The sequence below is a fragment of the Stenella coeruleoalba genome (assembly GCF_951394435.1).
Source record: "Stenella coeruleoalba genome assembly, chromosome: 1".
Taxonomy (NCBI): Eukaryota; Metazoa; Chordata; class Mammalia; order Artiodactyla; family Delphinidae; genus Stenella; species Stenella coeruleoalba.
The window spans coordinates 34,296,002-34,579,704 of record NC_137169.1 but is presented as its reverse complement, the minus strand read 5'-3'; the positions used below and the strand labels follow the sequence as shown (position 1 = coordinate 34,579,704).

At 40.3% G+C, this 283,703-nt stretch overlaps 6 protein-coding genes and 1 pseudogene across 13 annotated transcripts; 2 read left to right on the top strand and 5 right to left on the bottom strand.

The window, feature by feature from the left end:
* Window positions 1-15,996: 15,996 nt before the first annotated feature.
* Window positions 15,997-34,256, bottom strand: YBX1 (Y-box binding protein 1). 3 transcript variants are annotated; one of them, XM_079901562.1, is made up of 8 exons: window positions 33,928-34,256; window positions 33,175-33,238; window positions 24,173-24,206; window positions 21,538-21,627; window positions 20,936-21,238; window positions 20,742-20,833; window positions 17,159-17,475; window positions 15,997-16,392 (listed from the first exon to the last, which is right to left on the bottom strand). In XM_079901562.1, exons 1-7 carry the CDS (start codon window positions 34,091-34,093, stop codon window positions 17,190-17,192), a joined length of 1,035 nt encoding a protein of 344 aa, XP_079757688.1. In that variant the 5' UTR covers window positions 34,094-34,256; the 3' UTR covers window positions 15,997-16,392; window positions 17,159-17,189. The 3 variants fall into 3 exon arrangements, with proteins under 3 accessions (XP_079757688.1, XP_079757686.1, XP_079757687.1); XM_079901560.1 differs by having other exon boundaries at window positions 17,159-17,424; window positions 20,746-20,833; window positions 33,928-34,250; XM_079901561.1 differs by lacking the exons at window positions 33,175-33,238; window positions 33,928-34,256 and adding an exon at window positions 28,653-29,009 and having other exon boundaries at window positions 17,159-17,424; window positions 20,746-20,833.
* Window positions 34,257-34,721: 465 nt separating this feature from the next.
* Window positions 34,722-55,141, bottom strand: PPIH (peptidylprolyl isomerase H). 4 transcript variants are annotated; one of them, XR_013824533.1, is made up of 11 exons: window positions 54,806-55,141; window positions 54,380-54,444; window positions 54,049-54,072; window positions 53,730-53,774; window positions 53,481-53,523; window positions 50,387-50,479; window positions 47,045-47,132; window positions 46,509-46,549; window positions 45,619-45,708; window positions 40,500-40,602; window positions 37,492-38,949 (listed from the first exon to the last, which is right to left on the bottom strand). XR_013824533.1 is itself a non-coding variant. In XM_079901591.1 (10 exons), exons 1-9 carry the CDS (start codon window positions 54,869-54,871, stop codon window positions 45,640-45,642), a joined length of 534 nt encoding a protein of 177 aa, XP_079757717.1. In that variant the 5' UTR covers window positions 54,872-55,141; the 3' UTR covers window positions 34,722-35,197; window positions 45,619-45,639. The 4 variants fall into 4 exon arrangements, 3 of the variants coding, with proteins under 3 accessions (XP_079757717.1, XP_079757715.1, XP_079757716.1); XM_079901591.1 differs by lacking the exons at window positions 37,492-38,949; window positions 40,500-40,602 and adding an exon at window positions 34,722-35,197; XM_079901589.1 differs by lacking the exon at window positions 40,500-40,602 and having other exon boundaries at window positions 37,492-38,972.
* A 3,030-nt stretch (window positions 55,142-58,171) lies between these two features.
* On the bottom strand, window positions 58,172-231,350 carry CCDC30 (coiled-coil domain containing 30). Its single transcript, XM_079917435.1, has 25 exons — window positions 230,950-231,350; window positions 226,916-226,974; window positions 215,394-215,571; window positions 213,063-213,183; window positions 208,668-208,858; window positions 201,394-201,483; window positions 199,915-200,068; window positions 195,196-195,267; window positions 181,555-181,670; window positions 179,059-179,133; window positions 147,800-147,925; window positions 145,871-146,008; window positions 140,923-141,089; window positions 118,612-118,855; window positions 114,914-115,093; window positions 109,812-110,021; window positions 106,193-106,347; window positions 90,107-90,269; window positions 81,114-81,226; window positions 71,415-71,556; window positions 67,547-67,683; window positions 66,415-66,529; window positions 59,408-59,472; window positions 59,081-59,156; window positions 58,172-58,624 (listed from the first exon to the last, which is right to left on the bottom strand). Exons 3-25 carry the CDS (start codon window positions 215,409-215,411, stop codon window positions 58,418-58,420), a joined length of 3,075 nt encoding a protein of 1,024 aa, XP_079773561.1. The 5' UTR covers window positions 215,412-215,571; window positions 226,916-226,974; window positions 230,950-231,350; the 3' UTR covers window positions 58,172-58,417.
* LOC307184160 (transmembrane protein 256-like) lies at window positions 146,202-146,928 on the bottom strand (annotated as a pseudogene). The gene has a single exon. The product of its transcript is annotated as a transmembrane protein 256-like (transcript).
* On the top strand, window positions 163,315-164,525 carry LOC307184165 (uncharacterized protein C2orf66-like). Its single transcript, XM_079917473.1, has one exon. The coding sequence runs from the start codon at window positions 163,771-163,773 to the stop codon at window positions 163,963-163,965; it is 195 nt and encodes a 64-aa protein (XP_079773599.1). The 5' UTR covers window positions 163,315-163,770; the 3' UTR covers window positions 163,966-164,525.
* A 2,401-nt stretch (window positions 231,351-233,751) lies between the features above and the next one.
* Window positions 233,752-237,521, bottom strand: PPCS (phosphopantothenoylcysteine synthetase). Of its 2 annotated transcripts, XM_079917444.1 has the most exons (3): window positions 236,963-237,521; window positions 236,687-236,790; window positions 233,752-234,853 (listed from the first exon to the last, which is right to left on the bottom strand). In XM_079917444.1, the coding sequence occupies exons 1-3, from the start codon at window positions 237,468-237,470 to the stop codon at window positions 234,530-234,532; spliced, it is 936 nt and encodes a 311-aa protein (XP_079773570.1). In that variant the 5' UTR covers window positions 237,471-237,521; the 3' UTR covers window positions 233,752-234,529. The 2 variants fall into 2 exon arrangements, with proteins under 2 accessions (XP_079773570.1, XP_079773571.1); XM_079917445.1 differs by lacking the exons at window positions 236,687-236,790; window positions 236,963-237,521 and adding an exon at window positions 236,470-236,600.
* A 112-nt stretch (window positions 237,522-237,633) lies between these two features.
* ZMYND12 (zinc finger MYND-type containing 12) lies at window positions 237,634-271,903 on the top strand (the record flags this gene model as incomplete). The annotated part of the gene is made up of 8 exons (XM_079930930.1): window positions 237,634-238,146; window positions 248,513-248,654; window positions 249,331-249,502; window positions 256,995-257,164; window positions 259,495-259,617; window positions 262,139-262,250; window positions 263,476-263,625; window positions 271,779-271,903. Exons 1-8 carry the CDS (start codon window positions 238,037-238,039, stop codon window positions 271,901-271,903), a joined length of 1,104 nt encoding a protein of 367 aa, XP_079787056.1. The 5' UTR covers window positions 237,634-238,036.
* Window positions 271,904-283,703: the final 11,800 nt, after the last annotated feature.

Sequence of the window (283,703 nt, the reverse complement as noted above, 5' to 3'; positions counted from 1 at the left end):
GTGAGGGCTCCTGTTCCAGGTGTCGCTGAGCAGGTGGGGTGTGGAGCCCAGAGGCTGGCCTCTCTGTCCCAGGCGGGGGATTCGGACGCCCTCACTATCTGGTCAGGAAGCAGTTGGCTGGGAAACCACGTGTCATCTCTTGCGGTTCAGGGACCACCAGAGGCTTGGGACTTGGTAGGAAAATGTCGGGATAGAGTGTGCTGGCTGCTTCAGAGATAGGCTGTGAGAGAGACAAGCTCTGGGCCAGTGGGCAGCATGAAGGCAGGGTGGAAACAAGCTTCCGTGTGATCCTTCGTGAAGAGAAAACTTTTGTGGCTATAGCCAGAGATTGGAGAGCTGGAGAGTCAGCTGACCACTCACAACCCAATCAGTACACTGATTAACAACGGAGTGGGGTCCTGGCAATGGGAGGATGCCTGGGAAAAGTTTAGAGTTTGCAGCTAGAGGAGTTTGGGAGGCCTGATCCCCTCCCCCATGCCCCCAGTCTCTCCTCTTTCAAATGTCTACATCACGGTCACCTCGGCTGCCAACCTGTGACAGGGCGAACTGTCCAGCTTTCCTGTTTCCTGTCCCAGCCTCAAGGCTAGAGGGCTGAGAGGAGACCCAGGAAGGTGGGTCAAAGGGCATGATCCTAAAGCTTGCGCTGTTGTTTATTAGCAGAGTTCCTCCAAGAATGAAATTGGCAAGCCATAAAAGACGGTTTGGGGAGGGATATACCTGTGCCCTCAGCCCCGAAGGAAAGCCCAAGTACCGTGGCAACAGGTGTTCAGCTAAGGGGAGTGAACTGGGAGCTGGAGCAGCTGACCAGTGCACTCATCTATTGCCTGAACCTGAGAATATGGATAGGAACTGAGTATCAGATGATGTCAAGAAATTATGGTTAATTTTGGGTTATATGTATTGTTTATTTTATGTGATAACGACACTGTGGTTATTATTTTTTTAAGCCTTGTCTGTCAGAGGTGCACACTGAAACAATATAATGGCTGGATTTGCTTTAAAATATTCTAGGAATAGAAAGGTCAGGGGCAGGTGAAATTATAAAATAAGATTGGTAAATGCCAGTGGTACTTAGGGGTTCACTCCGCTCCTCTGCACGCATGTGTGCGTGTGTGTGCGCAAATGAAAAAAAATCTAAAGGTTAAAAATACGTCTAAGTTTGGGCTTCCCTGGTGGCTCAGTGGTTGAGAGTCTGCCTGCCGATGCAGGGGACACAGGTTCGTGCCCCGGTCCGGGAGGATCCCACATGCCGCAGAGCGGCTAGGCCCATGAGCCATGGCCGTTGAGCCTGCGCGTCTGGAGCCTGTGCCCCGCAACGGGAGAGGCCACAACAGTGAGAGGCCCGCGTACCGCAAAACAAACAAACAAACAAAAATACGTCTAAGTTTTACTGGTTGTATAATTTAGTATCCTCCCTGCTGACCACTGGAATAAAGGTGATGAATAGAGACTCTTGCTACTCAGAGCACAGCTCTCCAACCACAGGATTCGCATCCCCTGGAAACTTGTTAGAAATACAGAATCTCAGGCCCCACCCCAGACTAGGTGAAACAGATTCAGCATTTTAAGGAGACCTCCAGGTGACTCCTACACATACTGAAGTTTGGGCTAGGGAGAGCTGTGTGTTGCTTCTCCTTTTCTAGATTTCAACTGAGAATTGCAACTGAGCTACCATTGAATACTGGATGTAATGAAAGTGGTTCAATTTAAGATTTTGCCTAGAGTTGGCCAAGCTTATGGGGAACCACAACGAAACCTGATCCAGGCGACACTGGCCATGGAGAATGGACAACACCCAAAGCAGTGCTTCCTGACCTTTTCCCCTCGTAGAGCACATGAAAACAATATTTAATTCAATTTATGAGACCATTGCAGGCAATTTTATTCTGGACAACAGTCTTGTTGAAAACAACTAAAAATGTGGAGGAAACTGATTCACTTTGCTGTACAGCAGAAATTAACACAACATTGTAAATCAACTATACTTCAATACAATTTTTTTAAAAAGAAGAAAAAAGTGTTGAGGAAAGGGTAAACAATTCTTCAAAGCATCAAAGGGCTGACACGATGCTGTGGAATAACGAAGTCAAAACCCGAAGCACTGCCTCTCCCTCTCTGTGCCGTGGCCCATGTGGTCACTGCAAAGCTGAAGAGTCCTTGGCTGGCAGGGTCAGAGACTGGTTACGTATAAGGGGATTGAACAAATAAGCAAATACACTGAAAATAATGGGAGCCAGGCTTCTCATTGTCAGAGAACGGATTTACAAAGATGGAAACGAGGAAGACTAGAATGAATCTTGTGGAGTTGGATTGGAATTGGAGGTATCTGGATGAACACACAGCTTTTTATATATGTAGATAAATGTAGAAATAGATAGTTGTGTGTGTATGTACATGTGTGCGATATACATACACAGAGCCTTCTGTAACCATGGATGCGGACCTGGAAAGATGGAGAGCCGACTGCACTACATTTTTTTATATAAGGGACTTGAGCATCCGGGGATTTTTGGTATGCTTGTGGTTGGTGGGGGAGGGGGCTGGGTGTCCTGGAACCAATCCCCCATGGGTGCTGAGGGTCGACTGTACATATATCTGTGAGCTCTATCCCCTAGACAGGCCAAGAACAATGAGCCCCAGGGGCAAACCCATATCTTGATTTCTGAATACCATTCTCTACTAAAAGGTAGCAGAACTCCAGGGAGAAATGGCGGATTCGAGGGCTGGGGTAAGGAGAGTACAAAATAAACTTGGATCATCTCGTTCCAGAAAGTAAGAACGTGCTCAAGGAATGACAGGTCTAAAGGATACAGAAGCCAGACTAAAGGGGTTCCCTCTGGCTTCATCTGAAACAATTTGAGTATCAAAGTAAATAATAACAGTAATGGATTTTAACTCCATGAATAAAAAAATAAGAATCCACTAGTCCATACTGATATAAATAAATAAATAAGTGGGTAAGAAGAAAAAGCTCTACAGTAAAATGCCAAGTAATATATTAACTAAGAAGTACAAAATATTTAACTTTGCAGTGATGAACATAGCAGGCATATCTTAAATGATAAGAGTTAACACCACCCGTAATCGGACAAGGCAAAACTGTGTGTCCCTTGATACAATGCACTGAGAAGAACACAGCATCATTTATGTGATATTCCTGCTAAAGGTGCATAAACTGAGTCTACTTAAGATGGACAAATACAAATTGAGGTTATTCTGCAAAATAACCACCAGTACCCTTGAAAACTGTCAAAGTTACGAAAGACAAGCAAAGACTGGGGAGACTGAAGAGATATTACAGCTACACGCAATGAATCATCTTGGACCTATAAAGGACATTCTTGGGACAACCAGTGAAATTTGAATGGTGTCTGTGGTTGAGATGATAGTACTATATCAAAGTTAGTTCACTGTGAACAGATAGTTTTGTAGGACATTGTCCTTGTATTTTAGGAAATCACACACAAGTACTAGAAGAATAATGAGGCATCAGGAAAAAAATATACATAAATACACATGAAGAAAGAGTCACAAGGCAAATCGTTGCAGTATAATATTAATTAGGCAATCTAAGTGAAGGGCATGCAGGAATGCTTTGACCTATTCTTGTAATTTTTCTCTAAAGTTTGAAATTATCTCAAGATTGAAATTTTTTTTTTTTTTTTTTTTTTTTTTTTTGCTGTACGCGGGCCTCTCACTGCTGTGGCCTCTCCTGTTGTGGAGTACAGGCTCCGGACACGCAGGCTCAGTGGCCATGGCTCACGGGCCCAGCCGCTCCGCGGGATGTGGGATCCTCCCGGACCGGGGCACGAACCCGTGTCCCCTGCATCGGCAGGCGGACCCCCAACCACTACGCCACCAGGGAAGCCCAAGATTGAAAGTTTTTTTTAAAAAGTCTAAGGGAAAGCTAGAATACTGGAAAGCCACTCTTCTAAGAGGGCACTTGAAAATGCCTCCAAAGATGGAGATGGAAATGAAAGCTTTGAACTCACCTACGATGAAAACAAAATCTTTATTTCACCTTCATTTTTGAGAGATGATTTTGCTGGGTATATAATTCTGGGTTGACTTCCCCCATCCTTTTCAGTCTTTATAGATGTCATGCTAGTGCTTTCTAGCTTACATAGTTTTTAAATGAAAACCCTGCTGTAGCTCTTATTTTTGCTCCTTTGTTTCTCTCTGGCTGCTTGTCATATTTTCTCCATCTCTGGTTTTCAGAAGTTTGACCATGAAGTGCCTGGGTGTGTTTTCTCCTCTGTGTTCATTTTGCTTGGGGTTTTCTGAGCTTCCTGGATCTGTGGTTTTTTTACCTTTCACTTACTTTGGAAAATTTGCAGCCATTATTTTCCCAAACATTTCTTCTGCTACATTTTTTCTGTCTTCATCTGCTACTTCAGTCACATGCTTAATATTGTGTCACAGCTCTTCGAGAGTCTGTTCTGTTTTTTCCATGTTTTCCTCTGTTTTGTTTGCATAATTTCTACCAACTTACCAAGTTCATGACTTTTTCCTCTGCTGTGTCATCATTTGATAAGCACATCTAATCAATTCCTCGTTTCTGATGATAGTGGGCTGCTGATACCTGGAGTGCTTAGTTTGAGACCTGGAATCCAGAGTTTTTCTTAGTGTTCCTGACCTTTAGCATTCAACACTTCCTGCATGCCTGCACAAGAGGGAATCTGTCTCCATGCTCCTGCCCCTTCCCCAGCAGCGGCTGGCCGTTGCTCGCTTTATGACGCAAGGCTCATGTTGGTGGCAGGGAGTTTTTCTCAGTTCTGCTTCAGCCTTAGTCATAGACAGGCCCTGTGCACATGCACATCTGAACTCTGCCTTGTAATGACAGTGGGGCTTGCGGGGGAGGGAGTTTCCTGCCCTCCCATCAGGCAGCAGACTTCTGTTTTGTATCTGTTCAGGATCCTAGTAATGAGTTTCCTACTTTTCTCTAGTGTAAGGCAGCTTTTCCTTCTACCCCATCTCAGAGGTAGGCAGCCTTGGTTTAGGACTTCTTTGCTTTTCATTCCTTTTTTATCTCCTAATATTCCAAATGGGATCATTATCTTCGGCTTGTTAGTGCAGGTCTGCTGCTTGTGAATGTTCTCCATTTTTGTCTCAAAATGTCTTTTTTTCACCTTCATATCCTACTGTGTATAGAATCCTAGGTTGACAATTATTTTCTTTCAGGTTGCTGAAGATACCGTTTTACTACTCTGAAACTATAATTTTACTATTTTCTGGCATCCATTGTTTCTGTTGAGGAATGAAATGGCTTAAATGTCTCTCTTCTGAAAGTAATTTTTTTCCCCTGGTTCCTTGTAATATATCCTCTTTTGCTTTTTTTAAAAAAAAATTGTGGTACAATTTTTGATGTGTTTAGATGTGGATTTCTTTTTATTTAACCTCTTTGGAATTCTTGACTCTTTTTTTTTTTTTTTTTTGCGGTATGCAGGCCTCTCACTGTTGTGGCCTCTCCCGCTGCAGAGCACAGGCTCTGGACGGGCAGGCCCAGCTGCCATGGGTCACGGGCCCAGCCGCTCCGCGGCATGTGGGATCTTCCCGGACCGGGGCACGAACCCACGTCCCCTGCATCGGCAGGCGGACTCTCAACCGCTGCGCCACCATGGAAGACCTTGACTCTTTCTTTTGGTGTTTCCCCCTCTCCCCACCCCCGTCATTTCTGACTGAGTCTCAGCCATTATCTCTTCAGTTTTCTCATTTTTTCTTTCTTCTGTGACTCCAGTTACAGACTGGTTGATTTTCTTACTATATTCTCTATCTCTTAGGTTTTAGCCTCTATTTCCCCTTTTTTTAATTTTCTGTACTTCATTACAGATGATTTCCTTCAACTATCACTCAGTTAACTAATTTTATTTTATTTATTATTTTTTTAAGTTTTATTTTTTGGCCACGCTATGTGGCTTGCACGACCTTAGTCCCCCGACCAGGGATGGAACCCAGGCCCTTGGCAGTGAAAGCGCTGCGTCCTAACTACTGGACCATCAGGGAATTCCCTGATTTTATCTTCAACTGTGTTTAATCGGCTTCTGAACCTGTTCATTGATTTCTTTGGTGTATTGTATTTTTATGTTCTCAGATTTCCACCTGGTTAATCTTTTAAAATCTGCTGTGTCAATTTAAACAGTCTCTGGTTCCCTTCTTTATGAAATTTATTTCCCCACCTTCCTGGAGGCTGAAAGTTCAAGATCTAGGTGTCAGAGTTGGTTTCACTCTGAAGCTTCTCTCTTTAGATTGTAGAAGGCTCTCTTCTTCTGGTGCCTTCATGGTCCTTCCTTGTGTGTGTCCATGTCTTAATCTCCTCTTCTTATAAGGACATCAGGTAGATTGGATTAAGCCTCACCTCCTTGATCTCATTTAACCTTACCTCTTTAAAGACTCTATGTCCCAATAAATCACATTTGGCAGCACTGGGGTTAGGATTTAAATACATGAATTTGGGTTGGAGAGGGTCACAATTCAGCCCATAACACCTTCTAAAATGTTCAAGCTTCTCCTTTTATCTAATGAATGTAGTAAACGTAGTCGCTTTACATTCTGTGCCTGGTATTTTCGGTATTTGGGCTTCCTGTGGGTCTTTTGCCATTGTCTGCTGTTTCTGCTGGTCCTTGTTTCCTTGTAGACCCAGTTATCTTTGAATATATGCTTGATTTGGCACTTGGAAAGTATCTGTAGAAATAATTCAAAGCCTAGGATTATATAATTTTCCACAGATAATATTTTATTTGCTTTAGCTTGGTGCCTGGGGTGGGGGGAGTGGAACCAGCAATTCAGGATCAACTTTATCCAAGTTTAGGGCTTGAGATTTCTGGGCTCCCACCTGACTCCAAGTCAGGTTGCAATCTACGCGAGGGTTGGTTTAATTTACTACCACGGTACAACCATTCAAAGTCCTCCTCTCAAATCGTGAGGTAGTGTACAAGGGTTCACACGATTGGTGGGCCCAGACTCCAGATTTTTCCCTCTGGCACAGTACAGCTGCCTCTTCCAGACCAGCAAACTTTTTTTTTTTTTTTTGCGGTACGCGGGCCTCTCACTGTTGTGGCCTCTCCCGTTGCAGAACACAGGCTCCAGACGCGCAGGCTCAGCGGCCACGGCTCACGGGCCTAGCTGCTCCGTGGCATGTGGGATCTTCCTGGACCGGGGCACGAACCCGTGTCCCCTGCATCGGCAGGCGGACTCTCAACCACTGCGCCACCAGGGAAGCCCGGACCAGCAAACATTTAAACTTCCAGATCAGCTGACAATCAGTGGGTAAGAGCTTTTATAGGTGAAGGGAGGGGGCTACGTGCAGAAACAACACAGTCAGCTCTGACAGTCATCTTGAAATTGGTCATCAAGACCAATGGTCTGATCAGCATCATCTTGATTAAGTACAGTTAGTCTTCAGTTCCAGGGTCGGTTTGTTCCCAGTTCCCTGAGCCCAGTTCTCAGAATTGTGGCAGCTTACGTTATTTGCCTAGTGTTCTTGACAGTCTTCAGCAGAAGAGTTGGTCCAACGTTACCAGAAGTGGAAAAGTCATCTTGTCAGAGTGCCCTCACATAATTTTAGAATACATTTAAAAATTATTAGTCAAGTAGAACATTTTTATTATTTCCTGTTCTGTGAAAGTGATTGTTCATGACAATCAAAATTAACAAAACAATATTAGATGTCAGGCTTCCCTGGTGGCGCAGTGGTTGAGAGTACGCCTGCCAATGCAGGGCACATGGGTTCGTGCCCCGGTCCGGGAGGATCCCACATGCTGCGGAGCAGCTGGGCCCATAAGCCATGGCCGCTGAGCCTGCGCGTCTGGAGCCTGTGCTCTGCAACGGGAGAGGCCACAGCAGTGAGAGGCCCGCGTACCGCAAGAAAAAAAAAATAATAATGTTAAAATACCATAGTTGGCTTAAAATTATTATATCACCTCCTTTTAAAAAATTTTTTAAGTTTTAATTTAAATACATACCCCAAAACTTGTATAATGAGCACATGAATCTTGCTTTATGATATTTTTACAAAACTGGGAAAGAAAGATGATGTACAAATGAAAAAGCCTTTAAATATTGGTTGTTTCCACTAAAGTTTTTCTTCCTTAGGCCATCTAAATTCCCTTTGTACAGAATCTGACAATCACTATAAGACCCTAAAACTATTGAATAGTTTTCTGTTTCAAGCCTACTCTTCTCTATATCTTTCCTCAGCATCTTTACCATCATGCTTCAATTTTTTATTGTGGTACAATACACATAACAAAATTTACTGTCTAAACCATTTTAAAGTGTACAATTCAGCGCCATTAAATATATTCATATTGTTGTGCAAACATTGTTACCACCCATCTCCAGAATTCTTTCCATCTTGCAAAACTGAAATTCTATACCTATTATGCAATCTCTTCATTACCACTATTCTATTTTCTGTCTGTGATTTTGTCTAATCTAAGTACCTCATATAAATGGAATCATATGGAATCTGTCCTTTTGTGATATGTTGGATATAGGATTCTTGGATAACAGTTTTTTCTTTTAGCATTTTTAATATATCAGCTACTGCCTTCTGCCTCCAAAGTTTCTGAGAAATCTTCTGATAATCTTATTGAGAATCCCTTGTATGTAATGAATTGCTTTTTTCTTGTTGATTTCAAGATTGTCTTTTTCTTTTGAGTTTGTTTTTAGTATGTCTTGGTGTGGGTCTTTTTTAGTTCATCTTGGAGTTTATTAAGCCTCTTGTATGGTTATATTCACCTATTCCATCAAATTTTGGACATTTTCAGCCACTTTTTCAAACATTCTCTTTGCCCCTTTTTCTCCTCCTTCTGGAACTCCCACAATGTGTGTGTCTGTCAGTCTGCTTGATGGTGCCCCACAAAGTCCCTTAGGCTCTGTCCACCTTTCTTCACATTTTTTTTTCTGTTCCTCAGACTCAATAATTTCCATTCTCCTATCTTCAAGTTCACTGATTCTTTCTGCTGCCTGCTCAAATCTGCCTTTGAGTCCCTTTAGTGAATACTTTCAGTTATTGTAATTTCCAGCTGTGGAACTTTTTGGTTTCTTTTTAGGTTTTCTATCTTGTTACTGGTATTTGTTTATACATTATTTACTTGACTTTCTCCACATCTTTCTTTAGTTCTATGAGCATCTTCAAACATTTGTTCTAAAATCCTTGTCTAGTAGATCTGCCACCAGGTCATTCTCAGGGATAGTTTCTGTTGGTTTATTTTCTTTCCTTTGGACCATATTTTCCTTTTTCTTTGTATGTCTTATGATTTGTTATCATTGTTAAAAACTTGACACTGAATCGAATAATGTGGTAATCCTGGAAATCAGGTTATCTCTCTTCTCCAGAGTTTGCTGTATTGTCTCTTTTGCTCTAGGCTGTCCCTGGGCCATCAGCTTGAGGTGTAAATTTAAGGTATTTTCAGGTCTCTTCTCAGCCTGTGCCTGTGCAGTGACTTTCTAATTTCCCCCATATATGTGATTGCTTTTGATTGTCCTAGTCTTTAATGTCTGGCTCTCAACGGGGGAAAAAGACTAAAATGAAGAGGCGGTAGACACCAGCCATTTATATCCCCTGAAGTCACTTCAGCTGGAGGGGAGGGGCTTGCAACAGCAGGGGTAAGTGCAACAACAATGGCTGCTGTGTTTGCATCTCCTTCATCAGAAGCAGCTGAGTGATTAGTCAGAACACATAGCCCCAGTATTTGGGGGACGGGGTCCTTATTGCTCACCCTGGCTGCTGCAAGATATGTGCAAGGTGCTCCAGGAACATGTGCACGACTGCCTGCCACAGGGCTGCGCTGGGTGGGGGATGGGTAGCCTCAGCTGAACTAAGAGCTGAAATTCCCCCAATTAATCTCAATTTACTGTAAGTCTTCCCTGGATGTTGCAAGCCTTCAATAGACTCCACAGCACCAAAGTAGTTACATCAGACCAATATTACCTGTGTACTGGTTGTCAAAGTTAGGGGGACGGATTCCTGGTGCTTCACATGCAGCCATCTTCCCAGAATCTTTATCTCCTTACTTTTCTGTGATGCTCATCATGTTAGTCTGGGTTCTCGAGTAAACTCCCAAATAGGATTAAAATGCAAGGATTTTATTAGGGAAACACCTTTCAAAAAATAGGGGAGGGAGCTAGGGGAGCCATCAAGCCTAAGTGAAGCAATAGTGGGTAGCAGAATCATAGACTACCATGCAGCCTAAGGGAAGTTTGGCAAGGCCGTCATGGGTGTCCTTGAGCCAAAGTTGGCTGTCAGAGGAGTTCCATGTCTTCCAGGAACAGGACCGCTTTAGAATCTCTGCTGAGCCTCCTCCTTGGCTTGGGAGCACTTGGAAAGCTTGGCCACAGGACAAACGTGGTAGATTTCAGAGCAAAGCATCTTGGATCAATTATATTATCTGTAGTTAGAGATCTACAAGCCATAATCTCATGGCCACCACAACTTCAGTTTACAATTTTCAGAGCTCTTATCTAAGTTGATCCTTAAAATATTCCTGTAATAAGTCAACATTTACTGAGCACTAACAAAACGTAAGGTATTCTCACGTAATCTTCGCAAGAAATTTAGGGAGCAGGTACTATTTCTCTCTAAGATTTTAAAAGCTCATCCTCCCCTGCATTTGGATTAGGCAGTTTGATGGTGGGATCCAGGAATCTGTTGACTTTCTTGTGGGTGGTGCATAGACCTTACTTAGAGAAACACTTCAGTGTTCAGTACTGAATGTGGTAGCTCCAAACTGAAACTCTGGGGGTGAAGTTTCATTGGCAGGACTGGAACTCAGGTTTTCTGGCTCCAAATCACTTTCCATCCTGGTGTCTCAAATCTATGAAAATTGAATTGTATGCAATGTTATGCAAAGGGTAAATGAGGCATTTGGTTGCACTATAATCATAAAGCTCTGCTTGGTTGGCTCCTTTTCCCTCAACCCCACATAAACATGTCTCATCCTAAAAGACCCTTCCCTCAGATTTATCTATCTCTGGAGTGACCAGAACTCCCATTCTGGTCAGTCTAGGGCAGTCCTTTCATCCCAGTGTAATTGACAACCAAATCCCTTTCACTCTCAAGAGCATCCTATTCAGCTGACACATAAACTATATAATCTAACATAACTAGTTTATCTGCTCTTCCAGCAGCAGCCCTTGCTTCCTTCATCCCACTTCCCAACTTCCACACACTGAGATTTTACTCTGTACTCTTTTGTTACAGATCCTGGGATAAAGCAGAACAAAAATCTCTGCCCTGAAGATTACTGTCTAGCAAAGACAGAAAATATGCAGTTTTGATTAGCAGATGATTATATACACTATGGAGAACAATCAAGCAGAAGGTGGTCAAGAGATCTGGGCATGGAGGGGCCTGCTATTTTAAACAGAGTGGTCAGGGAAGGCTTTCCTATTCCCTCCCCAAAATAACAGAGGGAGAAAGCCATTTATAATACTAGAGTTCTCTGGGGAAAGTCTTCCTGTCAAGAGGCAGGAGTGTAAAGAAAGGCCTTGAGGTGGGAATGTGCTTGCACATTCAAGGAAAAGGAGGCCTGTGAGGTTTGAAGGGAGTAAACCAGGGGGAGAGCAGTGAAAAGTGGGAGTGGGACAAATGGGGACACACTGTGAAGCCTCTTGCAGGATGCTGGCTTTTGTTCGTTAGAAAGAATGGAAACCTCTAAGGTTTTGAGCAGAGAAGTGACCCATAGTCTGACATGGCTTTTAAGAGGACAGACACCCTGGCTGCTATGTTGAGAATTGACTAGAGAGGGGTGGGACAGGAAAAGGAAGGGAGCTCACCTAGCAGGTACTACAATAACCCAAGTGAGAGATGACAGAGGTGTGGACCCATGTGGACAGAGGTGGTGAAGTGGTCAAATTCTGGTTATATCAAAGGCAGAATCAACAGGGTTTGCAGACCCATTGGATGTGGAGTGTTCAAAAAAGTGAGAAGTTGGGATAGACTCTGAGGGTTTTGGCTGGGACCTGTAAGGATGAACGGGCTGTTGCTGAGATGGGGAAGGCTGTGGGAGTAGCAGCCCTAGTCACCCCTCAACCTGCTGAGTCTGGGGCAACCCCATTTCCACAGGGCTGCTCTCACCCTTAGTCTCCGTATCACCAGTGGACACTTTTCAGCCTCCACCTTCTTGGACCTTTTGGTTTTGATGCCAGCTGAATCACTTTGTTCTCTAGGATTCTGTGACATCCCCCTTCCTGGATTCCCCACATCTTTGGGCCTCCACAGATGCTCTGATGTGATGTCTTCCATGACCACAGCTTTCAATAGCCACCTGACGAGCATCAAACGTTCAGCTTCAGCCTACACCTCACTCCTTAGCTCCAAATCTGCTTCCCACATACTCCCTATGGATGCCCCAGACACCTCAAACTCTGTATATCTGAAACCAAACAGACCCCTCCCCTTTGTGTATTCTCTATTCCAGCAAGTGGCACCATCTGTATCACCACTCTGCAGTCACGCCCCATTCTTCCCTCTTCCTCATTCCACATTCAACTAGTCACCTCAATCTGTCAACCCCATTTCCGAGAACATCTCAAATCTGATGTTCTTTCCTACTGCCTTAACTATGGTCTCATCTTATCTGGACTTCTATAGCAATGTCCAAATTGGCCACTATTTTGTCCCAGAGTAATCTAAAATGAAAATCATTCTATTTAAAAATCACCCACAGGAATTCCCTGGTGGTCCAGTGGCTAAGACTCCTTGCTTTTACTGCTGAGGGCCCGGGTTTGATCCCTGGTCAGGGAACTGAGATCCCTACAAGTTGCACCTTGCCAAAAAGGTATAAATAAAAATCATCCAGATCCCCTATCACCAGCTTCTCAGCCCAGACAGAAGGGCTGTATAGCTGGCTGCCCTGAACAAGTACTAAAACATCACTTGGATAGGTGTAAGTATTGTGCAAGTTGACTCACTTCTTTGTATCATTTATAGCCTTTAAAACGAGCAGCCAGACTGATGGGACGTAAGCAGTCCTTCCAATATCTGAGGCACCATTCAGAGCAGGGAGAGGCAGAATTCCTAACAAAAATGCTCCTTCCCGAGCCACAAGCCAGCTTACCAGCCTTGGTGTCAGACTAATCCTTCCGTTAGCAGCACCTCAGGCCTAAGCCTGTCATGGGCTACACTTGCCTGTTCATCTCTACCAGATTCCCATTCACTGCTACCACAGCTCCCATTAGCCCTCCCCCGCTCATCTGACCCAACATTGCTCCCTTCCCAAACCCTCCATTGTGACCTCTGGGTTCAGTCACCGGCTTTTTCTCTGAATGTTCTCTTACTCTATCTCTAACCAGACTCGTGCCTAGGATGCTACTTCCCTTGGAGCCCTTTCGGTGATGATTTTTTTCTTCTTCAACACCAAGTACTGTGTTGTCTGGTAGTGGGCTAAGTCTATTACACCACTGCCACTTCTAAACACAAATTTTCTTGCAGTCCATGCTTTCAAGCTAAGCCCACTATCCAGCAGCATTCCTTCACATTCCTGGGCCTTCTCCACACCCACTTCTACCAACACTTGTGGGAACTGCAACATTCACTGAACACCATGGTCTATTTTTGACCTCTTCATGTCCAGTACTGTCTTCCTTCTCCTGTCTTCTACTCACATCATCCTAACCTGAACTGCCACTACCAGTAACTGCCACATGTCTCCAGGCTGAGTATGCCAGGCTAAAGCCACCACCTCATATTCTTCCAGCTCCCTTAAATTAGTACTTTTACTCCACTGGGCCAATTTGGAATACTTGCCAACTCCTGGACAATTCCAATCACCAAAGGTGGCTTTGCACTCTTACTGACTGGCTACCCAGGATTCACCCACGGACTGGGGATGGGGGAAGTGGATGCTGGGGGACAATAGCATCAACTATAATCTTGCATTCACTTTCACTACCTTCGCTTTTTCCCTCCTGTTAGATTCAGCTGGCCAAGCTCTGGTTAAACCCAGCCCTCCACCTGCTGGCGATTCTATTTCCCTGGTATACTTTTTCCCCATTCTCCAAGACAACTACACCTTTTTCTCTCCTCTAACCTCCAACCTCTCTTCTTCCTTTTCTGAAGCCCACCAAATTTTTTTTTTTTTACTGAACCTAATCTTTTTTTTTTAGATTTTCTAAAATTTATTTTGGCTGCACCTGGTCTCAGCTGCAGCATGCGGGATCTAGTTCCCTGAACCAGGGATTGAACCCAGGTCCCCTGCTTTGGGAGCATGGAGTCTTACCCACTGGGCCACCAGGGAAGTCCCTTACTGAACCTAATTTGAATAGATGGATTGACATCATTCTCAATATTCATGAACACGTAAATGTCCATTTTTCTTTAATGTCTTTCAATGGTCTTGCTTCCTCCCAGAGATTTGGAAAATGTTAGTCCTAAATATATTTCCCTGATACTACTGTATTTATTATACAAAATAAATTTTAGCCATTTACTATTACTAACAAATTATCCATTCTTGACTGCTAGCTCTTTTGGTTTATAACCACTACCACCTATTCCTTAAGTCTTACCTCACTGCCTAGGTCATCTAGTACAAGGTTCAACAGAAACCATAAGCATCCTCACCTAATTTTGACCAGAATGAAAGAAGACAACATGCCCATAGCACTTTCCGTGCTCTCTGCTCCAGTCACATGGGTCTTCAAGAACATGAGGTATTCATAACCCTTACACAGCTGGAGAACCAAACTCATGGATAAGTGTCAAAAGCTAAGGAAGGTTGTCACAGAGCAAATCACTGCTGCTACTGCTGCAAGCACTGCTTCCACCACCCCTCTTCTAGTAAACAGTACTGACTTCCCCAGAGTCTCATGCTGGTGCATCTGAACGGTAGACCAGGTTCTAAACCTGCAGACCGGCTGCAAGACTGAATGTACTCTCTCAGCTGTCAGAGACTCACAGGCTGCCTAATCCTTACACACAGTGAAGTAAATTCACACAAGACAAATACACATGAAAAAATGTTGTTTGCAACACTGGCAGCAAGACTGCATCACAAAAAATTTTCTTCCTTGCCATCGTTTTCAAAATCACATTCCAACATTATTGGATTACGTAAGCATTGTTGGCATCATTTCCACAACATATATCCTAATGTATGCAACTATAAGAAAAAAACACTACATACCATCAGCAGTGTTCAACATCCGAAGAGGTGGCCCCAAATTCAGAAAAGGCATTTCAAAGTGTTCACTGATACTAGCCTAGCCCACTTGCCTATTTTTTCCCCACTTTATTCATCAGTCTCCTGAATTAAAACTATCAGTGCAATGCAAATCTCAGTTCTGTGAATCCTGAGCCCATTCTGGAGAGGCACACAGCACTGCATGACTCCCGGATATGCCACTCTAGCCGACTCTATAACCCCAAGGCGTCAAATGCTGGCCAGAATGATCCAGAATTAGTCTCTAGACAGCAGTCATTAACTATTCCACAATGGAAGCCAAAGGGCATTTTAATAAGACATTATAAAAGAACAGACAGAACAGGCTTAGGTTACAAGGGTGCTGAGAACAAAATGAATGCCACTGACCTCTATGTTCTTTAAGCAGACTTCACACAAGCATTGCATTATTTGTGCCCAAGCAAAGGAGCTGTGTTAACCAAGTACACCAGTCTCTGTGGCAGGCATCTGATAACTAAGGTGGGTATCCTTCAATCCACAGGCTGAAGTAACTCACAGTAGGGCACAAATAAATGGCTTCCAAGGATTAGAGTCCAGTTAGTCTCCACCAGACCATGCCCTCTCTCTTCTCCTTTACCACTGTCTCCCAGTAAAAGCAGCTCACAGAAAGGAAAATGGCCATATTACCATAGTAAATACTTTCTAATTTTCAGTACGGGCCCACAGGCATGCTACTCAATAAAGGATTACACATTTTGAAAAATTTCCTGAGTAAATACCAATGAATACCACCTATCTACAGATAGATTTAAGCTAATAAGGATCCTATAACCAGAAAGTACTTATAAACTAAAATGAAACAAGGCAGAAATATACACAAAGACAATTATTTAAGACCTTTATTAACAGGTGCTTGCAGTTTGTTGACTTTTTTGAAAAAATCAAGCTGTAAACTTTTATTACAAATTAAAAATGAGGTTCTTAAAAATCTCAACTTGACCAGATATGAAACAATTTAAAAACCTTTAAAGGTGTATTGAGAAAAACCAGGCTTTTTTATTTTTTTTAAAAAACACGTTTGTCATTACCAAAAAGAGACGTCTTTAGGTAAAAATAATAAAAACCCCATGCTGCATAGATAATGCAGATAGTTCTAGTTATCTGGTCAACAGGCAAAAAGCAAGCACTTAAGGTCTTCAGCTCCAATCTTTTGTTCATTTCTTATTGCTGGAATTTCGTACTCATTTCTTCTTGTTGGATGACTAAACTGTAAAAGAAAAAAAGTTTTAAAATTATCTTGCGCAGTTCACTGCAATTTTCTTTTAGTATACCAAACTGCTCCAGATTCAAATAAGCTAAGTAGGGAAGGCATTAACAAATCTCACACTGGTTTATCTTAACACAGCAATTCATAACAGGGGTGGACCCTGCTGTGTAACAAGAATGGTTACTCCTAGGTTCTGGATGACCTTTTGACACTCAGAAAATAGTACAGAGGGGAAAAAAAGTATCAGTGGCTGAAAATAATAATTCTAGTGCCACATGCCTCCTAGAATCAAGTAAAAAGGGAATCCCTTGATTTTGGAATTGATGATACAATGCCAAAGTTGTCACTTTTCCCAAAGAGACCAACCATATTGGTCACTATCACCTAGGGTATTAATCCTAGTAGCTATCCCACTTATTTTTGAAAAATGAAAAATAATGCAATGTAATTAACATTACCTGTTATGGTAAGGTTAGCAAGACTTTCCTCTGCTTACTGGCAAAATCATCCAAAAAGGTTGACAAAAGGCTCTCACATCAAGATACAATGTAAAGCTAGGCCTCCAAGTGTTAGTGAGCCAAAGTATGGCTCTGATACGCCCCGTTACCAAAATGGGACATTCAGGTCATGTTATGATTAGTTTGGGTAGAGGATATTGTATGTTTAAGTGGCTTACCTTACCTGATGAACTGGGTTCTTTCCTCTTTCATTAATGGACACCACTCATGACTGCTCAGAGGCCAGAAGGCTATCTACGCTTACTTACCCGGATGATGGTAGAGATGGTAAGCCGGCATTTACTCAGCCCCGCCCTGCTCAGCCTCGGGAGCGGACGAATTCTCAGCTGGTGGATCGGCTGCTTTTGTCTCTTTGCCATCTTGTGGTTTAGGGTTTTCTGGGCGTCTGCGTCGGTAATTGAAGTTGCGGCGGTACCGACGTTGAGGTGGCTGCTGACCTTGGGTCTCATCTCCTTGATTTTCCTTATCTTCTTCATTGCCGTCCTCTCTGGGCTGTCTTTGGCGAGGAGGGCCCCTGGAATGAACATTGTGCAAACTTGCAATGATAAAACCTTCTTTCTTTAACCTAGCCACCAGTATTAACACATCTGGCCTTTCTGTTTATCAAGTGGTCTGCAGGCAATTTAGCAAAATCAAAAGAGCAAATGTGGCTTTTATTTCACAAATTGAGTATGACTTGGGAAAAGGATTTGGAAGTATAAACTGGAAGATGAACGCTTAAAACTGGTTTTAATAGTCTCGTAAGCTTTTACCCATAGTATAATCTATTACAAAGTTAGCCATGAAAGGACTAAAGGTGGTACAACACTACCAACACCTTGATGTCCTTTAAAAACATGGGCTTTAAGGTAACCAGGTTTGGGAACAAGTGCTAACTATCCTTTACAGATGAACACTTGCTAAAAATGCAGGAAGTCAAAACCAAAGAAGAGATGCTCTCTTCATAGAAATGAAAGTACACAACAACCATTAGTCACTGGGAAAGGCAAATCAAACCCACTTCATACCCACTAGGATAGTCATAATCCAAAGGCTGAAAAATAACCATGTTGGGGAGGATGTGAAGAAACAAACCCTCAATACATTGCTGCTGGGAATATAAAATGGTGCAGCAGCTTTGCAAAACAGCTTGGCAACAAATGTCAGAGTTACTATATGACCCAGCGGTTCTACTCCTGGGTCTATAGCCAAAACAGTGTCCATTATGTGATTACTGTATTATTCACAACAAAAAAAGAAACCCAAATGCCCATCAACTGGTTAATGAAGAATAAAATGTGATATTCATACAATAGAACATGACTTGGTCATAAAAAGAAATCAAGTACCGATACATGCAACATGGATGACCTTAAAAATATGTGAATTGAAAGCCAGACACAGAAATACCCGAAATAGGCAAATCCAGAGACAGGGAAAGCACATTAGTGGTAGCCAAGGGCTGGGGCAGAGGGGAATGGAGAGTGACTATTAATGAATACAGAACTTTGGGGGTGGCGGACTGGTGGGAGCGTGGCGGTGATGAAAATGTCTGGAATTAGACGGTGGTAATGGCTGCGTGACTTTGTGAATATACTAAATACCAGTCACTTGCATGCTTTAAATGAACACCAAGATTAATAACATCCTTCTATACCATAAATATTATAGGTCAAAATAAGCTCTAATTTCCTATTTAGATCCGTACATTCTATTTTTCACCTCTAACCCCTCCAATCTCCCACCTACCTCTCCCAATCCCACCCCCCACCCCTTCTCCTGAAACCGTTTCCCCACATTTTGTGAACTCACGACCAGTCTTCGGCAAAACTGCCCTGTCTTTCCCCGTAGCCTTCAAGTGGCGGCTGTCCCACCCCTAACACTGCGGCTTCTAAAGTGAATTCTAAAACCCCAAGCTTTCAAATCTTATGTTATGCCATATTCCATTTACTACACTTTTCCTGTTGTAATTATCATGACAGTCCCAAATAATATGGGCTTTCAGATTCTTTACTTCCCATCCAATTCTTGTTTGCTACCTAGGTTTTCTCAACTTCAAGCATTCCACTCTCTAATCACCCCTTACTTATTTTCCCGGTTTATTCCAGGTGTCTTGTTCTCGCACTCTATTTCCACTAGGACCTATAATCCAATGATCCCATCACTCATTCTGTCACTTACTCTTCCTTAATCTGTTTCTCCCCTCTTTCTCCAAGTATAAAGTCCACCATTAATCACTACAACCGATCTCAAACTCAGTCATCTTTGGGTAGACAAATGCTGAACAAATCTAACTCTATGCCTAATCTGAGGCTGGGGCTCAAAATGGCTGGAAAAGTACAACCATGTTGGGTGGACCCACTTTAAATTTGTAAACACTATTATTTGATTTCCCCTATTTCTCTTCTAGAGATAATTTCACATCTTTGTCCCAAACTCCCCAAACCTCTCTCACCCCTCTCTCCTTTTGACTTCACTAACATACCGGGGCCCATATACTCTGGCTTCTTACACATGCAATGTCCATGGTTTCTAGCAAAAGACTAACCCACTATTTGTGGACCAAATCCTATCCTAACTGAAGACAGTTCTAGCAGTTACTTCCCTGACAACTGTCCTCTTTTACTATATTTTCCAGCCTACAAGTATGCTCTTATTTCTCAAACAAAAAAATCCTTTCTTGACGACACATTTCCCTTTATTGCCACCTCACCTGACTCCTTCTCAGCAAAACTCCTGCTATATTGGTCTCAGATTTCTTACAATTTGCTCTTGGATCTGCATCAATCAGAATTTCACCCCATGGATTATAAGTGGCATGTGTCATCTACTACTCATCTGAACAAAAAATTCCTGGCTAAATAGTTTGGAAAGCCCTGCGTTCCTTGATACTTTAAGGCAAATCAATCTATCTACCTTATCTATCTATCTCACCATAGCAATTATCTGACACTGTAATACTAGTCTATTCATTCAAATGAGACCATTTAGTCTAACTTAAACCAAAAGGCAAACAGTAAAACAGAAGCACTTGACAACAAAAATTCATATGCTATTTTAAAGAACACCAATGAAACTAGGTAGAAAATTTCAGCAGCTCTACAATGTAAGAAAAAGTAGACCAAGGATTCTGCTCTTGGAATTTAAATGGATAGACTGCCATGAAAGCCTATTTTAGACCATTTATCACTATCACAGATAAACATTATCACTATTTTAAAACATATTGTGATTATTTGTAGTATTTCAACAAGGTAACTATGTCTAGGTTGAAAATAGTATACTACCTGTTAGTCTTAGGGATCACATCTGGAGACTCAATGCTCTAAGACCCTTAAAAGAAATAACTGCTACACCAGTCGATCCTAACATCGTGGGACTGGGAACACTGCCTCAGTGTGCTACATATATGTATAAACGTGTCTGGCTCATGGAGCTCTTCCCTAATTACTCTATACTCTAATATTTAAATACCCTCTGTTAAAAAGATATGCTTACCTTTTACCTTTCTCCCTCCCAATGAACCAGGTTTTAAAGTTATAATACAATGCAGTTTAAACTACTATTTTCTTACCTGTTAAAGGACAGAACATGTGAAATTCCATACCCTCATTAGAGAAAAACAACAACAAAACCAACTGCATAAAGTAGACCACATCTATAAAGGTGTTTTTAACCAGTGCCAGCAAAGATGCAAAGAACACATTCTCAAAGATAACTGACTTCAGGTTCCTCTCTTAGGTATCTGATGAAAGAAAATGTGAAGTGTTAACAGATAAACGACTGAAAAAGCCTGCAGAAGAAGCATGATGCTGCTGAGTCCTAATACATGCTTGAGAACTTTTAAAATACAAACCATACCTGCGGAATCGTGGTCTATAACCCCGATACATATTCTGTCTCACTGGTCTACCTTGTTCTCCTGCACCCTGGTTGTCAGCACCCTGAAAAGGCAATGGAAATCAAGCCAATATGGACCAGTAAAAACCCAACCAGACAGAAGTCTGAATACCACGGCAGTTAAAAATAAATAAAATCACATTTACCTCCATCACTTCTCCCTGCACAGGAGGGTTGGAATACTGTGGTCGACGCCCATAGGGTCTCCGCATGTAGTAAGGTGGGAACCTTCGCCTGCGGTAGGGCCGGCGCTGTTGGGCCTGGCCTTCAGGAGCACTCTCCGATCCCTCATTCTTTTCCCCACTCTCACTATTCTGGTAATTCTGCTGGTAATTGCGTGGAGGACCCCTGCGACGTGGATAGCGTCTATAATGGTTACGGTCTGCTGCATATTTACTGCCTTGTACTGGAACTCCACCAGGGCCTGTAACATTTGCTGCCTCCGCACCCTACAAAAGCCATCATATATTGATAGTGACAATGGAATTAAGTACACTTAACAAAACTTACACAAAGCAAATAAAAAAGGGTCTCTGTGGCCAGGGGTGCATAGAAATGATTAAATATTAGTTCCTCACTGTTCTGAAGAGATAGCCCTCTAACTGCAGCCAGCACATTAGGATTGATGCACCTGTGTTCAAGTGGTCACCTGACCCATCCATCCACATTAGAGCCACCATCCTAATGGATGAGATCTCCAAAATATTTCCATACTGAAGTCAAACCTTTACACAAAAAGCATCCTCACCTTTTCTCCTTCAACAACATCAAACTCCACAGTCTCTCCATCTCCTACACTGCGAAGGTACTTCCTGGGGTTATTCTTCTTTATGGCAGTCTAGTAATATCACATTCCAAAAATAGATTAACAGGGGAGAATAATGTGCTTTTTCATTTAAAATGTACCAGAGTCAACAATATTTTAGCTTGGATATACACTTAAAATTAGCTTTAAATAAGACCAAACCATCAATAAATTTAGGAAAACAGGGACCAATGCTACCCCCAACCTCAACCAAAATACTCCAATCTTACAAGGCCCCAGCATTTTACCACTATTTTCCAAACTAAAACAAGTAATTTAACACTCAAGACAGACACTATATATATATTTAAAAATGCTTTTTGCAAAAGCATTATATGTAGCTTTGAACAAAATGAGGATATCCATCTATCCCCAAAGACTGCACTTAATAGTAGAAGCTAGCCCCACACAGGGCCAGTTTAGATGACAGGCGAGTTTAGTTTTGCATGCTTCAAAGTTGACCAAACCAACTTTGTCCCTGTGTTACCGTATCAAACTCAATTACAAATGTCAACCAAAATCCCTTCCAACCTGACTGTGGTAATACTTCGATGGAAATGCAATTCACATGAATTAACTATGCCACTTTTAATATTCCGACTGCCTGGGACAGTTGGTTATTACCTCCCCAGAATACATTAAATCTCACATTGTTACTTGTTCTCCAGACTTCTACGACAAAGTTAAAGGGGAAGAATAATATCTCACGTTTGTAGTACTTCCATAAAGTTCTTCTGCACATTACCCACTCAATCTCATTATGACAGATGGTGTGAGGCATTATTATTCCTCTTTCAAGGTAATAAACAGGCTTTAAAAAGTTAGGTGACTTGCCCAAGGTCACACAGCTAATAAGTGGCAGAGTATGGACTTTTCTAAATCCAGGTCTTGGGACTCCAAATCCCATGTTCATTCTACTACATCACAGCGGTATCCATTACAGGATCACTCATGCATTTCCATTCCAGAGGAGGCAGGACAACCAACAAATCTGAAGCCAATTAAGCTAAGTTGCCCAGAACTGCAGTCTCCTTGATACACCACCAAGACCTGAGCAGCCAAAGTCCTAAGAAACAACTAAATGTTGAAACCACCTCCAAAATAAAGAGGAAAGCATATTGGTGACACCTTGTGGGTTGGTACAAGCGGGTGATATGCATTCAGCCAAATAATTAATTTCATCTGTCATCTAAACTGTCACAAAGTTTTCATACCTTTCATATAACTCAATTATCTGCAGTCATAGGGGATAGCACAAGTATGGGTAATTAAAATCCCAAACTCTTATTTTGGTCAGCATTTTCAACGCCCTCCCCAATCTTCCCAAACCCTTTACTGTTGCTGACGGGCAGCAAGACTGGCAAGCTTGCTGTCTCTTGTACCTAATTCTGCAAATTCCTTTGAACATGCAAAAGGGAAGTAAGGAACAGATTAAGTGTTGGTATTCAATTTTATAAAATAAACATTTGTCTTAATATAACACCTTGCCTGAGCAGTCCTATATTTGTTTAGAATTTAAAAGTTTCCATGCTTATGTTTGACCCAGTGATTACTGGACAGGGCTTCTGATGTATCTAGAAATTGATCTGGCTCCCCCCTTGATTGCCACTGAGTGCTGTACAGGGCACTTCAGAGAGCTACAAAACACCAACCTAAGACAGCCCTTCCTATGAAGTATGCTGACAGCCAAGCTCATACCTCCCTGAATAAAGGCATGTGTAGACTGACTTTGTCTTTTGATGTCTACATTACAGTATAGTGGTTAAAAAGTTCTTAGAGTGATTTTCAATACAAGTTGACAATATTTCAACAGTCTTAGTAAAAAAAACAAAAACAAAAACAAAAACAAAAACTGCAGAGTACACAAAAGTACACATTTATAAACATTTTTCCTACCCACTGCATTCCTATGAGGATAATTAAGTCCAGTGGGGCCTATGATATACTTAAGGTTGAAATATTAGTGTTCATTTGGCAGTGGCTTACTTTAACAATAAACTCCTTAATGTTTAAGCATTTTCCAAAATATTTTCCTTAAATGGTACTTGTGGGGGAAGTTTAGCATGTAGCACCTATCCTGTTATAACAGAAGGACCTATGCTACGTTTGCCAGTTTTTCAACATTCATTTCAAATTAATATATTTTGCAACTTTGGCCGATTTCTCCCAGGATTACTGTTATTTGTCCTTACCATAGAGGTAATTCTAACAGCATCTTGTCAAAGTTTCTGTATACCTATAGCAATGGTATTAGTTCAAGTTTAGATTAATGGAGGTTTTCAGTTCATCTGAAATTAGGTTTCAAAATTTAGTGTAACAAGTAGAGCAGATTCAACATTTAAAAAAGCTATAGCCATTAACAAAATACCAATGTGAAACACCTATTTTAATTAAGTAAACTGCCAACATAATGTTTCAATGTACACATTTAAGCTGTACTACCCCTCTTCCTGTGGGAACTAAATTGTTTGGTGACTGGACTTAACCTTTTTGCAAGGAACAGTAGTTGACAAGATATCCACCCTTTTCTTCCCACAAGCCTTGAGCCAGAAGGGTAAATACCCACACGAGCACTCACCTGGTGTACAAATACATCTTCCTTGGTGTCATTCCTATAAGACAGAACCAAGTTGAACAAGTTATAAAATTGAACACTACATTTCATGTTGCCAAAGATTAAGAATACACTTGGTCCTTTCTGCACTCCCCTCCCCTTTTTAGAGACTTTCTCGGCTGCCAACCAGCCATTAGGAAATTAAGAAACAAAACAAAAACACAACCAGTAAGCCACGATGGTTTTGCTAATAACTCTCACCATCTACCTTAGAAGGATTAAAGACTAATAAAGTGTGACCTACTAAGCTATTAAGAGGATAGAAGTGACTAGCAACACACATTCTGTCACTCCTCATCCTACTGAACAGCGTTCCTGCACAACCCACTCCTACCTCTAAGAGCACGGTTACTAACTCAAGTAGGAGAGATCATGAACATATTCTCTTCCATTAATTACTAGCTTCCTACTTTCTCACTTCATCCTCAATCATTTCCTTTTTACCATTTCCAATTCCCAACTTTCCTTGAGGATCATAAAGATGACCACAGAATGTACAATACCAGGAATGAGCCCTAAATGTAAACTATGGACTTTGAATGATAATGATGCGTCTGTGTAGATTTATCGATTGTAACAAATGTATCCCTTTGGTACAGTATAGTGGGGGATGTCATGGGTGCAATGTGTAAGCCTGGGGTACATGGGAACTATGTATTTTCTGCTCAACTTAGCCATGAACCTAAGCTGCTCTTAAAAATAAAGTACTGATTAAAATAGAGGGACAAGATCACAATGAAGTACAAATACGAACACCACCAATACTGACATCATTCACACGGCAAGCATTGTTTATGCTGGAGAACTAAGGAGGTGAAGATGAATGAAACTTTTTACTAGCACACACGACCCCCTTTTTCACTTCATATGACACCATTTGACACCAATCTTTAGTCTGTTCCTAAACAAATATGGTTGAAATATTTGCTTCAGGACTTTACAAGTGGCTATTAAAGGAGGCAACATTTGCCCTAAGTCTTAAAGGAGTTTACTGGAAAATGAGAAAGATGTTCCAGGTGGAGAGGTCATGGACATGGTAAAACCAACAATGAGCAAATTAAGTGCAAATTGGGTTCAACCTAGAATATGGCTAGGGCTGTGGCTGTGTGGAAGGGTGAATATGGGCTAAATCATCATGTAGGTAGAGAAGCCAGTAAACGCTTTTATGTAGTGGACATATAAATTATTAGATAAATTAGAACACGATAAATTATTAGGTGTTAAAAAATGGTTGCTATTACGGAAAGTTTGAAGCCAAGAGGAGACCTGTTAGTTATAAAAGCTACACCAGAAGTCCAGACTAGGACTGACGGAGGCCTGGACTAAGGGGCTGTGTATGAGGAAGTAGACTTGAGATATCGTTCTTGAATTAATATGGGAAAAACTCTGTGGATGAATGGAGGCTAGAAGTCAGGGGCCAGTGGTGAATGATCTGAATTTTTAGCTTAGAGACTGGAGGTCAGGGTGATGATACTATGAACAAAAAGAAGCACTGGAGGAGCAACAACATTTCTAGACCTTTATTGATTTACCCTACCCTATTGTCAGTAGGTCAGAGTTGAGAAAGGACTCAATAGTAGTTCTAGTGTTTAATGACAAAAGGAACAAAGGTTACAATGAACTAGCCTGACTGGTTTACTGACTGTTGGCTCCTTGCTGATCCATGGAGCAATGTATGCACCAAAGAATCCATATAGCTTGGATTATCATAACATGAGGACATTCAATTTACGGAAACAGGATCGATCACACACACACACTCACACAGAGAGACAGAGAGAGAGAGAGAGAGCGAGCCAGCTACACGACGACTGAATTTCAAGCTCTAAGGCTGTTCCAAAGACAGGGGGTACTACTTCCATTAAAGGGAGTGAAGGGTGTAAGACTTGCCAGATGACTAGGTAAAGGATATTTGGTACTGGACTTTCATGTGTAAATTAACTGAGTTCTGAATATAGTATTTTACAGTTTCAATATGCATTATAATTTCCTAAAAGATGCAGCTTTCAAGAGAGGGATTTTTCATTACTGACAATAATGTTACCCATGTGTCTGGGTAGCCAATACAACATTTTTTCTAATGTAGTTGCAAATAGACATTTACAGATGGAAAATATTATACACCACAATAAAAAGAAGTAAAAGCAGTTATCTACGAATTTTACTTCAGGGTTGTAAAAGGAGTATTAAAAAAATTCACCAAAACTACTTTTCCAGTCAGGACAATCTTAAAGATAGTACAAGACAAGTAGTACACACAAGATAAATCATCTCTTGGAAAACAGATTAGGGAGAGGTTTTCTGGGTACAGAGCTATGTGGAAACCAATATATGTTCACTAGTGATGTCATGCCAGACAAGGTGATACTCATTTATTCTGTTGTCACTAAACCAGTCTATAAGAAAATATATCATGGTCAAAAGATATATAGATTTTAGGGGACTTCCCTGGTGGAGCAGTGGTTAAGAATCCGCCTGCCAATGCAGGGGACATGGGTTCGAGCCCTGGTCTGGGAAGATCCCACATGCTGCGGAGTAACTAAGCCCATGCACCACAACTATTGAGCCTGAGCTCTAGAGCCTGCGAGCCACAGCGACTGAAGCCCGCAAGCCTAAAGCCCATGCTCCGCAACAAGAGAAGCCACAGCAATGAGAAGCCCATGCACCGCAACAAAAAGTAGCCCCCGCTTGCCACAACTAGAGAAAGTCTGTGCGCAGCAATGAAGAACCAATGCAGCCAAAAAAAAAAGTATGTAGATTTTAGGGAAAGACTTGACAGATCAAAAAATGTAGTTTTAGCCAAGCCATTATACTACAGTATGGATGCAATAAATCAATCTAGTTGCAACTTGTTAAAGGACTACCAAGAAGTTCAAGGCACTACCAATAGGAAACCTGATTTTTACTCCTCATTCTACTATTAACAGCTGTGTAGCCTTGGAAAGCTGCCCCCTGCTAACTGGATCTTTTTCTTCACCCACAAAAGGGGAAAAGCTTAGACACCTAACAGCTTACACTGCAGAGGGTTTACGTTCCAGATACTGTGCCAAGCGCTTTAACTCTTTAGATCATACCAATCCCAAGGTAAATGCTTTTATATTAACCCCCCGTTCTACAAATTAGGAAAATGAAGTATGCGGTCATCTGCTTAGAGTGGTACAATTTGATTCCACAGGCCCTGGGCTTTATCATGTTGAAAACTCAAAAAGGATCAGTTTGGAAATCTTTACATGTTTCAGCTGTAGAAGCAGATAACAGCATATGGTTTCTCCAATTCTGGGAGAGAACAACAATGAATAACAAGCATCCCTACATCCTTACCTGTAGTACACAAAGTTATTCGTATAATTAGACCAGGGTTCTGCTGCATATTGCCCCCTCACTCCCCTCAACACTTAAAAAATGTAAAAACCATTCTTTGCTCACCAGCCAGATAAAACCAGTTCTGAGAGGGTTTCTTGACTCCTGATCTACAGTAATACTGGAAAAAAGGCATGTCATGGCTACTAGAGATCTTACTGAAGAGGGAAAAGCAGCAATTAAAGATGACCAGAATGGCTCATCAAGAAGCATGTTTTAACCCTTAGCTATTTATTAATGCAATGAGGAGAGAATGGAGGCATCACCAGCACTGCCTCTTACCTCCTGAGAACCAAGAGGCATACTTCTGCCTTTACCATACTTTACCGAGGGTGGAAGGTTAGACACAAGCCAAAGTATGAGCTCCAACCCCATGGAGCCAAGTCACTGAAAACAGAGGCTGCCATTCTTCTGTCTAGCACTCAGCATACTACAGGAACATGGTAGGTGCTCAATTTTAAAGTATCTACTGAGTGTCTACTATTCATTAACATTAGCCAGCTCTAATCTACCAGAAGCCACTGGGCTGATGATGAAAGGACAGCAAGCCCAAAGGCCTCATTCAATTCTTTAATACTGTTGGGTATTTACTTGTGCTAGTTAGCTATCTGGGCATTGTGCTAAGCACAAGAAATAAAAATAAGATGTGGCCTATCCTCAAGGATTTCTATCTAGAAGGCCACCACTATTCAATCTAAGGCAGCAGCTGAATTACCAAATGTGGTTTTCTACATGTTATAGTATGTTAAGTCATACTAATCAGAGAGGAAGGAGGAGAGAGGGGCAAGGTGGGATATAGAACACAATGGTTAAGAGCTCCTAACCAGAACCACTGGAGCCAAGGTTGGAATCCTGGCTATCCCCATTACTAACTACATAATCTTGGGCAAAGTACCTTATTTGTGAAGCCAAACATCTAAGTTTGTTTTCTAGTAGCCATAATAAAAAGTAAAGACAAGTAAAACTAATTTGATCATTTCAACATACATGGTCAACATAAAACATTGAAAGTATCTTACATTCAGTTTCTCAGATGCTTAATAGCCACATGTACCTACTACTGTATTGGACAGCATAGACTTACAGTATTCCAACAGTGTCATTCCATGTATCACACACCAGTCCTCCCATTCTCCTGCAGTCAAGTGTACTCTTTTTGCTGTATTCTTCTACTCCGCCTCTTCGTATTAATAGATCATTATTTACTACTGAAAAAATTTTTAATGAAAACATACTTTTCTCACCTATCTAGAAACATAACATTGTTCTTATTCAGCAAATAACCCAGCAGTGACTTCAAGGAAAAAGAAATCACACAGATAACAAGAGACTTCAGAAAAAAAGGGGATACCATTTTAAGTTGAGAATGCCGAAGAAAAAGAAATCCTGCAGGGATCTAAAGAAAATGGAAGTCTCTTCAAAGTTCCTAATGTAGGACAATGAAGGTATGTCTTTTTATGCCTCCACCCCCTTCCACCCCGCCCCATCCCTCCCTTAGCACACCACCAAATCTTCAAGCCTTCCCTAGTGCCACAACATTTACTCATTTAGGTTACAGACTACCTATGATTTCTTGGTTCTTACTGTGCGATCAAGTTATGATCAGTTTGACTTTAACAGCCCAAGAGACTTGGCAATCATCTTTCCACAGGTCTATAAAGTTAAAATTAACAGGGTTTGTAGGGTCACAGACTGTTGTATATTTTTCTCTTTTTTAACAACACTTATAAAAAGGCAAAACCTGTTCTTGGTTCACAGACCATATAAAACCAGAATGAGTTTAAAGATAAAGATCTAATACTCTCTTTTAATTCCTTAACTGCCTCCCAATATTAGGTATTAAGCAAATCCTTTACTTCCTAAAGACAATCTGCATGCTGAACTAGAACTATATTATAGCAATCCCTAACTATATGAAACAGGCAGTGAAAAGCAGAAAGCTTTTCAAATCTGGGGAACTAGTAGCATACAGCTCTAGTGACAAGCTAAGATCATTTAAGAAGAACCTTTCAATGGTAAAGAATAACTTCTGCCCCCATTACCTGTAGAAAATGTAGACCATGTAGAAACAACCAAACTGAAGACGACTAGGGTCTGTTTTCATAGACAGCAATAACAGGAGTTAGCGCACACAAACTCCACTGTCAGAAAAGAGAGTTCAAATCCTAGCTCTGCCACTTAGCAGCTACACTTCTGGGGCAAGTTTACTCAACCTCTGTTTCAGGATAGTACCTATTACCTGAAAGGTTGGATTAAATCCATTAGCTGATTTTAACCATTTACTATAGTTTCTAGCATAAATACTTGATAAACATTAGCTACTCTTATCACCACCATAATGAAGGATCAGTTATATACACATGGAATCCCCAATAGGTAGGGCCCCCGCAAAGGGAGACTAAACCTGACAGCCATGACTAAGTATTTTTTCTAAGGAGGGACAGCTAAGCCCTTCCCTGTCTTGGTTTATTAAACATCATCCTAGACCATGGGTAAAAAGTAATACACATAAATGCATATAGGAAGGGAAGTCAAACAACAGGAGAGAACTAAGCCTGATAGACTGTCGTAAAAAGAGAATGCATGCCTCATTTACAGGCCGTAATACTCATGACCAGCTGATTTTCATTTCCATGGAACTAAAGACCCCAAAGCTAAAATACAGCTCTTAAAAAAAGAAGATACTCTGATCAGGTAGGCCACCAGTTTGTGATCTCTTCTCTGTTTGATTCTTTTTGCTCCAAATACCTTGCCCAACCCTTACAATTCAGCTTTTTAAGTACTCTGGATAACAGAAAAGTATTCCTATTCTGGTCACTATAAAAAGATGCATGTCCTATTGAAAAATAAATTGTTACTGATCCATGCCAATCTTTCATAAGTTTGGAGAGCACAGATTAATCCTCAACACCTGGAAGCAAAAGAGAACATCAAGTTTCTAGATTTAAAAGCAGAGAATCAAACCCTGAAACCACTGACCCCGTGGCATCCTTCTAATGCCATCTTCAATAGTCTTGAGTGAAGTTTATCATAAAATGAAAAGTAATTTTGGGGGGTTAATAAACGCCTCCAGTCACATAATCCAATTATCTTTTGCAGACGCAGCACACAAAGGAATAACAATGAATTCCTAGACTATACAGCCTAACAAAATAAAACCAACATTTCTGCTGTGTTAAAATCTTTATACTCTTATTTAGCACCTTTCGTACAACGAAACCCTTTAAAAAATAATTCTAACAAGGCTATAACAATTATCGCAGGCAATAACACAGACTGAAATACATGTTTACAATAAAAATACATTTCTTTAAAGGAAAATTTTACATTAAAAATGTATCTTAATTATAAACACTTTAAGAACCTAAAATATAAAATTCATAGAATTCTGAGGTTAAAATTAGAGCTACACCAATCATCCCCAACACTACATCCTCTAATTTACACAGAAACAGTACACATGTGTGACACACACTCTTCCTCTCTCAGGAGAGCCAAGCGCCTCCAGCCCCGAACCACCTGCTAGCTTCCAGAACTATAGTTCTTTAAGACATACATTTTCCCTTAAGTAAGGTAAACCTCTCCTGAACTTACCTGCTGTTAGGTTTTACAGTGTCTTGTTCAAGTCTGAATCATTCATTGAAACGACCAGTCTTAGAAATGTAAAGCACATCTCAACCAGTTAGTGTTACAAAATACTTGCAGTTAAGACAGTCCAAACAAAGCATCATCAAACGCCAACTTACATTTAACTTGCCCTGTATGATAGCCAAATGAGTTGACTGCAAGTCAGAACAGAGAGATTCAAGGAATGGTATCTTACAGAATAAAAATTTAGAGTATATGAGGAACTACTTTTATCTTGGATTATCAATTGTTCACTTGAAAAATATCATAACCTAAGTCCACTTAACAAATGCAGCAAAACAAAAAACATATTTCTAAAGCAAACTACTTAAAAGCCTGCAAATTACAGTCCCTCTTAATGTGCACACCAGTGATATCCTATCACATTGGGTCAAAGGTCAAAAGCAGTGTCTCTCAAGGTAAGGCCCACAAGCCACAATCACCTGGAATTCTCCTTAAAAATGTACCCCAGACCCAATGAATCCAAGCTGGGAAGGAAGATTTCAGGAATGTGCATTTTTACCCTTCCAAGGTAAGCACACTTAAATTTGAAAACCACTGGTTTAAGGGTGAGGCCAATAAGGCAGCTCAGAGTAAGACTGAAATACTAATGGAAATGCTAACAAATTCAGAGATCACCTAAAAAGTGATCAAATACTGGCATCAAAGCATTCCCTTCCTTCCTTCCTCACTAGCAGCCCATTATCAAAAAACTGATGAAAAAAATGTGGCCTTGGCCTGTCCCAAAGGCAGTCTGGAAAATTCCTAAAGATTTTGGAAGAGACAAAATGTTTCCCCACAACTGCAAACGTGGAAAACAGACCATCAAATGCTTACAATCTCTTTTGCTCTGAACGCTTCCACAATACCTTATGGTTGAGTAACTAACGGTTTTTCACCAGCCAGTTGTGTCTAAGCTTAATCTTGACCATTTGGCTTCCTTCAGTAGTGCCCATTTCAGAAACATCTGGTGTTACTTCTTATTCTTAAGTTCTTTCAAACGTCTAGTGTAAGTAAGGATGTAAGACAGAAAATGCTGAGATGACTGTATCATACCTGTAAGGCCAATATTGCTGTTAGCGTGCACAGTGCTCTACACCCCTGTAACTGCACTACTTGCCTTGGCAGCCATCTTGGATATGAAGCCTGGCTGACAAGGAGACCATGAAGAGCACTGTGAGTAAAGTGCCCTTGTTACCATCACTATAGCTACAAACAACTCTAAGGATTAATCCTAAAGATGCAGTTTGTAGCTTTGCCTTCAAATACGAAAAATAATGTTACCGCGTACTAAGACCGCTCTAATAAGCTACAACCAAAGCTTTGGCAAGTACGATTTGGGGGCAAGGAAGTACGAGAAATAAAAATTGAGGAAAGGAAACGGGCCATTCATTTTCTTCCAAATGTTACAGTATGAGCAAATAAAAACAACTGTTGTCAAAACAGCCCTAACGTGAAATTTATCAGAGGCATTGTAAAACAGCATATAGTGGGACACTAAACAAAGGAATTATAACCTTAGTCAAAACGACATACTTGCATTATCAAAGCACGTTGCCTCTAGAGGTTAACAAGTTGCAAATAACCTACATAATTAGTGGCTCACATTTTCAAATACCAATTTCAGTAACGTATAAAAGCATGACGAAGATAAAAATGTGGTGGGCCTGAGCCTAACGGAATTATACCAGATCTTAGCTTTTTCAGTTTACCGTAACTGGTAAGAGATGGCTCACTCCGCTTGCCTTTTAAATCGCTTTGTACCTTTCAAGTTAGCTTTAGATTAACATTTAGCTGCAAAACAAAGACAATCTCTAGATCCACTAATCCTTTCAAGTCACCAAGGAAAACAAAATCCCACTAACAATACACCAGAGGTGGCAACCTACACAAGCTCCAACAGTCCTAAGTCCGCAAAGCCTACAGATGAGGCAGAGCATGCAAGAGACAGCACGAGGATTCAGCGGCGGTCATCTCACCTGTTGATGAAACCATATCCGTTTCTTACATTGAACCATTTTACTGTTCCCAAAACCTTCGTTGCTGGAGAAAAAAAAAAAAAACCCCACAATTACCAGACATCCTTTTTTTTTTTTTTTAAACCGCCACGCATCAGCATCCGGTGGCTCCCGCGTTCCCCGGCGGCGGTCAGCGGCCACCTGACAGCCTTTCTCTCCAGGGCCCGCCGGCCAGCCGCGCGGTCCACGTGGGTGAGCCCACAGCTACGGAGGCCCGGGGCGCGGGCCCGAGCTGGGTGTGCGCGGGGACCGCGGGCGGCGGGCGCTGCGGCGAGCACGTGAGAAAAGGGAAGCCGCCCAGCCCACTCCGGCCTGCGTAGGCGGCGCGCCGCGCCCTCCGAGTACACGCGGAAAGGAGCGGGTGGGGGACGCAACAACGGCGTGCGGACCCGAGCACACGCGGCCGGCGGGCGGGCAGGCGCCGAGGGGAGGGACCCCGCCGCACACGCGGTCGGCGGCGCGCGACCGCCCAGGGGGAGGGGCGCGCGGCCGCGCGGGGTCTGCAGGGGGCGCGGGAGGCGGCGCAGGCGCGCCTCGGGCACGCGGACCGGGCGGGCCGGCGTCCGCGAATGGGGGGGGCCTGGGGGAGGGGTGGCCGCGCGCCGCCGAGTCGGTCCCCGCCGGCCGCGCGCCCGCCGGCTCGTCCCGCTTCGGGTAACGGTTCCGCCGCCAAGCTTCCCTCCCGCCCCACACTCGTCCCCGTCCGGTCCTTACCGATGACCTTCTTGTCCCCGCCGGCAGGCGCCGCCGATGTGAGGCCGCCCGGGCCGCCGCTCCCTGCGCCGCTGCCCGTCGTGCCGGGCTTGGTGTCGGCAGCGCTGAGGGCGGGGGCGGCGGGGGGGGCGGCGGGCGGCTGCTGGGTCTCGGCCTCGCTGCTCATGGTTGCGGTGATGGTGACTGGGGCCGGCTGCGGCAGCTGCGGCTCCTCCCGGGATGTGATGGTAACTAGGCCGGCGGCGGCGGTGGGGCTGCACAGGGCTCTCTGGGGTCCGCTCTCCGCTCCCGCTACCGATCGAACTAGCGAGAATGGCGGGACGGGCGGGATAAGCCCGGCGATCGACCCGCCCCAAGGATCGTTCACTGGCCAGCAATGCTGTCAATCTCACCACCTGACCTCAACTCTTGACTTCTACTGGCTAATACTCTATCACTCCTCCACTGTCATTGGCCCTTAGGCAGCTAATTCGGCCGACCTGCAACCGTTCCTGCCTCCGCCGCCGCCATAGAGACCGGAACTAGAATTAGAGTTACCACGAGAACCATAGAGTACTCGAGAGGACGGGCAGAGAGAACGTGACTTTCACGAGGCGGCAACCCGGGCGGGCCCGAATTCCAGGACAGTGTCCTGGCCGAAGGAAAGGCACGGCCAGACGCTTGAGCCGGGATTACCCGACCTGACCCGGGGCCCAATGACACCTTAGCTCCATAAGGAGAGAAGGCCTCCCGCCCGCCCTGCTCCAAATATGGTCCTTGTGACCTCAGACCATGACTGCAGATAGAGCCGTCTTTTCTACAATGGCCGTGTACTCTCGGCAGAGCTGAGAGTTTCTGGAACGGACTTAAACGTATGCATTCAAAGAGCGTCGGCTTACGGCGGAGCAGTCACCTTGGGGGGACCACGCAAGGTATCAGGCAGCCCTTGCCCAGCATATGGAGGGCGGGGGTGTACTCCGTGGGGACCTGCCTCCCGATCTATCATACCAGGCACAGGAGGACTGTCTTGAGTATTCACATCTTTTCGTATTGGCCACAAATCAGGTTTAATTTCACCTCACGTTTATTGAGCACGCTAGGCATTTTTCGTGCATTTTATTCTTAAAACAGCCATGTGAAACGGATTACTACGCACGTTTCACAAACGATTTGTAATTGAGGCTGCCGCATGATGTAGATGAAGTCGTCCACCTTAGTTCGTTCTTTATTAAGCGTCTACTATCTGCTGGGTATGGACAAGTGCGCCAGTTGCTGCCTTCTTAAATTCAGTCTAGGGATAAAGGCAGAAATTTAAACATGCAACACACCCAACACTACAGCGCTGCAAATGCACAAAGCATTTTGGGAGTGGCGGTGGGGAGAAGGTTTAGTGCAGACTCCAAGCACATGGAGGTTTATGCAAAGGCGTAGGAGGCAAGAAGAGATGGGGTCTGGGGCAAATACAACTAAAGTAGTCCAGTAAGACCAGAATGAAGACATTTGGGTTATAGAGGTAGGCAGGGTTAAATTAGGAACATTTTATCTGAAACTTAACCTAAGGGCAATAGTGAGAAGAGTAATTTTAGAATTGAAAGTAGGGAATGGCACTTTTTTTTTTCTTTAATGGCTGGGGAATAGTGAATGGGCTGCAGAGGGGCAAAAATGAAAGTAGGGAGACCAGCTAGGAGGCTAGTGCAGTAGTCCTTACCCCATCGGTATCATCTAGGCCTGTAAATTCCACCCCTTAAAGGCCTCCCTGAATCAGTCGTAAAAAAATCTCTAAATGCCAATCCAGAGTTTCTTCCTTCCTACTGCTGCTGCTTTAGTGTAGGCCATCATCATCCATTGCTCAGAGCAGGTGTAGGCACCTTTTCTATAGGGGCCAGGTAGTGTTTTAAGCTGTGCAGGCCAGATTCTCAACTACTCAAATTTAGAGCCTGAAAGTAACCACAGACAATCAGTAACAAGTGCATCTGTGGTCCAAAAAAATGTAATTTATGGACACTGAAATTTGAATTTCATGCAATTTTTATGTCACAAAATATTCTTTAGATTTTTCAACTATTTAAACTTTTTTTCCCCCAACTATTTAAACATTTAAAAATCATTCTTATTCTTCGCTCATGAACCACTGAAAAATAGAGAGTGACACCTGGCCTGCCAACCCCTGGCTTACAGCACTGCTGTGGCCTCCTAGCCAGTGTCTCTACCTTTCTTACCCTAATATTCCCCATCACAATATCCAGTGTTCTTTTGAAAACATCCATCTGATCACGACACTGTCTTACTTAAAATCTTTTAGTGACTACACCACCCACAGGATTGTCCAGATTCCTTAATGTGGTTGGCAGGACCCTGCATGACCTCTAAACTTACTTCCCACTCTTATGTCACATTCCCTGTCCAATCTTCCAGGTGACCTTTTAGCCACTGCTTCCTTTGAGCTATCACATACTATTCCCTCTACTTATAACATTCTTCCTTTCTCCCTTCTCCTTTGCCTGCTTAACTCTTCATCCTCTAGGTCTTGCCTCAGATGTTACTAGGTTAGCAGACCCTCTCCTAACACACTGTACTGCACTCATTATATCTTCCCTGCCAGACTATGAGTTCCTGAGGCATCTAGCATAGTCCCTGACACACAATATCTTAATTAATGTGTCAAGTGAATAATGTGATGTAGAAAATGGATTGGAGAAGAAGGTACTGGCAGCAGAGAGGTCATCTGGGCAGCAGCACCAGTAATCCAGGTGAAAAAGGTCTGCGGCAGCAAGTGTGAAGGGAGAGAAGTAGGTGGATCCCGGAGCTGCTGTTCATCTGTTCCAGCTCCAGGTGACTTTTGACTGTTAAAAAGAAAGTATTTCCTCAAAGGCAATTCTGCCAACACTTAGGAAATTTAAAAGTGTGCCCCATAGGCTTGAGAGCTTTTCCCCAAAGTGGAGTTACAAAGGCACTTAGAATAATGGCAGCAGCACCTCTGAGAATAAGTAACCTTCCTTATGTAACTGCTTTGAAGGGTTGGCTTCTCAAGCAGAAATATAAATTCTGTATTATTTGTCTTTAAAATGTTACTTAGAAGTATCATTACTTACTCATCCAATTACTTCACTAAAGTCTCTCTTCATGCTCAGTGAACATGAAGATGAGTGATTTAAGAAACTCGTTTCCTTGTAGCCCCCTCTCTGCCACTGCAGAGATGGTACTGAAGCACTGGAGGAGAAACAGTTCATGTCAAAATCCATCTCCTGTTCCAAGGTGGGAGCTCCCCAAGCCATGCTAGTCCCCTTGCCACCCTGAGAGCCCAGTGTGGTGACCACAGCTCCAGTGTCTACCTTTAAGTGATGTGAAAGGCAAGTGGTTTCATTCCAAGAATCTCCTCTGCAAAACTTTCACCTTGTCCCCATCTCTAACAGACTCTGGGCCCCAAAACATAGTTGCCTTTTCCTAGAAAGCCCTCCCCACCCTTATCTCCTGGCTAATTCCAACCAATCTGTCAATACTTACCTCAAATGTTGCCTCTTCCTCTCACCCCCAATCTTTCCATTCTGCTCCCATAGCATCTTATACATACCACTATCATTCACACAACAAATATTTATTGAACACTTACTGGCTACTAGGTGCTGGAGGCGGCAGTGAAAAACAAAAACGACCAACTTTCTTGTCCTCATAAGGGCTCACATTCTAACACCACACTGAATCCAAACCATGCCTATCCCCTGTCACAAACATAGGCCACATCTTACTCATCTTTACAGCTTTACAGAAACTGGCAAAGAATGCAGGTGCCAAGTGTAACTGAATTCAACTGAATGGCCCATCATAAGAACATCAGCTCAGGATCCCAGCTGCTCATCCTCCTTCCTCTCTCTTTATAATTCTACCCCGTTTAGTTACTTGAAGATTTCTCCTCCACTAGATCACAACCCTTTCTTCCCCGTGTGCCCTGAATCCTGTTTACTTAGCTAGACAGTTGCAAATATCCAAACTATAGGGCCCTTGTATATCTCACCACCTTTCTTGTCCCCCAGTACACTGAAATGGCACTTTTAGCCTGGTTCTATTTATCACAGAATTCAGCTCTCTGCTACTCTGCTGCTGCAGTAGCCTGCTGCTAGTAGTTATGAGTCATCCCTGCCATGAGCCAGGAGAAAGTAGGAATGGGATAACAGAAACTGCCTCATGAAAGGAATACCAGGGGACTCCCTTTACCTCCTGAACATTACACTCAATGGGATCTTTTTATCTTTTATGTTTTTGTTATCCTTTTATTTCCTTTCAAAACAAAATTTTCCAACGCACGTTACTGTCTACAAGTTATCCTCATCTCCATTCTCTTGTTTGACCCTTTCGACAATGCTGTGAAGTAGTATTATTATCCCCATTTTACAGATGAGGAAACTGAGGCTCTGAATGGGAAAGTGAACATCTCAAGACCTCAGCTGTTTAAAAAATGACTTCGGATTCAAACCAAGATTTTTAACTATTAATAAATGATTTCCACTTCATCATGATCAAGACATGTTCTACCAAATGGTCTCCCATCCAAAAATATCCCAAGCTAGTGACCCTTCACCCACAGGCTCTAGAACTAACCAAAATGAACCTACTGGAAACATAAGGCCCTGGGGCTTTGCCTTCTTTGCCCGATCAGCTTGAACCTAAGAGGGGACTGCTACAACTGCTTGTAAATCTGAGGTATCAACTGTACATATCAAGGGCCTGGCTCTGGCCCATGCTGGCCTCTGGGGAGAGTCAGTACTCCTAGCTGGAGCTAAGGAGTGAGGAAACAGGGCTATCATTACAACCATTTAAAAAGAACACAACACACGGTTAAAAAAAAAAAAAAAAAAAAAAACCAAAAAAAAAAAAAAAAGAACAACTTTATTTACAGTTGAAAACTTAAACACAAAATCTTGGCTTCTGAGTCTGTGATACTTCCAAGGTCTTTTGATCAAATGGGGCAGCAGCAGGCAGGGAAGCAAACACAGGGGCCAATCCAGCTTATCTTACTCAAGAACGTCACCCCGAGCAAGGGAAGGCCTGCAATGGCAGATGTGGAGGGTCTGTGAGAGATGGAAGAGAGAAGCAGCTCAGAGGAACGGGGAGGGGACAGTCCATGAGAGAAAACACTCGCAGCTCTCCTCTACACCCCGAACCCTCCTTTCCCCAAAGAGCAGACCACTTTGATTCTTGCCACAGGCCAGACCTTTGGTGCCCCAGAGCAGAGCTGAGAGGTGTGTTACACAGAACCAAGAAAGAAACTAATATGTACGGCCAATACACTGTCTCCTTTATTATTTACCCTTCACAACTCTGTGTAGTATATATTATTTATAATTAAGTGGAGGGAAAAACTAGGGCTCCAAGGGGTTTAATGGCCTGACACTGATGGGGCTTCCTGGTCTACTTGGCTCCGAAGTCTGTGTGCTTTCTGCCAGACCTTGATGGCTCTCTGTGGAGCTCCAGAACAAAGAGCAATCCTTTTCCTTGATTGGTCCCAGGGTTATAAAGAAAGGAAACTCCACACCCTCTGTTTATGGCCTTGGAGTTAGCTGTCCTAAAAGAACAGGGTGAGTACACTCAGTTACTACTGCTCCCCTCCCCCCAAACATGACCACACCCCTCTTCCTCCAGAGCACAGTGGGTCCTGGCATCATACCGCAGGCTCAGACAGAAGTTTAACCCTGGGCCCTCAAGCAGAATGTACAAAAATGTATAAATGCACTTTATAAGTTGCATGGTGCTCCGGGACCTAAGCTCTATCACTGACCAGGCACTGTGTTAGTCAGCATGGTCCGTGCCTCAAGGAGTTCTCAGTCTAGAGAAAACCAGACCAACATATTCATGATACACTGTGTTAAATGCTGTAATAGAGAGATGAACCCAGGAGGGGACCAGGGAATGATTCACAAACTGATGTTAGCTACATGCTTCTGGGAAGGGCTGGGAGGAACTAGGATTAGTTAAAACTACATATATACAGTATGTATTTCTATTATAAAATACATGCCCAGTGTAGAAAATTCAATATACAGGACAATATAAACTGAAAAGAAAGTCTCTTTGCTATCTCTACTCTGCAGAGGTAACCATTACTACCAGTCAGCTATCTATCACTACAGTAATTTCTAAAAGAGTAATTCAAAATAAATAGCATCATGTTTACATAATGTACTACATCTTGACTTTGTCCCTTAATTTACCTTAGAAATCTGCCAACAGATACAGATCTACCTCTTTCTTTTTAAGGCTATATAGTATTCCATGGACGTGATGTATCCCTCTGTGTGTAAGGCCTGGTTACAGGGCAGGGAGCTTCGCCTTTGTACTGGAGGGACTGGAATGGAGCCATTCTCCCCTCCCCGCCCTTTTTAGCTGGCAGGGCTTCTGACTTTCAGGGCAGGGAGCGGTGTTACACACCCAGCAGGCATGCAAATATTTGCTGCCACATCTCTGGTGCTCCCTAGACGCATATTTTCATGTGGAACCTCTGCTCTGGCCCGGACTGCTGCAGTGGACACCTCACTGGCCTCTAGCCTATCCTCCACACTGCTGCTAGAATCATCTTCTGAATAAGTAAAGTCAATTACCGTGTTCTCCTGCTCAAAATCCTTCAGTGGCTCCTACTGGCCTGGTTCTTTTTGGAGGGTCAGGCTACCCTTTGGAATCTCAGGAGCATGATGGACTCTCACCCTAGGGGGGAAAGATGTACACACTGCCTGAAGCTCACCCCCATCCCCAGGTTAACATATGAATACCTCAGCCTGCACTGGATCTCACAGCTGGCCCTGGCCTCCTCTAGCCTCGCCTCTTACAGTTTGCTTTTCTTATCTTCCTGCTTTGGCTATATTGAATTATTTGCAGTTTCCCTTACACTTCCTGCTGTTTCCTGCTTGGTGCCTTTGCTCATGCCATTCCCTCTGCCTGGAATGCCCTCCCCAGTTTTAGCTACCCTGACAAACTCCATTCTTTCATGTACTCAGCTGAAACATCTCTTCTGCGGTCTTCCCAAACACTCCAGGCAGACAAAGGCATTCACTTTCCTTCCTTCGTCTTAAAACCTCCAGTTCAGTGCTTTACTGTACTGTAATTGTCAGTTTCCCCAAGAGACTGTGAGTTCCTTTAAGGCAGGAACTGGGCTTTCCAAGTTTGTTGCCTCATCTGCAGTGTGGGACCTACCTTAATTAATGAAAGACCAGCCCACGTGCCACCAATGTGCCTTTCAGAATCTTCCTCTACAGGAATGTATCACATCTACAGGAAATCCCAGATTGGGGGACAGTATTTCCTAAACCTCAGTCATTCCAACAGCAGTGTCACAGCTCTTACCATATCCACCATCCACAGCTACAATTAATTTTTAACCTACTGACTATGTGAACTCGAATAACACCTCATTGTAAGCTATAATACCTGTAAAACTAGGTGCTGTATAATTATATTTTTTCCTAAGAGACAAATGTTAAAAAACATTCAACCAGCACCACCTAAAGCAGGGTTACCCACATTTCTCTGATAAGAAGCATCTGAAGCAACATAGCATCCTGGATCCTACCTCAAATCCACTCAAACTCTTCAGGGGGGGATCTGGGAATTAGTAGGTTTAGCAAGTGCCCCTACGTGATTCTCATCTTCAGGGAAATTTAGGAAACAATGAACTAAAGAAAGATCTCTGCTGCTTGATAGTACCAGGCCTGGGGATCACAGGGAGATTAGCAGGGCTGTCAGAGCTCACAGCCACTCTCTTTTCCAAGAGACTCTCAGGTTTTCAAAACAGAGGTTCCACGCCCCACCCCCCACCCGCCCCCCCATGCAGTTGTAAGTAGCCAAGAACCCAGTTCAGACTGGGTAGGAGAATCCTGAGGCCCGAAGTTCGTTTATGTATACCTAATCAAATTCAAGGTAAAAAGCTTTCACAGGACCCACTGAGATAAAACCGAGGTTACTATACCTAGAGTTATACAGAAAACTTCATTTTCACTAAAACCAAAGTCAGGACCTAAGGTAAAGCACAAAAGAAGTTGTGGAAGGAAGTTCTTCACAGGGAGGCACAGTTGATCAAGTGACTTCACCTATCTTCTTCTGTCTCCTTCCTATCTTCTATTTCCAGTGACTAGGCACAGGCCTTAAATGCATGATTAGGTGATCTCTTGATTTGAATGCAGTAGATTCCTGCTGGACCAATGCCACCAAGAGATTATCTCCTCCTGGGTCTTTTCTGATTGGAACATGGTGGGTTCTCAATTAAAAGACAGACTGTTATTCCCCTGTAGCCTTGCCACTCCAAGTCAGCATCAGCATCACCTGAGAGCTGGTTAGAAATGCAAAATCTTACGTTGCATCCAGACCCACTGAATCAGAACCAGCACCTTAACAAGATCTCCTGGTGATTCATATGTACATTAAAGTTTGAGAAATACTGCCTAGTAGGACTTAAAAACATCATCTACACTGGCTGTCAAGCATTATTCTGCCCTCAAACAACCTGAGGGATCTGAAATACTCCTTTAGAAATCAGAGATGCTTGTAACTTCAGAGCTGGGAAGAAACATGATGAAATGATACCATACTCCCAAATCTTTTACTTAACTTTCCTTACTTTCTCCCAAATCCATTACTCAAAAGCCCAAAGTGGGGAACCCATCTGTGGAATGCCTTAAGGTCAGACTGCCACCTAGATTCCCTAACACCTTAAAACCTATGAGTTTTTTTGTTTGTTTGTTTGTTTTTTGCGGCATGTGGGATCTTCCTGGACTGGGGCATGAACCTGTGTCCCTTGCATCGGCAGGCGGACTCTCAACCACTGCACCACCAGGGAAGCCTGAGTTTTTAACTTGGTAAAGTTAAATGAGATACTTAAAGTAAGGTTCTTAGCTCAGAATTTGAGCACAAGAAATATTCAATAAGTGATATAACTGCTTTTACTGTATTGTCTCTAAATATAAGCTATGAAAGATTTAATTCTGAGCAGGTCAAGGTTAGAAGACTAAATTGGAGGTGCCACATGTGGCTCTTTAAATTTAACTAAAATTAAATAAAAGTAAAAATTCAGTCCCTCAGTCACACCAGTCACATTTTTCCAGTGCTCAACGGTCACATGTAGCTGGAAGCTACCATAATGGACAGCACAGATACAGAACATTTCCACCACCACAGAAAGGAATGCCTACTGGAAAGTTCTGGTCTAGAGGGCCTCTGGAGCATCAAATGTCCTCCATGGAATTTGTTCTGCTTGGGGTTGTAGGCTAAAAGGAAGGGCTTATGGGGGCAAATGTTTACGTGACCTTTGCTAATAGCGGGTGAGGAGAGGAGGGCTGATGATCGCCCACCCTCAGAAAACAAACTCCTAACATGTATTTCCAGTAACTTTCTGTAAGGGTCTCAGAAAAATAGAGAAAAGGCCCTAAACATAAAAGGATTTCTAAATTTTATTGTTTTTGTAATCTTCTGTCCTCTGGTGGTGATCAGTGGTCACTCTTTGGAAGGAAAAGGACTTGTGAGCTCAACTTTAGTTCAGCCAAGAAACGAGTAGGAGAGTGGCCAGCAGCAAGGGCAGGGGGAAAGCACGTTGAGCCTGGGGCCCCTAGTACTGGCAGGAAAGAAAGCTCAGAGTGTCAACTAGGCCTGAGAAGGGAGCACTTGGCTGAACAAGAGAGTCCACGTGAGCTTCCAGCACACACTTGTGCATTCCTGCCCTGGCATTTGCTCACACCAGTTCCCTGCCTAAAATGCCTGACATTCTCCCTCTCTATTAACTCATGTAATAAATTTTAACTGAATGCCTGTAAGTGCCAGATGCTGTGAACACAAAGTAAGTCACAGATGGAGGTATACACAGTCATTAAGATGGTCTGGTATTTGACTAGATCTCCATTTGAAAAAAAGGCAGAGTCCAGAAAAATAAATTCTAGATAATTTTGCAAGTATACAAATAAAACTATAGAAACATTAGAAAAAATACAGAAGGCATTATGATTGTAGTAAGAACCTTCTTAAACAAGATAAAACACAACACAAGGGAAAAGATTAAAAATTTTGATCTCATCAAAATTTAGAGCTTCCGTTTAAGAAAGGATATCACCAAAGTTAAACCCACTGCCAGTTTTTTCTTAAAATATATTCTAGACAAAATGGTCAAAACATGTAAAGAACTAAGACTCAGAATGTATAATTATTCAAATCATTAAGAGAAAGGTAAAATAAAATATTTGCTACAAACATCTTATAGCATATTATATCAGTTTTGTTTTGTTTAAATACAACAGAGTTTTACATGAATGGAGGAGGAAAACTCTTCCAGACATAAGATCAAATGGAAATAAAGTGATGAACAAACAGTATGATGCCATTTAGGAAAAACAAAACCTCCCAAAATTAGATGGGCAAAGAAAAGGCCCTATGGACATACATCAAACTGATGAACAAGTTACCTCTGAGGAGAGCAGTGGGATGGGGATGTGGCTGGGGGTGAGCTGTTAAGGGGAGGGCCTTAACTGTTTTCTGGGAAAATTTTCATACATTTCAGGAGATGATGTTGCTTTCATAACTAAAAATAAACAATCAAATGAAATATGTGAACCTGGAATGGATTTCTTGTTTCAGAGCTAAAAAAAGTTACTTTGTGGACAACTGAGGAAGTTTGAGCATGTATATTAGACAATACTATTGTGATTATGCAGGACGCTCTTATTTTTAGGAGTCACTTGCTGAAGTATTCTGGGGTAAAGTGTCAAGAAGTCCTCAACTTCCAGATGGAAAAGAAATGAAGAAAGGGAAAGGAAGGAAAGAAGGAAGAAGAGCAGGAGAGGAATGGAAATGGGAGGAGAGGGAAGAAGGGAAAGAAACAAATGTCAAAGTAAAATGATAAAACAAGAATGTTAAACATTGGTGAATCTAGGTGAAAGGTAGATAGGTGTTCAATGTACTACTCTTCCAACTTTTCTGCAGGTTTGAAAATTAAAGAAAAAAAGAAAAGAAAGGCAAAGCACTACCATCCTTTACCCAGCTGGAAGTGATCAATTTCTTTCTTGAACTCTTATTAATCCTTAACAACATCACTCATATTACTAGTGATCACCTCTGAGAATGTGTTTTATTCTCCATAAGCTCCTAAAGGGTGGAGGCATCTTTCAATTCTTTCCCCCATCCCCATGCTCAGAATGGTGCCCAGCACAGAGCAGGCAGTGAGTGACAAGACCGGGTAGGAAGTGAGTCTATGTAGGCTGAGAAATGTGTCACATTCACCTATGAGGCTGGCAAATACGAAGTCAGGGGCTGGAACCGCAGCGTCGGTTCTGACGAGAGGCATGATAGGGGTGTCTCCTGGCTGCCCAGGCTGGTCCCAGAAGGGAATGACCCAGGGATGGAGCCAGGTCTTCATAGAGGGACTACTAAATGGAACTAGAGTCTAAGAGTGCTGTCAGAAAGTGCCTGATGGTTTTCAGGTTGATACTTTGTAAACTATAAAGTGTTAGAAAAGTAAAGTGTCCTACCAACCCTTTCTCTTGTGATGCTTATGGTGACCTGAGGAGATACGTATTATCACCATTTGGCAGATGAGAAAACAGGCTCAAGAAAGGGAATTGACTTCTCCCAGGGCACGCAGAGAGGAAATGGGCTCAATCCCGTGTCTTCAGGTCTAAAGTTCTTTCCACTAGACCAGCTGCCTTCTCTGGGGTCCTGACTCCTGCTCAAGAAAGACACACTTACCTGATTCAGTCTTCCTCTGGACTACATCTCTCCACACTGTGAGATCACCACAGGCAGCTTGGGTTTATTGTTGGGGCCTGTGGGAACATTCTAGGAGAGAAAGCACAGTGGTGACTCCTCCACTCAGACACTCCCCCGCCACACACTTACTGATGCCTGCAGGCCCCTAGGCTAAGGACTCAGAGCTTACAGGCTGATCTGACAACAGTCTGTAGCCTAGCAGACAGGGGAAGAATGTAATACATATCAAAGAGAAAATGTACAACATTTAGAAAACATCAAACCCATGACATGTAACAATGTAGTAAGTCATAAGAGAGAGTTGTATACAGGGTGAGGAAGCAACTAAACTGCTGCTTGCACAGGCCAGGGAAGGATTCACAGAACAGGGGATATTTGAGCTGGGCCCAGAAGGATGGATGGGATCCCACCAGGAGGAAAAGAAGGGAGAACACCTCGGTAGAGGGAACAGCCTGAGCAAAGACTTGAGGGCAGGAAGGAGCAAGAGGCAGGGACGTGTATGCGTGTTTAGAGGAGGGCTCGTAGCCTGACGGGACTAGAATGCGGAAGTGGCAGTAGCAGAAGGGGTCGTGGAGAGGGAGGCAGGGACCCGATCATGAAGGACCTTGAGTAAAATGCTGAAGAGGATTTTCTCAACTAGATGGAGGAGACAGCAGAGGCCAAAGCTCAGTAGGCACCGCACCGGAGAGGCTGAGGGCCCAGAACCCTTGGGAGGTACATGATCTCTCCTCCCTCTCCTCCTCCCTGAAGCTGGAGGAGTGAAGCCTGGGCCTAACCAGAGCCCACTCACGGTTCTCCCGCGCCTCGACACTAGTGAGGTAGTACTAGGCCAGAATGGCTGAGAAAGAGGAGATCAAAACAGGACTCACCTCAATCTTTCTCATCACCAGAAGTCCATCAATGATTTTTCCTGTAGAAAGAGTATGAGCTGGACTTTATTACTCTCGTTTGCACAGTACTTTCCAGCCTCCAAGGCCCATTCTCAGCCATTATCTCATTTGATCCTCAGACTAACATCAGAAAATTAATATTCAGTGGAAGTGAAATGTTGCCCAAGGTCACAGGTGGTAAGTAGCAGAATTAGGGCTCAAAACTAGGTCTGAGCAATTGCAAAGCTCCACTATACCATGCTGCCTCTGTGTGGTATTTCTTAAGTGCTACCATCCCCCCTCAGACACACCTATTGCCCAGGTGGTTACTCACTACATCAGATGGCCCCTTCGTCCTCCCCTCTAGCTCTCTAACCACAAATCCTCCCCACCTCCCATGGCTTCCACCTTTCCTACTACTACCCAGGGCAGTTACACCTGATGAGCACTCTTGGTACAAGAGTCAGGGGACCAGTTCCATAGGAAGTTCCACTCTGGGTGAATTGGGCTTGGATTAGGACAGGAATAGGACTCACCAAACACCACGTGCTTCCCATCTAGCCAATCACACTTAGAGCAGGTGATGAAAAACTGGCAGCCATTGGTACTGGGACCACTGTTTGCCTGATGGAAACCAAATATATTTGCAGTGAGTTTTCCTGGCCATGTTAGCCAAAGGACAAAACTCCCCAAAAGAGCCTGTAGCCCTGAGTCCTCCATGCTTTCTTTCAGCAAACCTGACTGAGCATCTACTATGAGCTAGGACCCAAGGATACAGAGAGGAACAGAATACAGAGAGGAAGAGAATACACAATTTCTGCCCTCCTACAGTGTGAATTTTTATAATGGGAACAATTGATCATAGAACTAGATTTGCTGTATTTATTCCAAAACCAGTAATAACTGGATTACACTTACAAATTAGGTACCAGCTGAGAAAAAGCCTGTTGCCTGTGCCATAAGCTACTCTGTCTGAATGACTCTGTACTGTCCCTTAACAATGGTAATAAGAAATTTAAGGGGCAAGAAGCTGCTATGCTAGTGCTATGCTAGAAAAAAAGACTACATTTAATCAATGACATTTGCTTTTTACAGCTACACCCAAATCCTTTATTATTGAATTTTACCGGTAAAAGTTTTTTTTTTTTTTGGTAGAAGTTTTTTAAATCAAGAATCTCAAATTCTTCAGCCATATCCCTTCCCTTTTCCTCCTTTGAAATTGTCTTTATATCATTATATTTCACAATACATTATAAAAGAACAGTCTATAATTACAACGCAAAGCAATCAGCAAACCCACATCACGTTTCAGCAGCACTGCCTTACCACAATGTCTGTGTAACTATGTGAGTATTCCAATGCATATTTACATTATTTTGGAAAAAAATTAATGGAAAATGGAAAACTGAAAGAACTAGTGCTATTAAGAGCACAGGTCTCATCAAAGTAATAATACAGAGGCAACACTGGAAATCATTAGATAGGTCACTAGCCTTAACTGGATGCTTAATGGAATTAAATTGGTTGAGTCTGTGTTCAATACTGAAGGAATAAAAATGCATATGAAATACATTAAAGACATTGTCTAGGGGTAAGCTCTAGTTAGGGATGTCACATTATACTTTAGAAATACCCCATGCGAGAAAGGCTATTTGGGGTTTTTGTACATGTATGCAGGAACATCTCACATATGAAAGCAAGGGACAGCCTGAGCCAGTCAGAATAGACCTACACTCTGGAATTGCCCTGAGGAGTGGAATTGACCACTCCTCAGTGGTCCCAATTCTTCCTTCCTTCCTCCCTCCCTTCTTTCTGTTTCTTCTATCTATCTATGTATCTATCTTGCTGCTCAATGTATAAACATTTACTAGCAAGCAGACAGGAAAACAGTCAGACAACATGTGTTTTTAGCTCAGGGAACTCTCTGCCCTTAGCCACTCACTTATCCATTCTTCCAGGAAGGATAGCTTACTGGTTTAGGGAATAAGCTCTGGAGCCAGACGACTGAGCTTGAATCCCAGCTCCATCACTGACTGGGATCTAGTTTAGCCACATAACCTCTCTGTGCCTCGGTCTCCTCATTTGTACCTAGCTCAAAGGAATAACGAGAGAAGTAAAATGAATTAATGCAAATAAAGTGTTGTTGAGTATGTGCTCAACATTAGCCTTTATTCTGATTATCTTTCAGTCATTCATCAGTATCTGCTCAGCACCTTGCTGTATCAGGTATTAAGGCTTGGAGATCAATGAGACTCAGTCCCTGCCCTTGAGGAACGCATTATTTAGTGGAGGATGGAAGCAAAAACAATTATGCTACAAGATGTGTGACAGCACAACTTAACTAGTGTCAGCCTGAAGGGAGCAGAGACCAAGGCTTCCTTGCATTTTCTGACTCCTCCCCAGATGCTAACATAGTGGCATGCAGTCCTCACGGCGATGATCCAAGCCCACTTAAGCCACTTCTGCACTCTTAACCCATGCTTGCCCAGCCTCACTTTCCTAAAAGAGACTTGTACACTCTTTGCTATGCTAGGCGCACCCAATTATTATGGCAGCCTCCTAACTGGCTTCTCTGCCCTACCCTCTCCACTCCTGTCTTCCATTCACACTGCAGCCAGGGTCTTTGTTTGAAAACACCAAGTTGATCAGCCCTGCTCAAACAAGTGCATGGCTCTCCATATCCTATAAAATAAGGTCCACATACCTCATCCTTATTCTGGCATTTAAAGCCCTACACCCACCTGCCTCTCCGGTGGTCTCTACTAGTCATTCCCTTCCCCATTCACATCACTTTTCTCACTTTCTGTCCCTTGCCCATGCCACCCTGCTATTTCATGGTCACACATCTTTTGTCTAGGCAGTTTGCTTGACTTGAAATGCCATCTGGTAGAGAACTTCTTTGGATCCTTGCAGCAATTACTCTCATTCCTTGGGGCCCTCACAGTACTTTTACATACACTGAGGTACCCTCCCCTTATTACACTGATGGCATGAATTATACTATACTGGATCCATCATTCTGCATGTGCAATTCCCCCACTAGATGTTAAATGTCACAAGGCCAGGGATCAGGCCTGTATCCTCATGTCTTACCATGAGGTCTGAAACAGTGTATGTCAACAATCTTTATTTGATGAATGGCTGAGTAGATGGAAGAGTGGGCAAGCAGGACAGAGAATGTGTGCATGTAAATATTGTGTCTGGGGGAGTGAGACTTGGCACACTGACAGAAGGAAATGGATAATAACAGGAGGGAGGGAGAGGCTTGAAGAGTGAAAGACAAGCAAGGTGGGAGGGGGAAGGGGAAATGAGGAGTGAGGGGTGAATAAGGGCAAGTGAAGGGGGGAGCGAGTGGGGGTGTGTAGATGAGGGGCTGAAGGACGTGGGCAGGGGGACGGTGAAAGGGGAATGAGATGGGTGAGTGGGGTTATAAATGGAAAGGAAGGGTACTGGGATGGGGAAGGAGGAGTGGTGAGTGAGCTGAAAGGGGTGACCAGCCAGAAGGCAGTGTAAAGGAATGGGTGCTGTGCGAGTTCTGGTGAGTGGTGTGATAGGGGCGTGAACACTGGGTCTTGAAAGCACAGCTGGCTACATTCTAAGCAGCAAGGCTGAGTGCCCAACCACACGTTCTGGCTCAAACAAAGTAAGAAAACACACATCAGAGTTCAATTTTGGCTCCCCAGCCTGCTAGTGGATCCAGCCCAACAAAATCAAACCAGATTGAGGAAAGAGGTGGGCAGTACAGAGGTGAATCCTGGGTCAAGCAAGGGAAGGAAAGCATTTGCTTCCATCCCAAGAAACAGCACTGGGCCTCAAGAGTGACCCAGAAGTCAGCTGGCTATAAATCTAGCCCAAAACCTTGACTGGTCCCAACTTACCATGGAAAGCAAGCCTGGAGCTGAGTGTCTAAGCTTAAAATTTTCATCTGCAAATGGCCCCCGGTAGATACTGGCGACTCCAGTACCATCCCCCTGAGCAGAGAGAAGGGAAGTGTTAGCCACTTGTGAGCACTGGCCCCTAGAGCCCAGAGGAAGCAGTTGCTGCACCCCAAGCCTCACTGCTTTAATGTCCTTTTACTCCTGCAGGTCACTTTGGGAGCCACACCTCTTTGACCCTATCTTGCAATCAAAGCAAGCCCCATCCAAGGGACGTGCAGCCCACAACCTGGCCAGGGCATCTCACAGGCTGGAAAAAACAACAGGTCACAGCTGGACCTCTAGAAAGGTAAAGACAGGCTAAGACACAAGCAAAGCACAGGACAGCAGTACAGTGATCACATACATAACCGATGCATCGATGCCCTTCCCAAAGACTCTCATGCCTGCAGTCATCTAAGAGAATCTATTTAACTGTCTATGGCTCCACTCCCCCAACTATGCAGGTGGGTGGGCTCTTGGAAGTGTAATCTATACAACAGGATACCACCCTCCTGGTCAAAGTTGAAGTCAGGGGAGGTCCAGGGGAGGATGCCTAACTCATGCAGGGCCAACTAGAGTTCCTTCTCTGGGAAACATGAAGTAGAATAGCTGCTCTCTTGAGGTTGAACTTGTATCATGTAAACCTGGAAGCTGGAGATAACTATCTTCTTCAAGGTGGACTGGAGAAGAGAAAGAGAATGCAACACATGTGTAGAGAGTGCTAGAGAAACAGAGAGAAGGGACTCATTGGTTCTGTGGCTCTCTAGTTCCTAGATCTATTTCTTCCTCTGGGTTCCAGGAAACACCTTGTCATAAATCCCCAATCTATGCTTAAACTAGCTCTATTTGTGTAATCTCTTTGCTCTTCCAGTAACTCTGTGGAATAAGCATTATCATCTTCCCCATTTTTCAGGTGAGCAAACCTAAGTCAGGGTAATAAAGCAACTTGACCAAGGCCATATTTGCAGTACCTTAAATAGAATCTCTGGGGTTTAAAGGTAGTATCGAGAGAGTGCCAAAAGACCAATCTCTCCCAGTCAGTTAGTAAAGAAAAAGAGTATTAGGACTTCCCTCGTGGCACAGTGGTTAAGAATCGGTCTGCCAATGCAGGGGACACGGGTTCAAGCCCTGGTCCGGGAAGATCCCACATGCCACAGAGCAACTAAGCCTGTGCGCCACAATTGAGCCTGTGCTCTAGAGCCCGTGAGCCACAGCTACTGAGCCCACGCATCACAACTACTGAAGTCTGCGCACCTAGAGCCCGTGCTCCGCGACAAGAGAAGTCACTGCTATGAGAAGGCCACACACCGCAATGAAGAGTAGCCCCTGCTCACCACAACTAGAGGACAGTAACTATTAGAAAGACTGTTTTGGAAGAAGACAATGACAAGGGAAAATGCAGACAATTATCAAGCACAAAAAAGTTAAAACACACGTATGATCTTAAGTCTGTTAAAAATAATATTTGACACACATATATATGCAATGATAAGACAGGCAGCTAAAACTAAAATGCCAAGAGTATATTCCTTGGGAGGCGAGATTCCTTGAGAGATGATTTATTTTCATTTCTGTACTTTTCTTTTGCAATCAGAAAAAAACCAAAAACAAATATCATTAAAACAAACAAATATTCTTGGTCCAACTTTAGAAGGTCTCAAATCCTGCTTCTTCTGGCTCTTGCTCATTCCATTTTTTCTGCCCTAAGGGTAGCTCTGAGTAATTGCTTCTCTCTGAGGCTCAGCCTTCTGGCTGACCAACTGCTATCTAACCCTGGGGCTATCAGTTAGTGATCAAATGTGCCTGGCAAAGATTCTGGCAATGACCTGTAAGAAGTTGGTCCTGTCCCTGCTAAGACAATAGGGCAATATAGGAGCCTATGGGAAGAAAGGAAAGAAGGCAGAGAATAGCTTCTCAGCCCTCTTACCAGCCAATAAAAAAGTATATGGTCACCCCAAGCCCTACTATGATCAGTTGTGACCAGGTGTTGCAAACTTAAATGCCTACAGGGGCAGATGACATAAATAAGGGAAGCAAATGGTTTAATAATAAGGACACACCGTGCTAAAGGGAGCAGTTACTTGACTCCAACCAACTGCTGCTGCATGAGAAACACAGGCCTCATGTACCCCTACTTTCCATATGTTAAAGAGAAAATTTTTCAGTTAAAATCTCTCAGTTTTGCGACATCAAACAGATAAAATAAAACATATCTGTTTTTGAGTCAGCCCCAAATTTGCCACTTTGTAAACTTACCTAGATAGGAAAGAGAGATCTTAAAAAACTCCTGAGAGTCAAACTAAATTTACATATAAAGGAGAAAGAATGTCTCCCAAATCTATGAAAACAGCATCATGACTAACCAAATGGTATTAACAAGAAAGATCATGCACAGAAGTGGGTGGGTAAGGAGAACAGTGGGCTTAAGAAAGCGTAAATGTGGTTTACTCAGCACCTTCCAAGGTTGGAGAAAGCGGAGGAGGCTTGATATGGGGATATGTACAGTCTCGTCACAATAAAGTCATGCTTAGCAGTGAAGGATTAGTTCATTGGGCTCTCCCAGTGACTAGGGAAAACATCCTTCCAGAACTCTCTTGCTCTGATTCCTTTCCCACTAATGAACTTCTGATTAAAAACAAAACTCAGCTTTCCAGAAGTGGACAGGAAAATGGGGCATAAGCATTTAGCTCACTGGAAAGGGACTTAACAACCATTTAGAAAAAACAAATTACGTCCGATTTCTAGCTAAATTCTATGTGACCAATTAATTTGGGTCCATCATGGATCATCTACTGGTATGCTGGGAAAGTTCACTTTCTGGTCCTAAAAGGCTGAGATTTGGAAGTCAGTGACTCAAAGTGCTGATATCTGTCATCTAGTGATGCAGTGAGTACTAGCCATCGAAGGACATTCCCATCCCCACCCTCTCCCCCATCAAACTTGGCCATTGTTCTCAAGCCTTAAGACTGGGTCCCTGAAGTAAAAACAGCAGCAGTTGCAATAACAACAAAAAACCAAACCTATAAGTCCTTAATAGGCTAGGAACAATACTTACATTAACAAAATCTCCACCCTGAATCATGAAATCTTTTATGACCCTGAAACAGAGAACAAAGCATCCTGAGAGAAGATTCTGCAGTTTAGGATAACACTGATTTCAAAATATAATGTTTATCACTTTGGCTTTTAATAAGTCTTCAAATCAGTTGCTGAGTTCATAAAAACATCCCTTCTCAAGATCCAAGAATTACCCTCCGTTTCGTTTTCCTAAGAGCCCCCCAGTATGGCTTGCCAAAGGCCTTACCTGTGGAAGGTGCTCCCTTTGTATCCTATTGGAACCCCATCTTTTCTATAACCAAAAAGAAAGAGACTTGGAATGATGACAGGTAGTCATAGGCCTTTCCAGTTTACCACACACCTGAACCAAAGAGACTCTCCTAAAGATGGTCAGAGAAGAGAGCTAAAGAAGACAAATGAACAGAGGATAGACCCGTGGGGGATTACCTTCTATTACTGCCACCAGCAATCATTCAAGGCCTGCCGGTGGTTCCCCAATACCTTCACTGCAGCCCCAGGACACCCCTCAGGAGAAAGCAGAGAACTCAACCACGTCTGAGACTGACCTGAATTCTCCAGTGCAGAACTGCCTGAAAGGGAAAGGAGTGAATGATTCAGTCACCATGGCATCACAGCTGTGAGCGCTCCTAACCTCGGAGGGGAGGGCACAGGCATCGGCGCTAGCAAGCCCACCTACAGGCTAGTCAGATGTCCAGGCACTCAGGCATACAGATTAACAACATAAATTGACACGGGAACAGTCAAGACTATTCAGAGCGATACCCAAAGGAATCAGATCTCAAGGGCAGTGAGTGGACGGACAGAGGCAGGCAGACGATTCCACAGACTGTGGCCCAGCTTCTGGTTTAATCCAGCAAAGCTGGACCATCTCCTTACCTAAAATTCTCGGCCGTCTTAGGCACAACGTCTGCAAAGAGCTCGATCTTCATGCGGCCAACTTCCTGCAACCGGCAGGGCACGGTCAGAAAGCCCAGTCCAAGCCCGTGAAGGCCTCACCGAGCAGGGAACCCTCCCTCCCACATGCCGCTTGGTCTCTCCCACTTCCGCCTCCATAGCCTACGCTAGCTTTCCACCCAGTCCCTCCGCAAGCGGGGCGCCACGACGGGCAAGACTCCTCCTCTCTCTCCCTTCCTCCCCTCTCTCCCTTCCTCCCCAACCCCGCCCCGCAGGTCGGTAGGTTCTGGTCCAATTTCACTTTCTGGCTTTCCGAGTCCGTTACCCCTGGGGAAGGGATGAAATCTGCCTATCAGACCCCGTGCACTTTCCCTTCGGCGGTGGGCTGGGTGGCTGCCAGGACCTCACCTGGCCGCCAATGCTGACATCAAAAAACACCACGGGATTGACAGGGCTTGAATTTGCCACCGCCATGGCTCCGACCCGGAAGCAGAAGTCGGGAGCGCGGGGTTACGGCGAACCTAGTCCCTGCTCTGAGGGTTTCGTCTCCGGCGGAGGCGCAGGAAAAGCCGACCGAGGCCAGGCCCCGCCCCCGGAAGTTCTCCGCCTCCAGCGCCAAATTGGGCGCTGCGTGGGTGGCCAGCGCCTCCTTCCGTACAGACCACCCGGATGTCAGCCAGCTGTTAGTTCACCTGGCTCTCCCTGGGTGCTGAGCCGGGCGGAAAAACTGGGCATTTATTGCTCAAGGTCAACGGACATCCTACTCACTTGGCTACACAAAGTGCAGTACAAATTATTCTCGCTCAGGCTGGGGGGCTTGGACTGGGCAGTCTTCAGGGTCCATATCAGCCTTTGAAATTAAGACCTATGTGAACCGTCATACGTGCGGTTTTCTACCCGTGTCCACTAGTGTGGAGCCCCACGGAAGCAAGAACTGTGTTCATCCTCAGCGTTTAGAACAGCCTGGCATATCAAGCTTGTTCAGTAAATACTCAGCACTTCCTTGAAGTCAGGACGCTAGGATTTTAATTCCAGTTCTCACACAGGCTTCCGCTTTCGTCACCTCCAAATCATATACCGCAGAGCAGCTAGAGCTTTTAAAATAAATATGCTTATAAATCACTGCTGGTTCCCCATATTTAGCATAAAATCTAGTTTCTTACATAAAAGGCGTACCTTACATTATCTGGCCGCCACCTTCTTGGGACTCTGGCCTTCTGTTCCTCGAGGTCATGGAGTTCCCATACTCTCTTTAGGGCCTTGGTACTAGCTGTTAACTGTCTTTAATATTCTTCTAGATCTTAATGGGGATGGGGAGTGGTCTTGTAGCTCAGGTCTCAGCTCAGATATCACTCAGGAACATTGCACCCAATCTAAAGTAGCCCTCTGTCACACTTTCAGATACATTACTGGTTTATTCTCTTCATCCATTCACCATCCAAAATTTTATGGTTTTCCCACCTCACCTGCAGCCTCACACACATTTAAGTCCATGAAAATGAAACCAAGTCCCCCTAAACCTGGTTCCTCTGCCAAGCTTATGAATAACATATCCAAACCTTTATTCCCTTTCTTGTCCACCTGTTTCCATGAAGACTGAGGAGTACCAAAGAAAAGGCAGGACTGAAACTGAGTAGGACCCTGCAGGACACTCCCGTGTACAAAATCCTTTCCGTGTAGCCTGTTTCTTGTTTGTAGAAAAAGGCTTCAGCCTCCCAGACCTTCCCTGAGTTACAAAGAGCAGATTCAAGCAGATACTAATTAAGGAAGTGAGGGAATGCAGAAACAAAGGAAACACAGTCAAAAAGTTATAGCTCGATCACTTTGCTGCACACCTGAAACTAACACAACTTTGTTAATCAACTACACTCCAATAAAATTTTTAAAAAATTACAGTTCAGTGATAAAACAGAGTCCTAGTTCCTTCTCATGGGATATACATAACAATCTGACAGAAATTTTGAGTTCTGTAGGAACTAAGGCCCCCACCTAGGTGGAGGATGGTAACTACCTTCTGAGACTCCAGACTAGTGGGAACTAGAAGGTTGAGGATTGAGATTCCTGGAACACCACCCTGTTACCTCACCACCAACCAATCGGAAGAAAGTCATACACCCTGAAGCCATCACCCCAAAAGATGCCTTTAAAAACTCTTCCCTGAAAACCGTTGGGGAGTTCAGTTCTTTTGAGCAGGAGCCGCCCATTCTCCTTGCTTGGCCCCTGCAATAAGCCTTCCTCTGCTCCAGATTCCAATGTTTGTTTGTCCTCACTGTGCTTCGGGCACATGGACTTGGGTTCAATGACAAAAACCGAGACTCTCCTTGCCTGTCTTCACAGGTGTGCGCACTATTGAATAGCACACAGTAGGGATTCAATAAATAGATTCAATGAATCCAGTGAATTGAATGAATTGGGTAAGGCTTAGATTCAATATCACAGCTGTTATTTTCTATATCCTTTGACCATCCTTTCTAGTTCAGTGGTCTGAGGAAGCAAGGATTTCACATAAAAATTCAGTGTGTCTCAACTTAAGGGGTCTATTAAAAAATTTCTGGTTACTTTCTCTCTCCCCTTGGTCTCCCTCTCTACCTCCAATTGAAGGTGAAGAAGAAAGAGAAGGAGAATAAGGAGGGAAAGGGGCAGGAAGGGAAGGAGCAGCAGAAATCATCCTTCAGTATAGTTTTATACCAACTATTTAGAATAATTTTTAAAAAATTGATAATATCAAAGAAAATTGATAATATCCAATGTTGATGAGGTTGTGGAAAAACTAGTACACTCAAACTGCTAGTGAAAATAAATAATGATGTCTAGTATTTGTTAAGCTTTTACTAAGTGCTAAACACATGTTTCATTGCATTTGGTCCTCACAGCTCTATGCGATATGAACTACCATTGCTCCCATTTTATGGATTAAGAAATTGAGGCTTAAAGAGTTCAACTATAGAAACCATATGTTGACATAATCTTTTTTTTAAAGTAATTCGACAACTGACGTATCAAAACTATTAACAGTTATATCTTTAGCCCAATTATGCTGATCTTTTTTTTTTTTTTTTTGCGGTACACGGGCCTCTCACTGTTGTGGCCTCTCCCGTTGCGGAGCACAGGCTCCGGACGCGCAGGCCCAGCGGCCATGGCTCACGGGCCCAACCACTCGGCGGCATGTGGGATCTTCCTGGACCGGGGCACGAACCCGTGTCCCCTGCATCGGCAGGCGGACTCTCAACCACTGCGCTACCAGGGAAGCCCCTATGCTGATCTTGTAAATGTGTTTTATGGAGTACTCAAGAGAAGAAAAGACATCTACAAACAGTTTCATCACAGCATAATCTTAAATAGTAAAAAAGTAGAAACAAAGGTCAAACAACAAGAGAATTTATAGGACATCAACATGATAGAATACCATGTGGCTTTTAAAATTTTTATTTATTTATTTTTATTTATTTATTTTTGGCTGCACTGAGTCTTTGTTACTGCGCATGGGCTTTCACTAGCTGCGGCAAACAGGGGCTACTCTTCGTTGTGGTGCACGGGCTTCTCATTGCAGCATCCTCTCTTGTTGTGGAGCAGAGGCTCTAGGCACGCGGGCTTCAGTAGTTGCAGCACACAGGCTCAGTAGTTGTGGCTCATGGGCTCTAGAGTGCAGGCTCAGTAGTTGCGGCACACAGGCTTAGTTGCTCCGTGGCAATGTGGGATCTTCCCAGACCAGGGCTCGAAACCATGTCCCCTGCATTGGCAGGTGGATTCTTAACCACTGCACCACCAGGGAAGCCCTACCATGTGGCTTTTGAAAGAATAATTATGAAGACTGTTGAAACATGGGAAAATGTTTTATGAAATATTAAATTTAAAATCAGACTATGAAAATGAATGTACAATATGATAACCATTGAAAATATATACATTTGAATAAGGACCAGAAAAGAATAAATGAAAATAGTTGTGTTAAGAATGTGGGCTTTATAGGTTTTTGTTTTCTCAAATATTTGCTTTAACGTGATTACATTGTTTTTACTTTTAAATTAAAAAATAAATAAGAAAATACCCATGATGATAAGAATAGAAAGAATGCTGAATTAGCTGTATGTGTGCTCTACTGAACAAAAACCTAATTAGGGACTTCCCTGGTGGTCCAGTGGTTAAGACTTTGCCTTCCAGTGCAGGGGGTGTGGGTTCGATCCCTGGTTGGGGAGGTAAGAGCCCACATGCCTTGGGGCCAAAAAACTAAAACATAAAAAACAGAAGCAATATTTTAACAAATTCAATAAAGACTTTAAAAAAAATGGTCCACATCAAAAAAAGAATCTTAAAAAAAAACCCCTAATTAAACCACTGAACTTAAGTCATGACATTGATCAATACAAGGCATTTGAGGATACCAAACAAACTTGAGAAATCCATTATTAGAACAGGTTTAATGAATTTATCAGCAATTTTGAAGACTCCTGATTGACGTCCAGTGAGGATCTGTCATAACTCTTCTCCACGTCATGCTCCACCTTCACGCCCAAGCTTTAAGTTAGCAGCTTTGATCAGTCTAGTTTTAGACACCAGTGATTTTATAGTTCTGACTTGGCCTTATTCTTGGATGTGATGTATTTCTTTCAGAGAAGCCACGTTTATGTATCCAGCTTCAGAATTCTGTGAACACGAAAGAGACTCGAGGGACTTGGCGTTTACCATTGCTTCTTCTGACCTATGTTCTTCAGTTTCTTGAAGACTTCCAGCTGACTCTATCAAACCCGTTCCTGAAAAACTAAGAATGGCCATGTGTGAGGACTTTGTATAGACAGGATCTCTCAGCAGCACTTTGGGGTTACAGAGTTAAGGCATCAATAGAATTTCAACTTTTGCAGGATCTTAGTTCCCCCTTGGCAGTGAAAGCGTGGAGTCCTAACCACTGGATCACCAGGAAAGTCGCTGCTATGCTTTCTCAAGCCAGCAACTAGAACTAGCTAGGCAGCCATAACTCTCTGGCATGTGGATGATTGTCTTGATTTTACTCACCTGGAGTTTGGTAAGGGCACAATTTTATTCAATACTTCAAATTCAGGGATGTCACTAATTGTTTCCTAAAAGAAAAGAAAGGATGAATATTAAAAAATTATAACGATAAACCATTGGCGATATGATCCTAGAACTTATGCTTTATATATATTTTTGGTTAAAAATGTAATCCCCTCACCTTATACCTGTTAGACTAGCTATCATCAAAAAGACAAGAGATAACAAATGCTGGAGAAGATGTGGAAAAAAGGGAACTCTTGTGCACTGTTGGTGGGAATGTAAATTCGTGCAGCTACTATGGAGAACAGTATGGAGGTTCCTCAAAAAATTAAGAATAGAGCTACCATATGATCCAGCTATCCCACTTCTGGGTATATATCTGAAGGAAATGAAAACACTGTTCCAAAGAGATATCTGCACTCCATGTTTATAGCAGCATTATTTACAATAGCCAAGATATGGAAACAACTTAAGTGTCCACTGATAGACGAACAGATAAAGAATATGCATACAATAGAATACTACTCAGCAAAAAACAAATTTTTTAACAAAATAAGGAAATCCTGCCATTTGTGACAACACGGATGGAACTTGAGGTCATCAGGCTGAGTGAAATAAGTCAGACAAAGAGAAAGACAAATACTGTATGAACTCATATACACTTGGAGTTTAAAAAAACCAAACTTATTGAAATAGAGACCAGATTTGTGGTTGTCAGGGATGGGGGAATTAGGTGAATGTGGTCAGAGGTATGAACCTCCCTTGTAAGAGAAATAAGTTCTGGGAATGTAATGTACAACATGATGATATACTTAACAGTACTGTATTGTATATATTGAAAGTAGCTAAGAGAGTAGATTTTAAAAGTTCTTGTCATGAGGAAAAAAAATTGTAACTATATGAGATGATAGATGTTAACTAATCTTATTGTGATCATTTTGTAATACATATATATATATCAAATCATTATATTGTACACCTTAAACTTATACAATGTTATATGTCAATTATATCAACAAAATTGGGGGAAAAACTGTAATCCCTAATACCTATAGAATATTTGGTAACTATACATGTCATACTTTCAACAACAAAAAACCAAACAACCCAGTTAAAAAATGGGCAGAGGAGCTAAATAAACATTTCTTCCCAAAGAAGACATACAGATAGCCAATAGGCACATGAAAAGATGTTCAACAACACCAGTTACTAGGGAAATGCAAATCAAAACCACAATGAGATATTACCTCACACCCATTAGAATGGCTGTTATCATAAAGGCAAGAAATAACAAGTGTTGGCAAGGATGTGGAAAAAAGCAAACCCTCGTATACTGTTGGTCAGAATGTAAATTGGTGCAGTCACTATGGAGAACAGTATGGAAATTCCTAAAACAATTAGGAACTACCACATGATCCAGTCCCACTTCTGGGTATTTACCTGAAGAATACAAAAACAGTAATTTGAAAAGCTATATGCACCCCTATGTCATTATTTATAATAGCCAAGATATGGAAACAACCTAAGTGCCCATCAAAGGATGAATGGATTAAGTAGATTATACATATATAAAAATGATATCTTGCCATCTGTGACAACAGTGTGGACCTTGAAGGTATTATGCTAAGTGAAATAAGTCAGACAGAGAAAGACAAATACCATATGATTTAACTCACATGTGGAATAATAATAATAAAAAAGAACAAACCAAACCAAACAAAAATAAACACATAGATACAGAGAACAGAGTAGTGGTTACCAGAGGGGAAGGTGGGGGAGGGTGAACTGGGCAAAAGGGGGATGGATGGATGGATGGAATCTAAACTTTTGGTGGTGAGCATGCTATAGTATATACAGAAGTCAAGGTATAATGTTACACACATGAAACTGATATAATGTTATAAACCAATGTTACCTCAATAAATAAAATTATTTTAAAAATAATAACTAAATGCCATAGTTTTTATGTTAGTGCTTTTCACAAGCCTGCTTTTTATATCCACTTTTCTACATGAATTACCTCATATTAGCTGATATAATCATTCCATTCTATTTGATGAGTTCTTAATACTCTGGTAAACATTTTCTGTCCCTTTAAATCATAAAAAAAAGTAACTGTTTTGAGCTCCATTACTTTAAGAACGAAATATTCTTTCTCAGAAAAATGTAGACCAAAACAGACCAGAGGCCTACTCACAGAGCATATAAAGACCATGTCAGAAAATGTGGGTTTTATTCTGAAGACTGCGGGAAATCCTTGCAGTGTTGAGTCAGCGGCTCAGACTACATGTATTTTCTAAAGACCCCTCCGGCTATAGACTATAAGAACCATAGGACTTCAAAAGACAAAGCCTGGGAAGATGGGACAGGGGAGATGAGATGTGTCTTTCCAAGCAAGGGAAATACATGATTCAGAGGAGGAAACGGCAGAGCTTTTGGGGAAACAGTGAATAGGCTAGTTTCTTTTGATCAGGTTTGTCAGAAAGGTATTTGGAATATGGAACGTTCTTATGTGGCTTCAGTTCTGGTTTAGACATCAATAACTCCGGAAGCCTTCCCTAGCCACTCCACACAGGTTGAGACACCACTCCCCCTGCTTCCTCAGCATTCTGGGCCTACTGCTCTTGTAGAACTTAGCGCATGGCAGTTGCCAGTTCCATGATTGTCATTCTCACTGGGCACGAGTTCTGGGAAGACAGAGAGTATCTCTTGTTCACCATCATATTTAAACCATATGGGAAACAGCATGAGACCTGGCACACTGTATATGGTCCATTAATATGTGTTGAATGAATAAACTTCGTCTTATAGACAAAGGCAGTCTCTGAAACTCTTTGACGTGAAGTACTATGAAATCAAGCAGTGTTTCACGATGATGGGTCTAGTGGCATGGGCAGGGCAGATTAGAAGAGGAGGAGAGATTGAAAGGAGATGAGTTAAGAAGTTGTTGCAGTGACCCAGGTGCTAAGTATTTGGGATGCAATGGGTAACAAGATGGGCAGAGTTCCTGCTCTCTCGTAGTGTATAAGCCAACTGAGAAGAAGGATGGAATTACAATACAGGCAGCAACATGGTCTATTACAAAGGCTATGTCCCTGGTTACTCCAATGCCCCTGCAAGGGAAACAGTTGACTTGGAGTATTATGAGACAGTGGCTAAGAGCAGGGACCAGAGAGTGCTGTTTTCAGTCCTTGTTTTTCTATTTATTAGCTGTGTGACCTTGGGCAACGATGTCACTTCACCTCTCCAGGTCTCAGATTCTTCAACTGTGAAAATGGGAATGACAGGCTTTTCACATAAGATTATTTTGTGGATTACAGGAGATAATATACATAAAATGCTTAGAACAGTCCCAGGCACATAGTAAGCACCCAACGAATGTCAAGCTGTCACCACTGTAGCCCCAAGAAAGGAAGCGACCTAGGATATGTCTGATCTCAGGGATCTATATACTGATCTATTTGCATATGTGGTAATCACTGAGAATCAACAGATCTTGGAAACGTAAGCAGTAGCTATGTGGCCTTTGACATATCATTCAACTTCTCCGGGTTTTATCCCCCTCCTGTGTAAAATGAGAGGATTGGATTGGAGGATCCTTAAGATTCTAAGTTTATAAACAGTTTTGGAGTTTATTCCAATAGGTGTCAAGATGTTACAACTTGGTACCTTTGTCACACGTGGGATATTGAGCTTGATATACTGTAGTTCTGACCCATGTGACATTTCTTATCTTGATTTGATGACAATATTGTGGATCTCAAAACTATTGGTCCTAAGAAATACTCCTTTAAGGGCTGTAACTCAGCACCGACAATACTATAGTATTTATTCATGTATGTGTCTGTCCTTTTCTACTAGACTGAAGGTCTCTGAAAACAGGAACTATCTTCCATATTCCTAGGACCTATCACAGTTCTTGGAATTAATAAATTTTTGTTGAGGGCTTCCCCAGTGGCGCAGTGGTTAAGAATCTGCCTGCCAATGCAGGGGACACGGGTTCGAGCAATGGTCCAGGAAGATCCCACATGCCGCAGAACAACAAAGCCCATGGGCCACAACTACTGAGCCTGTGCTCTAGAGCCCGCGAACTACAACTACTGAGCCTGTGTGCCATAACTACTGAAGCCTGCGCACCTAGAGCCCGTGCTCCGCAACAAGAGAAGCCACCACAGTGAGAAGCCCGCTCGCTGCAACTAGAGAAAGCCCACGCGCAGCAACGAAGACCCAACACACCAAAAATAAATGAATAAAAATAATAAAGTTCCCTTTAATAAATAAATAAATGTTTGTTGAATGAATGATTAAGTAAAAGAGTGAATGACTAGACAATTAAGAACAGTTGTAGCTCAAGCAAAGCCATAAACTGTTGGAACTTAGGTCACATCATCTGGCAGTTCTACTTTTTTATTTTTTTAACATTTTTATTGGAGTATAATTGCTTTACAATGGTGTGTTAGTTTCTGCTGTATAACAAAGTGAATCAGCTATACATACACATATATCCCCATATCTCCTCCCTCTTGCGTCTCCCTCCCACCCTCCCTATCCCACCCCTCTAGGTGATGACAAAGCACGGAGCTGATCTCCCTGTGCTATACGGCTGCTTCCCACTAGCTATCTATTTTACATTTGGTAGTGTATATATGTCCATGCCAGTCTCTCATTTTGTCCCACTTACCCTTCCCCCTCCCCATGTCCTCAAGTCCATTCTCTACATCTGCGTCTTTATTCCTGTCCTGACCCTAGGTTCTTCAGAACCTTTTTTTTTTTTAGATTTCATCATATATGTTAGCATATGGTATTTGTTTTTCTCTTTCTGACTTACTTCACTCTGTATGACAGACTCTAGGTCCATCCACCTCACTATAACTCAATTTCGTTTCTTTTTATGGCTGATTAATATTCCATTGCATATATGTGCCACATCTTTATCCATTCATCTGTTGATAGACACTTAGGTTGTTTCCATGTCCTGGCTATTGTAAATAGAGCTGCAATGAACATTGTGGTACATGACTCTTTTTGAATTATGGTTTTCTCAGGGTATATGCCCAGTAGTGGGATTGCTGGGTCATATGGTAGTTCTATTTTTAGTGTTTTAAGGAACCTCCATACTGTTCTCCATAGTGGCTGTATCAATTTACATTCCCACCAACAGTGCAAGAGGGTTCCCTTTTCTCCACACCCTCTCCAGCATTTATTGTTCGTAGACTTTTTATGATGGCCATTCTGACTGGTGTGAGGTGATACCTCATGGTAGTTTTGATTTTCATTTCTCTAATGATTAATGATGTTGAGCATCCTTTCATGTGTTTGTTGGCAATCTATGTATCTTTGGAGAAATGTCTACTTAGGTCTTCTGCCCATTTTTGGATTGGGTTGTTTGTTTTTTTGATGTTGAGCTGCATGAGCTGCTTGGAAATTTTGTAGATTAATCCTTTGTCAGTTGCTTCATTTGCAAATATTTTCTCCCATTCTGAAGGTTGTCTTTCTGTCTTGTTTATGGTTTCCTTTGCTGTGCAAAAGCTTTTAAGTTTCATTAGGTTCCATTTGTTTATTTTTATTTCCATTTCTCTAGGAGGTGGGTCAAAAAGGATCTTGCTATGATTTATGTCATAGAGTGTTCTGCCTATGTTTTCCTCTAAGAGTTTTATAGTGTCTGGCCTTACATTTAGGTCTTTAATCCATGTTGCGTTTATTTATTTATTTATTTATTCATTTATTTATTTTGCCGTACGCAGGCCCCTCACTGTTGTGGCCTCTCCCGTTGCGGAGCACAGGCTCTGGACGCGCAGGCTCAACAGCCATGGCTCACGGGCCCAGCCGCTCTGCAGCATGTGGGATCTTCCCGGACCGGGGCACAAACCCGTGTCCCCTGCATCGGCAGGCGGACTCTCAACCACTGCGCCACCAGGGAAGCCCGAGTTTATTTTTGTGTATGGTGTTAGGGAGTGTTCTAATTTCATTCTTTTACATAAAGCCGTCCAGTTTTCCCAGCACCACTTATTGAAGAGGCTGTCTTTTCTCCATTGTATATTCTTGCCTCCTTTATCAAAAATAAGGTGACCATGTGTTTGTGGGTTTATCTCTGGGCTTTCTATCCTGTTCCATTGATCTATATTTCTGTTTTTGTGGCAGTTCTACTTTTGATAAAATCTGCAAAACAACTCAAAAACTTGGAAACTATCACCTTTCTGAGACCAAACATGATGCAGGTCTTAACGCTCATAGCAATAGTACCCAATGAGCAGGATCTACTGTGAAATATCCTAGGAAGAAACGCCTAGCAGGTGATACAAGCCAGGGAAGAAAGCAAGCAGCCTCCATCCTGGAGTCAAAATGCAACTCTGCTTACTGAAGTCCCTCTGGCTGACTGCTCACCAGCCAGACTCTGGACCTCATGGCAACAGAGACTTATTTGCTGCAGCTCTCTGGACTTGGCTACTTGTCAGCATGGTTTTTTGTAACATAATTGCTTTTCTCTGACTCAGATGTTCTCCTTAGGCTTGACTCCTTGCCAGACCAGACTAGCTTCACTTTACCTTTCTGAGCCTCAGATGGGCTCATCTCTCAGATGGGGCAAGAATAATACATGCTAAACAGGATAGCTGAGAAGGAGGCATCTGTGTGAGGACATTTAACATCCGTTCATTCTCAAATATTTATGGAGTATCTGTCCGTAGATACAATGGCATATGAGATGCAACCCTTGCCCTCCAGGATGTCGCTGCTGAGATGATGAGATAGAGACGTGAAGAGGTGATGACAATACAGTGTGTTAAGGAAGAAGCTAGGAGGCACACACAGTTTGCTTTGGGATCACACAGGAGGAGCACGTTGAACAAAAGCTGACCCAATGAAGAGCAAAGTTGGTCAAGAGCAGTCTCCAGGCCTGCTGCCCCTGCGTGCAGCCAGCGAGCCTCTTTGCTGCAGTCCACCATGAGGCCAAGTGCAGGCTACAGCGACACGCAGAAGATGAAGGAAGGTGAGAAGAGCAACCTTACCTCCCCTCTGAGGATCTGGATGCTCCTTATGATTCGCTCTAAGAGACCAACCTGCTGCGTGAGCCGGAGACTGTTTTCTTGTAGCTGCTTATTTTCTTTATCCAGGAAAAGTACTCTAAGGATGGCATAAATCAGAGGCATAACTAAACATGTCTGTATCCTTCCTAAAAACTCTCTCCAGTTTCCCACTAGCTCTGAGTCTCAGCCCACTGCCAGATTTTAGAACCAACTTTGCCAGAATAATTCCCACCATATTCCAAGACCAAGTGAAAAATGAATAAGCCTCTGGCTTGTACACCGTCATTAAATACATACTGAGAACAGAGACACACTACATGCAAGAATATGAAAGGCACAATTCCAGCCCTTGAGAAACTTAAGGAAGGATACGATCCCACTTAGGGGAGGGACTCTGCATCCCTTCAAACACTGTTCATCTGGTCGCATCTGGTTCATACACAGCCATACATTGTGTATGAACACTGTTCATACACAGCCTACATCTGGTTCTGATCTCAGTCATCCCATGCTTTTGTTTCAGTAGTAGTAGTAGGAGTAGAAGTAAAAATAGTAGCAGCAGCAGCAGCAACCACTTACCAAGTACTTCCTATCCACACAGTAAGCACTGAAAACTTTTCATCTATTAGCTCCTTTAATCCTCACAACAACCCCATAAAAGAGATACTGTTATGAAGCCTATTTTGCAGATGAGGAAGCTGAGGCTCAGAGTGGGGAAAGTAACTCGTGTAAGAAGATAAAACCAGAAAGTCATTGAGCTGGGATGCCAGCCTGCTTCTCTCTTGGTCCACACCTTGATTCCACAGGTGCCAAATGATAAACGTGAGTGTCAACACACACAAAGGGAAGGGCCCGAATGAGCAGAGCTGGGTCCTCAGGAGGCAATGTTGCCATGAAAGAGCCTATCTGAATGCCCAGCCCGCCTTCTCCATGATATTTTTCTCTTTAATTTCACAACCCTGCCACTTGTATGAACTGCTAAAAACAGCAGAATGGCAGAGAAACGGTTATCAGATAGGCTGCAAACTCAGAGGACTACCTCTGGAAAGATCTCTTTGTGGAGGGAGAAACCTCCTCTTTGTGGAGCTCACAGGTGACTCAGGCAGGCACCCACCTGCTCTGGACCGAAGATATTATCCATTTATTGCCGTGGATCAATTCCTCTTGCTCTGTGAGCTGCTCCAGAAGTTTCCTCTTTTCTAGGAGCAGGGTATCATTTTGGGTGGTGATCTGGTCCTGGAATGCCTTCTCCTAGGGATAATAAAGCCCCCTAATTACCCCGGAAGGAAAAAGAATCACACATTTAAGAGCATCAGCCTGTTTCTAAACTCTGACAGCAAATTGCCTTGTGAACTTCTTCTGTCCCGTCTTCTAGTCTGTCTTTATTTGTTTGCTGAATTGTCAGCTAGATGGCTCTTCTATTTATCTTGGTTATTTTATGTCATGTATTTTGTTTGGACATTTACTCATTCTTTTGGGTTAACATTTAAAAATATCTGAACGCTCAACTCCCAGTAAGGTCCCAATGCTCTCATCTGTATTCTAATTCCATAGGTTATCGAGTCACTAACAAATACAACTGAATTCTCTGAATCTCCATATTGAGAAAGATTTCCATGTAACACATTTCCATCTGCTTTGTAGTTATAGTCTTTTTAAGGCAAAGGGAGGAAGACGGGAATCTAGCCACCTCACCTGACAACCAATGTCAGGGTCTCAGTTGGCTTGGCAAGTTCAGCATGTAAACCAGGTACTGAGAATATTCTTGCAGTGATGATGCTGAAATGATTTCTAGCTTGACAGCATGTTTCATTATCTACCAACGTTTTCCCTGGAAGCAATAGCTAGCGAAGTTATAGCTAAAATGATAAAGGATTATATTTTGTGAAAAAACACTAACATTCTTATATTGAGTCAGCAGATATTAGTAAATATCACTGTTGGTGAGGAGTTTAGAAGCTCACAAGTGTAGAACTGCCCTTCTCACTTCACCAAGAGCCTGTCAATGGTGACAGGCAAGCGCTTTCACCTATTTGTGTTTGTTTCCACCTGCCAGGTGTGGGAGCGAGTGGGGACGGGAGGAGAAACACCACCTCTGGTAGATGGGTGAATCACAGGGTTAAGAGCGGCAACTTTCTTTCTTTTAATAAGGTACTAATATAGATCATTCAGAAAAGACTGTCCATATATGTGGTATCTAAAAAAACCCAAGCAACAAAGAAAACCAGACTCATAGATATAGAGAACGGATTGGTGGCTGCCAGAGGTGGAGAGGGGTGGGTGAAATGGGTGAAAGCAGTCAAAAGGTACAAACTTCCGGTTATTAATAAGCCATAAAGATATAATGTACAGCATGATGACTATAGTTAGTAATACTGTATTGCATATGAGAAAGTTGCGAAGACAGTAGATCTTAAAAGTTCTCATCACAAGAAAAAAATTTGTAACTATGTGTGGTGATGGATGTTAACTAGACTTATTGTGGTGAACATTTAGCAATATATATAAATATCAAATCATTATGTTATATACCTGAAACTAATAAAATATTATGTCAATTATAATTCAAAATGAAAGAAAGAAAGAAAGGCTGTCCATCTATTATTAAGGAATTGTAAGGAAGGAGATTACAGTATGTTTTGAAACAAACTCTTCCAGATCTTAAAGTCCTTCATCCAGGACCCTTCAATGTCTAACAATAGTCTTTCCTGCTATTATTTAAATATATTTATGAGAAGGATTGAGAATATAAGCAGCTACCCCACAAATAATGCTCTCTGCAGTTATAACTGGATTAGAAAGGAAATTGAGTGGGGCAGGCTACTGACACCCTGTCCGTTGGAAATACTGTATGCTTTGGAACCAAAAAATCAGGACATCTGCTCTAATAATAGGATAAAGTATTTGGGGAAACCTGGTTTGGGTGGTCACACAGTCAGAGGACTCAGCTGGCTCACTGTATAAAGAGAAGGCTGAAGGAATGAAGCCCCCCAAAGTGGCATTATTTTCTGGAGATTAGGTGCTTAGAAAGTGAGCCCAGCTTTTGTATGCTCGGGGCTCCGGTTCACGGGCCCTAAAATAAGTAAAATCAGGAGCTCCAGGTCTGTACCACTGTGGTACATCTACTGATTCACACGCTTCTAAGAGATTTTACACTAAGAAGAAAATAACATTTATGAAAATTTATATGTGCCAGGTCCCACGTTAGGCATTTTGTATTTTAATTATTTCCCCATTTTACAGAGGCAGAAAATGATGCACAGGGACTCGGGCAAGGTCACAGAACTATCAAGCGGCAGGGCTAGACTTTGCATCCAAGTCTGTCCAAGGCCAACACCAACCACTCTTTCCTCGCCTCTGCTTACTTGCAGTCTCCAGTTAATTTCATGGAGGCCTGTGGTTTTTTGGGCAGATGTGTTCGTTTCCTAGGACAGCTGTAACAAATTACTACAAACTGGGCAGCTTAAAACAGCAAGAATTTATTTTCTCACAGTTCTGGAGGCCAGTAAGGTGTGGACAGGGGTAGTTCTGGGGGTGCTGAGGGAGAATCTGTTCCATGTCTCTCTCCTAGCTGGTAGTTGCAAGCAATCGTTGGTGTTTCTTGGCTTGTGGCTTCATCACTCCGATCTCTGCCTCTATCATCACATGGCCTTCTTCCCCCGTGTCTGTCTTTGTGTGTGTCTTTTCCTCCTCTTATAACGATACTAGTCATATCGGATTTAGGGTTCACGCTAATCCAGTATGACCTCGTTTTAACTGTTTATGCCTGAAAACACCTTACACCCAAATGAGGTCACATTCTGAGGTTCTGGGTAGACATGGATTTTGGGGGTACACTGGAACACAGTACAGTCAGGAAACATGCCTGCTGAAAGCAGGAGGCTGGTTTTGCCATGTAAGCCTGGAAGTGGAAGGCAGGCATCACAAGGAAGAACGGGTAATACAGAATAGGTTGATGATATTTCTGGGGGGCCCATGAACCAGGGTTGCTACTTTCTTCTGTTATACTTTCTATATTGTCTTCCTAGTTGTGGATCTGAGTCTTTAAAAGTTGGATGAATTAGTGCCAAAATAGGAGGGTACTGCAAAATCTAACATATTTTCCTTTTTTACTGCAGTTTGGAGTATCAAGAGGATTTTTTAAAACTGAAAACACAACAATGGTGACCCATCTGTTATAATCCTCAAATGTTTTCTGTGTGCAATCGAAGGATTCTTACCCTGGAGTCCTATAATAGCCCATGGAATAACTGAATTTACATCAACTGTTTTGGTATCCTTGGCACATAGTGGTGGTATGATGAAAATTTGTTGGGTGAAGAAATGAGTAATTTAAGACTGAGGACAATGTTTTCAAAATTCTGAAATGGGCTGGGGATCTCCAGAAGGGAAACATTCCTGGCCAAATCAGTTGCTCTCCATTTTGAATGGATGTAGTTTAATGCTCTCAAGGCCATTTGTCATTTGATCCCATTCATCTGTCCCATTTCCTTCTTACCCACACACTAGAAAGTCACACAGGGGCGACAAGACAAACAAAGAAACCAGGGATATTTAGAAAACAGCCTGAAGGCTCTAGTCAAGGACTGATGAAAGAATAGGGGTCACCTGTTTTCACTGCCATTTAAAACTGACAGAAATGTGAGGCAAAATGAAGGCTGCATAAAGTAGGAATGAGTTACGGAGGGTGGTCTGGAAGTCTCTGCTGCAGGGTGATTAAGAAGATACTTTCATTTGAAGGCAAGACACTAGTCCTAAGCAGCAGTGCAGAATATTTTCAGTGTCTAATTTGATCTAGCATCGCTATGAGTCTTACACACCTTGGGGCAGGGCTTAAACAATTACTCAAATTGAAAAAGGGTGCAAAGAAAAGAAATGGAAACCTGGGCTATGAAGAGGCCACAAATACATAAAAAACGAGTGGGCTTCCTCCAGATGACCAATACCAGCATCACCAGTGAGCTCTCACCTTTTCCCCTCACCTTTTCCATTTGTTGCTGCAGGGCTCCAATCTCATTTTCAAGTTGTTTGATTCTCTCGTCTCGGAGTTCTACTTCATGAACTAAACGATCCTTGACTCTGCGAAGCTTGGCTTTGTGGTGGTGATGTTTCTCATTATAGTTTCTACAAAAGCAAATTTAAATATAGGTGCACCTGAACACAGTGAAAACTACTTTGCCTCCTCAGTATGCACCTTTCTTGGGTTTCCTCTTCTTGCTTTGTCAGGGCCTCTGGCACCACAGATGGAGACTTGTCCTGCCTCACATCTGCAGGACTTCTTGCCTCCCGGGTGGGGAGAATGGACCAAGTACAACGTCCTAAATAACACAAGATTCCGTCATCTCCAACTCAGGAAACTCCTCGACTTCTGATCCCTGACATCTATCAATTCGGAATCCTGCTCCACTGATTCAGTCATTGATTTAAAATTTTCTACTTCTTGGCTACACCCTCGGACAGTGATATAACCCACTACTTCTATCTTGTCTCTTTTCCAGATAAGTGGGTTTGCTCTCAGTCCTTGCCTTGAGTCTAGACTTTTAAATGCCAATTCTATATGTCTCTGCTCAAGACTCTTACTGAGTCTGACATAAATTTGACTTACCACTAATAAACACATGAAAAGATGTTCAACGTCATTAGCTATAAAGAAAATGCAAATCAAAATTACAATGAGATGCCACTTCACACCTAGTAGAATGGCTAAAATAAAAAAGAAAGATAATAACAACTGCTGAGAAGGATGTGGAGAAACCGGAACACTCATACACTGCTGGTAGGAATGGCAAAGGGAAAAAGCCTGGCAGTTTCTCAAATGGTTAAAAGTAGAGCCATATGATCTGGCAATTCCATTCCTAGGTATATACCCAAGAGGAATGAAAACATATGTCCACACAAAAACTTGTACATGAATGTCCATAGTAGCACTATTCACAACAGCCAAAAGGTTAAAACAACCCAAGTTTCCATCAACTGATGAATCAATAAACAAAATATGGAGTATCTGTACAATGGAACATTATTCCGCTACAGAAAGGAATGAAGTACTGATACATGCTACAACATGAATGAACTTTGAAAGCACTATGCTAAGTGAATGAAGCCAGTCACAAAGGACCACATATTTTACAATTCCATTCAGATGAAATGTCCAGAAGAGACAAATATAGAGTGAAAGAAAGTACGTTAGTGATTGCCTGGGGCTGGGGAGTATAGCTAAAGAGTTTCTTTTTGGGGTAATGAAATCGATTGTGGCGACGGATGTACAACTAAAAGCCTCTGATTTGTACATTTTCCATGGGTGAATTGTATGGTATGTGAATTATATCTCAATAAACCTGCTATTAAAAAAAAGACAACAAAAATCTGAGTTACCATTTCAAGCTACTACTACAGCTAATCCTGAGTAAATAAGAAAATAGATTAAAGCCTGCATACCACCACTAGGCAAACTGCTCTGAAGATGACTGTGCTTTCCAAATGAGAATATTGTTACTCAGAAAGTGCTTCTTCAAATGAAAAATTAAGAACTTTCACTTTGAACCTAAGGCAGGAAATAGATGGGCTCCAGGGTAGCCATTTACAACTGGCCTCCTGTTCACATTTCCTGGGGAGAGAAAAAGTTGGGCTTCCGGCCGGACACTTACAAGTAACTAGCCTTGTGTTTGCATTTCCTGAGACAGGAGATAGGTGGGCTCCAGGTTAGGCATTTACAGCCAGCCTCCTTTTGCTCTGTGAAATGGAAGTAACAGCAGAGACAGGGTAAACAGCCAGGCTTTGTCTCCTGTGGATGCCTTAAGATAACAGTCACGGCAGGGACAGACAGGGGCTAAACCCGTTTGAGGAAAAGAACAAGAGGTCATACATTTCCCATCCTTGGGGCAAGGGAGACACTACATGTGTGCAGAAAGCCTCCTTGGGGATCAAAAAGGAGGGGGCACCATCCGATAATATGTGATGCTAAGGCGGCCCATATGCCTCTGGGCTGGAATCCATCTTGGAAAAAAGTTGCGCACGCATGTTGGGGAGGGTGCTAGGGCAGGTCAGGTGTGGAAAAAGAAGCCAGGTAATTGGCCAAAGGTAAACAAAGACCCGGAAGAACTGCCCTATGTAAATAATTTAACCGCTTCTTTACTGCACTCCTCCTCATTAGGTGGGATGCCGACAACCTTTCTCTCCGGGTGTGCATCTCTGCCTTGCTTCTATCTTAACTAAACAAACTGTTTCTCTGTGTGCTCTCCCAACTTGTTGTTGTGGTATGTCTCTAATAATAAACTTCGTACCCATTTTTACAGTTTTTGCCTCCGTGAGAAATGCATTTTTCACTGGGGGCAAGAGCCAGGGGGTCTGGTGGCTTGGATTCCTGGTTTTCATACAGGCTACCCAGGTTCAATTCCTGGGCAGGGAATTAAGATCTAGCTTCGCGCCACCGCTCACTGCTGCCTCTCCGAGATTAAACCTATGAGGTCTAATAACACAAAATCACTCTGAACCAGGATTTCTGTACTACTGACGTTCTGGGCCAGAGAATTCTTTATTGTAGAGAGCTGACCTGTACTTTGAAGAATGCTTAGCGGCATCCTTGGCCTCCACTCACAAGATGCTAGTAGCACCTTCTACAGTGTGACAACCTGAAAAGTCTCCAGACATTGCCAAGTATCTCCTTGCCCTGGAAGGCAAACTATCCCCTACTGAAAACCATTGCTCTAGCTAATGTCCCTAAACGAGGTTTGCTCTAAGCCAATAGCAATGGTTCTCAAACTGTGTTCTGACCAGCAACACCATCATCACCTGGCAACTTGTTAGAGATGCAAAGTCTCAGGCTCTATCCCAGAATTACAGAATAAGAAAGTCTGGAGGAGGATCTGTGTTTTACTAGGTCCTCCAGGGGGTTCTGATGCAGGCTAAAGTTTGGAAGAAACCCTTGGGGGACATCCTCACTACTTCTGTTTCATTGTAAACAGACTACTTGTGGCAGGCTGTAAGGGCAGAATGGCCTTTCTTCATTCCTGCTAACAGAACTCAAGTTCACTTAGGTGTCCGTAAGGATTCCTTGATCTCAAGGAAGGTGGGTGTGCCCCACGTGTGTGCAGGGTGGGTTGGGGTGGGGATTGGGTGTGTGAGACAGGTAAGTCCTGCTGGAAAAGCAGGAATTTGAACAAAGGTCTCTCTCTGCTCTGGCTGCCCTCCTGCCGAGGCTGTTACCTGCAGCTACAGTCGCTGCCTTGTAACCATGAGGTGTGAAGCCTAAGGACAAAGCCATCAGCCCACCAAGCATGGCAGAGGAGGAGGAGGGAAAGAGCCTGTCCTTAAGGATGCTACTGAGCAGCTGAATCAATCTCCATAATCATCTTCCTCCAGATTTCTTGTTATATAAGAAAAAAAAGTTTGTTTAAATATATTAGTCAGGTTTTTTTTGTTACCTGTGGTCAATTACATCCTGTTTCTTAAAATCAGAAAAACTAAACAAACAAAACAGTATTCTAATGCTCTCTCTAGCCTCTGATTTCCCTGAATGCCTAGAGATTTGAATAATGCCTTTTTAACTGAAAGGAAAAGTGTTTAAGGAATGAAGCATCTGCTCTCTGTCAGTGTAGGCATGGGAGGGCACAGTCATTCAGGCCTATGATGCTGGGCAGTTTGCCTATGTCAACTGTCTGGGGCTCTGACACTCAAATTGGAGGAAGTCCTAACTAAGTGAAGGGAACTAACGTGTGCTCCAGGTTTATCACAAGACACCTCGCGTGCTTTTAAAGCAAACTTGTGAAGGTGATGTCCTCACTCTGTGGCCCAGGAGATGGATGCTGTGCAGTAAGCTCAGTGGGTCTGGGTTTCCAGTCTTTGACTGGTTCCTGGGAGACAACCTCTAAGCCCTTGGAATATCCTGCCTGATAATAATGTCTCTGTGTACCGGTGGCTTTGGGCCACACCAGATATTTTATGCTAACAAAATGATTCATGGTGAATGCATTTTTGTTCACCTTGGGCCTGGGCCATGCTGGATCAGTTTGACTATTCAGAGTTTGGAGAACTGGAGACTAAGTAGTTAAGGTCAATCCCAGGAGCTCTCTGTCCTCCTGACTAATCCCCAATTAAGTCCCTGGATGTCAAGGCTCAGGTGAGTTTCTCTGGCTGGGAATGCTTCATATATATTGCCACACGACGTCGCTGGGAGAATTAAGCACTGCCCATACTACTCCACTGGGAGAGGACAATGGGCAGCTTGCTTGCATCTTATCTCTCCTGAACTCTCGCTGCATGCTTTTTTAATCTGTATCCTTTCACTGTAATGAACCATAACCATGAGTGTAAAACCTTTCCTAAGATCTGTAAGTCCTAATGAACCTCCAGACCTGAGGGTGGTCTTGAAGACTCCTGACACAGAGGGAAGTTACTTTTACAGAGGAGAATCTGATTCCGGAGCCTGTGATCTCCCACTATGCCCCAGTGCTATAATACCAGCAAAGCCAGGCAAACCGGATATTGTCAATTTCTCTTGCTGAGATATTTTGTTTTACATAAAAACTAGGAACCAGATGGGAGGGGAAGAGCAAAGCAGACTTAGTTAGATACTAATTCTAGTCAAACTATGATGGAATAGCTACTCCAAGAGAGTCTTATGTTCTTGTAAGTTATATCTTACCTCTAAATGTGTTTTTGCAAGACTCTTCCATTTTCCAAAGTAGTGCCCCTCTCTCTCCTACTTGCTGATTGCAAATAAAAGAATCATTTTGTAGGGACTTCCCTGGTGGCGCAGTGGTTGAGAGTCTGCCTATCAATGCAGTGGACACGGGTTTGATCCCTGGTCCAGGAAGATCCCACATGCCACGGAGCAACTAAGCCCGTGGGCCACAACTACTGAGTCTGCGCTCTAGAGCCCACAAGCCACAACTACTGAAGCCTGCGTGCCTAGAGCCTGTGCTCTGCAACAAGAGAAGCCAACACAATGAGAAGCCCGCACACCGCAACAGAGAGTAGCTCCCGCTTGCCGCAACTAGAGAAAAAGCCCACGCGCAGCAACCAAGACCCAATGCAGCCAAAAAAGTAAAATTAAAATTAAAAAAAAAGAATCGTTTTGTATATTGTTCCCTTAGAAGATTAATTTAGCTGTTAGCCAGATGCCAAGCAGAGAAGTTTGAATTCTGGTAGGCCAGAGACATGCATACCGGGCCTTGTCACCAGATTGTCAGTGCGTGTGGCAGTGACTGACTGGGGATTGTCCCCAATCCACTTTCTCCTTCTTCTGTCATTATAGAGCCCCGGATTTAGCTTGGCACTTGGTCGCTCAAATAGGAACTGCATTTTCTGGCTTTCCTTGCAGTTAGATGAGGCTATGGGAATAAGTTCTGGCCAACAGCCGAGTGGAAGTAGTGTGCCTTCCAGGAGAATGGAATGCTCTTGCTGTCCCCTCTTTCTCCCTTCTTGTTGGAAGAAATGTGGATATGGTAGTGAACCACCTGAACTATGTGGCTAAGTGCTAAAGATGTTGGAGCAATAACAAGGCAGGAGTCTAGACTCCGGAAACATGGAGCTACCACATCCATCCTGCACTTTTAGGTAAGAGAGAAAACCCTCCCTTTTTAAAGACATTCTTATTCAGTGTCTCTGCTGCAGCAACTCAACCTACATTCTAATTAATGGAGTTGCTCTAGATACCTGGGTTCATAAAGCTGCCTTAGACCTGTTCAGTTCTGTGGCCCGTGCAGCACCCACGACATAATATGAGGTACCTATTTTTGAAGATTGTGACTTATGTTCTTTACAGGGAGATATTTCTATCTCATAAATGTTCTCATTTTCCCTTATACTAGGAAGAGCTTGGCAAAAGATATCACCGGGTTTTAGCATCCTCTGGTCCATAGCCTCAGAGGTTTAACACTATCTAACAGTACACCTGTTGTTCTCTGAGTTTCCCAGCTGTTCACAGTTCCTCTGATTTTTTTTTTTTTTTTTTGCGGTACGCGGGCCTCCCACTGTTGTGGCCTCTCCCGTTGCGGAGCACAGGCTCCGGACGCGCAGGCTCAGCGGCCATGGCTCACGGGCCCTGCTGCTCCGCGGCATGTGGGATCTTCCCGGACCAGGGCGTGAACCCGTGTCCCTCGCCTCGGCAGGTGGACTCTCAACCACTGCGCCACCAGGGAAGCCCAGTTCCTCTGATTTTTGACATCATTTGAAACACAACATGTATTTCTGGAATTGCTTTTACCCTTTCTGTCTTGGGATATTAAAACCCACGTCGGCAGCTTCCATGCCAGACAGCTTCTGTCTCTCTTATCCTGCCATTTGGACTATAAAAATATTAATTAATTTTTTAAAGATTATAGACAATTTGGGGAAAAAACCCAACTCCCGTATGATCAGTATTATAATATTCTTGTATTTCCTTCCAGTCTTTTTATAAGCATCTTTTTTTAAAACACTGTCTACATTAAAATTATCTTATTCTCTTTTCATTTATTGTATCACAGCATTTTCCCATGTTGTTATCTAGTCTTCATGGCCACCATCTTTTACAGCTGTATTATGTTCCATCAAGTGAATGTATTATACTTGACCTAACTGGCTCCTATTGCTTGATATTCAGGCTTCTTTCAGTAGTGCTACATGGTGTGAAAAGAACGTGGATGCAGTACAGCTGGGGAGAGCTTAGAGCCTTCCCTTCCATAGCAGGCTGGTTATTTGACACACCTATTAGTTTAGCCAGAAGTTCTGTTGGCCAACTTGCCCGAAGAACATGCGGATTTTCTAAGTTTATGTTTGGCTTTGTTAATTTGTACAATAAGACAGCACAATACTCATGTTCTAAAATTTAAGGACAACTTTTGCTTATGTTTATATAAAACCAGATGGTCTTTCATTTATTTTCATTTCAAAAAGGCAAGGAATTTGTTCCTCTGGAAGAGTAGCTGGGAAAACATGGAAAAAAATAGGCATTGTTTGTAAAGGTCAGGAGTGGGATCAGGGGAATGAGAACAAAAATGAACCTAGAGTTTTGACAATCCCTTCCATTTTCTTTCCTAAAGTTGTAGTTTTCAACCCTAGGTGCCCATCAGAATCACATGGGGATGATTTTAGAAAAGTATTGATCCCTAAGCCCTATCCTCACAGGTTCTGATTTGATTAATCTATGTTGGGGCCCATGCATGTGCAGCTAGGCTTAGCATCCACTGTCCTAAAGGGTATGGACAAATAATATGGTAAACTATTCAGCCTCACTAGCCATCAAAGAAATGTCTATAACTGAGCATTAAAAATCATAGAATAAGTTGAGCAAAAGAAGTCAGACACAGGACTTCCCTGGTGGCGCAGTGGTTAAGAATCTGCCTGCCAATGCAGGGGACACGGGTTTGAGCCCTGGTCCGGGAAGATCCCACATGCCGTGGAGCAACTAAGCCTGCGTGCCACAACTATTGAGCCTGCGCTCTAGAGCCTGTGAGCCACAACTACTGAGCCTGCGTGCCACAACTACTGAAGCCCTCGCGCCTAGAGCCTGTGCTCCGCAACAAGAGAAGCCACCTCAATGAGAAGCCCATGCACAGCAACGAAGAGTAGCCCCCGCTCGCCGCAGCTAGAGAAAACCTACATGCAGCAACGAAGACCCCCAACGCAACCAAAAATAAATAAATAAATACATTTATTTAAAAAAAAAAGTCAGACACAAAAGATTACACGCAGTGTAATTCCATTTTGATGAAATTCTAGGAGAAACAAATCAGAAGAGTGGATGCCTAGGAGGAGGAGGAGGAGCAAGAGATACAGACTGACGGCAAAAAGGTAGGAGAGAAATTCAAGGGATAATGGAAATGTTCTGTATCTTGATTGGGCTAGTGGTTAGGTGGGCGTATACATTTGTCAAAACTCATCAAACTGTACATTTAAAATCTGTGTATATGTAAATTATACCTCAATTAAAAGAAAGAACACTGGGGAAAATTTCATCACAGCCCTCCCCCACCAAAAGTAGCAGCCAATGCAAATTCGGATGTGGTGAAATTGCTACTCATATAACGATGGCAGAAAATTTTGGTAGAATGCTTCTGAATGACTTTTTTTGTTTGTTCGTTTGTTTTGCAGTACGCGGGCCTCTCACTGTTGGGGTCTCTCCTGTTGCAGAACACAGGCTCCGGATGCGCAGGCTCAGCGGCCATGGCTCATGGGCCCAGCCGCTCCGTGGCATGTGAGATCCTCCCGGCCCGAGGCACGAATCCGTGTCCCCTGCATCCGCAAGCGGACTCTCAACCACTGCGCCACCAAGGAAGCCCTCTTCTGAGTGTTTGATAATACATTTTATGATCCATACCTCCAGCTTTTGGACTAGTAATTCCACACCTAGGAATTTACTGTATAAAAATAATTTTTAAAATGAAAAATATATGTACAAAAATGGTTTTTCATGTGTTACTTTGTATAAAAACATCAATCACAGGACCAGTGGGTAATTCTTAACTAACTCTGGGCTACGTTGTGAGGGTTGATTCCAGCAGGCCTAGACTTAACCTGAGCTGTTTTGCTAAAGTTCTTGCTTGGTGCTGACCACTCGTCAAGGAATGAAATACACTGATTAAAACAGTGTTGCTTTTCAACCACAGGTCTGGAGTTTCAGAAAATGGTTTTTAAATCATTATCATAACTACAATCAACACAGTAGGTGAGTGAGAACATAAGAGAATAAGAAACTTCAACCTATAGAAAGAATAGAGCAGAGGGGCGCAGAGCTAGGAGCAGAGAGGTGGGTCATGGTTAAAAACTAAAAATAAGTAGATATAATAATAATAACAGCTGTGCGCTAGACACCGTTCTAAGTAAACGCTTTACATATATTCATTCAGTTAACTCTCATAACAACTTTATGTGATAGGAATGGCTATTTTGTCCATGTTAAAGATGAGATACCTCAGGTACAGAGAGGTTATTTAACTTGCCCAAGGTCACAGCTAGTTCCTAGTAGAACCAGTAATTATACCCAAGCAATATGGCTTCAGAGTCCATACTCTGAACTACTAAGCTACACTTCAGAGAGGAAGAGAGCGGGAGGAATCTGGTAGGATGATGACCAGGGAATGGAAGAAAAAGCAGGTAGTTTGGGAACATAAATTTTTATTGAGCACCTGTTATATACCAGGGACTGTGGATAAAAGGATGAGTAAGACCATGGCCCATGTCCTTTAAAACCTACAGTCTGGTGAGGAAGACAGGTGTGAGTCACGTTATTTCAAAACAACATGGCAAGTTCTTAAATAATTACAGAGAGCCATGTACAAAGGGCTACAGGAACACAAAGAGTGACACCTCACTCAACCCAGGCCGGAGGTGTCAAGAAAGGCTTCTTGAGGAGGTGACTCCTAGGTTGAGAATGAAGAGTTGAAATAGGGAGAGCGTGGTCCAGACTGAGGAAAGTACGCAAGGGAAAAAGAAGGCTGAAGGCAAGTGAGGGGGTATATTTGGGGAAGAGCAAGATGTTAGCTACCACTAGAGCTCAATAAATAGTAATTCCCTTCCTCCTCCCTCTCTTGGGAAGGAATGAGGCCCCATATCTCCCTAGGAAAAGCCCTATAGATAGAACTTTTGGGAATGAAGGAAATCGGTGTTGGCGTTCTTGAAAGGTCACTTCTGTGAGCATCCCCTGCTCTGGCTCCCTAAGAAGTAGCTCAGTCTTCTAAAGGGAACTTGTTTTTGTTTACCTCACATGGACATCAAGCCGCTTCAAAAATTGCCCATACTCTTCACGTAGAGCTTCTTTCTCCTGCTGCAACCCAGACAGCTTCTCTGACAATTCCTGGTTGCTCTTCAGATGCTGAAAAACATTTAAAAGTATGGGAATACTCTGCTGAATACAGGTTTGATGTTGACGAAATGGAAACTGGCAACGCCTTTCTGCTGAAAAAGGCATATGGAAACCAGAGTAGCTTCCTGTGATTTTGCACTTCCAGAATTCCTGAAAGCCAATAGGTCTTTTCCTTGACTTCTGTTCCCCCAACCTTTCCAGTAGATTTGTGAGCATTTAATTCCACATATAGAGAGTCTTCCAGCTTGAAGTAGAGTGAAAGCTGTTTTCCTGACCTAACCCTGACTAATAAAGTATTTGGTTCTAGAAGTGGCTCCAGGGAGTCTGGACTTAGTGTCTGAGCTGGTCGGATTTGAAGGCAGTTTAATCTTGTCACTAATATTAGCAATCCATGACCAAAATTGATTAAATTATAATGTAGTTGCCTGTGGTGAAGTGCTCTGGCAGACCACAGGACTGCTACAAAGTTACAGAGGCACTGAGAACTCCAAGGAGTGCGGGGTGGCGAGCCACACCTGACCACGTTAATGAGCCAAAGAGGAGAAAGTGTCCAGCTTGGGGTTTAATTATTGGAACAAGGCATACTCAGAGACCCAGAGCACATCCTTCATGTAGGCAGCAGGTCAATATATCCCAAACCCAAATTTCATCAAGTAGGTGGCAGAATTGCAGCATAAGTTGATTTCGTAGACTTGCCACATCTCTTATGTGAAAAATAGTGCTTTATTTGGAAACACATGCAAATCTGAGAATTGGGAATGAGAACATCTGACAGGATTCCAATAACTTTGAGCACCCTGGACCTAGAAATCCTACTGAGCCCCTCTTAGCAGCGTAAGCAGTCCTGCTGTCTCAGATTAAACACCCTTGCACCGAGGACTCTACTGACTCCACCTGAGAAAGCTACCTGTGCAGGGATACCTATTATTCTTAACATCCACCCTATACCACTACTGCTTCTCTTTGCCTCCAATCCTACAACTAGAGTCAGATCCCAGCCTGTCCTGGGGAGAGGGGGTTGAGTATAGGGACTCACCTAGGAGGACTGCCATATTGAAAGAATGGAAAGATTCTGCCAAATTAAATTGGCAGAAACCTGAGGAATACAGGTAGGACTGTATTTGTAAGGCATTACACTAGGGAGAAAGGAATATAATGTTGAATAGGCTGAATTTATTGACATGGATGCGCTTACCAGAGATTCAGGATTTAATGTGTTGATTTTAACGTCTAACGTGACTTTAATAGTTTGCTTGGTTGGTGGACTGAAACTTGGACCCAACAGTGACCTGTGTTAAATGACATTAAGATGCCATGCTTCCTTGGTATAAGAGAGGAAAGAAGCCAAAGTCTTAAGTAGATCGGAAGTTTGGAGTAGATTTGTCATGGGCGACCTGCTCACCACCTCATCACTATGACCCGCACGTCACTCAGAAGACACTCCTTTCCCCCAGGCTTTGCCAAATACACTGGTGAGGGGAGCTCCAGATTCCTTGAAATGCTCTATAATGCTCTCCTACTGAGGATGATGGTGGGAGATGCCAACACTGAAGCCCTGATTTTAGTGGGGATGATGGTACTGCAGCGTGTCGGAGATCAAGTGGCAATGTTTAACCCCCTGATACAAGGTGGGCATTATTACTCTTATTAGATAATAGGGCCAGAGATTTAACCAAATGGTTTGACTCGTAGCGATCTTTGGTTGTAGTTAATTGCTCACAGTGATTACAGGACTAAAATAGATGAACAGCCTATTAAAGTTTTAATTGAGTTGTATTTTTAAATAAATGAATAAATATATAAATGCACCTGGGTCTGGTGAACAGAGGCCCAATTTGAATGACAACAGTGGAGAGTAATGGCCTCTTACTCAATCCCCAGACCTGAGTCAGTTCAGACCCAGGGTCCTTTTGCTAGGTTGTCTTCAGGAAGAACCTTGTGTGTGACGCTGCCACAAGCATGTGATCTTCTCCAAAGCCTTCCCCAAAGAGGCCTGTGGCCTTTTACCCAGGTGACTGGGCATTGGAGAAAGGGAACTATCTGGACTTTGGGGGAATTACATACAGTACAGTGGTTCTCAGTCAACACTAATACCTTGGAACCCAAAATGAGACTGAGGTTCACAATTCAGAGTGAGGGCTTAAGGAAGTAAGGTGGAAAATGGAGTTTGAACACATACAGTGTCTTAGAGTAGGTCTGCAGTGATTCATTGGCTCAGTGTAGGTTTCATGATGGGCCTAGTGGGTTTGTGAATCTCCTCAGTGATTTCTTCCCAATTCTTTTTTTTCTTTTTTTGCGGTACGCAGGCCTCTCACCACTGTGGCCTCTCCCGTTGCGGAGCACATGCTCCGGACGCACAGGCTCAGCGGCCATGGCTCACAGGCCCAGCCGCTCCGTGGCATGTGGGATCCTCCCAGACCGGGGCACGAACCCGTGTCCCCTGCATCGGCAGGCGGACTCTCAGCCACTGCACCGCCAGGGAAGCCCTCTCCCCAATTCTTGAATGTATAGTCAAACTAGACAATCCGGAATAGAAGATTCTCTTTGTTGGCTTTCTGACCTGAGGCATGAGGGCTATTGATGGTAGAAGAGGCCAAGTGCTTGGAATGCCTCTTCAGAGTCTAGAATCAACTTATACCACCTTTGCCTTCAACCCATTTATCAAGCAACCTTCAAGGCTGTATGGTTTTAGTGGTGCCCAAAGCAAGACAAAGATCTGTGCTGTGACAGGCTGCAGTGCAAACTGCTTTGCCACTTGGGCTTTATGACCCAGCAGACCCAAAGTTGCTCCAAGTTTCCATGGCAGCTGAGGAAGCAATATAGAGCCTCTGGAAAACTGTAGTTTAATGTTATGATTTGGGAGGAAAGTCATCTCTCCTCCTATAATATCTCTTTGCCTTTTGAGAAAGGTCCTTGCTTGTGACTGGCCCTGGTGGAGACTGAATGGTTGGCCATGAGAAATCAAGTATCGAGTAACCTGAGCTGTCCTTCCTGAAATGAGGTGTTCTATTATTCACTGAGCATTGAGCTGGGCATGTGCAGTAGTACTCCATCCTCAAACAGAATTGCTATGTAAAATACTGAGCCCCAGCAGGTCCTTAAGGTTCCAAGCTGCATTAGCAAGTGGTACTTACTTCTATTGCATCACCACCTCTCTTAACCCAAACCTATGGCCTAATGGGGAGTTCCCTATGACCAGTTAGCCAAGGAAGAATAAATTCGGGCCTGATGTACATATGATTCTGTACAATATGCAGCAACCACTAAGCTGGGACGAAGTGAGAGTAGCACTGACATATATACACTACCAAACGTAAATAGATATGCAGTTGGGAAGCAACTGCATAGCACAGGGAGATCAGCTGAGTGCTTTGTGACCATCTAGAGGGGTGGGATAGGGAGGATGGGAGGGAGACGCAAAAGGGAGGGGATATGGGAATATATGTATATGTATAGCTGATTCACTTTGTTATACAGCAGAAACGAACACAACATTGTAAAGCAATTATACTCCACTAAAGATATTTAAAACAAAAAAAGTAGGGCTGCTGTGGCATACAGCCCCAACTGAGGGGTAGCCCTTAAGACCAGGGGGAAGGGAAATCTCAGTGGGCAAAGCTTGTGTTCACTTTGCCTGGAAAGGGAGATGTCCAGAGGCATGGACCTATGCTAATTTATAGAAAGTTTCTAATAGTTTGGCCAGATGATCAGGGATTTGGAAAGAATAATATTGGAGGACTGATGAAAAAGAGGCCTGGAAAAGGGGCCTGGACTAGAAATGCTGTCCAATCGGTGGGAATGTTCTATGTCTGCACTCTCCAACATGGTGGTCACTTGCCACCCGTGGCTACTGAGCACATGAAACGTGCCTAGTGTGTCTGAGGAACTGAATTTTTAATTTTATGTAATTTTAATTAACTTAGCCACATGTGGCTAGTTGACACAATATTAGACAGCACAGGCCTAGAGTGTGAATGTGTATGTGTTACATGTGTTTCTGCTCAGCAGAGGGCTTCCACAGAAGAGGTGGCTCTCAATAATCAGGTGGAAAAAATAGTACATTCTGGATGTCACTTAGCCTCTTTTTCTATCTATTTGCTCACTCAGTGGGCTCATGTGCAAAGTGCATGGGGGCAGGAATATATTTTATAAGGAGTCACCAAGGCTAATCCACTCAACTTGCTAAAAGCACAGATCAATGTTGAGCAACTGTTATGGCAGTTGGGGGGCCAGGCAGCCACCTGGTAGTAGGTTTATTACGCTGGACCCCTTCCACCATGCAGAGAACAACAATTTGTCCTCAGTGAAAGAGACACTCATTTTATTTTTGTTCTTTTCATTAATTTTTATTGGAGTAGAGTTGATTTACAATGTTGTTAGTTTCTTGCTGTACAGCAAAGTGATTCAGTCATACGTACATATATATCCACTCTTTTTTAGATTTCCTTCCCATTTAGGTCACCACAGAGCACTGAGTAGAGTTTCCTGTGCTATGGAGTAGGTTCTCATTAGTTATCTATTTTATACATAGTAAGGAAACACTCATTTTAGATACGGATTTGCTTTCTCTGTCCACAATGCTTTTGCCAGGACCACCATCTGTGGACTTACCAAATTCTTTATTTCTTGTCATGATATACTACCACCCAACATGGCTTCTGACCAAGAAAATCATTTTACACTAAGAGAAGTGAAACAAAAGCTCATATATATGAGAGTCATTGGTCTCACCCTATATCCCACTATCCAGTAAAAAAAACAAACCTGCAAAACAGTGGAAAGACCTATGGAGGATGTAGTTATGATGCTGGCTAGGTGAAAACATCTTTTGAGGTTCAGTGATGTCCGATAAGATGATGTCTAAACTTTTAACCATTGATTGATATATGATGCTGTTTCTCTCAGAGCCAGAATATGGGAAAGAAACCAAGAGCTGGAATGGGAGTGGCTTTTCAAACCTATACCTCATTGGCAAAACATGTGTTATTGTATTATTGGTAGTTAACTTATAATTAAGTTTTTTTTTGTTTTTTTTTTAACATCTTTATTGGGGTATAATTGCTTTACAATGGTGTGTTAGTTTCTGCTTTATAACAAAGTGAATCAGTCATACATAACCATATGTTCCCATATGTCTTCCCTCTTGCGTCTCCCTCCCTCCCACCCTCCCTATACCATAATTAAGTTTTAAAGTTAGTATATCCATGTGGATTGAGACTGAAGAAGCAGCAATTAACATTACCCCCAAATGACCACAGACGCTGCTGGGACTCTGAGAAGTTAAGTGTATCAATGAAACAGGAGGCAGGGCACAACCTTTAAAAGAATGACATAGCTGTTGAGGATACAACAAAAACTGGTTGGAACCGATTAGGTCAAAGATGGCAGAAGATTTGACTTCCAGTAGACTTTGAGCCTCATTATATGCTCGTTGTAACTAGCTAAACAACACACCCACAGGTGCTGTGACAGTTCTGAGGCCAACCATAAAAGTCCCAAAAGTGGGCAGTCACCCAATTCCTGCAAATCCCTGTCCCTTCTCCAAAATAGTTGGAATAACCCTCCCACTCATTAGCCTATGAAATTACCCAGCCTATAAAAATTAACCACGCCATATTTCGGGGCCTCTCACCTTCTGAGATGGCCCACACTCTGTCTGTGGAGTGAGTTTCTCCCAGGGCCGCTCTGGCCTTTTGAGATGGACTGCATTCTGCCTATGGAATATATTTCTCTCTAAATAAATCCACTTCTTACCTATCACTTTGTTATCCACTGAATTCTTTCTGAGATGAGACAGAAGAACCTCAGCTTCATTAATTCCTGAGACCAGGTGTGTGATCGCAATTAAGACAGTGGGCTCAAGTCCCAATGTGGGTTTTGGCTGGGTTCAAGTCCCAATCTAAGTTCTGAGATTTCATCTTCATTTATATGAGTGATAGTGCATCCTATTAGAGGAAAGCATACTACTCTTCATTTTTTAAAAAATTTTTAAAATTATTTTTTATATAGCAGTTTCTTATTAGTTATCTATTTTAAATATATTAGTGTATATATGTCAATCCCAATCTCCCAATCTCCTCGTCATTTAAAGCTTGTGTTTCCTTATTAATTTTCGGTCTGGGTGATCTGTCCATTGGTGTAAGTGCGGTGTTAAAGTCCCCCACTATTATTGTGTTACAGTCGATTTCCTCTTTTATAGCTGTTAGCAGTTGCCTTATGTATTGAGGAGCTCCTATGTTGGGTGCATATATATTTATAGTTGTTATATCTTCTTCTTGGATTGATCCCTTGATCATTATCTAGTGTCCTTCCTTGTCTCTTGTAACATTCCTTATTTTAAAGTCTACTTTATGTGATATAAGTATTGCTACTCCAGCTTTCTTTTGATTTCCATTTGCATGGAATATCTTTTTCCATCCCCTCACTTTCAGTCTGTTTGTGTCCCGAGGTCTGAAGTGGGTCTCTTGTAGACAGCATATAGATGGGTCTTGTTTTTGTATCCATTCAGCAAGCCTATGTCTTTTGGTTGGAGCATTTAATCCCTTCACGTTTAAGGTAATTATCTATATGTATATTGCTAGTACCATTTTCTTAATTGTTATGGCTTTTTTTTTTTGTAGGTCCTTTTCTTCTCTTATGTTTCCCACTTAGAGAAGTTCGTTTAGCATTTGCTGTAGAGCTGGTTTGTTGGTGCTGAATTCTCTTAGCTTTTGTTTGTCTGTAAAGCTTTTGATTTCTCCCTCGAATCTGAATGAGATCCTTGTTGGGTATAGTAATCTTGGTTGTAGGTTCTTCCCTTTCATCACTTTAAATATATCATGCCACTCCCTTCTGGCTTGTAGAGTTTCGGCTGAGAAATCAGCTGTTAACCTTATGGGAGTTCCCTTGTATGTTATTTGTCATTTTCCCCTTGTTGCTTCCAATAATTTTTCTTTGTCTTTAATTTTTGTCAATATGATTACTATGTGTCTCAGTGTGTTTCTCCTTGGGTTTATCCTGCCTGGGACTCTCTGTGTTTGCTGGACTTGGGTAGCTATTTCCTTTCCCATGTTATGGAAGTTTTCAACTATAATCTCTTCAAATATTTTCTCGGGTCCTTTCTCCTCTGTTCTCCTTCTGAGACCCCTATAATGTGAATGTTGTTTCATTTAATGTTGTCCCAGAGGTCTCTCAGGCTGTCTTCATTTATTTTCATTCTTTTTTCTTTATTCTGTTCCATGGCAATGAATTCCACCATTCTGTCTTCCTGGTCACTTATCCATTCTTCTGCCTCAGTTATTCTGCTATTGATTCCTTCTAGTGTATTTTTCATTTCAGTTATTGTATTGTTCATCTCTGTTTGTTTGTTTTTTTAATTCTTCTAGGTGTTTGTTTTTTAATTCTTTAGGTCTTTGTTAAACATTTCTTGCATCTTCTCAATCTTTGCCTCCATTCTTTTTCTGAGGTCTTGGATCATCTTCACTATCATTATTCTGTATTCTTTTTCTGGAAGGTTGCCTATCTCCACTTCATTTAGTTGTTTTTCTGGGGTTTTATCTTGTTCCTTCATCTGGTATAAAGTCCTCTGCCTTTTCATTTTGTCTATCTTTCTGTGAATGTGGTTTTCCTTCCACAGGCTGGAGAATTGTAGTTCTTCTTGCTTTTCAAGCATACTATTCTTTTTATTGTTTAAAAGGTTAAATATTGGGTAAAAGGGTTTGTTTGGAAGCTGATTATACAAAGTGGACTGTGACATTGCTTACCAGGGCCCCTATTTTTCTAAGCTGTCCCCTGTGCTGCAAGGTTGGAAGTCTGAAAACTTTTCCCAAACTCCCTTGACAGCAGAGTTCCAGTTTGGTTTCTGCAAATGAAAGGCAGCTGCACACAGTTTGGAAAGCATGGGGGAAAGCATAGGAAAAGCCACTGTTCTCCTCTAGCACTACTCGAAGCAGATATGGTAGGGGGTCCCTGGAGAAAGAACCAGGCATGGCTTTCTTGACAGAAGCCATTTTTGGCCTAATCCATTTTGTGATCTAAGCCTGGCCACGATGCTTGCCCTTGAACAGGTCTCAGTAATTAATGATCTAAATGGAAGTGAGGGAATGTAAGAACAAAGGAAAAGCAGTCAAGAAACAATAGTTCAGCGATAAATCTAGTCCTAGTTCCTCCTCAAGGGATATACATAACAATCTGATACACGTCTTTGATTTCTACAGGAAGTAAGACCCCCACCTAGGTGGAGGACAGCATGATGATGTTGACCCTCATGACTTCAATCAACTAAAGCTTGGACTCTATGGACCTTTGCCCCAATTCTATGCTGAATTCTCCTCTGCTCAAGCTCCTTCATGAATATGCACGTACCCTTAGCTTAAAACTTCCCCAGTTTTGCTGTTCAAGGAGACACTGCTTTGGGAGAGAGCCCTGGTGTTCTTACTTGCTGCAAGTAACAAACCCTTCCTTCTCCTGTTCTTTGGCTTGGCTGTATCTTTTGGCTCAACACCTACCACGAGGCAAATCCAGTATCTGGGTAACACTACCAGGTAGATGAAACGGAAGATAGCAGATGAGACTTTTGTAAGGGCTTCAGGGAGAGTTCCTGTAAATCTCCCACTTCGGTGCTGCAGGAGTTGGTTTCCCTGTGATTTCTGAACTTCTGGATTTATTGAAAGCTGGCAACCTTCTACTCACCCCTACCTCTCCCTTCCAACAGCTCTGTAAGCATGTTCTTCCCCGTGTTAAATTCCTTCTTGCTTGCAATACCTAGAGTAGATTCTGCTTTCCTGAATGAATCCTGACTAAACTTCATGGGTAAAGTGCTAGGCATTCAATAATTATTAGCTCTTATTAGCTATCAATTAGGTCTAAGGGAATAGGGAAACTGAGAAGCATACCTATTTGCTTTCTTACCTCATCAGATTTTCTTTTTTCATTTTCCAGTTGTTTAAGTTGGGTCTCTTGTTGCTGAATTCTGGATTGTTGCTGAGAACTGGTCATTTCCAGTTGATTCTCTTTATCCTTTAAGATTTTCACTTGCTCTTGTAGCTCATTCATATTCTGATCTAGGAGTTTCCTGAAGGCAATGAATGTACATTAAACCACACTGTGAATTGCAAAGCTCTGCAAAAGAAACTCTTTGACCTAAATTTGTTATACTGGGCACAGGGGATTTTTTTTGGTTCACTGAGGTAAGGTAGGTGTCCGTAAGATAAAGGGAACAACATCAAAGGAAACTCCTTTGTGACAGAAGCTTTTCTTAGTTTTCTCTCTCACTCCTGAAAACCACCCTATGAAGAATAAATAATTTTCCTTATTTACCAGAGGAAGCTGTGGCACAGAGAGGTTTAATTAACTTGCTCCAGGTCACACGGCTAGGAAACGTTGGAGGTAGGGCTCTAATTCCAAATTCTTTATTCTTTCTTTTTTTTTTTTTTGGCCGTGCCCAGGGATCAAACCCATGTCCCCTGCAGTGGAAGCGAGGAGTCTTAGCCACTGGACCCTCAGGGAAGTCCCGGGGATTCTATATTCTTTGTACTTGTTCTGAGTGCTTTATGAGTTGAATCTCATCATTTTCTTGCTTTAATATAGGGTTGTTAGTTACAAACACTATTGATACTAATGCACATGTGTTAACACTGCTGTAGCATTCTCCTTTACTCTTAAGATAAAGTAAAAATTATTTTTTTGGACTTTGGGATCTTATTTCCCCGACCAAGGACTGAACCCAGCCGGGCTCTCAGCAGTGGGGGAATTCCTTTAATATGGTTTGTTAGCTAGCTTACCTTTCTAGCCTCATTTTCTTGCCACTTCCTCTACCCTCAAACATTTTGTTCCAGGCAAAATGCACTTTTTCACTTCCTGAAACAAGTCATTCTCCACACTTATTCCTCCCCTGCAACTCCAACCTTTTCCCTATCCTCCTCTTCCAGGCCTTCCTTTGCCTGATATTTTCCACTTAGTTTTACCATAACAACTACTTGCCTCTCAGCTTAAATAGCTTTCTTTGAGGAAGGCTTTCTCGAGCTTCCTAGACCAAATTAGGTCTCCCTGCTATGTGTTATCTGAGCATCCTAAACCTCCCTTAGTATAACACTTCTCATACTTCATTATAGTTACAAAGTCTTATGTGTCAGGATATTAATTATAAAATTATTTTAGGGGCTTCCCTGGTGGCACAGTGGTTAAGTCTCCATGCTCCCAATGCAGGGGGTCTGGGTTTGATCCCTGGTCATGGAACTAGATCCCACATGCATGCTGCAACTAAGAGTTTGCATGCCACAACTAAGAAGCCGGCAAGCTGCAACTAAGGAGCCCGCCTGCTGCAACCAAGACCCAGTGCAACCAAATAAATAAATAAAATATTTAAAAAAATTATTTTATAACAGCAAAAAGTCTAAAAAACATTTTATATAAATTGTGATATATCTATGTAACAAAATGCTATACAACTGCTTAAAATACTATGAAACTATAAATCCATAACAGAAAGGTGGAAAATCACAAAATATTTGGAGATTAAACAAACATACTTCTATCTAAACAATACGTGTGTTAAAGACAAATCTTAAAATTATTTTAAAGTACACGTAGTTTACATGAAAATGAAAACGCAACTTACAAAATTTGTGGGATGTGGCAAAAGCAGTGCTTGGAGAGAAACTTATAGCATTAAATGCAAATATTATAAAAGAAGAAAGATTGAAAATCAATAATTTAAGCTTCTACTTTAGGAAACTAGAGAAAGAAGACTAATATAAGCCTAAATAAAGCAGAAGAAAAGAAATAATAAAGATTAGAGGAGAAATCAATAAAACTGAAAACAGGAAAACAGTAGAGAAAAACCAGAAAACCAAAGCTGGTTCTTTGAAAAACTCAATAAAATTGATAAACCTCTAGCCAGGCTAGAGAAGACACAAATCACTAATATCAAAAGGAGACCCCAAACACAGTAAGATAAGCAAAATGAAAAGACAGAAAAACACACAGCAGATGAAGGAGCAAGATAAAAACCCACCAGACCTAACAAATGAAGAGGAAATAGGCAGTCTACCTGAAAAAGAATTCAGAATAATGATAGTAAGGTTGATCCGAAATCTTGGAGATAGAATGGACAATAGAATGGACAAATTGCAAGAATCAGTTAACAAGGACCTAGAAGAACTAAAGATGAAGCAAGCAACGATGAACAACACAATAAATGAAATTAAAAGTACTCTAGATGGGATCAATAGCAGAATAACTGAGGCAGAAGAACGGATAAGTGACCTGGAAGATAAAATAGTGGAAATAACTACTGCAGAGCAGAATAAAGAAAAAAGAATGAAAAGAACTGAGGACAGTCTCAGAGACCTCTGGGACATCACTAAACGCACCAACATTCGAATTATAGGGGTTCCAGAAGAAGAAGAGAAAAAGAAAGGGTCTGAGAAAATATTTGAAGAGATTATAGTTGAAAACTTCCCTAATATGGGAAAAGAAATCGTTAATCAAGTCCAGGAAGCACAGAGAGTCCCATACAGGATAAATCCAAGGAGAAATACGCCAAGACATATATTAATCAAATTGTCAAAAATTAAATACAAAGAAAACATATTAAAAGCAGCAAGGGAAAAACAACAAATAACACACAAGGGAATCCCCATAAGGTTAACAGCTGATCTTTCAGCAGAAACTCTGCAAGCCAGAAGGGAGTGGCAGGACATATTGAAAGTGTTGAAGGAGAAAAACCTGCAACCAAGATTACTCTACCCAGCAAGGATCTCATTCAGATTTGATGGAGAAATTAAAACCTTTACAGACAAGCAAAAGCTGAGAGAGTTCAGCACCACCAAACCAGCTCTACAACAACTGCTAAAGGAACTTCTCTAGGCAAGAAACACAAAAGAAGGAAAGGACCTACAATAACGAACCCAAAACAATTAAGAAAATGGGAATAGGAACACACATATCGATAATTACCTTCAATGTAAATGGACTAAATGCTCCCACCAAAAGACACAGATTGGCTGAATGGATACAAAAACAAGACCCATATATTTGCTGTCTACAAGAGACCCACTTCAGACCTAGAGACACATACAGACTGAAAGTAAGGGGATGGAAAAAGGTATTTCATGCAAATGGAAACCAAAAGAAAGCTGGAGTAGCAATTCTCATATCAGACAAAATAGACTTTAAACCAAAGACTATTAGAAGAGACAAAGAAGGACACTACATAATGATCAAGGGATCGATCCAAGAGGAAGATATAACAATTGTAAATATTTATGCACCCAACATAGGTGCACCTCAATACATAAGGCAAATACTGACAACCATAAAAGGGGAAATCGACAGTAACACATTCATAGTAGGGGACTTTAACACCCCACTTTCACCAATGGACAGATCATCCAGAATGAAAATAAATAAGGAAACACAAGCTTTAAATGATACATTAAACGAGATGGAGTTAATTGATATTTATAGGACATTCCATCCAAAAACAACAGAATACACATTTTTCTCAAGTGCTCATGGAACATTCTCCAGGATAGATCATATCTTGGGTCACAAATCAAGCCTTGGTAAATTTAAGAAAATTGAAATTGTATCAAGTATCTTTTCTGACCACAACGCCATGAGACTAGATATCAATTACAGGAAAAGATCTGTAAAAAATACAAACACATGGAGGCTAAACAATACACTACTTAATAATGACGTGATCACTGAAGAAATCAAAGAGGAAATCAAAAAATACCTAGAAACAAATGACAATGGAGACACAACGACCCAAAACCTGTGGGATGCAGCAAAAGCAGTTCTAAGGGGGAAGTTTATAGCAATACAAGCCCACCTTAAGAAGCAGGAAACATCTCGAATAAACAACCTAACCTTGCACCTCAAGCAATTAGAGAAAGAAGAACAAAAAAACCCCAAAGCTAGCAAAAGGAAAGAAATCATAAAAATCAGATCAGAAATAAATGAAAAAGAAATGAAGGAAACAATAGCAAAGATCAATAAAACTAAAAGCTGGTTCTTTGAGAAGATAAACAAAATAGATAAACCACTAGCCAGACTCATTAAGAAAAAAAGGGAGAAGACTCAAATCAATAGAATTAGAAATGAAAAAGGAGAGGTAACAACTGACACTGCAGAAATAAAAGAGATCATGAGAGATTACTACAAGCAACTCTATGCCAATAAAATGGACAATCTGGAAGAAATGGACAAATTCTTAGAAATGCACAACCTGCCAAGACTGAATCAGGAAGAAATAGAAAATATGAACAGACCAATCACAAGCACTGAAATTGAAACTGTGATTAAAAATCTTCCAACAAAGAAAAGCCCAGGACCAGATGGCTTCACAGGCGAATTCTATCAAACATTTAGAGAAGAGCTAACACCTATCCTTCTCAAACTCTTCCAAAATATAGCAGAGGGAGGAACACTCCCAAACTCCTTCTACGAGGCCACCATCACCTTGATACCAAAACCAGACAAGGATGTCACAAAGAAAGAAAACTACAGGCCAATATCACTGATGAACATAGATGCAAAAATCCTCAACAAAATACTGGCAAACAGAATCCAACAGCACATTAAAAGGATCATACACCATGATCAAGTGGGGTTTATTCCAGGAATGCAAGGATTCTTCAATATACGCAAATCTATCAATGTGATAAACCATATTAACAAACTGAAGGAGAAAAACCATATGATCATCTCAATAGATGCAGAGAAAGCTTTTGACAAAATTCAACACCCATTTATGATAAAAACCCTGCAGAAAGTAGGCATAGAGGGAACTTTCCTCAACATAATAAAGGCCATATATGACAAGCCCACAGCAAACATCATCCTCAATGGTGAAAAACTGAAAGCATTTCCACTAAGATCAGGAACAAGACAAGGTTGCCCACTCTCACCACTCTTATTCAACATAGTTTTGGAAGTTTTAGCCACAGCAATCAGAGAAGAAAAGGAAATAAAAGGAATCCAAATCGGAAAAGAAGAAGTAAAGCTGTCACTGTTTGCAGATCACATGATCCTATACATAGAGAACCCTAAAGATGCTACCAGAAAACTACTCGAGCTAATCAATGAATTTGGTAAAGTGGCAGGATACAAAATTAATGCACAGAAATCTCTGGCATTCCTATACACTAATGATGAAAAATCTGAAAGTGAAATCAAGAAAACACTCCCGTTTACCATTGCAACAAAAAGAATAAAATATCTAGGAATAAACCTACCTAAGGAGACAAAAGACCTGTATGCAGAAAATTATAAGACACTGATGAAAGAAATCAAAGATGATACAAATAGATGGAGAGATATACCATGTTCTTGGATTGGAAGAATCAACATTGTGAAAATGACTCTACTACCCAAAGCAATCTATAGATTCAATGCAATCCCTATCAAACTACCACTGGCATTTTTCACAGAACTAGAACAAAAAATTTTGCAATTTGTATGGAAACACAAAAGACCCCGAATAGCCAAAGCAATCTTGAGAACGAAAGAAGGAACTGGAGGAATCAGGCTCCCAGACTTCAGACTATACTACAAAGCTACAGTTATCAAAACGGTATGGTACTGGCACAAAAACAGAAAGATAGATCAATGGAACAGGATAGAAAGCCCAGAGATAAACCCACGCACATATGGTCACCTTATCTTTGACAAAGGAGGCAGAAATGTACTGTGGAGAAAGGACAGCCTATTCAATAAGTGGTGCTGGGAAAACCGGACAGCTACATGTAAAAGTATGAAGTTAGATCACTCCCTAACACCATACACAAAAATAAGCTCAAAATGGATTAAAGACCTAAATGTAAGGCCAGAAACTATCAAACTCTTAGAGGAAAACATAGGCAGAACACTCTATGACATAAATCACAGCAAGATTCTTTCTGACCCACCTCCTAGAGTAATGGAAATAAAAACAAGAGTAAACAAATGGGACCTAATGAAACTTAAAAGCTTTTGCGCAGCAAAGGAAACCATAAAGAAGACCAAAAGACAACCCTCAGAATGGGAGAAAATATTTGCAAATGAAGCAACTGACAAAGGATTGATCTCCAAAATTTATAAGCAGCTCATGCAGCTTAATAACAAAAAAACAAACAACCCAATCCAAAAATGGGCAGAAGACCTAAATAGACATTTCTCCAAAGAAGATATACAGACTGCCAACAAACACATGAAAGAATGCTCAACATCACTAATCATGAGAGAAATGCAAATCAAAACTACAATGAGATATCATCTCACACCAGTCAGAATGGCTATCATCAAAAAATCTAGAAACAATAAATGCTGGAGAGGGTGTGGAGAAAAGGGAACCCTCTTACACTGTTGGTGGGAATGTAAATTGATACAGCCACTGTGGAGAACAGTATGGAGGTTCCTTAAAAAGCTACAAATAGAACTACCATATGACCCAGCAATCCCACTACTGGGCATATACCCTGAGAAAACCATAATTCAAAAAGAGTCATGTACCAAAATGTTCATTGCAGCTCTATTTACAATAGCCCAGAGATGGAAACAACCTAAGTGTCCATCGTCGGATGAATGGATAAAGAAGATGTGGCACATATATACAATGGAATATTACTCAGCCATAAAAAGAGATGAAATTGAGCTATTTGTAATGAGGTGGATAGACCTAGAGTCTGTCATACAGAGTGAAGTAAGTCAGAAAGAGAGAGACAAATACCGTATGCTAACACATATATATGGAATTTAAAAAAAAAATGTCATGAAAAACCTAGGGGTGAAACAGGAATAAAGACACAGACTTACTAGAGAATGGACTTGAGGCTATGGGGAGGGGGAAGTGTAAACGGTGACAAAGCGTTAAAGAGGCATGGACATATATACACTACCAAACGTAAGGTAGATAGCTAGTGGGAAGCAGGCGCATAGCACAGGGAGATCAGCTCGGTGCTTTGTGACCGCCTGGAGGGGTGGGATAGGGAGGGTGGGAGGGAGGGAGACGCAAGCGGGAAGAGATATAGGAATATATGTATATATATAACTGATTCATTTTGTTGTGAAGCTGAAACTAACATACCATTGTAAAGCAATTATACTCCAATAAAGATGTTAAAAAAAAAAAAAAAAAGAAATGAAAGCAGGATCATCATCATCACTACTGATCCTATGGACATTAAAAGGACAATAGAGGGATAGTATGAACAACTCTATGCCCACAAATTGGATAACAGATAAAATGGACCAATTCCTTGAAAGATGCAATCTACTAAAATTTACACAAGGAGAAATAGATAATCCGAACTGGCCTATATCTATTACAGAAATTGAATCAATACTTAATAGCCTTCCAAAAAATAAAGCACTAGGCCCAGATTCTACCAAATATTTAAGGAAGAAATGATACCAATTCTCTACAATCTCTTCCAGAAAAATTGAAGAAGAGGGGACACTTCCTAACTAATTCTATGAGGCCGGCATACCCTAAGAGCAAAACCAGATAAAGACACAAGAAAGGAAAACTATAGACCAATCTCACCCATAAACAAGTCCAAACTCCATAATGTGGCTAGTTAGGCTCAGCATGACCAAGCCTACCTTACCTTTCTAGCCTCTTTTTTTTTTTTTTTTGCCACTTCCCTTATCCCCAAACATTTTTTTTCTAGCCAAAATGAATATTCCACTTCGCTGAAGAGAAGAAGATTATGATTTTGACAACAGTAACATCGAATATAGAAATAACAACAATAATAACACCTCGGTAGTAGTGGCTTTGTAAAATGTGTCAACTTGGGTAGGAATTCCTTCCATGTATGTTTCTGGTTAGAGTGGGCTACAAGAGATCTATTTGCTCAAGATTTGGAGGGTGGAAGTGAAGCAGTTTTACACTTGGAAAGTCAGAGCAGGTGCTTCTGCAGCTCATACTGTTGATGCTTATCTGCTGCTCACCGTGGCGTGAGGTGACAGCTGGGTCTGCAACTGCTCCACCTTCCCTCTCATCCTCCTTCATCTTCTCGATCTCCTGGGCCAGGTCTTTGCAGCTCCTTGATGAGGGGGACCAGCTTCTCCCTACTTTATCAAGGTTGGAGGTAGTGAAACTGACCTGGGTTCCAGGCCAGCCTCTGCGGTTCAGCTTGTGCTCATGGGTTCCAGCTCTCCCTCACTTTATATCCATTTTCACTTCCTGACTGGTTGCCCTGCGGACTTTGAGTTCCAGCATAAGAAACAAAGATGACAGGCTTACAGACTGTGTAACCTGTTCCCACAACTGTATAAGATCAGCTCTCTGTAACAAATCTCTTATTATTGATAAATATATATGACTCCTATTGGTTTTACTTCTTTGTTTGAACCCTGACTGATACAAGTGCTTAGTATGTGCCAGACACTGATACAAGCCAACTGCTATAACTCATCCAATCCACACACTGGTTCTATGAGGTAGGCGTGGACAGGCATAGAGGATAAGAAACTTGCCCAAGGTGATGCAGCTACTAAGTGGCTAATAAGATGTCCATGTTATATTGTTAGGTTAAAAATGCAAATTCCAAAGCAATAGAGTAAAATGATTCAACTTAAAAGAAAATAAAACTAGAATAAAAAATATATGCATAAACATAGAAAAACATATGAGAAATACATAGCAACCACTTAAAGTGGTTATTGCTGAAGGGTAAAATTCTGAAGAACGTATGCTTTTTATTTTATATAGCTCTTCAATATTTGAAATTTTATGATAGGCAGTTATATTATAATTATACTTGCTGGAATTTATCCCAAGGAAATGAAGGATATGCATAAAAATTTGTCTAGGAGGTATATATTATGTTATTCTTTCCTATAGCAAGAAACTGGGAAAAATGTAGATGTCCAACAATAAAGGACTGAGTAAATAAATTATGGCATGTTATTAAAATAATGTTCTAGAAGAAGATTTAATGGCAGGTAAACAGATTATACTATTTTAAGTGAAAAAAGTAGGTTACAACATAAATATCTAAATTGGGGTTGCTTTCTTCAGGTTACAAAATAATGTGTACTAGATAGTCTCCTTTGTTGTGGAAAATAACTTCCCTCCATATTTCATTTTCCTATACTTAGTTCATATATTTCTTCTACATATTTCTTTTTCTTTTCTTATTAGTTATCCATTTTATACATATTAGTGTATATATGTCAATCCCAATCTCCCAATTCATCACACCACCACTTCCCACCACTTTCCCCCCTTGGTCTCCATATGTTTGTTCTCTACATCTGTGTCTCTATTTCTGCCCTGCAAACTGGTCCATCTGTACCATTTTTCTAGGTTCCACATATATGCGTTAATATATGGTATTTGTTTTTCTCTTTCTGACTTACTTCACTCTGTATGACAGTCTCTAGATCCAACCACGTCTCTACAAATGACCCAATTTCGTTCCTTCTTATGGCTGAGTGATATTGCATTGTATATATGTACCACATCTTTATCCATTCGTCTGTCGATGGGTATTTAGGGTGCATCCCTGACCTGGCTATTGTAAATAGTGCTGCAATGAACACTGGGGTGAATGTGTCTTTTTGAATTATGGTTTTCTCTGGGTATATGCCCAGTAGTGGGATTGCTGGGTCATATGGTAATTCTATTTTTAGTTTCTTAAGGAACCACCACACTGTTCTCCATAGTGGCTGTATCCATTTACAATCCCAGCAACCGTTCAAGAAGGTTCTCTTTTCTCCGCACCCCCTCCAGCATCTGTTGTCTGTAGATTTTCTGATGATGCCCATTCTAACTGGTGAGAGGTGATACCTCACTGTAGTTTTGATTTGCATTTCTCTAATAATTTGTGATGTTGAGCAGCTTTTCATGTGCTTCTTGGTCATCTGTACGTCTTTTTTGGAGAAATGTCTATTTAGGTCTTCTGCCCATTTTTTTATTGGGTTGTTTGTTTGTTTGTTTTTAACATCTTTATTGGGGTATAATTGCTTTACAATGGTGTGTTAGTTTCTGCTTTATAACAAAGTGAATCAGTTATACATATACATAGTGTTTGTTTTTTTAATATTGAGCTGCATGAGCTGTTTATATATTTTGGAGATTAATCCTTTCTCTGTTGATTAGTTTGCAAATATTTTCTCCCATTCTGAGGGTTGTCTTTTCATCTTGTTTGTAGTTTCTTTTGCTTTGCAAAAGCTTTAAAGCTTCATTAGGTCCCATTTGTTTATTTTTATTTCCCTTTCTTTAGGAGGTAGATCAAAACAGATCTTGCTGTGATTTATGTCAAAGACTCTTCTTCGTATGTTTTCCTCTAAGAGTTTTATAGTGTCTGGTCTTACATTTAAGTCTCCAATCCATTTTGAGTTTATTTCTGTGTATGGTGTTAGGGAGTGTTCTAATTTCATTCTTTTACAGGTAGCTGTCCAGTTTTCCCAGCACCACTTATTGAAGAGACTGTCTTTTCTCCATTGTATATCCTTGCCTCCTTTGTCATAGGTTACTTGATGATAGGTGTGTGGGTTTTTCTCTGGGATATCTATCCTGTTCCATTGATCTATATTTCTCTTTTTGTGCCAGTACCATACTGTGTTGATTACTGTAGCTTTACAGTATAGTCTGAAGTCAGGGAGCCTGATTCCTCCAGCTCTGTTTTTCTTTCTTAAGATTGCTTCGGCTATTCGGGGTCTTTTGTGTTTCCATACAAATTGTGAAATTTTCTGTTCTAGTTCTGTGATAAATGCCATTGATAGTTTGATAGGGATTGCATTGCATCTGTAGATTGCTTTGAGTAGTATAGTCATTTTCACAATGTTGATTCTTCTAATCCAAGAACATGGTATAACTCTCCATCTGTTTGTATCATCTTTTTTGTTTTGTTTTGTTTTTTTGCAGCACACGGGCCTCTCACTGTTGTGGCCTCTCCTTTTGCAGAGCACAGGCTCCGGACTCGCAGGCTCAGCGGCCATGGCTCACAGGCCCAGCCGCTCCACAGCATGTGGGATCTTCCCGGACCGTGGCACAAACCCGCATCCCCTGCATCGGCAGGCGGACTCTCAACCACTGCACCACCAGGGAAGCCCTGTATCATCTTTAATTTCTTTCATCAGTGTCTTATAGTTTTTTGCATACAGGTCTTTTGTCTCCTTAGGTAGGTTTATTCCTAGGTATTTTATTCTTTTTGTTGAAATGATAAATGGGATTGTTTCCTTAATTTCTCTTTCAGATTTTTCATTGTTAGTGTATAGGAATGCAACAGATTTCTATGCATTAATTTTGTATCCTGCTACTTTACCAAATTCATTGATTAGCTCTAGTCAATTTTAGTAGTGTCTTTAGGATTCTCTATGTATAGTATCATCTCAGCTGCAAACAGTGACAGCTTTACTTCTTCTTTTCTGATTTGGATTCCTTTTATTTCTTGTTCTTCTCTGATTGCTATGGCTAAAATTTCCAAAACTATGTTGAATAACAGAGGTGAGAGTGGGCAACCTTGTCTTCTTCCTGATCTTAGTGGAAATGGTTTCAGTTTTTCACCATTGAGAACGATGTTGGCTGTGGGTTTGTCATATATGGCCTTTATTATGTTGAGGTAGGTTCCCACTATGCCCACTTTCTGGAGGGTTTTTATCATAAATTGGTGTTGAATTTTGTCGAAAGCTTTTTCTGCATCTATTGAGATGATCATATGGTTTTTCTCCTTCAGTTTGTTAATATGGTTTATCACATTCATTGATTTGCGTATATTGAAGAATCCTTGCATTCCTGGGATAAACCCCACTTGATCATAGTGTACGATACTTTTAATGTGTTGTTGGATTCTGTTTGCTAGTATTTTGTTGAGGATTTTTGCATGTATGTTCACCAGTGATATTGGCCTGTAGTTTTCTTTCTTTGTGACATCTTCGTCTGGTTTAGTTATCCGGGTGATGGTGGCCTCATAGAATGAGTTTGGGAGTGTTCCTCCCTCTGCTATATTTTGGAAGAGTTGGTGAAGGATAGGTGTTAGCTCTTCTCTAAATGCTTGATAGAATTAGCCTGTGAAGCTGTCTGATCCTGCACATTTGCTGGAAGATATTTAATCACAGTCTCAATTTCAATGCTTGTGATTGGTCTGTTTATATTTTCTGTTTCTGCCTGGTTCCATCTCAGAAGGTTGTGCTTTTCTAAAAATTTGTCCATTGCTTCCAGGTTGTCCATTTTATTCGCATATAGTTGCTTGTAGTAATCTCTCATGATTCTGTGTATTTGTGCAGTGTCAGTTGTTGCTTCTCCTTTTTCATTACTAATTCTATTGATGTGTCTTCTCCCTTTCTTTCTTGATGAGTCTGGCTAAAGGTTTATCAATTTTGTTTATCTTATCAAAGAACCAATTTTAGTTTTATTGATCTTTGCTATTGTTTCCTTCCTTTCTTTTTCATTTATTTCTGATCTGATCGTTATGACTTCTTTCCTTCTGCTAACTTTGGGTTTTGTTTGTTTTTTTTTTCACTATTTCCCTTAGGTGTAAGGTTAGACTGTTTATTTGAGATTTTTCTTGTTTCTTGAGGTAGGCTTGTATTGCTATAAACTTCCCTCTTAGAACTGTTTTTGCTGCATCCCATAGGTTTTGGATCATTGTGTTTTCATCATAATTTGTCTCTAAGTATTTTTTGATTTCCTCTTTGATTTCTTCAGTGACCTCTTGGTTATTAAGTAGTGTATTGTTTAGCCTCCATGTGTTTGTATATTTTATGTTTTTATTTTCTCCTGTAACTGATTTCTAATCTCATAGCATTGTGGTCAGAAAAGATGCTTGATATGATTTCAATTTTCTTAAACTTACCAAGGTTTAATTTGTGACCCAAGATGTGACCTTTCCTGGAGAATGTTCCATATGCACTTGAGAAGAAAGTGTAATCTGCTGTTTTTGGGTGAAATGTCCTATAAATATCAATTAAATCTATCTGGTCTATTACGTCATTTAATGCTTGTGTTTCCTTATTAATTTTCTGTTTGGATGATCTGTCCATTGGTGTAAGTGAGGTGTTAAAGTTCCCTACTATTATTTTCTTACTGTCAATTTCCTCTTTTATAGCTGTTAGCAGTTTCCTTATGTATTGAGGTGCTCCTATGTTGGGTGCATATGTATTTATAATTGCTGTATCTTCTTCTTGGATTGATTCCTTGATCATTATCTAGTGTCCTCCCTTGTCTCTTGTAACATTCTTTATTTTAAAGTCTATTTTATATGATATGAGTATTGCTACTCCAGCTTTCTTTTGATTTCCATTTGCATGGAATATCTTTTTCCAACCCCTCACTTTCAGTCTGTATGTGTTCCTAGGTCTGAAGTGCATTTCTTGTAGACAGCATATATATGGGTCTTGTTTTTGTACCCATTCAGCGAGCCTGTGTCTTTTGGTTGGAGCTCTTAATCCATTCACATTTAAGGTAATTATTGATATGTATGTTCCTAGTACCATTTTCTTAATTGTTATGGGTTTTTTTTTTTTTTTGTAGGTCTTTTTCTTCTCTTCTCTTTTTCTTCCCCACTTAGGGAAGTTCCTTTAGCATTTGTTGTAGAGCTGGTTTGGTGGTGCTGAATTCTCTTAGCTTTTGCTTGTTTGTAAAGCTTTTGATTTCTCCCTTGAATCTGAATGAGATCCTTGTCAGGTATAGTAATCTTGGTTGTAGGTTCTTCCCTTTCATCACTTTAAATATACCATGCCACTCCCTTCTGGCTTGTAGAGTTTCCACTGAGAAATCAGCTGTTAACCTTTTGGGAGTTCCCTTGTATGTTATTTGTCATTTTTCCCTTGTTGCTTCCAATAATTTTTCTTTGTCTTTAATTTTTGTCAATTTGATTACTATGTGTCTTGGCAGGTTTCTCCTTGGGTTTATCCTGACTGGGACTCTGCACTTCCTGGACTTGGGTGGCTATTTCTTTTCCCATGTTAGGAAACTTTTCGACTATAATCTCTTCAAATATTTTCTCGGGTCCTTTCTCTCGCTCTTCTCCTTCTGGGACCCTTATACTGTGAATGTTGTTGTGTTTAATGTTGTCCCAGAGGTCTCTTATGCTGTCTCCATTTCTTTGCATTCTTTTTTCTTTATTCTGTTCTGCAGCAGTGAATTCCACCATTCTGTCTTCCAGGTCACTTATCCATTCTTCTGCCTGATTTATTCTGCTATTGATTCCTTCTAGTGTATTTTTCATTTCAGTTATTGTATTGTTCATCTCTGTTTGTTTGTTTTTTTAATTCTTCTAGGTGTTTGTTCTTTAATTCTTCTAGGTCTTTGTTACACATTTCTTGCATCTTCTTGATATTTGCCTCCATTCTTTTTCCAAGGTCCTGGATCATCTTCACTATCATTAGTCTCAATTCTTTTTCTGGAAGGTTGCCTTTCTTCACTTCATTTAGTTGTTTTTCTGGGGTTTCATCTTGTTCCTTCATCTGGTACATAGCCTTCTGCCTTTTCATCTTGTCTATCTTTCTGTGAATGTGTTTTTTGTTCCACAGGCTGCAGGACCGTAGTTCTTCTTGCTTCTGCTGTCTGTCCTCTGGTCTCTTCTATGTATTTCTTTTCAGCCAATATTCACAAAAGATGTGTAGAACTGGTATCACTATGCCTACTTCAAACATTAGAAACCAGGTTTCAGGAAAGTTAAATAGCCTTTTTCCTGTTCAATTCTTTGATTGCATCTTTTGTTTCTTCATAAACTTAACACAATTGTTTTAAAATCTAGTCTTCCTAATTCCAATTGGTGAACTTCTTGGGGGTTATAAATCTGATGTTTGTTGTTTCTGCTGACTTTCATTCATGGTAACCAGTTTCCTTGTGTTATTTGGTGATTTTTGTTTGTAAGCTTATATTTGAGTAAACTGAATACATGGGAGTCCTTTAATATCTAAATTGAGGTTGCTTTCCCCCAGAGGTAATTTGGATTTTCTTAGGAAGCAAGGGAGCTGCCTATTGAGGAACACCTTAGCTACTTCAAGATGCCCAGCTCATACTTGAGTCTCTAGTTCAGCTGTCTTACCTTGTGGCAAACTACCTCAGCTTCTCTTGAACCTGGGGCTGATAGTGTTATCTGCCCCTTGACTCTAAGGTTGTTTACCATTCATTATTTTTGTTTTGTCTCATTGTATGCTTGCCCTAGAGCTTTCTCTTGCTTTGTGAGCAGTGGTTTAAAAGGTATACTTATTGTAGTTTATTCAGGATCTAGTTGTATTAAAACAGGAGGAGGGTGTCATCCTGGTAGAAGTGGCAGTGAGACAAGTATTTTTCTATCGTACCTAACTGAGTGAATCCATTATTCATTCAAACATTCATTTATTCACAACATATTTGCTGAGCACCTACTGAGTGCCAGGCTCTATGCTAGAGCTTTCAACTAGAGCTGAAAGTAAGTTTCTGAGCTTAACAGTTTATGTGAATATCTATATATCTTTTCAGTAGTTAGAACCATATTTTTCTTAAGACATACGTGAATCATTCTTAGTGCCATAGAAGTAAGAAGCATCAGTTACTGAAGTTTAAGATATACAAGAAGATCATTTAAGTAAGAATCCTAATAATAATCAAAATACTTTTAGAAAAAACATGACAGCTTCTACCCAGTAGCAGCTTATTAATGATTAAGATGCCTGTAAAGTACTTGGATCTTCTTTGAAGAAAATCAGCTGATAAATACAAAACACCAACCACATTCTAGTGTGCATTTTGTGCCAATCATGTTAGAGTTAGACAAGCAAATCCCAGGGTATCATATTTCATAGGCAATCCATTCATTCAAGAAGATTTACTGGTACACCAAGTGTGTTCCAGAATAAGAAATAATCCCTGACCTTGAGAATTCCACACTCTAGTATGAAAGACAAGCAAGAAAATAAACAATTAGAATGCAGTGTGCTATGTATATATCAATATATGAAGTTTTATGACTGAGTTTACTTCAGTGGGGACAAAGAGGAAACGCAGTGGTCAACTGATGCTGCTCATAAACTCAGCCCATGGAAAAATGACGTCTTTGCTCCTCTTACCTCTTCTGTTGCTCTTCCTGATATTGTTGCTTTATTTTAGCTTCATTTTCTATTGCTTCTTTTATCCTTTCCTCTAGTTGCTTCCTCCCCAAAATACAAGTGTCTGTGAGACAGACTTTGTGAGCATGTTCTAATTTCTGCTGCAGATCCAAAATCTGAAATGAAAAGAGTTTACACATAAAACTTTGAGTGTGACCTATTTTCCAATTAGGGAAATACCATATAAATCATAAGCAGTAGTGCTAACATAAAAATCTCAGCTAAAGAGTGTGACTAGATTTATTTTAATTTTAGAATTAAATTACTTAATTTTTGCAATATGTAGTACATTCATATAATTTAGTGTACGTGGGTAAACTAAGCTAGAGTGACAAGTCCCTTTCCCATCCTTATCCTGTCTTCCTTCCAGTTTTCCTCCACCAAATAGGTCATCACTGGTATTAATTTCTTATGTACTCTTCCATTTATGCATATTTAAATAAATACTATTCTCCCTCATACAAAAAAAATTTATTTTTTTTTGTGGTACGCGGGCCTCTCACTGTTGTGGCCTCTCCTGCTGCAGAGCACAGGCTCCAGATGTGCAGGCTCAGTGGCCATGGCTCACGGGCACAGCCGCTCCGCGGCATGTGGGATCTTCCCGGACTGGGGCACGAACCCGTGTCCCCTGCATCAGCAGGCGGACTCTCAACCACTGTGCCACCAGGGAAGCTCCATACAAACATTTTTTACACACATGATGGTATATTACATGTACTTATGCACTTTGCTTTTTTTATAGCAGTACACTCGGTGATTTTTCCATATTATATATAATATATAGAATTGTCTTCTCTTTTACAGCTGCATTTCATTCCACTGTAAGGATATACCATAATATATTTAACTAGCCCCCTACTGATGGACATTTAGGTTGATTCCAATCTTTTACTATTACAAACAATACTATTACAAACAATGTTTTTAGAATATTGTTTGTTTGTGTATTTTGCTAGGGCAAAGGTTATTATTATTTGTTTGTTTGTTTAACAGATAATGCCAAACTGTCTCCATAGGTTTTAGACCAATTTACACCTCTAACAGCAACATGTGAGAGTGTCTAGTTTCTCCATGGTGTGGCTAAATTCACGAATAAGTATCTCAGAACAAAATAGAAGTCTCTTACAAACCAAGTACCTATTGGCATACTGCCTAGCACCAGTAGTGCATTCTTTTTACTTTTTAAAAAATATTTATTTATTTGGCTGCGTCGGGTCTTAGTTGGCAGCACTCGGGATCTTGGTTGAGGCATGCAGGACATTTTGTTGTGGCTCTTGGGCTTCTCTCTAGTTGTGGTGTGTGAGTTTTCTCTACTTGTGGCATGTGGACTCCAGGGCGCATGGGCTCTGTAGTTTGTGGCATGCAGGCTCTCTAGTTGAGGCGTGTGAGCTCAGTAGTTGTGGCATGTGGGCTTAGCTGCCTCACGGCATGTGAGATCTTAGTTCCCCGACCAGGAGTTGAACCTGCATCCCCTGCATTGGAAGGCGGATTCTTTAGCACTGGACTACCAGGGAAGTTCCAGTAGTGCATTCTTTAATGCTCTGGTAGAACTAAAAATAAGATTTATGAATTTGAAAGAGAGATATATGATTTTATTTTAGAATTTACATGTTAGACTAAAAGTGTCATTAAAACTTTCTTATTAGATCTCCTTTTAATTTGTTTACATATTTTTTATAAACCCTTATGTCACCTAAAATTGTGACTACTATGTAGTAGGTGCTTAGTAAATATTTGGCAGTTGTATAGTTCTCAGTGGAATTGCTGTTCTCCCTCTGTTGTATTCCTGATGCAACAACAAATCCTTTACAATGGTCTGGCACCATGTTCCCCACAGACGTTCAGTGGATACCAGTAAATGGCAGTCCTCTTCTAAGAGAAGGGCTTTCTGCATTAGCCCTAAGTCTCTGCAGAGCCCACTCACCATAGGAGAGTTGAAGATGTAGAATGATTCACAGGCAATGGCAGTGGGCAGCCAGTTAGCTGAGGCCAGCTCAAGTTCCTCGGAGCTGCCCCATTTATTTCTGCCTAGGGCAAATGCTTCCTTAAAGATAGCCAATCTTAATTCCATTGGCTTCTCTGTCAAGGGCAAATGACAAACTTTTGAACCCACCACCCAATTTAAGAAACAGAACATTTCCAGTATGTTTGAAGTCTCTTTGATCACTCCCTTTCCCTCCTCACCTGAGAAAACCAATATCTTGAATTTTGTGTTAATCATTTTCTTGCTTTTTCTTTTAATAATATGTATTTCTGTATGACTCAGTTGTTATTTTGTACTATTTTGACCATCATATTAATGGAATCATACTGTGTTTTTGGTGATTTGGTATTTATTCAATATTGTATTAACTACAGCAAGTACCTATAGTTCATTCGTTTTCACTGTTTTATGCTACTGTGTAAATATGCAGTTTACCTCTTCCATCTCAAGTCAGTGAACATTTGGAACAGTTACTATGAAAATGACTGTATTCCCGTATCCTGATATATACGCTCAGTAGAGTAGTTTCCCTAGTTTTTATGCCTAGTAGAAGTGTTGGGTTGTGCGGTATATACATCTTTAACTTAACTAGATCTAATGCCAAATTGATTTCTGAAGTGTTTATACTAGTTCACTCTTCCAGCTGCAGTCAGAATATGCATTCCTGTTGCATGAAATCCAGTAACAATATTTAGTATGTCTAAATTTAAAAATTTTACTAATCTTTATCAATTTTACCAATTACTTTTTTTAAAGTAATAACATACATATAATAAAGTACACGTATCTTACATACTCAGTGAAGTTTTACTTATATAACCACCTCTTCCAGACCAAGATAAAGAATACTTCCAGCACCACAGAAGATTCCCTCATGTCCCCTTCCATACCCCTTATAAAGACATTATTCTATCACCACGGCTTAGTTTTGTCTATTCTTGAACCTCATATAAGGAAAATTACATAGTATGAACTCTTTTGTGCTGGCTTCTTTAGCTCAACACTGCGTTTTTGAGTTTAAGCCATATTGCTATCATCTAATTTTGATGTTTGTTTTATATTTATGTGATTTGATGAAATATTTTTTATGTAAGATTTGACTCTCAAACCCACAGATCAAAACGTGCAAGTGTGACATACTACTGCCACCTGGTGTCAGGCAGTCTAAAATGCAGGGGCGATATTTCAAAATGGTTCATTTCACAACACTCATCCCTCCAAAAGTTACAAAATAAAAATCAAATAAATGGGCAATCCAAATGAGAGGAGAATAAGTCCTTTAAAATTTGAGTTAATAATATAAAGTATAAATAATATACTTTATAAATAATATAAAGTCCTCTGGTCTCAATTCTTTAAGTTCATGTTATAGCTTTAATGAAATTTACCTTTTTGAGTTCATGTAGTCTTCAAAAACACAAGATTTACTGGAACCATAGGAGCAGGTGATGTCAAAAGAGGAAAGCAGGGGAGAGTGAAAAAACCCCTAGAATTCTATCAGGTTTGTACTGTATCTATTTTTTAAAATCCTTAGGGAAACAGGATTTCAGTAGTAGTATCCAGTGCATGTTATTTATTAAGTGTGAGGATAATTACCTTTTCCTCTGCATCAGCAACTCTAGATTTCTCCTGAGCCAGCTTTTCCTGTAGGTTGTTCTGTGATTTAATGCTCTGAGCCTGTTTAAGTACTTCCAGCTCCAGTTCCTTGATTTTCTGCTGACAGTGCTTCCACTCAGCCGTGAGTGAAGAGCACATCTTTGCGCTGTCTAATAACTTCTGCTGGGCCTGCTTGAGTTCAATTTTGATCTAGAGGTGGGGAATAAATAAAAGTGACAAAAATAAGCATGGAATGAATGTGAATGTGAGCTAGAATAAGCAGCTTTCAAGAAAGTGTAGTCCCCCAAGGGCTGACAAATACCAATGTCATGTGGCTGATTACCTCTCTGGAGCTGCTCTGTGTTAGTAGGGTTTGCCAAAGTCTATCCAGCCAGACGGCAGCTGGACAAAGGAATTTACTTAAGGGTTTCTATACATGCATGGTCTAAAGAGTTTCCATCATTTTTTTTTTTTCCAGTCTACTCCAAGCCAGCTTTCATTCCCACTACTTCAGTAGTGCCAAGAGCACTACTGACCTTCCCTGGCCAGAATTTAAGTCCAGTGGACAACTGACCTGTTAGTAGCAGTTACTCCATCCATCTCAGAAAGTTCTCCTCTCCTGGAGTCTGTGATACCCACCTCTCCTAGTTTTCACTTACATCTGCTGTTGCTTCTTGGTTTATTTTGTAGACTATTCTAGTGCACTCAACTTCTAAACATTATTGGACTATTCTAGGCCTTCCTAGAGAGTGAATCATTCTCTCTCTAGGTTCATTCTCATGATTTAAAAATACCACTTTTATGCCAATACATGCCAAAATGGAACTCCTTGATTCTGCTTCTATCTCCAAAAGCGTTCTTCTCTCGGTCTTTCTGATTTCAGTAAAGGAGGCCAACATCCAACCTTTTGTTCAGGCCAGTGACCTGAGAGCCATCCTTGAGCCTTCCTTTGCCAATAGCGAGCCTATTCAGCACATGCTGTCACTCTACCTCTACAACACATCTTGCATCAATCCATTTTCGTCATTTCTGTCACCACCCTTGCTAGGTCATCATCATCTCTATCCTGGGCCATAGCAGTAGCACTGGTCATGTTACTTCCATTTTTACTTCCTTCTAATCTGTTCTCCGCACTGCAGCCAAAGTGTTCTTTTAAAAACATAAATTGAACTACTTGACCTCCGTTCCTGCTTAAATTTTTCAGTGGCTTCCGCAACACTCTGAGAACATATCCCACCAGTTTGCCTGGCCTTGAATGATGTGGCCTTTGCCAGATTAAAATCATCCCGTTAATCCCCCTTCTTCCACTGATCTCCTGTCCCACTGGTTTCTATTTGGATTTTATAATGAATAGAAGAAGAAACAAAGAAATTAAAGAAAAGAAGAAACTGAGTGTTGGAATATTTGGTGCATTGGATTGGTTCAGGATTATGAAACTTAAACTTATTATAAATAGAAAGGGCATATAGGTTTCATAATATATTATCCACCTACGCCATAGGCCAAGAAAGCTAAAGGCCTCTGAGATCTACGATCATTGGTCTTAGAGACAATGCTCAGCATTTTGGTAATGCTGGTAATGATGAAATAAGATGACAACACTGGAGCAAACACTGTTCTGGCCAACGACATGTGCATCTAGGGTGGCTTCTTAAGCTTCAGATTGGGACGTTTAAGCACCAGGAAGAGGATTCAGTACAGTGTCTCAGTATTGGTGGTGGCAGAACCGCTCTCAGCCTGAAGCTCTGCAAGCCTACAGCATTCTTCTTGATATACCCAACGTGGAAACAGGCAATATGGCCATAAATCACAGAACTAATAAATAAATTACGGCATTTCCTTACAGTGGAATACTCTACTGCAAAGAAAATGAATGAACAATGGCTATACACCCACCACAACATGGATGAATCTTCCAAACAAAGTAGATCATCAGAAGACAGATACAAGGTGTGTATACTGATTGATTATATTTATAAAATATTCAAAAGCAGGCAAAACTGAACCATGCTGTGTGGAATTCATACACAGATGGTAAAACTATAAAGTAAAGCAAGAGAGTAATTACTTAAATTAGTGGTTCCTGCTAAGATGGAAGGAAATGGGATTATGGTGGGAAAGAGGTATGCAGGGGATGCTGGTATGCAGGCGATGTGCTATTTCTTGTCCCGGGTGGTGGTTACACGGGTAGTCACTTTGCAACAATTCATTAAACTGTATGTATATGTTTTGTGTACTTCCTGAGTGCTATATTTCACAATAAAAAGGTTTAAAAGCAACAAATAAGTATTCTGGTTTCTTAACCAGTCTTACAAGTACACCTAACATTAGCCAGAGACCCAGAGTTCAATTATCTCTGAGTGGATTTTAAAAAGTAATCTCTAAATTGGCAAAGCTGAGGTTCGAAAATGACCCCAAATTGAGGAAAGGGATAATACGGAAAGATAACTCTACACAGGAAAGACAAAAACAGACCTGGGTTTAAATTCTGACTCCACAATTTGTTAGCTTTGCCACTTGAACAGTTTTTTATATATGTACATATATTTATTTATTTTCTTTATTTTTTTAGTATTTTGGCTGTGTCGGGTCTTAGTTGCAGCATGCAGGATCTTTGTTGAGGTACGCGGGATCTTTCATTGCGGCGCATGGGCTTCTCTGTAGTAGTGGCGTGTGGGTTTTCTCTCTCTAGCTGTGGTGCACAGGCACCGGAGTGCGTGGGCTCTGTAATTTGCGGCACACGGGTTCTCTTGTTGAGGTGCGCGAGCTCAGCGGTTGTGGTGTGCGGGCTTTAGTTGTCCTGCGGCGTGTGGGATCTTAGTTCCCCGATCTGGGATCAAACCCGCGTCCCCTGCATTGGAAGGCAGATTCTTTGCCACTAGAACCACCAGGGAAGTCCCCTGAACAGTTTTCTCATCTATAAAATGTTTACCTTTCAGCGTTGGGAGGTTTCTAAGAGATAAAGTGGACAAACTGTCACTACAAGGTAGTTGGCTATTGCATATGACTCTGCGTAAATGCCTGGCCCAAGGGACCAGCCAAAAGAATGATGTCTCATTACTGAAATGGCAAATAATTTACCCCACCATGAAGGAGATTTAAAACAGAAAATATCTTCTCTTTTTTTATCAAGCTCTCATTTACCCATCCCTGAAGGACTCGTTCATTAACCAGCAAATATTTATAGGGTGCCAACCATATATAAGATGTCACGATCTGTTGTTATTGTCATTGTGCCTTGACAGAGACGTAGTATTGCTTGAGTACGCTCACAGTGGACAGTTAAAATGGTCTGAGAAAGGTGTTTGAAGGGAAAGGTAAAAGGTTGTCTTGAAATGTGAGAAAGATTTGGAATTTAATTTAAAACTACAAAGGCTTGGGGCTTCCCTAGTGGCGCAGTAGTTAAGAATCCACCTGCTAATGCAGGGGACACGGGTTCGAGCCTTGGTCCGGGAAGATCCCACATGCTGCGGAGCAACTAAGCCCGTGCGCCACAAGTACTGAGCCTGTGCTCTAGAGCCCGCGAGCCACAACTACTGAGCCTGTGAGCCACAACTATGGAAGCCCGCACGCCTAGAGCCCGTGTTCTGCAACAAGAGAAGCCACCGCAATGAGAAGCCTGCGCACCGCAATGAAGAGTAGCCCCCACTCACTGCAACTAGAGAAAGCCTGCACACAGCAACGAAGACCCAACACAGCCAAAAATAAAAATAAATAAATTTATTTAAAAAATTACAAAGGCTTGAGGGAATATGATCAAATTCGAAAAACCATGAAGGGTGAGGCTAGGGAAGAAGTTTATCCAAATAATCCTAGAACTCCCAAAAGGGCTTCCTTTGAAGTTTGAAATAAATGACTATTTGTTTTCCTCCATATCTCCCCTACTAGACTGTGAGCTCCTTAAAAGTAGGGACCTTTCTTAATATTTTTATGTCGCTTTTTGAATAAGGTCATTGATCCTGCTACACTAGGGGTGGCAAACCTTTCGTATAAAGGGCCAGAGAGTAAATATTTTAGCCTTTGTGGGCCATATGGTCTCTGTCAGAACTACTCATATCTACTTTGGTAGTGCAAAAGCAGCCATCAATAATATGTCAACAAACAGGTATGGCTGTGTGCCAATAAAACTTTATTTACAAAAATGGAAGGCAGGCAGGATTTGACCCATAGGTCAAAGTTTGCTGACCCCTGCAATAGGAGATAAGAACTGTGTCTGTTTTGCATATCATTAAACCCTCAGTATTGACAAGATGGCCTGCCTTGTGTAGGACTGATGCTCAATAAATATTTGTTGAATGTTGAATTCCAGAATCTTAGATAGGGGCTTATATTAGGTTCCTAGTATATGTTTACAGAAGTGAACCACAATCAAAAGAAAGTTCTATTTTACATGGTGGTTCAGTTTGAACATTTTTGTGGTTCATAAAACTTACTCTTTTTTTTTGGCTGCACTGTGTGGCATGCGGGATCTTAGTTCCCCGACCAGGGATTGAACCCATGCCCCCTGCAGTGGAAGCATGAAGTCTTAACCACTGGACCGCCAGGGAAGTCCCCTGTGTTTCATAAAATTTAGATGAATCTGTGGATGGCAGTTCTATATAGATTATTTTAAAACAAGCATGTTTGGGGGATGTTCCCCCAAATTTCTGATGCACTCATGTCAGGAAGAACAACTTTGCTCTCTCATGATTTGTACTTTGGTGCAGTTGATATTTGATTGAACCAATAATAATGCATCTATTAGAGACAAATACATCCAGAGATAGAACTAGGGCAGTACCACCAGTGATTTAGTTCAGGTCATCGAAATTTACTAAGTGCTAAAAGGTCTAGGTAATGATTTCAAAAGACTGCGTAACTTAAACCTTTTCATATTTACAGGTTGACAGCACACACAGCCTTTCAGCAGCAGAGAAACCATTGAGCTGTGTACCTACTCGGTAGGGAGAAGTTAAAGGAGGGAGTCACCAGATAGCTCACACTGTCTACCCATCTGGGGACTCTGTCGTGAATTATCAAGTTGAGGAATTCTGATTCCTTTATTCCCAGGGTAAATTGAGCAATCGAGACTCTTAAATGAAGGATACGCCCACTGGAGTTACCTTAATGCTTTCTTCCTGAAGTAAGCTGTTATGCTGCTTTAAGTCCAAGTTCTTTCCTCGCTCATATCGAAGCTCCTTTTCTGCTGAGTTGCATAGAATCTGGAGCCGGTGCAAATTCTGGCGAAGTTGCTGTAGCTCCTCTTGCTGCTGGTATTTCCGTTTTTCTCCAGATGATGGATACTAAAGCAAACGTTTTACAAGGGGAGCATGGATAATTTGAAAGAATGTTGGTAAAACATGGGTTCCAGCTGTCACAATGTGATTATTCACATGTAAATGCTTTTGGAGTTAGCTCAACTACAGCCAATTACTCTTTTACATGTATGGCTAGTTGTACATGTTCAAATAGTTTAACTCCTGTTATATTAGAGTGAAAATATTGAAGAAGTTATGCGAACAAAAGTAATTAAGCATAGAAAATTAACTTTCTTATTTTTCATATTAATGAAGTGGAATAGAAGCGTGGGTAGTTTTAGAGCAAAACGTGCTTTAAATAGGGAGTTCAAAGAGTCAACATATTAAGATGCAGTGTGTGAACACGTATGTGGGTTGCGTGTGCGCACGCGCGCATAATGTCTGTTGGCAAAAGGGAAGAGAACATTTAGCGAGAGATACTAAATTACCAGGTTTCCTCATCACTTTCCTTTCACTCCCCAATGATTCTCCTTCGGTTACTCCCTGACCTCTCCTGCCAGGTCTCTCTGGCACAATAAAACTCTCATGACCAAAGGAGGAGTTATTTAGATTTTCTGAAAGGTAGGCACACACAGCCATGCTGAGTAGACACAGAATTCAACCTTCTCCAGTTCAACAGATAAGATACTGTCTGTTTCCTGAGTCCTGGTCCAGTGTGCTTCCTGTTCATGATGTTCTGAAAAGCCCATGTCATTATTCTGGTTTATCTTGCTTATAACCGAGTTGCCACACTGAATTCCCCAAGTCCTGTTAGCCCTTCAGCTCCTGTCTTGGTTTAGTCAGAAAGGCAATCTAGATCCAATTTGCTTGTCTTAAGAGCTGCAAGTATCTAAGATCCCTGGTTAGCTCGCTATGGGTAAATGCACGGTTCATCTACACATGTTCAAGTGATATTTATTCATTATTACAGAAGAATACCTAATTGACATATTCTGATTTTACCCAATAGTCTTGAAAGTTTGGTTTAATGTAAATGTATTCCCAAGACTCAGATCTATTTTGGGCGGGGGGGGGGGGGGCATTACATCTAAGTTTTGGAGACTGCAAGCCTAAGGGCAAATCACAGATAAATTCACCAAGATAATCTAAGACAGACACCCTGGGAGGGCTTTTGGGAGCCAGCTTGCCAGCCTTCCTTAGAAAATTAGCTTGACGTGAGGACTATATGCTTTCTTTGAGCTTCTCAGCAAGTGGAAGCAGATGACAAAACTGTTAAAGGGTCAGGCTGTAAAGGAGACAGACCAGGTTCCACCACAAAGTGTCATTCTAGGCCAATTATTTAACCTCTCTAAAGCCTCAGTTTCTTCATCTATAAAGTGGCAACAATAATATTTCTGCCTCATTGTATTGCTTAATATACACAGAGTATTAAGTATAGTGCCTAGAGCATAGTAAAAAAATGTGAAACTACATTTTCAACCTATAAAATTAAGATAATTAATGGTGGTTCAAATATGTTTCAAGAATAGTGGGAAAATAATATCTAGAACTCAGCTACTGCAACCTCACCAGGAATACTGTTGAACAGCAGAAATTAAGCCCCCAAAGGCCATCAGCAGCCACAAATGATGTCACAAAACACATATGAACAATATAGCTCACATAGTTACTCATAATAGAGGCTCTCACAGTTTTTTCCCTATATATTTGCCATTTATGAGCATTCTTTAAAATTTGGTGTCTGGGCTCAGCCTATAGTTACCTAAATTTGCACATTATGAGATTAATAAGACACAGTACACATGGAAAGCAGCAAAGTATTAGCACCATAATCTGACAACAGGGGTGAAGACTAAAAACTACACACACACAAGAACTAAAAAGTAAAACAATCTATAGCTATCAGAAGGTCAAAGAACCCTATACACAGAAAGAGGTTCTGAAATTATCACTGCACAGCACACTGCAGACAAAAATCTGTCTAAAATGTATTTTCTTCCTTGCTTGCTTAAACAAGTAAATGAAATAGTGTGTGTGAGTGTTTTGGGAAATGTGAATCCAAATAACACAAATACGTTATTTTTTCCCATGCGGCCTATGTCTACCTCATTTACTGCTGTATGTACCTTAACACAGGGCCTGGCACATCATAGATACACAATTAATGGGAATTCCCTGGCGGTCCAGTGGTTAGGACTCCATGCTACCACTGCAGAGGGCATGGGTTCGATCCCTGGTCAAGGGACTAAGATCCCTGGTTGGGGAACTAAGATCTCGCATGCTGTGTGGCATGGCCAAAAAAAAAAAAAAAAAAAAAAAAATTGATACTCAATTAATAATTAATACTGGTTGAATAAATGAATAAGAATAACATACTTCTTTCAATAATTCAAAGTCATTATTATGGAAAAAAATCACTGGCTATGTGGTATATACATTTATTCTTTCACAAAATGGTTATTTTCCCAGATTTCCTGGAGAGTTTTTATATATTTAATAGTTTTTCACCTCCCCCCAAGTACTGAGAAATGATTCTTCAAATAATGGGAAAGGGTAAATTAGAGAAAATTAATAAATTAACCAGGGTGTGACTTCTTATACTGTAAATTTCATTATTCTAAAAGTTCACTGATTATTTGAAGCTCATAAGTAAAGATTTTATCATCTTTGTGACCACAGTGTTCAGCCTCTGCCCAAGCCTCCTACACTGGCCCACTGCCCAACAAAGGGATTGTCTGGGATATGTAACATCAACCTCCTTTTGAATATGTGATGTCATACTTCCTTTTGGTCTTCTGAACAAATCCAGTGACTTCCTTCTCATTCCAATGTATCTGAATCTCCTGTCAGGTATATATTTTCCTTGTTTATTATGACTTGCCTAGTTTTCACTCTATCCAAACCTCTTTTCAAATATATTTTGACTTCTTTTACTAATAGTCTTCCTTGTTTTCTAAATGTACACTTGAATCACTTCTCAAATGTCTATTATCAGTCTTCTGCATGTGGTTTACATATGAGTACAAAGCCTCCCTCTATGGATCTCAAAGTAATTCCTAGAAAAGTGTGTGTAGGGAAATCTTAATTTGTACAAGAGGGAACCAACAAAATTGAGGTAAAAGAACTGAGGTGTAGTCACTCCTTTTATTTCTCCTGCAGGCACCTTTCTAGCAAATAGCAATAGCCATATTGAAAACAATTCCAAGTCTGTGGCCTTTTCCCCCGCAAACGATGTATTTTGTATATTGAGGCTACAGGTACCAGGAACAGAAAATGTGGCACAAATCCTGCCATTCTCTGTCCCACCTGCCCAGGGCAGACACTGACAATCAATCAGCATTCCTTCCTGCTGAGCCGAGAAGAAGCCTAAGAACACTTTATAATAAAATGTATCAACTGATGGGCTTAGCTGAGATTTTGGTTGCTACTTTATTAACATTCGGGCCATGGTTATGATATTGCTCAACAAATATACGTTAATAGTGATATAAAAATTAAGCCTCTAACCACAGCTGATCAGAGGAAATGGAGCCAGTCAGACCACGTGTTTATATAACACCTACCTGGACGCTACTGTCATCTGAGCTATCCCCAGAGCTCTGAGACTGAAGGAGGCTCTGATTCATACAGCTCAGCCCTTCTCTGAGCCTCACGACTTCCTCAGGCTTCAAGGTCAACTGCTGTTCTTCGCATTTCATATCTTGTTTCTGCTGTGAGTCCTCCTCCTTCTGTCCCTCTCTTGGAAAAGTGCCCTCCTTTACTGCCTCCTCTGGAATTTCCTTCTGCTTACCTTCTCCTAATTCAGGACTTAGCACAAATATAATAACAAAAGACTATCAAAATGCTCATTATACTAGCAGAATATGGAGGGGAAATATCTACCAGTAAAGAAAGTGCTGTGAGCAAGATTTTCAACTTGAATTCTATAGCAGAGCAGTTATCTTATTCTTGGAAATAAACTTTAAAAACAAATGAGTCATATCGTTTTTACTCATATTCAGGGAAATGACCCATCATGGATTTTTGTCTACAGGTATAGACAAACAACCAGTTTAAGTGAGTTTTTCACTTTTTCAACTTTTAGTATGGCATTGGGCAGATACAGCTTATAAAGATTTTTAAAAAATCACTCAGTAAGCACCAGGCACTTTGGCAGGCACTAGGGCTACAACAGGACATAATCCCTGTCCCTAAGGAGCTTACAATTTAGTGAAAAATAAGGATAAGTTAACAAGTGATTATATTAAGTTAGTAGTAAGTAATCTGAGGCCTGATGGATGAGTACGCACAAGCTAGGCAAATGTGAAGGTAGGGATGTGTGCATACTTGCTCGTGTGTGTATATGTTGGAGGATGGGTTGTTGGATGACTTAATAAATAAGATAGGTAAAAGCCCAGAGGCAAAAGAGAGAGTGTGCTTTAGAAACATCATTTGTAATCTGTGTGGCAGGGAAACCAGTTGAGAGATTGTTGTGATCTGCGTACTAAACAACAGTGACTAGAATAGGATGGTGGGGATGGAAAGGAGGAATGGATTCTAGAGATATTTAGAAGACAATATTGATAGGATCTGTCATTTGCTGGACGTCGCAGGTGAGGGAGAAAAAGGAATAATGAGTGACACCTGGATTTCTGACTGGGGCAAATGGGCAAGTGGATGGTAGCCCAAGAAGGGGGAATATAGGTATAGACTGGAGACATGCCTGGGGTGAAGATACAGATAGAGAGGAATGTGAGCAGAAACCTTGGGATTAGATAAGATGAGCCAGGGAGAAGCGGGAAAGTAAGAGGAGGAGGATCATTCTGGACAGAAGCCTAAAGACTTGTGAGGAACAAGCAGAGGGAAGAGGCCTGAAGAGGAGACTCAGAAGCCAGAGAGGGAGGAGGAAAACTAAAAGGCTGTGAGCCATAGAAGCCAAGGGGAGGGAATGTACTTTTCACAGTTAGACAGTATGAATGAAAAGTAGAGTGAACACAAGTATGCTTATTTTATTTTTATTCCCTTAATCTTAAATTTGTTTCAGGTACTGTGGGGCCTAGCACAGGATGCTTCACAAATTATAGTTGGTGCTCAAATTCTTCAAGAAGGCAGTTTGGCAATACGGATGAAGAGCCATAAAGGTGTTCAGATCTTTTGACTGAATAATTGCACACCAATGAATTTACTGAAATAAAATAACTGACAAGAAGAAAAAAGCTGATTGTATAATAATGCTCAGGACCATGGTATTCAAAATAGTGATTAAATGGAGACACAGAAATGGCTAAGAGGATTAAAGATAAACCAACTTGAAAGTGGTATGAAGACTATTCATCAACATTAAATACTTATTAAAGTAAGACCGTGGAACAATAAATAATATATTTGTATATATATGTGTATAAACATAACACATACTATGGGAAATGTAAATATAGAAAAAACTGGAAAGGAACACAGGAAAAATTGTGTCTATGGAGTTTTTTCCCTTTTAAACTTCCTTTAACACTGTATAAAAAAGAATTAAATATTTTATTTTGAACTCAGCAGTTTTTTAGAGGTAATATATTTAAATGATTAAAAACATGAGATAAAAAGTAAAATGCTTTAAAAATAAATTTCTGATAAAATAACGATTCTTTTCATCCTCCATAAACTCTTTTCCTTTTCCTACTCCCAATGGAAGCTAGGTATACTTGAAGACTGGGAAAATGCAAACATACACCTATTATTTTTTTTAAATGGGAAAACTGACTTCTGCATTCAGGAAGATAAAGTAGACATACTTTTCCCTATTTCTCCTACCAAGTACAACTAAAACCCCTGGACATTATATATAAAACAAACATAAGAAGACTCTGAAAGGTAGAAAGAAGTCAGATCAGCTAGGTAACTCAGGACCTGAAGAACCACACGGTTGTGGTTTCCTAGGTTCTCTTGTAGCCTCATATATCCTAGACTTAAAGCTGAAGAAGCTGGCAACCTAGACAACACCAAGAAGCATAGACAAAAGGCTTTTTACTCTATACAGAGAACAAAGAAAAGGACAACCAAGCAAGAAAGAAAACTTTCAGACATTACCCACTTTATTCCAGCCAAACGCCATAGAAAAAACTGTGGCTTCACCCCACTCATGTCAGCAAAGGTCAAGCTGGGAGCCCACACTTCCACTTTCACCAGGAAAATGAGGCACAACTCCCCTGCTGCGGGTAGTGTCAGAGGCCAGTGGGGAGGAGGGACTTTCATCCCTGCCAGGCAGTACCAGACATGGGGAGTCTGGACTTCCACCCCCACCTGGCAGTAAGGAGATACCCTTCTCTTTACTGGGGTAGTTTCAGAGGAGGCCTAGTGGAGAGTCAGGACTTTTACCGCTGCCCTGCTCATGATATCATGGAGGCCAAGTAGAGAGCAGTAACAAGGCATCCTTCACCATCACAGTCAGAGCAGTCCAAGCAGAGACCTAGTGGGGTGTAGGAACTCCCACCATGACCAGCAGTAATGAGGAGCCCCTCTTTCCTTGGGTGTCCATGGATGCTGAGTGGGGAACCTGGACTTCTACCCCAATCTGGGGTAGACAGCACCCCCCTCCATATACCTTGCCAGAGTGGTATCACAAGAAGCCAGCTAAATAGAAGGTTAAAACAAGACCTAGAGTTTCATAACATAATACCCCAAATATTCAGATTTCAATATAAAATTACTCATCATACCAAGAACCAGGAACCTCAACTTGAATGAGAAAAGGCAACAATTAGATGACAAAATCATGATGACAGAATTATTTAACAAATATTTGAAATCAGACATCATAAAAATAATTCAATGAGCAATTATGAACACATTTGAAACAAATGAAAAAATAGAAAGTCTCAGAACTAGAAAGTCTCAGCAAAGAAATAGAAGATATAAGAAAGAACCAAATGGAAATTTTACTATTGAAAAATACAATAACCAGAATTTTAAAACTCAATGGATAGAATCTACAGCAGAATGGAGGGGACTGAGAGAAGAATCAGTGAGCCTGAAGACAGAAGAATAGAAATTACCCAGTCTGAAAAACAGAGAGAAAATAGACTGGGGAAAAAGGAAAAAAACCAAAAAACAAAAAAACACTGCCTCTGGGAACTGTGGGGCTATAATAAAAGATCTAATGCTTTTGTTATGGATCCTGGAAGGAAAGGAGAATAGGCAGGACAGAAAAAGTACATGAAGAAATAATGGCTACAACCTTCCCAAAAGACATAAACATACAGATTCAAGAAGGTGAGTGAGCTCCAAACAGGATAAACCTAAAGAAAACCATACCAAAAAACATCATAGTCAAATTTCTGAAAACTAAAGACAAATAAAAAAACCTTGAAAGCAACAAGAGAGAAACACTACATTACAGAAAGGGAAAAACAATTCAAATGACAGCTGACTTCTCATCAGAAATTACAGAGATCAGAAGGAAGTGGCATAACATTTTTCATATGCTGAAAGAAAAGCACTGTCAACCCAGAGTCCTATACCCAGTGAAAATATTCTTCAGGAATGAAGAGGAAATCAAGACGTTCACAGATGAAGAAAAATCAAGAGAAACTGCCACTAGCAGAACTACTCTAAAAGAATGGCTAAAGGAAATTCTCTATACACATAGGAAATGATAAAAGGAGGCATACTGGAACATCAGGAAGGAAGGACAGAAAGAGTAAAAATCTGGATAAATACATTTTTCTTCTCCTTTTGAGTTTCCTAAGTTCTGTATGATGGTTGAAGCAAAAATATAGTACTGTCTGGGGCTTCCCTGGTGGAGCAGTGGTTGAGAGTCCGCCTGCCGATGCAGGGGACACAGGTTCGTGCCCCGGTCCAGGAAGATCCCACATGCCGTGGAGCGGCTGGGCCCGTGAGCCATGGCTGCTGAGCCTGCACAGCTGGAGCCTGTGCTCTGCAACAGGAGAGGCTACAACAGTGAGAGGCCCGCGTACCGCAAAAAAAAAAAAAAAAAAAAAATATATATATATACATATATATATATATATGTATATATATATATATATATATATATATATATAGTACTGTTTGATGTGGTTCTAAATGTGTGTAGAGAAAAATTTTAAGACAAACTGTATTATAAATTGGGGAGGGTAAAGGGACATAAAGGGAGGTAAGGTTTCTACATTTCATTCTAACTGGTAAAATGTGTGTGTGTGTGTGTGTGTGTGTGTGTAAAAAGTAATGCCTAGAGCAACCACTGTAAAGCTATAAAAAGAAGCACACTCAAAAACATTACAGAAGAATCAAAATGGAATTATTAGAAAGTGTTCATATAACCCACAGGAAGGCAGAAAAAAGAAAATAGACACAAATAACAGAGAACAAATAGCAAATCAAAAATGAAAAAATAGTAAACTGGGACTTCCCTGGTGGTCCAGTGGTTAAGAATCCACTTTCCAATGCAGAGGATGCAGGTGCGATCCCTGGTTGGGGAACTAAGATCCCATGTGCTGTGGGGCTATTGAGCCCGCAAGCTCTAGAGTCCACACACCACAAGTAGAGAGAAGCCCACACGCCGCAACGAAAGATCCCACATGCTGCAACAACGATCCCGCATGCCGCAACTAAGACCCGATGCAGCCAAATAAATAAATATTTTTAAAATAGCAAACTTAAGTTCTAATATACCAATAATTACATTAATGGTAATTTGGCCAAACACAGCAATCAAAAGACAGAGATTGGCAGAGTGGCTTAAAAAACAAGACCTAACTAGATGCCGTTTACAAAAACTCATTTCAAATATAATAATATAAGCAGGTTGAAGGCAAAAATGGATGAAAAAGACATATCATGCAAATATTAATAAAAATAAAGCAAGAGAATCTATATTAATATCTGATAAAGTAGACTTCAGAAATAAGAAAATTAAAAGAAAGAAAAAGAGAGGGACATTATATAATGATAAAAGGGTCAATTCACCAAGAAGACATAGCAATCCTAAATGTGTATGCACCAAACAACAGAGCTGTAAAGTATTTGGAGTAAAAACTGAATAACTGAAAGGAGAAATAGACAAATCCACAATTACAGTTGGAGACTTCAACAACCCTCTCAAAAATTGATAGAACAACTAGAGAGAAAATCAGCTATATCAGTTGATACTGAAAAACCGTTTGAAGAAATGTGACACTCATTTATGATAAAACCTTAGAAAAACAGAAATAGAGAGAAACTTCTTCAATTTGACAAAAACCAAACAGCTAACATTGTATTAATGATGAAAACTGAAAGCCTTCCTGATAAGATTGGAAACAAGATAGAGATGTTCACATTCATTAGTTTTATTCAACATATTGCTGGAAGTTCTAGCTAGTGCAATTAGACAAAAAAGGAAGTAAAAGGCATACAGATCGGAAAAGATGAAAGAATCTGAAATTGCATGATTTTCAGATGATATGATTGTCTATGTAGAAAATCCCAAGAAACATTAAAAAAAAAGAGCCTAGAACAAATAAGCAAGTTCAGAAAGGTCACAGGATGCAAGATAAATAATTGTATTTCCGTATATTAGCCATGAACACATAGACACTGAAATTTAAAATACAGTACCATTTATAATTGCTCAGAAAAATGAAATACTTAGGTGTATATCAACAAAACATGTATAGGTCTTGTCTGCTGAAAACTATAATATGCTGGTGAAAGAAATAAAAGAATATCTAAATAAATGTAGGACATACTGTGTCCATGGATTGGAGGATTCTACATAGGAAAAGATGTCAATTCTCCCTAAATTTATATACAGATTTAAAACAATTCGTATCAAAATTCCAGCAAGATTTTTTGTAGCTACAGACAAGATTATTCTAACATTATATGTAAAGGCAAAGGAACTAGATAGCTAAACAATTTTGGAAAAGAATAAAGTGGAATCAGTCTATCCAATTTCAAAACTGTATTATACAGCTACAGCAGTCAAGATTGTATGATGTTAGTGGATAGACACATAGATCAGTGGAATAGAATTAGAGAACCCAGAAGCAGAAACTCACAATGCCTAAGTCATTTTTGTCAAAGGTGCAAAAGCAATTCAATGGAAGAAAGACAGCCTTTTCAAGAAATGATGCTAAAACAATTGAATATCTATAGGCAAAAAAAGAGAATCCTATCTAAGTTTCATACCGCATACAAAAATTAACTCAAAATAGATCATGGGCTTAAATGCAAAACTATGAAACATAGGAGAAAATATTCAAGATTTAAGGTTGAGCAACTAATTCTTAGATTTAACATCAAAAGTATGATCCATAAAAGGAAAAGTTGATACCTCATCAAAATTAATTTTTTTTGCTCTGAGAAAACCTTGTTAAGAGGATGAAAAGACAAGCTATAGACTCGGAAAAATACTTGCAAGTCACAGAGCCGACAAAGGACAAGTATCTAGACTTTATAAAGAACTCTCAAAATTTAACATTAAAAAACAAATCCAATTAGAAAATAGGCAAAACATATTAAAAGCGATAACACCAAATGCTAGTGAGGATACAGAGATGGATCATATCCTAGAGAGGCTACAGTGTATGGATCACTCATACACTGCTGGTGGGAAAGTAAAATGATATAGTCACTCTGGAAAACAGTTTGGCAATTTCTTAAAAAAAACCAACAAAACACAACTAACTAAAATTAAATATGCAAGTACCAGGTTACCCAAAATTGCACTCCTGGGGATTTATCCCAGAGAAATGAATAATTATGTTCACATAAAAGCTTGAATATTTACAGCAGCTTTATTCATAATAGCCAGAACTGGAAATAACCCAGGTATCCTTCAATGGATGAATGGTTAAAAAAAAAACTGTGGTATATCCATACCATGTAATACTACTCAGCAATGAAAAGTATCCAACTACTGATACTCATAATAACCTAGATGAATCTCCAGAGAATTATGTTAAGTGAAAAAAGTCAACCCTAAAATGTTACTTATTGTATGGATACATTTATATAACATCATTGAAATGAAAAACTTTTAGAAATGGAGAATAGACTAGTTAGAATAGAATGGCGCCAGGGGTTAAGGAGGGGGTGAAGTGGGAAGGAAGTGGGGGTGGATATAAAAGGGCAACATGAGGAATCCTTGTGGTGATGGAAATGTTCTGTATCTTGACTGTATCCATGTCAATATCCAGGTTATGATACTGTACTACAGTTTTACAAGAGGTTACCATTGGGGAAAACCAGTAAATGATACATGGGATCTCTGTTATTTTTTATAACTGCATGTGAATCTACAATTATATCAAAAATTAAAAGTTTAATTTAAAAAATGAAAAATCTATAAACTGGTCATGTAAGTTTAATATCTATGAAGGTGCTTGATTTGTCACAATTAGAGGGTTGAATTACTTTATAAAGAGTAAATTTAGCCAGACCTAATATAATTTCCTCCTATAGTTGCATAGTGGCCATGTAGTCATAGGAGAAGAGAAGTAGCCTTCATTATGTTTCCATAGTTTAAAGTTTAAACGGTCCTCCTCTTAGGTGGGTAAATGAGATGTACCTGTAAACCCATATTTAGAGCAGGGCAGTCAGTGAGTCTCCTTTGGCTTGGAGGGAATGATGAGCAGGGCTCTCCAGGGGATAATCCTGGGCTAATGCCATTTTACATCTTTACTAATGGTCTGGATAAATGAACTGCATTCACATAAATTAGTTAATTCAGGAGAATTAGCAATACTTTAGAATGTAGTAATTTAATTTAAAGTGATCTTAATATATTAGGATGAAATTCATTAAAATAAATGCTCTCCAAAAAGAACAGGCTTTATCCTTTCAAAAGGTATAAGAGAAAATGTGACTTAGAAACCAAAGGCAAACTGAACAGATTTTTAAAAGTAATACATATAACTATGTATTACTTTATTATTAATTTTACATGATGATAATAATAATAATAATGTAAAAGTTGCATGGGCAAAAGTAGACTACCAGCCAAAAATAACATGGAACTGAGAACACGCCCTGCAGTCAGTATACCTACATCTTATGGACTAGAGAACCCACCATGACTCTCAAATTTCTTCTCCCCTCTAACGTAGCTCTTAATCTTTATTTACCGAGTTCTGACTGAAACTCACCCCCTCTGTTATTTTTATATCATTCTATAATTTTGTAATTGTCACCAGTCTTCAACTAGTAGGAGTTGCCTAGCAGCATGATTATTCCGTTCCTTTTCTAGTAACCCAGATACATAGCAGTCTTAACCTGTACAGAGATTCAAGAAAGAGACTATAATAGTAGAAGCCATGGGTTCTCGTCCTGGATCTTCCACCGATTATTTATGCAACGTTTGACAAGGCAAAATCTCTCAGAGTCTCAGTCTCTTCATTTGTAAAGTGGCCTTGCCCTACTCATAAGATTTCTGGGATCTTAAGAAGTAAAATGTGAAGGCATTTTGATAACCTACAAGGACAATATACAATTAAAACTAAAGCTTAGTAGAGCAGAAGAGTGGCTAGTGATAGCACTCTGTTTTCAGAGAGGAAAGGGAAAAAATGTTAATTAATTCAACAAATATTTACCAAATATCACTTATACGCCAAGCACTGTTCTATGCACTAAGGACTCAGTGTTGACCAAGACAGCCAGGTCCATGCTCTCATAGAACACACAGAGGAGGAATATGAGGACAAACAATAAACAAGTAAACAAGATAATTACAGATCATGATAAGTCACCTCTAAACAAGGTGACATGCTAGAGCAGGATGTAGGATTTTCCCTAACGTGGCAGTTACTGGTTATCTTTCTGAAAAGGTAGGATGGAGTTAGCCACATGGAAAGCCGGCAGAGGAGCATCCTGGACAAGGGAACTTTTCAGTACAAAGTTCCTAAAGAGGGAAAGTGCTTGAAGGGTTAGAGGATCTGAAAGACTGTATGATAAACAAGACATTGTACATCAATGGTACAATAATGAAATTGGAGAGGCAGGCAGAGGCCAAGTTGCCGACGGCACTAGAGGTCATGGTAAAGGTTTGGATTTTAAGTGCAATAAGAAGCCATTCAGAGGTTTTTTTGTTTTTTGTTTTTTAACATCTTTATTGGAGTATAATTGCTTTACAATGGTGTGTTAGTTTCTGCTTTATAAAAAAGTGATTCAGCTATACATGTACATATATCCCCATATCTCCTCCCTCTTGCATCTCCCTCCCACCCTCCCTAACCCACCCCTCTAGGTGGTCACAAAGTACTGAGATGATCTCCCTGCGTTATGCGGCTGCTTCTTACTAGCTATCTATTTTACATTTGCTGGTATATAAAAGTCCATGCCACTCTCTCACTTCACCCCAGCTTACCCTTCCCCCCTCCATGTCCTCAAGTCCAGCCTCAATATCTGACTCTTTATTCCTGTTCTGCCTCTAGGTTCTTCATAAACATTTTTTTTCTTCAGATTTCATATATATGTGTTAGCAATATAGTATTTGTTTTTCTCTTTCTGACTTCCTTCATTCTGTATGACAGACTCTAGGTCCATCTACCTCACTACAAATAACTCAATTTCATTTCTTTTTATGGCTGAGTAACATTCTATTGGATATATGTGCCACATCTTCTTTATCCATTCATCTGTCAATGGACACTTAGGTTGCTTCCATGTCCTGGCTATTGTAAATAGAGCTGCAATGAACATTGGGGTACATGACTCTTTGAATTATAGTTTTCTCAGGGTATATGCCCAGTAGTGGGATTGCTGGGTCATATGGTAGTTCTATTTTTAGTTTTTTAAGGAACCTCCATACTGTTCTCCATAGTGGCTGTATCAATTTACATTCCCACCAACCGTGCAAGAGGGTTCCATTTTCTCCACACCCTCTCCAGCATTTATTGTTTGTAGACTTTTTAATGATGGCCATTCTGACTGGTGTGAGGTGATACTTCATTGTAGTTTTGATTTGCATTTCTGTAATGATTAGTGATATTCAGCATTCTTTCATGTGTTTGTTGGCAATCTGTATATCTATTGTCTATTTAGGTCTTCTGCCCATTTTTGGATTGGGTTGTTTTTTTGATATTGAGCTACATGAGCTGCTTGGAAATTTTGTACATTAATCCTTTGTCAGTTGCTTCATTTGCAAATATTTTCTCCCATTCTGAGAGTTGTCTTTTCGTGTTGTTTATGGTTTCCTTTGCCATGCAAAAGCTTTAAGTTTCATTAGGTCTCATTTGTTTATTTTTATTTTTATTTCTATTTCTCTACGAGGTGGGTCAAAAAGGATCTTGCTGTGATTTATGTCATAGACTGTTCTGCCTATGTTTTCCTCTAAGAGTTTTATAGTGTCTGGCCTTACATTTAGGTCGTTAACCCATTTGAGTTTATTTTTCTGTGTGGTGTTAGGGAGTGTTCTAAATTCATTGTTTTACATGTAGCTGTCCAGTTTTCCCAGCACGACTTATTGAAGAGGCTGTCTTTTCTCCATTGTATATTCTTGCCTCCTTTATCAAAAATAAGGTGACCATATGTTTATATCCTGTTGCACTGATCTATATTTCTGTTTTTATTTCTGTTTTTGTGTCAGTACCATACTGTCTTGATTACTGTAGCTTTGGAGTATAGCCTGAAGTCAGGGAGCCTGATTCCTCCAGCTCTGTTTTTCTTTCTCAAGATTGCTTTGGCTATTTGGGGTCTTTTGTGTTTCCATACAAATTGTGAAATTTTTTGTTCTAGTTCTGTGATAAATGCCATTGGTAGTTTGATAGGGATTGCATTAAATCTGTAGATTGCTTTGGGTAATATAGTCATTTTCACAATGTTGTTTCTTCCAATCCAAGAACATGGTATATCTCTCCATCTGTTTGTATCATCTTTAATTTCTTTCATCAGTGTCTTATGGTTTTCTGCATACAGGTGTTTTGTCTTCTTAGGTAGGTTTATTCCTAGGTATTTTATTCTTTTTGTTGCAATGGTAATGGGAGTGTTTCCTTAATTTCTCTTTCAGATTTTTCATCATTAGTGTATAGGAATGCAACAGATTTCTATGCATTAATTTTGTACGCTGCTACTTTACCAAATTCATTGAATAGCTCTAGTAGTTTTCTGGTAGCGTCTTTAGGATTCTCTCTATATAGTATGTTATCTGCAAACAGAGACAGCTTTACTTCTTCTTTTCCGATTTGGATTCCTTTTATTTCTTTTTCTTCTCTAATTGCTGTGGCTAAAACTTCCAAACCTATTGAATAATTGTGGTGAGAGTAGGCAAACTTGTCTTGTTCCTGATATTAGTGGAAATGGTTTCAGTTTTTCACCATTGAGAATGATGTTGGCTCTGGGTTTGTCATATATGGCCTTTATTATGTTAAGGTAAGTTCCTTCTATGCCTACTTTCTGGAGGGGTTTTATGATAAATGGCTGTTGAATTTTGTTGAAAGCTTTTTCTGCATCTATTGAGATGATCATATGATTTTTAGGCTTCAATTTGTTAATATGGTGTATCACATTGATTGATTTGTGTATATTGAAGAATCCTTGCATTCCTGGAATAAACCCCACTTGATCATGGTGTATGATCCTTTTAATGTGCTGTTGGATTCTGTTTGCTAGTATTTTGTTCAGGATTTTTGCATCTCTGTTCATCAGCGATATTGGCCTGTAGTTTTCTTTCTTTGTGAAATCTTTGTCTGGTTTTGGTATCAGGGTGATGGTGGCCTCATAGAATGAGTTTGGGAGTGTTCCTCCCTCTGCTAAATTTTGGAAGAGTTTGAGAAGGATAGGTGTTAGCTCTTCTATAACTGTTTGATAGAATTCACCTGTGAAGCCATCTGATCCTGGGCTTCTGTTTGTTGGAAGATTTTAATCACAGTCTGAATTTCAGTGCTTGTGATTGGTCTGTTTATATTTTCTATTTCTTCGTGGTTCAGTCTTGGAAGGTTGCGTTCTCTAAGAATTTGTCCATTTCTTCTAGGTTGTCCATTTTATTGGCATATAGTTGCTTGTAGTAATCTCTCATGATCCTTTGTATTTCTGCAGTGTCAGTTTTTACTCTCCTGTTTCATTTCTAATTCTATTGATTTGAGTCTTCCTTTTTTTCTTGATGAGTCTGGCTAATGGTTTATCAATTTTGTTTATCTTCTCAAAGAACCACCTTTTAATTTTATTGATGTTTGCTATCATTTTCTTCATTTCTTTTTCATTTGTTTCTGCTCTGTCTTTATGATTTCTTTCCTTCTGCTAACTTTGGGGATTTTTGTTCTTCTTTCTCTAATTGCTTTAGGTGTAAGGTTAGGTTGTTTATTTGAGATGTTTCTTGTTTCTTGGGGTAGGACTGTATTGCTATAAACTTCCCTCTTAGAACTGCTTTTGCTGCATCCCATAGGTTTTGGGTCATCATGCTTTCATTGTCATTTGTTTCTAGGTATTTCTTGATTTCCCCTTTGATTTCTTCAGCGATCTCTTGGTTATTAAGTAGTGTATTGTTTAGCCTCCATGTGTTTGTAATTTTTACAGATTTTTTTCCTGTAATTGATATCTAGTCTCATAGCCTTGTGGTCAGAAAAGATACTTGATATGATTTCAATTTTCTTAAATTTACCAAGGCTTGATTTGTGACCCAAGATATGACTTATCCTGGAGAATGTTCCATCAGAACTTGAGAAGAAAGTGTATTCTGTTATTTTTGTTTTTGGTTTTTTAAAATAAATTTATTTATTTATTTATTTTTGGCTGTGTTGGGTCTTCATTGCTGTGCACGGACTTCCTCTCATTGTGGTGATCAGGGGCCACTCTTTGTTTTGGTGCACGGGCTTCTCATTGCGGTGACTTCTCTTATCGCGGTGGCTTCTCTTGTTGCGGAGCATGGGCTCTAGGCTCACGGGTTTCAGTTGCTGTGGCTTGAAGGCTCTAGAGTGCAGGCTCAGTAGTTGTGGCGCACAGGCTTAGTTGCTCTGCAGCATATGGGATCTTCCCAGACCAGGGCTCGAACCCGTGTCTCCTGCATTGGCAGGCATATTCTTAACCACTGTGCCACCAGGGAAGCCCTTTCTGTTGTTTTTCGATGGAATGCCCTATAAATATCAATTAAGTCCATCTTATTTAATTTGTCATTTAAAGCTTGTGTTTCCTTATTTATTTTCATTTTGGACGATCTGTCCATTGGTGAAAATGGGGTGTTAAAGTCCCCTACTATGATTGTGTTACTGTTGATTTCCCCTTTTATGGCTGTTAGCATTTGCCTTATGTACTGAGGTTCTCCTATGTTGGGTGCATAAATATTTACAATTGTTATATCTTCTTTTGGATTGAGCCCTTGATCATTATGTAGTGTCCTTCTTTGTCTCTTGTAATAGTCTTTATTTTAAAGTCTATTTTGTCTGATATAAGAATTGCTACTCCAGCTTTCTTTTAATTTGCATTTGCATGGTATATCTTTTTCCAACCCCTCACTTTCAGTCTGTACAAGTCCCTAGGTCTGAAGTGGGTCTTTTGTAGACAGCATATATATGGGTCTTTTTTGGTATCCATTCAGCCAGTCTACGTCTTTTGGTTGGAGCATTTAATCCATTTACATTTAAGGTAATTATCAATATGTATGTTCCTATTACCATTTTCTTAATTGTTTTGGGTTTGTTATTGTAGGTCTTTTCCTTCTCTTGTGTTTCCTGCCTTGAGAAGTTCCTTTAGCATTTGTTGTAGAGCTGGTTTGGTAGTGCTGAATTTTCCTAGCTTTTGCTTCTCTGTAAAGATTTTAATTTCTCTGTCAAATCTGAATGAGATCCTGGCTGGGTAGAATAATCTTTCTTGTAGGTTCTTCCCTTTCATCACTTTAAATATGTTCTGCCACTCCCTTCTGGCTTGCAGAGCTTCTGTTGAAAGATCAGCTGTTAACCTCATGGGGATTCCCTTGTATGTTATATGTTGCTTTTCCCTTGCTGCTTTTAAAATTGTTTCTTTGTATTTAATTTTTGGTAGTTTGATTAATATGTGTCTTGGGGTGTTTCTCCTTGGATTGGTCCGGCATGGGACTCTCTGTGCTTCCTGGACTTGATTAACTATTTCCTTTCCCATATTAGGGAAGTTTTCAACTATAATCTCTTCAAATATTTTCTCAGTCCCTTTCTTTTTCTCTTCCTCTTCTGGTACCCCTATAATTCGAATGTTGGTGCATTTAATGCTGTCCAAAAGGTCCCTGAGACTGTCCTCAATTCTCTTCATTCTTTTTTCTTTATTCTGTTCTGCAGTAGTTATTTCCACTATTTTATCTTCCAGGTCACTTATCTGTTCTTCTGCCTCAGTTATTCTGCTATTGATTCCTTCTAGAGAATTTTTAATTTCATTTATTGTGTTGTTCATCTCTGTTTGTTTGCTCTTTAGTTCTTCTAGGTCCTTTTAAATGTTTCTTGTATTTTCTCCATTCTATTTACAAGATTTTGGATCATCTTTACTGTCATTATTCTGAATTCTTTTTCAGGTAGAATGCCTATTTCCTCTTCATTTGTTAGGTCTGGTGGGTTTTTACCTTGCTCCTTCATCTGCTGTGTGTTTCTCTGTGTTCTCATTTTGCTTAGCTTACTGTGTTTGGGGTCTCCTTTTCGCAGGCTGCAGGTTTGTAGTTCCTGTTGTTTTTGGTGTCTGTCACCAGTGGCTACAGTTGGTTCAGTGTGTTGTGTAGGCTTCCTGATGGAGGGGACTAGTGCCTGTGTTCTGGTGGATGAGGCTGGATCTTGTGTTTCTGGTGGGCAGGTCCTTGTCTGGTGGTGTGTTTTGGGGTGTCTGTGACCTTATTATGATTTTAGGTAGCCTCTCTGCTAATGGGTGCCATTGTGTTCCTGTCTTGCTAGTTGTTTGGCATAGGGTGCCCAGCACTGTGACTTGCTGGTGGTTGAGTGGAGGTGGGTCTTAGCGTTGAGATGGAGATCTCTGGAAGAGCATTCACCGTTTGGTATTATGCAGAGCTGGGAGGTCTCTGGTAGACAAATGTCCTATACTCGGCTCTCCCACCTCAGAGGCACAGGCCTGACACTCACTTGGAGCCCCAGGACCCTGTCAGCCACACAGCTCAGAAGAAAAGGGAAAAAGAAAGAAAGAAATAAAAAATAAAATAAAGTTATTAAAATAAAAAATAAAAATAATTATTAAAAATTAAAGAGTAATACAAAAAAGAAAAAAGAAAGAAAGAGAGAAGAGAGCAACCAAACTAAAAAAGAAATCCACCAATGAAATCAAGTGCTAAGAACTATACTAAAAAAAAACCCTAAAGGAAAAAACCAGACAGACAGAACCCTAGGACAAATGGTAAAAGCAAAGCTATACAGACAAAATCACACAAAGAAGCATACACATACACACTCACAAAAAGAGAAAATGGAAAAAAAAAATATATCGTTGCTGCCAAAGTCCACCACCACAATTTTGGGATGATTTGTTGTCTATTCAGGTATTCCACAGGTGCAGGGTACATCAAGTTGACTGGAGATTTAATCCGCTGCTCCTGAGGCTGCTGGGAGAGATTTCCCTTTCTCTTCTTTGTTCACACAGCTCCTGAGGTTCAGCTTTGGATTTGGCCCCGCCTCTGCGTGTAGGTCACCTGAGGGCATGTATTCTTCACTCAGAGGGGACGGGGTTAAAGGAGCAGCTGATTGGGGGGCTCTGGCTCACTCAGGCCGGGGGGAGGGAGGGGTACGGAGTGCAGGGCAAGCCTGCAGCGGCAGAGGCTGGCGTGACGTTGCACCAGACTGAGGCGCGCCGTGTGTTCTCTCAGGGAAGTTGTCCCTGGTTCACAGGACCCTGGCAGTGGCGGGCTGCACAGGCTCCCGGGAGGGGTGGTGTGGATAGTGACCTGTGCTCACACACAGGCTTCTTGGTGGCTGCAGCAGCAGCCTTAGTGTTTCATGCCTATCTCTGCTGTCGGCGCTGATAGCCGTGACTCGCACCTGTCTCTGGAGCTCGTTTAGGCGGTGTTCTGAATCCCCTCTCCTCACACACCCCATTGTTTAATGGTCTCTTGCCTCTTGGGCAGGTCCAGACTTTTTCCCGGACTCCCTCCTGGCTAGCTGTGGCACACTAGCCCCCTTCAGGCTGTGTTCATGCCGCCAACCCCAGTCCTCTCCCTGGGGTCTGACCTCCAAAGCCTGAGCCTCAGCTCCCAGCCCCTGCCGGCCCTGGCGGGTGAGCAGACAAGCCTCTCCGGCTGGTGAGTGCTGGTCGGCACCGATCCTCTGTGTGGGAATCTCTCCGCTTTGCCCTCTGCACCCGTGTTGTTGCGCTCTCCTCCGTGGCTCTGAAGCTTCCCCCTGCCACACCCCCCACCCCGTCTCCACCAGTGAAGGGGTTTCCTAGTGTGTGGAAACTTTTCCTCCTTCACAGCTCCGTCCCAGAGGTGCAGGTCCTGTCCCTATTCTTTTGTCTCTGTTTTTTCTTTTTTCTTTTGCCCTACCCAGGTACGTGGGAGAGTTTCTTGCCTTTTGGGAAGTCTGAGGTCTTCTGCCAGCATTCAGTAGGTGTTCTGTAGGAATTGTTCCACATGTAGATGTATTTTTGATTTATTTGTGGGGAGGAAGGTGATCTCCACATCTTACTCTTCTGCCATCTTGAAGGTCTCCCATTGAGAGGTTTTTAAGAGAGGGAGTAATATTATTCAATTTGCATTCTTCAAAGACCACTTTGGCTGTTCTATAGAGAATGGACTGGGAAAGAGGTATAGAAGCAGGGAAGCCAGTTAGGAAGATATTGTGATAGTCCCAGTGAGTGATACCAGTGTCATGGAGTAGGGTAGTGGCAGTGGAGATATAGATAGAAATAGACAGATTAAATATTTTATATTTTCATGGTAGAACTCACAGGAGTTGTTGATGGGTTAGAAGTGGGGAGGAACCAATGATGACTCCTAGTTTTGGCTTAATCAACTGTGTGAATGGAGGGGCTATTCACTAAATGGATTGGGCTGGGAAAGGAATACTTTCTTTAGAGGAAGAGCAAAAATATGTTTGTGAAATGGATATAAACTCACTGTCGAATTGAACTGGAAATGGAAATCAACTTGAACATTCATCAAACAATTCTTGATAAAGATAGTAAGGATGCAATGAGATGGTAAATGAGAGCATATTAGAAAAAATAAAGCTCATTAAGGCATTAACATCAAGGGGAAGCAGCCAGCTGTTCTGGCCCAAACTTCCTAATACAGCAAACCCAGGCTGAGTTCAGCTAAGCTCTGTAAGTTTGGGGCTGCCACTGGAAGTCCAACTCTGGCTTCAGCCTCAAGTACATAGTGGGAATAGTGGGAATTCTATTCATTCAAAACTTTTTGAGTATCTACTATGTGTCAGGTATTATTCTATACACTGGAGACAGTCCAGAACAAGACAGACTGGGGTTTCATTCTCCCTCCCATCTCACCCCCATGTTATGCATATACTGAGACTAAAGTCCTGAGCAATTTTTTAACTGCATAAAGCTCTTTTCCACAACAACTGACTTAGAAACCAAGTGTTCCAGCACCTTCTGGCCGTTGGGATATTTGTGACTATATCCTTTCCAAAGCAGATAAAGTAGTAACTTCTCCTGACTCAGGAGACTTGGGACCTCACCCAGTCCTGCCAATAACTTGCTAAGTGAATGACTGTGAGTGAAAGAGTCATTTTTGTTCTCTTGGTCTGAGACCTCTTCTGTGGAAAGAGAAGACTTAGTTAAATAAAGTGGTTCTCAAACTTATCTCAGCTGTGGACCCTTTCTCGAAGTAAAATCTTACATAGAGCTCCACATATGAAACAGCTAAGAGTGGATCTTCGGCTGAAATGGGAGCAGAAGGCTCACAGTCCCACTCATCAGGCTCCCCTCATCTCCCAAGGTAGTTTCTGAGCCCCTCTCCCCAGAGAGCTCAAAGTTTAGAAGGTAGAAGTTTGAAAACCACTAGTTCAGACGATCTCCTGCAGGTCCCCCCTGTTCTAAGATTCCATATCTCTATAACAAAAGCACTATAAACAGCAGAAAAACAAGACATAGTCCATTACCTTAAGGAGCTTAAAATCTAGTAGAGGAGATGTATTACAAGAATCAAGCAATTTGGCTTATTGAGCAGCTTCTATGTGCACGGGACCATGCTAGGTGTGCTGTGACACTTCCTACTTCTCTTCAGTTGAAGATTCTGGCTCATAGCATTCTGGCATCTTCTTCACCCCAAGTCCTGCCATTATCCTGGAAGATTCCAAGGTCCATATAGATCACCCACCAATGCCTTGACATCTCACTTCCTCAGTCTCCTTATCTCCAGTTACCTTGTCATCTCTCCCACTTTGCCAATTACTTGCATAACCACACTAAGGGTTGTATCATCAATAACTGCTTCTCTCTGAAATACTAGAATTAGACATTTGGATTCCAGCTTTTCCTTTTTACATAATTTGTTCTCAGTGCAATCATAAATACCTTAAATTCCTTGTCCAGCTCCCTTTACTTGCTTCTTTATCCAATGCAGAGTCTACAGAGTTCATTATTTTAATCACTGTCCAAATAAAATATTCAATTCTCTTGCCCCATTGTCCTTCCACTCCATTTTTGTGGCAGAACCTCAACCCTGGATAAATTCAACTGTCTTCTCATGTCTATACTAAATGTTGCTAAACATAAATTCAGGGTCTCTGGCCTTGACTGGAGCCTCCACAGTCAGCTTTCCTTTCCACTCCTGCTCTCCCCAGTCAGATTTCTTTTCCTTTCTCCACAGTGATTATTTCAAACTTTTTCACTCTCTTGCAAACTCTGATATTTCTATTCCTCTCCGACTTTCAGCAGATGACTTTGCTTCCTGATTCACAGAGGACACAAAAACCATTGAACAAGTCCTTTGGTTTCCTGTCAAGTTAAAAACCCATTTGGATCTCTGTCCATCCTCCCTTTCTTCCTCCCGATACAATGGACAAAGTGGCCTACCTCCTGACTAAGGCTAGCTGTTTTCTGATTTTCTGAGTCCTAGACCTGCCCATTTAGGGACTCTTTCCCACCAGTATTTAAACATACACAAATTTCCTCTTAGCTTGGCTCCATAATCTTTTCTCCTCTTCACAAACAAACTTTTTGGAAAGCGTTATCTACACTCACCATTTTCACATCCTCATCTCTCACGCCCTCCTCAATTCACTCCCATTCACCATCCCATGGGATGGGATCTAGGAAACAATCTGTTTTCTGCCCTTCATTGGAACTACTCTTCTTAAAGACTCCAACCACCTTCTTGTTGCTAAATTCAGCAGTCAATTTTTATCCATTATTTTGTTTGATTCATTGGCAGTACCTGACACTCTTGACTACTTCTTTCTTCTTGAAATACTCTTTAGCCTGGCATCTGTAACACACACTCTCCTGACTTTTCTCCTATTTCCCTGGCTGTTTTGTCCCAGTTTCCTGTTGGGAGCACTCCTTTTGTCCACATAGAGAGGTTTACCTTAGGTTTCTGTCTTTGAGTGTTTTTATCAACCAACATACGGGAACATCTTATCCATCTTACCATCTACTTATTGATGATTCTCAAATTTATCTCCAGCCCAGGCCTCCAAACCCATAAATCCAACTGTTTGTTGAACATCCACACATGGCTGTTCCAAAGACACTCCGAAGTCACTGTCTCAAAAGCTGAACTCCTCTCTCTGGTTTGACACCATCAAACCAGAAAATTAAGTCTTCCTTAACCTGTTCTCATACTCAAACCTCTGCCTATAGTACCTTCTTCCTCACTTCCTATACTCATTAAACCCTGAGTCCTGTTCTCTGTCTCCTCTCAATTCCATCCACTTGTCTCCATCCTCACAAACACCATTACAATAACAGCCTCCTAACTGGTCTTGCTACCTTCATTCTGGTACCAACCATCTACTTTCCACGCAGCAGGCAGAGTGATTTTCCTAAAGGACAAATCTGTTTGTGTCTCTCCCATGTTACTAAACCCTGAAGGAGTTTCTTATTGTCCAAACTCCCTAGTGCAGACATTCATGTTCCTTCATGGTCAGGTCCCTGACTACCTCCTCATTCTCATCATCTCCTTCCTCATTTCCTCTCTTCACACTCTAGGCTATAGCAGCATTGAGGTCACTTTTAGCTCCTCAAACAAATCGACTTTTTCTTGCACATGTCTATCTCCCCTGAAAACTATTCTCCCATCTTTTTCCTTGGCCCTTAAATTCTCATACTTTAGGACTCAATTTAATTTGTCACTTCCTTTAAGAATATTCTTTGGTTCATTAGCCTAGACCAGAACCCCTCCTTTGTGCTCCTATAGTATCCAATACTCCCTTGTTTAACTGTTTATCTTCCCCCATCAGGCAATATGGACCCTAAGGATAGGACCTGTGTCTTATTTTGTAGCTTCAGTATCTACCTACAGTACCTGGCACATGGTAGATATGCAATTTATTGCTGAATGTGATTGTGTAATGTATCTGTGATAAGGGGAGCTGGGAAGTAGGGCACAGAAGATAAGCAAGCAGGGAAACATTATGGGAAATGGACAGAGGAAAACATATGGCAGATATGTAGACTTCATTTCTCAGTCCCAGTGATGGGAAGCAGTTTGGACCAAGTCATGGAAACAGGTGGCAGCAAGGACTTCTTTACTTGAAGTCCAGTGTCTTCTTCATGGCAAGGTTCTCCACCTCCAAATGAATTCACAGCCTTGCTCCCTGGGGCAAGTATCTCTGCCAATTATCCCAAATCAGCTGAGTGGATTTTTGTCAGCTTTGATTATTAATGTCAAATTTTTCTCTGAAAAGTGTTCAGATTGGCCATTTCATCTCCAGTGACACTTACTTAGTCTAGACTACTATCTCTTCATTTGTGGCGAATATCCAGATTAACTGGTCTGTCTTTCCTCTCCAGTTCATCTCATGCAGAGTTACTGGACCATCTCCCTCAAAAGCCCTATAACACTATTCTTGTGCTCAAAACTAGACTTTCTCCCCCATACAACAAACCTATATGTTGTGACCTGGCTTCTTGGCTCTTTGCTCCTGTGACAACTATTACACCTGTTCTCCACTATCTCTCCAGTATCTCTTCCCACTTCTGCAACTAGGTTTCATGACTGCGAATCTTGGACTTAGAGCTCACTCTAAACTTAAAACCAGTTTTTAAGAGGGCATAAAATTCAGGGGCCCAAAACTGGCAGAACAATCTCTTCTATTTTAGAACATTTACAAAGATAAAAATTTGGCTACACCTAGGCAATATTTTCTCAGTTCACTGAGAAGGTATCCTTTAATATGGTATACAAGTAAAAACTGACATCTATTGTTTCCATTGGATGATCTGTTTCTAGGTTTTTGCCCAGACAAAATTTGATTGCATCTATTAGTATTTGTGCCAAAACACAGTAATGCATTTGTCTAAGTCTCAAAAGTTTTTGTGTAAGATACTTTTGGTGGAAAAGTAGAAATACAAGAGTTAGAGGGCAAGATTAACAACAACAGCAGCAAAAAAGGAAGAAAGAAAGAAAAAGAAAGGAAGGAAGGAAGAAAATTCTCAAAACAATTATCAGACATAATGTTAAATAAAAATAGCAAAAAACAAACCTCTCTGCAAAGTATAGTCTTAATTATTTAAAAAATACATATATATGTATGTATACAGAAAAAAGACAAGAAAGAAAAATTAGGACATTAACATCTCTCCCTGGGGGGTATTATGGGTTATTATAATCTCCTTATACTTTTCCATGCTTTCCAGATTTTCTAAAAAAGCATGTATTTATTTTTAAAAGCAGGAAAAATAGTTTAAAAATGTAATAACATACCAAAAAACAAACTTGCTGGGGAATTCTTAGAACTAAGTTTTCTATGCACATCATTTGGAAATAAATGTCAAATTTTTATAATAATCAAGCCAAATAAAATGTACCCCCCAAATAATTAAAGTGATATGGGATTTTCTCAATTTACCAGAGCTCCTCTCTCTCTTCCTTTGGGCTTTGAATCTCTACTTCCAAAATTGGTACTTTAAACACAAGATATTTACAGATATTTTCAGTTGTAATTAAATTAGCTGCAGTTTTTCTCTCTACAGTAAAATGATTTAATTGCTCAAATTCTTCTGAAAGCTTCAAGACCTGTAAAGTTAAGTGAAAAGACAAATATTCTATTGTGCATATTTTTATGCATGCCTGTGAAAAAAGTGTATTGATTCCATTAAATGCTTACATAATTATTGGCTTAAATAATATAAATTGACATCCAAATTGAAGTCTTATTCCAATTTCACAATTTGCAGTTGTTACATAATCTAATACATTTTTACCATAGGCACAAGAGTGCGTAACTCTATGGTTTTAAAAAAAGGGGATATTTTTGGTCTCTGGGATTGGCTTCCCAGAGTGCTGTTTAGGGTTTCGTTCTATCTTTTAACAAGCAAAAAGATGTAATACTCTATTAGAGCTTTTACATTATTATCACATATTTTTGTTCTCAAGTTTTGAGTGTACTTCATTGATTCATAAAAGCAATAATAAACTACTGCAAGAAAACATTAAAAAGAATATTAGTTATGCATTACAGAGAACATATTTCTTCCAGTCTGCTCCTATTGGTTTGGAAACACTTGAACATATAAGGGCTCCCAGACTATCGTAGTGATTCTCAAACTTTAGTAAATAAGAGCGTCACCTGAGGAGTTAAAAGAATGTGGTCTCACATCGCCACCCCACTCCTGAGATTCAGATCAGTGGTTTGGGCTGGGAAATGGGAATTTGCATTTCAAATAAGTCTCCCAGGTAATTCTGATGCAAGTGGATGCTTTGAGAATCACTGCTCTGCTGTGTGGTTTGGCAAAACATTTGTTCAGGTTTTTGTTTTGTTTTGTTCTTTGACAAACAGATTCCTTTCCTCAAAGATTGCTCTTTATATCTTCATATAAAATGAAAGAATGCCTCCAGAAGGCAGTAGAAAGGGTGGATGGGGGACAGTTCCAAGAATGGAAGAGGAATTCCTCTCCAAGTATCGCACGAAGATAGACAAAAACCTGCCTGACTCCCATTCTGAGCCTCTCTGAAAATGCAAAGTTTTTATAGTTACTATGTTTGATTATAAGAACACAATGGATTTAGTTCTAAAGATCAATTTAGGTTACTTAAAGGAATCCTTTTGGTCTCCTAGGCCTTTTCAACTTTCTGAAGAAAAATTACAGTGTGTGATATGGGTTATAATCCCATAAATCCATATAATCTTATAGGGACTATAACCTCTCCAGGGAGAAGATTGGTTTTACACTGGACCTTAGGAGATGGGAAGATACAGATAGGTGAAGAAGAGACTATAGCATATTTTAAGCATGATCAGTATGGTCAAAGGTATAGTGTGGAACTGAGTATGGAGTATTTGTGCAGAAGCGAGGAGGATGGTCTTACTGGAGTAGAGGCTACAAGATGAGGAGCAAGGAAATAAGATTGAGGGGGAGGGATCAGATTATGAAGGGACCTGAAAGACAAGAACTTCCTTAATGAGCTTGCATTATTTTTGTAAGCAGGATAACAGATTCCAAAATGCTACTTAATCACTGATTTTTATAGTCATTGTAAAAATTTAAACATTAAAAATAGTAAATGTTAGTTTCTTAAGAAGAAAAGAAAGCCAAACAGAATTTAGACTTGATGTTCTAGCAAACTGAGAATTGCTGAAGGTTTCTGAAGAGGAAGGTGACTTTGACACTAAGTGCTTTCTAGGTATTCTGGATTCTCACAGGACAAAGTTGGTGGATATCGTAGGTGGGCAGCTTTGCTCTTTATCATAAGACCTTTCACGGCACAGATGCTGTGCAACAGGACCAACTCTGTTCCACAGGCTCCTCCCTACCAAAATTTTATCCTGGTTACATAGCTCAGTCTCATAATCAGCCATATTCAAGTACCATAAAGTATTCAGTGGACTGTTCCACTTTACGTGTGAGGCCCTAGAGTAAGGAGGACAGAGCTTAGGCTGAGAATCACCAGGCAACTTGGTAGTTGTTTAATATCCCGAGTCTGGTGTTTGTTTCTGTAAACTGAGGAAGCTGGCCTACATGAACACACCCCTTTCCAGCCCACATAAAACCACAGCCTATAAAACAGGGGCTTTAGTAAATATATAAAATACAATTTTTTTAAGCCACTCTTAGCAAGACTACCTTTAAGTCTAAAGCACTCTATGTTCTAAAGAGAAACTGGAATACAACTAAAGAATCAAACCTTCAAAATTGAAACTTTTAATGAGTAAAATTTTGATGGAAACAGAATACATATAGTCTCAAAGTACCTCCCCACAAAATATTTATTAATTGCAAAGGGAACAGGAATAACTTTACAGTGGAGAAATCTGGCAGAGAGTACCATACTGAAAGTAAATAGAACAAAAGGATATCCTTTTGTCTTCTGATACAATGCACTGAGAAGGATATAACATCACTTATGTAGTATTCCTGCCAAAATTATGTAACCTAAATTATATTGTGAGGAAACATGAGAAAAATCCAAATTGAGGGACATTCTTCAAAATAAATGATTTGTACTCTTCAAAAATAGCAAAGTCATGAACAACAAAGAATGAGGAACTGTTGCAGATTCAAGGAGCTTTCGAGATGTGACAATGAAATGCAATGTACAGTCCTGGATTGGACCTTGGACTAGGAAAAAAAAATGTCCTTTTGCTATACAGTGGGACAATTAGTAAAATTTGAATACAAGCTGTCAATTAGATAATAGTACTATATTAATATTAATTTCCTGCTTTTGAGACTTGTACTGTGATAAAAAGATGTCACTGTTTTTAGCAAACATACATGGAAACATTTAGGGGTAAAGGAGTATTATGTCTCTACTCTCTGAGGGTAGGAAAAGTGTGTGTGTGTGTGTGTGTGTGTGTGTGTGTGTGTGTGTGTGTGTATGTGTGCGTGTGTGTGTGTGATGCAAGAGAGAGAGGCTGATAAAGCAAATGCGGTACCGTGTTAACATTGGGAGGGGTAAAAGTATATGGAAAGTCTTTATACTATTTTGCAACTTTTCTGTAAGTCTGAAATTATTTCAAAATAAAAAGTCTTTTAAAAGAGAGGGAGAGAAAACCAGATTACCAGGACAGTGATCTGGATCTCTGGTTTTATACTGTATTCTTCTCATTTCATTTCATTCTCTATGTTAAGTTTTCTGATGATATATTGAAAGACAAGATCCTTCAGCTGTACATTGTGATGAAAACTCATCTTGCTGACAAGGTCCCAAAAACAAAGCTTAGATGTAGGATGTGCCCTACATATCTATCCTCTCAGGCAGCGAACCCTATTTGCTGGACCTTTCCCTCCTTAGGTCACAGACTATTTGATCTATGTCCCAATCCCTCAGCAACTTACTCCCTGACTTCAGGGTAACAACTTCATATAGGATAAATTTGGCCTTGATTTAGTCCTCCACTTCACATGTGGTATTAAAATATAACTCAATATATTTTAACTGTTGTGTTCAAGCCTTTAGTCCTTCCTACCATTTTAATCAACATCAAGAGAGTGACTGAGGAAGGGAATTTTTCAACCAGGAGTTGATGATAACCTCATAGGTAGGACTCTAGAAATTACACTACTGGCAGTCTCTCCATTTAGTGTTGGACTAACCCTCATCTGGTAGTGCCGTTTTATACATGGGGAATGAATTGGGGTTGGGACATTTAAACATTTTCTGAATTCTAAGTATAAGCCTAATTTTCAGTATAATTGGGAAAGATGCTTTGATTCTAAGCCTTTAAAGTTGGAGACATTTTAGTAAACCTCTGTTTTTGCATTTTTTACTGTGGTAAAATATAAAAAAACATAACATTTACCATCTTAGCCTTTTTTTTTTTTTTTTTTGCGGTACGCGGGCCTCTCACTGTTGTGGCCTCTCCCGTTGCGAAGCACAGGCTCCGGACACGCAGGCTCAGCGGCCATGGCTCACGGGCCCAGCTGCTCCGTGGCATGTGGGATCTTCCCAGACCGGGGCACGAACCCACGTCCCCTGCATCGACAGGCGGACTCCCAACTGCTGCGCCACCAGGGAAGCCCATCTGAACCATTTTTAAGTGTGCAGTTCAGTGGTATTAAATACATCCACATTGTTGTGCATCCATCACCACCAACCACTCCCATAACTTTTTTCATTTTGTAAAACAAACTCTATACCTATTAAATAACTCCCCAATTTTTCCCTCCACATAGCTCCTGGCAACCAGCATTCTACTTTCTGTCTCTATGATTTTGACTACTCTAAGTATCTCATATAAGTGGAATCAAATAGTATTTGTCTTTTTGTGACTGGCTTATTTCACTTAGCATAATGTACTCAAGGTTCATCCATGCTGTAGCATATTGCAGAAATACCTTTTTTTTTTAAAGGCTGAATAATATTCCATTGCATGTATATACCACATTTTGCTTCATCATTCATTCATTGATGGACACTTGGGTTGCTTCCACATTTTAGCTATTGTGAATAAAGCTGCTATGAATATGTGTGTACAAATATCTGTTCAAATCTCTGCTTTCAATTCTTTTGCATATATACCCAGAAGTAGAATTGCTGGATTATATGATAGTTCTATTTTTGAGTTCACCTTTTACATTATAATATGTGCTTTAAAAACTAAGCCATTGGGAAGCTTATTTAAAGTAAAAAATTTATAGATTAATCCTAAGAGTGAAGTACTGGCTGAAGTCTGAATAGTTATTCTGAAATACAGCTTGATTTATAATCCACACTATAAGGCAATTTATTCTATAATAATAAAAGAAACTCCAATTTCCAAGTTATCTTTTACTGAAATTAGTTTCCTTTTATCTTATCCTCATAAAAGATATGTCATACATCAAACATTTAAATACGTAATAATTTAGTCTCACCTTTGTTTCTAATTCAGAATTCTCTCTTTGTAGCAGGTCATACGCTATTAAAAAATGGTCTCTGTCTTCTTCTGCCCCTGGAAGACTTTGAATTTCATTATAAAGGCATATAAGTTCTGACTTTGACTTTTGCAATTCCTGATTAAGAAATGACAATATTTAGTAGAATAAAATAAGACTTTCAATAGAAAAGGTATACTATTGCTAAAAAGGAATCTTTGAAATGATTCTAACAAATTTTTTGCTTTAAATATTTCAACCTGTCCTCTGGCAGACAGATTCCTTTCTTTAGTAAAGCAAAGATTCCTTAAATCAATTAATTAAACTATGCATTCTTTTTCTAAATTTGCCTTTCTCTTCTAATGCCCTCCCTGCTCCAATTCTGAAAAAAAGTACCCAGAAATTAAACACAAGGAAACTCAAAGAGCCAAGGCAAGCCAGCCCAAGAGTAGCAGGCTCCCTCCTGCAGTGGCCAAAGTCTGGGCACTGGGGTCTCCACACAGAGCCTGATAGTAAAAGCTGGTGGAGCATAAGATAGTTCTAGAAGCTAGCAGCAACCGGCCCAGAGGGGCTTTCTGCACAGGGGCAACCCTAACAGGGTGTGGCTGGGTAAGAAGTGTTGTTTGTTGGTCTTGTCAAAGAGCTCCTTCCCACAGACAACCAGGAACTGGGCTCCATGTGCCCTGTAGGAGGCCAAGCCTAAGGCCCTGGCTCTGGACAAGGCACCCAGGCAGTGGAAAGCAGCCCCTGGACCGGCCATGGTTATGGATGGTCACATGCCATAAGCATTCTTAATTTCTATCATTTATAGGTTCAAAGACTGGGTTTCTAGTTATCCCTACTTTGCGCAAGGCTTGTATAGAGGGAAATCTTCAGCAACTCCTTCATTAGTTATATTACCTGTTTTAAAATGTATCTTTTTAAAGTTACTTTTTATAGGACAGGTGCTGTGTGGTTTACCTTTAATCTTGTGACAACCCCATAAGGTAGGGTTATTGAAACTGAGGCTCAGAGAACTAAAGTGATCTGCTTAAATTCATATAGCCAGGAAGTGGAAAAGTTGAGATCCAAACTGTCTGACTGACTTCAAACACTGTGTTCTTCACTACAAATTACACTGTCTTACTTAATAATGCATATTCAGTGACTTAATCAACTAGTGTTTCCTCTAATCCTCTGATTTTTTTCCATATTCATGAGAGAAAACATTTTAGTTAGATGTAATTTTAATCAAATTTCTGCATTGATGACATGGAATATGCAGTGTTTGATTGGTGGATGAGGGGGCCTGAGAGTCAGGCCATGGTGTCCTATGAAGGAACAGGTGACATAAAATTTATTTAGGAGAGGAGCTACTTGGTATATTCCTAAAGGCTTGAGATCAGAGAGGGAGGAAAGTGTTGATGAGGAAGGCACTGGGCAAAAAGGAAAGAAGGTAGGGAGTGGCCACCCAAAACCATAGCAAGAGGGCAAGTAGTATCAATGTCCTACCTCATTTCATGGAAAATTCCTATAAGTCATCAGCATGGGATATAGAGTATTGTGCTAGCTCTCACCCACCCTGCAAACTGATTGTCACCGTCCTCTAAATTAGTGATCTAGACTTCCATGAACTCACTTCCAGGTCTCTCTTCCAAATATAGGCTGGTATGTCTGCTGATAGACTTTTCCAAGATGGTACGACCAGCAGTTAAAAGGAGAGACAAGTCCGGGCCACTATGACCACCATAATAATCAAATCCCTTCTACTTAAAGGACTCTTTTTGGGTAGTGTTGGAACTCAGCCTGGAGAAACAACAGTCACCCCATTGTTACTGGTATAAATAATATTCTATAGCTACAATTTATTTTAAAATAAAAATGAATAACATGAAATCCCTAAATTACAACTGCAAAAAGAGGAAAATAACATCTTGAATGGCAAAATACCTCACTTTCAACTTTCAAAGCCTTCTGCACAGTATTAAGATCAGATGTCAATTGCTTTTTCCTTTCTCTCTCTTCTGACAACTCACTTTCAAATAGTTCAATTTTTTCTTGGCTCATTTTCAATATCTGCAAAAAGTATTTTACATAATTAATTCTACATACAATAATCATATATACTATAAGTTCTGATAATACTTTTCTGCCTAAACAATTATAAAGTCATCTAGGGGAGAGACAAACCTGGGAAAAAATAGTTCATGGTACCATAGCTCATAAGATAGGTTTTCCTCTCTAAGCCTGTTTTCTCAACTGTAAAATGGAAGTAATACTTGTCCTATGTACATTATAGCCATCAGAGTAGGAGTCAAATGTGATTTTGAAAGTATTTTGTAAGTTTTAAGCACCTACCAAATATAAGGAATTTTTATTTTATTCGGTGAGAATTTTATCTTACCAAATTGATGATAATAATAATAATTTCAAAAATAATGAGAGCAACGACTATTTTATTTATTTAGTGCTTACCATATGTCAGACATTGTAGTAAATGCTTTACATGTATTATCTAATTTTATTTCCCAGTACCCCTATGAGATTAGAACTATTATTGTATTCTTTTTTAGAGAGAACATAAGTGAGGCTCAGATAGATTAGGTAATTTGTGCAAGGTCACACAGTCAGGACTGGGATTCAAACCAAGGCTAATTTATAAGCCCTTGCTCTTATTTTTATTTTATTTAAAAACAACTGAGGTATAATTGACATAGCACATTATATTAGTCCCAGGTGTACTACTACATAATGATTCAATATTTGTATATTTTGCAAAATGATCACCACAATAGTTCCATTAACATCCATCATCACACAGAGTTGTGATTTTTCCCCTACTTTCAAATATGTAATACAATCTTATTAATTATAGTCACCATGCTTTACATTATATCCCCATGACATTCATTTTATAACTGGAAATTCGTACTTTTTGATTTCCTTCATCCATTTCACCCACTCCCAACTCCTTGCTTCAGGCAACAACCAATCTGTTCTCTACATCCATGATTTTTCTGTAATTTTTTTTTTTAAGATTCCACATGTGAGATCATATGGTATTTATCTCTTTCTGTCTTATTTCATTTAGCATAATTCCCTCAAATTCTGCATGTTCCTCAATTCTGCATGTTGTTGCAAATGGCAAGATTTCAGTATTTTTTAATGGCTGAATAATATTTCATTGTGTACATATACCACATTTTCTTTTTCCATTCATCCCTTGATGGACACTTGGGGTGTTTCCATGTATTTATTATTGTAAATAGTGCTGGAAGGAACATGGGGGTGCATATCTTTTCAAATTAGTGATTTTGTTTTCTTTGGATAAATACCCAGACGTGGAATTGCTGGATCATATGGTAGTTCTATTTTTAATTTTTTGAGAAATCTCCATAATGTGCTGCACCAATCTCCATAGTGGCTGCACCAATTTACATCTCCACCAACAGTGCACAGGGTTTCCTTTTCTCTACATCTTCACCAACACTTGTTATTTCATGTCTTTTTGATAACAGCCGTCCTAACAAGTGTGAGGTGATATCTCATTGTGGTTTTGATTTGCATTTCCCTGATGACTGGTGATATTGAACATCTTTTCATGTGCCTGTTGGCCATCTGTATGTCTTCTTTGGGAAAATGTCTATTCAGACTCTTGGCCCATTTTTTAATCAATTTTTTTTTGCTATTGAGTTGTATGAGTTCTTCATATATTTTGGATATTAACCCCTTGTCAGATATATGATTGGCAAATATTTTCTCCCATTTGGTAGATTGTCTTTTCATTTTATTGATACTTTCCTTTGCTGTGCAGAAGCTTCTTAGTTTGACATAGTCCCACTTGTTTATTTTTGGTGCAAAAAATCATCACCAAGACTGATGTCAAGGAGCCTACCGCCTGTTTTCTTCTAGGAGTTTTATGACTTTAGGACCTACATTCAAGTTGTTAATCCATCTTGAGTTAATTTTTGTGTATGATGTAATATAGTGCTCCAGTTTCATTCTCTTGCATATAGCTGTCCAGTTTTTCCAGCACCACTTATTGACGAGACCGTCCTCTCCCCATTGTATACTCTTGGCTCCTTTCATAAATTAATTGACCGTATATTTGTGGATTTACTTCTGGGCTCTCTGTTCTGTTCCACTGATCTATGTGTCTGTTTTTATGCCAATACAATAGTGTTTTGATTACTACAGCTTTTAAGATAGTTTGAAATCAGGGAGTATAATGCCTCCAGCTTTGTTGTTCTTTCTCAAGATTGCTTTGGCTATTCAGGGTCTTTTGTGGTTCCAGACAAATTTGAGGACTATTTGTTCTATGTCTGTGAAAAATGCCATTGGGAATTGTGATAGGGATTGTACTGAATCCGCACATTGCTTTGGATAGTATGGACATTTTCACAATATTAATTCTTCCAATCCATGAGCATGGAATATCTTACCATTTATTTGTGTTTTCATTTCTTTCATCAATGTTTTATAGTTTTCAGTGTATAGGTCTTACACCTCTTTGGTTAAATTTATTCCTAGGTATTTTATTCTTTTTGATGCAATTGTAAATGTGATTGTTTTCTTTATTTCTCTTTCTGATATTTGTTATTTGTTATTGTGCAATAGATTTTTGTGTATTGATTTTGTATGCAACTTTATTGGATTTATTTACTAGTTCTAACAGTTTTTTGTTGTAGTCTTTAAGGTTTTCTGTGTATAATATCATGCCATCTGCAAATAGTGACAGTTTTACTTCTTCCTTTCCAATTTGGATGCCTTTTATTTCTTTTTCTTCTCTGATTGCTCTGGCTAGGACTTCCAATACTACATTGAATAAAAGTGGCAAGACTGGACATCCTTGCCTTATTCCTGATCTTAGAGAAGAAGCTTTCAGCTTTTCACTGTTGAGTATGATGTAAGCTGTGGTCTTGTCATATATGGCATTTATGATGTTGAGGTACATTCCCTCTATACCCACTTTGTTGAGAGTTTTTATCATAAATGGATGTTGAATATTTTCAAAAGCTTTTTCTGTATCTGTTGATGCATAGTATAATTTTTATCCCTCATTTTGTTAATGTGTTGTATCACACTGATTGATTTACAGCTGTTGAACCATCCTTGCAGCCTTGGAATGAATCCTACTTGGTCATGGTGTATGATCCTTTTAATGTATTGTTGAATTCGGTTTGCTAATACTTTGTTGAGGATTTTTGCATCTATGTGCATCAGGGAAATTGGCCTGCAATTTTCTTTTCTTGTGGTTCCTTGTTTGGTTTTGGTAACAGGGTAATGCTGGCTTCATAAAATGAATTTGAAGGTGTTCCCTCCTATTTTTTGGAAGATTGGTATTAATTCTTCTTTGAATGTTCGGTAGAATTCACCAATGAAACTGTCTAGCTGTTACTTTTATTTATTTTTTATTTATTTAAAAATATTTATTTATTTAAAAATATTTATTTATTTATTTATTTATATTTACTTATTTTGGCTGTGCCGGGTCTTAGTTGCAGTACACAGGATCCTTAGTTGCAGCATGCGGACTCTTAGTTACGACATGCAGACTTCTTAGTTGCAGCATGCAGACTCTTAGTTACAGCATACATGTGGGATCTAGTTCCCTGACCAGGGATCGAACCCAGGCCTCCTGCACTGGGAGCATGGAGTCTTACCCACTGGACCACCAGGGAAGTCCCTAGCCCTTACTTTTAATATCTACTTCATTCAGACTTGCCAAAGTGTATTTTCTTTTGTGTAGAAAAACCTATTAGGAACTTAATTTGAGGTCAAAATGCAGCCTAGTGAATACAGAGTGAGAATCGAGAGAATTTCCTTAATATTGCCATGAAGCTGCAGAATCTTCTCCGCTGGCAGAGCAAACCTGTCAAGTGAACTAACTGCATATTTGGATTGGCCAGTCAGGGAGCAGTATGAAACTGACAAGTCCATACTCTCTAACTTGGGAATTGCGTAATGATATGTCGGAAAAGAGTCCTAGCAGATCTGTCCTACTATTTAGCAACAGTGGGACCCTGAGCCAGTTACCTAACTTTTGTTAGTCTCAGTTTCCTCCTCTGAAAAATAGGGATAATGATGGGCACCTCGATTGTACAAAGAATATGTAAATGGCAGTTTATATTATTATTGGATTGTTCTGAATTTTCACATTTACTCTTTAGTTGGACAACACCTTTAAATCATCCTTACAATTTCAACATACTAGTTTATCCTAAATACATTTTTAATGGGCTCCTTCCTGAATGACTAATCCTGGAAGGTTTTCTGTAACCACTGATCACAATCATAGGATGTAGATCTACCATACATTTTGTCTATTTTCAGTAATTCTTAAGCAACCTTATGGAGTCTGCCTCATCTGTATTAGAAAATGTAACTGAAAGTGATCTTTTTATTTCTTACCTCATTCAAATCTTGTACTTTCACTGTCTCTTGACCTTTCATACTGGTTTCTCGTCTGTCTTCCTATATTACTGATAATTCAGGCTCTAAGAGGGAAATCTTAATCCAAATAAACCATCAGTTAAAATACATACGCGGGCTTCCCTGGTGGCACAGTGGTTGGGAGTCCACCTGCCGATGCAGGGGACACGGGTTCGTGCCCCGGTCCAGGAGTATCCCACATGCCGGGGAGTGGCTGGGCCCGTGAGCCATGGCCGCTGAGCTTGCGCGTCCGGAGCCTGTGCTCCGCAACGGGAGAGGCCACGGCAGTGAGAGGCCCGCGTACCGCAAAACAACACACACACAAAAAACCAAAAAAACCCACATATGCATATGTGTTATTTTTTAAAAATACTGAAAAGATAAGCTACATTTCTTAAGTGTCTTTTCCAGAGGCTAACCCCTGAAATCTCCCTTACCAACAAGTTTTACATTTTTTCTGGTCTTGGATCCTTTGAAGAGTTGCTTTATTATGTATTTGAGCCCTTGCTCTGTTTGCAACTTAACGAAAGGGAACAAGTACTATTAGAAAAACATACTAGAGAATCCTGATGATTCTGAATTAATCAAGCTGATAATTTACCTTATTTTTTTTTTAACTTTACGAAAGTAATTTGTTATTGTTGATTGGCCCAGTAACAAACGCAAAGGAGATTTATGAGTATTTAGATGTAATTCAGAAACAGAAGACACCAACATCGATATCACTTATTACTTTTATTCAGAATTAGGTTTCAAAAGAAACTTCAATTTGAAGTTTTTAATTTAATTCAGAGATAAAAATATTCCTTTACTTAGGCTGAAGAAAGGAAAGCGTTGATTCACCAAAGATTTTTACCTAACTAAATTTGGGGGAAAGTATTCTGGAGTTTGCCTATATTTCTAGGTTCATAACTTACTGCTAGATGTGTATTTAACCTACAGATTAAAAAAATAAATTCATTAGTTTAGTAAAGTTGGTTATCAATAATTTACCTTTCTTGTGTTTAATATCAATGAAACAGAAATAGCAATCCCAAATTGATGAGTTAGAAAAAATGGGGAATGCTACTGGAAAAACGGATGCTAAAACCCAAGTGTAACTTTTATACATCCTCCTGTCCAGTGGTATGGACAAAACACCTACTTAAAAATCATGTTGACTTAGTAGTAGTGCACAAGGATATAGGGAAGGATATATCTTTTCCCCAGATCAGCTTCTCCCTCTGCATTAGCTGCCGTCTGCACTGGCGAACATTTCTGCACATCCACACATGACATGCTACTTAGTCCCACCCTTACCACCTGTGATTTCCCAGTGCCAAGTGCAGGAAATGTTTCAACTCTTAAAAATGAAAACTCCCCCCATTTCTTTTGTGTTTTCTCAGGACAAGAATGTCATGTATTTTAATGCTATAACTTTTAAGAGATAGATTTTCAAAAGAATATATATTTGAAATTTACCATAATTTGTGGCACACTAAATACAGTCATGCATTTAGGCAATTTATGTACTTCATGAGACCGACGATCAAAGTTTAAAGCAGAAAAACACAGGGAAGGGGCCGCAATAATGTGAGAAATGAGCAATGGGATATACAGACCTCTAGGCAGCTGAAGGGAGCCTCTTACCTCACCTGTCAGCCAGCAGTAAGCAAAGAGGAGAACTAACGGACTTCTAGGGAATCCCGTCACTAGCACAGGGTAGCCGCCGACAGCTGTGGGGAACGGTGTAACAGCTCAGAATTTTCCACTTTCAGTGTTCTACTGTCTGAAAGGTGGGGGCCATCTAATACTCTGAACCAAATTGTGTCTCCCAGGCACCGTGTGACTAGAGTTACTGCCATCTCCCCATGTGCTTGTGTTGTGCTGTCCTCTCTCACAGGCACAGTCAAATGAGATGGCGGCTGCAGCCCCTGTAGAGAATAAAACACTGCCCGGTCATCACCTCCTGGTAGAGATGGTTTATGTGCTCAGTGCTGGGCATGTTGTAACCCCCGTGAGTTATAATATGCTTCCCCTATGAATCCTCACGAGACTTGGTATGATGTAGAAAATGAGCTCTAGGGCCAGACAAACCTGGATCAATTCCAATTCCTGGCTCTGCCTCTTACTTTGGTCAAGTTCTTCTATGTTCTCTCAAATATGAAATGGAATATACCTACTTACTTTGGGGAGGGCTGTTATAGGGATTGTATAAGATTATGTTTGTAAAACGACCAATATTCAATATATCATGACTGCTGTTATTCCTGCCAGATACCTAGCATTTCTCCCATTTTAAGCATTTTCTCTGAGAACATGCATACTAGCAGCACTAAAATGGCATATTTAATGGTAAATCTGTCTGCATATAAAAACAGGTAAAGAACACAGTCATATATTGAGGAGTCTGCTTGATTTAAGGGAATAGTTTTCTAAATTATTTGTTCTTTTGAAGTCACAGGACTTCCCCCTTCCTTTTATATTCAAAAGAATTTTTTCTTTTTGAGAACATTGTTTATATTTATTTATGTATGTAGGTATGTATGTATATTTGGCTGCATTGGGGCTTCGTTGCTGCATGTGGGCTTTCTCTAGTTACGGCGAGCAGGGGCTACTTTTTGTTGCAGTGCATGGGCTTCTAATTGGGTGGCTTCTCTTGTTGCAGAGCATGGACTCTAGGTCCGCAGGCTTCAGTAGTTGTGGTGCGTGGGCTCGGCAGTTGTGGCTTGCGGGCTCTAGGGCACAGGCTTAGTAGTTGTAGCACACGGGCTTAGTTGCTCCATGGCATGTGGGATCTTCCCCGACTAGGGCTCAAACCCGTGTCCCCTGCATTGGCAGGCAGATTCTTAACCACTGCGCCATCAGGGAAGTCCTCAAAAGAATTCTTATGGGGAAACTGTCTACAGAGTGCCCTCAAGTGAAGGCTTCTTTGGTTGATGTGGAGGCAGAAGACCTAGGGACTTGCATCTGTGGAAGAGCAAGAACCCCTGAAACACAGTTTGGAAACTGCAGTGGCAAAAACATGGGTTTTGTAGTTAGTTGAAATCTGAAATCTTGACTTCCACCTTTGTGCATTTGTGATCTTGGTTTCCTCGTCTGTAAAGCAAGGTGAATAATACCTACCTCTCCAAATTTCTGTTAACCCAGCAGAGTCATTGCAACATTATAGGTACTCAGATCTTAGTTTCTATCCTTTCACTTACTTTTTTTGTAGTATACAGAAAATAAAGTAGTTAGAGGTCAGGAATAATTCATGAGACACCCCAGTACCTGTCTAAAAGCTGAAGATCCATGAAAAGGAAAGCATGGCACTAGGTCAGGATCTGGAAATGAGCTCATGGGAAAGGGCTGTTACTCTTTACCTAATGGTTACAGCACTCAGTTCACTTAATTCCTCTGCTGAGAATGACCCTTTACTTAATACTTATTGTTGTCACCATCACCCAGCTGCTAAACACAATCAAGGAAGCTTGAGGTTTTTTTCTTCATGAAAGACTAAGAGAGAACTGTGAAGGCAAAAATCTATTTATAGTTACATCCTCTTTCCTCAGGAAATGACTTAAAAATCACTTAAGTATAACTGACTACTTATTCATCAAGTACCTTTTCTCGTTTTAAAGACTTCTACTTTAAAGAGAAGAAACATTTACTTACAATCTTCCTCGTTACCTCATTCCAGCTGGCTCTACATGGGATGAAGTAAGTGAAAGGATCAGTGAGAGTCAATATAAAGCCTTATTATTTTAGAAATCCACACATATTTCAAGTCTTAATGACAAGGAAAAGAAAACTGGTTTCTATCACAGCCTACAGGATTGAGATTAGACACAGAAAAAAATTTCTGATACTTAATATTAAACATTAGGGAGAAAAACTGTATTATCTTCTTTTCTGAACATCTTTTAAAATAAGATAGATGCTCATTTATTTAGAATGTCATAGACAACATCTATCATAGAGGGAGGTAGATTAACCAGTTATTCTAGAAGGATCTTCTCTGTTGTCAAGAATGCTATGATACAAAGGGCCACAAGGTGTCATATCTCCCTTCAAGAAGGAACTTGCCACATTCTTCTCAGGCAGCCTCCAGTGAATGACTAAGCATGGTGAGGATATTAAAGCCTGGTCATTTCTGGTCAGTGCGGATCCTCTACAGGTTATCATTGTGCCAAAGCCCTTGCTGGCCTGGCTGAGACTTCTCAGAGCTGCAATACAGTCTGAGGCTCTTCTTATCCAATCTTCCTTCCTTCTCTCTCTTCTTTAACAGATGCCAGGACTGCATCATGACCTGTAGGTTTTGCCCATGTCTACTCCTTCTTTTTATCCTTCACAGGTACCAACCCAAACAACTCTCCTGCAATTCTAAGTTCATCTTGGTGCCTGATTCCCAGAGTGGCCCCCTTCAGGTGAATTTATGGACGACAGAACAAGGAATGGGCCACTATCATGGTCACCATCAAAAACAAAAAAAAAATGATGTTTGATTAAAGACATAAATATAAATACCCAAGAAGCTCAGTGAACTGCAAGAAGGATAAGCTCAAAGAGACCCACAATGAGGCACAGTATAATCAAACTATTTGAAAGACAAAGAAAGAAATAATCTTGAAAGCAGCAAGAGAGAAGTGACGTCACATACAGGGAATCTTCAATAAGATTACCAGCAGATTTCTCATCAGTAACTTTGGAGGCCAGAAGGCAGTGGGCAGATATAGCCAAAATGCTAAAATAAAAAAAACCTGTCAACCAAGAATCCTATATCCAGCAAAACTGTCCTTTCAGGAGTGAGGAAGAAATTAAGACATTCAAGATCAACAAAAGCTGAGGGAGTTTGTTACCAAACTCATAGACTTGCCCTATGAGAAATCCTAAAGGGACTCCTGCATGGTGAAATCAAAGGATACTAAACAGTAACTCAAAGCCATAAGAATAGATAAAGATCTCAGTAAAGGTAAATACATGAGCAATTATAAAAGCTAGTATTATTGTAACTATGGTTTGAAACTCCATTTTTTGTTTTCTACATGATTTAAAAGACTAATACATTGTTTTAAAACTATTATTAGTCTAAAAGCTAGTACCACTGTAACTTTGATTTCTAATTCCACATTTTGGTTTCTGCATAGTTTAAGAAACTAATGCATTTTAAAAAAGCAATCATTAGTTCATGTTTCTGGACACACAAGATACAGAGATGTAATTTTGTGACATCAATAACTGAAAAGGATGGGGGCAGAGCTGTAAATAAGCAGAGTTTTTGCATATTATTGAAGCTAAATTGGCATAAATTCAAATTAGGGTGTTATAACCTTAGCATGTTAAATGTAATCCCTATGGTAACCACAAAGAAACCAGTTATAGAATATACTCAAAACGAAATGAAAAGGGACTTAAAGTGTTTCATTACAAAAAAAATCAACTACATACAAGAGAGACAGTAATGCAGGAAATGGAGGACAAAAAGCTATAAGGTACATAGAAACAAATGGCAAAAAGACAGAAGTAAGTCTTACTTTAATAAGTACTTTAAATATAAAGGGATTAGTTTCTCCAATCAAAAGACAGAGATTGGCAGAATGGATAAAAACAAAATATGATTCAATTACATATTGTCTATAAGAGATTCACTTTAGATCCAAAGACACAAAGAGGTTAAAAGTCAAAGGATGAAAAAAATTTTCCATGCTGATAGTAACCAAAGGAGAGCAGGGTTGGCGAAACTAAAATTAGATGAAATAGACTCTATTTTTTAAAAACGTTTTTTGGCCATACCCCATGGCATGTGGGATCTTAGTGCCCCAACCAGGGATCAAACCTGTGCCACCTGGGTTGGAAGTGCAGAGTCTTAACCACTGGACCACCACGGAAGTCCCAGACTTTAAATCAAAAAGGTTACAAGTGACAAAGAAGGACATTATATTTTAAAAAATACTTCAATACAGCAACAAGATATAAAAATTATAAATATTTATGTACCTAATAACCAACCAAAATGTAAAAATTGGGAGATAAAAAGAAGAAATAAACATTCCTACAACAAGAGTTGGAGACTTCAATACCTTGCTCTCAATAATGGATAAAACAACCAGATATGAGATCAGTAAGGAAGCAGAGGACTTGAGCAACACAATAATTCAATGAGATCTAACAGACAGGGGACTTCCCTGGTGATCCAGTGGGTAAGACTCCATGCTCCCAATGCAGGCGGCCTGGGTTCGATCCCTGGTCGGGGAATTAGATCCTACGTGCATGCCACAACTAAGAAGTTCACATGCTGCAACTAAAAGATCCCACATGCCACAATGAAAGATCCTGCATGCCCCAGCAAAGATCCCGTGTGCCACAACAAAGACCTGGTGAAGCCAAACTAAATAAATAAATAAATTTAAAAAAGATCTAACAGACATATATAGGTCTACTGAACAACGTTATAATACTCAATCTTCTGAAGTGCACACAGGACATTCTCCAGGATAGACCATATCTTAGGCCACAAACTCTTAATGTATTTAAAAAAGAGGTATCATAAAAGCATCTTTTCCAACTACAGTATGGTGGAGTTAGTTCTCCAAAGAAGATATACAGACTGCCAACAAACACATGAAAGTATGCTCAACATCATTAATCATTAGAGAAATGCAAATCAAAACTACAATGAGATATCATCTCACACCAGTCAGAATGGCCATCATCAAAAAATCTAGAAACAATAAATGCTGGAGAGGGTGTGGAGAAAAGGGAACACTCTTGCACTGCTGGTGGGAATGTGAATTGGTATAGCCACTATGGAGAACAGTATGGAGTTTCCTTAAAAGACTACAAATAGAACTACTATATGACCCAGCAACCTCACTTCTGGGCATATACCCTGAGAAAACCATAATTCAAAAAGAGTCATGTACCAAAATGTTCATTGCAGATCTATTTACAATAGCCCGGAGATGGAAACAACCTAAGTGTCCATCATCGGATGAATGGATAAAGAAGATGTGGCACATATATACAATGGAATATTACTCAGCCATAAAAAGAAACGAAATTGAGCTATTTGTAGTGAGGTGGATGGACCTAGAGTCTGTCATACAGAGTGAAGTAAGTCAGAAAGAGAAAGACAAATACTGTATGCTAACACATATATATGGAATTTAAGAAAAAAAAATGTCATGAAGAACCTAGGGGTTAAGACAGGAATAAAGACACAGACCTACTAGAGAATGGACTTGAGGATATGGGAAGGGGGAAGGGTAAGCTGTGACAAAGTGAGAGAGTGGCATGGACATATATACACTACCAAACGTAAAATAGATAGCTAGTGGGAAGCAGCCGAATAGCACAGGGAGATCAGCTCGGTGCTTTGTGACCACCTGGATGGGTGGGGTAGGGAGGGTGGGAGGGAGGGAGACGCAAGAGGGAGGAGATATGGGAACATATGTATATGTATAACTGATTCACTTTGTTATAAAGCAGAAACTAACACACCATTGTAAAGCAATTATACTCCAATAAAGATGTAAAAAAAAAGAAATTAATAACAAAAGGAAAACTGGAAAATTCACATATTTGTGGAGATTTAAATGACATGCTCTTAATCAACCAAGGGATCAAAGAAGAAATCATAATAGAAATAAAGAAATACTTAGAGATGAATGAAAATGAAAGCACAACATACTAAAACATACGGGATGCAATGAAAGCAGTACTAAGGGGGAATTTTATAGCTACAGACACTTATATTAAAGAACAAGAGTGACTTCAAATCAACAACCTAACTTTACAATTTAAGAAACTAGAAAAAGAACAACACACTACATGCAAAGGTAGCAAACAGAAACAATAAAGGTTAGAGCAGAGATAAACAAAACAGAGAACAGAAAAACCTAGAAAATCAGTGAAACCAAAAGTTTGTTCTTTGAAAATATCAACAAAATTGACAAACCTTTAGCTGGAATAACTAAGGAAAAAAGAGAGAAGATTCAAATTACTAAAATAAGAATTGAAAGTGGGGACATTACTACTGATTCTACAGAAATAAAAAGGATTATAAGAGAGTACTCTGAACAACTGTACATCAACAAACTGTATAACCTACATGCAATGGAAAAATTCCTAGCAATACAAAACCAAAAATGACTGAATCATGAAGAAATAGAAAATTTGAATAGACCTATAACTAGCAAGGACATTGAATTAGTAATCAAAAATCTCCTATACAAAGAGAAGCCCTGGATCTGATGGCTTTACTGGTGAATTCTACAAATTATTTGAAGAAGAACTAATACCAATCCTTCTCAAACTTTCCCCAAAACTTGAAAGGGAAGAAACACTTCCTAAGTCATCCTATGAGGGCAGCATTAACCTTATCCAAAGGCAGGCAAAGACACTACAAGAAAAGAAAACGACAGGCTACTATCCCTGATGAGCACTGAGGCAAAAATCCTCAACAAAATACTAGCAAAACAAATTTAACACTGTATTAGAAAGATTATATACCATGACCAAATCAGATTTGCTCCTAGAATGCAAAGATGGTTCAACATAGGAATATTGATCAATGTAATACAACACATTAACACAATAAAGGGAAAAAAAACTTAATCATCTCAACTGATGCTGCAAAAGCATTTGACAAAATTCAGTACCCTTTCATGATTAAAAAGCACTCCACAAATTAGGAATAGAAGGAAACTACCTGAACATAATAAAATATATATGAAAAAACCCACAGTGAACATGATACTCAATGGTGAAAAGACTGAAGGCTTTTCCTCTAAAATCAGGAACAAGGCGAGGATGTCTGCTTTCACCACTTCTATTCAACATAGTACTGGAATCAGCCAGAACAATTTAGCAAGAAAAAAAAAAGAAGGCATCCAAATTGGAAAGGAAAGAGTAAAATTATCTCTGTTTGCAGATAATCTTATGTGTAGAAAACCTTAAAGATTCCACAAACTGTTAGAAATAATAAATTAATTCAGCCAAGTAGGAGGATACAACTGCAACACACAAAAATAAGTTGCACTTCTATACACTAACAGTGAACAATCTGAAAAGGAAATTACAAAAACGGTTCCATTTATAGTAGCATCAAAAAGCATAAAATACTTAGGAATTAACTTAACCAAAGAGGCGAAAGACTTACACAATGAAAACTACAAAACACTGCTGAAAGAAATGGTAGAAGACATAAATAAAAACACATCCCATGTTCATGGATTGAAAGACTTAACAATTTATTGACTGGAGCCATATTAATATGCCAAATGTTATTGACCAGAGACGTATCAATACATTTTTAGAGAGTGATACAATTAGCATCACCATGGAAGTTGTTAGAGCTTAAAATTCATCAAGCATTCATTATACAACTTATGATTGTCGTTATCATTCACATTTTGCTCCATTAGGTTTTTGTTCCAACCTTGTGTATATTATAAACGCAAGTTTATTACTGTAAAATTTTTGAAAATGACACATCATGAAATTCTGAGTGAAGAAGAATTTTTTGGTGAATTTTATGCAGATACTGTCTCTGATTGTCCAAGCGACATATATACTAGTGTCTCAGAAGATGATAGTTCTTCAGAATACAGTTTTGATTCAGACGATGTGAATATTAGATCAACAAAAAGACTAAAAACCTTAGTGACTGACTCTGATACGGAAAGTGACAATGAAACTCATGGTGCTGGAGAATGCTCCTTTGATTCTACAGAAGAGTGGACTGAAGACAACATTTCACGAAAATTAGAAGACTTTACAGGTGTGTCAGATGTAACTATTGAATGTAATAACCTGCAAAGTGTTAGGGAAATAAGAGAATTAATTTTTGGTAACAATTTTTTTGAGTTGGTCACTTCTCAAACAAAATTGAAGCACCAACAGAATAAAAAATCATATAAAAAGTATAAGACTTTAAAATAGACTGATGTAACCAATGATGTGAAGAAGTTTCTTGGATTAATAATTTTGATGGGACCAAAAAGAAAGTCACACTGGAAAAAATATTGGTCGACTGATCCCTTACTCGAAATACCAAAGATTATGACAAGAAGAAGGTTTGAACAAAGATTATGACAAGAAGAAGGTTTGAACAAATAATGACATTTTTTCACTTTAAAGATAACTTGGAAACTCCACTTCCTGTAGACAGAATTTCAAAAGCTAAACCTCTTTTGGATTATTATCTACCAAAATTTCAATCGATCTATATACCCAAACAAGAGCTATCACTTGAGGAGGCTATGATAAAGTGGAGAGGACGACTCAGATTCAAAACCTATAATCCCGGAAAACTTACAAAATATGGAATTTTGGTCAGGATGGTTAGAGAAAGTGAAACTGGATACATATGCAACCTTGAGATTTACATCGTTGAAGGAAAGAAACTGCAAGAAACAATATTATTGGTCCTACAACCTTATCTTGGTTCATGGCACCATATTTACCAGGACAATTATTACAACAGTGTGTCCACATCTGAAATATTGCTGAAAAATAAAACCAGAGTTTGTGGGACTATAAGAGAGAATCATGGTCTACCAAACCAATTAAAGTTGAAATCTAAAAATCTACAGAGGGGAGAAATGACATTCTTACAGAAGGGAGAAGTGATTCTTCTTATATGGAAAGACAAGAGGCTAGTCTGCATGGTGGCAACTATTCATGATGCCTCCATAGCACCTACAGGAAAGGAAGACAGGAGGACTGGCCATCAGAACACTAAGCCCACTTGTACACTGGAGTATAATGAATATGTGAAAGGAGTTAATCGATCTGATCAATATCTGGCAAACCTCAAAATCCTGTGGAAAATTTGAAAATGGTGTAAGAAAGTGGGTTTCTATTTGAGTAATTGCAGTTTATTCAATGCTTTTAAAATTTATCGTAGCCTTAAGGCACAGAATAAAATGACTTACAAGCAAGTTTTGTTAGTCGTAGATAGAGAATGGTCAGTAGGGTAACTGACCATTCTGGTGAATGTAGTGGTAGTCCCACCCTGGTCCCTCTTGTGGCATTTCTACAAGAGCCCCCTGCAGAGATCCACCTTGTCGACTGTCAGTTAAATAAAAGAATATATTCTAGAGGAAATGTCCCACAGGACTAAAAAAAAAATGCTGTCAGAAAGTGTAGAGTCTTCTTTTCCAGGGGAAAGCGCAGTGAAACACAGTGTATTTGTAATAGATCTTCTGTTCCCCTGCACAGAGGTACCTACTATACCGCCTATCACACTCTAACAAAATATTAGAATCCTTTAGTAAGACATGTACAAAGTTTCAAATAAATACATTAAGTGCAAAAAAAGTTGTTGAATCAGATGAATGGATAAAGAAGATGTGGCACATATATACAATGGAATATTATTCAGCCATAAAAAGAAACGAAATTGAGCTATTTGTAATGAGGTGGATAGACCTAGAGTCTGTCATACAGAGGGAAGTAAGTCAGAAAGAGAAAGACAAATACCGTATGCTAACACATATATATGGAATTTAAGGGGAAAAAATGTCATGAAAAACCTAGGGTTTTTCAGAACCCTTCAAGCATATTTTAAAGGAAGAGGTCTTGATCTTGGAATGTTTTCAAATATTTCCTCCATGAACGAGAATCCCGGACCTCTCTCTTTCCAATCAGAACTTATTGCTTCTGCATTTGCAGATTATGAAGAACAGAAAAACTCCTTCCCCAATTACCTCAAAGTCTGAATGTTTCTTCTGAGTGCAGGTAAACTCATCCCTTTATTCCCAGCATCTATCTAAACATACAACTAAGTCATAAAGTCATAAAGAGGTTTTTTTTAAAAAAAGTTGTTGATATTTACTCAAATGTGGGTGTTTCAATATTCACTTACACAACAAATCACCAGACACAAGCATCAGTATCTGCAAAAATCCCCCAGTCAGTAATGTGTTAATATTGTTAAGATGTTATTGCTACCCAAAGTAATCTACAGATTCAGTGCAATCTTTGCAGAAATAAAAAAAAAACCCATCCTAAAATTCATATGGAATCTCAAGGGATGACAAATAGCCAAAACTACCTTGAAAAAGAACAAAGCTGATGGACTCCCACTTCCTGATTTTAAAACTTACCACAAAGCTACAGCAGTCAAAACTGTGTTACTGGCATAAAGACAGACATATAGACCAAAGGAATAGAACACAGAGACCAGAAATAGACATTTGCTTATGTGATCAAGTGATTTTTGATAAGTGTGCCAAGACCATTCAATGGAAAAAGGACAGTCTTTTCAACAAATGATGCTGGAATAACTGGACATTCACATACCAAAGAATGCAGTTGGACCCTTATCTAACAGCATATATATAAAGTAACTCAAATTTATCAAAGCCTTAAATCTAAGACCCCAAACTCTAAAACTCATAGAAGAAAACATAGGGGAAAAATTTTGCAACATTTTCTTAAATATGACAGTGATTTCTTAGATACGACATCAAAGGAACAGGCAACAAAAGAAGAAATAGACAAACTGGACTTCATGAAAACAATTTTTTTTTGTGCATCAAAGGATACTTTATAATAAATAAATAAATATTAAAAAAGGATACTTTAACAGAGTGAAAGGCAATCTATGAAATGGGAAAAATACTTGTAAGTTATATATCTGATAAAGGATTAATATAAGTAGAACATATAGAGAATTCTTAAAACTCGCCAACATAAAAACAAAAAATCTGATTAAAAAATGGGCAAAGGACATGAATAGATACTTCTCAAATGAAGACATATGAATGGTGAATAAGCACATAAAAAATGCTCAACATCACTAATGATTACGGAAATGCAAACCAAGACCACAGTGAGATACCACATCCCACACCCATTAGGATAGCTAACATCAAATAAAATATAAAATAACAAGTGTTGATGAGGATGTGGCGAAACTGGAACACTTGTGCACTGTGGGTGGGAATGTAAAGTGGTGCAGTCAGTGTGGAAAATGGTATGGTGGTTCCTCGCAAAATTAAACAGAATTATGATATAATCCAGCAATTCCACATCTAGGTATATACCCAAAAGCAGCGGTCCACAACCTTTTTGGCACCAGGGACCAGTTGCATGGATGACAATTTTCCCACGGACAGGGGTCGGGGGGGATGGTTTAGGCCGTAACGTGAGCGATGGAGAGAGACGTGGAGCGGCAGATGAAGCTTTGTTCATTCGCCCACCACTCACCTCCTGCTATTCGGTCCGGTTCCTAACAGACCGCGGACTGGTACTGGTCTGCAGCCCAGGGGTGGAGACCCCTGCCCAAAAGGATTGAAAACAGGGACTTGAACAGGTGCTTGTATACTCATGTTCATAGTAGCATTATTCACAGTGGCTGAAACGTGAAAGCAACCCAAGTATCCAAAGATAAATGAATAGATAAATAAAATGTGGTATATACATACAATGGAATATTATCCACCCTAAAAAAGGAAGAGGATTCTGATATATGCTACAACATAGATGAAGTTTGAAGACATTATGCTAATAAGAAATAAGAAAGTCACAAAAGGACAAATAGTATATGATTCCACTTATATGAGGTATTTAGAGTAGTCAAAATCATAGAGAAAGAAAGTAGAATGGTGGCTGCCTAGGCTGTGAGGGAAGGGCAGAATAAGGAGGTACTGTTTAATGGGTATAGAGTTTCAGTTTTGCAAGATGAAGTGAGTTCTAGAGGTGGATGGTGGTGACGGTTGAATAACAATATGAATGTGCTTAATATCACTGAACTGGATGCTTAAAAATCGTTAACATGGTAAATTATCTGTTATGTGTATTTTATTACAGTAAAAAAAATTGAAAAAAAATAAGTAAAACAAAGACATTTGCAGACAAACAAAACCAGAGAGTTTATCACTAGCAGATCTGCACTAGAAGAAATGTTAATCATGTTCTTCAGGCTGAAAAAGTATGGAACCAGATGGAAACGTGGATCTGGACAAAGTAATGATGAGCTCTAGAAATGGCCAATCAGCATACAAAAAGACACTTAATATCATTAGTCATTCAGGAAATGCAAATTAAAACTATACTGAGGTTACAGGCTCTTTCTTGGGGCTAATGGTGGACTCTGGGAGGGTTCATGTCAAGGAGTACTTGCCAGAACTTTGGCTGCCAGTGTCCTTGGCCCTGAGATGAGCCACAATCACCCCACCACCTCTTCAGGAGACCCTCCAACACTAGCAGCTGTGTGGCTGACAGGGTCTTGGCGCTCTGGCCAGCTGTCAGGCCTGAGCCTCTGAGTTGGGAGAGCGGAGGTCAGGACACTGGGCCACCAGAGGCCTCCTGGCCCCATGTAATACCAGTTGGCAAGAGACTCCCAGAGATCTCAGTCTTAACGCTATGACCCAGCTCCACTCAACGACCAGCAAGTTCCAGTGCTGGACACCCCATGCCAAACAACTAGCAAGACAGGAACACAACCCTACCCATTAGCAGAGAGGCTGCCTAAAATCATAATAAGGCCACAAACACCCCAAAACAAACCACCAGATGTGGACCTGCCTACCAGAAAGACAAGATCCAGCCTCATCCACCAGAACACAGGCACTAGTCCCCACCACCAGGAAGCCTACACAACCCACTGAACCAACCTTAACCACTGGGGACAGACACCAACAACAACGGGAACTATGAACATGCAGCCTGCAAAAAGGAGACCCTAAACACAGTAAGATAAGCAAAATGAGGAGACAGAAAAAAACACAGCAGATGAAGTAACAAGATAAAAACCCACCAGACGTAACAAATGAAGAGGAAATAGGCAGTCTACCTGAAAAAGAATTCAGAATAATGATAGTAAAGATGATCCAAAATCTTGGAAATAGAATGGAGAAAATGCAAGAAATATGTAACAAGAACCTAGAAAAACTAAAGAGGAAACAAGCAATGATAAACAACAAAATAAATGAAATTAAAAATTCTCTAGAAGGAATCAATAGCAGAATAACTGAGGCAGAAAAATGGATAAGTGACCTGGAAGATAAAATAGTGGAAATAACTACTTCAGAGAAGAATAAACAAAAAAGAATGAAAAGAACTGAGGACAGTCTCAGAGACCTCTGGGACAACATTAAATGCACCAACATTCGAATTATAGGGGTTCCAGAAGAAGAAGAGAAAAAGAAAGGGACTGAGAAAATATTTGAAGAGATTATAGTTGAAAACTTCCTTAATATGGAAAAGGAAATAGTTAATCAACTCCAGGAAGCACAGAGAGTCCCATACAGGATAAATCCAAGGAGAAACACGCCAAGACACATATTAATCAAACTGTCAAAAATTAAATACAAAGAAAACATATTAAAACCAGCAAGGGAAAAACAACAAATAACACACAAGGGAATCCCCATAAGGTTAATAGCTGATCTTTCAGCAGAAACTCTGCAAGCCAGAAGGCCCTGACAGGACATATTTAAAGTGATGAAGGAGAAAAATCTACAACCAAGATTACTCTACCCAGCAAGTATGTCATTCAGATTTGATGGAGAAATTAAAAACTTTACAGACAATCAAAATCTGAGAGAGTTCAGCACCACCAAAAAAGCTTTATAACAAATGCTAAAGGAACTTCTCTAGGCAAGAAACACAAGAGAAGGAAAAGACCTACAATAACAAACCCAAAACTATTAAGAAAATGGGAATAGGAACATACATATCAATAATTACCTTAAATGTAAATAGATTAAATGCTCCCACCAAGAGACAAAGACTGGCTGAATGGATACAAAAACAAGACCCATCTATATGCTGTCTACAAGAGACCCATTTCAGATCGAGGGACACATATGACTGAAAGTGAGGGGATGGAAAAACATATTCCATGCAAATGGAAACCAAAAGAAAGCTGGAGTAACAATTCTCATATCAGACAAAATAGACTTTAAAGTAAAGACTATTACAAGAGACAAAGAAGGACACTACATAATGATCAAGGGATTGATCCAAGAAGAAGATTTAACAATTGTAAATATTTATGCACCCAACATAGGAGCACCTCAATACATAAGGCAAATACTAAAAGCCATAAAAGGGGAAATCAACAGTAACACATTCATACTAAGGGACTTTAACACCCCACTTTCACCAATGGACAGATCATCCAAAATGAAAATAAATAAGGAAACCCAAGCTTTAAATGATACATTAAACAAGATGGACTTAATTGATATTTATAGGAAATTCCATCCAAAAACAACAGAATACACATTTTTCTCAAGTGCTCATGGAATATTCTCCAGGATAGATCATATCTTGGGTCACAAAAAAGCCTTGGTAAATTTAAGAAAATTGAAATTGTATCAAGTATCTTTTCCGACCACAATGCTATGAGACTAGATATCAATTTCAGGAAAAGATCTGTAAAAAATACAAACACATGGAGGTTAAACAATACACTACTTAATAACGAAGTGATCACTGAAGAAATCAAAGAGAAAATAAAAAAATACCTAGAAACAAATGACAATGGAGACACGATGGCCCAAAACCTATGGGATGCAGCAAAAGCAGTTCTAAGAGGGAGGTTTATAGCAATACAATCCTACCTTAAGAAACAGGAAATATCTCGAATAAACCACCTAACCTTGCACCTAAAACAATTAGAGAAAGAAGAATAAAAAAACCCCTAAGGTAGCAGAAGGAAAGAAATCATAAAGCTCAAATCAGAAATAAATGAAAAAGAAATGACGGAAATGATAGCAAACATCAATAAAACTAAAAGCTGGTTCTTTGAGAAGATAAACAAAATTGATAAACCATTAGCCAGACTCATCAAGAAAAAAAGGGAGAAGACTCAAATCAATAGAATTAAAAATGAAAAAGGAGAAGTAACAACTGACATTGCAGAAATACAAAAGATCATGAGAGATTACTACAAGCAACTCTATGCCAATAAAATGCACAACCTGGAAGAAATGGACAAATTCATAGAAATGTACAACCTGCCAAGACTCAACCAGGAAAAAATAGACAATACGAACAGACCAATCACAAGCACTGAAATTGAAACAGTGATTAAAAATCTTCCAACAAACAAAAGCCCAGGACCAGATGGCTTCACAGGCGAATTCTATCAAACATTTAGAGAAGAACTAACACATATACTTCTCAAATTCTTCCAAAATATAGCAGAGGGAGGAACACCCCCAAATTCATTCTACGAGGTTACCATCACCCTGATACCAAAACCAGACAAGGATGTCACAAAGAAAAAGCACTACAGGCCAATATCACTGATGAACATAGATGCAAAAATCCTCAACAAAATGCTAGCAAACAGAATCCAACAGCACATTAAAAGGATCATACACCATGATCAAGTGGGGTTTATTCCAGAAATGCAAGGATTCTTCAATATACGCAAATCACTCAACGTGATACACCATATTAAAAAACTGAAGGAGAAAAACCATACGATCATCTCAATAGATGCAGAGAAAGCTTTTGACAAAATTCAACACCCATTTATGATAAAAATCCTGTGGAAACTAGGCATAGAGGGAACTTTCCTCAATATAATAAAGGCCATATATGACAAACCCACAGCCAACATCATCCTCAATGGTGAAAAGCTGAAAGCATTTCCACTAACATCAGGAACAAGACAGGTTGCCCACTCTCACCACTCTTATTCAACATAGTTTTGGAAGTTTTAGCCACAGCAATCAGAGAAGAAAAGGAAATAAAAGGAATCCAAATCAGAAAAGAAGAAGTAAAGCTGTCACTGTTTGCAGATGACATCATACTATACACAGAGAATCCTAAAATGCTACCAGAAAACTACTAGAGCTAATCAATGAATTTGGTAAAGTAGCAGGATACAAAATTAATGCACAGAAATCTCTTGCATTCCTATACACTAATGATGAAAAATCTGAAAGTGAAATTAAGAAAACGCTCCCATTTACCACTGCAATAAAAAGAATAAAATACCTAGGAATAAACCGACTTAAGGAGAGAAAAGACCTGTATGCAGAGAATTATAAGACACTGATGAAAGAAATTAAAGATGATACAAATAGATGGAGAGATATACCATGTTCTTGGATTGGAAAAATCAACATTGTGAAAATGACTCTACTACCCAAAGCAATCTACAGATTCAATGCAATCCCTATCAAACTATCAATGGAATTTATCACAGAACTAGAAAAAAAAATTTCTATGGAAAAACAAAAGACCCCGAATAGCCAAAGCAATCTTGAGAGCAAAAAATGTAGCTGGAGGAATCAGGTTCCCTGACTTCAGACTATACTACAAAGCTACAATAATGAAGACAGTATGGTACTGGCACAAAAACAGAAATATAGATCAATGGAACAGGATAGAAAGCCCAGAGATAAAGCCACGCACATATGGTCACCTTATCTTTGATAAAGTAGGTAGGAATGTACAGTGGAGAAAGGACAGCCTCTTCAATAAGTGCTGCTGGGAAAACTGGACAGATACATGTAAAAGTATGAGATTAGAACAGTCCGTAACACCATACACAAAAATAAGCTCAAAATGGATTAAAGACCTAAATGTAAGGCCAGAAACTATCAAACTCTTAGAGGAAAACATAGGCAGAACACTCTATGACATAAATCACAGCAAGATCCTTTTGGTCCCACCTCCTAGAGAAATGGAAATAAAAATAAGAAAAGGGGACCTAATGAAATTTAAAAGCTTTTGCACAGCAAAGGTAACCATAAACAAGACCAAAAGACAACCCTCAGAATGGGAGAAAATATTTGCAAATGAAGCAACTGACAAAGGATTAATCTCCAAAATTTATAAGCAGCTCATGCAGCTCAGTAACAAAAAAACAAACAACCCAATCCAAGAATGGGCAGAAGATCTAAATAGACATTTCTCCAAAGAAGATATACAGACTGCCAACAAACACATGAAAGAATGCTCAACATCACTAATAATTAGAGAAATGCAAATCAGAACTACAATGAGATATCATCTCACACCATTCAGAATGGCCATCATCAAAAAATCTAGAAACAATAAATGCTGGAGAGGGTGTGGAGAAAAGGGAACATTCCTGCACTGCTGGTGGGAATGTAAATTCATACAGCCACTGTGGAGAACAGTATGGAGTTTCCTTAAAAAACTAAAAATAGAACTACCATATGACCCAGCAATCCCACTACTGGGCATATACCCTGAGAAAACCATAATTCAAAAAGAGTCATGTACCAAAATGTTCATTGCAGCTCTATTTACAGTAGCCAGGAGATGGAAACAACCTAAGTGTCCATCATTGGATGAATGGATAAAGAAGATGTGGCACATATATACAATGGAATATTACTCAGCCATAAAAAGAAATGAAATTGAGCTATTTGTAGTGAGGTGGATGGATCTAGAGTCAGTCATACAGAGTGAAGTAAGTCAGAAAGAGAAAGACAAATACCGTATGCTAACACATATATATGGAATCTAAGAAAAAAAATATCATGAAGAACCTAGGGGTAAGACAGGAATAAAGACACAGACCTACTAGAGAATGGACTTGAGGATATGGGGAGGGGGAAGGGCACGCTGTGACAAAGTGAGAGAGTGGAATGGACATATATACACTACCAAACGTAAAATAGATAGCTAGTGGGAAGTAGCTGCATAGCACAGGGAGATCAGCTCGGTGGTTTGTGACCACCTAGAGGGGTGGGATAGGGAGGGTGGGAGGGAGGTAGACGCAAGAGTGAAGAGATATGGGAATATATGTACATGTATAACTGATTCAGTTTGTTATAAAGCAGAAACTAACACACCATTGTAAAGCAATTATACTCCAAAAAAGATGTAAAAAAAAAAAAAAAAAAAGACTACTCTACCCAGCAAGGATCTCACTCAGATTCAACAGAGAAATTAAAAACTTTACAGAGAAGAAAAAGCTAAGAGAATTCATCACCACCAAACCAGCTTTATAACGAATGCTAAAGGAACTTCTCTAGGCGGGAAACACAAGAGAAGGAAAAGACCTACAATAACAAACCCAAAACAGTTAAGAAAATGGTAATAGGAACATACATATCGATAAACACCTTAAATGTAAATGGATTAAATGTTCCAACCAAAAGACATAGACTGGATGAATGGATACAAAAACAAGGCCCGTATATCTGCTGTCTACAAGAGACCCACTTCAGACCTAGGGACACATACAGACTGAAAGTGAGAGGATGGAAAAAGATATTCCATGCAAATGAAAAGCAAGAGAAAACTGGAGTAGCCACTATCATATCCGACAAAATAGACTTTAAAATAAAGACTATCTCGAGAGACAAAGAAGGACACTGCATAATGATCAAGGGATCAATCCAAGAAGAAGATATAACAATTGTAGATACTTATGCACCCAACATAGGAGTTCCTCAATATATAAGGCAAATGCTAACAGCCATAAAAGGAGAAAATGAAAGTAACACAATAATAATAGGGGACTTTAACACCCCACTTTCACCAATGGACAGATTAACCAAAATGAAAATAGATAAAGAAACACAAGCTTTAAATGACACATTAAAGAAGATGGATTTAATTGATATTTACAGGACATTCCAACCAAAAACAACAGAATACACTTTCTTCTCAATTGCTCATGGAACATTCTCCGCGATAGATCATATCATGGGACACAAGTAAAGCCTTGGTAAATTTAAGAAAACTGAAATTGTATCAAGTATCTTTTCCGACCACAACGCTATGAGACTAGATATCAATTACAGGGAAAAAAGTGTAAAAAATACAAACACATGGAGGCTAAACAATATGCTACTAAATAACCAAGAGATCACTGAAGAAATCAAAGAGGAAATCAAAAAATACCTAGAAACAAATGACAATGAAAACATGACGACCCAAAACCTATGGGATGCAGCAAAAGCAGTTCTAAGATGGAAGTTTATAGCAATACAATGCTACCTCAAGAAACAAGTAAATCTCAAATAAATAACAAAACCTTAAACCTAAAGTAATTAGAGAAAGAACAAAAAACCCCAAAGCTAGCAGAAGGAAAGAAATCATAAATATCAGATCAGAAATAAATGAAAAAGAAATGAAGGAAACAATAGCAAACATCAATAAAACTAAAAGCTGGTTCTTTGAGAAGATAAACAAAATTGATAAACCACTAGTCAGACTAATCAGGAAAAAAAGGGAGAAGATTCAAATCAATAGAATTAGAAATGAAAAAGGAGAAGTAACAACTGACACTGCAGAAATACAAAGGATCATGAGAGATTACTACAAGCAACTGTATGCTAATAAAATGGACGACCTGGAAGAAATGTACAAATTCTTAGAAAAGCACAACCTTCCAAGAGTGAACCAGGAAGAAATAGAAAATACAAACAGACCAATCACAAGCACCGAAATTGAAACTGTAATTAAAAATATTCCAACAAACAAAAGTCCAGGACCAGATGGCTTCACAGGTAAATTTTATCAACCATTTACAGAAGAGCTAACACCCATTCTTCTCAAACTCTTCCAAAATATAGCATAGGGAGGAACACTCACAAACTCATTCTATGAGGTCACCACTCTGGTACCAAAACCAAACAAATATGTCACAAAGAAAGAAAACCACAGGCCAATATCACTGATGAAGATAGATGCAAAAATCCTCAACAAAATACAGCAAACCAAATCCAACAGTGCGTTAAAAGGATCATACACCATGATCAAGTGGGGTTTATCCCAGGAATGCAAGGATTCTTCAGTATATACAAATCAATCAATGTGATACGCCATATTAACAAATTGAAGGATAAAAACCATATGATCATCTCAATAGATGCATAAAATCTTTCAACAAAATTCAACACCCATTTATGATAATAACCCTCCAGAAAGTAGGCATAGAGGGAACTTTCCTCAACATAATAAAGGCCATATATTACAAACCCACAGCCAACATTGTTCTCAATGGTGAAAAACTGAAACCATTTCCACTAAGATCAGGAACAAGACAGGTTGCCCACTCTCACCACTATTATTCAACATAGCTTTGGAAGTTTTAGCCACAGCAATCAGAGAAGAGAAAGAAATAAAAGGAATCCAAATCGGAAAAGAAGTAAAGCTGTCACTGTTTGCAGATGACATGATAATATACACAGAGAATCCTAAAGATGCTCCCAGAAAACTACTAGAACTAATTAATGAATTTGGTAAAGTAGCAGGATACAAAATTAATGTACAGAAATCTCTTGCATTCCTATACACTAATGATGAAAAATCTGAAAGAGAAATTAAGGAAACAATCCCATTTACCATGGCAACAAAAAGAATAAAATACCTAGGAATAAATCTACCTAAGGAGACAAAAGATCTGTATGCAGAAAACTATAAGACACAGATGAAAGAAATTAAAGATGATACCAACAGATGGAGAGATATACCATGTTCTTGGATTGGAAGAATCAACATTGTTAAAATGACTATACTACCCAAAGCAATCTACAGATTCAATGCAATCCCTATCAAACTATCAATGGCATTTATCACAGAACTAGAACAAAAATTTTCACAATTTGTATGGAAACACAAAAGACCTTGAGTAGCCAAAGCAATGTTGAGAAAGAAAAATGGAGTTGGAAGAATCAGGCTTCTTGACTTCAGACTATACTACAAAGCTACAGTAATCAAGACAGTATGGTACTGGCACAAAAACAGAAAGATAGATCAGTGGAATAGGAAAGAAAGCCCAGATATAAACCCATGCACTTATGGTCATCTTATCTTTGATAAAGGAGGCAAGAATATACAATGGAGAAAAGACAGCCTCTTCAATAAGTGGTGCTGGGAAAACTGGACAGCTACATGTAGAAAAATGAAATTAGAACACTCCCTAACACCATACACAAAAATAAACTCAGAATGGATTAAAGACCTAAATGTAAGGCCAAACATAAAACTCTTAGAGGACCACATAGGAAGAACACTTCATGACATAAATCACAGCAAGATCCTTTTTGACCCACCTCCTAGAGAAATGGAAATAAAAACAAAAATAAACAAGTGGGACCTAATGAAACTTAAAAGCTTTTGCACAGCAAAGGAAACCATAAACAAGACAAAAAGACAACCCTCAGAATGAGAGAAAATATTTGCAAATGAAGCAACTGACAAAGGATTAATCTATGAAATATACAAGGAGCTCATGCAGGTCAATATCAAAAAAACAAACAACCCAATCCAAAAATGGGCAGAAGACCTAAATAGACATTTCTCCAAAGAAGATATACAGACTGCCAACAAACACATGAAAGGATGCTCAACATCACCAATCATTTAAGAAATGCAAATCAAAACTACAATGAGGTATCACCTCACACCAGTCAGAATGGCCATCATCAAAAAATCTACAAACAATAAATGCTCGAGAAGGTGTGTAGAAAAGGGAACCCTCCTACACTGTTGGTGGGAATGTAAGTGGATACAGCCCCTATGGAGAACAGTATGGATGTTCCTTAAAAAAGTAAAAATAGAACTACCATATGACCCAGCAATCCCACTACTGGGCATATACCCTGAGAAAACCATAATTCAAAAAGAGTCATGTACCAAAATGTTTATTGCAGCTCTATTTACAATAGCCAGGACATGGAAGCAACCTAAGTGTCCATCATCGGATGAATGGATAAAGAAGATGTGGCAAATATACACAATGGAATATTACTCACCCATAAAAAGAAACGAGATTGAGTTATTTGTAGTGAGGTGGATGGACCTAGAATCTGTCATACAGAGTGAAGTAAGTCAGAAAGAGAAAAACAAATACCGTATTCTAACACATATATATGTAATCTAAGAAAAAAAATGGTCATGAAGAACCTAGGGGCAGGACAGGAATAAAGACACAGATGTAGAGAATGGACTTGAGGATATGGGGAGGGGGAAGGGTAAGCTGGGGTGAAGTAAGAGAGTGGCATGGATTTATATACACTACCAAATGTAAAATAGATAGCTAGTGGGAAGCAGCCGCATAGCACAGGGAGATTAGCTTGGTGCTTTGTGACCACCTAGAGGGGAGGGATAGGGAGAGTGGAAGGGAGACGCAAGAGGGAGGAGATATAGGGATATAACTATATGCATAGCTGATTCACTTTGTTTTACAGCAGAAACTAACACAATGTAAAGCAATTATACTCCAATAAAGTTGTTAAAAAAAGAAAAATCTACACTGAGATAGTACTTTATTATACCCACTAGGATAGCTATAATAAAAAAAAGACAAAATATAACAAATCCTGCTAAGGATGTGGAGAAATTGGAACACTCATACACTGCTGATGGGAATTGTTAAATCGTGGAGGTGCTTTGGAGAATAGTCTGGCAGTTCTACAAGAAGTTGAACATAGAATTTACATATGACCCAGCAATTCCACTCCTATGTACATACCCAAGGAAAATGAAAACGTGTTCACAGAAAAATTTGTACATGATTGTTAATAGCAGCATTATTCATTACAAAGTGGAAGATAGTCTGGCAGTTTCTTATAAAATTAAACATGTGCTTGCTCTGTTATTCAGTAATTCCACTGCTAGGTATTTAACCAAGAGGGAAAAAAAACATACTGGCATGTGAATACTAGTAGCAGCTTTATTCATAATAGCTGAAAACAATCTGATTATCTATTAACCAGTGGATAGATAAACAATGTATGGTATATCCATATATACAGGAATATTACTCAGCCATTTAAAAATGAACCAGTGATATAGACAACAACATGGATAAATCTCAAAAGTATTATTATAAGTGAAGGAAGCCAAATAGGAAAGAGTATATACCAGATGATTCTATTTATTTGAAATTCTAGAAATGGTATGGTCATAGGAAGTGGCGGAGTGGGAGGCATTGATAGCAAAAGGGGAGGGAAAATTTTAGGCTAATGAATGTTTTCTTTCTTGATTGTAGTGGTTGTGGTTATACAGATGTATGCATTTGTCAAAGCTCATTGAACTCAACTCTTAAAATATGTATGTTTATATTGTATTAAATATTTCAATAAAGTTAATTTTACACAAGAAATATAAATATTGATGTTAAATATAAACATTTGAAAAATGCTCAATCTCACTATAAATAGATGATTGAAAATGAAAACTACACTGAGATACTCATTCTCACCTATCATTTAGTAAAAATACGGAAGTTTGACAATATACTCAGTTAGTGAAATTTTAGGAAACTAGCTTTCTCATACATTGCTGATGGAAGAGGAAAATGGTGCACTTTCCACTGAGTAGTATCTGGCAATATCGACCACAATTACAGATCTAGCTACCCCCTAACCTCACAATCCCATTTCTGTGACTCTAACCTGTAGAAACACCTGTATAAATACGCAAAAGACTGGAAACAACCCAAGTGTCCATCAACAGGAGACTGGTTAAATGAATTATAGTACATCCACACAACAGAATGCTAGCTGCTCTGAAGAATCAGGAAGATCTCTTTGTATGATATAGAAGGATCTCCAGGAGCATTTTAGTTAAAAAGAAAGGAAGGAAGCTTGGAAAGAAGGAAGGAAGGGAGGGAGGGAGGGAGGGAGGGAGGAAGGAAGGAAGGAAGGAAGGAAGGGAGGAAGGGAGGAAGGAAGGAAGGAAGGGAGGGAGGAAGGAAGGAAGGGTGGGCAGGAAGGGAGGGAGGGGAAGAAGGAAGGGAGGAAGGGAGGGAAAGAAGGAAGGAAGGAAGGAAGGGAGGGAGGTAAGGGAAGAAGGAAGGAAGGGAGGGAGGGAAAGAAGGAAGGAAGAAAGGAAGGAAGGGAGGGAAAGGAAGGGAAGAGAAACTAAGAAAGGAGGAAATCTGAATAAATGTTCAAAATGCTTCTATTGGAATAAATACTGGAAGGATAAATAAGAAACTAATAAAAATAGTTACTAATAAGTCAACTTCTGTAAATTAGAGCAGCACCACTGGGTGCTCTGGGAAAAATTTTGGTAAAAGTTACTGAAGTCTTGCCTGGAAATTCCTTCTTTCCTTCCTTTCTTCTCTCCCTCCCACCCTCCCTTCCTCCCTTCCTTCCTACAAAATGCATTATTTATCTACAAGAGAGTTCTGGAAGACAAGAAGGATACAGGCTCCTTGGGCGGGGAAACAATAAATCCAGTGGCTATAGTTCCTTGCTACATAGGAGGTTGGGGGTATAGGGCCCAGAGAGTTACAGTAAAAACAAGCTCTGGTGAAGGAGATCCCTCAGCAACAGGGATGTCACTCATCTTAGGTGTGTGAGAGGAAAGGCAAAGCAGTCTAGCTCCTTGAGCTGAATATCTGAAATTGCCCTCTCTACAACACACTGGCTCTTGCTTCCATCTGCCTTGTGTTTGATCACTTTGCCCACCCCTTCAGAGGCTAATCGTTCTGAAAAGATTAGATGCTGTGCACACTGGAGCCTAAACCATATTAGTTCTCTATGATATGTGGTTCCAACTACCCACTCCCCTATCACTGGTTGATTCTGTAAGGCAACTTCATTTTGATGATTAAAAATGTCCAAGTTGGTTGTATCTTTGTAAGAGTCTTTTTTTCTTTAACGAAACCCATTATATTTTTCATATTAATTGTTCCCTGTGGCGAGGAAGTGAACAGAAACATATCCTCTGTACCCCAATTTCTTCCTCCATACTCCCTGGCAAAGCAGTAGAAAAAGGCAGGCAAGAGGAGAATAGCAAATGCTCAACGCCTATTGCTCTGGTGCACTCTTGTGAAATGCGACTCACTTCAGAATTAGAAGTCAGAAAGAACATAATTTTAATACCTCTACTTTCTGTTCAGCACCCACCATTTTTCCAGGAGAGTGGTTTCCAAGTTGCTTATTCTCTTGAGATTCACAAATTTCTCCTTTAAGCCTTTCAACCTGAAATACAAAAGCATTTTAAATACAAAAGTGAGGTAGGGGGGCTTCCCTGGTGGTGCAGTGGTTGAGAGACCGCCTGCCGATGCAGGGGACACGGGTTTGTGCCCTGGTCCGGGAAGATCCCACATGCTGTGGAGCGGCTGGGCCCGTGAGCCATGGCCGCTGAGCCTGCGCGTCCGGGGCCTGTGCTCCGCAACGGGAGAGGCCGCAACAGGGAGAGGCCCGTGTACCGCAAAAAAAAAAAAAAAAGTGACAGAGGATGCTTTGTTTTAAAAATATACAAGTTATATATGAATACATTCTTTGTGTAAAAAATTTAAACAACATATAGGTATATAGAGCAACAAGTGATCTTTTCCTTCACATAACTCTACCCCACAATCCCGTTTCCCTTTCCAGAAGTAATAATGTTTGGGATATACCTTTCCTGAACTTTATCTCACATGTATGTGTATGTTTGTGTATATATAAAACATAAACATAAACTGTTTAACATACATTAAACGTATTTTACCAGTATCAGATATACAAATTTACAGAGATTTAGACAACTTGAACAGTGTTTATTCATTCCTTCTTACGATTGCATTTAAAAAATTAGGCTAAAATACACATAACACAAAATTTACCATTTTAACCATTTTTAAAAATTTTTATTTATTTATTTATTTATTTTTGGCTGTGTTGGGTCTTCATTGCTGGGCGCAGGCTTTCTCTAGTTGCCGTGAACGGGGAGGGGGGGGCTACTCTTTGCTGTGGTGCGCGGGTTTCTCATTGCGGTGGCTTCTCTTATTGCGGAGCACGGGTTCTAGGTGGGTGGGCTTTAGTAGTTGTGGCACGTGGGCTCAGTAGTTGTGGCTTGTGGGCTCTAGAGCGCAGGCTCAGTAGTTGTGGCATACAGGCTTAGTTGCTCCGTGGCATGTGGGATCTTCCGGACCAGGGCTCGAACCTATGTCCCCCTGCATTGGCAGGCAGATTCTTAACCACTGAGCCACCAGGGAAGCCCCTCAACCATTTTTAAGCATACAGTTGAGTAGCACTAAACGCAATCCCATTACTGTGCAACCATCACCACCATCCGTCTCCATAATTCTTTTCATCTTGCAAAACTGAAACCCTACACCCATTAAACAATAACTCCTCATTATGCCCTCCCCCACAGCCCCTAGAAACCACCATTCTACTTTCTGGCTCTATGATTTCTGACTACTCTAGGTACCTCATATAAGTGGAATTATACACTATTTGTCTTTCTGTGACTCGTTTATTTCAATTAGCATAATGTCTTCAAGTTTCACCCATGTTGTAGCATATTTCTTTTTAAAGTGGAATAATATTCCATTGTATGTGTACACCATATTTTGTTTATCCATTCATCTGTCAATGGATGCTTGGGTTGCTTCAACCTTTTGGCTATGAACATGAGTGAACAAATATATGTTCAAGTCCCTGCTTTCAATTCTTTTGGGTGTATACCCAGAAGCAGAATTGCTAGATCATCTGGTAACTCTATGTTTACTTTTTATTTATTTTATTAATTTTTTTAACTTTTGCGGTATGTGGGCCTCTCACTGTTGTGGCCTCTCCCGTTGCGGAGCACAGGCTCCGGACGCGCAGGCTTAGCGGCCATGGCTCACGGGCCTAGCCGCTCCGCGGCATGTGGGATCTTCCCAGACCAGGGCACGAACCCGTGTCCCCTGCATCTGCAGGTGGACTCTCAACCACTGCGCCACCAGGGAAACCCCTATGTTTACTTTTTAAAGGAAGTCCCATACTGTTTTCTACAGTGGCTGTACCATTTTACATTCTTAACAACAATGCACAAAGGGTTCCAATTTCTCCACTTCCTCAACAACATTTGTTATTTTTTATTGTTTTGATAATAGCCATTCTAATGAATATTTATTCATTCTTGCAACAAAATTTCTTGAGCACTTATTATATGCCAGGCATTGTATTAGACACTAGAGATATGATTGTGAAATGAATATAATTAAAATTAAAGTGACACATAGTATATTTAGAACTTGGAAGTACATATTAAAAATCAATAAATTCCTAAGAAGAAATGATTCAAAACCATAACACAACTACGGGTTTAGTATTAATAATCTCAAACTTTGGTAAATGTGATTGGTATAAACTATTATCTAAATCCTTATTAAAAAGAAAAGATCCTAAACTGACACTATAGCAGTAACATTACTGTTCAGCATATGTAGTTAAAATGTATAAAATAGAAATACTGATAGAAAGCATCTAGGTCAAAGTACAGCTCTACCTGGGATGCTACAGCCACCAGAATCAGTCTTCACTAATGACCAATAAATGATGTATTGATACATCTAGCTTGCTTAGCTGCTGACTGTTACTATTCTATACACAGTTAAATTAACTCTAAGAAAAAATTAAATAACTTACCTCTTCTCCAAGTACCTTTCTTTCTGAGTCAAGTGATCGAACTCGATTTCTTAAAGCCAGAATTTCCTCATCCAGTCTCTGATTATGTTCCTTTGCTTTCCGTAGGTCAACTGAGTCTAAAACAGGGAAAATGTAATTGACTCAACTGGATCGAAGTTTTAATTTGGGGGCGTTAACTCTAAAAACTGAGGAAGTGCTGTTTCCTGCCATTCTTGTCAGTCCTACCGTGTCTCTGCATATGTGATTCTCCACAAAGAAGAGCTGCTAGACTCTCAAGTCCAGCCCTAGAATGTTCCACCAACTAATGAAACAGAACAGAATGTTTTTTATTTCTCATACCAGTCTAATGAGCTGGACTTTTTGAGTATAGGGTTTCCAGCAATAGAGATTCTTCCAGGACCTGGAATTTTAAAACAATTGAGCCTGCCTTCTAAAAGTGAAACCACTAAAAAAATCATCTTCCTGGTGGTCCTGTGGTCCTGTCTCTCTTACACACCTCATATATTCCTCACATATTCCTAGATACTTCTCTTGCACTCATTAACTGCAGGACCTCCATAGACAGCTGATGTAGGGAGCTAGGGGTAGTGAACGGACAGACTGTAAAGTGAAATCAAGTTGATTCATCAAAACCATCTTTCTCCTGTAGCACCTCTGCCTGTAGGCTACTCTCAGCTCAGCACCTCATGTTAAGACCTGCTCTTTCCAGCACTCATCAAAGTTTCAATAGTACAAACTTGTTGCCTGTAACTTTCCTGGATTTGCAGCTGTTTCTTTTTTCACTTATGTTTCTCCTATTTTTCTTTTGCTGCTTTAGTCTCCTTTGTTTTCCTTCTTCATTGCCTGTTCTGTTTTTGCTTGTATTTTTCTTTCTTCATTTTTTCTTTTGTTTCCCTTACTACCCTCTTTTTTTCCTTAGTGTGTAAATTTTTTTAACTTGAAAAATGCTGAAAACACACCAAAAAGAAAAAAAAAAGCATTCACAATCCATATACATATACGGAGGACAAGATTTGTTCTACCTTTTGCATATGCAATTTAAAAAAATTTAAACAATGCTATGCAACACTGTCTGCAACTTTACCACCAGTGAATACATCATGAATATCTTTACAGGACAACTCTTATAAAGTCACTTTCCATTTCTTATTTGGAACTATTTTTTAATTGAGGTATAATTTACATACAATATAATGTACATATCTTAAGTGTTCAATGAATTTTGACAATTTTATATACCCGTGAACTTCCCCTGAAAAAGATACAGAACATCTCCATCACCCCATAATGTTCCCTCAAATACTTTCCAGTCAGTTCTCCACTCCCACCCACCCCTACCACCACTTTCTGACTTCTGTCACATAGACTAGTTTTGCTCGTTCTTGGTTTTCATAGAAATAAAATCTTACAATACACATATGTTTGTGTCAGGCTTCTTTCACTCAATATATACAGTATTTTTGGGATTCATTGGTGTTTTATCAATAATTTGTTCCTCTTGACTCTTTAGTCCATCTTTCTTTTCTTTTTTTTTTTTTTGCGGTACGCGGGCCTCTCACTGTTGTGGCCTCTCCCGTTGCGGAGCACAGCCTCTGGGCACGCAGGCTCAGCGGCCATGGCTCACGGGCCCAGCCGCTCCGCGGCATGTGGGATCTTCCCGGACCGGGGTACGAACCCGTGTCCCCTGCATCGGCAGGCGGACTCTCAACCACTGCGCCACCAGGGAAGCCCAGTCCATCTTATTAATATACCACAGTATGTTTATGCATTATCTCATTTTGTTCTGCATAGTATGCCACCGTCCGAATTGCCATTTTTTGTGTCACTTTTCCCCTGATGAAGATTTAGGTTTGTTGCCAATGCTTATTCTTGTAAACAATTCTAAAATTATTTTCCTTGTTCATCAATCTCTAGGTATTTATGACATTATTTCCAAAAAAGTAAATCCCCAGAAAGAACAGGGATAGCTGGATCAGGAGACATGTGCATTAAAAAAATTTGACAGAGCCTGCCAAATTATTCTTCAAAAAGATTGTACAAAGCTACGTTCTCATAATGCGATTGTCCATTTCTCTATACTATATATTACCAGTATTTTTAATTTTCACAGATCTTAAAAATACAGTTGAATAATGGTCTATTTTAAATAGGTCACTAAAATCAGTACTGTTTTGCTTATTACAAATGGAATATAGGCTTTTTGTTTTAAAAAGAAAAAATCAAGCTATACGGTTATGTTCAGAGCAGATATTCTCATCCAACCCTTATCTACCCTGACCCAAAATAATGTTGTTAATACTTGGTAAATACTTTTTAAAATTTTTTATATGCATATTCTAATGTATAGACGAGGGTTGTACTGAAAATATTTAACAACTGGTAAAGCGTGGACCCTCATCTACGAGAACGTAGCTCTGGAGCGGAGTTCTACAGAACATCCTGCTGTGCCAAGTATTATCCCTCTGGTGGCTGGAAAGACAAGGGGCTGGAAGGAGCTGGGACAGTTGGGGTAGGTGGGAGACACTTGGCAGACGCAGGGCAGTAGCTACTTAGAACTTATACAAAACTATCCCAGTGTATTCACAACTTTACTGCCATACTAATGTGTATCACCTCATACAGTCCTGTGAGTGCACATACACATGCACACACACATCCCCCCCCCACACCCTATAAAAATAAAAACCAAAATGACATTACACTACATGTATTACTCTACAGCTTGCTTTTTTCACTTGATAACATGTCATAGACATCTATTCATGTCAGTGCACAAAAATCTATGTCATTCTTATGAAAGTATCCATTGTGTGGTCACTTTCTTAGCCAACCCACTGCAGATAAACACAATTTGATTTTACTACCCCAAAATTACTCCTTACTCTTTGTACTTTTACAAGGTCTTCTTCTGCGGTCATTGGGAATAAGGTAATGTCGTTGGTTTTGTCATCAAGGTAATGCTGACCATTTAACAGTTGGGAAGTAAGTATTCTCTCTTCTATTTTCTGGAAGAGTTTATGTAAAATCAGTATTATTTATTGCTTAAAAGTTTGTTAAGTGAAGCCATCTGAACCTGGAGTTTTCTTTGTGGGAAGATGTTTAACTATAAATTCAATTTCTTTGGTAGATTTAGGGCTATCTGTTTCTCCTTGAGTGAGGTTCGGTAATTTGTGCCTTTCAAGGAATGTGTCCATCTTATCCAGGTCATCAAATTTGTTGTCATAAAGTTGCTCAATATATTCCCTTATTATCTTTTTGATCTGTAGAAATGTTCTCTCTGTCATTGCTTATATTGGTAATGTGTGTCTTCTCTCATTTTTTCATGAACAATCTAGTTAGACATTTACCAATGTTATTGATACTTCCAAAGAACCGGCCTTTCATTCCACTAATTTATTCTATTTTGTTCTGTTTTTACTTTTATTGACCTCAACCTTATTTTAAACATCTCCTTCGTTTTGCTTGCTTTGGATTTAACTTGTTCTTATCGTGGGTTTTTAAAGTAGAAGCTTAGATTATTTTGAGTCCTTTCTTGATTTCTGGTATAAGCATTAAATGGGATGTTTCCCTCGTAAGCACTGGCTTAGATGCATCCCACAAATACTGATATGTTCAGTGTTTTCATTGTTATTCAAGTTAATTCATATAAAATATTCTGTAATATCCCTTGTAATTTTTTTCTTGGAAGGCATGGCAATTTAGAAGTATCTTATTTAACTTCCAAATATTTGGCGATTTTCTAAACATACTACTGTTGCTGCTTTTTGGTTTCATTCTATTATGGTCAGAGAACATAACTTGTATGATTTCAGTTCTTCTGCAGAAATTTGTTTTATGGTGACAGCATATTTTTGTGAATGCGCCATGTGTACTTGAAAAGAATATAATACTTCTGGTGGAGTTTTCTATAATTATCGATTATGTCATGTTGCTTAGTAGTGTTATTAGGTCTTCTATATGCTTACTGATTTTGTTTTCTTGCTCTATCAGTTACTAAGAAAGCAGTGTTCATTTTATAATTGTATTCATATATTTTTTAAACAATCCTGATCATCAATTGTAATGCATGGGGTTTTTTCCCTACACACCCACGTAATTCTCCAATGCCAGCTTGGTGTTCTACAATTCAACTCAGTTCTGAGGCTATCTACCTGGAGATAGCATCAGATTCCACGGGTTAAGGGCTCAGCCCCACAAGACTGCCCTCTGCTTCAGATGCCAATTGCAAGGGCAGATTGTTATCTGTGCTTCTGACCGATTGGTTATAAATCAGAGGTTCCCATGACTTCCTCCTTGGGTTTGATTAATTTGTTAAAGCAGCTCACAGAACTCAGGGAAACGTTTTATTTACTAGATTACCCTGTTTATTATAAAGGAATGTGACTCAGGAATACCTAGATGGAAGAGATGCCTAAGGGCAAGGTCTGGGGAAAGGGGTGCAGACCTTTCATGCCCTCCCTGAGTGCGCCACGCTCCCCAAATCTCCATGTGTTCACCAACCCGGAAGCTCTCTGAACCCCCTCCTTCGGGTTTCTATGAAAGCTTCATTACACAGGCACGACTGATTAAATCACTGGCCACTTGCGATTGAACTTAATCTCCAGCCCCTCCCCCCTCCTAGGAGCTGGGGGTGGGGACAGGAGGAGTTGGCGTTTATAGAGGGGGCGGAGGGTGGGACTGAAAGTTCCAACCCCGTAATCACGTGGTTGGCTCCCTTGGCAACTAACTCCCATCCTTTGGTTACTGAGGGGCTTTCCAAAAGTCCTCATTACCATGACAAAAGACACCCCTACTGTTCTTAATCACTTAGGAAATTCCAAGGGTTTGGGGGTAGCAGAAACAAGGATGAACACCAAATACATGTTTCTTATTGTAAATCACAATAGCATTGGGTAAATAAACCTAGTTTTATAACTATTAAAACCGGTAAACATATTTTAAATTATTTTTGTAGTTACTACCATTATGACACTCAAATGTCATTACATTATTTATAGCTGATATCATTTTTACACAGCCAAGATAGGGTCAGATTAACTAATTCACCACTTATTCCAAGCCTATTGGCTTCCTAGCAAACAAATATGTGTGAAGTGTTGTTAAATGTATTATAAGTTGTCTTGATCTCAGTGGTCCCAGTAAATATGTATTGTTTGTGTTGACCAAAGGTTTTGGAGCCAGACATGTATGGATTCAAATACCAGCTCTAATACTTAATGTAGCTATTTTATTTTTTATTTTTTTGGCTGCACGCGGGCATTTCTCAGTTGCGATTAGCAGGGGCTCCTCTTTGTGCAGTGCACGGGCTTCTCATTGTGGTGGCTTCTCTTGTTGCAGAGCACGAGCTCTAGGCACACAGGTTTCAGTAGTTTCAGCACACGGGCCCTAGAGCACAGGCTCAGTAGTAGGGGTGCGTGGGCTTAGCTGCTCCACAGCATGTGGGATCTTCCCCAACCAGGGTTTGATCCGGAGTCCTCTGCATTGGCAGGCAGATTCTTAACCACTGTGCCACCAGGGAAGTCTCTAATGTAGCTATTGGACAATTCATTTAACCTTGCCATGACTCAGTTTTTTAATCAATGAAATGGGAATAATATTACAACTTGGCACTGTTGTTAACATTAGAGATAATCCATTTAAAATGCCCGACAGGAGAGGAGCTTCAAGATGGCGGAAGAGTGAAGATGGCGGAAGAGTGAGATGCGGCGATCACCTTCCTCCCCACAAATACATCAGAAATATATCTACACGTGGAACAACTCCTACAGAACAACAACTGAACGCTGGCAGAAGACCTCAGACCTCCCAAAAGGCAAGAAACTCCCCACGTAACTGGGTAGGGCAAAAGAAAAAACAGAGACAAAGAATAGGGATGGGACCTGCACCAGTGGGAGGGAGCTGTGAAGGAGGAAAGGTTTCCACACACTAGGAAGCCCCTTCGCAGGTGGAGACGGCGGCTAGTGGAGGGGAAGCTTCGGGGCCAGGGAGGAGAGCGCAGCAACAGGGTGCGGAGGGCAAGCAGAGAGGTTCCCGCACAGAGGATTGGTGCCGACCAGCACTCATCAGCCCGAGAGACTTGTCTGCTCACCCGCCAGGGTGGGTGGGGGCTGGGAGCTGAGGCTCAGGCTTCGGAGGTCGGATCCCAGGGAGAGGACTGGGATTGGCTTTGTGAACACAGCCTGAAGGGGCTAGTGCGCCACGGCTAGCCGGGAGGGAGTCTGGGGAAAAGTCTGGAGCTGCCCAAGATGCAAGAGACTTTTTCTTGCCTCTGTTTCCTGGCGCGCAAGGGCCACTTAAGGAGCTCCAGAGACGGGTGGGAGCCGCGGCTATCAGCGCAGACCCCAGAGACGGGCATGGGACGCTAAGGCTGCTGCAGCCACCAAGAAGCCTGTGTGCAAGCACAGGTCAGTGTCCACACCGCCCCTCCCGGGAGCCTGTGCTGCCCGCCACTGCCAGGGTCCCGTGATCCAGGGACAACTTCCCCGGGAGAACTCATGGCGTGCCTCAGGCTGATGCAATGTCACACCGGCCTCTGCCGCCACAGGCTCATTCTGCACTCCGTACCCCTCCCTCCCCCCCAGCCTGAGTGAGCCAGAGCCCCCTAATCAGCTGCTTCTTTAACCCTGTCCTGTCTGAGCGAAAAACAGATGCCCTCAGGCAACCTACACGCAGAGGCAGGACCAAATCCAAAGCTGAACCCTGGGAGCTGTGTGAACAAAGAGAAAAGGAAATCTCTCCCATCAGCCTCAGGAGCAGCCGATTAAGTCTCCACAGTCAAATTGATGTACCCTGCATCTGTGGAATACATGACTAGACAACGAATCATCCCAAATTGAGGAGGTGGACTTTGGGAGCAACGATATATTTTTTTTTTCCCTTTTTCTCCTTTTGTGAGTGTGAATGTGTGTGATTTTGTCTGTATAGCTTTGCTTTTACCATTTATCCTAGGGTTCTGTCTGTACGTTTTTGTTTTAAAAAAATTTTTTTTTACTTAAAAAATTTTTTTCTACAAAAACAAAATATTTTTTCTTAATATAATTATTTTTTATTTTAATAATTTTATTTTACTTTATTTTATTTTATCTTCCTCTTTCTTTCTTTCCTTTTTTTTTCTCCCTTTTATTCTGAGCTGTGTGGATGACAGGCCCTTGGTGCTCCAGCCAGGCATCAGAGCTGTGCCTCTGAGGTGGGAGAGCCAAGTTCAGGACACTGGTCCACAAGAGACTTCCCAGCTCCACGTAATATCAAACAGCGAAAATCTCCCAGAGATCTCCATCTCAACACCAAGACCCAGCTCCACTCAACGAACAGCAAGTTCCAGTGCTGGACACCCCATGCCAAACAACTAGCAAGACAGGAACACTGCCCAACCCATTAGTAGAGAGGCTGACTAAAATCATAATAAGGCCACAGACACCCCAAAACACACCACCAGACATCGACCTGCCCACCAGAAAGACAAGATCCAGCCTCATCCACCAGAACACAGGCACTAGTCCCCTCCACCAGGAAACCTACACAACCCACTGAACCAACCTTAGCCACTGCGGACAGACACCAAAAACAACAGGAACTACGAACCTGCAGCCTGCGAAAAGGAGACCCCAAACATGGTAAGATAAGCAAAATGAGAACACAGAGAAACACACAGCAGATGAAGGAGCAAGGCAAACCCCACCAGACGTAACAAATGAAGAGGAAATAGGCAGTCTACCTGAAAAAGAATTCAGAATAATGATAGTAAAGATGATCCAAAATCTTGGAAATAGAATGGAGAAAATATAAGAAACGTTTAACAAGGACCTACAAGAACTAAAGAGCAAACAGAGATGAACAACACAATAAATGAGATTAAAAATTCTCTAGAAGGGATCAATAGCACAATGACTGAGGCAGAAGAAAGGATAAGTGACCTGGAAGATAAAATAGTGGAAATAACTACTGCAGAGAAGAATAAAGAAAAAAGAATGAAAAGAATGGAGGACAGTCTCAGAGACCTCTGGGACAACATTAAACGCACCAACATTCGAATTATAGGGGTCCTGGAAGAAGAAGAGAAAAAGAAAGGCACTGAGAAAATATTTCAAGAGATTATAGTTGAAAACTTCCCTAATATGGGAAAGGAAACAGTTAATAGAGTCCAGGAAGCACAGAGAGTACCATGTCGGACCAATCCAAGGAGAAACACGCCAAGACACATATTAATCAAACTATCAAAAATTAAATAGAAAGAAAAAATATTAAAAGCAGCAAGGGAAAAACAATAACGCACAAGGGAATCCCCATAAGGTTAACAACAACAGCAACAAAAGATCTGCTGATCTTTCAGCAGAAACTCTGCAAGCCAGAAGGGAGTGGCAGGACACATTTAAAGTGATGAAGGAGAAAAACCTACAACCAAGATTACTCTACCCAGCAAGGATCTCATTCAGATTTGACGGGGAAATTAAAATGTTTACAGACAAGCAAAAGCTAAGAGAATTCAGCACCACCAAACCAGCTTTACAACAAATGCTAAAGGAACTTCCATAGGCAGGAAACACAAGAGAAGGAAAAGACCTACAAAAACAAACCCAAAACAATTAAGAAAATGGGAATAGGAACATACATATCGATAATTACCTTAAATGTAAATGGATTAAATGCTCCAACCAAAAGACATCGATTGGCTGAATGGATACAAAAACAAGACCTGTATGTATGCTGTCCACAAGAGACCCAATTCAGACCGAGGGACACATACAAACTGAAAGTGAGAGGATGGAAAAAGATACTCCATGAAAATGGGAATCAAAAGAAAGCTGGAGTAGCAAATCTCATATCAGACAAAACAGACTTTAAAACAAAGACTATTATAAGAGACAAAGAAGGACACTACATAATGATCAAGGGCTTAATCCAAGAAGAAGATATAACAATTGTAAATATTTATGCACCCAACATAAGAGCACCTCAACATGTAAGGCAAATACTAACAGCCATAAAAGGGGAAATCGACAGTAACACAATCATAGTAGGGGACTTTAACAGCTCATATTCACCAATGGACAGATCATCCAAAATGAAAAAAAATAAGGAAACACAAGCTTTAAATGATACACTAAACAAGATGGACTTAATTGATATTTATAGGAAATTCCATCCCAAAACAACAGAATACACATTCTTCTCAAGTGCTCATGGAACATTCTCCAGGATAGATCACATCTTGGGTCACAAATCAAGCCTTGGTAAATTTAAGAAAATTGAAATCATATCAAGTATCTTTTCTGGGCACAACACTAGACTAGATATCAATTACAGGAAAAAAATCTGTAAAAAATACAAACACATGGAGGCTAAACAACACACTACTTAATAAATAAGAGATCACTGAAGAAATAAAAAAATACCTAGAAACAAATGACAATGAAAACACGACAACCCAAAACCTATGGGATGCAGCAAAAGCAGTTCTAAGAGGGAAGTTTATAGCAATACAATCCTACCTTAAGAAACAAGAAACATCTCAAATAAATAACCTAACCTTACACCTAAAGCAATTAGAGAAAGAAGAACAAAAAAACCCCAAAGTTTGCAGAAGGAAAGAAATCATATAGAACAGATCAGAAATAAATGAAAAAGAAATGAAGGAAACAATAGCAAAGATCAATAAAACTAAAAGCTGGTTCTTTGAGAAGATAAACAAAATTGATAAACCATTAGCCAGACTCATCAAGATAAAAAGGGAAAAGACTCAAATCAATACAATTAGAAATGAAAAAGGAGAAGTAACAACTGACACTGCAGAAATACAAAGGAACATGAGAGATTACTACAAGCAACTATATGCCAATACAATGGACAACCTGGAAGAAATGGACAAATTTTTAGAAATGCAAAACCTTCCGAGATTAAACCAGGGAGAAATAGAAAATATAAACAGACCAATCACAAGCACAGAAATTGAAACTGTGATTAAAAATCTTGAAACAAACAAAAGCCCAGGACCAGATAGACGGCTTCACAAGTGAATTCTATCAGACATTTAGAGAAGAGATAACACCTATCCTCCTCAAACTCTTCCAAAATATAGCAGAGGGAGGAACACTCACAAACTCATTCTACAAGGCTACCATCACCCTGATACCTAAACCAGACAAAGATGTCACAAAGAAAGAAAACTATAGGCCAATATCACTGATGAATATAGATGCAAAAATCCTGAACAAAATACTAGCAAACAGAATCCAACAGCACATTAAAAGGATCATACACCATGATCAAGTGGGGTTTATCCCAGGAATGCAAGGATTCTTCCATATATGCAAATCAATCAATGTGATACACCATATTTACAAATTGAAGGAGAAAAACCATATGATCATCTCAATCGATGTGGAGACAGCTTTCCACAAAATTTAACACCCATTTATGATAAAAACTCTCCAGAAAGTAGGCATAGAGGGAACTTTCCTCAACATAATAAAGGCCATATATGACAAACTCACAGCCAACATCGTCCTCAGTGGTGAAAAACTGAAACCATTTCCACTAAGATCAGGAACAAGACAAGGTTGCACACTCTCACCACTCTTATTCAACATAGTTTTGGAAGTTTTAGCCACAGCAATCAGAGAAGAAAAAGAAATAAAAGGAATCCAAATCGGAAAAGAAGAAGTAAAGCTGTCACTGTTTGCAGATGACATCATACTATACATAGAGAATCCTAAAGATGCTACCAGAAAACTACTAGAGCTAATCAATGAATTCGGTAAAGTAGCAGGATACAAAATTCATGCACAGAAATTTCTTGCATTCGTATACACTAATGATGAAAAATCTGAAAGTGACATTAAGAAAACACTCCCATTTACCATTGCAACAAAAAGAATAAAATATCTAGGAATAAACCTACTTAAGAAGACAAAAGATCTGTATGCAGAAAATTATAAGACACTGATGAAAGAAATTAAAGATGATACAAATAGATGGAGAGATATACCATGTTCTTGGATTGGAAGAATCAACATTGTGAAAATGACTCTACTACCCAAAGCAATCTACAGATTCAATGCAATCCCTAACAAACTACCACTGGCATTTTTCACAGAAGTAGAACAAAAAATTTCACAATTTGTATGGAAACACAAAAGACCCCGAAGAGCCAAAGCAATCTTGAGAAAGAAAAACGGAGCTGGAGGAATCCGGCTCCCTGACTTCAGACTATACTACAAAGTTACAGTAATCAAGACAGTATGGTACTGGCACAAAAGCAGAAATGTAGATCAATGGAACAGCATAGAAAGCCCAGAGATAAACCCACGCACATATCTTATCTTACCTTATCTTGATAAAGCGGGCAAGAATACACAGTGGAAAAAAGACAGCCTCTTCAATAAGTGGTGCTGGGAAAACTGGACAGCTACATGTAAAGGAATGAAATTAGAACACTCCCTAACACCATACACAAAAATAAACTCAAAATGGATTAAAGACCTAAATGTAAGGGCAGACACTATCAAATTCTTAGAGGAAAACATATGCAGAATACTCTCTGACATAAATCACAGCAAGATCCTTTTTGACCCACCTCCTAGAGAAATGGAAATAAAAACAAAAGTAAACTAATGGGACCTAATGAAACTTAAAAGCTTTTGCACAGCAAAGGAAACCATAAACAAGACGAAAAGACAACCGTCAGAATGGGAGAAAGTATTTGGAAATGAAGCAACTGACAAAGGATTAATGTCCAAAATTTCAAAGCAGCTCATGCAGCTCAATATCAAAGAAACAAACAACCCAATCCAACAATGGGCAGAAGACCTAAATAGACATTTCTCCAAAGAAGATATACAGACTGCCAACAAACACATGAAAGAATGCTCAACATCACTAATCATTAGAGAAATGCAAATCAAAACTACAATGAGATATCATCTCACACTGGTCTGAATGGCCATCATCAAAAAATCTAGAAACAATAAATGCTGGAGAGGGTGTGGAGAAAAGGGAACCCTCTTGAACTGTTGGTGGGAATGTAAATTCATACAGCCACTATGGAGAACAGTATGGAGGTTCCTTAAAAAACTAAAAATAGAACTACCATACGACCCAGCAATCCCACTACTGGGCATATACCCTGAGAAAACCATACTTCAAAAAGAGTCATGTACCAAAATGTTCATTGCACCTCTATTTACAATAGCCAGGACATGGAAGCAACCTAAATGTCCATCGACAGATGAATGGATAAAGAAGATGTGGCACATATATACAATGGAATATTACTCAGCCATAAAAGGAAATGAAATTGAGTTATTTGTAGTGAGGTGGATGGACCTAGAGACCGTCATACAGAGTGAAGTTAGTCAGAAAGAGAAAAACAAATACCATATGCTAACACATATATATGGAATCTGAAAAAAAAAAAAAGGTCATGAAGAACCTAGGGGCAAGATGGGAGTAAAGACGCAGTCCTACTAGCGAATAGACTTGAGGATATAAGGAGGGGGAAGGGTAAGCTGGGACAAAATGAGAGAGTGACATGGACATACATACACTACCAAACGTTAAATAGATAGCTAGTGGGAAGCAGCCCCATAGCACAGTGAGATCAGCTGGGTGCTTTGCGACCAGCTAGAGGGGTGGGATAGGGAGGGTGGGAGGGAGGGAGACGCAAGAGGGAAGAGATATGGGGACATATGTATATGTATAACTGATTCACTTTGTTATAAAGCAGAAACTAACACACCATTGTAAAGCAATTATACTCAATAAAGATGTTAAAATTTTTTTTTAATAAATAAATAAAATGTCTGACAGCGTACCTGTTTGGAAGCAACAAGTGGTAGTAATAGTAATAGCAGTAGATATAATAATAGTGATCTAGGGTGGCCTCGGTCTGCAGCGGCTTGAAGCAGGATTTTGGTTCCCAGCCAGAGATTAAAGTCAGGCCGCGACAGTGAGAGTGCTGAATCCTAGGCACTATACCAGTGGGCAGTGACAAAGCCCTGGCCCGTATAGCTCTGCAGAAATGAATTCCCACAAAGACAGAAAGTAGTGAAACAAGTAAAGTGTTTATTAGGAGGAAAAAGGGTACCTATGGATAGACACACCGGGGGGCTCAGAGAGAGAGTCGCACCCTCGTGGTAGTTTGATTCACTTTTATGGAGCATTTCTTCCAGGTCTCCTTGGCCAATCATCTTGCTTTGCCTGGCCTGAGTTTGTATTTGATATTTCTCAGGGTCCTCCCACGTGTGCGCGCACATCTCTTGGCCAAGATGGATTCTAGCGAAGAGGCCTATGGGTAGCCTGACATCACCTACTATGGGGTGGCGCCCCCTCCCTTTTCGACCTTCAAGGATCCTTTCTGCATGTGTGTAGTCAGGAAGGTCTCCTCCTTCGAGAATGAGGAATATGTGGTCTTTTATCTTTTGTCTGGGCAGGGCTTAGCTTCTCTTCCCTCCTGCTATTTTGGAGTATCTGTCCACAGGGGACGAACTCCAACTGTTCAGCCTGGGACCCATCTATCTCCTGCCTCAATAGCAGTAGTAGTAATATTATTATATTTATTAAGTAATATTATTTTAAAATATTACTTAACAAATATTATTGTTTAATATTTTATTATTAAATGTTATATCTGCTAAAATGACTCACCATTTTCTTTCAGCTTTATCAAATTTTCTTTCAATTTCTCAATTTCTAGTCGAGACTTCTCAAGTGCAGAATCTAAAAGAAAAAAAGAACAAAATATTTGTGTATGGAGCAACTGATTAGTATAATAATCAAATTTCAAACGACTATTTCTCTTTGGAACACTTTCTGATGGCTGTCCCCTGACTTTCTGCATAAATGTCACCTCCTCCCGGAATGTTTTCCAGATTCCCCTCTTAATATTCCTACTACACCTTATATTTATCCCTGTCCTTGATATCATCTGATCTTGTAATCTTTCCCTGTTTCCCTAACCAGATTCTATGCTGAAGAGTTTGGACTACTGTAAACAACAGGAACAGCTGAAAGTTTTTAAGCATGGTACTACCAGTTTAGTAAAAAGAAATTACACACAGAAATACTTAAAATTAATTCCTGCAATTAATAATATTTAGAATTTTGCCAGTAGTTTCTAGAAATAGCAAAATAGCAAAATTTCAGGAAATAGCTTTTGGTACTATTCAAGAATTTTATGAGGAGAGCAGAAGGGCGTAAGGAAAGTACATGGGGCATTGGAGTCTTTTGGATTTGGGTGCTCTAACCCAGGTTTAATCACTTTGCCTCCTGTGGTTTACTCATCACCAATGGTATGGCTGATAGGCTTTCTATAACGGCAAGTTGAGGAATCTCCCAGAAGTAAGACACTAACATGAATCTTGTAAGAGATCATTCCCAATCACACAGAAAAGGTGCACGAGGAAATCAGGCACAAGCTTCCAAGAGTCTTCTCCCAGCGGAGTCACACAGGATGTGCTTAATTTCTCCAGCAACAAATTGACAATTCGTGTGAAATGTTGTCTACCAGGAAAATTCATTACAGACTTGGTGACCAACATATTTATTGGGGGCTGGTGACATAGACACCACCTTCTGCCTAGGACACATCAAAATCCCAGACTCTCAGAAGGAAAGCAGGTTTTCAGCATAAATCATATTGTTTGTACAAAGAGGTCAAGCACAGTGAACCACTATTACAAATTGGGGAATGCTGGGAACCTTCCCCAAATGCAAGTTTCCAGATGCTAGCCAAGGGCTAACCTGACAAGCAGACTTTCTAAGGACAGCAGTGTCAAGTTTTCTTCTTCTTTTTTTTTTTACATCTTTATTGGAGTATAATTGCATTACAATGTTGTGTTAGTTTCTGCTGTACAATAAATTGAATCAGCTATATGGATACATGTATCCCCATATCCTCTCCCTCTTGAGCCTCCCTCCTACCCTCCCTATTCCTCCACCCCTCTAGGTCATCACAAAGCATCGAGCTTATCTCCCTGTGCTATGCAGCAGCTTCCCACTAGCGGGTTTTCTATATTAACTATTTTCTGCACAGGATGGATATACCACGTTTTGTTTATCTACTCACCAAATGATGGACGTTTGAGTTGTTTCTATGTTTTGGCTACTGTAAATAATAGTGCTCTGAACATTCACATACAAGGTTTATTTTTAAATTTATTTTATTGAAGTGTAGTTGACTTACAATGTTGTGTTAATTTCTCATACAAGTTTTTGAGTGGACATACGTCTTAATTTCTCCTGGGTCACGCAGGAGTGGAATTGCTGGGTCACATGATAATTTTACATTTAACACCTCGAGAAACTGCCAAATTGTTTTCCAAAGTGTCTGCATCATTTTACAATCCCATCAGCAATGTTCCAATTTCTACACTCCTTGCCAACACTTGTCATTGTCTTTTTTATTATAGCCATTCTAGAGGGTGTGAAGAGGGATCTCATTGTTTTAATTTGCACTTCCCTGATGACCAGTGATGTTGAGCATCTTTTCATGTGCCTATTGGCCATTCATATACCTTCTCTAAAGAAATGTCTACTCAAATTTTATTTTGTTTATTTTAAAATTGGGCTGTCTTTTTATAATAATATAAAAGAATATGTGAGAATTCTTCATATATTCTGGATATGAGTCCAACATCAAACACATAATTTGCAAATATTTCTCTCAGTCTATGGTTTGTCTTTTCACTTTCTTGTTAGTATATTTTGAAATACAGAAATTTTAAACTTTGAGTAAGTACAATTTATTAGGTTTTCTCTTATCACTCTTGCTTTTGGTGTTATACCTAACATATGATTGCCTAACTCCAGATCATAAGGATTTACTCCTGTGTTTTCTTCTAAGCATTTTATAATTTTAACTCTTACATTTAGTTCTGTGGTCCACTTTGAGTTAATTTTTGTGTGGGTGTGAGGTAGGGGCCTGTATTATTTTGAAGCATCTCCCAGGCATCATATCATTCATCTATAAATATTTCACTATGTATGTCTAAAAGATAAGGACTCTTTTAAAATATAAACTCAATACCATTATGTGTGATTAAGGAAATTTAACAAGAATTCCTTAATACAAATAGCCAATTAACATTCAAACTTCCAACTGTTTCATAAATGTTAAAAAACCTGTTTGAATCAGAATCCAGTAAAGGCCACACATTATATTTGGTTAATAATTCCTTCAAACCTTTAAAAATTCATCTTTTTCTTTTAGTTTATTTATTGGAGAATAAATAAATATTTGGCATGTATTCTTTTTTATTATTGAAAACTACTTTTATTATTGGCCAAAATTTTTCATTCCCATCCAAATTTTTGGGTGTGATATACAGAGAGCTAGAAAATAAACTAAAAGTCCTTCATTTAAAAGAGTCAGTTTGTTGAAATAAATAGGCTAATACTTGGGAAACACTATCATGTAACACATATACCTAGGGATAAATTCTGGCTATAAATTGATGGATGATCCAAGAAGTAACACGTAAGACCCACACTGACACTACATGTGATATTTTAAAAGGACTTGCTAACTCAGCTTCCCAGCGGTCCCCTGGGGATACTCACTGTGCAGACAGTTTTCAATTAATAGTTTAGGATCCACCAGAGCAACCAAGTGCTGATGGAACAGGATGCTATGTGATTGTGTTCTGCTGCATCCAAATGTAACTAAACATAACAGGGCTCCTGCTCTTTCCTTTCTCCTTCTGTACTACAAGTAGCAGACTGCTTCTCATCAGACTCACGTGGCCAAATTTCTTTTTTTTTTCTAATTGGGTTTATTGAGATATACTTTGCATACAGTAAAATTCATCCTTTTAAGTAATTTGATGAATTTTGACAAATATATGCAATTGTGTACCCATTAGCCCAATTTTCCATCATTCTGAAAAGGTCATTTGTGTTCACTGTTTAAAATGCATTCTTAACAAAATCTCAACCCTCCTGATATTCTTTGTTTTTAATTCCACAATCAATTTGGCAGGATCATTACTGTTTTATACATTTAACATTTTTAAGAAATGATCCTACAGTAACATATATACTGCATGAAAAAGAATCAGTCTAATTTCTTTAATTATTGCAAATTATATAGAGATGAAATCATTTAAAAAATTTAAACTTCATACTAAAATAAATTACAGATAAAGCAAAGATTGAAACATAAATAATAAATCCATAAATGCACTAAAAGAAAAAAAAACACCAGAGGAGAACATTTTCAATAACCTTGTAGTGATACAGAAAAGGCTTTACACATGAAAACCCAGAAGCCATAAAGAATAACTTGGTTAAATCTGATTTGATAAATATTAGCATTTCTATATGGCAAAAAAACTTAACATGACATTTATATCCAACAAAAGGCTCATATCCAGAATATACAGAAAACTCCTACAAATTAATAAACTCCTACAAAACATAAAGATACAACCCAATAGAAAAATATGTGCAAGACTTGAGCAGGAACTTCACAAAATAGTATATCTAAATGAGCAATAACAACAACAACAAACATATTAAAGGATTTTCACATCATTAGCTGTCAGGGGAACGCAAAGTAAAGCCAAAATTAAATACTAGTACATACTCATCAGAAAAGGTAAAATTAATAAGACTGACAATACTGAGTATTGATAAAGAATGTGAAGCAACCAAAATCTCATATACAACTGAGAAGACCTTAAGTTAATACAACTATTTGGAAGACAGTATGGCAGTATCTACCAAAGTAGAACAAACCCGTAACCCTTTGATCTACTAATTCTACTCTTAGAATGTCATGATCAGAGGTGTACAGATAAGCACAAGAATATTCATAGCAGCACAATTCATAATAGAGCACAACTGGAAACAACATAATTGTCCATCATCAGTAGAATGGATAAACAGAATACATTGAATAGGCTTATTCAATGGAATACTAGAGTACAAACAACAAAAGTGAACAAACTACTGCTACATGCAACAACATAAATGAATCTCACAAACATAAGATTGAACGAAAGAAACAAACTAAAGGATGCATACTCCCTGTAGTCAAAACTCAGAAATAACCTTAAAAGTTAGGAGAGTCATAATTTTGGGGGAGGAGAGAATATGTAGACATAGGAAGAAGAAACAGGGCTTCCAGACTGCTGGAGATTTCTTGCACTGGGTAGTGTAAATATTGGAGTTGTACACTTTTTGGTAGGTATGTTACGCTATGCTTCAATAAAAATTTCTGGACACTGTAGAAAATGAGGCTGTATATCAGACTTTTATGTGTTTATCTTAAAAGATTTTTTTTCTCAGTGCTCTCATGTTCCAACCTGAGTAGGATCACTACACTTAAAACATTGTTAGACATGTTCATCTGTAACCACAGCTTACCTAATTTACTCTGTTCTTTCTCCTTCCCTTGCAGTTCATCAGTGAGCCTTCGGATCTCTTCATGGGCCATCCCTAACCTCCTTGTTACTTGTTCCATATCTTTCTCTCTGCAGTTTTGTGATATTTTACCTTTTTCTGGGTCTTCATCATGGGACTGAAATAAAACCACCGTTAGTAGTACACCAAAAAGTAAATATACCCTTATGACATCGTGCTATTACCTATAAATGTTTGAAAGCCAATAAAGAAGAGTAGCAAACAGAATATTTACGTGCATTTATTTTATTAGGTTGAACCATAGAAAAATGGTGATATTTGATTGTTTTTAACCTATAAACATGCAATTTCACAAGGTTCAAACCTAACATATCTAAGAGATTATGGTTATATAATAGAAATTTAATGATAAAAATTATCATCTGGCCAAAGAGAGTGAAAATACTCCTCATTTATATGGTAATTAAATACAGTTTATAAAATGGTTTTACATAAGGTATTTCATTTAATTTCAAGGTATGTACACAATTAAGGCTCAAATCATGTTTAGAGCTCCTTTCCTACAATTACTTTCAAAGCATTTTAAAAACTAGGTAAGAAATTCAACCTCAATGATATTTTGCTTTTGATCCCCAAGATATGTATTTATTTTACATGAATATAATCATTACACAAATTTTTCTAAAAAATAAGAAAATAACCAATACCATCTACATAACAAAACTATTTTTAGCTTACTGGTATATTTCCTTGCAGTATTTTTTATTTATGTACATTTTTTACATAGTCATAATCCTAATCTATATACATGTTTCTGTCTGGCTTTTTCATTTAACATTATATGAGGAACATTTTTCTATATTGCTGTACAGATTTTGTAATGATTATTTTTAAAGGCTATATAATATTCCAGTGGGTGCAGATAATTTATATAATCATTTCAACATTTTGGTAGCTTCCTATTTTTGCTATTGAAAATAATACTATGATGGATATACAGTTTCATCCATATATATTTATCTTGGGTTACTTCCCATTGTTAAACTCTCTGTATATGTTTTATTCACTGGATGGAGCTCTTAATAACATTTCCCCAGATCAAAAAATAATTTCTACAAACAGAATTAATTATATGTAAAATAATGTGCTATACAGTCTAAAGGACTCCCCCGCCAAAAGAAGCTCCAAACGTATTTGGGAAGAAGTGTGTACTGTCCCAAGGTGATTTTTCAAAGGACATAACACACATCGATTGTTTAAGTTTTGATACATTCAATAAAAATCAGCTATTGTGTTAAATGGGTGATTGACTTTTTTCTTCTTCCCAAATTTTTGTGATGTGTTTATAATACTCTTATGCACAACTGATATCTTTTAGCATGGATTTGTACATTTTAATATATTCAAACAAAATACTTCCAAGGTAAAAGCTAACCTGTAACTAGCTACTATTATTAAGAAAAGACTGTAATTTTTTCTTACCTCACTCAGACTGTGTTTAGACTGATGCACAAGTTCTTGATGTTTCTGATGTTCCCTTTGCAGAGGCTGGTGAGTTTGTTCAGATTTCTCCTAAGTAAATATTAAGAGGTGAATGAAAATTACATCAATCAGCTTCATGAATAAAAATGTCATTTAAATTTTAAAAAATAACCACGTAAAAGAAGAGGGAGCACAGTCCAATCCATTTTATGAAGCGAGACCATGCATTCTCAATGAGACAATATTGCCCCCAAGGGAGTGCAAACTGATTTCTATGGGGGGAAAAATCTTACCCTTTCAAGTACAAAGTGCAGATGCCTACAGTACAAAAATAGAATTACTTTATATCAGTGCCATTAAAATTTCATGGGAGAGAGACAGAAAAAATTATCTAAGAAGTGTCATTATTGGGTTTCCCTGGTGGCATAGTGGTTAAGAATCCGCCTGCCAATGCAGGGGACACAGGTTCGAGCCCTGGTCTGGGAAGATCCCACATGCCGTGGAGCAACTAAGCCCATTCACCACAACTACTGAGCCTGCTCTCTACAGCCCACAAGCCACAACTACTGAGCCTGTGCGCCTAGAGCCCGTGCTTCGCAACAAGAGAAGCCACTGCAATGAGAAGCCTGTGCACTGCAATGAAGAGTAGCCCCCACTCGCCGCAACTATAGAAAAGCCCAAGCACAGCAAGGAAGACCCAACGCAGCCAAAAATAAAATAAATTAAACAAACAAACAAAATAAAAGAAACTTTAAAAAGTGTCATTATGGAGGCAATAATGAAAAAAAGGTTGGCTAACACTGGCTAGCCAGACCTTGATATTAAAGCCTGACAACGATAATACAAAAAGAAAACTCACAGGGCAACCTCACTCATAAACATAGATAGAAAAACGTAAACAAAGTTTTATCAAACTGAATCTATAATATTTAGAAAGGATAACAAATCATGAACAAGTTGGATTTATCCCAGGAACGCAAGACATTAGAAAAATTAATCAATGAAATTCTCACATTAACAGATGAAAGTTCTAAATTACTTCATTATCTCAATGGCTATAGAAAAAACATTTTATAAAGTCAACATTAATTCCTAATAAAAGCTCTTAACAAACTAGGAATAAAAGAGAACTTTCTTAACCTGGCAAAGGGTATCATTAAAAAAAACCCAACCCTTAATCAAACATCATACCACTGAATACTTTTTCTCTAATATCATTAACCAGACAAGTATGTCTCCTATTCAAGATAATACTGGAGATCCTAGACAGTATAGTAAGGTAAATAAAAGAATTAAAAGGAATCAAATTGGAAAGGAAGAAACAAAAGTATCATTATTCCCAGATAGGACTGTACAGGCAGAAAAAATTTTAAATCTTCAAATAAATTATTAAGATGAGAAATTTTAGCAACATTGGTAGGTATAGTCAATATATAAAAATAATTATACTTTTAATACTAGCAATCATTAGAAGATTAAATTCTTAATAAATATAGCATTAATAGTACCCCAAAATATGAAGTACCTAGCAATAAATATTAAAAAAATGTGCAAGATTTTGTAGGGAAAATTATAAAACTTTGTTTATATACATTAAAAAATAAATGGAAAGACTGTCCATGATCACAAATGATATCAATAATCTAAGATAATCAATTCCTCTTAAATTGATTTATAGATTCAATAAAAGCAAAAATCAAAATCCCAGAAAGCAAGGATTACAAGACAGAAAAACACTAACCATAAGACAAATGATTGATAAATTGAACTACATTAAAGTTAAGAACTTCCATTCATTAAAAGACACTATTAAGAATATTAAAAAGACAAACCACAAAGTGGAAAAAGAAGTATTTGTGATACACATAATCAATAAAAGACTTGAAACCAGAACATAGAGAATTCCTGTAAATCAGTAAGAAAAAGACAACTCTGTTTTTAAATGGACAAAAGACCTGAATAAACACTAATAAAATGGGAAATCCAAATGACAATCATACTAAGTTCACTACTAATCAGGGAAATGCTAATTAAAACCAATATGAGATATCATTATGCACCCAGTAGTTTAGCAAAAATTTAAAAGTCTGACAACATCAAGTGTTGATGAGGAACAAAGGCACTCTCATACACTATTTATTGGTGCCAGTATAAATTGGTACCACTACTTAAGGAGACAGTTTGACATTATCTGGTAAAGCTGAAGATCTACATACTCTATAACTCCCTAAATCTACTCCTGGGTATATACCTTACACAAGTGCATGCACATATATAAGAATATTCATAGCAGCATAACTGACAGATTATATTACATTCATAATAGATATAAATTGGAAACAACCCAAAACAACTTAGTATGGATAGTCTCATGCCATATATTCACATGATGGAATGATACATAGTAATGACAAGCTAATTAAAAATAAATAATACAAACATAATGTTTTACAAAAAAGCAATTCCCAAAGTTGATTCCTTGTATGTAATGTTCAAAAACAGACAAAACTAAACTACTATATATATTATTTAGGGAGGCACACCTTTGTGGGGAGGAAGGGAGTTGTGATCAGAAAAGGAAGCTTCTAGGAATTTGGCAATGTTGTATTCCTCACAGGACCAATGGGTACATGGGTGTTTGTTCCATAACTATTTGTCAAACTGTATTTTTTAAGTTTTATCATTTTTCTGCATATATGCTGTTATATTCCACAATAAAATGTGTTTTTCTAAATCTTTGATTATTCTTGGCATTAAATGTCATCCCTTTGTCCTCTGCCCCATGCAACAATAAAGTGATTAAATAAATTTTGATACATCCATTCAAAAGAATATATGTTGTCAAACAGACTAAGGCAAATCTATATACACTAATACAGAAAGTGAAAACAATATGCACAATGGAACATAATTTGTATTTTAAGAGGATGAAAATTTTCTGGAAAGATAAATAAAAAATTGTCAGCAGTGGTAGTTTAGGAATATGGAACTGAGGATTTGGGGTGAGAAAATTCATTTTTCATTCAATTTTACACTGCTTGAATCTGTTTCTACTATGTGCCTGTATTAAGTCAGAAAACCAACAAAAAACAAATGTTAGGTAAAATGTAATTAGTGTATAGATCAGGCCTTGCAAAATTCTTCAACTTCCGTGTCACTTTATGTGGCCTCACTTTGGTTGGAATGACTCTCTCATCTACTTTATGCACAGGTTGATTCAGTATTGGCCTATTAAAATATACCTAGGGGGACTTCAGTGGCTAAGAATATGCCTGCCAATGCAGGGGACACAGGTTTGAGGCCTGGTCCAGGGAGATCCCACATGCTGCGGAGCAATGAAGCCCATGTGCCACAACTACTGAAGCCCACGCCCCTAGAGCCTGTGCTCCTTAACAAGAGAAGCCACCGCAATGAGAAGCCCACACAACACAACGAAGAGTAGCCCCCGCTCGCCACAACTAGAGAAAGCCCACGTGCAGCGATGAAGACCCAACTCAGCCAAAAATAATAAATAAATTAATTAATTAAAAATATATATATATATACACACACAAACCTAGGGAGGCAATGAAATTTTTACAAGTTACATTTCATAATAAGATCTTTGAAAAATCTTTTTTTTTGGCAACACATGGGCCTCTCACTGTTGTGGCCTCTCCCGTTGCGGAGCACAGGCTCCGGACGCGCAGGCTCAGCGGCCATGGCTCACGGGCCCAGCCGCTCCGCGGCATGTGGGATCCTCCTGGACCGAGACGTGAACCCGTGTCCCCTGCATCGGCAGGCAGACTCTCAACCACTGTGCCATCACGGAAGCCCTGAAAAATCTTTTAAAAAAATCTTTTTAAAGGTATAACTGATATACAATAACTGCACAAATTTACAGTGTACATATTTTTTTACATGTATCCATCCATGAAACCAATACCACAATAAAGATAATGAAAATATTCATCACCCTTAAAAGTTTCCTACACTTCCTTATAATTCATTCCTCCCCTAACATTGTCCCCAGGCAACCACTGATCTGTTTCTGTTACTATATATTAGTTTGCATTTTCTACTATTTTATACAAATGGAATCATAGACTATGTACTCTTTTCGGTCTGGCTTATTTCACTTAGATTATTATTTTGAAATTTATCTGTTTTGTTGTATATTTATCCTTTTTTATTACCAAGTAATATTCCATTCTATGGATCTATACATTTACCTTTTGATGAACATTTGAGTTGACTCTAGTTTAGGGCCACTACAATTAAAGTTGCTGTAACATGTATGTCTTTATGTGGGCACATTCTTTCATTTCTCTTGGGTATATTCCTAGGAGTGGAATGGCAGGGTTATGTGATAAGTATGTGTTTGACTTTTTAAGGCAATGCTAAACTAGTTTCCACAAGTGGTTGTATCATTTTATATTCCCATCAGTAGGATAAGGGAATTCCAGTTGCTCCACATTGTCACCAACACTCGATATGGTTAGTCTTAAATTTTAGCCATTCATTGATACATTAATAGTTACCTCATAATAAATTACTTCATTGTAATTTCTGTGTTTTCCTAATAATAAATGAAGTTAAGCATCTTTTCATGTGTTATTTACCATTTGTATATGTCCTTCAGTGCAGTCACTTTTTAAGTCTTTTGACCAGTTTTTAGTTGGGTTGTATGTGTTATTATTGTTGAGTTATAAGATTTATATATTTAGATACAAAGCTTTTGTTGGATATATTTTTTAAAAAATTATCTCCCTTCTGTGGCTTGCTTTTATTTTTGTCTTTTGAAGAGCAAATGTTCTGAACTTTTATGAAGTCCAATGTTTTTTCTTTTCCTGTCTTATAAAAATCTTGCCAAACCCAAGGTAACTAAGATTTTCTTCTGTAAATTTTATCTCCTACATGATCTATGAACCATTTTGAGTTAATTTTTGTATATGATATAGGACAAATGTGTTGTAAGGTCTAAACTTTCATGTGTTACCATGACACCCTTGTAACTCACAGTGCACCAAAAGCCTAAGCATGAATTCCCTTGCTTTTGCCAGATATGCCCCCATCCAACGGGAAAGATTCTCCACCCAGCTAGTGCCCTTATCAGCCAGAACAGCTATATTTTATCCAGTCCTCAGCCTAATGGCTGCCATTTCACTGCCAACCCATGGAATTTTTTAAACAAGCCAGTCATATCCTCCCATGAGAACTAGGGGGCACCTCATCCTATTGGTACTATAAAGTCTGTCTCCCATGGCCCCTATGGGTTCACTCCATTCCTGAGTACAACCCCTGTGGCCCTGCATGACAGGCAGTGTCCTCCCTGGGCTGTGAGTCTATCTGACTAATAAACTATCAATCATCTCTGTTCAAGGTTGGGTGTCATGTATTTGGCTATCTCATAGTGTTTAGAGTAGGGACTCCCTCCTTTACCAGTGGGGAAGGGAACCTCAATAGAGTTGAGGGTTTTGTTTTTGTTTTTTTGCATATGTCTATCCAATTGTGCCAGCATTGTTTGTTGAAAAGTGTATCTTTTCCCCATTAAATTACCTTGGCACCTGTGTTGAAAATCAATTTACCATGTAGGTGTGGGTCTATTTCTAGACTCCTTATTCTGTTCCATTGATCTATATATCTGCCTTTATATCAATACTGCACTTTCTTGATTACTGCAGTTTTGTGGTAAGTCTTGAAAGCAGGAAGTGTGTATCTTCCAACTAGTTCTTCTTTTTCAAAGTTGTTTTGGCTATTCTAGTTCCTTTGCATTTCCTTATCAATTTTTGAATCGGCTTGTCAATTTCTACAAAAAAGTGACTCTACTGATTACTTTATGCTCAGGTAAATTACAACATTAGCTTAAACAAAATATAACTGGGAATGTGACACATTTTATGAATTACATTGTATAATAACAAAAACCCTTTGTAGTATATCTGTTTTAATTCTTTCTGTCCATTAGTGGTAAAACTATGACTTAGTAGTGACTGGGTAGATAGCCTTAGGGGCATCCCAGACTTCACCTCCACAGTGTCCAATTTGTTTTATAGATTCCATCTCCTTCATAACTCCTTCTTCCCTTCTGTATTACACTCTGAGCCTTGTTTTTGGTTCTCATTCTTTAATTAATTATTTGTTAACATCCCCTGAAATCCCGGCTTCCAATCTGGTCCCTATCCAATCCACCCCTCTACTGTGACCACAGTGATTTTTCTAAAACACAAATCAGATCATGTTACTCTCCTCTTAAAATCATTTAGTGACTCTCCAGACCAACTATAACAGTTAGTCATTTGTACATTCAAAATATTTTTATGCCTCCAGTATGCTCCAGGAACACTGTTGGGTACTGATTCCAAACTCTCTAGCTTAGTATATGAGTCTCACCATGAAGTGGTTTCTGAAAATATCTCCAGGCACATTTCTCAGCATTGACTCACATGAACCAGTATGTATTATACATTGTTTCCTCTGCCAGAAATGTCTTTCCCATCTTCTTCATCCAGCTAACACTCAGCTTTCAAAATGGTCCTCAACATTACCTCTGCTGGAAGCCTTTTCTACCCATACTGACTCAGCGCCCCCCCCTGAGTTTTCACTTTATCACAGAGCTTTCCACACTGAATTATAACCACTGGTTTCTTTCTTTCCTTCATTAGCTTGTAAGTTCCTTGCAAGTCCAAATTATTTCTAATTTGACTTTGTTCCTACATCCACTAGCACAAAGCCTGGCACATGGTAAGTTCTCAATAAATAATAACAATAAAGCTAATTGACATGTGAGGTACAATTCTAGAGCTTTATGTATATTATTTCATTTTCATGATCACCTTGTGGAGTAGTTCAGTTGCTCCCAGATTTTATAGAAATTGAGGCTCACAAAAGTTAAGCAACTTGTTCAAGGACATACTGCTAACAAGTGGTAGAGGAGGTCCATTTAAACCCAAAGCCTATACTCTTTTTTTTTTTTGCGGTACGCGGGCCTCTCACTGTTGTGGCCTCTCCCGTTGTGGAGCACAGGCTCCGGACGCGCAGGCTCAGCGGCCATGGCTCACGGGCCCAGCCGCTCCGCGGCATGTGGGATCTTCCCGGACCGGGGCACAAACCCATGTTCCCTGCATCGGCAGGCGGACTCTCAACCACTGCGCCACCAGGGAAGCCCAAAGCCTATATTCTTAAGCGCTATCAAAACTGGCTTCCTGATAGTTTAATGTATGAATGGTTAAATGAACAAATGCAGTTTTCAACTAGCCTGTCTCTTACTCAATTACCCAGTTAATTTTGAATACCTGGGGAAATTCTTTCTGTAGGTTACTGCTCAGACATCTTTGTGATTCTGGTTTGGGATCCCCTCGTTCCAGTTTCCTCAAGAGTGTACTTCTTTCCATGAGTAAGTGTGCAATCTGTTCACTAGGGCTGCTCAGAGCTATTTCAGACAAGCCTTCTTGATACAATATTTCGACCTCCTTTATTTGCACTTCTGTTAGGAAGAAACATCAGAAACACAATTGTTAAAAGAAATGCAGGCAAATAACTAAAAAGTAGTGGGAAAAGGTTCTCAAAAGCCGTAGATATTCTTACTACTTGCAGAAGTTTAAAATTTGTTCTTGCATAACTTTAAAGTGTATTGTTTTAGTGAGTGCTTACTATGTGGCAGGTATTGTACTAAGCATTTGAGATAAATCTATCTTATTTAATCTTTACAACAACCCAGTGAAGTAGGAACCACGATTTTCCCTTTTAAGAAATGAGGGCTCAGGCACCAAGAAACCAAGGAACTTGTCCACAGTCACTCAACTAATCCTGCCAACATTCTCGATAATTTCAATATTCAGGTAGATGATTATTCCAGTCCCCTGGCTTTTCAGTTCCTTTACCAGCTAACTTCCAAAGATCTAGTCCTCTACCCCACTCAGCCACCTACTCCACAGTAATTCCCTAGACCTGGTCATTAGCCTCTATGGTTTCTGTAACTTCTCCCTAGCTTCAATTTCTAATATCTTATCCTCCATTCATCCCTTCTTATGTACTAGCAGCTCAATTTCAGTAATTTTTGACCATACTGGAAACTATCATCCATTGACTTTAAACACTTTTCAGTGTTCCTTATCCCATTCCTCTTCTCACTTACCCAGCTTAGATTCTATAGTCCATCATTACAATCACTCCCTTGAAAACATTCACAACTCTCTTGCCCCTCTTTCCTTCCATTATACTTGGTGACAAAACTCCAACCTGTTTAAATCCAGCTCTTCACCAGCACACTCCAGAAGCTGGATGGGGCTACAGAAAACTGCACAGGTAGTGCTGAGAGGTTTCATTTCAAACTCACGACTACTAACCTCAAGTGAGCCCTTACTGCTGCCCAGCAATCCTCCTACATTCCCCTGCTTGTTTCATCCCTCTCCCTCATCATATCTCTAATACCTCCTTCCCCATCCTCACTCTCACCTGAATACCCTACTTTTTTTTTTTTTTTTTTTGGTACGCGGGCCTCTCACTGTTGTGGCCTCTCCCGTTGCGGAGCACAGGCTCCGGATGTGCAGGCTCAGCGGCCATGGCTCACGGGTCCAGCTGCTCCGCGGCATATGGGATCTTCCCAGACCGGGGCACGAACCCGTGTCCCCTGCATCAGCAGGCGGACTCTCGACCACTGCACCACCGGGGAAGCCCGAATACCCTACTTCTTATTTCACCGAGAAAAGAGAAGCACTCTGAAGAGAGCTTCCACAAGCTCCCCTACCAAATCTGCCAGCTCCCCCGCACTCTTCCCTCTTGTGAGATGTAACAAACTACCCTTGGCTCCTAAGGCCAGCACCACCCCCGCCCCCTCCCCGCCTTGTACACTGGATCCCATTCCCTCTCCTCTCAAAGATAAAACTCCTGCAGTTGACTCTGATCTCTATTGCCTCATGCAGCTTTCTTCCCAACTAATCATCTTAGAGACATGGTATAACATCTCCCATTAAAAACAACAGTGATGAAAACAACAAAAGTTTTTCTTCAAACTCATAACGCCCTCCAGTTCCTCCACCATTTCTTCATTTCTCTTTGCAGCACAACTTCAAGAAAGGATCAAAAAAAAAAAGAAAGGATCAACCACAGCCATGTCCCCTCCCCTTCTCCTACCATTCTTTCCTGAATTCACTCCAGTGGCTTTCATATCCACCCCTCCACAGAAACAGCTCTCCTCAAAGTCACAATGACCCCCATGTGACCAAACCCAATGGTCAATCACCTGTCCTCACTCCACATAGCCTATCAATGGTATTTGACCCAATTGTTCCCTTCCTTTTCTTAAAACACTTCCATCATTTCTCTTATGGGACACCACACTCTGCTAGGTTTCCTCCTACCTTTCATGCCACTCCTTCTCAGACTCCTTTGCTGATTTCTTACCTTTCCAACCTCTAAACACTGGAATGACCTAGGGCCCAGCTCTGAATCTTCTTCTTTTTACTCCCTAGGTTATCTCCTACAGTCCTAAGGCTTTAAATATTTGCTATATGCTGATGACCCCCAAATTTATATCTCGAGTTCACATTGCGTTCCAAACATATACAAAATTGCCTACTTGACCTTTCCACTTGGATGCCTAATATTCACATCCAATGTAGATGTCCAAAAGCAAACTCTTTACGGTGTTCCCCAAATAGGACCTCCCATGGTATCCCCCATCTGAGTAGTTAGGAACTCCAATATTTCAACTGCTCAGGCCAAAAAGCTTTGGGTCACCAGTGATTTCTCTCCTTTTCTCCCACCAACATGAAATCCATTACCAAATCATGTTAGCTCCACCTTCAAAAGACATCTTTTAATTACAGAAGCATTTCTGATGTGATTGAGGTATGTGTTCCTAAAACAAACAAGTAAACTTGTATTTCGCAAAACTGCTCTCTAAAAATAATGAGGTTTATGGAAAAAAGGTTGGCATAGAGCACTCAAAACCTTTGTCATTGTGTAGCTAGAGTGCTATAAAAAACACTGACAATCCTAATATTATACTGGTAGATTTAAACAGATGTGTCAAATTCCTAAAAAATAGAGGAATACTATAGCAAATATAGGACTCTGTATTCTTTTAAAAAATCAGGTTTACTGTAAAGGTGAGCTAATGAAGGAGCTGAGTCTGCAGAGTTGGAAACAAAGGCAAAACGCAAAAGATTAGTAATATCTTTGCAATAAGCACTTCCAAGACAAAACATGTGGCCAAACAGCCCAGAAGAGGAACATGGGATGAACGGGCTTTATGTATAAACTCCAAGGCTTGCTGGCAGCCCAAATCACTAACATGCCGGGGAAAATTACATGTGAACTTCCACATTATAGTGACATCACTCCCCTACTTCCCAATCCTTCACGAGCTAATTTACGTTAGGAGCAGGGCATAGAGTAGCTTCTGCTTCTTACAGTATGGCAGATTAGAGCCCTGAACAGCCCTGCTGCCGAGAACAACTAAAAATGTCAGAAGAAATTTTTAAAACTCTTAAAATGCAACCACCATATGAACAAAACTAGAATGCAAGCTTTTAAGCCGGAAGAAGAAAACTCAATTATCCAATGGATAACAAGAAAGGGGAAAAAAATGAAACCCGAGTGTAGTACATATGAATTATGTCCTGTGATTAGCTCAATTTTCTCTGCACCTGAGATTCAAAATATAGAAAAACCTTCCGTCAACAGACCATTATGAAAGGAAGTTCTAAAATGAAAAAAGGACAATGATCCCAAATGGGATATCTGAGATGCAAGGAAAAATGCTGAGCGAAGAAATCATAAATGTGTGGCAAATGTAAATAATCACTGACCATATATCATAATAATATCTAATTTATGGAGTTAAACAAATACAGTATTCTAAAGGGGTCCTATCTGTATCTTCCCTTGTAGCTTTGGAGCACTTAACAAACATTTCCTGAGCCCTTAACATGCTAGGTACTTTATGAGGCCGGTGCTGTTGAAAACACGGAAACCAGGAAGACTAGAATGAGATCTCTGCCCCAGAAGCGCTGACACAGGTAGTTAGGACATAGTGTGGTAAGTGCTGTAATCGACATTAAAGAAAATCACCACTCTGTAATCTCTCACACACATTTGAGAATATTTCAGAATGCATACCTTAAAAAGACAGGCAGAAAATACACCTAAAACATTACAAGTACTTTTCTTTCTTTTTTATAAATTTATTTATTTATTTATTTTTGGCTGTGTTGGGTCTTCGTTGTTGTGCGCAGGCTTTCTCTAGTTGCCAAGAGCGGGGGGCTATTCTTCCTTGTGGTGCACGGGGGGCTATTCTTCCTTGTGGTGCACGGGCTTCTCATTGTGGGGGCTTCTCTGGTTGCAAAGCACGGACTATAGGCACGTGAGCTTCAGAAATTGTGGCTCGCGTGCTCTAGAGCGCAGGCTCAGCAGTTGTGGCACACGGGCTTAGCTGCTCTGTGGCATGTGGGATCTTCCTGGACCAGGGCTCGAACCCGTGTCCCCTGCATTGGCAGGCGGATTCTTAAACACTGCCCCACCAGAGAAGCCCTACAAGTACTTTTCTTGAGGTGGAGGATATGTCGTAATTTTTTTTCCTTCCTTCTACTTTTACACATTTCCCAAATTTTCTGTAATTGTCTCATGCTAATTATTAGAATTAGGGAAAAAATTAAAATTTACATGTTTACAAAAGGAAAAATTACCCGGTTTGAGTTGGAGCCCTTTAAACTCATGTCTAGGCTGCTTGCTTTCCTTTTCGTAACCATGAGAAAATGCTTCCTGCTCCTCTGGTAAGTTACAGACACGGTTTGCATAATTTTCTACCTAAGAAGAAAAGAATACATTTTCTTACAAGTCTATGAAGTGAAAGAGCCATTAAGAGATCACCATACTATCAATGTTTATAATCTAAGAAATAAACAGAAAATTCAACTTGGCTTAAGTGTGGGTCTCTCTCCCTAAACTTCCTTCCAGCTGTCATATGTTATCAGACACTGTTTCCCATAGATAGGATGACACATCACCACAAATTTCTGGGACAGTCACAATCGCTGATATTTTTTTCCATTAACAAATCAGGTTTCAAATCAAGTCTCCTTATCTATGGTTTAGGAAATATGGTCATGATACTCAGGAACAGAGAAGTATCGACACAGTATTTTATATCTTAAGCAAAACTCATGATTAAGATGTCTTAAATGCTAATAGGAGCTTGTATTAAAATAAACTATTGGGTATTCTTTAAAAATAGTTTCTGATTAATATGACAGCTTCACAAAAGGCACTTTTATGTGGCTAATAATAATAGATTGAAAGCTAACTATATGCTCCCGGTACTATGTTAAGGACATCAAATATTGAGTTTTCACCACAACCCTGTGACACTGTTATCTCCCACTTCATAGGTGAGGGCGGTTGAGAGAGGCTGACGGACTTGTGTTGTCAAGCAAAGCGGAAAGCGGGGAGCCGGACTTCACACTGAGGTGGGCCAGAGCCAGAGCCTGAGCTCTTACTGTGCCAAATTGCTTAGAAGGAGACTACCAAAATAACTGCATTTTGCTGAACTGTGTTGAAGCCTTTTTCCGGGACAACTGCTCAGAATATGAACAAAAAGCTGAATGATATAGTAGAAGGAACACAGAACTGCAGTCCAACTTTATCACTCCCTGGTATGCTTCAGTTTCCTCCTCTTTAAAATGGCAGGAACAATACTACCTATTTCTAATAATAACAGTTATAATTTATTGAATACTTGCTGGGTGCCAAGTATGTATGTGAAATGTTTTCTACACGTTAATATGTGTAAACCTCACAAATCCTTTTGAAGGAGCTGTTATCATCTCCAACTTTCGGAAGAGAAATTTCAAGCTCAAAGAAGTTGAGTAACTTGCCCAAGGTTACACAGAGAGTCAGTGCCAAAGGCAATTTTTCACCCCCAACTGCCTAATGTTAAAGTTCATGGTCTACTATGCTATCCTGCTTTTGTTCTAAAGGAGCTGTACTCTTCTTTAAGAGTTTGGAAATCAAACTGCCCTCTAAGAGTTAAATTTAAAAATCAACAAGTTAGCTGAGCTGAGCTGTCAAAACACAACACAGTGATCTGCAAGCAACCTGAGAAAATTTTATTAACTCATTTAAAGAAAGTAGCTTATATTATAAGAAAGTAGGTTGATCAATACTGGACACATCAAAAAGAGTGATTAAAGAGTCAAAACGTGCCATTATCTGCTCATCTAAGGGCTAGGTACCCTGGTTCTAGGATGTAACAGGTCCAGAAATAAGGGCAGGTATGAATAGCTTTATGGTGTAAATCTGGCTATCTTAGCTACTAGTGCTCTAAAAAATTAGAATCATTTGTTCAGCAAGTAGACATTTGATTAAAATTTGGCTTCCTATGTAGTGTGCCTGTAGGGAAAAAAGGCATCAGTCACGGATACATGTGTCTGGTTCCTTTGGCAGTTATATTTCTCACTGTCAACTAAAAAGCTAGTATCTATTTTTCTACAAACTTCTCTGTGAGTTTGGTCAACACAAGGTCACCTTTGAGAAGCAGATCCACTCACAGTACACTGACTAATCAGGTTTCTAAGCCTACTAGGAGGAGAGTCAGCTAGAGGGTTGGTTATTGATACAAGGATGAATTTACCAAGATAATGAAAGCACGTTGAGCAGACCTATTTGGATAGTCAACTAGTCATCTCTGGGCAATGTCCTGTACATGTACTCTATTGGAAACCAATACAGCTTGTTGACATATTTCATTAAAAGAAAAGTGTACATGTGGGTGCTTTGCAAATTATACACTGATATTCAAATGCTGTTTTTTAATACGTTAATATAATGAAGGACAATGAACAAAACCAGAGCCATCTTTTTTCTTTTCTTTTTGGCTGCACGGCACAGCATGCGGAACTTCCCTGACCAGGGATGGAACCCGTACCCCCTGCACTGGAAACATGGGGTCTTAACCATTGGACCACCAGGGAAGTCCCAAAACCACAGCTATCTTAAAACTTTATGATATTAGTTCTTACTTCTTTAATTTCTTCCATGTGCTTCCCTGACAGCTCTTCTAGATTTCTGGTAGCAGTCCTCAGCCTGTCTTTGCTGTAACAAGCACCAGACAAAGTAGAGTTGTTCTTCTGTAAAGGCAAGGAATTCAATCCCTTCTTTCTCAAGATGGTGAAGTAAGTCTTCTAATTGAACTTTTCCCTTGATAAAAGACATAAGCATATGTGTAAGTATACACACGTGTAAGTATACAACTGAGCATGCAAGAAATCTCATATGTACAGTTAGACTCTCTACAAAGTATAGTTTAGTTTTCCTATTAATTAATGGTTATGTTATCCATTTATAATGATCACTTACATGAAATAGCTAGCAATACAAAAAATATTAAAGCTTTGAAGAGTTGTATTATATCTTCTAAAATAAGAAATGACATGAAATATATGCATTAAAAAAAATCAGCTTTCTGTCTGCCCAGTTCTGAAGTTTGCAATTTAATAATATGAAAATCTCCCACAGGCCCCTTGCGATGTTATAAATTCCAAAGAAGTTTCTGTCTATTCTTTTGAATATTTAGAAATAAAAGGACTCCTCTGGAAGCTAGAGAGCCCATTAATTCTGTACTATCAAGGAACTATTTTGCTCACAGAATATGTCTTATAATTTTTGTTGACTTCTAAGTCATTCAACTCTCTTCTAAAACTTCTTGATCTAAGCCTGCCATAGATATTATCTTTAATTTTTTTTAACTTGGAAGTAGTCATGCTACATAACAGCTTGCACTACATGGTGGGGGAGATATAAATGTCTGCTGATTGATGAAGTGGTATCTGTATTACTAGAATCACTAACTGTGAATAAGACTTGCTGGTACAATCAAACATAACTTTTAACCAAGTTAATCTGACTCAGATTGTAGGGATAAGCACAACTGTTATTGTACTGCAGCTAGTCTACATAATTATATTCAGTTTTGCTTTTTAAGAGCAAAACTATATTTTGATTATTTTTATCTTTTCTTGCTAAGTTTTCCAGAGTCGCATCCTTTTCACATCAACAGTTTTTGTGGACGATAAACAGAATGTTAATTATCATCTGATAATTAAAAAACAAAAAAGGGGACCCAGATCTGAATCTTTGTGCCCCCATGTGTCCTCCCCATGACTTACAGCTAAAAGTCTTCTCGTGCTCCTCCCCACTCTACCCCCATCGTCTGGTCCGCACCGTTACCCTCCTCCCTACAAGGTTTTTTAGCACTATTCAGTTCCTTGTGGTTTTAGTCCTGGGTATCAGGCCACACTAGGAATACATTACATTCTATGAGGCCTATTTGACAATACAGAAAAATGTTTATAATAAAGAGAAAAAGTAGACATAAAGGTATTATTACAACTATGGTAAAAACCAGACACAGAAGGAAAAGAATGGAAGCAAACACATCAAAATGTTAAAACACAGTTGTGATAAACTGATGAGATTGTGAATAATTAGAAAACAAATGTTTGAATTATTACATGTCCTATACTGGGAGTTGTTTGCCCCCGGAGAGTAGCATAGCCCCCACCCGCCATGTTGTGGGGTGGAGTGGGAGAGTCTTAGGCTGGAGGAAGTGGAAAGGAGAAGGGGATGGGGGATACTGAGAATACCTTTGGATCCTTGGCTTCTGGGAGATTTGGGGTATCGGAAGGTAAGCAGGGATATAGGAAGAAGGGGCTTGGCCGGTCAGGAGGGCGGTAGAGGCTGCAAGTCAATACCCAACTCATCCAAGCTCCTAGACTGAACACCCTTCCAAAGCCAGAGATCTTTAACCTCCATTCCACTTAGTCATCCATGCCCATGGCTACAACCAAGCTCTTGCCATAGCCTAAACTACTGTTGAAATCCTGCAGTCCTCAGCTCCAAATGTCCCACTCTGATCACCACCTTCTGCTCTTTTCTGTGTGTGTGGTAAATGCATGAAACTGAAAATTTACCATTTTAACCATACTTAAGTGTGGAATTCAGTGGCATTAAGCACGTTCACACTGTTGTGCAATCATCACCACTATCCATTTTCAGAACTTTTCATTATCCCAAACATAAACTCTGTACCCATTAAACAATGAGTCCCCATTTCCCACTGTATTCTTCTTTCTGTAGCTATAAATCTGCCTATTCTAGGTACCTCATATAGGTGGAATCCCACATTTGTCCTTTTATTTCTGGCTTATTTCCCTTAGCATAATGTCTTTAGGTTTCATCCACTTTATAGCATGGATCAGAATTTCCTTCCTTTTTAAGGTGTAATAACATGGAATTGTATGTATTTTGTTTATCCATTCATCTGTTGATGGACATTTGGGTTGTTTCCACCTTTTGACCATTGTGAATAATGCTGCTATGAACACTGGTGTAACAAGCATCTGTTTCAGTCCCTGCTCGTTGTTTTGGAATGGCTGGATATATAAATCTATGTTTAACTTTTTGAGGAACTGCCATAAAAATATAAATAATAACCATAGTAATGGGTATGAAGTTGTTGCTTTCTTAAACTATACTTATTCTATAATAATAGTTGAACCCTCCAGTCCCTGGACCATTACATCCTCTCTCAAACTACCAGAAACTCTTTGGTTTCACTTATTTCCCCCTCAAGCCTGGACCCAACTGTTGTTCATTTCAATCAATCTCTCACCAATGTCCCCAGTTATCTAGCTCCTTGTCTCACCTTCCCTGCAAACCCAAACCCAGGGGAAAGTTTGACCATTTGACTTTCCTCTGCCTAATTTTAGTTTGCTGAGTTGCTGGTAGAGAAAAACGCAACAAGTATGCAGACCAGAGCCACTACAAATCCATGGTCTGCAGCCTGGGCCAAGCTCCTTTACTTGCATAGGTCATTCTATGCGCTTTGCCAGTTTCTGCTACCATTTCACTCTGTAAATATTCAGGATTTCCATCTCTCCCAACAAACTCCAAATCTCACGTCTCCCCTCCACCTCTCCCACCAAACTCCAAATCTCACCTCTCCCCTCTGCTGGTCGACGACCTTGTCTCCCATAGCACTAGTAAAACTAAGGCCATCATAAAACTCTGGATATCACCACCGGCGTTCGTTAGTGGCTGCATAAACCTGGGAAGTTTTCTTTGTCTTTAAGATCCGTGATTCTCCTGCGACTTGTTAAACTAAAAGTTACAATGGTTAGCACAACAAACTCCACCATTAGGAAACTCTTCTGTTTAGAAATAAAGACTATCGGAAGATGGTGGAAGAGTAAGACACGGAGATCACCTTCCTCCCCACACATACACCAGAAATGCATCTACACGTGTAACAACTCCTACAGAACACCTACTGAACGCTGGCAGAAGACCTCAGACCTCCCAAAAGGCAAGAAACTCCCCCACGTACCTGGGTAGGGCAAAAGAAAAACGAATAGGCCCGTGAGCCATGACCGCTGAGCCTGCGCGTCCGCAGCGCAGCGGGAGAGGCCACAACAGTGAGAGGCCCGCGTACCAGGAAAAAAAAAAAAAAGAATAAACAGAGACAAAAGGATAGGGACGGGACCTGCGCCAGTGGGAGGGAGCTGTGAAGGAGGAAAGGTTTCCACAGACTAGGAAGCCACTTCGCGGGTGGAGACTGTGGGTGGCGGAGGGGGAAAGCTTCGGTGCCGTGGGGAAGAGCGCAGCAACAGGGTGCGGAGGGCAAAGCGCAGAGATTCCCGCACAGAGGATGGGTGCCGACCGGCACTCACCAGCCCGAGAGGCTTGCCTGCTCACCCGCAGGGGAGGGCGGGGCTGGGAGTTGAGGCTCGGGCTTTGGTCGGAGCTCCGGGAGAGGACTGGGGTTGGCGGCGTGAACACAGCTTGCAGGGGGCTAGTGCACCACAGCTAGCCGAGAGGGAGTCCGGGAAAAAGTCTGGAGCTGTCTAAGCGGCAAGAGACTTTTTTCTTCCCTCTCTGTTTCCTGGTGCGTGAGGAGAGGGGATTAAGAGCGCTGCTTAACAGAGCTCCAGAGACGGGCGCGAGCCGCGGCTAAAAGCACAGACCCCAGAGACGGGCATGAGATGCTAAGGTTGCTGCTGCCGCCACCAAAAAGCCTGTGTGCGAGCACAGGTTACTATCCACACCCCCCTTCCGGGGAGCCTGTGCAGCCCGCCACTGCCAGGGTCCCGGGATCCAGGGACAACTTCCCCGGGAGAACTCACGGCGCGCCTCAGGCTGGTGCAACGTCACGCCGGCCTCTGCCGCCGCAGGCTCGCCCCACACTCCGTACCCCTCCCTCCCCCCGGCCTGAGTGAGCCCGAGTCCCCGAAGCAGCTGCTTCTTTAACCCCGTCCTGTCTGAGCGAAGAACAGACGCCCTCAGGCGACCTACACGCAGAGGCGGGGCCAAATCCAAAGTTGAGCCCTGGGAGCTGTGCGAACCGAGAAGAGAAAGGGAAATCTCTCCCAGCAGCCTCAGGAGCAGTGGATTAAATCTCCACAACCAACTTGATGTACCTGCATCTGTGGAATACCTGAATAGACAACGAACCATCCCAAATTGAGGAGGTGGACTTTGAAAGATTTACGATTTTTTCCCCTTTTCCTCTTTTTGTGAGTATGTATATGTATGCTTCTGTGTGAAATTCTGTCTGTATAGCTTTGCTTCCACCATTTGTCCTAGGGTTCTATCCGTCCGTTTTTTTTAGTTTTTTTCTTAATAATTATTTTTTTATTTTAATAACTTTATTATATTTTATCTTATTTTATTTTACTTTACCTTCTTTCTTTCTTTTTTTCCTTCCTTCCCTCCATCCTTCCTTCCTCCCTCCCTCCTTTCTTTCTTTCTTTCTTTTTCTTTCTTTTATTCTTTCTACTTCTACTAATTCTTTCTTTCTACTTTTTCTCCCTTTTATTCTGAGCCTTGTGGATGAAAGGCTCTTGGTGCTACAGCCAGGAGTCAGTGCTGTGCCTCTGAGGTGGGAGAGCCAACTTCAGGACACTGGTCCACAAGAGACCTCCCAGCTCCACATAATATCAAACAGCGAAAATCTCCCAGAGATCTCCATCTCAGCACCAGCACCCAGCTTCACTCAACGACCAGCAAGCTACAGTGCTGGAGACCCTATGCCAAACAACTAGTAAGACAGGAACACAACCACACCCATTAGCAGAGAGGCTGCCTAAAATCATAATAAGGCCACAGACACCCCAAAACACACCACCAGATGTGGACCTGCCCACCAGAAAGACAAGATCCAGCCTCATCCACCAGAACACAGGCACCAGTCCCCTCCACCAGGAAGCCTACCCAACCCACTGAACCAACTTTAGCCACTGGGAACAGACACCAAAAACAACAGGAACTACGAACCTGCAGCCTGCAAAAAGGAGACCGCAAACACAGTAAGATAAGCAAAATGAGAACACAGAGAAACACACAGCAGATGAAGGAGCAAGTCAAAAACCCACCAGACCTAACAAATGAAGAGGAAATAGGCAGTCTACCTGAAAAAGAATTCAGAATAATGATAGTAAAGATGATCCAAAATCTTGGAAATAGAATAGACAAAATGCAAGAAACATTTAACAAGGACCTAGAAGAACTAAAGATGAAACAAACAACGATGAACAACACAATGAATGAAATTAAAAATACTCTAGAAGGGATCAATAGCAGAATAACTGAGTCAGAAGAACGGATAAGTGACCTGGAAGATAAAATAGTGGAAATAACTACTGCAGAGCAGAATAAAGAAAAAAGAATGAAAAGAATGGAGGACAGTCACAAAGACCTCTGGGACAACATTAAACACACCAACATTCGAATTATAGGGGTTCCAGAAGAAGAAGAGAAAAAGAAAGGGACTGAGAAAATATTTGAAGAGATTATAGTTGAAAACTTCCCTAATATGGGAAAGGAAATAGTTAATCAAGTCCAGAAAGCACAGAGAGTCCCATACAGGATAAATCCAAGGAGAAATACGCCAAGACACATGTTAATCAAACTGTCAAAAATTAAATACAAGAAAACACATTAAAAGCAGCAAGGGAAAAACAACAAATAACACACAAGGGAATCCCCATAAGGTTAACAGCTGACCTTTCAGCAGAAACTCTGCAAGCCAGAAGGGACTGGCAGGACATATTTAAACTGATGAAGGAGAAAAACCTGCAACCAAGATTACTCTACCCAGCAAGGATGTCATTCAGATTTGATGGAGAAATTTACAGAAAAGCAAAAGCTGAGAGAGTTCAGCACCACCAAACCAGCTTTACAACAAATGCTAAAGGAACTTCTCTAGGCAAGAAACACAAGAGAAGGAAAAGACTTACACTAACAAACCCACAACAATTAAGAAAATGGGAATAGGAACATACATATCGATAATTACCTTAAATGTAAATGGATTAAATGCTCCCACCAGAAGACACATATTGGCTGAATGGATACAAAAACAAGACCCATATATATGCTGTCTACAAGAGACCCACTTCAGACCTAGAGACACATACAGACTGAAAGTGAGGGGATGGAAAAAGATATTCCATGCAAATGGAAACCAAAAGAAAGCTGGAGTAGCAATTCTCGTATCAGACAAAATAGACTTTAAAATAAAGACTATTAGAAGAGACAAAGAAGGACACTACATAATGATCAAGGGATCGATCCAAGAAGAAGATATAACAATTGTAAATATTTATGCACCCAACAAAGGAGTACCTCAATACATAAGGCAAATACTAACAGCCATAAAAGGGGAAATTGACAGTAACACATTCATAGTAGGGGACTTTAACACCCCACTGTCACCAATGGACAGATCATCCAAAATGAAAATAAATAAGGAAACACAAGCTTTAAATGATACATTAAACAAGATGGACTTAATTGACATTTATAGGAAATTCCATCCAAAAACAACAGAATACACATTTTTCTCAAGTGCTCATGGAACATTCCCCAGGATAGATCATATCTTGCATCACAAATCAAGCCTTGGTAAATTTAAGAAATTGAAATTGTATCAAGTATCTTTTCCGACCACAGGATTTGAGACTAGATATCAATTACAGGAAAAGATCTGTAAAAAAACAAACATATGGAGGCTAAACAATACACTACTTAATAACAAAGTGATCACTGAAGAAATCAAAGAGGAAATAAAAAAATACCTAGAAACAAATGACAATGGAGACACGACAACCCAAAACCTATGGGATGCAGCAAAAGCAGTTCTAAGAGGGAAGTTTATAGCAATACAATTCTAACTTAAGAAACAGGAAACATCTCGAATAAACAACCTAACCTTGCACCTAAAGCAATTAGAGAAAGAAGAACAAAAAAAACCCGAAAGTAGCAAAAGGAAAGAAATCATAAAAATCAGATCAGAAATAAATGAAAAATAAATGAAGGAAACAATAGCAAAGATCAATAAAACTAAAACCTGGTTCTTTGAGAATATAAACAAAATTGATAAACCATTAGCCAGACTCATCAAGAAAAAAAGGGAGAAGACTCAAATCAATAGAATTAGAAATGAAAAAGGAGAAGTAACAACTGACATTGCAGAAATACTAAAGATCATGTGAGATTACTACAAGCAACTCTATGACAATAAAATGGACAACCTGGAAGAAATAGACAAATTCTTAGAAATGCACAACCTTCCAAGACTGAATCAGGAAGAAATAGAAAATATGAACAGACCAATCACAAGCACTGAAATTGAAACAGTGATTAAAAATCTTGCAACAAACAAAAGCCCAGGACCAGATGGCTTCACAGGCGAATTCTATCAAACATTTATAGAAGAGCTAACACCTATCCTTCTCAAATTCTTCCAAAATATAGCAGAGGGAGGAACACTCCCAAACTCATTCTACGAGGCCACCATCACCTTGACACCAAAACCAGACAAGGATGTCACAAAGAAAACTACAGGCCAATATCACTGATGAACATAGATGCAAAAATCCTCAACAAAATACTAGCAAACAGAATCCAACAGCACATTAAAAGGATCATACACCATGATCAAGTGGGGTTTATTCCAGGAATGCAAGGATTCTTCAATATAGGCAAATCAATCAATGTGATAAACTATATTAACAAATTGGAGGAGAAAAACCATATGATTATCTCAATAGATTCAGAGAAAGCTTCTGACAAAATTCAACACCCATTTATGATAAAACCCCTGCAGAAAGTAGGCATAGAGGGAACTTTCCTCAACATAATAAAAGCCATATATGACAAACCCACAGCCAACATCATCCTCAATGGTGAAAATCTGAAAGCATTTCCACTAAGATCAGGAACAAGACAAGGTTGCTCACTCTCACCCCTCCTATTCAACAGAGTTTTGGAAGTTTTAGCCACAGCAATCAGAGAAGAAAAGGAAATAAAAGGAATCCAAATCAGAAAAGAAGAAGTAAAGCTGTCACTGTTTGCAGATGACATGATACTATACATAGAGAATGCTAAAGATGCTACCAGAAAACTACTACAGCTAATCAATGAATTTGGTAAAGTAGCAGGATACAAAATTAATGTACAGAAATCTCTGGCATTCCTATACACTAATGATGAAAAATCTGAAAGTGAAATCAAGAAAACACTCCCATTTACAAGTGCAACAAAAAGAATAAAATACCTAGGAATAAACCGACTTAAGGAGACAAAAGACCTGTATGCAGAAAATTATAAGACACTGATGAAAGAAATTAAAGATGATACAAATAGATGGAGAGATATACCATGTTCTTGGATTGGAAGAATCAACATTGTGAAAATGACTCTACTACCCAAAGCAATCTACAGATTCAATGCAATCCCTATCAAACTACCACTGGCATTTTTCACAGAACTAGAACAAAAAATTTCACAATTTGTATGGAAACACAAAAGACCCCAAATAGCCAAAGCAATCTTGAGAACGAAAAATGGAGCTGGCGCAATCCGGCTCCCTGATTTCAGACTATACTACAAAGCTACAGTAATCAAGACAGCATGGTACTGGCACAAAAAACGAAAGATAGATCAATGGAACAGGATAGAAAGCCCAGAGATAAAGCCATGCACATATGGTCACCTTATCTTTGATAAAGGAGGCAGGAATATACAGTGGAGAAAGGACAGCCTCTTCAATAAGTGGTGCTGGGAAAACTGAATAGGTACATGTAAAAGCATGAGATTAGATCAGTCCCTAACACCACACACAAAAATAAGCTCAAAATGGATTAAAGACCTAAATATAAGTCCAGAAACTATCAAACTCTTAGAGGAAAACATAGGCAGAACACTCTATGACATAAATCACAGCAAGATCCTTTTTGACCCACCTCCTACAGAAATGGAAATAAAAACAAAAATAAACAAATGGGACCTAATGAAACTTAAAAGCCTTTGCACGGCAAAGGAAGCCATATACAAGACCAAAAGACAACCCTCAGAATGGGAGAAAATATTTGCAAATGAAGCAACTGACAAAGGATTAATTTCCAAAATTTATAAGCAGCTCATGCAGCTCAATAACAAAAAAACAAACAACCCAATCCAAAAATGGGCAGAAGACCTAAATAGACATTTCTCCAAAGAAGATATGCAGACTGCCAACAAACACATGAAAGAATGCTCAACTTCGTTAATCATTAGAGAAATGCAAATGAAAATTACAATGACATATCACCTCACACCACTCAGAATGGCCATCATCAAAAAAATCTAGAAACAATAAATGCTGGAGAGGGTGTGGAGAAAAGGGAACCCTCTTGCACTGCTGGTGGGAATGTTAATTGGTACAGCCACTATGGAGAACAGTATGGAGGTTCCTTAAAAAACTAAAAATAGAACTACCATATGACCCAGCAATCCCACTACTGGGCATATACCCTGAGAAAACCATAATTCAAAAAGAGTCATGTACCAAAATGTTCATTGCAGATCTATTTACAATAGCCCGGAGATGGAAACAACCTAAGTGTCCATCATCGGATGAATGGATAAAGAAGATGTGGCACATATATACAATGGAATATTACTCAGCCATAAAAAGAAACGAAATTGAGCTATTTGTAGTGAGGTGGAGGGACCTGGAGTCTGTCATACAGAGTGAAGTAAGTCAGAAAGAGAAAGACAAATACCGTATGCTAACACATATATATGGAATTTAAGAGAAAAAAAATGTCATTAAGAACCTAGGGATAAGACAGGAATAAAGACACAGACCTACTAGAGAACGGACTTGAGGATATAGGGAGGGGGAAGGGTAAGCTGTGACAAAGCAAGAGAGAGGCATGGATATATATACACTACCAAACGTAAGGTAGATAGCTAGTGGGAAGCAGCCGCATAGCACAGGGAGATCAGCTCGGTGCTTTGTGACCGCCTGGATGGGTGGGATAGGGAGGGAGGGAGACGCAAGAGGGAAGAGATATGGGAAAGTATGTGTATGTATAAGTGGTTCACTTTGTTATAAAGCAGAAACTAAACCCCATTGTAAAGCAATTATACTCTAATAAAGATGTAAAAAAAAAAAAAGATGGACTGCAAATCATGAAGGACATATTTCTAAACTAAGTGGCAAATTAAGCTATTAGGAAATGATAAATATATTTGATTATATAAAAATTTAAAGCATCTATACAATTAACATTAAAGTTAAAAGAAAAAAAAAGAAATAAAGACTATCCAATCCCCTCCCCCCCAAAAAAAACACAAATAAACTCTGGCAGCTTCTTCTGCTACCACCAATACACTAACCTTCCTCTTTCCCTCCAGGAGGAGCTTTCCATCCTCCTAACCAAAGCTAATTCCTTTACCTGTGTTCTAGATCCCATCTTCTATTGCTTCCTCAAGGAAGCTTCTTCTTTTCTGTTTGCTCATTATCTCCCTCTCTATTGACGTTGTGCCCTTAGGTCAAGAGGTCTCTGATCTTGAAAATAAAGATACAAAAATATCTCTTCTTTGATCCCACCACATCCCCCCCAAGTTACTTTCCTCTTTCTCATGTCTTCCACACTCCTCAAATCACTGCATTTGGCTTCTGCTCTTACAACGATGCTCAAAATGCCAAATCCAGGGAATTCCCTGGTGGTCCAGTGGTTAGGACTCTCCGCTGTCACTGCCGAGGGCCCAGGTTAAATCCCTGGTCGAGGAACCACAAGCCGTGTGGCCAAAATTTAAATAATTAATTTAAAAAAATGCCAAATCCAACTGGACGTGTTTCTGCTCTTTTTATATACGACCTCTGTGCAGTATCTGCCCACTCATTTCTCTGTTCTATGATGTCACGTCACTTTCTTCTGTTTTCACTCTTACCTCCCTGGCCTTTCCTCCCCTGTGTTCTTCCTGGGCTCCTCTTCCACAGACCTGTCAAACGTCCTCATTCTTAAGGACCCTGCCTTTGGCTCTCTGCCCTTCTCACTCTCACGGGGATGAATAGCTTGGGCAAAGGAGTCTGACATACCTTCGTTCAATCCCTGGCTCCAATCACTGTATAGCTGTGTGACTAACACAAGTCATATAACTTTTTAAAACTTTGCTTTCCCCCAGATAGAATGGATATAATAGTAATGCCTACCTCATTGGGTTGTTAGGAGGATTAAATAACAATGCATCTCTGCTAAGCTCCAGCTCGATCTAGAAAAAGTGGAAAGAAACAGAAATACACTGAAGTTAGAACAAATACAAGTGCAGGTGGCAGAAACTGCCAGTTGTCCTTCAATATGTATTCTTCCCTTTTTCTGCAGAAATAAGACATTTAATTTTTTTGACTGATCACAGGGATGCCTGCTTTCAGCTTGATACAGCTGTGTGACTAAGGTCTGACCAATGGGATGTAAATGGAATTGTGTGCCACCTAGCCTAGGAAATGTCCTCGAAGGAACAGGATGTCCTCTTCCTCTTCCTCTTCCTTTCTACTGGCTGGAATGCAGACAAGATAGCTTGAACCTCGAGCAGCCATCCCAGACACCGTGAGGCGGAAGCCACAGGCCATGGAGAACATAGTAACGCAAGAGAAGAAATCTGAGTCTCTGGCAATTTCAAAATGCTGCCCTATCAGTTCTGGGCTGCTTTATTCTTGACTTTTATGTGAGAGAAATACATTTCTTTCTCAAGCCATTACTATTTTGAGTTTTCTCACCTTTACAGCTGACCAATCCCAACTACTCAGGAGGGTTACTGGAAGAATATGATACAAGAGCATATGCTGCAAACTAAACCTAGCTACATGGGAAATGGATATGGAACTGCACAGCCATTACTAGTCTATCCTGACCCATGAGGTCTTTGTCTATGGGTTTCCTTGTGAATCTGCTCCCATTTACTTGTTTCTCTACATGGATGGACTTTCTCTGCTTGCTTACTCATCAGCTAAAAACAGCCATCCAAGTCCTAAGCCTATGTAATTTTTCAGATTAAGTCATTCCTGTTATCTACCTCTTAGTTCAAATTTATGAAAGACAGACAATTATTTGTTGCTCACCCAACGAATTACATCCCTCTTTCTGAAGTTAGTTGTCCAGTATTCCTCATTCAGTCAGTTGTGGCTGGGATAGGTTGGAAGTAGGGGTACAAATACGGCCACCAAAGCCTACTCTTTTTAAGCAAGCATTGGTGGAGAGGTACAAGTTCCAGGGGAGAGTATGTAGGCTAGGAAGGCAGTACAAAATGAGTCTACTATTTAAGACCAATGCATATCCAACTCTCTAGTGAACAACACAGTTTGAACAATCCACTCATCTTTCTCTTACACCTGCTCCTCCTTCTGTATTCCACAGTTAATAAAATCACCATCAATATATAGCCTCCCAAGCCAGAAACCTAGGGGTTATCCTTAGCCCCTCCTTATTCATCCCACTCTCATGGACAACCAGTCCTGAATTTGTAGGTTCTACATCTTTTATGATTTTCCAGTTCATCCTCTCTTAGTTTAGCCTCTCCTCATCATTTGCCCAACTTAGGGTAATAGCATCCTTAACTGACTCCCCTGCTCCCAGGCTGGCCCCCATTCAGTCTGTACTCCACAAAGCTCTCAGACTGACCCTTGTGAATGCAAGTCACTTGCCACTTAACATTCGCATTGCTTTCAGGAAGAGTTCCAACCCTTAGCTTGGCACCAGAGAGTCTCCACAAGCTGGTTCTCGCCTGTCTCTCTCGTCTTATCTCCTGCCACACCTTGACAGCCCTTCATGCCAGTGTACGGATTGATCCCCATCATGCTGCTTATTCCATGACTTTGAATATTTGGGTCCCTCTGCCTGGAATCCTGGGTCCTTCTGCCTGTTCTGCTCTGACATCCCAGAACTAACATTTTTCCAGTGGATTTACTGAGACCCGATAGTTGAGCAATTCAAAAATTCTAAAAATGCAGATCTTGAGGTAATACAAATTCATTCTTTAAATACTAAATGCTTTGACATCTAAAGTGGGCCTAAAATTGCCCACATAACAAAGTATATGAGAATACTGTTCTTTCAAAGGAGATACTGAATAAATGCTCATTAAGTATCTTAAAAAGCCACTGTCTAGAAAGAAGCACATCCTGTAGCGATTTGGGGCTTCCAAAAATGTCTAGATGTAAAGAATGAGGCGGTATATCTGTCAAAGAAAACCGAGACAGACACAAAGAATTTTAAACGGGAGGAGAGCAAAAAGAATGAGTGCAGTCATTTCGACTTGTTCTTATTTCTCCTAGTAGGTGCCCTCCAACTACAGTGCAGGGGCCAGGACCATACCTCATGCTACAGCACATCTCCTGGCTCTGAGAAAAGGATGAACTTTGGATCCCATGGTCTTCGAGTGACATAAGGGAACACAGTAAAGAGTATGGCCATGAAAACTGAGATATCCACTTGGGTTATTCATCCTAGTCCTTCTTTCTTCCTCCTACCCAAATATAATGTAAAACTTACAGATGTCTTAAATACAGTATATATTATACCTTTTATTCCTTTTCAATCCCTGAATAAAATGAGAAAAATACTTTTTTTAGAAGTTCAGAACAATGTAGCGATGTTTAAACTTAAAATAGAAAATTAAGTGAAAAAGAAAGGCAAAATGTACACTGTAATTATAACTATGTAAAAAACGTATGCACATAAGCAAGGACTGACACAGACCAGAAAAATGGACTGTTGATACGTCAAACTCAGCACTACTGACATTTGGGGCTGGCTAATTCTTTCTTGTGGGGGGTTGCTCTGTGCACAGTAGAATGGAGAGCAGCATCCCTGGCTTCTACTAACTAGCTGCCAGTTATACATCCCCAGTAGTGACAACTACAAATGTCTCCATCCATTGCCACATGTTCCTTACGGAGCAAAATACCCCCACCCCCGTCCCAGGTTTAGAACCACTGGGCTAGGGGTGAGAGGAAAATTTTTTTAGTTTCATGTTAATATTGCCATAATGATGTTTGTTCAATAAATGCATATTGGAAGGGGAAAGGAAAACTCCTTACCATGTAGCATCTAACAGCCCCTTTTTCTCAAGAGTTAGAATTTATTCAGTTCCCATTTAATGTGAAAAATTGAAAACGTTGCAGAACTTGTTTTTCTTTTCCAATCTACTATAAAAAAGAAAGCTGAATTTCTCAGTATTTGGAAACCTGCCTTGGCTTTAAGCATGAACATCACAAATAACTGCTGTAATTGGCCTGAGAATTAAAAATATCTAAATCATTCTATCCCCACAAATACCTGTTAAAAAGGTACACTTTGCATATCTTCAAAATAACTTTACATTTAAGAATAGTAAGACTCAATGAGAAACACATACTTTAAGACAAATTAAATAAAGTTTTCCATGCTAAAATACAATTGCACTGGATCTAAATAAATCATATTCTATTTTTAAGGCCTCTCTGTTCCAGTCTTTTTAGGACTATTAAGCCTGCCCCCTTGCCAAAAATATTTATTTTCAATCATTCCTCCTTTTTTTTGTTGCTGTTGTTTCTTGACTCCCATCTCAAGGGATGTTTCTGATTAACAAACTGACATGAAGAGGAGGCACAAGAACTGTTTCAAGCATCTCCTCTCCCGAAAATTCTATCGTATCACGGTTTTGGGTTCATATGGACTTAAAGTTGAAATCTTGTTACATGATCATTCTGAATGATCTTTTCACAGGCATGAATGCATCATTAAATGTATGCCTAACACAGTATTCACTTAAGCAAGGAACAATCTTCCTTTTTTATATAAGACTGCGATAAGCCCAAAAAATGCATTTTGATTTTTTTCCCCCTCCACTTTCAAAACACACTAGTAGAAATTTACTGTTTGTATTTACCAAAGTGTGCTTCTCCATTCTCGTCTCTAGTTTACCCGAGACAGAAAGCTTGCCGTAGCACAGAGAAACAAAGAAAATCTTCCAAATGATTCCAGGATTGGAGAATGTGAAATACTTAGATACCCAAAGCATTGTAGCAGGAAAGAAGGAGGTCGTGTAGAGATGACAGAGGTGGTGGAGACGAATGGACATTCAGGAGTGTGCAGTGTGGACAAGAAAGGGTGAGAATGGCTGCGGAATGAGCAGGATGGGAAAACTGGCGCTCAGGATTAATGAGAGAAGTGGATGAGGTTGTAGCTTGAAAGGCAGAAGGTAACTGACTTGATGACGCCTGATGTTGAGGATACAAAATGCCTCCGGAGCTTCATCGGGAATTAAAGTTCTGCATGGCGAACATAGGGCACAACGGAGAAAACGGCAGTTCTTTGTTCACAGGCCGACAACCAGGGGAATCCGTGGCTCGGTGGACTTTGTCATGGCCTGGACCTTCAGATGCATTCTCTGTACAGGGGAGAGTCTTCGCCTGGAAAGTGAGAAAAAGAACGTCTACTTAACAGACTGAGGGTTCTAAGCCCTCTTTAAATAAAAGCAGCAGCCTAATTCTAAAGGCCTGCGGCGGGTGGGTCCCGGGAAACCGGCGAATCCATCCTTAGGCAGAGAAAGGCCAAGCCAGGTGAGTCTCTTCCGTCGTTCCAGGCCCTGCTGGGCAGAAAAGCGGGAAAGACCTGGAATGCTAAAAAAAAGAGCGGAGAATAGCTGCTTTTCTCCTTGCGGCTGCGGCGGGAACCTCAGGAACCAGGCCGGAAATTGTCCTTTAGAGAGAGCGGTGAGTGTCCGGCGGCAGCTACGCTCCACCGCTGCTCAGCGGAGAGCTGCAGGTGCCGGTCCGGTCACGGGCGTCATAGCAACCGCGCTCTCTGCGGAGACGCCGCGTCCTTCCGGCGGGAACCATAGAAACGACACGCACCATTGGCTCAGGGGCTGTGCTTCCTGCCAGAGACCATTGCTACGGCGCAGAACATTGGCCTCTGGCTTAGCTCCGGGAACGAAGGTACGGTTCATCCCATTGGCTCTGTAGTAACCATGGTAACGTAACGGCGTGTATTTGCAACTTTTAAGTGTAAGTTTTGCCACAGGGTGTTTATAGTTCTCTAGCAGCTTCCCGCCAGACCTTATCGAGAGCCCAAGCCTAATAAACTTGGATTTATTTTTCTAGAAGTAACTTCATTCTTAAAGGGGGAGGTTTCTGAATTTTAGGTCAGAATCTGTCACTCATTACCTGGGTGGGGCACCTAAGACAAATCACAACACTTTTGGAATCGGCTTATTATTGTAAAAATGAAGAAACAGGACTTGACTAGAACTATCCCTGAAGCTGAAGTCCTTCAGAAGCCCTAAGCACTGAAAATTCGGTTTATGTGAACAGTATCCTCCACCTATGTAATGCAAAATAAAAATATCTAAAAGACACAAAATTTAACATAGCCTCGGTTTTTATCATCTTCATTTAAATGCTCTTACCGCAAGATTCTAGTTAGTTCATCAAAGCTCGATTTTATTCATGTTTTGGGGCCCTTGCTTTGCTGGTATCCCAAACACATACTTGACATTTCTTAGTCTTATTCTAGTTTCTCACAGGATCCTTTCCAAAGCTTTGCCGCTTCTACATGCATTATCTGGACGGATCTTATCCCTTACTTTCTAGAAGTGCTTCAATCTCTCCCTCTGGCACCAGAGCCCTTGCAAATGTTTTTCTCTCTGATCTGAAATGCTCACCACCATCACCTCCAGCCCACTTAACTTCTACGTAGCAGTTCAAGTGTCATTTCCTCAAGGATACTTTCCTTAGTCCTCTGATCTAGATCAAGTTCCTTATTTGCTCTCATTGACTTATGTTCCTTTTCATTCTTAGGTTGTTTTTTTTTTTTGTCCGAGCCGTGGCTTGGTATTGAACCCGGCCACGGCAGTGAAAGCGCCGCATCCTAACCATTAGACCACCCTCATTCTTAGTTTTCTTTCATTCTTTACACACTTCCATTTGCTGATTCAACAAACAAACAAAACAACTTCTTGGAATTTTTACATGTGTAAATACTGTTTAAATGCTCTGAATGGAAACTAAACTGAATTGGAAAACACTCTAAATAATTCCATTTAGGGTAGTGGTGGTTGTTTTTAAGCATTAACAAAACACAACAGAAAATGGTTCCCAAGGGAAGTAATAATTATGATAAAAACAAACATTAGAATCACTTCTAGTTCTAACTCCATTTATCCTCACTGTACAGTCAAAGATAATGACAGCCATCATCCACATAAGCTATAGATGTAGGGAAGAAAATCAATCTTTTATTTCATGCCCCTTTAGTACTGCAGCCACTGCCTAGCCTGTTGCTTTTTAGGTTTTGCCAATTGAACCAGAAGTTAATTTAAAATTTTTGTTCAATAGGATTTCTGCTTCCAGAGAAGTCCTGATTGCTGCAGGTATTTTTCCTCTGCTTCCTGATTTAATGAAGTCACATTTCCTAAACACTTCACCTGAAGTATTTAGATGTGTCTTAGCACTTCTGTTCATATCTTTTCAATTAAAGTTTATTGTACTTCTGTTACCAGACACACTTCGGGCTACCCTTCCCAACTCACTCCATGAACTGCATTTTAACTCATTTATGTGAGGTAGAGTACTTGCTTCTACCTAGTTCTTAATGGTAGTTTTTCACATTGCACTCCGGACCATCCTATGGGTCATTTAGGGTATTTCTCAGGACTGCACTTCTTTTGCACTCCCAACTCAAAGCCCAGGACAGTGGGAGCTTTGGAAACACTGCTTTGCTAAGTGAGAAAAACAGCAATTGCAAACATTTATTTAATGTGAATTACGTGCCAAGTGCCAGACTCCTGCTTTACCTTCACCATTTTATTTATTTAATCCTAACAAATGATGGTATTTTGCAGAGAAATTATCACCATTTTATAGATGAGGAAACTAAGTCAGGTATCTAAGCTTACAATGCTAATTGGTGGCACAGCTGGAGGGTCTAACCTGGCTAAGATGACTCCAAAACCCATACTCTTTACCACCCTGTAATGCCTCCTTCAGGGCAGTGGCCACCAGCTGGGCCCTGCATGGCCCCAGGTAGAAGCCTGGGTTAACTTTCCCTCAAGAGCAGTTCTAAAATATTTGAAAGGTAAATTCTTAACTCAAATATGGAGTGAGTCTAGGACAAGAAGCAAGGAGTAAATGTAGTGGGACAATCATCATTCTATAGATAATCTATCTTTGGGGAGGTGTCCTTCTCTCCTGCTCCCATCTTTAGTAAATTTCAAAAAAAAAAAACCACAAAAACATCATCCTTTCCATTGTGTTGGCTTTGGGGCACACACTTTATTGTACTTAATTTTTTATATATCCATTTCCCAAACTAGACATGTTTATTCATCTTTTGAATCCTCAAAATCCTCAGGGCCTATCACATAGTAGGCATGAACAAATATTTGCTCTTCAAAGCATGGCCATTCATGCATCCATAATCCCTTTTACAGTATGAAGAAGATTGATATTCAGGCCCCACATGTATATTTTGAGGAATATAATTCCCAATACGTTTTTTTTTTCTTAAGGTGAGAAACAACTTGAATCATTTTCAAAATCAAGATATCATTCAAGTGAGTGTGTCAGGTGGTTTGGTCATAACTGCTTTACCTTTGTTCTCATGTTTTCTGAGTATTAAAAGACCTTTAAAAGACAAACACCAAGCACTATTCGTCTGCACACCACTCACTGCTTTTCCCCTTCATTTTCTGTCTTTATGAAAGCAAAGGATTTATTCTAGTTCTCACCATCTGTAAGAGCCCTGGTCCACTGAACAATCTTTGATCTTATAAATAAAGGCTTTTTACTTCAGTTTTTGTCATGTATAAAAGCGGTATGTCGAGACTGAAGATCATCCACTATCTTCTCTTCTATCTCTATACCTTTTCCTACTTCTTCCTCTGATAACAATAACTTGGTTTCTGACTCTTTGGTTATAATAACCACAAAGGACCGTCGTGAATCAAGGATGTTAGCCACCACCACTTGATGTCGATAAATTTCCAAAGCATTCCGTGCACGATCAATTACAATGAAGGGGTCAGTCTCCAACTTAAAGGAAATTATAAATGCTTTGGGAGCCCAGTCTTTAACCAAAGGAGAAAGCATTTTTGGCACCATCTTCATTGTTATCTGTATTGGAAAAAGAGAAACTTAATAAGCAAACAAGGTTACCACCTACCAACCAGGTCAATCTCAAGGGAAACTAAAGAAGCAGAGACTCAGATGCTTGGCTATGTCAGTTTAAGTGGGACTTCTCACTTCAAACTTTTTAAAGCATATTAAATGCTTACTTAAAAGCCTTGACTCTGTAGTGTTCATAAGGATGCCTGATTTCAAAGCTTCATACATATTCTGGGCCAAACCATGTCTTATGAATTAGCCCTGCTCTGCAACCCTCATCGCCATTAATAGAACTCTAAAGAACAGCATTACATCTTCTCAAACATTCCCTTTTATTTTTGAAACCAAACCCTCAAATAAACAAATGCAAATAATCTGTTTATGCAGATGTTACTTTGGCGGAAGTTCAAATAAGGTTGAGTTTTAAACCTCTCAGCCTAAAATATTTCTTGCATTGCTAGACTGGCTATTTGACTCCATTTAAAAATTGTAACTTGTAAAAAAAATAAAATAAAATTGTCACGTACCATCTTAGCATTGCGGAAACAGAAGTGACTGTATTTTCATTCATTAAATACTACTATATTATTCTCAATCCCTTCTAAGGGGAATGTTGAGTCGTTTTGTGTACTTTCAAGATAGAACTAGGAATGACAGGAATTATAGGATAAACTAAAGCTCCCAGAATTTAAAAAGTATGAAATCACTAAGCTCACCATCAGGATGTCCCCTCAAAGAGTTAGCAAGTATGATAGGAATCACATACCCATTCCCCGCTTTATTTTTCTCCTTAGCATTTATCACTACCTAACATAGTATGCATTTGACTTACTTATTGTCTCCTCTGCAGAATATAATCAAAACAAGGGCACAGTACGTTTCTTTTCACTGCTTTATCTCCAGGTCCTATAATAGGGCCTGGCATATAGTAGGTACTCAATAAATATTTGTTGAAGAAATGAACAAATGAACTATTCTACAAAGTCAGAAAGTGCCCCACAGGTAGTTTCTCCTATTTAAATTCTACTATTTAAATTTCTCCTATTTAAACTCTACTATTTAAATTTCTCCTATTTAAATTCTACTTTTATCACCCAATAAATGACTAAGAATTCCCTCAGGTTCCAAGTAGCCAGATCATCTCAGCATCTCAACCACACCACTACCTTCCCCACACCTCTTCCTTAAACTGCAACAATAACCACCATCTAATCACCCCCCCCAACCACTCTCTCTAATTCACCTTTCATACTGATGCCAGAATGTTCTTCTCAAACAAAAACTTTATCTCATTCTCCTACTTTGGTTGTCCTTGGCTCCACAGGATAAAGTTCAAGCTCCTTAGGAAGGAATACAAAATCTTCTACGTAGGAAGCTGTCTCTTCGGTCTGCCCTCCATCCCCACCACTCTCCAGGCTCTCCAGCCTTACCAAACAACTTCAGTTCACAACACACTGCCCATTTCCAAACTCCAATCGTTTACTCTGTCTGGAGTGACCTTCCCTACTTTGTCTGGTACACCCTCTGCTCATCTTTTAAAACCCAGTTCAAGCCATCTCCTCCAGAAAGCCTTGACTTTCCCCGAGATTCACTCACCCCATGCTCTGACTTCACTTTGTACGTACCTCTACTAGAGTATTTATCACTCTGTACTGTAATTATGTCTGTGTCCAGCAACCTCACTAGATTGTGAGGTCCTTGAGGGAGAGCGGTGTCTTAGTCATCTCTGATCCCTAGTGCCTAGCACATACGGAATGCAGAAAGGCCATCTCCAGATCAAAAGGAAATTAACCCAAGATTGGTTATAGGGAATCAGATCTCTGGAAGAGAAGCGCCCATCACCTGCAGTGGGCCCCCAGATGACTGGATCTTGTGTTCAGGCATTTCGGACACAGGAACATAGAAATCTGACACGGCCGCAGCCAGGTAAAACATCGCAGAAGAGCCTGCAAAAAGAAGCACAGGGTGTAATAAATCGGAGAAGGGTATGGAGTCAGCTCCTTTTCAACTCAGGTTCCCCCGCTGTGAGAGCCATGGGTAAAGAGGGGGTAAGGGGATGCGCGTCTTGGGGGAAAGGCTCTGCCTCCCGGCATCCGATGGACTCCTAAAGGCACGCACCTAGCGGATTGAGCGCCTGGGCTGCAGCCTGCAGCAGATGCAAATAGTCTGCCAAAGTGGTGAACTCTATGGCCAGGAAGGTGCCGGCAGCCTCAGCCTCCTGGTAGCTCCGCAGAGCCGCGGCGAAGCCCGGGAGTGCCTTCTCCTCCGCCTCCAAGCTCAGCAAGCCCGAAGCCGCTCGGCCGGAGGGCCGCAGAGCCGACAGCCAGGTCTGGGGCGGGAAGCGGTGGGCAAAGGGGAAGGCAGAGCGAGCACGGTACAGAAACAGGACCCCGTAGCCCGCGGCCAGGAAGGCTTCGGCCGAGGTAGCACCGCGCCGCCCGCTGCTGAAGTTGTCCAGGAAGCGCACAGGCCGGGCTTCCAGGGGGACCTTGGTGCCGCCGGACGTGACCAACACTACCCGTCGGCCCTGCGCGCCCAGGCCGGCAGCGAACCGAGCCATCACCTCGGCCCAGCGCGCGGCACCGGCGGGCTGGGGGAACTCGGCGACCAGGTCGACTGCCGCCATCGGTCCCGGAACCCGCCGCGCCAGCGCAAGCTACGGGGTCTTCGGCGCCACGCCCCCTGCCCCGGTACCTGGCCCACGCGCAGCCGCAATAGTGAGGGGGCGGTTCGCTACCATGCGCTGCAAGCCAGCGCCGGGTTTCTGCAGGTCTGGAAATGCGTGCTGGTTCCGCCCCACAGCGTGCGAAATTGACACTGAGCTGGCGGGAGTTCTCGGCTGGGCAGGCACCTGGAGGAGTCACACCCCCTCGTTTAGTTTCCTAGTCTGGGTGAAGATCTGGACGTGTTTGACCCTTACCGGCTACCATACAGACCCTGCTAGGCTTGGACCTCGCTAAAATTTGAGTGCCCGGCCATTTAACCTTTGGATTTGTAGTGAAGGGCTTGTTTTGTTTTTTTGGTTTTTTTTTAAACCCTACAAACACACTCCCAAGTGTCAGTCGAGCCACGACCCACCCGCCCTCGAAAAGCTTGGAATGAGGCTGCGCCTTGTTGGTCACGTGACACCGCCGCCCAGTGTGTCCTCGCCAGGCAACGGTCCTAGAGACCGACAACACCGTCTGCCGCAGCATGAACGTGATCTACCCTCTTGCGGTGCCCAAGGGGCGCCGGCTCTGCTGTGAGGTGTGCGAAGCTCCGGCCGAGCGGGTCTGCAGGGCCTGCACAGTCACTTATTACTGGTAGGCCCTGAAACGTGGCACCTGGGCGCCTCAACCCCCTCTCTCTCAGTCAGGGAACCCTCAAAGCGGCTTCAAGACAGGTCCCTAAGAGTTCTATGTCCGTGTCCGCTTCCTCTCCCACTCAATCATTCCTCCCCAGATGTTTTGTTGCGCGCCTACTGTTCGCTATGTACTGTTCTAGGTGCTGAACTTCCTGGGGGAAACTCGGGACACCACGTCCCTCAAAAATCTAATGTTCTAGGACTTCCCTGGCTGCCCAGTGGTTGAGACTCCGCGCTTCCACTGTAGGGGGCATAGGGTTCGATACCTGGTCAGGGAATTAAGATCCCACATGCCATGCGGCTCTGGCCAAAAAAAAAAAAAATCTAATGTTCTAACGAGAAAGATAAGTAAACAAACAGACAAAACAAGATAATTTCAGAGAGTGATAAATGCCATAAAGACAAAGGAAATGTGATGGGAGGTTGGGCAGACAGCCTCTCTGAGGGTAGACTATCGATCTGAAGTTAGAGTAGGAACAGCCCTCCAGGGAAATGCTGGGGGAAGAGTGGCACAGTGAGGCTCCGAGGGAGGGAAGACTTTGGTGTGTTTGAGGATTAGATAGAAAGTTAGTTTGTCAGAGCATAGCCAGATGGTGACAGTGTGGGGAGGGTAGTACAAGATGAGGTCAGCTTTCATTTATTCAACATAACATCCACTGATCTTTGCTTCAGATTGGACCCTATTTGGGACCTGAGATAAAACAGCTAGGTTCCTGACGTCCAGAAACCTAGTCCAGAGCCGACTAACTTGTTTAAAAAAGAAAGTCATTATAATACAACCCTACATGACAAGTGCTGTCACTCAGGGAGTACTGTTCCCTGGGACCTCTAAGGATGGAAGCATGGTGATAGGGCAGTATCTGGAAAGGTTCCTCTGAAGAAGTAACATTTGCACTGGGTCTTGAGAGGTCAGAAGGAAATTGCTAGGTGAATGAACAATGAAGAAGGAAAGGTAGAGCACTCCTGGCATCCAGGACTGCTTGGGTAAAGGGTGAGAGAACAGACTTTGTTCAGAGGTGGGTAGAGAAGGTAGCCGTGGAGGGAGCAGTCACTGATTTTCAGACTGCAGTCCAGGGCCCATTAGCGGGTCATGAATAAATCACAAAAAGCATTTTAAGAAAAAAAAAAAAAGAATAGAAAGTATCAGAGTAATCCTACTTGAATTGTTTCTTGAAACTTTTGTTTTAGTGATTTATGTGGTTATGTGTCTGTACTAGTGAAATGTATTTCCTACTGTATGCTGAGTTTAAAAAAAAAGTTTAAAAATCATTGTGATAGGTAGTAGTAGGAGTTTAAACCAAGAAGATAAAGGTTAGGGCCAAACAGTGACATGAGATCAAGGAGTTTGGAATTTATCCTCTGGGGGGTCATGGATGGTTTTAGATTGGAAGGTAGACGCTGAAGGCTGCGTAACTTCTCAGTTGCAGTGGTCCCAGTGGAGACTGAATTAGGTGTCCCTCCTCGGTGCTTTCACAGCACTCTTTAGGTCCCTTAGCCTCACATTTATGACATGGATTGAAATCACTTGTTCAGTGGTCTGTATTCCTCACTAGGCTGTATGCCCCATGAGGGCAAGGACAGCATCTGTGTTTTCATTGCTGTTTCTTCAATGCATATAGAATACAATTCAGAATTTGTAACAGAAACTGCAAAGCCCTGGTTGCTTCTCTATCTTCAATTCCCACCAGTCATCCCCTCTTTTCATTGATGCAGTTACAGAGGCTTTCTTTCAATTCTAATTTGCCAACTCTTTTCCTCCCTCAGTTTCTTTGCCCAGGCCGTTGCCTTTGCTGGGAACTTTCCCTACAGTCACGAATCTTCCTAGCTCTCTTTCATCTTTCTGTTCTCAGAATGTTATTTCTTCAAAGAGGTCTTTCTGGAAAACCCAACCTAAATGCCCCTATCTGATTTTCTCTCTCACATTTTTTCTTCACTTTTTCTGTACTTTTATGTTTTTGTTTTACTTGTTTAATATCTATCTTTTTCTTTTTTTTCTTCTGGCTGGACCGCACAGCTTGTGGGATTTTAGTTCCCCAACCAGAGATTGAACCCAGGTCCCCTGCATTGGAACCACTGGACCGCTAGGGAAGTCCTGAGTAAACAATTTTAAGTACAGGGCTGGCACTCTGGGGAGAGGTGAGACTCCTTTGCCTGATATGAGCACCTACGTCCCCTTCATCCCTCCAGCCAGAAGCAATTCCTCCTTCCTCTCAACTCACTTTGTACTTACTCTGTACCTCTCACATGACTCTTATTTCCCTGCCTCATTATAGTTGTTGGCAAACATGTTAGCTCAATTTTATTATGCTCTGTTGATGCAGGATATTATGTTGAATATGTAGAAGGACTGTCATATGTATGTTATCTTTTGATCTGTTTCATACCCATCTGCGTATAACCTATGGTCTCCAGCAAAGTATCTTGAAATGATTGAAACTAAATATTTGATGAATGCATGAATAAATTATTATTTCCTATGCCCTTATCCTCCATTATTTTCTTTCTCTTCTTTCACTGCCTTTAATTATTTTTAAGGTCTTCTACTCTCCCCCTACTTTTCTCCAGATTTCTATATCCTTGTGTCCTAGAGATTTCATGATTTTTCCAGAAAATAAAGCTGTGGTAATTGTTCTATATCTCACAAATGGGGGCCTTTAATATCCCCTTCCAGGGTTTTCACGGTTGAATGTAAAGCATCTAGCCCCATGCCTGAGACCATGCTGGCACTCAATAAATATTGTTTTTCCTCATCCCAAATTTAAAGAGCAGGAAGGACAGTCAACTTGGATTTGTGAAAGTTTATTTTTTTGCAAAATAATTTTTCCCAATTATAAATGTAATTCATGCGCACTACAGAAAACTTGAAAATACAAAATATAAAGATGAAATATAATCCATAATCTCACAACCCAGATAATTAATAGCCTGACATTTTGGTGAATTTCTTCATGTTCTTTTCCTATAAATACATTTATTTTATACACTCTGTGTAATCTTGTGCATATCATTCTGTGTTGGATTGTGAGAATGTTCCCAGGACATAGAACATTTTTAAGAGAAGGCATTTTTATTAAAGTACACAGTGAAACATTATAGGTGAAAGAGGCTTCAATACTATAGGTTATTAAGTCGTAGCATATAGATAAGAGTAATTTGCAATATTTTTTCCTTTCATTTAACATATGGGGCACAAATTAAAATGCTTTCACTGTCCAGGAAGAGAAAACAGTGAAGTGGTATTCAATAGTAAGATCTATGGTGAACTGGAGAATGAATGCCCTGCCTAACAACATTCACATTAGTTTAAAAAACATGGTAATGGCCAAACAAAACATGTCTGGCCCACAAGCTATTTGACTGTGAGCCCTAATTTGAAAGCATACTTTTCAACTCCTTGTTTATGCATGACCCTGTGATGGTTGTGAGGGGTGATACAGATGAATAAGGAGAGAGCTCAGGAACATATAAATATGCACCCTTTCTTTAGAAGGGAAAGATATGCAGATGCTGTCAGTAGAAGAACAGTTCAGGCAGTTAAGTAAGTTAATATTTCCATTGCTCACACAATTACTCAGTAAGCCCGTATTAAATAAATACCCTGTGGAAGTCACCTATTTCTTTATTCTGGCTGTTAAGTGCTTTTATTGATTTGTTTTCAATAATTCTCTATCAAAAAACCCTTAAAAATGCTTTTTGTCATGTCTATGAGAGCTGTCACAGTTTATAAAGAACATACTTTATCGCATTTCTGTTGTCCCAGGAGAAAGGAAGGAGAGAGAGTATTTGAACACAGCTATGTATTGTCTATGACTGCTTTTATGCTACGACAACAGAGTTGAGTAGTTGCAACAGAGACCAAGTAGCTCGTAAAGCCCAAAATTTACTATCTGGCTGCAAGGAAAACCTTGCTAATCCCTGCCCTAGGTTATTGTTACCTGTTTTGGACTATGTATAAATGGAATCAAATAGCTAACTTTCTCACATTTAAATAAAAATATATAATAGGCAATAGAAATGCAGAAACCTGTGATTGTATGCATCCAACCACAGTCTCAAAATACATGAAGCAATAACTGGCAGAACTGAAGGGAGAAATAATTCAATAGTAATAGTTGGACACTTCAATATCCGCCTTTCAACAATGAATAGAACAACTGAACAAGAGATCAGCAGGGAAATATAAGACCTGAACAACACTATAAACGAACTAGACCTAACAGACATTTATAGAATACAGAATATACATTCTTCTCAAGTGCATATGGAACATTCTCCAGGGTCAACCAGCTATTAGATCATTAAAAAATCTCAGTAAATTTATAAAGATTGAAAATATACAAGGTATGTTCTTCAACCACAATGGGATGAAATTAGTAGTCAGTAACAGAAGGAAGTTTCGGAAATTTATGAATGTGTAGAAATAACACACACAAACAACCAGTGGGTCAAAGAAGAAATCACAAGAGACATTAGAAAATGCTTTGAGGTAAAATGAAAACAAAAGCACAACATACTAAAACTGATATGACACAGTGAAAGCAGTACCTAGAAGGAAATTTATAGCTGTAAACACATATGCTAAAAAAGAAGGAAGATCTCAAACCAATAACCTAGTCTTATACTTTAAAGAGTAGAGAAAGAAGAGCAAACTCAACCCAAAGCTAGCAGGAGGGAAATAGTGAAGATTACAGCAGAAATAAATGAAATAAAGAATAGGAAAACAATACAGAGAATCAACAAAACCAAAAGTTGTTTCTTTAAGAAGATCGAAATTGACAAACTGACCCAGAAAAGAAGACTCAAGTTACTAAAATCAGAAAATGGAAGTGGAGGGACTTCCCTTCTGGTCCAGTTGCTAAGGCTCTGCGCTCCCAATGCAGCGGGCCCTGGTTCGATCCCTGGTCAGGGAACTAGATCCCACATGCCGCAACTAAGAGTTCACATGCTGCAACTAAAGATCCTGTGTGCTGCGACGAAAGATCCCACATGCCTCAACGAAGATCCTGCATGCCGCAACTACGACCCGGCTCAGCCAAATAAATAAATAAGTAAATATTTAAAAAAAGAAAATGAAAGTGGAGACATTGCTACCAACTTTACAGAAATAAAAGGGATTATGAGAATACTATGTACAATTGTATGCCAACAAATTTGAAGTCCTAGATGAAATATATTCCTAATAAGACACAAACTACCAAAACTACTCAAGAAGAAATAGAATATCTGAGTAGGTCTATAAATAAAGAGATTTAGCTAAGTAATCAAAAAACTTTTCACAAAGAAAAGCCCAGGAGGATTTCACTGGTGAATTCTGTCAAATATTTAAAGAAGACTTAACAATTCTTCACAAACTCTTCCAGAAAATAGAAGAAGAGGGAAGAGTTCCCAACTTTTTATGAGGCTGATATTATCCTAACACCAAAACCAGAGAAAAACATCAAAAGGAAACTACAGACCAATATCCCTTATGCATATAGATGCAGAAATCCTTAACAAAATACTAGCAGACCAAATCCAGCAGAATATAAAAAGAATTATATATCATGACCTAATGGAATTTCTCCCAGGAATTCAAGGTTGGTTCAACATATGAATATCAATCAATATAAAACATCATCTTAATAGAATAAAGAAAAAAATCATATAATCATCTCAATAGATACAGAAAAAACATTTGGCAACGTCCAACACCCTTCATGATAAAAATACTTAACAAAGTAGGAATAGAAAGGAATTTCTGTAACTTGGTAAAGAGTATCTATGAAAGAACCATAGAGAAACACAACATTAGCATCATACTTAATAGTCAAAGTCTATAAAATCTTTCCCTTGTAAAATCAGAAATGAGGCAAGAATGTCACTTTCACCACTTCTATTCAACGTTGTACTAGAGGTTCTAGTTGGGGCAATTAGGGAAGACAATGAAATAAAAAGCATCCAGCTTGGAAAAGAAGGAGTAAAAGTACCTCTATTCACAGATGACATGATCTCATATAGAGAAACCCCTGAAGAACCCACAAAAAAACTATTAGAGCTAATAAGTGAATTCAGAAAGGTTACAGGATATACAAGACAAATATGCAAAAATCAGTTATATTTCTGTATACTAGCAATCTAAAAATGAAATTAAGACAGCTATTCCATTTACAATAGCACTTTAAATAAAGGAATAACCATAGAAGTACAAGACTTATACACTGGAAAGATACAAAATATTGTGGAACAAAATTAAAGAAAACCTAAATAAGTGGAAGGATATTTCATATTCACAGACTGGGAGACTTAATATGAAACAGTTTGATCTGCAGATTCAATGCAATCCCTGTAAAAATTCCAATTGTCATTTTTGCATGAATGGACACTCTGATCCTAAAATTCATATGAAAATGAAAGGGACCCAGAATAGCTAAAAAAATCTCAAAAAAGAGCAAAGTTGGAGAACTCACATTTCTCAATTTCAAAAGTTACTACAAAGCTACAGTAATAAAGATAGTGTGGTACTAGAATAAGGATAGACCTATAGATTGATGGAATAGAATTGAGAGTCCAAAAATAAGCACATACATCTATGGCCAATTGATTTTCTTTTTCTTTTTTTTGCAGTTTTTAAAAATTGAAATATAGGTAATATTCCATTTATAGTTATTATAAAATATGGCTACATTCCCCATGTTGTACAATATATCCTTGTAACTTATTTTATACATAGTAGTTTGTACCTCTTAACCCTATACCCCTATATTGCCCCTCTCCCTACTGGTAACCACTAGTTTGTTCCCTATATCAATGAGTCTGCTTCTTTTTTGTTATAGTCACTAATTTGTTGTATTTTTTAGATTCCACATATAAGTGATATCATTACGGTATTTGCCTTTCTCTGTCTGACTTGTTTCACTTAGCATGATACCCTCCAAGTCCATCCATGTTGCTGCAAATGGCAAAATTTCATTCATTTTATCTTAGCAGTATTCCAGTGTGTGTGTGTGTGTATGTGTGTGTGTGTGTGTGTGTATATATATATATATATATATATATCTCACATCTTCTTTATTCATTCATGTGGTGATGGACACTTAGGTTGCTTCCATATCTTGGCAGTTGTAAATAGTGCTATGAATATTGGGGTGCATGTATCTTTTCAAATGAATGTTTTTTTTGTTTTGGCTATATACCCAGGAGTGGAATTGCTGGGTCATATGGTAATTCTATTTTTAGTTTTTTGAGACTACTCCATACTGTCTTCCACAGTGGCTGCACCAATTTACATTTCCCACAACAGTGTATGAGGGTTCCCTTTTCTCTGCATCCTTGCCAACATTTACTTGTGTTCTTTTTTGTTGATAGCCATTGTGGTTTTGATTTGCATTTCACTGATGATTAGTGATGTTGAGCATCTTTTCATGTGCCTATTGGCCATCTACATGCCTTTTATGGAAAAACATCTACTCAGTTCTTCTTCCTATTTTTTAATTGGGTTGTTGTTTTTTTTGATGTTGAGTTGTATGAGCTATTTATATATGATGGATTATATATGATGGTCATATCATTTGCAAATATTTTCTCCCATTCAGTAGGTTGTCTTTTCATTTTGTCAGTGGTTTCCTTTGCTGTGCAAAAGCTTTTAAGTTTAATTAGGTCCCATTTGTTTATTTTTGCTTTTATTTCCTTTGCTTTAGGTGACAGATCCAAAAAAATATTGCTGTGATTTATGTCAGAGAGAGTTCCTGCCTATGTTTTCCTATAGGAGTTTTATGGTTTCTGGTCTTACATACATTTTGAGTTTATTTTTGTATATGGTGTTTGTTAGAGAATGTTCTTTTACATGTAGCTGTCCAATTTTCCCGGCACCACTTTTTGAAGAGACTGTCTTTTCTCCATTGTATATTTTTGTCTCCTTAGTTGTAGATTAATTGTATGGTCAATTGATTTTCAACAAGGGTGCCAAGACCATTTAATTAAGAAAAGAATGGTCCCTTCCAAATGGTGCAGGGATAACTGGATATACATATGCAAAAGAAGAATTTGGACCCCTACTTTACACCATGTTCAAAAAGACTTAAATATAAGAGTTAAAACATAAAACTTTTAAAAGGAAACATAGTTGTAAATCTGTGTGATTTTGGATTAGGGAACAGTTCTTAGATATGACACTAAAAGCACAAGGAACCAAAGGAAAAATAGATAAGTTGGGCACCATCAAAATGAAAAACTTTTGTGCATCAGAGCACACTATCAAGAAAGTGAAAAGACAACCCACAGAATTGGAGAAAATATTTGCGGATCATATATGTTAAGGATCTATTATCCAGAATATGCAAAGAACACTTAAAACTCAAAAATAAAAAGATAAAGGACCTGGTTTAAAAAAATGGGCAAAGGATTTGAATCAACATTTCTTCAAAGAAGATATACAAATGGCCAATAAGCACATAAAATGATGCTCAACATTATTAGTTATTAAGGGAATGCAGAATAAAACCACAATGATATACTACCTCACACACACTATAATGGCTATAATAAAAAAGGACAGAAAATAGCAAGCATTGACGAGGATGTAGAAAAAATGGAACCCTCATACATCACTGGTGGGAGTGTAAAGTGGTACAACCTATGTTAAAACAGTTTGGCAGTCCTCAAAAGTTTAATCATAAAGTTACTGTATAACCCAGCAATTCCATTCTTAGGTGTACCCAAGAGAATTGAAAATATATGTTCACACAAAAACTTGTTCACAACTGTTCAGTAATAATAATAGCCAAAAACTGGAAACAACCCAAATATCTACCACCTGATGAATGGATAGACAAAAAATGATATAGCCATTCAGTGGAATAGTATTCAGTAGTAAAGAATACAGACATAAAAGCCATATTGTCTGTTTCCATTTATATGCAAAGTCCAGAACAGGCAAATGCATAGAGAAAATAGATTAGTGGCTTCTGGGCAACAGTGGTTGGAGGGAAGAATGAGAGTACCTGCTAGAATAAATGGAGTTTCTTTTTTGAGTGATGAAAATGCCCTGAAATTAGATAGGGTGATGGCTATATGACCTCAAGAATATAATAAAAACATTGAACTGTGCACTTTAAGAAGATGACTTTTATTGTATGTGAATTATATATCAATATCAATTATGTATCAATTATATAAACATATTTGGAGGAAGGGTCAGATTAGGTAATGGATTTGGGAGTCATTCATAGAGGCAATTATGTAAGGAATAGGAGGTAATTCCCTGGTGGCCCAGTGGTTGGGACTCCACGCTTTCACTACTGAGGATGTGGGTTCAGTTCCTGATCGGGAGAATTAAGATCCTGCAAGCCACGTGGCACGGCCATTAAAAAAAAAAAAAAAAAAGAATGGGAGTAGATTCTCTGTAGGAGTGCTGTCCAATAGAATTTTTCTGCAATGATGCAAATGTTCTATATTTGTGCTGTCCAATTAAGTGTTTAAAAAATACTAAATATGCATATAAAACAGTCAGAAAAGCTGTATACCAAACTGCCACAATGCTTCCCTCTGGAGAACTAAAAAATGACTGGCTTTGGAGTACAGGCCTAGAGTAACTACTTACTCTTGACACCTGTGCTTCCTTACCTTAAAAAAATAATGATTTTGTCTTGTTTTCAAAAAGTTAAACAGTTACTTTCATGACCACCTGCTGCACCACTAGGACTGGAGGGCATTCACAGTGTATTCTATGTGAATGGCCCTCCTAGAGCACAGAAGACAATGCAAATGGTGCTCTCCCAAGCCATGCAACATATATATATATATATATATATATATATATATACACCTATAATTGGTATATATACTTATAATTGGTATATATATATATATACCTATAATTGGTATATATATATACCTATAACTGGCATATATATATACCTATAATTGGTATATATACTAATTACAGGGAAAGTGTCTCCTAGAGCCTCATCAAATGTAAATTTCTTTCCTTTCCCTAAGAAAAAGACACTTAAATTCATCAGCTTCAGTGTTCAGATATTTTGAAAATGATCTTAGACCCATGCAGAGTTAAAGTTGTCTTTGTTGTCATTAATGAAGAAGAAAAGCAGAATAACCATAGCATATAACTGCCTGCAGAAACAACATCCTCCCGCACCCCTGGTTTTTACACCGCCACCCAATAACCACGTGAAGGAAAAGCGATTTGTGTCGGAAATGGCTTTGGGCTCCCTGCCTGGTTTGTGTTGGGCTTACTTTTCTAGTTTCTAGGGCTGGGCCAGCAGTAGGGCCAGGAGAACCAGTGGGCAAGCCAAAGGTAAAGATAATGAAGTCCACGTTTTCGTTGTCAGTGGTGTGGTTCATCAAAGAGCTGATTGGGGCAGCATCCATGAGAAGATATGTCAGCTCCTGATTCCCCTGCGCACTTCCATGCCCTTCTACAACTCAGAGGAAGAACGGCAGCATGGCCTGCAGCAGCTGCAGCAGCGGCAGGTAGGGCTTATAGGACGGTTGCAGGGTTAACTCACGGGTGCAGAGAACCTGCCCAGGGAAAAGGTTGTACTGTGCGAGGTCACTAAACTATAACCTCTGATGGCAGAGACTTGGTTTTATGTCTTTATGTCCTCAATACCATTGTTGTTCTCCACATATCTACTGAAAACCTGCAGCATTAGTGAATATTAGTTATATTAGTGAATATTAGTTAATATATTAGTTAATATTAGTTAATATTATATGAGTTAATATTAGTGATATTAGTGAAGCAGGATAATTCCAGAAGGAAAAATATGTTTCTTTCAAAATTAACTCAAATAGAAAGACAGAACATTTTAGATTGTCCTGAGACATTACAGCTTTGCTAAACTAAAATTTTATTAAAAATGTAAGAATAATAATCATTTAATAATTTTATATTGAGCACTCATTTATGCCAAGCACCAACCTAAGATGAGAAGATACTTGTTCCTGGACCTTGAGGAACTCACAGTCCAGAGTTTGCCTTTTTAATCACCTATTTTGGGTCTCATGTCCGCCTCAATGCAGGCAGGCTCACTGTGTGCTCTCGAGCAGGTCATCAGGTGTTGGCCCTATCTCCAGGTGTACCTATATCCACCATTGCCTTTTACCCTTAGACTGTCTCAGAGAGTCTAGTTTGTTTTTTCCACAGAAGCATTTGATCGAATTTTGCTACACCGTAGCCCAGAAATATATCTTTGAAGGAAAACATGAAGATGCTGTCCCAGCAGCTTTGCACTCTCTTCGCTTCCGCATGAGTGTTCATGGCATGAGTTCAGTAGAGCTGGTACCTGCCTACCTGCTGTTGGCCGAGGCCAGCCTTGGTAAGTGAAACTGACTTGAGACACCCTGGAGCCTGTAAGAAGTGCTATACTGGGTCATATCAGTGGCCAAAACACCCAGCTTTGGCAGTGGCACCAAGATACCTTTTGTGGAAGAGCAGGATTGCTGTAAAGTTTGGCACAAGGTGGGGAAGGAGATGTCATGGACTTTTTGGTAAAACTGAACGAAATCCACTCTAGCTGGCCTTAGCAAAAGGAGGAAATTTATTAGGACGCTGAGGTGTCCTAAGGGAAGTGAGACTTCATGAGATACTAAACTCAGAATGCTATAACAAACCAAGGCTGGTGGTCTCTGTTTCTGTCTCTTGGGTCTTGGGGTCTTGTTTCTTGTCTCTGTTTCTAGGTTTCTCTCTCTGCATCTGCTTTATTTTCCACCTCTGCAGACCAGATTTTTCTACCCTATTCTTACTGCAGAAGACAGCTACCCCAAAATGTCAGATGTAGCTGAATTTACATTGAATTTACATATCCTCCAGGTTCAAGGTGGGTTATAGAAACTAATTAGCATCTGATTTCCAATGTTAAATTCCTGGAAGAAAGAATTGTGTTGACTCAGCTTGACGGCGGCATCTATCTGTATCTACCTTTGTGTCAGGGTCACATAGTTCAAACACGGAAATAGGAACCTGCTCCTATGGACGGCAGAGGCAGTTCTGAGAGCGGGGCACAGACATCACACATGGTGGTTGCTACAACAGGAGAATTAGCATTTTTGAGGGGAATTAACATTTTTGAGCATCGATAGCCTTTTAGGTACTGTACTACTACTTTATATCTTAACAGCCACTATTAAAAAAAAACTTTTTGAAAAGTAAAACTGTAGGAAATACAGTACAAAGAACTTTTTCCCTAAGCTATCTGAGAGTAAGTTGCTTACTTGATGCCCTATGCCTTGACTACTTCAGTATGTATTTCCTACAGAGACGTCTCCTTCTTGACCACAATACAACTATCATCCGTGATTATGTACTGAGCAGACCCCATTCAGCTTTTCCAGTTGTCCCAATCACATCTTTACAGCAAACGGGTAGAGTCCAGAATCACACCTTTCATTTTGTTGCCATGTGTCTTTAGTCTCCTTCATTCTGGAGTAGTTTCTCAATCTTTCCTTGACTTTTATGACTTGGACGCCTTCAAAGATTAAAGGCCAATTATTTTACAAAATGTCCTTCAATCTGAGTTTCCCTGATGTTTCCTCATGACTGGACTGAGGTGATGTGTCTTTGGCAGGAATATCACTGAAGTGATGCTGTGTTCTTCTCATCCCATCCTATAAGTTGGCACATGTTTTTATTTTGTCCCATGATTGATGATGTTCATTTAAGTTACTTTATTAAGGTGGTGTCTGCCAGGCTTCTTCTCTGTAAAGTTACTCTTTCTTCTCTTTGCAATGAATAAGTATTTTATAGAGAGGTATTTGGAACTATATAAATATTCCATTCCTCAACAAACTTTCAATGAATTCATGTATTTATTTATATCAACATAGACTGTTGTTTTCCTGTTTTATTTAGTGGGTTACAGTCCATTACTATCATTAATTTGATGTTCAAACTGTCCTTGATTTGGCAAGTGGCAGCCCATCACACTGGCTTCTGTGTCTCCTTAACACGTCCCCATTGTTCTTTTTTTTGGCTACATGGCTTGTGGGATCTTAGTTCCTCGACCAAGGATTGAACCTGAGCCGTAGGCAGAGAAAGTGTGGAGTCCTAACCACTGTACTGCCAGGGAATTCTTCCCCATTGTTCTTTGATCACTTTCCTGCTTTCTGGAACATACCTCCAAGGAGCCCTGATTTGTTTTAGCAGAAAATGGAATTTAGAAGCCAGGAGTTGTGCACTGGACATACTCGTTGCTATTGAGGTATGGCTGCTCCCAGGCTCTCAATGGACAGAATTAGGGAACATGTGTAAATATAATAATGTGTATATGTGCATTATTTCTAAATCTCCGTCTCTACATCTGTATCTGTATATGATCGTGGGTCCACAGGAGTACATTTAAATCCACAGGGTTCAATCTCATTTTCTCCCATTTCATGTTTATAGCTCCCTTCTCTGACAGTGAGAATGCTGGCTTCCATTTTCATTGATGTATTTATATATTTAGTTGGTTACCCTGTATGAGCCAACCTCCCATCTCCAATCCTATCCTTTCCCCTTGCAGATGCCCTCCTCTCCTTTTGGGGGCTCTGACTCCTATTCTGGGATGCCTCTTCTGTATGGACCCCCTCCTCACTGGTTTGGGCTCCGACTTCATACCAGGCCACTTAGCTGCAAGAATGCCCTCTTTACCCTACTCAGATCTGACTCGCCATTCTGGACTGTCCCTCCTCCCAAGCTAGAGGAAGAGCACCAAACAAGGAAATACAGCCCAGGCTCTCTTTATCTCTGACACTGACTAGCTATAGGATTTTGGAAAAGTCACCCTAGCCTAAATCCCATCATCTTTTATTTGGATTACTACCTGCCAACTGGTCTCTGCACATCTTCCCTGGCCTCCTTCCAACGTGGTCTCCAAACAAAATGTGACCAAGTCACTCCAATAAATAAAGACCAAGTTCCCAAAGCAAGCTATGAGTCCCTGTTTGGTCCAGCCTTTATGAATTCTCTCACCTCACCTCTCATTCTTTTCTCTCTCCCTTTCAGTTGTGTTGGCCTTCTCTCGGTTCCTCAGAAGCACTGTGATGCTTCCTTGTTCTGGAAGGTTCTTCTCTAGCCACTCCCCCCACTTCTCTTCCCCTCCCCTTCACCTAACTAACTCCTATTCATCCTTCAGGTCTCAGCTTGAGTCACCACCCCCTGATTAGAACCCTTTCCCAAGCCCCCAGATTGGGTCAGGTCTCTTCTTATGTATCCACTTAGAAACCTCTTTCTTTTTTCTGGGCACTTACTTTGATAATAATTATACATTTTTTGATGAGATTATTTAATTAAAGTTCCTCTCCTGCACTAGACCATAAGTTCAGGGAGAACTGGGACTCTGTCTATTCTTTCTCCTCGGAGTGTCTTTACATCCAGCACAGTACTTAGTGCAGGGAAGGTACTCAAGAACTCCTTAGAACCTGACACCTCAATGGGAACTATGTAAGCATTTGTTGAATCTGAGTCCACTTCACAGGATTGTTTTGAGGTTTAAATGAATTTATGTATAACGGACAGGAAAGTGCTTTGCAAGCAGAAAAGTGCTGTCTAAATGGAAGGTTTCATTCTAACTCCCACAGTTACTGATTTAAAACCTTGCCAACCTTTTTGAAAGTCTAAATAAATCACATCCCCTGTGGACATGCCTCTCCCACCTTAGAGATTCCTCCAGACTGGAGTGGAAAAATAAGAGGCATTCATACTTTTTTTCAAAGTAAAACTTTGGAATTTTAACGCACTAGAAATGACATTTTCAGTAACTCTTCAAGGAGGAGCCACCTTACTCATCTTCCCCCACTGTTTTTAGTGTTTTGGAACCGGGAGAATCTAGGTAATAAATTCCAACTCTTTTTTTTTTTTTTTTTTTGCGGTACGCGGGCCTCTCACTGTTGTGGCCTCTCCCATTGCAGAGCACAGGCTCCAGACGTGCAGGCCCAGCGGCCATGGCTCACGGGCCCAGCCGCTCCGCGGCATGTGGGATCTTCCCGGACCGGGGCATGAACCCGTGTCCCCTGTATCGGCAGGCGGACTTTCAACCACTGCGCCACTAGGGAAGCCCAAGTTCCAACTCTTTACTAGCCGTGTATCCTAGTCATCAAGCTTTTTCTTACCTTAGGGCTCTCACACATACCACCTGGAATGCTGTTTTCTCCCTCTTATATGGCTGATTTCTTTTCAACCTTCAGGTACCTGCTTAAACGCCACCTTCTCAGAGAGGTGTTCCCTAATCATCCAAAGTAGGTTTCTCCGTGCCTTTTTTGATCACTGTGTTCTGTCCATTTCCTTCCTATCACTTCATTTTTTGTTTCCTTATTGTGTAACGAATTCACTCAACTGTGAACTTTTTAAGGTCAGGGATCCAGCATGCACTGAGCATCCGGCAGAGTGGTAGAGACTCAACAGATTAGATGAATATAGGGTTGAATGAATGTGCGGTTTCCTCCTCTGATATTTCTTTTGCAGGATTGTTGGCAGACTTAAATCCCAGATGCAGATGGCCTAGCCTAGTGTAAGGCATGTGTAAGGCATAGGGTAAGGCAGGTCCTCAGTAAATGATTCCTTTTGCTTCCCCTGAGTGCCTCACAGCCACACCTTTGAATCGTCTGTGACTGTTTTATTCTGTGCTCCTTTACTTTCATCCGCAAGTCCTGCAACATCTTCCCCCATAATGTCTCTCAGATCTGCCACTAACCCAGTGTAAGCCTGCTGTGTCTCACCCTTAAGACAAGTACCACTGCTCCCTGAATTGGCCATCCCTTCTCTCTCTACCGCATATACCCTGAAAGTCACCCTTCAGGATAGTCTCACTTCCTTTGGCAACTTTAGGTCTCTGTTACCTCTACTCCATCCCTACACCTCTCCAGGTAAACACTGTATGTAGGAGGGCATGCCTGAACTTACCCACTCACTGGTCACAATCTTAGTTCTGACCCGCTTGTCACAGCTTGTTCTTCTCACCTCATTATACCCTGCTCTCTGAATATGCAGCCTTGTAGTTTTTTGCTCTCAAGTAGGCTTTTTCCTTTGGGACTGATGCTTGTTTAGATGTGGTTCAGCTTGACCTGGGGGCCTTCCTTTTTTCAGCAATACCTCTGTAAATGAGAACTGGACAACGAAACATGTGAATTTCCAATATATATCAGTGCCCCCTACCAATTGTTTCCCAAGATAAATGTCTTAGCTAAGAGTCATTTGCTTCCTTAAATTTGACAGGGCCTCAGTCTAAAGCTCTTATTTTTTTAAGCAAAACCCGGATGGAAAATGTGGCTCGCCTATTTAAATAACATGAGCCAGGATCATGGGCCATGGCCCCTTGATTCTGATCTAATATTTTCCCATTTTAGTGTGAGCATCGGTCAGGCAGTTACTTGCTACCTCTTGTTGACTGCTTCTTCCTCACCTCTCCTGTAATTCAGAGAGGTATGATTACAACCAGAATAAAGCAATGCTTACATGTGAAGTAGGCCTGGGAGGAAGCACAAGAAGAACAGAAGGTTGACTTGTGAGGGATCCGTGTCTTCATCTCCTGACACTTTACTGATGCCATTTCTGCTGCAGCACCCATCACACAGAACCCTTCACACGCAGGGCATGTCTCCTGCTCTGCAGAACGTTCTCAAAGTAGTTTTCTGCTCACTTCTGACAACCTTCCTAGGAGGCAAGTGTAGGCAAGAAACTATTACGTATCTTCTTTTTTTTTTTTCTTGTCTTTTTTTATTAACATCTTTATTGGAGTATAATTGCTTTACAATGGTGTGTTAGTTTCTGCTTTATAACAAAGTGAATCAGTTATACATATACATATGTTCCCATATCTCTTCCCTCTTGCATCTCCCTCCCTCCCACCCTCCCTATCCCACCCCTCCAGGTGGTCACAAAGCACTGAGCTCATCTCCCTGTGCTATGTGGCTGCTTCCCACTAGCTATCTATTTTACGTTTGGTAGTATATATATGTCCATGCCACTCTCTCACTTTGTCACAGCTTACCCTTCCCACGCTAGGTTCTTCATGACCTTTTCTTTTTTCTTTCACAACTAAACAAAAAGAGTTAAGGGTCAAGAGTATTTGAATATTAGAAATAAAGGTGACTTTCACTTAACCACATGAAATGGTTAACCACATAACCATTCTAGCTCCTGAATGTCTCTTTTATATACTCCATCTTCATTCGCTGCCTTAGTTCAGGGTCTAGTACATGCCTGAACTATTTCAAAAGTCTTCTAGTGAGTGTTTTCCTTTTCCTCCTCCCTTCTGGTCTCTCCTTGGCATAGTGCCAGAGGACTCTTCTAAATCTGAATGCGGTTATCACTCCTTTTCTGAAAATCCTCTAGTTTTTATCCACATGCATCAAGCTCCTTGGCACGACTTCCTAAGCCCTCCATGATCTGTGCCCTGCCTACCTCTTTCGCCTCATTTCCTGCCACTTGATCCCTTATACTTTGTGCCCCAGCATCACAGGCCAATATATAGTTCTCTAAGCACAGCACACCATTTCATATCTCTAAGACTTTGCATATGTGTTAATTCTCCCTGAGATGCCCTCCCTCCCTTAACTGTCTAGAAAACTTATATTCATCCTCAAAACTTAGCTCAGACTTTTCTGACTATCTTAGCTTGGCTGCTATAACAAATACCATAGACTGGGTGGCTTAAACAACGAACATTTATTTCTCACAGTTCTGGTGGCTACAAGTCCACGATCAAGGTGCCAACAGAGCTGGTGTCTGGTGAGAACACACTTCCTAAATTGTAGACAGCCGCCTTTTCTTGCTATACCCTCACATGGCCAAAAGAGAGATCATCTCTCTCTTGTCTCTTCTTATAACGGCACTAATCCCATTCATGAGAGCTCCACCCTCATGACCTAATTACCTCCCAAGGGCCCCACTTCAAAATACCGTCTCATTAGGGATTAGGGCTTCAACATATGAATTTGGGGGGAACACAAACATTCAATCCATAACACTGACCATGCCTCTCCCCACTCCATTGTCCTTCTCTACCCCATCCAAAGAATTAAACACTTCCTACTCTCTTCCACTTCCAAACCTTATAATGTTACTATCATTGCATTTACACTATATTACAAATATACTTGTTTTCATGTCTGCATTCCACCAACCAAGCTGTACATTTTTCAGGAGTAATGGCTTTGATTCATCTTTGAATTCCTATCCCTTAACACAAGGTCTGGCACATAAAAAGTATCAAATATACATATACATATATTTTTAAATTGAGATATAATTCATGTACCATAAAATTCTCCCCTTTAAAGTACAACTCAGTGGTTTTAGTATATTCACAAGATTGTGCAACCATCATCACATCTAATTCAGGAACATTTTTGTCACCCCAAAATGAAACCCAATACCAATAGCAGTCATACCTCGGTTCCCATGCCTACAGTCCTGGGCCACTTACTAATCAATCCACTTTCTGATTTGCCTATTCTGGAAAATTTATATTAATGAAATCATACAATGTGTGGCCTTTTGTGTCTGGCTTCTTTCACTCAGTATAATGTTTTCAAGGTTCATCCATGTTGTAGTATGTATCAGTACTTTATTCCTTTAGTGCCTGAATAATATGCCACTCATGAATAGGGAAAGGCTATACTTTGTATATTTACTCATCAGTTGACCAACATTTAAGCTGTTTCAATATTTTGGCTAATATGAATAGGCTGCTATGAATATTCACGTACAAGTTTTTGTGTGTCAGTAAGTATTCAAGTCAATGAATAGATGAGTGAATAGGTGATGACTCGTATTTCATCATGTATTCTCTGGCTAGGATATGGATTATAATCTTTATTTCTTTTGGGTAGGTCTGGGCCGGATCGTCCAGGCTGAGGAGTATCTATCCCAAGCACAGTGGACAGTCCTCAAATCAGCTGAATGTTCTTACGCCACCCACTCCTTACTGCATCGGAACCTGGGGCTTCTCTACATGGCTAAGGAAAACTATGAGGAAGCCCGTTATCATCTGGCCAATGATGTAAACAAATTAATAACACCCGATTGTTTCTGAGAACAGCTCTGTTTGTTTGTTGTTGTTTCTTTTTTACTGAGTATTTCTCTGAAACTTTCTGTGTACAACTGTCTGTTTGGTGGAGTATTAGCAAGAACACAATTCTGACGACCTGAATTCAAGACTTTCCACTTTCTGCCTGTGCATCCTTGTCCAGGTCACATCACTTCCCAAGCCTCAATTGCTTGGGGGATGATAAAGGGAGGCAGAAGAGCATCCTGGTTAAGAGCAGGGCTTTACTCCTGGTCCCAGCTCTGCCATTTCACCAGCCACACAGACTTGGATAAATTATTTAACGTCTTTCATCACCTGTAAGACAGTAATCATAAAATAGTCTCTGCCTCATTGGGTCATTGCAGAGATGAATAAGAGGGCCCGACATGGGCAGTACTTTGGCTGTGATTTTGATAAATAACATCAACATCTCTACTACAGAGTGTGGTTATTACATTTAAATGAGCTGGAGGTATATGAAAGTGCTTTATAAACTCTAAAACTCTGTACCGATGTTAGATAGGTTGATGAGGGTGATGACTGAGCTGTTCTTCCCACATTCATGAGGTTTCTGTTAGGATTTCAGTATTGGACAATATTACCGGAGGGAAGAGTTCCTGAGCCTGAAACTTGGATGAGGTTAGAATCAGACTGCAGTCTCTGTGCAGATTGGGTCTCTCTTCAGCCTCTCCACTGGGCAACCCTCCCTCTGGTTGCCTGCCACTGCACGATGCCCCTAAATTTGCTGGAAACATTGTTGTGCTGGTTATTCTCCATATCCCCTTACACCAAATGCATTCTCTGCCCTACTCTTCCCTGGGAGGCTGACCTCGGTGGACTCCATTGCTCTTTGGCCTCACTGGGTTTGGAGAGTGAAAGGCATGGCAGAGGAGTGGAAGTTGGGAGCAGAGAGAGGTTGAGGTATTTACTCTGCTGCCTTTCTGCACCAGCCCAGTCCCTGCAGGGCCAGTGTTCCTCATGGCCATGGCTCCTGTCAGGTAGCCTTCCTCCACAGCTCTAGCTCTTGCTGGGCCCTGGTAACCCTGCTTTCTCCCCTGGTTTTCTCAGGAATTTAGACTGTAAACGGTCTCTTGCTACTGATAGTCCCCAGTGCTTCACTAACTCTTGTTGGTTCCGTACACCTTCCACGTCTCTGTAAATAATCCTTTCATTATACTAGCCTCAGGGAATATTGATACTTGTGAGGGTGCCATCTACTTCCGCCTAGGAGCCTGACCAATGCACTTCTTCATTTGTGCTTCCTCTCTGTACTTCACAGCCTTCAACAAATCAAGCAGAAGCACACTCTCTCTTGAGCTGGGTCACATAGTTAAGAATTACATCAAGCTCAGCCTCACTTAAAAACAAACCAAACCAAACCACAGCATGATTGATACATACCATAGAAGTCAATGGTATGTACAATTAAGTGTACAATTCAATGATTTTTAGTAAACTTAGAGCTGTGCAACCATCAACATAATCCAGTTTTCACCCTAAAGAGAGCCCACATATCCATCTGCAGTCATTTCTCATTCCCACTTTCTGTCTTTCTAGATTTACCTTTTTAGGACATTTAATATAAATGAATGATTTATATTAAATCATTATTAAACAAATGATGCCTTTTTCATCTGACTTCTTTCACTTAGCATAATTATTTTGAAATTCACCCGTGTCGTTGTTTATATATCAATATTTCATTCCTTTTATCGCTATCATCTGGATATACCACAATTTCTTTACCATTCACCAGTTGATGGACATTTGGGTTGTTTCCATTTTTTGTCTATTATGAATAACACTGCTGTGAACATTTGTGTACAAGTCTTTGTGTGAAGACGTGTCTTCATTCCTCTTGGGTATATACCTAAGAATAGAATTGCTCGGTCATGTGGTAAAACTGTTTAATTTTTTGAGGACTACCAAACTGTTTTCCGCAGAGGCTGCATCATTTTATATTCCCACCAGCATGTACAAGAGTTCCACTTTTGCCACAACTTTGCCAATAAGTGTTATTTTCTGTCTTTTTGATTAGAGCAGTTCTAGTGTGTGTGAAGATGTATCTCATTGTGGGTTTTATTTTGCATTTCCTTAGTGACTAATAATGTTGAGTATCATTTCATGTGCTTTAGCCATTGGTGTATCTTTTTGGTGACATGTTATCTGTTCAGATCCTTTGCCCATGTTTTAACCGAGCTGTTGTAAAAGTTCTTTATAGATTCTGGATACAAGTCCTTTATAAGATATATGATTTACAAAGAAAACTCAAGCACTCTCTTTCTTCCTTTCTTCTGCTATAGATTTATTTCGCCAGTTGTGCATTTGGAACAGAGCACATCAGGACCTCAGGAGGCTACTTCTACCTGGCTAATATCTTCTATGGCCTTAAAAAGTTGGACCTGGCAGACACATTGTACACCAAGGTGAGCTGGGGAATATGGGAGCTGAGCCTTGATACTTAGGCCTTGTATCTTACAACTGGTGTCAGACCATTCATGAGATATTCGAGGCACAGACAGATGAAGTGACTTGCCCAAAATCACATAGCTTGATTCATGATATACTCCACTTTTCTTTCTTCCGGTTTCTCCACTACCAAAATAGTTTAGTCCTTAGTATCAATAGAGCAATTAACAAATAATAGCTTATGGGTCAATAAGAACCAAACCCCTCCAAATAGGCTGCCAGATACCCTGTCATATCCCTAGGAGCAAGCTAATGTGGGCATATTGAGGTGTGGGATAAAGGAGGAGATGAAGTTTTTAAGTGAAACTAATTGTTGAAAGGTCCTGTGAAGGGATCAAAGAACATGAAAGTACTTTAAAATGTCCATCTTTACCTGTGAAAGATTTTAAACTGTTTATATATATATATATATATATATATATATATATATATATATATATATATATATATTTACTGTCAGATGATTTGGGGCTGAGTTGCAAGAGAAGGTGACCTTGACAGAGTCTAAAGTGCTAGGCTTCTTTTTTTCTTAAATTTTAAATAGTTTTAATTTAATTCTTTTAGAATAGTATGTATCTATTCCAATTGTAGATTGTCAAGTCTATACAATATTTTCCTCTTTTTAAAAAAACATTTTTATTGGAGTATAGTTGCTTTACAGTGTTGTGTTAGTTTCTACTGTACAGCAAAGTATGTATACATATATCCCCTCTTTTTTGGATTTCCTTCCCATTTAGGTCACCACAGAGCATTGAGTAGAGTTCCCTGTGCTCTATAGTAGATTCTCATTAGTTACCTATTTATACATAGTATCAATAGTGTATATATGTCAATCCACATCTCCCAATTCATCCCACCCCAGCTTCCCCCTTGGTATTCCTACGTTTATTCTCTACATCTGTGTCTCTATTTCTGCTTTGCAAATAAGACCATCTATACCAGTTTTTTAGATTCCACATATATGTGTTAATATACGATATTTGTTTTTCTCTTTCTGACTTACTTCACTCTGTATGACAGTCTCTAGGTGCATGCATCTCCTACAGATGACCCAATTTCGTTCCTTTTTATGGCTGAGTAATATTCCATTGTATATATCTACCACATCTTCTTTATCCATTCCGCTGTTGATGGGCATTTAGGTTGCTTCCATGTCCTAGCTATTGTAAGTAGTGCTGCAGTGAACATTGGTGTGCATGTGTCTTTTTGAATTATGGTTTTCTCAGGATATATGCCCAGGAGTGGGATTGCTGGGTCATAGACAACCCTCAGAAAGGGAGAAAATATTTGCAAATGAAGCAACTGACAAAGGATTAATCTCCAAAATATACAAACAGCTCATGCAGCTCAATATCAAAAAAACAAACAACTTAATGAAAAAATGGGTGGGGCTTCCCTGGTGGTGCAGTTGTTGAGAGTCCGCCTGCTGATGCAGGGGACATGGGTTTGTGACCCGGTCCTGGAAGATCCCACATGCCGAGGAGCAGCTAGGCCCGTGAGCCATGACCGCTGAGCCTGCGTGTCTGGAGCCTGTGCTCCACAATTCGAGAGGCCACAACAGTGAGAGGCCCGTGTACTGCAAAAAAAAAAAAAAAAAAGGGTGGAAGACCTAAATAGACATTTCTCCAGAGAAGACATACAGATGGCCAACAAACACATGAAAATGTGCTCAACATCACTAACTATTAGAGAAATGCAAATTGAAACTACAATGAGGTATCTCTTCACACTGGTCAGAATGGCCATCATCAAAAAATCTACAAACAATAAATGCTGGAGAGGGTGTGGAGAAAAGCGAACCCTCTTGCAATGTTGGTGGGAATGTAAATGGATACAACCACTATGGAGAACACTATGGACCTTCCTTAAAAAACTGTTTCCAATATATTAAAATGTTGGTTATCTTCATATAGTAACACCTTACTTAGCAAACAACAATTTCTGTGTGTGATATAGGTTGTCAAGTGGTGACTGTTTATTCATATTTTAGACCCACTTCTGAAGAAGAGGCATTGTTGTGCAGCTGAGAAAAAAATGAACTTTGGAATCAGGCAGACTTGAATTTAAATCCTGGCTGTGCCACATAGTAGCTTTTACCAAAAGTCAAGAGTGATCTTAACTTTTCTGAACCTCAGTTTATTGATCTATGAAACGGGAGTAATAAGAATACGACCGTAATTGGGATGTTGGGAGGATGTAAAGGTAGGTGTGCTCAACACATGGTAGCCATTGTAATTAGACCCCACCAGGGCTGTCCCCAGGTCAGCCCTCCATGTGCCCTTTGCAGCCCAACACTTGTCACACTTACCTTGGCCAAGCACCTTTGGGCTCCTAAGGCTCCCACTGCCTTCAGGCACAACGAGAGAGGGAGCCTGCAGACCGGCAGGAAGCCTGGGCAGAGGTGCTGCCCTCTCAGCTGGCTGGTCCAGTGGCTAAGGTCCAGCTTGCTTGTCTGATTACCATCTCCTTTCCCAACAGGTCTCTGAGATCTGGAATGAATATTTGAACAATCACTATCAAGTCCTCTCACAGGCTCGCACCCAACAAGTAGATCTACTAGGCAAACAATTTGAGACCGACACTGGCTTGGGTAAGTGGCAGTTCTCCCCAGGAAGCAGAGCAGTGACTTCATCTTTTCTGATCCACAGACTTTTCCCCTCAGAGGGAGAGCAGCTGTGCCTGTCGTGGGGCACATCAGTGCCACCTTCCCATTTTGCCAACGGGCAAACTGAGACAGGGGGATCAAAGAGATTTGACGAGCGGTGGGAAGAATTCAGGTCCTTAGCGTCACACACAGCCTTGCAGGGGAGTTACTAAGGGACAGATCTGGAGGAAAAAAAGACCCTGCCGGAGCCCCCTGAGATTCCTGCAGGGCATCCATTTTTTATGTGTTATCTCTCCAGACTCCACACGGAAGGCCCATTGCTCATTTGTTCTGGTGCCTTATCCTCTTCCCTTACTGGACAGTGAACTTCTCAGTGGCAGGGCTGAGTCTGAGTCATCTCTCTACCCACCTCAGCAAAGGGCTGAAGGCTGAGTACAGCATCATTCCCTCTGAGATCATAAAAAGATATGGAAGATCTAGTTTCTTCTCAAAAGAGACATATAGTGTAGTGGGTGAGACAGCAACTATGTGAAAGAAAAGAAAACTTCTACAAGTACAAATTATATTACGAGCTGAGTCCCAGAATGAAGAGGTGAGGACAGTTGGATGGTGTTGAAGAGGGAAGACTTCTTGGAGGAGAAGTTTGGAGCTAAGATTCAAAAAATTAGTAATTTTATTGAATTTTCTCTTATTATAAAAGCAGTTCATGTTAAAGTAGAAAACTCAGAAATCATAGCTATCCAAAGACAGCCAACCTTAACATTACAGTGTATGTCTTTTCTGTCTTTTTCTCTAAGCTTAGCCTCACATGGGGAATAGCAGAAAGGCTACTGCTTAAGCATCTTTGGATTTGGGGAAGAGGAATTAAGGTGCTGTGGCTGCCAGAAGCCCCGGCTCCCTCCTCTTGCTATAGAATGGAAGTTGAGTTGGACCCAAGAAATCCCACCATGACAAATTCCCTGTATTGGGGGCCTAAGAGATCTAGTTTAGGACTCTGAAAGAAAGAAAGCTAAGCAACTCTGGGACCTGTAGGAATGAGTTTTGTTTTTTGTTTTGTTTTGCTTTTTTTAGGTTACTCTGATAATGACACGCTGGGCAGAGCTGGTGAACTGCCTGAAGGACAGGTGCCCTAACAGGTTGCTTATCCCTGAGGGTAGATGCAGCTGCCCTAGGGCCTGTTTCTTCTTTCCTCCCTTTCTTTCCATCACAGATGAAGCCCAGGAAGCAGAAGCCATTCAGATCCTGACTTCAATCTTGAAGATTCGAGAATCTACATCTGACAAAGCTCCCCAAAAAACAATCTTTGTTCTAAAAATCCTGTTCATGCTTTACTACCTGATGGTGAATTCTTCAAAGGCAAGTTCCCCTAGAAAAGAACCATGTCTAAAATGGAGGGAGAAGTTCCTCTAGTTGATTTCAGCTGTGTTTTGCCCAACTGCACTAGCTTTTACCCTCAGAGTAAGCCTTCACTCCAAAAAAGTTCAGATGCTCATGACATTTCTTATGTGTTGAGTCCAACCTGCACAGTGGAAATGAGGTTGTCTTCTTCCCTCAAGGGGGCCACCCTAGGGTTGCACAGGTTAACTGAGGCTGGGGCAGTGCTAGGAAGCCTGCAGGGAAGAAGGGCTCTGGGGAGTCCTTGGGGGGTTGGAGTAGTTGCTCTAACCATACTCAGGTAGTGAGTTCCCTGTTGCTGGAGGGATCCAGACAGAAATAATAATTCAAAAGGTAATTGTTCTTGAGTGCTTTTTATGTGGCAGTCACTAGCCTAAGTACTTTACATGAATTATCACATTTAATTCTCATACTAACTTTACAAAGAAGGTATTTTATTATTCCCACTTTACAGATAAGGAAACTAAGGCACAGAGAGGGTCCATTGCTTGCCCAATTTCTTATAGACAGCAGGTGGCATATCTCAGGGTTCTTGATTTATTGATTGACTGATCCACTCATTCATTCAGGTATTTATTGAGGTTCTACCATTTGCAAGGCACAGTCTTAGGGACTGGGGGTGCAGTGGTGAACCACCAGCCAAGTTCCCTATTTCCAAGTGACTTACATTTTTCTGGAGGAGGGGAAGTTACAATAAACAAGTAAACATATAAATATGTAATATAATTTCAGAGAGTGAAAAGCACTACAAAGAAAAGTAAAGCAGACAAGGGGAGAGAGGAGGGAGGATGGCTGGAGGAGGTCTTTCTGTGTGGGTGACATGGGAAAATTTAAGATGTCCTTACCCCGCTCCCTTCCTCCCTTCCTTTCTTCCTTCTTTCCTTTCATCAGCAAACTTTTACTAAGCACCTACTGTATACCAGGGCCTGGAAGAGCTCCCAGTCTGTGGGTTAAAATAGAGTGTGATAGTAAAGCCCAGGGCCCTGTGGGAGCACAAAAGAGGGACAGTGGCCCTATGTGGGATGGGCGTGAGAGGGGTTAGGGAACAGGGAACATTTCCATTGTATGTCCAAGTTTACAGTGGACAAAGCCTCTTTTCTACATTTCAGGGTCTCATTTTCCATTCAAGGAAGTCATTCCCCCAAGTTGTGTTAAGGGTGTTAGGTCTGCAAGAGGTCCTTAGAGAAAAGGGACACCTCTATCTACTAAGGATTGGCACCTCGCTTCCTTCAGGTCTGGACTCAGCTGTCTGCTTTTCAGTAAGGCTTTCCCTGCCCTCTGTCTGAAACGGCAAACCCCCACTGCCACCGTTAATGCTTCCTGTTCCCCTTCCTGCTTTATTTTTTTCCTTAGCGTGAATCACTATTTAAGATACCATTGCATTTTAATTATTTGTCTTGTTGATTGCCTCGTTCCCCCACTATATTGTCAATTTCACAAGGGTAGGAATTTCTGCCTATAGTCACAGTACCTGGAACATAGTAGCCTTTCAATAAATATTTATTGAAAGACAGTAAGGAGAGAAAGAGGAAAGGAAGGAAGGAAGGAAGGAAGGGAGGAAGGAAATAAGGGAGAAAAGAAGAGATGGAGGGGGGTGAAAGCACCTGCTCGGCTTGCTGAGGCACCCCTTTCCCCTTTGCGAGTAGAGCCATGTGGCTGACAGGGTCTTGGTGCTCCAGCCAGGTGTCAGGCCTGAGCCTTTCAGGTGGGAGAGCCGAGTTCAGGACATTGGTCCACCAGAGACCTCCTGGCCCCTTGTAATATCAATCGGCGAGAGCTCTCCCAGAGACCTCAGTCTCAATGCTAAGACCCAGCTCCACTCAATGACCATCAAGCTCCAATGTTGGACACCCCATGTCAAACAACTAGCAAGACAGGAACACAACCCCACCCAATATCAAAGAGGCTGCCTAAAAACATAATAAGTTGACACCCCAAAACACACCACGAGACGCTGTCCTGCAGACCTGAAAGACAAGATCCAGCCTCATCCTCCAGAACACAGGCACCAGTCCCCTGCACCAGGAAGCCTACACAACCTACTGAACCAACCTTACCCACTGGGGGCAGACACCAAAAACAACGGGAACTTCGAACCTGCAGGCTGTGAAAAGTAGACCCCAAACCCAGCAAAATGAGAAGACAGAGAAATACACAGCAGATGAAAGAGCAAGGTAAAAACCCACCAGACCAAACAAATGAAGAGGAAATAGGCAGTTTACCTGAAAAAGAATTCAGAGTAATAATAGTAAAGATGATCCCAAATCTTGGAAATAGAATGGAGAAAATGCAAGAAACATGTAACAAGGACCTAGAAGAACTAAAGAGCAAACAAACAATGATGTACAACACAATAAATGAAATTAAAAATTCTCTAGAGGGAATCAATAGCAGAATAACTGAGGCAGAAGAAAGAATAAGTGACCTGGAAGATAAAATAGTGGAAATAACTACCACAGAGCAGAAAAAAAAAAAAAAAAAAAGGAATGAAAAGAATTGAGGACAGTCTCAGAGACCTCTGGGACAACATGAAATGCACCAACATTCAAATTATAGGAGTCCCAGAGGAAGAGAAAAAGAAAAGGACTGAGAAAATATTTGAAGAGATTATAGTTGAAAACTTCCCTAGTATGGGAAAGGAAATAGTCAATCAAGTCCAGGGAGCACAGAGAGTCCCACACAGGAAAAATCCAAGGAGAAACATGCCAAGACACATATTAATCAAACCATCAAAAATTAAATACAAAGCAAAAATATTAAAAGCAGCAAGGGAAAAGCAACAAATAACATACAAGGGGATCCCCATAAGGTTAACAGCTGATCCTTCAGCAGAAACTCTGCAAGCCAGAAGGCAGTGGCAGGACATATTTAAAGTGATGAAAGGGAAAATCCTACAACCAAGATTACTCTATCTAGCAAGGATCCCATTGAGATTCGACAGAGAAATTAAAAACTTTACAGACAAGCAAAAGCTAAGAGAATTCAGCACCACCAAAGCAGCTTTACAACAAATGCTAAAGGAACTTCTCTAGGCAGGAAATACAAGAGAAGGAAAAGAACTACAATAACAAACCCAAAACAGTTAAGAAAATGGTAATAAGAACATACATATCGATAATTACCTTAAATGTAAATGGATTAAATGCTCCAACCAAAAGATATAGACTGGATGAATGGATACAAAAACAAGACCTGTATATATGCTGCTTACAAGAGATCCACTTCAGACCTAGGAACATGTACAGACTGAAAGTGAGGGGGTGGAGAAAGATATTCCATGCAAATAGAAATCAAAAGAAAGCTGGAGTAGCAATTCTCATATAAGACAAAATGGACTTTAAAATAAAGACTATTACAAGAGACAAAGAAGGACACTACATAATGATCAAGGAATCAATCCAAGAAGATATAACAATTTTAAATATTTATGCACCCAATATAGGAGCACCTCAATACATAAGGCAAATGCTAACAGCCATAAAAGGGGAAATTGACAGTAACAGAATCATAGTAGGGGACTTTAACACCCCACTTTCACCAATGGAAAGATCATCCAGAATGAAAATAAATAAGGAAACCCAAGCTTTAAATGATACGTTAAACAAGATGGACTTAATTGATATTTATAGGACATTCCATCCAAAAACAACAGAATACATCTTCTTCTCAAGTGCTCATGGAACATTCTCCAGGATGGATCATATCGTGGGTCACAAATCAAGCCTTGATAAATTTAAGAAAATTGAAATTGTATCAAGTACCTTTTCTGACCACAGTGCTGTAAGACTAGACATTAATACAGGAAAAAAACTGTAAAAAATACAAATACATGGAGGCTAAACAGTACATTACTAAATAACCAAGAGATCACTGAAGAAATCAAAGAGGAAATTAAAAAATACCTAGAGGGCTTCCCTGGTGGTGCAGTGGTTGAGAGTCTGTCTGCTGATGCAGGGGACACGGGTTCGTGCCCTGGTCCGGGAGGATCACACATGCTGCAGAGTGGCTGGGCCCGTGAGCCATGGCCACTGAGCCTGCGCGTCCGGAGCCAGTGCTCCACAACGGAGAGGGCACGGCAGTGAGAGGCCTGCGTACCGCAAAAAAGAACCCCAAAACCTAGAAACAAATGACAATGAAAACACGACAACCCAAAACCTATGGGATGCAGGAAAAGCAGTTCTAAGAGGGAACTTTATAGCAATACAATCCTACCTCAAGAAACAAGAAAAATCTCAAGCAACCTAACCTTACACCATAAGCAATTAGAGAAAGAAGAATAAAAAACCCCCAAAGTTAGCAGAAGGAAAGAAATCATAAGGATCAGGTCAGAAATAAATGAAAAAGAAATGAAGGAAACAATAGCAAAGATCAATAAAACTAAAAGCCGGTTCTTTGAGAAGATAAACAAAATTGATAAACCATTAGCCAGACCCATCAAGATAAAAAGGGAAAAGACTCAAATCAATACAATTAGAAATGAAAAAGGAGAAGTAACAACTGACACTGCAGAAATACAAAGGATCATGAGAGATTACTACAAGCAACTATATGCCAATAAAATGGACAACCTGGAAGAAATGGACAAATTCTTACAAAAGCACAACCTTCCGAGACTGAACCAGGAAGAAATAGAAAATAAAACAGACCAATCACAAGCACTGAAATTCAGACTGTAATTAAAAGTCTTCCACAAAACAAAAGCCCAGGACCAGATGGCTTCACAGGCAAATCCTATCAAACATTTCGAAAGGAGCTAACACCTATCCTTCTCAAACTCTTCCAAAATATAGCAGAGGGAGGAACACTCCCAAACTCATTCTACGAGGCCACCGTCACCCTGATACCAAAACCAGAAAAAGATGCCACGAAGAAAGAAAACTACAGGCCAATATCAGTAATGAACCTAGATGCAAAAATCCTCAACAAAATACTAGCAAACAGGGATTCCCTGGTGGTGCAGTGGTTGAGAGTCTGCCTGCGGATGCAGGGGACACGGGTTCGTGCCCCGGTCCGGGAGGATCCCACGTGCTGCAGAGCGGCTGGGCCCATGAGCCATGGCCACTGAGCCTGCGCATCTGGAGCCTGTGCTCCGCAACAGGAGAGGCCACAAGAGTGAGATGCCCACGTACTGCAAAAAAAAACAAAACAAAACAAAAAAAACTAGCAAGCAGAATCCAACAATGCATTAAAAGTATCATATACCATGATCAAGTGGGGATTATCCCAGGAATGCAAGGATTCTTCAATATATGCAGATCAATCAATGTGAAAAACCATATTAACAAACTGAAGGAGAAAAACCGTATGATCATCTCAATAGATGCAGAAAAAGCTTTCAACAAAATTCAACACCCATTTATGATAAAAACCCTCCAGAAAGTAGGCATAGAGGGAAATTACCTCAGCATAATAAAGGCCATATATGACAAACCCAGAGCCAAGATCATTCTCAATGGTGAAAAACTGAAACCATTTCCACTAAGATCAGGAACAAGACAAGGTTGCCCACTCTCACCACTATTATTCAACATAGTTTTGGAAGTTTTAGCCACAGCAATCAGAGAGGAAAAAGAAATAAAAAGAATCCACATCGGAAAAGAAGAAATAAAACCGTTACTGTTTGCAGATGACATGATACTATACATAGAGAATCCTAAGGATGCTACCAGAAAACTACTAGAGCTAATCAATGAATTTGGTAAAGTAGCAGGATACAAAATTAATGCACAGAAGTCTCTTGCATTCCTTTATGATAATGATGAAATATCTAAAAGAGAAATTAAGGAAACACTCCCATTTACCATTGCAACAAAAAGAATAAAATACCTAAGAATAAATCTACCTAAGGAGACAAAAGACCTGTATGCAGAAAACTATAAGACACTGATGAAAGAAATTAAAGATGATACAAATAGATGGAGAGATATATCATGTTCTTGGATTGGAAGAATCAACATTTTGAAAATGACTCTATTACCCAAAGCAATCTACAGATTCAGTGCAATCCCTATCAAACTAGCAATGGCAATTTTCACAGAACTAGAAGAAAAAATTTCACAATTTGTATGGAAACACAAAAGATCCCAAATAGCCAAAGCAATCTTGAGAAAGAGAAACGGAGCTGGAGGAATCAGGCTCCTTGATTTCAGACTGTACTACAAAGATACAGTAATCAAGACAGTATGGTACTGGCACAAAAACAGAAATATAGATCAGTGGAACAGGATAGAAAGCCCAGAGATAAACCCACGCACATATGGTCACCTTATCTTTGATAAAGGAGGCAAGAATATACAATGGAGAAAAGACAGCCTCTTCAATAAGTGGTGCTGGGAAAACTGGACAGCTAAATGTAAAAGAATGAAATTAGAACACTCCCTAACACCATACACAAAAATAAACTCAAAGTGGATTAAAGACCTAAATATAAGGCCAGACACTATAAAACTCTTAGAGGAAAACATAGACAGAACACTCTCTGACATAAATCACAGCAAGATCCTTTTTGACCCACCTCCTAGAGAAATGGAAATAAAAACAAAAGTAAAGAAATGGGACCTAATGAAACTTAAAAGCTTTTGCACAGCAAAGGAAACCATAAACAAGACGAAAAGACAACTCTCACAATGGGAGAAAATATTTGCAAACAAAGCAACTGGCAAAGGATTAATCTCCAAAACATACAAGCAGCTCAACAACTAAAAAACAAACAACCCAATGCAAAAATGGGCAGAAGACCTAAATAAACATTTCTCCAAAGAAGGTATACAGATTGCCAACAAACACATGAAAGGATGCTTAACATCACTAATCATTAGAGAAATGCAAATCAAAACTACAATGAGGTATCACCTCACACCAGTCAGAATGGCCATCATCAAAAAATCTACAAACAATAAATGCTGGAGAGAGTGTGGAGAAAAGGAACCCTCTTGCACTGTTGGTAGGAATGTAAATTGATACAGCCACTATGGAGAACAGTATGCAGGTTCCTTAAAAATCTAAACATAGAACTACCATATGACCCAGCAATCCCACTACTGGGCATATACCCTGAGAAAACCGTAATTCAAAAGGAGTCATGTACCACAAAATTCATTGCAGCTCTATTTACAATGGCCAGGACATGGAAGCAACCTGTTTTCATCGACAGATGAATGGGTAAAGATGTGGTACATATATAAAATGGAATATTACTCAGCCATAAAAAGGAATGAAATTGCATCATTTGCAAAGACATGGATGGACCTAGAGACTGTCATACAGAGGGAAGTAAGTCAGAAAGAGAAAAACAAATACCATATGCAAACACATATATATGAAATCTAAAGAAAAAAATGGTTCTGAAGAACCTAGGGGCAGGACAGGAATAAAGATGCAGACATAGAGAATGGACTTGAGGACATGGGGAGTGGGAAGGGTAAACAGGGATGAAGTGAGACAGTGGCATGGACATATATACACTACCAAATGTAAAATAGCTGGTGGGAAGCAGCCACAGAGCACAGGGAGATCAGCTCGTTGCTTTTTGTCCACCTAGAGGGGTGGGATAGGGAGGGTGGGAGGGAGACGCAAGAGGGAGGAGATATGGGGATATATGTATATGTATAGCTGATTCACTTTGTTATACAGCAGAAACTAACACAGCATTGTAAAGCAATTATACTCCAATAAAGATGTTAAAAAAAAAAAAAAGAAGAGGAAGAGATGGAGGGGGGAAGGGCCAGCTAGAGCCTGTCCCAAGTTGTCCTGTGAAGCATCTGTCAAAACTCTGGGCTGCTTGGCCCCCCAGATGGCAACTTACTTGTGGCACCTTCCTTTTCTATGCCTCCCAATGTTGGTTCAAAGGGCCCTGAAATGTAGAAAAGAGGCTTTGTCCACTGTAAGCTCAGCGACCATGTTTTCCTGTTCCTTAACCCCTCTCACCCTCATCCCACATATGTGGTTAGCTGTGAAGACCCAGTATATGTTCACAAGTTTCCACAAAGAACTCAGTGGCTGGTGTGAGAATCTGAAGGGTCCTTTCCCATGTTTTTGTGGTCGAGCAGAGATGGGCTTTCCAATATAATGCTTTTCTGTGACAACTTCCTTTTGTCACTGCAATTCTATTTCAGGCAGAGGAATACGCCATGAGAGCCCTGGATCTAGCCAAAGAACAGCAGCTCAGTGTCCATGAACAAAACACCATTCAAGACTTACTAAATCTCATCTCAGCTGAGGAAGCTCATTCCATTACTTGGTGACCCAAGAGCTCTGCTTCATGGACTACTGAGCATCTAATGTATTCCAGCATTGCACAGCTGCTTTGAGGTGCTATGAATTGCCGAAGTGCCCACCCTCTTCCCCTGGGATTGCGCTCATAGCTGTGTTTTTATCGTTTCACAGCATATGTTGGGGAATATAGAGCTTTTGGCACAGAAATCAGTAAAACTCTTGTTTATCATGACTTTGCACGACTTTGAATAACGTGTTATCAGTTCACTAACAAGGTATTTATAATTAAACTGCAAATAGTTTATCCTATTTCTCAGAGGTCTCCCGGTGATGCATTCTTCATAGATCTTTGCCAAAGAAAGGGGTAGGGAATAGAGCTATACTGGAGTAAAGTCTCTCTATTCTACTGTAATTAAGTTAGCATTAATCTGAGGTAGATTGTGATTAAAATGCCCATTATAATTCCTAGAGCAATCACTAAGAAAAGTAATCGAAAAAACAGTTAAAATCAACAAGGAAATTAAAATGGTACACTAGAAAAGATCCACTTAATGCAAAAGAAGGCAGTAAAGGAGGAATGGAGGAACAAAAAGATGTGAGACATATAGAAAACAAATAGCAAAATGCAGACATAAATTGTAGGCCTTTGCCAGAAAAGGCCCCTGGGCCTTACAAGGAGCTCCAGTATGGATTGGCCGAGTTACCATTCCACATTGGTGTCTCTTTTCTCAGACAGTTATTTGAAGGGGATGTGAGCCATCTATGCTGTCTAGGGGGGAAGTACTCTGGAAGGTCCCCTGTGATGTAGGGGACAGTGTAGGCATTGGAGCAGACATGCCTGGGTTCAAATTCCAGCTTTCTCACGTAACAGCTCTGTGACCTTGATTCACCGTCTCCCACCCCTCCACACACACCCAACCTCCTCATTATGTTCTAAAATGGCCCAGGTGTGGCCATGGCTGTGTCAGCTATACCATCGAGGACTCTGGTCATTTAGTGCATCCTTTTTTTTCTCCAGACTCGCTAAGCAGCCTGCCCATGACCACTTTGCTTCCTGGGTAGATTTGTACCAGGGAGAGGTTATGCAAATCAAGGACCTGTCGGAGAGTTTTATGTTCCTGACGTATTATTTCCCTCAGGCCCATATAATAAAAATATGTCAGATGGCCACCCTGCACCTTCAGGTCTAGGTAAAATCCGCTTGGGGCACTCTTATGCTTCTGCAAGATGGCTATGAAGTCCCAGGGCCTTACTTTTCTGTCTCTCACTTCAGTTTTTAGCTTCAATTGTCAATACTCTGTCACTCTCCACATCTTGTCTTGTAGCTGTTTTTTTGTCTCTTTAGGGACACATCCCTTCTTGATTCTCACCTGCTAACCCCAGATATGAGCCAGCTCTTTCAAATAGATGTTGAATGAAGATTGGAGGAGTGAGGAGAAGGATCAATGGCAGATAATTTAAAAGAAATTAGAACTTCCTTATTCAAAAAGTCCTTCAAAGTCCATTTCATTAAACGCTAGTTCTCTTCTCTACCACAGTCATTGGCCCCTTTCTCTTTTTCCCCCCTCCCTTATCTGTTTTCTGTTCTCTCCACCCCTGAATTCTTGCTCATGACTCCTTCCCCATTGAGTATATTTATAAAATTACTGTTTCACTTTGTTGTTCCTATTGACTGATTTTCCTCTTGGTTATGGCTCATAATTTTCTGCTTTTTCACATCATGTCTAGAAATTTAATTTTCAGTCTTTCTGCTTTTCTAACACTTGCATTAAGGCTATAAATTTTCCTCTAAATGCTGCTTTCATTGATACCACATACTACAAAATGCATTTTTATTATCTTTTGCTCTAAATATTTCTTAATTTTTTTATGACTCATGAGTCATTTAGAAGTATGATTCTTAATTTCTTTTTTTTTTTTTTTTTTTTTTGTGGTACGCGGGTCTCTCACTGCTGCGGCCTCTCCTGTTGCGGAGCACAGGCTCCGGATGCTCAGGCTCAGCGGCCATGGCTCACGGGCCCAGCCGCTCCGCGGCATGTGGGATCTTCCCGGACCGGGGCATGAACCCGTGTCCCCTGCATCGGCAGGCGGACTCTCAACCACTGCGCCACCAGGGAAGCCCTTAAATCTATAATTTTGTGCCTTCTATTTGTACTGCACTTTCTTTTTTCCCTCTTCTTTCTTCTAGATTGATTATGTATTTTTTCTCATTCCATTTTCTACCCCCTGTCTGCTAGTTTGTAGGTTACACACTGTGTTTCTATTCTTTAAGTGATTACTCCGGAAATTCAAATATTCATTCCTAACATCAATGTCTAAAGTTATTCAGGATGTTTACCCTCATCCTGGACTGTACAAGGGCTTTAAAATTTTTAAATTCCATTTGCTTCCCCCTAACTTATATATTGTTACTGTTATTTATTTCAAGTATATCTTAAACCCACAAATCACAATTATTATTATTTTATAAAGTCATTATTATTTTATAAAGTCATCATATTCCTTCTTGCTTTTCACACCCTCTATCTGGGTTCACATTACCGATAAATCCTTTAGTATTTCCTATGGTGAGGGTTTGCTGATGGCAAATACTCAGATTTTCTTTCTTTCACTAATTTGATAATGTTTTATTTTGCCCTCTTTTTTTGACTCATCAATGAAAATGTATCTCACTTTCATACATGATACAGTGATGCAGGACATAATCTCAGTTCTGAAGATCTCTGTGAAATGTGATTTACTTGACCTAAAAAGGTATATGCAGGTTCAAGAAAACCAGGAATTGTTGGGAGATAAGAACATCTCGTATCATTCTACCAGGTAATCTTTCCTAAGCATCTTCAGCAGAATTTGCAGGTGTGGAGCTGAGGGATCATCTCTGAAAGTCCTGGCTAAATTTTTTCTACTAGCAAGCACATAGCAGTGTTACAAATTATATCATGTTGTCTATGAACATTTATTTAACAAAAGTTCACATTGAGTACTTGCTCTGAGTACCAACTCTCCAATGTTTTATCATTGCACAACTTTGGACCTGTGCTGTGCCATAGGTCCTCAGATGACCAAGATTAGAACCAAGGTGCTCTACCACCGCTAGGTCCTACTATAGATATATATCATGAAAGTGAGGTTTCTGTATTCACGATGGCTCTATGAAGCATAATATCTCTCAAGAACAAGAGGTCAAACAAAACACACATCTGGCAAAGTAGATGCTTCAGAAAAGATGATGAAGCATTACTTGAATGACAAACCATGTCATCATTTTGTTTGCTAGAAAAAGTATGTTTTTCCTGATATTCATCAAGATTGATGGTGATGAGTTGGAGATAAATATTCTATTTAACCTATATGCTCACACAGACACAGTTTCAATAGTTAATAAATACTTAAATAAACAGCAGCAGGTTTGAAAGGCATATAAGCAAGGTTACTATTGAGATCAGGATATAAAACCAAGATGATATATTATAAATGTTGTCCCTTGCTTGCGAACCTTTCTAAGGAGTGCAGAAACAATCCTAGTGATCAAGGGAGAAAAGCTTTCAATGAAAAAAGACCATTCAGAGTTTGAAAGTCATGTTTCACCACAAGAAACAATACTGGATGTGAGGGATAAGGAAGATAGCAGCCAAAGAATGACTCCTGAAGTGTGTTTTCTTTCCTTCTGGTTTGAGCAAGTGGTTGACGTTGTGCCCTCAGGTGAGGAGGTCCTGGAAGAGGAGGGAGTCTGCGGGAGAGAGAGGAATGTGAATTCAGATTGGGGCATGGTGAGTTTAAGATACTTATGAGACATTTGAGGGGAGATGAAAAGGCAGGCAACTGCACAGGCAATCTGACATTAAGAAAAGAACCCTGAGTTCGAGAGATAAATTTGAGAGCATCGTGTAGGTTGTAATTAATACTGTGGAAACAAAGGAGATCATCTAGGGAATAGAAGAGAGATAAGGAAGGGAAGAGAGCCCCAGGAAATGCCCTGAAACAGAACGTTTAATAGAGAAGAGGGGAACCCAGCAGACGAGGGTGACATAATTTCAGATTTATTCAGAGTATTCATACAAAGGATTCCCATATATCTTTCAACCAGATTCCCCAGATGTTAACATTTTACCATATTTGCCTCATCATTTTCTCTATATAGATACCCATTATTTTCTGAACCATTTGAAAGAAAGTTGCAAACACTATGCCCCTTTATCCCTCAATATTTAATGTGGTTCTTCTAAAAACAAGGAAATTCTTACATATTCTCATCAGTACAATCATCGAAATCAGAAAACTAGGGACTTCCCTGGTGGAGCAGTGGTTAAGAATCCTCCTGCCAATTCAGGGACACGGGTTCGAGCCATGGTCTGGGAAGATCCCACATGCCGCGGAGCAACTAAGCCCATGCACCACAAGTACTGAGCCTGCGCTCTGGAGTCCGCGAGCCACAGCTACTGAGCCCACGAGCCACAACTACTGAAGCCGCCGTGTCTAGAGCCCGTGCTCCGCAACAAGAGAAGCCACCGCAATGAGAAGCCCCCGCACTGCGACAAAGAGTAGCCCCTGCTCACCGCAACTAGAGGAAGCCCGCGTGCAGCAACAAAGACCCAACACAGCCAAAAATAAATAAATAAATAAATATTTTTTTTAAAAAAAGGAAATTAATCATTGATAGGATGCGATCAAACAATGAAATACAGACTTTAGTTCAGATATCACCAATTGTCATAATGATGTTCTTTAGAGCAAAAGAACATCCCTGAGCAAGCAGTGCATTCAGTTGCTGTCTCTTTAGGCCTTAAACGTGACACAGTGTCCTGCTACTCAAATCTTCTCTGACTTATGAGAAATTCAGCCAAACTTTTCCAACAAATGAAGAAGCCAAGGCCTTTGGGAGCTCTGAAGAGCTGTGACTCACTGAGGTACAGTAGATCCGAGGCCGTTGGAAGAGCCATAATCCTTGGGGGAAGGCTCTTCCCTGATTGAGGGAATTCCTGCAGTGAAAAACGCAGCTGCAGGAAAAGCAGTGAAATGGGAACCAGCATGACAGCCAGGTGGGTGTCAGCAGCATGAAGCTGGGATCGTTTCGGGGGATGACCGTGGAACCCTGGAAAACAGAAGAGGAAGTCTCATAGGCTTATTCCTTGGGGAGAGGAAATCCCAAGATCTAGCAACTGGGGATGGTGTCTGTATCCAGCCTAAAGACCTTTCTACTGGTGCCCTGTCAGCATGGTTGCTGACAGTCAGGATGGTGGGGAAGCAGTCACCACCCTTCTCAAAGGACCTCGGGCCCCACCAAACACACTGGTCTACGATGCAGTAAATGCAGTTCTTTTGGGACAACTGGGGGAAGTGTATATGAACTGGGAATTAGATGCTGTCAAGGAATTACTGTTAATTTTGTTATATGTGGTAAGGCATAAGGAAATCTCTTTTTAAAATAAGACGCCTGCTGAAGTATGCAGGGGAGAAAAGATATGGTGTGCGGAAATTGTTTTTAAATGCTTAAGAAGAAGTAGGTAGATGCAGTAAAAATAGAAAATTTTGATAATTTAAAATTTGAGGACTTTACTAAACCATCCTCTCGACTTTTGTGTAGTTTGCAGAATTTCATAGATCAATAGAATAAAAAACAAATACAGGTCACACCCCCCAGTGTTTGGGTTGAAGGACAGTATGAGCGGTACAACAGAGTAGCATCCCTGGTTGCAACAAAGCAGCGTTATCCCTGTGACTCTCTGACCTCAGGGTGGGCTCCCTGACCCTCACAAGTTGAGGAACAGCCTTTGTTCAAGGGTCTCAGGCCTGGTGCTGATCGGAGTTAGTTCCTAAAGGCCTTAGCACTGCTTCTCCCAGGAAGCCTTTTGAAACGTCAGGCAGACAAAGTCGAATGGCTCTTCCGGTGCGGACCCAAATCTTTCCAGTCCCCTGGGATCCTTCCTGCACCACACAGCCATTCTTACACGCAGCAAGCTCTCACTTGCTATTTGAATCTTCATTGTAAAGTCAGTCCGGGAGAGCATGTTGAGCAGGCCCACGACAAGCTCATACCATCTGCATTAGTATTTTCCTCCATCATCTTGACAGTTGAGAGTTGGCAATATTACAATTCAGACAGCACTCTGCATTTGAAAGGAAAATTATGGTTTTTCAGAATGCAGCTGGTGTGCCAGTGAATAGGATGAAGTTTCTATGAAGTCTTTTCCTCATTTTATGATATGAAAATAATAAAATGTAGATTCAGCGTGATACTTACTGAAAAAGAACCACCAAAAGGGACAGAGTTTGGGGGACAAAGGCAAACAAAGCATTCTGTTCCATGGTAATAATTTTAATAAAAAGCAAAGCCAGCAAAACAATCATTTAGAAATGATTTCTTCTCTGTGGGAGAAGTTAACATTCTTATTGCTGTTCAAACCACTTGGAAATGAGCTCTTTGGGTGCCTAGTTAAGATATATTCTTCACAGCACATTTTCAGTTTGCCAATTAGGCAGGAAAAACTACAATTCACTTTCCTGGGGGGAACTTAGCTGAAGTACAGCCCACAGGTGAGACACAGCCTCAAAGATCACTAAGTTTAGGAGCAAACCAAAAAGACTTCTCTTGTGTGAAAACAGAGGAAGACAGAACAGGCAGAGAAGCAGTGTTTTCAAGCGTTTTTCTTCAAGGCAGTTCTGCACATTATAATAGGACACTGGCTTCTGAGAAATCCATCACACATGCTACCTCCCTGGAATTGAGATGTTTTAATGCATTGGTGTATCAGTTTCTTTCTTGGTTACCCAGTGGCACTGGTGTGCTGGTAAATGTTTAACAGGTAGCTCTCCAGGGGAGATACTTGGTATATAGTGTTTGCCCATCTCTGTGGGGTAAATATTCCCTCCATGGCTGACTTCAAACTACCAATGTGATGTCACTGAACAATGCAGTTGGGAACAGATGCTCAGTTGCACACAATTATATGGCATTTCCACTGTACAAATACAACAGATGTCAATAACCTCAGGAGCACAGACAATAGTAAAAGGTAATAAAAGTAATTAGGAAGTGATAAGTTTTGAATATTTATTACCTATATTTTTAATATACTTTAATTTTAGGTTTATATAATTTAATTAATTAATTTTTTTTTTTTTTTTTTTTTTTTGCGGTACGCGGGGCTCTCACTGTTGTGGCCTCTCCCGTTGCGGAGCACAGGCTCCAGACGCGCAGACTCAGCGGCCATGGCTCACGGGCCCAGCCGCTCCGCGGCATGTGGGATCTTCCCGGACCGGGACACGAACCCGTGTCCCCTGCATCGGCAGGCGGACTCTCAACCACTGCGCTACCAGGGAAGCCCTATAATTTAATTTTTAATTGTGGCTGCATCTAAGAACCAGCCCACAAAATTCCTGAAACTGTAACAATCCGCTCTCGTGGGCTGGTCCAAGCCGGCTCCACCACAACACTGGTACTCTGGGGACCTCCAGGTGGGACTAAACAAACCAGCCACCTGCCTGGTCTTGCCTTCACGAAGACCTTTATTAGTTCTAGACTAAGAACCCCAGCTCTCCACTTATAGTAGAGCAGTGTTCCTTCTAAATAGAAGATTCTGGGGGTCCGACTCGGGACAGGCCCAGGACAGCAGAATTTCAGCTGTTTTATTGGCTAGTTCCATCTGCTCTCAGGGCTGTCATCCCTGCCAAGTCCAGATGGTGCTGTTGGGCTATCAGAGTTCCCTGCACAGCTCCGCGCCCCCACCCCCCAGCCTTCTGCACTCCCCTCACCCTCCGTTTGACAGATTTAATTCAAATCCCTGGCACCTCCTCCTTCCATTTGATGCAAAGCCAGCAAACCTCATACAGGAAGAGCCAGAGAAACCAGGTGCTAAATCATACAAGGTCACGCTGCTCCTCCACCCTCCAGCCTCCCAGGTGTCTGAGGCAGCCTTTCCTCCAGGACTTTTCTAAGCCAGATACACCCCCTATATCTTACACTAGAGCATCACAGAATCTCAGGGATGGATGGGACCTTTCAGTCCTTAAGCCTAAACTGCAGCATGCTTAAGCAGCCACCAGTCCTATCCCCTCCCTCCCCCGCATCTCTTTTTCCAGCTGTAAAGCTGCTGTCTGCCAGCTTTTACCCCTTGGCACTGAGCCATGATCACTGGCGGGAGCTGTTGGGGATTGCTGACAGTGGAGAAAGCAAGAGGAAAGGAACCTGCTGAAAGCCAGACTTGTGGTTAAGAGCTTCACATTCAAGATTGTGTTTATTTATCACATTTATAGGTGATGATGCAAAGGTTAAGCAAGATTAAGTGACTTTCCTGAGGTCACATAAGCCATAAGTTATCAAGTCAGGATTTGAACCGGGGCTAACCCAAACTAGCACCATTTACATCAATCCGTGTTGCCTTCCGTAAAGCATGATGACCCCAACAGCTAGTGGTGATGATGGTGGTTGCCATGCCCGGCTAGGGTAGCGGGAATGAAAAATATATCACCCTAAAGGATGGCACTTGAGTGCTTCTTGGGGAGGGAGTGGTCTTTGCTTAGGAAAATGCCTTTAATAAGCCATCCGTGATAGAAGGTGAAATCTTGAAGGTAGAGGTGTTGGCAGGAATCATATTAGGAAAAGGAATGGCTATGCTGCTGTCCATGAGAACATACGTGGATTTAGTTTGTCCTGAGAAGGGAGTCAGGTACCACATGGAATGGAAGGTGAGTGGATTCCTCTGTAGAGTACAGAAGAACATTTTATGAATGGGGGTACCACGTCTGCATTGCTGCAATGCCTGCATTGCTGCCACGTCTGCGTTGCTGCCACGTCTCCCGTTTCCTCCCACATCACTGGAACACACACAGGCACACGCTCCCACACTGACTCATTTGAATTTTGGTGTGTGTGGAAGTGGGGACAGGAACCGAGCCTGTCTCAGCTGATGCGGTGAAGGGATGAGACATGATTGTTGCTTAAAATGAGGTAGCAGAAGTCTGGAGTCAGCAGTGACTGCCGAGATATAAGCCCCTTAGAAATCACAGAGATCCAAAGGCCCAGTTATCAGACTTCTCTGGATCTCAAGGGGCAGGGGGTCCTCAGCTGACCCATGGGCTACAACAGGGAAGAGTGCCCCTAGTGGCCGGCTGCAAGGGGGATGCACTGTGGAACTGCGAGAGGGAGGGAGCCTTTGACTTTGTGGCTGATTGTAGCTAACATGCGTATCAATCAGGATTCCCCCTCAGGTGTGCCTGATGGGAGACACTTGGGACCTTCAAGCCCTTGGCCTCCATGGAGGCCCACGAAGGCCTCCGCAAATCCAAGACATTCTGCAGTGAGGGAACATGAACCAAACTGGGGCCAAGGAAGCCTTCAGTCAGCTTGGCAGGGGCCTTCTCTCACATCCCATCACTGATGGTGTAATGTGAGGCTATGCGGTCTTGGCTGGTCTACAGGAGGCACAGGCCATGAGCCAGCACACACCAGAAAATCTTATCTACGCCTTTGGGGCTCTTACCTAGAAGCCATCCAAGAGCTGAATCCTTCACAGCAGGCACCATCTTGATCCAGAGCAGAGGCTCAGCAGAAGGGGGATGGGCACAGGGTGGGTCCAGGATGGCAGCAGTGCTGGACGCCATGGAAGAACAGAGCCGCCTCTGGCAGTACGCCACACCGGTTGTGAACCAGACTGCCTGGGTCCCAACCTTGCTGCTGACTAGCTAAGTGACCTTGGCCTCTGGGATTCAGAGTCCCATCTATAAAACAGGGCCTGAACTGATTCCAAAGTGCTGTTATTCCTGTGCCCTCAAATCTGGCTTGACGGGTGACCTTCTTAGGGTTGCCTCAGAGCCCTAGTGAATATGCAATGCCAGAGCAAGACTACCCAACAGTGTTGCGTTGCCAGCATGGGGCCCAGAGCAGTGCCACTGGTCAGCAGGGGAAACGCGCCTGGAGAAGGAAATGGAAAGGCTAGAAGGGACGAGGTTTTCATACTCAGCTGTGTGAGTTTTAGAAGGGAAGGCTGCAGTCTAACCACAGATTTGGAATGGAAGCATAATACGGTTTTAAGAAAGGATTAAGACAACATACGCCTGAGATGGTGGCCTTCCAGGTGACAACAGTTTAAGCTACGATCTGATCTGAGGAGTCTCAGAAGCAGTCATAAACAGCAGCAGGTTTTCTATTAGGCTACAGCGGCAGATCTAGGAACGCTAACTCCAGGGACAGGGACAAGAAGGCTGCTGTCAGGGCTCTTCCCAAAAAATCAGCATAGACTGACAGCAGATAGAAGCCTCACCTCCAGGTGCACAGGAAATTATTAGGCTGTTTCACCGACTTTGGTCTCACCCTCCGACATGGCTCTGTGACCGCCTGCACATGGTATTCTGGTCATTAACTTCCGGGAGGGTCAGCTGTTACTTGAGTGATCGTGGAACCACCCCCGCCTCCCCCCCAGCTAGCTGCTTCAACCTTCCTCTAATTTACATTCAGAGCTGGTTCTCAAGATCAGCCTTCATCAGGACTTAAAGAAGTGATGAGGTATGTCTTCTTTGGAGAAATGTCTGTTTAGGTCTTCTGCCCATTTTTCGATTGGGTTGTTTGTTTTTCTGATATTGAGCTGCATGAGCTGTTTGTATAGTTTGTCATACAGATGGCCAACAAACACATGAAAAGATGCTCAACATCACTAATTATTAGAGAAATGCAAATGAAAACTACAATGAGGTATCACCTCACACTGGTCAGAATGGCCATCATCAAAAAATGTACAACAACAAATGCTGGAGAGGGTGCAGAGAAAAGGGAACCCTCTTACACTGTTGGTGGGAATGTAAGTTGATACAGCCACTATGGAGAACAGTATGGAGGTTCCTTAAAAAACTAAAAATAGAACTACTATACGACCCAGCAATCCCACTATTGGGCATATATCCTGAGAAAACCATAATTCAAAAAGACACATGCACCCCATTGTTCACTGCAGCACTATTTACAATAGCTAGGACATGGAAGCAACCTAAATGTCCATCAACAGAGGAATGGATAAAGATGTGGTACATATATACAATGGAATATTACTCAGCCATAAAAAGAAATGAAATTGCATCATTTGCAAAGACATGGATGGACCTAGAGACTGTCATACAGAGGGAAGTAAGTCAGAAAGAGAAAAACAAATATATGAACGCATATATGCGGAATCTAGAAAAATGGTACAGATAATCTTATTTGCAAAGCAGAAATAGAGACACAGAGGTAGAGAACAAAGTGGGAAGGGGGGGGTGAGATGAATTGGGAGATTGGGAGATTGGGATCGACATATACACACTACTATGTATAAAACAGATAACTAATGAGAACCTATTGCATAGCACCGGGAACTCTACTCAGTGCTCTGTGGTGACCTAAATGGGAAGGAAATCCAAAAAAGAGGGGATACATGTATACATACGGCTGATTCACTTTGCTGTACATCAGAAACTGACATAGCAGTGTAAAGCAACTATACTCCAATTAAAAAAAAAAAACTTCATGAAAAAAGATGAAAAAAGCGGGGGGGCTTCCCTGGTGGCACAGTGGTTGAGAATCTGCCTGCTAATGCAGGGGACACGGGTTCGAGCCCTGGTCTGGGAAGATCCCACATGCCGCGGAGCAACTAGGCCCGTGAGCCACAACTGCTGAGCCTGCGCATCTGAAGCCTGTGCTCCGCAACAAGAGAGGCCGCGATCGTGAGAGGCCCGCACACTGCGATGAAGAGTGGCCCCCGCTTGCCACAACTAGAGAAAGCCCTCGCACAGAAACGAAGACCCAACACAGCCAAAAATAAATAAATTGTCTTTGAGGTTTAAAAAAAAAAAATTAATTAA

Coding starts and splice junctions, on each gene's coding strand:
- LOC307184165 (XM_079917473.1), top strand. CDS start 163,771: ATGAAAAACCTAGGGTTTTTCAGAACCCTTCAAGCATATTTTAAAGGA.
- PPCS (XM_079917444.1), bottom strand. CDS start 237,470: ATGGCGGCAGTCGACCTGGTCGCCGAGTTCCCCCAGCCCGCCGGTGCC. Junction 236,791..236,962: donor CCAGGCGCTCAATCCGCTAG/GTGCGTGCCTTT, acceptor TTCTTTTTGCAG/GCTCTTCTGCGATGTTTTAC. Junction 234,854..236,686: donor CATCTGGGGGCCCACTGCAG/GTGATGGGCGCT, acceptor TTTCCAATACAG/ATAACAATGAAGATGGTGCC.
- PPIH (XM_079901591.1), bottom strand. CDS start 54,871: ATGGCGGTGGCAAATTCAAGCCCTGTCAATCCCGTGGTGTTTTTTGAT. Junction 53,775..54,048: donor TTCTGCACTGGAGAATTCAG/GTCAGTCTCAGA, acceptor TTTTGGTTATAG/AAAAGATGGGGTTCCAATAG. Junction 46,550..47,044: donor TGGGAAGCACGTGGTGTTTG/GTGAGTCCTATT, acceptor CTCTTTCTACAG/GAAAAATCATTGATGGACTT.
- CCDC30 (XM_079917435.1), bottom strand. Junction 110,022..114,913: donor TTCAGGAAGAAAGCATTAAG/GTAACTCCAGTG, acceptor CCCCACCTCTAG/ATCAAAATTGAACTCAAGCA. Junction 59,473..66,414: donor TCCAGATCCTCAGAGGGGAG/GTAAGGTTGCTC, acceptor CTTTTCTTTTAG/GAAACAATTAGTGACATCCC.
- YBX1 (XM_079901560.1), bottom strand. CDS start 34,093: ATGAGCAGCGAGGCCGAGACCCAGCAGCCGCCCGCCGCCCCCCCCGCC. Junction 21,239..21,537: donor ATGTTGTTGAAGGAGAAAAG/GTGAGGATGCTT, acceptor TGGCTTTTGTAG/GGTGCGGAGGCAGCAAATGT. Junction 16,393..17,158: donor CCATCTCTACCATCATCCGG/GTAAGTAAGCGT, acceptor TTTCTTTTACAG/TTTAGTCATCCAACAAGAAG.